This window comes from Mangifera indica, chromosome 12, assembly GCF_011075055.1.
Source record: "Mangifera indica cultivar Alphonso chromosome 12, CATAS_Mindica_2.1, whole genome shotgun sequence".
Lineage (NCBI taxonomy): Eukaryota > Viridiplantae > Streptophyta > Magnoliopsida > Sapindales > Anacardiaceae > Mangifera > Mangifera indica.
Genome location: NC_058148.1, coordinates 15,489,448 through 15,742,011, shown reverse-complemented (window position 1 = coordinate 15,742,011; position 252,564 = coordinate 15,489,448). Strand labels below are relative to the sequence as shown.

Sequence of the window (252,564 nt, the reverse complement as noted above, 5' to 3'; positions counted from 1 at the left end):
GGGTCGTCGGAGTTATAGATTTCCGTGAGTGGTCGATTACGGTGTACGATTCAGAGGTTTCATTTTCAGGGAATATAGGGACTCTAGAGCAGTGCATGCGACCATACATGACCTTTATTCCCGCATTATTAGAGGCGACGAGTTTTTGGACTACTTCGAGGATGACTCCACGACGTGATCCTTTCACTTTGCATCGAGCGTCGGATGTCCCTCAGCAGGGGGTAGGCTCCGGTGACTGTGGCGTGTTTATGTTGCGATTTTTTGAGTGTTTGGCGTTGTCACGGAGCTACGTTTTCCCCCGAGAGTCGTCTACCTCTATGCGTCGACGATTAGCGACGCAGTTGTACTTTCATTGTATCGAGTAGCTCACGGATGTATATTTATCGTTATTCCCATGTTTAGATGTATATATTTAGTATATGTTCATATGTATATGATATACTTTATTTGTGGTTATATATAGATGTGTATCGTATTTGAGTTCATTTTTTACATAATCTTGGCCTGAAAAAACAATAAAAACGTATAATTACTCAAACATTTACACAATTGAAACAATTAGAGAAAATAAAGTAATACTGAAATAAAGTAACATTAAATTTATTACATCAAATGACAATACAATTACACATTTGAAACAATAATAAAAATACATCGGTTACATAAACCTGGAGTACAACAATGAAGAATCATATAAAAAACAAAATTGAGTATAAGCATGTCAAGATCTCGTTCCTTTGCCTTTTATATGTGAACGCTGGGGGGCAGAGCTCGGGACAGGTGCTGGAGATTTACATTGGGTTCGTGTATGCCCCGGTTCATGACAACGACTGCAAATCCTCGGTGTAACAATTTCTCCTTGTGATGGACATCGATTTCTATTGGCTGGACGACCTGGACGACGACTATCGAGGATGGGGGGCAATATAACTCTGTCTTCCGGTGAGTGTAACCAATCACATTGATTTCCAAGAGGATTGATTGGTTCCTGATATATTGCACGATAAATATCGGTGCGGAAGAATGGATGAACCCATGCGTGCACATTTGTCAGTCTCATATGTCGTGCAACGGCAATGGCATGCTTGCACGGAATACGTGAAAGCTGAAACTTTCTACACGTGCATGACATGTCACCAAAGTCCACAATACCCATGAATCCACCAATTTCAACATCCTGATACCGAGTAGGTGTAATCGGTCGAACATCCAAACTTGCAGACTTTGAAAGACGATCACTGATCTTATCTTCCGCCCAAGGAGTGAGGAAGTTATGACATTCACCTGTAATTCAGAAAAAATATTAAGAACACATTTGGTAATATGATTAACAAAGTGGAAAAAAAGTATATGAGACAACTTTTAATTAATATCGATTTGATACTTACTTGCATGGGTTCTCCTCTCGTAAAACCATCGTTGCATTGTACCACGAATAAACTCCAAGAGCATGGTTATAGGTAGGCCCCGTGCATGTCTGACAAGGGCATTAAATGACTCAGCAATATTTGTGGTCATGATATTATATTGATGCCCTGGAAAGTACGCTCTACTCCAACGGGGAAAGTCGACATCCCGTAGATAAGCTCCAGCTTGGGGGTTCATTGAGTCAATGGATTGCATCATCTGCCCAAATTCAGACTCTGTGTATGATTTAGCGGCTTTCCAATATGCACCCGCGACCTGTAAGAGGGAAAAAAATATGAAAACTCATTGTAAGCAAAATGTTTGAAAATGATAAACTGTTATAAATGTAATAACTTGTTTACAATATACCTTTGAGTCTCGTTTATACTTTGCCCGCATGTTACACAGAAGGTGATGACAACAACATCCATGGTGGACATCTGGAAAGACTTCAGCCATTGCCGAGTAGATAGCATGATGTCGATCAGAGATTATTGTAAGCTCAGAGAGGTCAGGGATGCATTCTTTAATTCTCATAAGAAACCAACACCACGTGTCGTGATCTTCTTTTTTGCCGACACCGAAACCAATAGGGTATATTTGATTATTACCATCAAGAGCCACCGCGATAAATAAATGCCCCAGATATCGACCTTTAAGGAAAGCAGCGTCAATGCAAATAACGGGGCGAAGATATTGACTAAACGCACAAACGGAACATCCTAACGCCATGAAAAAATTTGTAAATCGATGCTCATCGTCTGTTTCAATAGCAGTAATGGTGCCCGGATTAGTACGTTGTAAATTGTAGCAATAATCTGGTAACAACATAAAAGATTCCTCCGGTGAACCCCTCAATGAATTGATAGCCCAATTTCTTGCCCGCCAAGCCTGTGAGTAGGAAATATCAATTTTATATCGGTCGGCGATGTCTACAATTATTTCTTTAGGTCGATAAATTCGATCAATCATCACAAACTTTGATCTCATTAATTGACCTAAAGCTCGGGCCCCAGCTTGTCTGTGATGTGGCATGATTTGATCAACTAAACATGTGTGGGTAGGATTTATAGAGTTGATCCCCCACACATCACCGACAGTGGACTTGGTTGCATGTATATACCACTTACAATTTTCAGCCTTGCATTTAATTTCCCACCGTTTCTTGTCAGACTTTTTAACACCAAATTGAAATCTTTTTAGTAAGGCGAATTGTCTCATGGCGTCAATCAATTGGACTTTACTATGAAAAATATCACCAATCTTGACCCCATTCTCCTCTTGGATTGATCTGGAACCACTTGATGATGCTGATGGTTGTGGAGGAAAATCAGGAAGCCACCTAAATGGATCAGTGGGGACATTGTCAAAAAACGGCCCAGAATAATTTCCACCACCTGAAGTAGGATCTTCAAGCCGTAAACTATCTATACCCTCGGTTACTGATGTCATATACTCAGGCTCTACATCGTCTGAAGGAATGTCGGGCATATCGTTTCCATCGAAATCACCCCAATAGGGAACTATATCTTTTTCTCCATGAGCCCATGAGTTTGCAATATATAATGGGTCATTACTGAAATCAATCAACTTTTCCAAATCGTATTCTTTTTTGACCCAACTGCTTTCTTTTTCATCTTCATCCTCATCTTCATCTTCTTCTTCTTCCTTCTGCCCTTCAATTGGGGTACATGTAACAAAAACAGGAATACATTCCTGAAAGTACTGAGACATATCAAGAAGACCTTGCACATCTTCATCATTTTGGATCTGGATGGGACAGTCGAGCTCAATTTTTCTTGGCTTCATTGATACTTGAATGTAGTTTTTCATTGGATCAATACTGCAATACTCCGTCAAAAGCTCAATAAATCCCTCGAATGTTGTTCCATAAGGGATTTTAATCAATTGTTTGGCTCCTCCAACATATTTCATTGTGTTGTTGCGACTTTGAATCCATTCTCCTTGGTAACGAACCGATGCATAACCCTCCATTTTAAATATCAATCCTGCAATGACAAGTTTTTGAAGATAATTATTCAGGTATAAAAAAAAATCAATAATAACTATGTAAATCAGCCGTACAATTATTAATAATTAAAAAAAACACCTCATATTTTTCTAATATGTTATTTATCCCCTTATAATTATTTAACAATTTATATAACACTTTCGTATGTTATCTTATATCAAAATGCATCTATCTGTTTATAACGTTCTATTTAAAACGTTTTTATAATATCTATACTTTGAAATAGATATTCAAATTCTATACTTTGAATTACTTTAAAATGTCAATAATAAATAATTTCTGCAGAAATCTGAAAAATACTAGTGGATATATCCTAAAACGATAATTTAAAAAAAAAACTGAGCTTAAATTCGAATTCTAAAAATTGAAATACCCTAGAATGATATTAATCGAACAATTCTAAAAAAATCTGAAAAATACGAGTTGATATATGCTAAAACACTGAAATTCGAAAAAACAAAACTGAAATTTGAATCCTAAAAGTTGAAATACCATAGAATGACAACAATCAAAAAATTCTTCAGAAATAAGAAAAATGTGCATTGATATATCCTAAAGCAGTGAAACTCGAAAAAACCTATAATTTTAATTATAATGCGCCTACAATGTTTAATATGAAAATACGTCCTAATTTTAATAACATTTCATTTGACACCCTTGTATGTCGTCTTGTATCAAAGCAATCCCTATATATTTTTAACATGTTATATAAATCCTATATATATTGTAAAATATCTAAAACCCCCATAGCAATGTAAAATATCCAAAAACCCCCTATATTTATCCTAAATTATTTTAACCCCCCATACTTGTCAAATATTACATTTAACCCCATTGCAATGACATAAAAACTTTACTTAACAAATAAAATGAAGTTTTAGGGTAAGATTGACATAAATACCTTTTTTTGATGAATAGTATTTTTTGAATCAAATTCAGAAATACGAACTTCCTTCGTCCGAACGAATCCCTACTAATTGATGTTAACAAAAAAAATGAAAATGAGAGTGAGTGTTTGAGTGATATGAGAAGTGTGTGAAAATAAAATGAGTAAGGAGGGTTTATATAGATGAGGGGAAGGGTATTTTTGACATTTTAGAAAAAGTAATAAATATATATAAATAAATATGAAAATGCCTTTACAATGTAAAATATCCAAAAACCCCCCATTTTTATCCTAAATTACATTTAACCCCTAATACTTGTCACATATTGCATTTAACCCCCATATTACGACATAAAAACTATACTTAACAAATAAAATGAAGTTTTAGGATAAGATTGACATAAATACCTTTTTTTGATGAATAGTATTTTTTCGAGTCGAATTCAAAAATACGAACTTCCTTCGTCCGAACGAATCCCTACTAATTGATGTTGAAAAAAAATGAAAATGAGAGTGAGTGTTTGAGTGATATAAGTGTGTGGAAATAAAATGAGTGAGGAGAGTTTATATAGATGAGGGGAAAGGTATTTTTGACATTTTAGAAAAAGTAATAAAATATATAAATAAATATTAAAATGCCTTTACAATGTAAAATATCCAAAAAACCCCCATTTTTATCCTAAATTACATTTAACCCCCAATACTTGTCACATATTGCATTTAACCCCTATATTACGACATAAAAACTATACTTAACAAATAAAATGAAGTTTTAGGATAAGATTGACATAAATACCTTTTTTTGATGAATAGTATTTTTTCGAGTCGAATTCAGAAATACTAACTTCCTTCGTCCGAACGAATCCCTACTAATTGATGTTGAAAAAAAATGAAAATGAGAGTGAGTGTTTGAGTGATATGAGAAGTATGTGGAAATAAAATGAGTGAGGAGGGTTTATATAGATGAGGGGAAGGGTATTTTTGACATTTTAGAAAAAGTAATAAAATATATAAATAAATATGAAAATGCCTTTACAATGTAAAATATCTGAAAACCTCCCATATTTATCCTAAATTACATTTAACCCCCAATACTTGTCACATATTGCATTTAACCCCCATATTACGACATAAAAACTATACTTAACAAATAAAATGAAGTTTTAGGATAAGATTGAGATAAATACCTTTTTTTGATGAATAGTATTTTTTCGAGTCGAATTCAGAAATACGAACTTCCTTCGTCCGAACAAATCCCTACTAATTGATGTTGAAAAAAAATGAAAATGAGAGTGAATGTTTGAGTGATATGAGAAGTGTGTGGAAATAAAATGAGTGAGGAGAGTTTATATAAATGAGGGGAAGGGTATTTTTGACATTTTAGAAAAAGTAATAAAATATATAAATAAATATGAAAATGCCTTTATAATGTAAAGTATCTAAAAACCCCCCATATTTATCTTAAATTACATTTAACCCTATAGTGAGTGAGGAGAGTTATATAAATGAAGGGAGGGGTAATTTTGTCATTTTAGAAAAAGTTTTAAATAAATAAATATATATCAAAATCTTTTATAGTGTAAAATATCTAAAAACCCTCCATATTTATCTAAAATTGCCTTAAAACCCCTATAGTGAGTGGAAAAGTTATATAAATATGAGGGAAAGGACAATTTCGGTATTTAAAAAAAGTCATAGGCTTTTTTTTTTTTGGAACAGTGATTTTGGGCATTTTGGCTTGGAAATAGTGATTTTGGGCATTTTGGCTTAATGGGAGGGCATTTTGGCTATTTTTTAAAATTTCCCTTACAAGAAAGTGCTACTGCATGTTGAACAAGACTGCATTACTAATGGAACCGAAAGTCTAGCCCTAGGGTTGAATTTTATTCTATATGATTCGATTGGAATGAGTTGATTTTATTCCATTGCATGTGCATATTCAATTCCATGTGATGTCATGTGATGTGATCACTAAAAAAATATTTAAGAATTTCAAAGTTCATTATTCAATAATTAAGGTAGGTGATTTTGTTTGATATTTAATCTAAAATTGGATTTAATTGACCAGCTAGCTTAAGTTTGAATTTCATTTCAGATCAAATTACTTAATTAGTAGTTTAAATCTAAAATAAAAATAAAATTCAATTAAATTATTTTGTTGATTTCAAATTAACCTTGGATGAAGTGGAGCAGGGAAGCTTTTTTCTTGAAGTTGGTCAACTGATAAAAAATGAAGTAAGAAATTAGACATGATAAGATAAATTCAGATACATGTCGCATCAAAGGAAACCTTCTGAATACAATATTGATATTGTGGCATGTATGTATCACGACTCCCAGAGCATCTCCAATTCTTCCTTCCTATGTACATCACGTAGACGACAAGATTGGCGGCGGTGGGCAAGGGTTTCTGCTCAAGCTCATCTATTCAATCACCCACGTTGGACTTTCGCTTCTTTCAGTACAATTCTACATCTCATATTCATTCATATATAAAGACTTGTTCCCACTCAAGAGTAAGTATAATCTCAAAAGTCTCTTTTTTTTTTTTTTTTAAATTAAAAAAATGAACTCAAAGTAATGTGGATATTGCTTTGAGTTTGTATGATAGAGCGAGGAATGAGAAATGGCGTATTGATTCTATGACATTTTCTACTTTAATTACGATATACGGGACGACTGGAAATTTCGATGGGTGTTTGAATGTTTATGAAGAAAAGAAGACTTTAGGTATTAAGCCAAATATTGTTGTGTATAACAATCTGTTGGATGCTGTGGTGGGAAGAGCCTCCGAGGCTCTTGGCAGGCAAAGAATGTGTATGTGTTTTCAAACTTTACGTATAAGAGTTGGTAGGTTTTTTTATTTCTATGTGGTAGCTCAATAATTTCCTAACGATTTTTCAACCATTGGATTATGGTTAAAATAACATAATATTACATTTACAACTTAATAAATAAAATAATAATACAAACAGTTTATATTTTATTATTTTAAATAAAACCCATTTTATATATGTTTTTGTAGTACATCTCCCTCCCAAGTTTTGAATCTTGTATTCAATTCATAAGTGCATATCTATATTTTCATAGCAGAAAAATGGATCAAATTAAATGTTCAATTGATTTTTCTACGCAACCATAAATGAGACAAGATGGAAGGAACTCCACTGACTTTAATTTTTGAATTGATGAATTTATTGAAAGACAGACAGTCATGATTTGATTTAGTTTCCGCATAACAGCCCAGCCCACAGATATAATTGCCATTTTCATCTCTTTGCACTAACTTGTTAACACTGGGAAGTATTCCTCTCTCGATCAAAACATTTTCATACAATAAACTTAATTAGACACCTCTTTCATATATTAATAAAAGATTAATAAAAAATAATTATTTTTAATCAAAAATTAATCAAATAAATTGAAGTATCATTAAATTAATATGATTGATATCAACTTCATTTTAAAGTTATATATTAAAATAATTTTTTAATGACATAAATAATACAAGAAAATTGTTAAATTTGATGTGAGATTTCATTTATCTTTTCAAATGAGTGTTCTTGATATTTTCAAATAACTATGCAAATTTAAAACTCAATCCCCTATATTTGATAATTTTCAATCAACAACATACATAAAATAAATTATACTCAACTAACAAGTTTGAGTAACATTTTTTAAAGAAACGGATAGGTGAATTGGATTAAAAAAATTACTTTATTTCATTTTCTTTTATTAACTTGATTTTATTTTGGTAATATATACCCAATATTCTTGTTTAACAGATACCAAAATTCATATTGAAAATAATAATTATAAGAAATCTAAAAATTAGAAAATTGTAAGAGTTCCCTTTTGATATTCCAAAGTGAATGGAATCAACCAAAAAAAAAAAAAAAAAGATAAAAAAGCAAAGGTTGGTGAGAGAAAAGGTTAGCGACAACACCGACCCTTAGCGTCATCGCCAATCTATTTCTCCTTAACCCAACAACAATTTTCAATTTTAATTAGCTTGAATTCAAATTAAACAATAATTCAATCTAAATCAAATTGAGGTTTACATTAAATTATTTAATTGGTAATTTATATTGAATTATTTAATTGAATTTGAATCGAATTAAATTTAACACTATACAATTATACTTCCGTTTATAAGAAAACTTCAACTATCGTCCTCCCATTACATTGCCACTATCGATAATCGATAAAACTGTTTACTGAATTTTCTTTATGCACGAGAAAACAATCCAATGTCTATGTTGTATATATTTAATACTCTTATATTATATATTATATTATTTTCATAGGAAAACAAGCAAATACTTTTATAGAAAATATTTGCAAAAACATGCACATATGTACATTCACATGAATGAAAAAATGGAAGTAAACAGGCAAAGTCTTCTGCATATTCATTATATTCTCTGCAGGATTTTATGTATGATATTCTTTGCTTGTTGAATATAATGCATTATATACGATACATTCTATGCAACATTCTCTATAAGATTCTACATAAATATTCTTTGCTTTTTATCTTTGCATATGTTTTATATCTTATGTCAAGACCTTCATTGCATACGTTTCACGAGTGACCTATTAGATTATTTTTCCATATACTACTTCAATATGAAATTAACTCTAATCAGAATTTAGGGAGATAAGATTAAGCAAGTTAAAATTTAAAAACTTTGTTACATTTAATCTAAAAAATATAAATAAAAAAATTTTTAAATTCACTTGATCTTATCTTACACATATATAAATTTTATTTCAAATATTAATATTAAATACCTACACATATTCTCTCTTTATAAAAAATTCAAAGGAGAAAGAAATAATAGTATTGTTTTTCAATGATTTCTCAAAATTGAAAATAAGAATAATTTAGATATTGTAACATGTATGATAGTAAAAACATTTAGGGTGTAAAAAAATATGATATAAAAATATAAATGAACCTAAATTAGAGTAAAAAATTTAATATCGGTAAAGGAGCCCATCATCTAGACCACGACAATACCTTGGTCTGGTGTTGTTGTCTCAAATGACGACTCATCTAGACAATACTTACAGTCCAAACAAGGGTCTTCTTAATTTGGAATTTTTAATCTAGATAAAAGATATCTAGATTTTCTCTAAAAAGAAAAGACTTCAAACCGAGGGGCATCACCAAAGGAAGAGGCATTGTTGGGTAAAAGAAAGAGAAGATATTATTTGCCGAAGATAGTAGTCTGAATAGAAAGGAAAAAAAACCCTAAATATGAGAAAAAATAATTATTTTTCGAAATTTAAAAATTTTAGGTCAAATTGAAGTTATTAGTTTTTAAAATTTAAGAAAAAATATAACTAATTGTAGAATTTTTAATTATTTTATTAAATAATAATTTTATTTTTAATTTTAATTAAAATTTTTTTAAAAAATTTTACTTATAAACGGTTGTTTAAGTTTTAAAAAGTTAAAAATAATTTTTTTTAAGGTTTCAGTGCAAGTTAAATAGAAATAAATCGCTTGGGCTTTTTAAACGTTCCATCCATCACCCAGTTAAATTCCTACACCGACGCCGGGTTGCCTTGTGATTGAGTTATGGATCCATGGCACAAACACGTGTACGGTTGGCAATTGTGGGCATACGTTCTTTTATTCATCATTTTGTATGGTTGTGTGGGCAGGTCTCAATCATTCAAAGCCAGCCAGCACATGCATATGTAAAGAGCCAGCATATTGATGTACGGAAATCAAATCTTGCGTCTTTATAACATAAGATAAGTTCAAGCTGTGTCATTAGTTTCTGATAGTGAGCCAGCACATGCATATGTAAATAGAACAGCAGCGCCGCCACAGTGTTGCCGAAACAGCCACATCCAGAGTGTTGCTGGAACTGCCACGTGCAGATAGTGTTTTGCAGCGTATGCTACCTGCAGATAGTGTGTTGCAGCGTACGCTACCATGACCTGCCGATACGCTACTGTGGATGCTACGGGAGACCGGTTTGTGATAGCTGGGGTGGTGGCAGTGGCGGTGCATGCCGAATAATGTGAAAATTAATGGACGTGCATGCATCATTTGTCGCTGTGTTGAAGATATAGCTCACTTGTGATGGTGGGCATTTGGGTGGCCTATGGTTTGGTTCTTAGTACAAAATTATTGTACAAGAGAATAAAGATTAAAACACTGGAAATTAATTATTTGTGCTTTTTTAACGCCTGTTTTGGGCTCGAGTCTCTTTGTTATAAATATTAAATAAAATGATTCTAATGTTATCAAATTAATTTGATGATTGAATTGTGATTGAGACAATTTGGGGAGGAATATATTTTAATTAGGAGTAAAGTAGGGTTCAAATTTTGTATGCTTATAAGGTAATATTGTTTAATCTTTTATCTAAAATTACACATTTCTCGAATTTGGTTTACAAAATAATTTCTTAGTTTTCTTTTCTTAGAAAGAAAAAACCTTAGAATTTCACTTAGACAGCTGATACGATGTAGCTAATTAAACATATTATAGTGCATATCCTTTTCCACCACTTTATCTAAATTTTAGTCCCCTTTTTGGATTGCTTTAGTGATGTATTAAATTCAAAAGATAGATATTTTTATAATAAAATTATGTCTTTTTTTTTTTTTCAATTTTTAAAAATTCAAATTTTTACTAGGAAGTAAAATTTTATTAAAACTCTTTATTAAAATTAAAAATAAAATTGTTATTTAATAAAATGATTTAAAAAATTAATGTTTTACTATAATTTTTCTCTACTCAATTTAAAACTAATAATTTTTTTTTTCTCTAAAGTTTAAAATATATATATATTTTTTTAAAAATTTTTGAATTAAAAGAGAAAAATATAATAAAACTTTAATGATTTAAATTTCTATTAAATAACAATTTTACTCTTAATTTTAATTGATATTTTTAATAAAATTTTACTTATGAATGAGATTTAATCATTTAAAAATTAAAAAATATAAATTTGAGATTACAGGTGTGAACAAATCTTTTGGCCTATATAACATTCAAGTATAAAGTTTCATTCACATCTTAGTTTCTCTTTAATACAAAATAGGTAATTCAAGATCTAATTTGGCTCACTCTATTAATTAAAAGATTTAAAAAAAACGGTTAAAGAGAAAAAATCGTTGCTGTCGTATGGGATGATGGCTCATCTGGACGACGATTACATCTTAAATGGAAACAAGTGTTCTAAGTTTTTTCAAATACAGTATTATTCATAAATAATCCACTTAAATTCTTTCAGCGACGTCCTGTTCTTGCCTTGGTGAGTCACGGATCCATGGCACGAACACATGTACAGTTGGCAATTGTGGACACACATTCTTCTGTTCATCATTTATTCTTGAAATCGGTATCACTTCTTTTCCAGCCAGCACATGCACATATAAAGAGCCAGCAATCAAACTCAACACACGTGTCAACATCATAATAAATTGATGTACGGAAACCAAACTCTTACATCTAGTAGTTATTGATGTACGGAAATCAAACTCTTACGTCTTCCTAAGATAAAGATAACTTCATGTTGTGTCATTAATTTCTGAGAGTGAGGTTAAGTCTCAGACCTGAGCAGCTGGCCAGCAGCAATGGGGAAGAAGGTTTTTCAAATCTTATCATTCTTCTAATTTTACCATGCCCATCTCAGAATTCTTTGTTAATAATATTGTTTGATTGTTTAATGTTGTTGCAGAAAGTTGTGACAATGGTGTTGAAGGTTGATCTTCAGTGTGAGAAGTGCTACAGGAAAGTGAAGAAAGTGCTGTGTAAATACCCTCGTGAGTGTCTTCCATTTCTGTTTAATAATTAATTCCGTGTTGTTTGTTTGTTAATGCATTTGATTCTTGTGAACGAGATCAGAAATACAAGACCAGGTGTATGACGAGAAGCAGAACACAGTGACGATCAAAGTGGTGTGTTGCAGTCCTGAGAAGATCAAGCAAAAGATATCCTGCAAAGGTGGTGAATCCATCAAGGGTATTGAAATTGTACCTCCACCCAAGCCAAAGCCAAAAGAGGAGAAACCTAAAAAGGAAGTACCGACAGAGACTCCGAGGCCACCACCAGATCCCCCCGGACCGAAAGACCCTGGACAATCAAAAAAATCGGAGAAACCTAAAGAGAAACCAGCCCCATCAGCAGCCACAGCCCCAGCCCCTTGCTTCCCGCAGAACCCTGTGAGAGTGTGTTGCAGGGAATGCTACGAGGGGCAAGGAGGTGGGCCATGTTACCAACTAGGATACCGTGGACCGCCGATATGCTATGATGGATACTACGGGAGACCGGTGTATGATAGCTGGGGTGGTGGCAGGGGCGGTTGCTATTGTTAGAGAGGCAATCGATGTGATTGCTTTTGCGAAGAAAATCCTAATGCAGCTTGCAGAATAATGTGAAAATTAATGGAGGTGCATGCATGATTTGTCGTTGCCCCTTTGGTTTGGTTCTTAGTACAAAATTATTGTACAAGATAAAAACAAGGTTATTAATAAGATAATACTTTTATCAATTGGCAAAATTATTGTCTCTGTTTTTGCATCATCTTCACAATTATTAAAATGGAATTATTAAATATAATTATGAGATAATATTAAATAATAAATGTTTTAAAGCTACCTAAGGTTATTTGTGTTGTTTTAACACCTGTTTTGGGTTGGAGTCTCTTTGCTATAAATATTAAATAGAATGATTCTAATGTCATAAGTTGATTTGATGTTTTAATTAAGCTTTCAAATTAATTTTGTAAGCCTATGATATGATATGATATGATATGATATGAGGGATAGGCAGGCAGGTTGTTGTTTGTTTAATCTTATATCTAAAAATTATACATTTCCCGAATTTGGTTTACAAAATAAGTCGTAAGTTTTCTTTTCTTCGGTTTTAAGGAAGGAAAAAAAAAAACCCTAAAATTTTTCACTTAGACAACTGATATGATGACACTAATTAATTAAACATGTTATGATGCATATCCTTTTTCCACCATTTTATCTGAATTTTAGTCCCCCTTTTTTATTACTCTAGTGATAGTATTAAATTCATGCACATATGTACATTCACATTAATGAAAAAATGGAAGTAAACAGGGAAATTCTTCTGCATATTCACTATATTTTCTGCAAGATTCTATAGATTATATTCATTATATTCTATGCAATATTCTCTATAATATTCTATGTAAATATTCTTTGTTTTTTATCTTTGCATATATTTTATATTATATATTTTATGTCTCATGTCAAGACCTTCATTGCATATGCTTCACGAGTGGTTTATTGGATTATTTTTCCAAATACTGTTTCAATATAAAATTAATGTTAACCAAAATTTAGGGAGATAAGATTAAGTAAGTTTAAAATTTTGTATATTTAATTTAAAAAATTTAAACTAAAAAATTTTTAAATTCATTTGATCTTATCTAACACATATATAAGTTTTATTTTAAATATTAATATTAAATACCAATACATATTCTCTCTTTATAATAAATAAAAAAAAAGAAATAATAGTGTTATTTTTGTATGATTTTTGTAAAATTGAAAATAAAAATAATTTATATATTGTAACATGCTAGGTAGTAAAAACATTTAGGTTGTAAAAACATGTGATATAAAAATATAAATGAAGCTAAATCAGGATAAAAAATTTAATATCCGTAAATTTTTTACACCGACGCCGTGTTGCCTTGTGATTGAGTCATGGACCCATTGCCCGAACACGTGTACGGTTGACAAATGCGGGCACACATTGTTTTTTCAACATTTATGTACGGGCAGGGCAGGGCTGCTCTCTCAATCATTCAAAGCCAGCCAGCACATGTATATGTAAAGAGCCAGCAATCTCAACACACGTGTCAAGAGTATAGTGTATATTGATGTACGGAAATCAAACTCTTACGTCTTCTTAAGATAAAGATAAGTTCATGTTGTGCCATTAATTTCTGAGAGTGAGGTTCAGTCTCAGATCTGAGCAGCTGGCCTGCAATGGGGGAGAAGGTTTTTCAAATCTTATCATTCTTCTAATTTTACCATGCCCATCTCAGAATTCTTTATAAATAATATTGTTTGATTGTTTAATGTTGTTGCAGAAAGTTACGACAATGGTGCTGACGGTTAATCTTCAGTGTGAGAAGTGCTACAGGAAAGTGAAGAAAGTGCTGTGTAGTTTCCCTCGTGAGTGTCTTCCGTTTCTGTTTAATAATTAATTCCGTGTTGTTTGTTTGTTAATGCATTTGATTCTTGTGAACAAGATCAGAAATACAAGACCAGGTGTATGACGAGAAGCAGAAGACAGTGACGATCAAAGTGGTGTGTTGCAGTCCTGAGAAGATCAAGCAAAAGATATGCTGCAAAGGTGGTGAATCCATCGAGAATATTAAAATTGTACCTCCAGCCAAGCCCAAGCCAAAAGTTGTCATTAAAGACCCACCGAAGCCACAACCAGCCAAGGCGACTGAAGCAGCGCCACCAACCCCCAAGGCTCTTGTTGTAGCACCAATCCCCCAGGCTCCCGTACCGGCACCGGGTCACCCGTTTGGCATGTACTGCAATGAGTATCATGGGGGGCCATTTCAACGGCTGGGTTATGAAAGACTTGTGAGTTATGATGGTTATTGTGGACGGCCAGTTTATGACAGTTGGGGCGGCAGTGGTGGTGGCTGGAGTCGTGGGGATTACTTCTCTGAAGAAAATCCTTCAACCTGCTCAATTATGTAATTGAATTAATGGTAATTGATGCATTAATTGTTATCAGTATCAAGTGTGTTTGCCTCTTGAGTTTATTAAATGTCAAGTTTTTGATTTTGCATTGTATTATGAAATTAAAATTCAGAAAAGCTAGTACAAAAAACTGCTACTGGATGTTGAACAAGAATGAATGATGGAACAAGAGTGCATTATTAATGGAACCACGAGTCTAGCCCTAGCCCTAGGGTTGAATTTCAATCTATGCCATTCGATTTGAATGCGTTGATTTTAAGTTAAGATTACAACTGGACAACTCAAATTAAAATCAATATGTTTGCCTATTGGATGACAGCGTTGATCAAAATTTTGAATTTTTTTAAAATTTTAATTATTTTTAATAATCTGGTTATTTTTCATTAGATTAGAGAAATTTTTAAAAATTTTAAAAAAATAAATTTTAAAAAATTTCTTATATTTATTAAAATATCTTTTATAAATAATAATTTATAGAATTATATATTTTTTTAATTATAAAATTGAAATTTTTTTAATTTTAATTGTTTCATTAAAATTAAATGGATAATTAATATTTTTTAAAAAATAATTTTTATAGATATAAATTTTTGATTGATTTTATTTTTTATAAATTTTTAAATAAAATATATTTATTATAATTTAATAATAATTTTAATTGATTGATTTTTTTGATTAAATAATTGAATCAATTAAAATACGAATCAACGAGAGGATTGATTCGATTGTCCAGTTTTAAAAAAGGAAAATTGAAATTTTTACCTTTATTTTAATTTGTGTATCCCTAACGCCAACCTTTATTCTCTAGTTAACTTACGCCAAACTTTTTTTATTTTTTTTAAGTTAAATGTCAATTTTTTTAGTTAAATCTTTAAATATCAATTTTTTTTTTTTTTAGTTAAATCCTACTAAATAGTTTTCTTCAATCATCATTTCTTTCAGATTATAAAATGGATATGACTGAGTTTTTATGGATTGCTCTTTTTTTATCTTTATTTTGAAAAATTCTTAATCTGAAGAATTCAGTTTTTCTATTCTTTCTTTTGTTTTTGAAGATGAGAAAGAAAAGAGAGGATTTTTCTACATGATTCTGTCACTTGAAAGAGGAGAAAGAAGAGAGAAAAAGAGAGAAAAAGAGAGAAAAAAGAAAGAATTTCTGTATAAAAAATTAAAGAGTGATATTTTGAGAAAGTTGATTATTGTTATGGTATATTTATTTAAATTTTAAAATAAATAATATATATATAAATTAAAATAAGAATAAAAATTTCAATTTTATAATAAAAAATTGCCTGTGGATACGACATTGATATTGTGGCATGTATCACGACTCCCAATGCACCTCCAATTCTTCCTATGCGCATCAGGTAGACGACAAGATTTGGCGGTGGGTAAGGGTATCTGCTCAAGCTCATCAATTCAAGATTGGCGGTGGACTTTCGCTCCTTTGAGTACAATTCAACATCTCATATTCTGCATGTGTAACATGGCCGAATATAATCCCAAAGTCTTTCTTTCTTTCTTTTCAATTTTAAAAATTCAAACTTCGACTAGAAAATAAAATTTTATGAAAACTCTTCATTAAAATTAATGGCAGGATTACTATTTAAAATTTAAAAAATTAATGATTTATTATAATTTTTCTTCATTTAATTTAAAAACTAATAATTTTTCTCTTCTTTAAAGTTTAAATAGTATATATTTTTTTCTTAAAATTCTTAAACTAAGAGGGAAAAATATAATAAAATTTTAATTTTTTAAATTTTTATTAAATAATGATTTTACTCTTAATTTTAACTGATATTTTTAATAAAATTTTATTTATAAATGAGATTTAAACTTTTAAAAATTAGAGGATATGATTTAGACATTACATTAAACCCTTAGGTGTGAGCAAATCTTTTGGCCTATATAACATTCAACTACAAAGTTTCATTCAAGATCTAATTTGGCACACTCTATTAATTAAAAGATTAAAAAAAAATGGTTAAAGAGAAAAAATCATTAAAAAATCGTTGTTGTCGTATGGGATGATGGGGACGATTACATCTTAAATAGAAACAAGTGTTTTAAGTTTTTTCAAGGCCAAACGACTATTTCTCACACAAGGTTTGATGTTTTCTCAAATATCCCCCTTTAACTATGGAAACAACAAACACCTACCTATAAATAATTAAAATTAACAGTGATAAGGGTAAAATTATTATTTTTTCTATAATATTAAAAAATAAACTAAAATAGAATATATTTTTGCCCCCCTAAACTTTGAAAACTAAAATTTTTCCCCAACCTAAGTTTTAAAAAATGATAGTTTCACCCTAAGGTTTCGTTTTGAAATCTCCGACAATATCTCCAGCTCCATTGCCAATAACCTCTCCCTCTCGAAGTATCCTCTCCTTCTGGCGATCTCTTTCCTCTCATTTGGAGGCCCGATCAGCATCGGAGATATCTTGAGAGATGAAGAACTTCGTCGGGGAAGACGAGCGACGAAGTTCTTCATCTCCCAAGGTGTCTTCAATGTCGATCGGGCTGTCAAATGGGAGGAGAGAGATTGCTGAAAGGAGAGGATGCTTCTGGAGGGAGAGGCCATCGGTAATAGAGCTGGAAATGTCGTCGGAGATTTCGAAACGAAACTTTAGGGTGAAACTACTATTTTTTAAAACTTAAGTTGGAAGAAAATTTTAATTTTTAAAGTTTAGGGAGACAAAAAGAGAAAAAAATTTTTAGCATTAAGATTCTGTTAAATTTAACCGGTCATAGATAAATATTTGATATTTTCATAATTAAAAAAAAAAATTTGAGAAAACATCAAACCTTACGTGGGAAATAGTCGTTTGGCCTTTTTTTCAAATATAGTATGACAATTGCGGGCACACATTGTTTTTTCAACATTTGTGTGGGGGCAGGGCAGGGCTGCTCTCTCAATCATTCAAAGCCAGCCAGCACATGTATATGTAAAGAGCCAGCAGTCAAACTGAACACAAGTGCCAACATCATAATAGTATTGATGTACGGAAATCAAACTCTTACGTCTTCCTAAGATAAAGATAACTTCATGTTGTGTCATTAATTTCTGAGACTGAGGTTAAGTCTCAGACCTGAGCAGCTGGCCAGCAGCAATGGGGGAGAAGGTTTTCCAAATCTTATCATTCTTCTAATTTTACCATGCCCATCTCAGAATTCTTTGTTAATAATATTGTTTGATTGTTTAATGTTGTTGCAGAAAGTTGTGACAATGGTGTTGAAGGTTGATCTTCAGTGTGAGAAGTGCTACAGGAAAGTGAAGAAAGTGCTTTGTAGTTTCCCTCGTGAGTGTCTTCCGTTTCTGTTTAATAATTAATTCCGTGTTGTTTGTTTGTTAATGCATTTGATTCTTGTGAACAAGATCAGAAATACAAGACCAGGTGTATGACGAGAAGCAGAACACAGTGACGATCAAAGTGGTGTGTTGCAGTCCTGAGAAGATCAAGCAAAAGTTATGCTGCAAAGGTATTAAATTTTATTGTCCACCGCCACCACCACGGACACCGCCACCGCCACCGCCACCTCCACCCCCAGTGTGTTGCGGGAAATGCCAAACCCCACCCCCAGTGTGTTGCGGGAAATGCCAACCCCCACCCCCAGTGTGTTGCGGGAAATGCTACCTGGAGATAGTGTGTTGCAGCGTATGCTACCATGAACCGCTGATATGCTATGGTGGATACTACGGGAGACCGGTTTATGATAGCTGGGGTGGTGGCAGTGGCGGTGGATGCCGAATAATGTGAAAATTAATGGAGGTTAATTGCATGCATCATTTGTCGCTGTGTTGAAGATATAGCTCACTTGTGATGGTGGGCATTTGGGTGGCCTATGGTTTGGTTCTTAGTACAAAATTATTGTACAAGAGAATAAAGATTAAAACACTGGAAATTAATTATTTGTGCTTTTTTAACGCCTGTTTTGGGCTCGAGTCTCTTTGTTATAAATATTAAATAAAATGATTCTAATGTTATCAAATTAATTTGATGATTGAGACAATTTGGGGAGGAATATATTTTAATTAGGAGTAGAGTAGGGTTCATATTTTGTATGCTTATAAGGTTATTGTTTAATCTTTTTTCTAAAATTATACATTTCCCGAATTTGGTTTACAAAATAATTTCTTTTCTTATGGAATAGATGATAAAGAATGTATATATTTGGTAATTGAAAACACGGTGATAAAGAGTGAAAAGCAAGATAGGGATACATTAGAGTTATAAATGCAGACACTTTGGTGGAAGAAAATGATGCGTTTGGTTACTATTTTACTTGGTTTTCAACCGACAAATATTTATCTAAATTTAAAAGAAACAATATTCATTGTTTATTGATTAAAATCAATCCTTCATACGCTTTTTCAATTAGATTCCCCTTTTGAAATGGTCCCTTTAGCGAGGCCCCAGATGGATGAAGTTGGCCGGCTTTCAACCACAGAATAGATACATACAGCCAAGCCGTGCTTGAACCTTATAAATTAAAGATAAAATTATTATTTAATAAAAAATTTTAAAAACATAAAATTAATTATATTTTTCCTCCTAATTTTTACAAACAAATATTTTATCTCTATTTAAAGTTTTCAAACTTTGAAAAGTAGCATTCCCCTCTCATAAGCTTTGGGTTTTCTTTTTTTCCACTCTGACCACCATCTTCACCAAATGACAACCAGTCTTTCTCTCTTCAGGTGATGTTTCTCGATCTGAAGCCCTCGAACGATGTCTAGGTTGAAAAATCTAAACGAAAGAGTCCATCCTCTGGACAACACTCATGGCCCAGACAAGGGTTTCCTTCATCCAGATTTTACGATCTAGACGAAAGATATCTAGATTCCTTAGGAAAGAGAGGACTTCAAATCGAGAGGCATCGCCAGAGGAAGAGGCATTATCAAGAGAAAGAAAGATCAGTCGTTGTTTGTTAGAGATGGTGATCTATAATATTCCTCTCCAGAAGTACTACCATCCTACTTTAGCCCAGATCTATCCTCACTGACCCGACCATGCCTCGTAACTTCCCCGATCACCTATACCTATAATCATGAAAGGAAAAGAAGTGACGAATAAGAACACCCAGTAAAGAGAAAAAAATAAGTAAACTATCTCCCTTTGAGGGAATAATTTGGCTCATCTTTTTCTATTAAGGTGACACTTTATCCCATCTGATATCTATATGATACTTTTTGGAAGCTGATTATAGAGATTCGATGCTTTTCTAGGCTTGAGCTCTCTTTTTTTCTCTCACTACACCATCTCAGAATCTAAACTATGCTCTACTATAAGTATTCTCTACTATGAGAGAACTCTATTACGGGTCTATGTCCTACCACAGACTTGTCCTACTGCAGACGTGTCTTACTGCGGACGATGTAACGTAAAGTGTCCCCTCATAGTTTGTAGCATGCATGCATTATCTCTTATTAATCTTGCTTCTATCTAAAAACTCGGGCCCTTTCTTTCTCTTTAGGTACGTGGATTACTATGGCATATCCATAACCCACTAGACTATACTCTCAGAATGACTCCTGACTCTTAAACCCCAAATTTCCTTTCTTTTTTTTCTTTCCAAAAAACTATAATTACTATTTATTTGATGGAATAGTCTTTTTGTTCAAGCAATTTAACAATCCAAACAGTCTTCAAATCATACAAACTATATATTATTGAAAAAAGGATTCAATGAGCTTTCTAACGAGCTATAACAACACTCATGATTCATCAAATAAGATAGTCAAAATAAACTTTCTTTCTCTCTTTCTTTCTAAAAACTATAATTACTGTTTATTTGGTAGAGTAATCTTTTTGTTCAAGTAATTTAATAGTCCAAACTGTTTTCAAATCATACAAACTATATATAATTGAAATGAGGATTTAAAGAGCTTTCCAACGAGCTATAACAACAGTCACGATTCATCAGATAAGATAATCAAAATGTGGGATGAAATCAGTGACAAAACTATAAATATTTTTCAACTAATTGCTATGAACCAAAATCACACACATAAATCTTTAAAAGACTTATGGAATATTCTCATGAAAGCTTTGATGTACTGTGTACATAAATAAGTTAAACCATAAGTTGGAAGTGATAATAAATATGAACGAAGACAAAAGAATGGTGCATACTATGTTTTCTAACCATTATTCCCGAGTTACAATTTCAGTCCACTAGGATTTGCTCACATTGGCTATCATTTTGTTTGGTCCTCCAAGGAAGACATGTCGACTGCCAGTATTTAAAGCACCGCGGTACCACAATAAGAACTCTAAGTAGTCCTTAGCCAATCACGAACTACTTGCTTGATCTCATCGTGGGATAACAACTTGTTAATACCCGATAAGTATTATTTTCTCAATCAAGGCATTCTCATACAATAAACCTTGTTGGACACCTCTGTTTCCTTCTGAAAATTAGACCAGTGACTAGCGCAAACTCAACAAGGCTAAATTGAAACTCAAAATCATTTAATCTGAACCATATTTCTCTCATGGGTTCCCATTGTTAATCATATAAAGTAACATTGCATGCATCAAAATGACACTAAATCTTGACTTTGCAAAATCTAATAAGTGTCTAAAACAAGTTGTTTGAAAAATAGCTTTCTAAGTAAGCATTAGTTTTTTTCTTAATTACAGTTACAATATTCATCTTTGTCCACGGTGACATGTACACTCGAAATCCGTATGAATAATAAAATTTGTGTGCCCTCTCCTGGTAGTTGATTGCAAGTGTCTGAAAAAATATTAATTTATTTATTACATTAATGAAAGATTAATTAAAGACAATCATTTTTAATAAAAAATTAATCAAATAAACTAGGGTATCATTAAATTAATACGGGTGGTGTCAACTTTATTTTAAAGTTATATTTTAAAATAATTTTTTTTATGATATATAAATTGGATATGAAAACTGTTAAATTTAATGTGAGATTTCATTTATTTTTTTAATGAGTGTTCCTAATATTTTTATATAACTAATTATAGCCCTAGTTTTAGAGTATCATACTTGAGTTTTAAAGATCATTTCAGCTATGCTAATTTAAAAAATTTTAAACTCAATACCCTATACTTGAAAATTTGTAATCACCAACATATATGAAATAAATTCTACTCAACTAACAAGCTTGAGTAACATTTAAAAAATAAATGTATAGATGAGATGTAAACAAATTGGATAAAGAAAGATTACTTTATTTCATTTTCTTTTATTAATTTGATTTTATTTTAGTAATATATGCCCACTAGTCTTATTTAATAGATACTAGAATTCATATTGAAAATAATGATAATAAAAAATCTAAAAATTAGAAAATTATAAGAGCTACTTTTTTATATTTCATATTGATTGGAGTCAACCAAAAAAAAAAAAGAAAGATAAAAAAGCAAAGGTCGGTGGGAGAAAAGGTTAGCGACAATGCTAACCTGTTTCTCCCTAACCTAACAACAATTTTCGATTAGCTTAAATTCAAATTAAACAATACTTAGATTTAAATCAAATTGAGATTTACATTAAACTACTTAATTGGTATTTTACATTGAATTACTTAATTGAATTTTGACCGAATTAAGTTTGGTATGATATAATTATAATTCCATTTATAAGAAAACCTTACCTATCATCCTGTCATTATGTTGCCACTGCCGATGATTGATGAAACTATTTATTGAATTTTCTTCATATATAGAAAAACAATTTGATGATCTATGTAATATATGTTTAATACTTTTATGTTATATATTATATGATCTTCATGAGAAAGCAAGCAAATACTTTTATAAAAAATATTTGCAAAAGTATGCATATATGTACATTCACGTAAATGAAAAAATAGAAGCAAATAAGCAAAGTCTTCTGCATATTCATTATATTCTCTACAAGATTATGTGCAACTATTCTTTACTTATTATCTTTGCATATATTTTATATTATATGTTTTATATCTCATGTCATACCTTCATCGTATGCTCTTTACAAGTAGTTTATTAAATTATTTTTTTTATGTGCTATTTCAATATGAGATTAATACTAATCAAAATTTAGAGAGATAAAATTAAATGAAATTTAAAATTTTATAAATTTAATCTAAAAAATTTAAAGTCAAAAATTTTTAAACTTATTTGATCTTATCTAACAGATATATAAATCTTGTTTTAACTATTGATGTCAAATATCTACATATATTCTCTCTCTATAATATATAAAAAAAAAAGAAAAAAATAATAGTGTTTCTTTTGTTTGGTTTTTTAAATTTAAAAATAAAGATAATTTAGATATTTTAATATTTAAAATAATAAAAATATTTAGGATATAAAAAATATGAGATAAATATGTAATTGTGGGTTTGGAGTAGGGAAAAAATTCAAACCGGAAATTCCTACACAGGCGCTGGGTTGCCTTGTGATTGAGTCATGGATCCATGGCACGAACGCATCTACGGTTGGCAATTGTGGGCGCACATTCTTTTATGCATCATGTAGTATGGTTACGTGGGCAGGGCAGGGCTGCTGTCTCAACCAGTCAAAGCCAGCCAGCACATGTATATGTAAAGAGCCACCAATCAGAAGCGAACTCGACACACGTGTCAACATCATAGTGGCTATTTATGTACGGAAATCAAACTCTTACGTCTTCTTAAGATAAAGTTAGGTTCATGTTGTTTCACTAATTTCTGAGAGTGAGGTCCAGTCTCACATCTGAGCAGCTGGCCAGCAATGGGGGAGAAGGTTTTCAAATCTTATCATTCTTCTAATTTTACCGTGCTCATCTCAGAATTCTTTGTTAATAATATTGTTTGATTGTTTAATGTTGTTGCAGAAAGTTGTGATAATGGTGTTGAAGGTTGGTCTTCAGTGTAAGAAGTGCTACAAGAAAGCAAAGAAAGTGCTGTGTAAATTCCCTCGTGACTGTCTTCCGTTTCTGTTTAATAATTAATTCCGTGTTGTTCGTTTGTTAATGAATTTGATTCTTGTGAACAAGATCAGAAATACAAGACCAGGTGTATGACGTGAAGCAGAACACAGTGATGATCAAAGTGGTGGCTTGCAGTCCTGAGAAGATCGAGCAAAAGATATGCTGCAAAGGAGGTGAATCCATCAAGAGTATTGAAATTGTACCTCCACCCAAGCCTAAAGAACCCGAAAAGCCTAAAGAGCTTGAGAACCAAAAGGGCTAAAGAACCCGATATGCTATGATGGATACTAGGGGAGACCAGTGTATGATAGCTGGGGTGGTGGCAGTGGCGAAGAAAATCCTAATGCAGCTTAGCTTGCAGAATAATGTGAAAATTAATGGAGGTGCATGCATCATTTGTCGCTGTCCCCCAAAAGGGAATTCTCCTGTTGTGACGAGAGTTGGAGTTTTTCAAAAATTGAAATATATAAGTTTAGAATTACTCTTACCTTTGGGTGGGAACAAGTTTTTTGGCCCATATAACATTGAGTTACAGAGCTTTATTCGCAAATGAGCTTCTCTTGAATACAAAATGGATAATTCAAGATTTAATTTGACTCACTCCAGTAATTAATAAATTAAAGATATGCCTAGAAAAATATGGTTAAAGAGAAAAAAAAAAATATCATAAGATAAAAATAAATTTGTTAACCACTTTTAACAACACAATTGAATTGAGTTTATTCGATTCAATTTTAAATTAAAACTACCTTGTTTGAACAAAATATCAAATTGAGGCTTAATTGGCTTGCATCACATCCAGTAGATTACAAATCGAATCACTTTATTCATTATTGTAGGTATTTTGGGTTGGCCCAGGGGCTACCCCAACACATGCAAGGGTACATAGGCCTCTACTCTACTCTACTCTTCTCTATTGCATGGATTAGGCTTGCCCTTCAGTCTCTGTAACTCAAAACTCAAATCTAAACCAAAATCAAACCCTAATCAATGGCTTACAATCTCTTCCATTCAATGTCGTCTGTCTTCCTAGACCGCCAACCTCTTTTAAACTTCTCCTTAACATCGAATCTGAAACCCAAACCCTTTACTTTCACATTTCACTCTAAACCCTCACTCCAAAAGCTCCATGTTTCTTTGCAAGAAACACCCAACCCTAACCTTACTAAGGATGGTTCCTCTTCGAATTCTTATATCTGGGTCAACCCCAGAAGCCTCAGAGCTTCAAAGTTGAAGAAAAAATCTTACCCCTCAAGGTATACTTCTCTTGTTAAAGTGGCTGAAGCGTTGAATGTTTGTAGTGCTAATGAAGATAGTGTTTTCAGTATTTTGAGTTGTTTAAGTGATGGGATTTTGGAGCAAGATTGTGTGATTATTATTAATAACATGTCAAATGTCGATACTGCATTGCTTGCTTTAAAGTATTTTCAGAACAAGTTGAGGAGAATTAGTAGAGAGGTCATTTTGTATAATGTGACTTTGAAAGTGTTGAAAAAGGGAAGGGATTTGGATAAAGCGGAGAAGTTGTTTGAGGAAATGCTTGAGAGAGGGATTAAGCCTGATAATGTTACAATTTCCACCTTAATTGGTTGTGCTAGGATGTGTTCTTTGCCTGGTAAGGCGGTTGAGTTGTTTGAGAGGATGCCTAGCTATGGGTGTGAGCCTGATGATGTTACTTTTTCAGCTATGATTGATGCATATGGACGGGCTGGCAATGTGGATATTGCTTTGAGTTTGTATGATAGAGCTAGGAATGAGAAATGGCGTATTGATTCTATGACATTTTCAACTTTAATTAACATATATGGGACGACTGGAAATTTTGATGGGTGTTTGAATGTTTATGAAGAAATGAAGACTTTAGGCATTAAGCCAAATATTGTTGTGTATAACAATCTGTTGGATGCTATGGGAAGAGCCAAGAGGCCTTGGCAGGCAAAGAATATTTATAAAAACATGACTACTAATGGGTATTTGCCAAATTGGAACACATATGCATCTCTCTTGAGGGCTTTTGGGAGAGCCCGATATGGTGAGGATGCGCTTGCTGTCTATAGGGAGATGAAGGACAAAGGACTGGAATTGAATGTGACTCTTTATAATACAATTTTGGCCATGTGCGCCGATATTGGTTATACTGATGAAGCTTTCAAGATATTTGAAGACATGAAAAGTTCTGGAACTTGCAAGCCTAACAGTTGGACATTTTCATCTTTGATTACAATATGTTCATGCAGTGGTAAAGTTTCCGAGGCAGAGGCCATGTTGAACGAGATGTTAGAAGCTGGCTTTGAGCCTAATATTTTCATTCTTACATCACTTATCCAATGCTATGGAAAAGCCCAGCATATTGATGATGTTGTGAGGACATTCAATCAAATGACAGACTTAAGCATAAAACCTGATGATCGGTTCTGTGGCTGTCTTCTGAATGTGATGACTCAAACACCTAAGGAGGATCTTGCCAAGCTTACTGAATGCATTGAGAAGGCCAATCCAAAGCTCGGTAATGTGGTAAAGCTTCTCTTGGAGGAGCAAGGCAGTGAAGGAGATTTTAAGATGGAAGCATCTGAACTCTTGAATTCAATTAGCCATGATGTGAGGAAAGCATACTTGAATTGCTTGATTGATCTCTGTGTCAATCTCAACCTGTTGGAAAAAGCTTGTGAGCTGCTAGGTGTGGGGCTTATCCTGGAGATCTACACAGATATGCAGTCCAGTTCTCCAACTCAGTGGTCCTTACATCTGAAGAGTCTCTCACTTGGGGCTGCTCTGACTGCATTATATGTTTGGATAAATGACCTGTCAAGGGCACTGGAATCCGGAGAAGAGTTTCCACCATTACTTGGGATTAATACAGGGCATGGGAAACACAAATATTCAGACAAAGGCTTAGCGACTGTATTTGAATCACATTTGAAGGAATTGAACGCACCTTTTCATGAGGCCCCAGATAAAGTTGGCTGGTTTTTAACTACAGAGGATGCAGCCAAGTCATGGTTGAAGTCTAGACATTCACCTGAATTAGTTATTGCCTAAGTTCTCTGCTGGTGAGGGTTTTGGCAAGACATAAATTCATCTTCTTCACTTCAGCATCTAATGTTTAGCAAAGACATGTTCACCTTCTCGAAGTTCCTCTATCTTATTTCTCCATATTGTCTCTCTTGTTAGATGAAGAAGTTTTGTACTATTAGAACAAACTTTTGTTTATAAAGTATTATAGAGTTAATCTGTATTCAGTTTGTTCTAGAAATCAGGAATAAATAAGAGTAAAACTGCAATTCTGATAGCTGATACAACCAGACTTGTCCTTGTGGTACTGTCGAAGATTGCAATTTGGGACTCTGGGGACATAGGTATATATCTGCTTCAGAAGAAAGCATGATTTTTATACGTGTTCTCTTTGCTGGACATAGGGCAGTGATGCAAGAAATTTGAACATTTGCTGTTAAATTTGAATTGACCTCCAAAAGCCAGAGAACCTAGGAGAAACAAACAACAGAGAAAGAACACCAGAGAAAATTCAGATGTCAAGTCCTCTGATTCGATTGCCTCAGAGTTGCTGGTTTGGTTACCAAATGCTGGTGAGTTTATTTCTGTTTTTACCAAATCTGGGACCTGGTCTCAACATTTTTTGGGCATAGCTTCCATGCATGAAACACTTTTCATCTTTTTTTTTTTTGGCCAAAGGACTTGTTCCCACCCAAACTATGTTGTTTTTTCAAGGTTTAACCTTTTAACATTGAAAATCTTATTTATCCACCCATAGGTGGTTAAGTTTGTTTATTTTAAGGCAAAATCGTTATTTTATATTTAATATTAAAAATAAACTTAAATTTGATTTCATTTTCTCTCAATCCAAATTTTCAAAAATAGCATTTTTTCCTTAGGGTTTCCAAGTTTTTAGATTCAATTTTTCTATTGATGAAGAGACTTTTTCAGCGATATCTAGGCAACGTCTCTTACTTTAGCAACGCCTCATTCTGGTGCTCTACGGTGTTGTCATCGTTATCATCAGAGAACGAAAACAACTCGCCTTCATACCTAATGAAGACTCTTTGTCGACGAAGGTCGATGATGATCTCGTCTCTGTCTTTGACGAAGACGGGTCATCTTGGTTGTCTGACAACGTCGATGTCGCATAATGTCGAAAGGAGAACGTGCCAAAATGAGGACTTGTCAGAGAGAAAGAGACGTTACTTGGAGATCATCAAAGAGAAAGAGACGTTGCTTGGAGGTCGTTAGAGAAATCTCTTTGTCGACGAAAAAAATTAATCTGAAAAATTGGAAACCTCAAGAGAAAATACAATTTTGGAAATTTGGGTTATGGGGCAATTGTTAGTTTTTAAGAGTTTAGAAAGGGAATAATATAATTAACGGATTCAATTAATTTTAACTACTCATGAATGGATAAATAAGATTTTTACAGTTAAGGGGTATGAACTTGAGAAAACAACATACTTTAAGTAGGAATAAGTCTTTCTGCCTTTTTTTTTTTTTAATTTTAAAAAGAGAACATGCATGACTTGCGCATTCTCCGGTTGGTCTTTCGGGCAAGCATATTAGCCGTAGTGTTCGCTGCCCACCACCCCACCAAATATTGTTGCTAATAAAGAAGTCTGATATGGTTTGCACGATAAACTGCCAAAGCAACCAGTATGAAATATAAATACCTCTAGCTCAAATGATCAGTGCACCACACTTTGTTCATGGAATGCCGTACCAATTTCATGAGAAAGTTATGAGTTATGACTTTTAATGGTGCGAAAAAAGAGTTTAAAGCTTCTGCACCACACTTTGTTCATGGAATGCCCTACCAATTTCATGAGAAAGTTATGAGTTATGACTTTTAATGGTGCAAAAAAAGAGTTTAAAGCTTCAACACCAATTAAAAGAATCACATCTGGTCGCCACCCTGTCTATAAGTTGGTGCAACATACCAAGCCATTCTCATCGTTTCCTCAAGTTTCCAAGCTTGATCCGGGGGCATTTTCTGTCATGTGCTGGATGTGCCAGAGGTGCCTTGTAAGCCTTGGATTTCTATTGAAAAGGATAAACAAAAGATACCCAAAACTGGGAAAGTGAAGATTGATATAACAAAGCACCAGTTTGAGTTCCTGATGAAAAATGAAGAGATGTTACAGTCTGGAAACCTTGCAGTCCGATTCTCAGAGAGTTTTAAACAAGACAGTCAGAAATGGCATCTGTCTTACCTCCCATCCTGGAGGTGCCCAACTTGTAAATGAATAGATTATTGCATTAGCTTTTCCTTCTGCAGTTGAGTTGGATCCTATTTCACCACTGGATTGTATGGTTCAGAAGATAGTAACGTATAGCTGCTCAGGTGTTGGATAGGCACTTTATGTATGTTTCTTGTCATCAGTTATACTTCCAGCAGATTGGAGCAATTTTTTAGCGCTAACTGGGAAATATTAGTAGAAAGATCATCACTAACAGTTATTCTGGTGTGTGTCAGTACCTACATTTTAAATGGGTACAACTATGTGAATGACACTAGCCTTGGTTTTGCCATGGACTATCTTGTTGTCTCAATCATGATAGCTCTCAGTATCAGTTTGGTTCAGCAATCATCAATTATAACCTTCCTGTGATCGGCTGCTCTCTTTTCCTCAATGAAATTGTAACATTCAGAATTGCATTTTTGACATCCAATCGTCTAGAGGTTTGAATCATCAGTCGAGGAACTGGTAAACGTCGTCTGAACTTTATACACAAACCACCAAAAAATCATATTGGACACTCAAACAATGGAAAACAATATTCAAACAATCCTGGGAAGTTACAGTGTCAGCTTCCTCTTTTTACATCGAAAAATCAGATACAATTATAGGTAAGGATAATGCATCAAACAAATCCTGAAAGCTTCAACTTCTCCAAGCCAAGGAACCTTCAAGGTGCTTTGGTTCCCCTGCCGCAATTCCAACCATTCAGAGTGTTAATGAGAGAAATGGAGAGTAACAGAAACGTAATTAATTTTTAATATCTATTTTACTGACCTTCTAGAGGAGCTTATGCTTCCGGTATTTTTGCGGTCATCTGGCTTCATTGATGTAGCTCCCTTTTCTTTAGCTGTGGCTTCTCTCTTTACTTTGCTGGGCTCAAATTCAACCGCTTTTGTTAGTGCTTCAACCTTCTTCATCAGCATCTGTGAAAAAATTGTGTTACACATTTAGCTACTCGGGCTTTCAACAACTTTGCAACAAAGAGGTAAAGATGATACTTCACCTTGATTTCCTGATCTTTGGCATTCAAGCTACTTTCTTTAGTGTCACAAAACTTCCTCAAGTTTATGACCTCCTTTTGTAATCTGTCATATAGGAACCCGGAAACCATGTCTTCACTATCAGGATTTGCATTTCCCTTGTTATTTTGTGAGTCCTCGAGGCTGCCACCAGTTCTGTTTCTGATTTCTACTGGAACGGCTGAGTGATCACCCTTAAACTTATCAACATTGGTGTCAGTGTTCTCCTTCACTTCAGTATTTTCCTTTCCACTACTATCAACAACCTTACTTCTTGATGGCCACATACTTTTTCTCAGCATATTCTCTCTCTTGTGCAAGTTATCAGCCTTATTTAGCCCTCTGGTAGGACTATATGTTCCATTTTCAATCTTTGGCTGCTGCTGCTGCTGCAAAACAGAGCCTCCGTTGTTTGTTGAAGCCCTTGGCTGTGATGTAGACCTCTTCCTGAGTCTATCATTTGACGTTAAGAATCCTAAAATGTTACTGGACTTTTCTGTTTTGGGGGATCTGCGAAACACACTAGGATTTACAGAGAAACTTGATACACGCTTTAAGCCTTCTTCCAATGTGTTTAGCCTCAGCTTCAGTTTATCCTGAAGTAAGTTCCCATTAGCACAAAAAAATTTAACTAATTCAAGAATATGATTAAATGAAGAAATCAAATTTAACCTTCAGTTGTGCTTCTGCCTTAGCTGTTCTCTCTGATATAGCTAGCTTGTCTTTCAATCTTTGCATTTCTGCCTGCATATAAAAGGATGTGGTTGATCATACAAGAAACCTTCAGTGGTGTTCTTCCTAGGCTGTCCTCATGGTATAATTTGTTGATCAATTTAAAAACACTCAAACATAGAAGTGCTATAAATCTTAAGGGAAAGATCTGCAAATTTGGGCTCCAAGAGCTTTTTCTCTATAAAAGAATTACTTGCATCAACCTCCTCTCTTCCAACCACTGCCTCACAGGCATAACTTTGTCATTCTCATCCTTCCACTCATTAGCCACCACAGTTGCTACCCGATTAGCCGAAACTTTAACTCTGGCCAACTCCCTCTCCAATGTCCTCCTTTCCTCCTGAAAAATAAGTATCAGGTTAAGAACCAAACCAATGCATAGCTTAGCCCTCATCCACAATCCTGTTAGTGGGAGCAATAGCTTCACAATCTCTAATCTGAATTCTCAAAATCAGCAGACAAGGAAACCTACATTTAGTTCAGCAATCTGTCGCCTAAAGTCACGGATAGCATTGGCTGCACCTCTACCTGCCAGAACAGCCTCCTCAAGTTCTGTAATGGTTTGGCTAAGCTTTTCGACCTCTAATACCTTTTGATGATTGGTTTTCTCAAGGATTTTGTTCTCCTCCTGCAAATGCATATATTGAATTTAACTAAAATACTCCATAGTTCATGTTGTATACACACAGAAAGTGCTAGATTCTGGTAGTTATCGTGCCTGGCAGATGTCGATCTGTCTCTTCAATTCAAAGTTCAGGTTTTGAACCTCCTCAACTATCAAAGCTCTTTCCAAAGCACTTCGCAAAATCCTTTCTGCTTCAAGAAGAGCTGTCTCCTTCGATTTAGTGAGACGTTCCAATGCCTTCTTATCCTCTTGAAGTGCTGCAACCTGAGAATGCCATATGTGCTTGCAGCAGGAGAAAATGAATAAACACAAGAGCATATACATTCATTTTTTGACATATTCATTCCATACCTCATTTTTATACGTCTTAATCTCTGCCTTCAAAGGAGCAAGAACAGACTCAGTAGGAACAGAATCATCATCCTTTAAATTTGCATGCACCCTTCTAAGAGTAGCTTCTGCAGCATATCGAGAAGCCATTGCATCTCTCCTCTCATTTGTTAGCCTTTTGATTTCCAGGTTCTGCATTGAGTCACAATTGAACAAGAATAATTAGGTACCTTATTTCCACAAAGAAAAGCAATATACACACGATTGTAAGACCTCGACCCACCTTATGTTCTAGAAGATTTTCAGTCACTGTAAGTTTCTCATCCAATTTCTTAACTTCATTTCTGAGCTGTACAAAAGGAAAAACAAATTCTAACTCTAAAATATGCAATAACAGAACCAAATTCATGGCACATCTTATTCTGTGCTGCAATAATTGTACATGAGATTATAAAATGTCTGTGCATAAAAACAGCCAAACTTAAACTATATTTTCTTCCATAAAATTGCTCAGTACCTCTTCTATAGCCTTTTCCTTCTGGACATTGGTTGCTCGCAATGCCTTGATTTCACCCTGGGCAACTCCAAACTTCCTGTCCTTTTCTGCAATTATGTCAAAAAAATTACTATCATGAAGTGTATTTATTAATGATTGTCATAACACCCTCGAAATTTCCATAAAAGTTTGGCAGTTGTATATTGAAACAGTGGACATGATCATCAAGTTCTATTGACAGAACTTCTCAGGATCAACAAGAGGCATGCACAAACCTTTGATCTGGTTCTGCAAACGATTGAATTCCAATACTACAGGGTCAGGGTGAGCAAGAGAGAGCTCTTCTACTCCTCCTAGTTTAACTTCATTAAAACCAACCATCTCTTCTCTTCGATTACTTTTTGGCAAGCTTAGTTTTCTAATGCAACAATGAAGGAGGGGAGGGGTTTTAATAAGAGGGTTTAGCGTGAAACACAAAGAGAGTCCATGCCTCCAAGGAATTGACCACAAAGAGAGGAAGGATCTTCCTTTAATCTCAAGCAATATCTGAAAGTTACATTGTATAAGAGCCGGCCTAGTCGGCTCTCATTTTGACAGTAACCATTACTTTATTTCTTTCTTTCTATCAACATGATATCATTTTTTTAACACAAATCATCATAAACCAACCACATTATCTCCTTCACATTTTAAAACATTATTTCAATAACATTTCCTCATGGTTTCATTCCCAGATCTTCATGTTTCAATATACTCATTCTCAATTTTCCAAGACAGGCACTTTCACAGTTCCCTTCTGATTAATGGGGCAATTTCTGTCTGTTTTACGAGGATGAAAGTAATAGATTGTATGTGAAATCTTGTATGTGGATATCATGAAGTTCCTAACATTTGAACCTGAATCTATAAAACTCTGGTTCTTATCTTAAAAACACTAGAGAATTTTTGAGATTTGTATGATGTAAGTGTTTTCACCTGAAAGTCCATCTGCATCAACCTTTTAACTCAATGTATGACTAGACAGTCTGTCCTTGAATTGACAAACATTTTACAACCACTTTGATTAGTAGGATTGTTGTAGTATGATTGATATAACTGTTCATTAACAAATACATTCATTTTAACAAGTAAGATAAACAAATATTAAAATAATATTGATTCTATTAGACATAATTCTGTTTCGGAAGAACCAAGATATATTACACATTTTTTCTCTTTATGTTTTATATTAATTCGAGTGTGTTTATTTAATTTAGTGATTTTACACATTTTTTAGTTGGTTCATCTAAAACTAAAAAACCCCACTTCATTAATAGGGATTTTGTTTGTTTTATGAGGATGACAGTGATAAATGGTAGGTATTATTTGAAACTTATAAGATAAAAAAAAATTAGGTAAAAATATGAATAAATAAATGGTCATAAAACTTGAATATAACTTGCCATGATTTTGAAGATAAGATTGTGAAAGGATTGCATCAATGAAAGAAATGTTTATCTGCTTTTCAATTCTGGTCTATGAACAATAACATTAGCTAGCTAGCTAGCATTGAAGATAAGGAGAGAATTTGATTATCATTGGTTGTTGATAGAAAGCTCTTGTTTTTGAGTAATCCAATTGCTTAACCGCTAAAATATGCTTAAACCAAGCACTTTGTAGTAATAATAAACTTAGTGGGAAAGCCATTCAAGCTTAAATATAATGAATTAATGACTTGTTCAACGAAAATGACAAACTAAAAGTGGCTTATAAAAATAAACATGAGTAAGATCAAAACAATTTAAATGAAGAGACATGTACTTTGGTAGCTTCTCATCTTTGTTTTAAAGTATTTCTATAACATTTTAAACAAATCTTATATCAACAAAGTATGAAAGAAATGTTAGATATATATAAATATCTTACATAATACTTAACATCTCTCGTATTTTGTAAATGTAAGATTTATTTAAGAATAATACAATTTTTCATAAAAAATAAATTATATGAAATACTAATTATTATGAACTGATACAAATAAACTGATGTGTTATTATATGATTAAATTTTATTTTTTAATTCAAAATCATTTAATCATACAATAAAATGTTAATAAGTTTTTGTCTGTCATAATTTATGATTTGTATATTAAGTATTATTGAAATACTTTTTCATTAAGCCCTTGCCATTTGCCTAAATTGTCAATTTTTTTCGAAGTATTGTATGGGTAGATGACAAAAGCAAGACTCTTGTCTTTCTTCCCCATACCAACAACAAACCCATATATGTTTATTGAACTCTCAGTAAGGATAGTTATGATAGAGATGGGAAGTGGGATAAAATTGCTTGTGTGCTCATTGAGTAGGTAAGTAAGTGAAATAAGCATAAATGATACAATGAAACCTAACACTATTGTTCATAATTACACATGTAAGTTGGTTGATTGATTTATTCCTTAATATGGATTATCATGAACTTTGAAGATTTTTATCCTTTATCCTTTTTTCAGATTGGTATTGAGCTAGTCTTGAATTGAAGGTGTCGGGCCATTCTTCTACTTGTAGTTGCAAATGGGGTTTACTAGATAGATGGGCTGATTAGGATGGCTTGGTATGCAATAAGAAGGTAACCTAAATGAGTTTATAAGTCTCAATCTGGTGGTGGGTTGTTTAGGAACGGGAGGAATCTCCTCAACTGTGAACAAAATCTTTTATGAATGTCAGAATGCAGAATGTACACTGATAATTAAACTGTGATTAGGTAGCTGTCTTTGAGCTTCAATCCTGATTATTTCTTCCTTCATTTTCCTTATGAAGGCTTCAATTCATCTGTGTATCTACACTGCATGCTCCTTCTGTTGCTTCTACTACTTGTCTATCCAAGTTTGTAGCTATATATCACTACCACTCAACAATCGATAAATGTTTTTGTTGTTGCCTAAAACGTCGCATGCTGCATGGACTGTCCACTTCAGAGCCATCTCTCTCTTTCTCCGGGCTAATTGAGTTCTGATGGGGTGCTTGGATATGCATATATATACATATATGCGGGACTGTGACATCTTTCACAGGATTTCTTAATGAATGAAAAAAAATTGCAAACACTATGTCCTTTAAATAATTGGACTAGGACAATTAATTAAAATAATAACACAAATAATTAATTCCATTGGAAACTAAGACACTGGAAAAACAAATTTAAGAAATAACTTTAATAGGAAATTAGGACTCTACAAAATAACTAAAATCAACAAAATCATTCTAAAAATATATTTAATAACTCACACTATAGAAAAATAATGTGAATAATAGTATTAGGTTACTTAAATTAAACATTTCCTTCACACGATTCTCCACATAAGCATGCCATTTCAGCATGTTTTGTTCCCGAACCATGTCATCCATGATTGCTACATCATCATACTCCTACTGGGTTGAACCCAATTAATGTGTCTTCATATATCAATTTCTATCTCCATTGTTTCTTGTTAATGGAGATACATTAATAAAACCATTCCACACGGATACTTGTGCAAAAAGCAAGCTACTTATGTTGTTACACGCTTTCTGTCACAGCTACCTGCTTAGATTTTACTTCTGCTGCCTCCATATCGAGCCAAGCAAAATAACTGTTCTGCTGCTGTTGTCTGTACTTGTTCAATTCTCTCTAGTTAGTGTTTTGAATGTATGTATCATCATAATGTCTTTTTTATTCTGTTTTAGATTAGTAGTTTTGGTTTGTCACTACAATGTCTTCGAGTGTTTGAATGCTAGTAATTTGCTTTGCTGCATTTTCAGATCAGTTTACGTGAGAGGTTGAGTCAGAATCACCATGGGAGAAGTGCTGCTCAAACACAGAATCGTTGATATCCCGAGAAATCTCATTCTCTTCTTGGCAGGCTTCTTAGGTTGAGAGGTCTCAACTTGGAGGTCCAAAATAAAAAAATCTTAGGCTCTATTTCCTCTGAACTAGGAACCTTTTTGTGCCAAAAGCTCATACTTAAAAATGATGCAGATGACGGTGATGGAAACAGGATTGGCTCAGCTTGTCGGAAGGATAATACTGTAATATTTTTCAAGGCTCTACTGTTCCACTCCCTAACGGAATTCTCTCATACACAGTTTAAATCCTGTATGTATGTCTCAGGTTGCAGTATCTCCAACATTCATGTAAGTTGTGGATGGTTCAGCTCTGCCAGGTTGGTAAATCCTAGAGTGTTTAGGCGAGTTTATTTTGGTGATTGCCTTGTCAATGATGGGGAGCCTCTTGGTCCTGGAGAAACTCTCTCCTTCCAGTATGCTAACAGTTTTCGCTACCCTTTATCCATATCGAACGTTTGTTGCTGCTGAAACGATCATGATGGTCGAGCACACTGAATGTTGATAGTGTATATGTTTTAAGTAACCATTCCTTTGTCTATGATAAGCATATACAGTGATTCCTCAATAAAAATGGAAAAAGATTAAATGAATAATGATACAAAATGGTTGTAACATTTGAAATATTTTGTTATTGTGAAGAGCTAGCTTGATATCTATTGTGTTATACTGTTAATAAAGGGTATTGATTTATTTACTCTCGTATGTTATAGCAAAATTATTGATAGTTTAAGTGAGATTTTTTATTAACGTTTGTTCATAAGCACAAAATATAAAATTTGATAGGAAAATATAAACTTTTAATATGAAATTCATATGATTTTTAACTTACTAATTTCAACTGTTTTACCATTTACCATTTAATATCAAAGCATTCATCGCATTTAAGGCATGGTATAACCAAAAGCATATCCATAAAGTGAAAAATAAGGCAATTACCCATAAGTGAAGAGTACAGATAAGCTAAAAGCCGCAAAATTAAGAACTCAAATAAATCCGCATATAAAAACCAAAAGTATACTCTCAATCTAATAGCTATAATCGTAATTAAATTCAGTGACACCAACCATGGCTGAAAGTACTTGAGAAATAACGAAGATGCTGCCACCCAGAATCATCAAAAGGAGAATTGCAGAGATAGGATTCTTTAGCAACTCAAATATGGGCAAAAGGATAGTGTACAGAGCACCAGTACTGACTGTAAGAGCATAAAGTGCGTATCTCCTAACATTTTCCCAAAACTCCTCTACTAATGGCCCTTCAGGCCCCAAAGCTAGGGCCTTTTGGTCATCTAACCCCATAAACAATAACGCAAAGCCTACTGAGACAGCTCCAATCAACAGAAACCTTGAGTACTCATGCGGCAAAACTTGAAGAAACTCTCCTTCAGATTTTAAAGCCAAGGGCTTGTCCATGTGACAGGTTTCTATAGAGTGCCTCAGAGTATGTCTAATGCTGGAAACAATTCTTGAAGCTGAATGTGAAGTGGGGTGTTTCAAACAAGAAGCGGTTTTGATGGGGATGAAAAATGAAGGATTTGCAGTTGAGTCGTAGAGGTTGGCGAAAGTTGGGGGGTAGAATTTAGTTCTCAGAACTGCAGAGGTCTTCATTTTGGTTTATTTCTAAGCTCAGATCATGGAGTTGCTAGTACAACTAGCCTGTCCACTATAATTGATTAGTAAGCGAGTGAGTGGTGGTTGTGGCTTTTTCTTGGCTCCCATATCTAACCTTATCTTTATATATACAAATTCAAACGTGGCAAACTTAGCCTCCCATTCAGTGTGAAAGCATCCACACCATCTCCAAATACTGACTCAGCACCCAATCATTCTTTATAGATGAGTTGTTACCTTATAGGTCAATAAATATGTATATTTTTCTCAGAGAAGATCGAAAAGTTTTCCTCTCAATAAAAAACAGAACTTTATCTTTCTATCATATTTAAGATGTTCATAAATTACTCAGGGAGTTATATATGAGTTGGTAAATGCATAAATATTGAATTGGAGTGAAGGCATTAAATGATTACTAAATGTTGAAAAAATATTTAACACAAGGCAAAGTCATATAGATGAAGCAATGCATTGAGTGTAAAGATGACTACTCTTTAGTCAAAATTAATCACCAAAACAGAGCAAATATAAGATTTGCAAGAAAACACTTGAATGGCTGAAGCAACACTTCTTTTAAGTCAAGGGATATAAAATTCATCTGTTTCTGATTGATGACATCAAAGCAATCAGAATGCCACGTGTTGATTAGGGTTTATGTTATTTTTCAGTTACATATAGAAGTCCATCCTTTCGTATCCTGAAATTCCATTTTTACATTGCTTTGTGCTCCACTTTGGTTATGGCCTCTTGACTCTTGCCCTGCAACCTCTCTTATTTTCTGTGTGAATCCCCCGTTTCCTGAGTACCTCGACTGAATTGTCTTAGACCCAAACGTTCAAAAGCAACACAAAAAAAGAACCTCTTTTAAGTCCTAACCGACTGGGCTCTTTGGTTCCTAGTTTCTCAAGTTGAGCTGCAGAAAGTCTGTTTTTTTCACGAGTTCTGGTTTCAAAACCTAGTTCTTTGTCTATTTTGGCTTGTTTTGCAGTGCTTAGAGGGGCTTTGTTCGTTCATAGAGCTATTAATCTGAGACCAACACCATGGTAAGACTTTAACTTCGCTGGGTTTTCTCTAATTTGTTTATATATTTGACGGCTTTGTTTTAGTGCTTTGAGGGTTTTATTGATATTTTAAGTGTCACATTAGGCTTTCTTGTTGTGGTTATAATTGTTTTTATGTGTACTTAACTGGGTTTGTTTAGTATCAAACTCTTATTGCTTGCATTGTTGTTCACGTGTTTTCAGCTAATGTAGCAGGAAAGCTTTCCTTTGAAAGCATTGTGGAACTTTTCATTGTCAAAATGTCTAAAGATACACATGGTTTTGTTGCTTGGGAAGAGCACATTATATGCCATGAGCGTGGTAACCGCATTGTTCACTTTTACTTGAAGGATGCATTTGGGGATTTGGTGCTTGCAGTTGTAGGCACTGAGAGGAGTATAAGGCACATGATGTATGTTGTTTCAGATGAATTCTTGAATGCTTATGGATCAGAAAGATTTATCAATGTGTCCACAAAATGGCGGGCAAGACGGGAAGTTGTAGACTGGTTGTCATCACTGGTTGCAAAGTGTCAACCCCCGGTTGATTTTCCAAGTATGTAATGAATGCATTTGCAAGTTTTATGTTGTCAACACTCAATTTACCTAGTGTGAAATTATAAGTGTTGTTGGTTGCCATTGAATATAGATGTAGCATAAAAACTCACAATTATGTTTTGCCTTACATGATAAAAGTTTGGCAGTTGAGCAGTTGGGTTAGGATTGTAACTTGTATGCCATGACTTTTCTTAAATGAGGAGCAGCCTTCTCCTAGAAATGGAATGTGAAAATTTATCTTTCTTCTTTGACGTTGTCATGCCTTGCCGCATTAGTTCCATTCTATTGGATTGGGTGATCCATTTAATGGACCTTAGTATCTCTTGAGTTCTAGTCTCTGATACTCAACATTTCAGATGTTCTTATTGAATGTTGGATTATCTAGTTTTTCATATTTTGTAGCATAATAATTCAGTATTGAAAAATACTCCCTATCTTCTGATCTACAAAAGTTATATGATGTCCTTTTACATTCTCTTTCTCTTATACATATGCACATACAGTTGCACAAGGTTATTTTAGATCTTGTGACTTGTCATTTACAGTGTTTATGAGAGAATTTGAAAATTCTTTGTGAGTTGTAGATTAAATTTTCATGTCTCTTGTGAGCATTTAATTAGTGATAGGAAAATTATTTCTGATCCACAAAAGTTATTTGATATTCATACAGTATCCTTGTCTTATATGTATTCACATACTGTTGCACAGGGTTAGTTTATGTCTTGGCATTGTCAGCATTTGAGAGTATTTGGAAATTATTTGTGAGTTGTAGATTACGTGTTCATATGTCTAGTGAGTATTTAATAGTAATTGGAACTCCTTTTTCCATGATTTTTGAACTGGATGCCCATCTATTAAGTATTTATTAGTATTCCTAATTTTGTTGTTCTCACTTATATCTACGTGCATGCATGCATACTGAAATGGGCATAAAACTTAGCAACAGAAGTCTCTTAAGGTAGTTAAGTATTTTACGTCATCAATCTCAGTTGTTGTTTATTGGCCTTAATTATTTCTTAAGTTAGGCCTTTGTTAGAGATGCATGTTTTTTATCATCTTTGCTGTTTTAGATAGCATTTTATGGCTGGTAAGTGTACATGATTGAAGTTGACCAATTAATACCTTGCTAAATATGCGTTGCAATAGCATTAGTGTTTTAATATTTACATCTGAGATGTCAAAAGAATATATCAGAATTCTTGTTGAAATCATACTTTAAAATATTTTTTTTGCTATGATAAGTGTCATTACCATTAGCATGTTGTGAATAACTGTTAAAGTTAACTTATATAATAGTCTTTTTCTTATGCAGAGAATCTGCCTGTTATGTGTTTGGATATGGTGATTATTTCTTTTAAGCTCTTTTGAATGTACTGTTCTTTTACCATGTCATAATGTCATACATCTGCTACCTTACCTTCCTCAATGTCACCAGTTCGATTTTACCTGAGGGAGAGATGTAGGATTGCCTAGACTTTTGGGCCTTGCGTGAAGAATTAGTTAATTATTGAACCTAAAAAATCATTCATAATTATGGGCATCATCGCCTTGTGCTTCCTTTTTTATGGTGTATAATTTTGTACTGCAGCACAGAGCTATCTTTTTAATATTCAACCTCTCTCTATCCTTTGGCTATTGGAGTAAAGTGCTAATGGGTTTCTTGTTTAACTTTGGAACCTTTTTTAATATCTTTTTTTTGGCACTGATGGCAATGAAATGATTCTAGTTTATATCACATTATTGCATTCTAAATTGGTTTTGTTATCATTAGTCTTTCTATGCAGTTGCAGTTTACTATTATTGTCGCATGTGCATGCATATGCATGGCAAGAACACTGGAATATTTTCCTTTTACCGTGAATTTGCTGATTTTGCATTTCATGCAAATTTGTTTTTTCGAATGATTATTCAAGAAAATTTGTTGTGTTTTTCCATTTTATGTCCTCTGGATGGTCAATAGACATGGAGAAAGTGACTGTTCATGGGTATTGCATTTGTCAATCTTGCATTGTTGTATTTCATATTTTGGCTGATTGCTGATATCCAATTCCAGTAATTATTTTCATTAAAATTTAAAAAAAAAACTCAATTTTAGTTTTTTCAATACTTAGCATATGCTTTCTCCAGTTTCATCAACATTGCTATCAGTAAAAACATGCAAATTGCAATGCAGTTGATCTTATCACTCATCAAGGGCAAATGGACTATAGGGGTTTTATGCAAACCTATTGACACCTGGGTTACCTCCATTTATTTGGTTTGTGATCATTCTTAGCTAAGGCATGCACATCTTGGAGTGTACATGACATTGAAATAGTAAGACTGAAACTAGGATGAAGCATAACTGTGATACACACACACACATACTTTCTCTTCCCACTATTGTCATAATGACATAATTACATTCTTAGTGACAGTTAGACGGCTCAATAATTGTGATGATTTTTCCAAAATTACTCTCTGTCCACTGTTATACCAAATTTATGAATGATACTAATAATTTGATAGCAGATTCACAGGTGAACGGTCCTCGACAAGATTTCGGATCTCGTGATCTTTTGATGACTGGATTAATTACTCATCAAACCCATTTACCGGATTCAACGGTATCAATCATTTTTGGTCTGTTATTTCTGCTTTGCAGATTTTCATTCTCTCTTTTCTTGTTTGATTTGAGTTTTATACGCATACACAGGTACCGAGGAAATTGAGAGTTCAACATTCAAACATTCAGTGGTCTGGTGTTGCTTGGCTGTGCACTAAACAGCTCAAGCACTACCCATCTTTTTGCAGGAATGGAACTGCAATAGCTGTAAGAGGCAACTTCTTAATTAATTATTTACTCATGCAGTAACAAATTGTTCTCATTTGCTTCCGATAGTAACATTGCTTCACTTTGTCTTTGTGCCCCTGGCATCTAGGTTCATTCCTTTGTTTTTGTCACGGCTGAAGATACAAGTCACTACCTTGCATACTTGGAAGATATGTATGAAGATAAGAAGGGGCAGAAGAAGGTGAAAGTGCGATGGTTTCACCACCATCAGGAAATTGAAAGGGTACTTCCCAATTTGCATCCACATCCTAGAGAAGTTTTCATCACAGCTCATGTTCAAGTGATCAGTGCAGAGAGTGTTGATGGTCTGGCAACAGTCTTGACTCCTATGCACTACGAGAAATGTGTGACTGCTGTTCCTCATACTTCAACCTCAAGTATCCATATGTGCTTCAGGCAGATAAAAAACAATAAGGTTAAACCCTTCACTCTCACTAAATTGCGTGGCTACTCTAATCAAGCAATCCTCTCTGGTTTATCCCCTCCTTTGCCCAAGCACAACATCAAGTACCGTAAAAGGAATAAGGAAGATGAGAATCTTGTGAGAATGAGTACTAAAAGAAGTAGAAGTAGCAGGGGAGAGGGACTTGAAGGTGATTTTGGTGTGAAAAATACATTTCCAACTGGCCAAATTTTGAATGGGGAACAGATATATCCAAAATTAAAGTTCAGGTTGTCAAGAAAAACATTGGGCATAAAGGTGGTTTTACCACAGCCTAAATGTCATGTTTCATTTAAGGTGAATGAAAAAGTAGAATTGCTCTGTCAAGACAGTGGCATTCGAGGCTGCTGGTTTAGGTGTCAAGTTCTGCAAACATCTCAGAAGCATTTTAAAGTTAGATATGATGATGTGGAGGATGCCGAAGGTCCTGGAAATCTGGAGGTATTGAATTTGAAATTTTATCAAGATTGTACTGAAAGTTTGTTTGTGGTTGATCTTTGATCTGGTACACAGTTTATTTATATAATAATACTGGTGATTTTTAGCTGAAGAGGTGGCCCTTTGTACCACCAATTTAGCAGTCTCTGTCTGTTTATAGCAAGACTTAACCAAGAAAATATTTAATTACTGTATAGGAATTGGTACCTGCACATAGAGTTGCACCTCCTGATAAATTGGGCATGAGATGTCCAGGCCGCCTGACGATCCGACCCTGTCCTCCAGCAGATTCTGCAGGCTTTAAATTTGATGTTGGAGCACCAGTTGATGCATGGTGGAGTGACGGATGGTGGGAAGGTCTTGTAGTAGGTGTCAACATTTCTGGAAATGATTTCTTGCAAGTTTACCTACCTGGTATGTTCCGTGGTACTTTCTAGTTCTTTTCTTTGTCCGTTGCTCGGTAGGCATCATGGTGAACAATGTGCATTTTTTGTGATTTTAGGTGAAGACAAGTTCCTGACTATCCAGACAAAAGATGTTAGGACTTCCAAGGATTGGGTTGGTGACAAATGGGTTGATATAATGGCAAATCCAGATATACTCTCTCATCTCTCGGCAAATACAAATTCAAATGCAAAGCTCTTAATGTGCTCTACTATTGCAGAAGCTCAGCATTGTGGTAGCAATGCATTGCTGGAGCAAAAAGTCATCACAACTTCCCAACTTGAAGCTGTTGAAGAAGTTGAAGCAGAAATAGCAGGCTCAGTCATGATTCATGACCTCAAAAATGTGAACAAAGTTGATATGAGAAAGCAGCCTCATGTCCATGTCGGCAATGAAATTGACAAAGGTGGAGATGGAGATGGAGATGATGAGGATGAGGATGTCAATGACAAGAAAAACAAACAAGATGTTGGTGATGAGGCCAAGATGCTTTTGGATGGCAATGATATTGAATCTGCCAACTAGAAGAAATTAGTAGTTGAAGCTCTGCAGGTGATCATGTAAGTTGTATAATGGTTGGTTCAGAAAGAGGTGGAGATATTTTGACCTGGATGGAAAATTATGTTTTTTTTCTGGTTTCCTGTATATAAGATAGAGAAGAGTTGGCAAACAAATGTTCGGAGAATGATTCTTGAGTTTTCTAACATCAGGAGAAATGGCAGATGTATGGCAATATAGGGTTGGTTAAAATATGCATCAGACTTGGTGTATATTTCAGGTCAGAAATAGCTGACTTCAGTCGTAGGAGTCATGGGTGCACTTTTGCGCCTATAGTCGGTATGCTAGTTTCTGTAACTGTCTTTTACATGTTAAAAGGGGTCATGTTTTCAGTATAGTGTCTGAGGTTTTAATTGTACAGGTTTTAAGGTTGTTCATGTTTGTTAGGTAAATCGAATAATTAACTTATATTGCTCCAGAGGTGTCATTTTTCTTATGTTGTTTGCATGAACCATTCTCAGTTTGGACTCATTGATAGTGAAGGTGGAAAGGGACCCATTGATAATATATTTGAGCCCAGTTGCGGATTCATCGGGTCTAACAACAGCAACCTCAAGTACCAACAGTTTGTCTTACATGTGTTATGGAAGGGATACACTTGCATTGGATGGTCATATGCACGATTTAAAATTTTGGTTTGGACCAGCTGGTTCTAGTAGTCTGACTGAGACTTGATGCCCAACTCGATCTGGGTAAGTCTCATTAAGGATTGTGTTAACCTGCCGTTGAACCAGGCAAACTTACGTGTTACAAGAATTCACAACTATTGTGATTGAAGTAGGTGTTAATGCATCATAGTATCGAGAATGAAGGGACTTAGGTTAGCAGAGGATTTTCAACCCTTAAACCAATGGAACCCTGATTAGGTTCCCTAGGTACATATCTCTTCTATAAGATTGAAAATGCCCTTCGAATAAAGCTTGCCATAAGGGGAACTCTAATGAGCTTGTTAATATTCATTTCCCACAGAAAGGGGTGTATCGATGTACAGAGTTTTGGATGCTTTCTCTTCAAGACTGATTAAAGAAACAAAATTTTCATTTCTGTATGAATACAATAGAGACAGAATTACAAGCATGAGATGTCATCATTGAGGAGCAAGCCCCTTCTTCACAAGCATATCATAAACTCGATCAACTTTGTTTGCTTCAATCTTGAACAAATGATAAACATCAGCTTTCTTGGTGACATTCCCACTGAAAACCTCTCTTGATATGATCTCTTGCATCCTCAGGTAGAGCGGTGAAGGTAACCTGATCTCACAGCATAGGCGCTTCTCCTACCAACACAAATAGGCAACTTCAACAAACCAGTTGGAAGGTTAAGTATTTGTAGGCAATATGCACATTTTGTGACAGACTGTTCAGATATTATGGGTTGGATACTTACAGCTTCAGACAGCAATTGAGTTTCAGTGAAACCCAAGATATCCAAATCGTTTACATGACTTGCAGAAGCCAGTCCTGCTGGTCTCAAATTTGAGTCTTTGCCAACAGACTCCGAAGACATGAAAGCGTTTGCACCAGCCTGACTGCTTGTACCAACTTGACCACTATCTTTTGATCTGCGTAAAGCTTCTTCAGCTTCCCTTTTCCTTTTTAGGTCAAGGTATCTATCTGCCTCAGTGGATGTACGACATCCAGAAGCTTGGGCTTCCTGCATGATTTAGTGGTAATCTTAGTTGTCTTATATGAGAACCATGAACATCAACTGAGAATCAGAAAAAAACTAATAAAAAATACAGTTAAAATAAAATTGTACCAATTTGCGTAAGCTTTTTATTATTAAATTGAAGGGAAATATAACTACTAGTACCCTTCTATTTCATACCTTAAGCTCTTGAAGTCTCTTCAGAGTTCGGTGCTCTGCAATAACAGTCTGAAGCAATTCCTCGTGCTCTTCCTTGGAATGGAAGCGCATGAAGACATCATAACGCCGACATATTGCCCTTTCTTCAGGAGACAGGTCTTTCTCGAAAGGATTTGGATACAGCAAATTTCTTTCTAGAATGAAATCCTTTCTACGCTTCCTCTCATCAAGCCTTTTCAAACATAAAACATTTACAAGAAAGCAAGGAGATGCTTTAGTAAATTTCACTATGTGGTCAATAACAAATGTAATCAACAATAGTAATTAAATTTTATTTATACAAAAAATACTTTGAGGTTCCAGAAAAAGTAAGCCTCAAATATAACTAGCATTGTTTCTCTTTTTGTTAAGGCAGTTTTACAATCACAATATTGAGAGCTGATGCCTTTGGATACCATAATTTTATCATCTTAAAGGAATTATGTATTAATCTAATAGCAGACAACAAACAAGTAAGAAACTCAACTTGTTCACTCACCTCTTTGAATATATGTGCAGTACTCGCAGCTTTAGCTCCCGCTCTTCCTCAGAGTCAGTATCTTTGAATTCCATCTCAGCCAATAGCTGCTCCGCATCATTGTCATACTCAGGATCAAACTCCTGTCTTTTAGGGTTATAACAGCTCAACTCAACTAAAGATGGACCATCATTTGCTGACAACATCAGTTTCTTCCCCTTGAAACTCCTCTCCATTTGAGGTTCTGCCATAACATTAAGACACCATCAATGGATAAAACCACTTGTCTCCACAAAAATATTAGATGATGGATCCTCTGACAACTCATTAACATTTTGTACACAAACAAGATAACACACTGGTTTGTTATATTCCAATGGACAATTTACATTGACTAACAGGGTGCCACTGATTCATGTGCAGCTGTGGCAACAGCAAGAACTTGGCCAAGACATTTGCGAAAGATAGAGAGTTGTGCGTGACCAGCTAGTAAAGCAAATATATAAAGCTCACCTGCATTCGAACCAGAAATTAAACGGCCTGAGGGTCCACCTTGATGTGGTTCTTCAAGTCTGTATAAATTATGAAAATTGGCATTAGAAATTCATTCCTATTTGATACAAAAGAAGTCACAGAGGTGAACTAAGATGATGCAAATAAGAATGATAGCCATACTTGACTCTTGAAGGAGAAAAAGGAGATTCCTCCTTCAATGTTAGCTCCCCAATCATGGTTGATCCTGCAACAGCCACATGCAATCAATTATAAGATTTTATATTTCAAGAAAAAAAGATTGACAAGAAGTTTAAACAATTAGAATATAATATGGAGTAGTTAACATTAAGCATGCAAAATGACGAGAACTCAGTCATTTACTATGGAATATGATTGCCCCCAAATATGGTAGTGATTCTTCATATGCTAAGAAATTGGAACCACCTAAGCCAATGACCTGACCTGGCTACAGTATTAGCTTGGTTTATGATGCATAACATTTCTAGTGCATTCCCAATGCATAACAGAAACAGTCTATCAAACAAGTATAACAACAATAAATATGATTAAAAGGAAAGTGAATGATGATTATAATATAACAAACCTTTCTTGTCCTCACTATGCCCTTTAGCCATAGCAAGGAGCTCCTTTCTATTTTTCCCGACAACATGAGACATGTCCTAGAAAAAAAAAATTAATGATTTAACTATTCTGTCCCAACAATTAACAAAAGTAAAAGAGAACTGGTTTTGCTTAAAATGTTATACCGGGAGAGGAAAGAACGGGGAGTTCATGTATACACTGTTATAGTGTTCAATACAATGTTCTTTGGTCTTTGTCCCAACATGCTCAGCAACTTCTGTCCAGTTCCCCAAGCCATACATTTCGATTCCCTAAAATACAAAATTTTAACAGATGTAAGATAAACAAAAATTACTCTAACTTCCATGCACTTTCACAAACAATGCAGGATTGGTTACAATTTTTCAAAGGGTCAAAAAAGAAAACGAGAACTCAAAACACCTCTAGAAGCAGTATTTCGTCATCAGCATTCCAGTCAGGGCATATTAGCGGGAAAGAGAGATTGTCCTGTTAAAATGATAAATATAAATACATAAGCATGAAACAAAACTATATATAATAACTGATAAAAGCAGCTGCCAAAATTAAATGACATAAAAAGGATGATGAAAAAATATGAAATTAAAGATAAAAGTAATTGTGAGAATATGATTATAAATTGAGCAGAGAGGTTCAAGGTTTCAATCATAGTAAAGTAGTTAAACGCTTTACCAAACAAATTTTTACTTCCCAGTTATTTGAGAACAGTGATGTTAAAAGCAAATGTTCACTTCAATATTGTAAAACTAGCTAAAAAAAGGATCTTAAAAAACATAGAATATGGAGGATTCTTATTAAGTGAGCAAGCGATTAGTATTACTAACCATAACCCTGTAGGGGTGATTGCTCTTATGAGGTGTCACCTCAGCTCCAACAGAGAAGCACTCTATACACAGGTCAAAATCAGGACAAACGGCACACTTGATGCGTATCTTCCCAGTGATGTCTTTGTTGCAATAATTGCAGTGGTAAGCCCTTTTTCCTTCACCTGCTCCTTGGCCTGGTTTCAAATGAGAATTTAGAAGGAAAAGAAAAGGCAACAGTCATAACATTTTGAAAGCAAATAAATCCAATTATCACGGTGACGCAATATTCTCTGTATTCCAAAAATAATATACTACACATTGTACGACCATCGTTTTATAAAGCCAAAGTCCAACTCAAGTCAGTGACAGTGAGCCAGTCATAGGATTTCATTTTACAATTACATTATTGTGGTAAAATACCTGCAGCTGAAGATTCTGAATTTTCACTGGAGACATTCTTCTTTCTCCTAGACCTGCACAGACCATAATCGAGATTCAGATAAAACTTCGAAAACGTGCTAAATATGCTCAGGGAAACAAGCAAAATGGAGCATCTCTCAGACACAAATATAGGCAGAACAGCGATCGCCGTTATGGATTTGGTGTAAATAGTGTCATAGGAAATGTAAAATAAGTGATGTACAAAGAAGAACTATGTGTTTCTTCACTCTCCTCAACCACTAGAAACAGTCACAATATACACTTCAGCAGAAGCCTTTCTACTTCAAAGCATTCAGTTTCAAAGAAAACGCTTCACAGGTTAACAATCACATAACTCCAATGCAACAATGAAACACAAATTTGGCACAAAGATTAAAACAAGAAACAAATAAACTAAAACAATGTGCAAGATTCTTTAAAACCGTTGAGTCGGGTCCTCATCATTAGAGTGAAAATTCCCACGAGAACGACCCATATCCTTCTGAAGCTGAATAAGCTCACGAAGAACAGCTGCTTGTTTACTAGCGAATGTTTGTAATAGTGAATATCTTGAATTGCAATGACAAGAACAAGATAGAGACTGGTATTTATAGGGCCAAGAGAGAGGGAAAAAAAACCCTAAAGTTTCTGAACAACTATGAAACTTCGATATCTTCTAAAATTGGGAAAAGGGTTCTTCCATTTTTGGGTAACAATTAATGGGCACAGTTCAAAATCATAGATTTCCGAGTTTTTTACATCTCAGTGAAGAATTTGGGTTGGATTTATTTTTGAATAGAAGACAGGTAAAGAGTGGAGTGAGTAACCAATGCTTTGTCATTGCCTCGAAGGTCAACTTGGTTCGGAATTCTCAGGTTACTCTGATACAGTGAATGTGAATGTAGTTTGCCAAGAAAGTTATGGTGCCAACTGCCAACCAAGAAAAATTATGCTTTCCTTGTTTTAGGATTCATTTAAATATAAATTAAAAAGATAATCAATTTATATATTTTGTTAAATAAATTATAAAAAGATTTTAATAAAATTATGTTTAATCTATGTATCAATGAGATGTCATGGTATAAGTACAATATTAGAATAATTATTTAATCAATATTATATATACCAACTTTTAATTACACAAATAAGTGTGTGTGTGTATATATATATATATATATATATATATATATTTATTTATTATATAATTGAACGTTATTTTTATTATTAATTTAAAATTATTTAATTACATTAAATATATATTCATTTATATAATCGAAATAAATACATATATATATATATATATATATATTATAATTATTAATGCATATAATTTTGTTATTACATGATTTTAAAATAAGTAAAAATGATATATTAACATATTGGTTCGTATAAATAAATTAAAAATATTTATTTATTAATACAATTTTATGGTCGAAGGATAATTTTTAACCCAAGTTTTAGTTTAATTTCAAAAATACATTCATAACAGTTCAAAAACTCACTCATGACCCAATTATTGTTATTTTTTTTTGTTAGAAGTAAGGGTAAAATTAACATTTTACTATTAATATTAAAAAATATAAAATTCATTATATTTCTCTATAGTTTTAAAAACCAACAATTTCATTCTTACCGAAAAGTTTTTTTAACTTAAAAAAGTAACATCCTCCCTAAAACCTATAGTTTATTTTCAACGACTCTCCAACAACTATCTCTGCAATAGGTGACTTTTCTTTTAATCCAAAGTCGTCATCGTTGTCTCTCTCAAGTGCATCATGTTGTCTAGAATCATCTAGATTGAATGAATCTAGACAATTCATTTAGATGACGAAGGCTTCATCCAACTCTCCAGCGTGTCCAACTCTAGATCGATGAAGCGTCTTCATCGTCAAGAAGCATCATCAATCTAGAGATGACACTTCATCGTCTAGACGTTGTCTTATTGTAGTTCCAACGATTGTCTGTTTTTAAACTCTTTTAAGAAAATAGTAACTTTTTAAAGTTTAAATATAAGGGGAATTGTTAATTTTTCAAATTACAGAGAAAAAATAATATATATTTTTAGGGTTTTATGATTTATAGGTAAAATGACAATTTTATGTTTGTCTTTAATAAAAAAATCTAACATAAGTTTATTTATAGGTAAGTATTTGGGTTTTTTAACTATCATGAGTATACTTTTGAGATTAGGATAAAACTTGGGTGGGATATACTCCTTTGGCCTAATTTTATTAGTAAGAAATAATACTTTATATAGAAAGAATTTAATTACAATATTACTTTTGATTAATGTTGTGTAGGATGATTTGGGCTTTGGCGTTATTTTGAGGCCTCTGAGGATTCAATGAGGTGGATCTCTTAAAACTCAACAAACTGAGGCCTTTTTATCATATGAATTAATTAAAATTTCACAAACCTCGAGTTTAAGGATTACTATTAAAGAGAACCCCTATATTTTGCTTAGGTGTTTGTAATAATAATAACTACAACAAAAAACAATGATAATATGCACACCATGGATGCATTTGTTCTCTTCGATTTCGTAATAGTTGGAGTTGGAGATGTCAGAATTCAAAGTTCGCTTATTTTCCTCCAATTTTAATTTTTTTTTTTTTTTTTGCAATGTCTTATGACTTTTGTTACAATATAAAGAGTAATAATGGATAGGCCAAAAGACTTATTCCCGCCCAAGGTATAGTGAATTCTCAAAGTCTTACTCTCTAACTTTCAAAAACTTAAATATCCACCTATAATTTAGAAAACTAACACCTAACCTTCAAAATTAAGTTAAGGTTAAAGGCAAAATCATCATTTAACAATAATATTTAAAGTTTACATCATTTTAACTCCTTAATTTGAAAAACTAATAATTTTTTCCAAAATTTAGTTTTGAAAAATGACATTTTTCCCCTATCTAGGGTTTCTAATTTCGCCAGCGAATTTTTTGACCAATGATGGGCAATCTCTCTCCCTCACAGTGTCGTCTCTTCCTCCGGTGTTCAATATCGAATCAACGATATCTGGAGTAGATGAAATTTAAACGAAAAGTTGAAACTCTTTGTTGGATCTTCATTATCCAGACGAAATCGATTTCATCTGGACGATGACGATGGTCCAGAAGAGACCAATCTCCTCATTTGGACCGTCGTTGTCATCCAGACGAAATCGACTTAGTCTGGATGATAAAGATCTAGACGAAGAGTCTTCATCTAGATGTTTGGATTTAATCAAATCCAAATATCATTGATATGATATTGAGCATCAGAGGGAGAGACAACACTAGGAGAGAGAGAGATCGACCATCGTTAGTCAAAAATTCACCGAAAAAATTGGAAACCTTAGGTATGAGGGGAAATATCACTTTTTAAAACTTAATTTTGGAGGAAATTATTAATTTTCCAAATTGAGGGTGTAAAATGATATAAACATTAAATATTATTGTTAAATGATGATTTTACCCTTAATCTTAACTTAATTTTGGAGTATAGGTGTTAGTTTTCCAAATCATGGGTGAGTGATTCCATTTTTAAAAGTTGGAGGGTGGAGTTAAATTCACTATACCTTGGGTGGGACCAAGTGTTTTGGCCTAATGGAAATAATATTAGCAAGTATCCATTTGATAGATATCTTTCTTTCATCTTCTCATTTGGTTGACAAATTCCGCGTTGACTTAACTGCAAATTGGTCTTGCCTGCTGCCGAACCCAATTTTTGCTTGACCACTACTCCAATCATTCTAATAATCGTCACCTCTTGCGTCATCTTCATCTCCATTTTCTTCTCCATCTTCTTCTCCTTCCGAGAAATTCCTTCTACTTCTATCTCTTTATCCCTTTCTTCCTGTATAATCCTTTCACCTTCTCTCTTCAGTTTCCACCTCCACTGATTTCAATGGCAGCTTGTCAAACTTCAAAGCTATTCTCTACTCTCCCCTCCAACAGATTATGCCACTGCACTTTCATGTCCATCTCTCAAAAGGGTTTTCATGGAAACTCACAACAACGGCATAGATGATGAAGACGATCATCTCTGGTTCAGAATTAGAGAGGAAGCTCGATCAGATATCAAACAAGAGCCCTTCTTGTTCAACTACTATAGCTTTTCGGTTCTGTCACACATTTCACTAGAGTCAGCGCTTTCAAATCACCTCGCCATGAAGCTGAGCACTCCCAGTCTTCCCATCGACACTCTTTCACAACTTTTCATCGCCATTTTAGGTGACGATCACAGCATCAAGACGGCAATCAGGGACGATCTAAGAGCTGCGAGAGAACGTGACCCCACATGCATAAGTTACGTACATTGTTTTCTACATTTCAAGGGCTTTTTGGCCTGCCAGGCTCATAGAATTGCACGTAAACTTTGGTCACAAGGTAGGTCTAGTATGGCACTACTGTTACAAAGTAGGGTTTCCGAAGTTTTTGCCGTGGACATCCATCCAAGGGCGAAAATTGGACAGGCGATATTGATTGATCATGCCACCGGAGTTGTGATCGGAGAGACGGTGGTGGTTGGAGACAATGTGACAAATTTGCACAATGTGACACTTGGGGGTACAGGGAAAGTTTCAGGGGACAGGCATCCGAAAATTGGAGATAGTGTGTTATTGGGAGCAGGGTGTAAAGTTTTGGGGAATATTAGAATTGGCGAAGCGGCAAGAATTGGTGCAGGCTCGGTAGTCTTGAAGGAGGTTCCTCCAAGACGCACTGCCGTAGGAAATCCTGCTAGAGTAATAAAATAAAATAATTAAAATTTGTCATAGGTAATTCAGTTGTAATATTGAGTTATCTGATCATTAATTGGTTTAATTTTTTTTCTTTTCAACAATTTATTGAGCAAAGTTGGTGCTTTGGTGGATGGACAACAATGTTAAATGTTGGGCTTAATTTAGTAAAATGAGTTAAATTTGAGTTCAAATTATTAAATTTGTTTTTATAAATGAGTCCCGACTCGCTTACCTTGATCTGATTTTAAGTTAGATTTTATTTGAGTTTAACTTTGATTGAGTCCAACTCTAATTATATATGTTAATAATTTTTTTTAATGAATTGATCACATAATTATAATATTATAATTTATGCATGTTTTAAAGTGAAAACCATTCACTAGCTTTCTAAAGCAACATTTTCAGACCAAAGAAAGATCTGTTCAAAGCTGTCAATCTCGAATTAATCATTTTAGATTTACACTAAATTTGAGCTGCTCTCGTTTGGATTCTGTTCGACCTAAATTCATTTCTATTAATGGGTTATTATTAATAACTTGATGGGTCAACCATTTCTCCCCAGCCAAGCCCATTCGTCTCTAAGTCCAGCCGATCAAAAACAAAGCCTCAGACTAAAGGACTATTTCTCACCCAAAGTATGCTAATTTTCCAAAGTTTCTTATGCTAACTTTGAAAGTATTATTTATTCACTCATGATCAATTAAATTTAATAGAAACCTAACCTTTAAAAATTTAATCTTATTTTTCCTTCTAGAAGTTTAAAAACAAACATTTTATCCCATAAACCAAGTTTGAAAAGATCACTTTATGAACTCTAAACTTTAAACCCCCCAAGGGTTTAGTTTCAAAACCCCATCACTTTCTTTAGCACTATCGTCGGTTGTCTCTCCTTTCCAACAGTTTCCTTTCTTCTGACAACCTATCTTAACTCTATCCCAACCCCTCAAGCACTGAGAGATGTTTTCTGGGTTTAGACGGAAGACTAGAAAAATGACTCGTCTTCATCTAGAAAAACAATCATCTTCCCTGATGATAAATGCAATATTGATCGATATTGTCTTTATTGTCTGGGAAGACGATTTTTCTTCCCAGACGACGTCTCTCAATGTTAGAGAGATTGGGGTGGAGTTAAGGCAGACCATTGGAGAAAGGAAAACCATCGGGAGGGAAAGACGACTAGTGATGGTGTTGGAGAAAGTGAAGAGATTTTGAAACTAAACTTTGAGGGGGGCAATGTGATTTTTTCAAACTTAGTTTAGGGGAGAAAAGTTAGTTTTTTAAATTTAGAGAGGAAAATAAAATCATAGTTAAGTTTATTTTTATTATTAAGGCCAAACGACTATTTCCCACCCAAGGTTTGATGTTTTCTCAAAAGTCCCCCATTTAACTATGGAAACACCAAACACCCACCCATAGCCGGTTAGATTTAACTAAACTCTAACGGTGGTAGGGGTAAAATCATCATTTTTGCTATAATATTAAAAATAAACTAAAATAGAATCTAATTTTACCCCCTTAAACTTTAAAAACTAAAATTTTCCCCCAGCCTAAGTTTTAAAAAATGGCAGTTTCACCCTAGGGTTTGATTTTGAAATCTCCGACGCTGATCGAGCCTCCAAATGGGAGGAAAACATTCGCTGGAAGGAGAGGTTGCTTCGGGAGGGAGAGGCCATCGGCAATGGAGCCGGAACGGTTGTCGGAGATTTCAAAACCAAACCCTAGGGTGAAACTGTCTTTTTTTAAAACATAAGCTGGGGAAAAATTTTAGTTTTTAAAATTTAGGGGGGCAAAAGGAGATAAAATTTTCAGGCGTTAGGGTTTGGTTAAATCTAACCGGTCATGGGTGGGTGTTTAGTGTTTCTATAGTTAAAGGAAGGACTTTTGAGAAAACATCAAACCTTGGGTGGAAAATAGTCGTTTGGCCTATTATTAAATATAAAATAATAATTTTATTTTTAAAATTAATAAATTTAAATGGTTATAGGTTGGATAGATGTGATTTTCAAAATTATTAAAAAAAACTTTGAAAATGCAGCATATTTTGGGTGGGGCATTGTCCTTTGCCCTTAAATTAACACAGGCCCGCGCCTTTCACGCCAAATTCAAAAAATTTGAATTCAGACAGCGCCTTTATGCCACGTCGTCACGTTGTCGGGAAACACCATTTTCAAAACCTTCACAGAAACTGCCAACATTACAAGCAAATCTCAATCTCAAAGTCAAATCTTCTCCTTCTCCTTCTCCTTCTTCCATCTTTTTTAACCTACCAAATCATCACTTTGTTTCTCATTTCATTCTACTCGAACTCATATATTTTTATCGAAATGGCAACTAGGTACAATTCGTACGATTCAAGATCCTCGACATCATCTTATTTTTCAGATCCATCTTCGTCAGCAGAACTCAAAACTACTAAACCCCACAACCCCAGTTCAATTTCTCGTGCACTTGTCAATACTAAACCTTCGGTTAATAAAAACCAGAACTTGACGACCTTGGTCAAGAACTTGATGGTTCAGAAGAAATCTTCTTCTTCTTCGTCGTCGTCAAAAGGGAATCGGACAATGGGGTTGGTGATCCCGGCGGATGTGATAGCGGAGGATCTGAAGAAGACAGCGAGGAAAGGAGGGAATTTTGCGGGGTTGCAGAGGAAGTTGTTTGGGAAAGGAGAGAAGAAAAGTGAGGTTAAAGCTCTCACAGAAGTTAAGGGGGAAAATAATAATGCGAACACGAGAACATTGGCGATGGTTTTGAGAAGTGAGAGAGAGCTTTTGAATGCTAATAAGGAACAAGAAATGGAAATTTCTCAGCTTAAGTCTTTGCTTGAAGAAAAGAACAATGAAGTGAGTCTATTTCATTAAAATATTGTATATTTGGAATGCGATAGATCATTGAACAAAATAAAAATTGGCCTTTATCTGAAATGAATGCAAATGTTTATATCGGAAATTGCAGGTAGAGAAGCTGAAAGATTTGTGTTTGAATCAAAGGGAAGAAATAAAGGCATTAAAGAGTGCAATTTTGTTCCCAGATGCCATGAATTCTCAGCTTCAAGAACTTATAGAGAAGCAGGGTTCTGAGCTGAAACAAGCCAAACAAGTCATTCCGAGTCTCCAAAGGCAGGTTACTTCTCTCACAGACCAGCTCCAGTTCCTAGCAGAAGGCCTTGCTGAGGTATTCCACCATATTCATAAAATTTCTTATTCAGAATCAAATCAATAAGATTGGCTTATAAATAAATTTAGATTGCTAATTAAATTGGTTAAATAGGTGAAGGCAGAAAAATGTTCGACCAGAACAGGTTTACAACTACATGGCAGTGGTCCAAGAACACCCGCATATGATTATGAAGAGGCTGCCAACTCTCTGGTAAGCACCCCACATTCAAAAGTGCATTTGAAAAAACTGGATTGTGTGTCCAAAAGCAAAGGATATCTTGACAGTGACAAAGACTATTGACCTCGATGTTACAATGTGTTTATTGCGGTTGCCAAACCTGAGTTTACATTGGATTATCAGTTGATGATATTGTTTAAAATTTTGTTCAGGAGTTCAGCTCTGAGGCTGCAACAACTCCTGGCAGTCCAGATGACATGTTTCTCAAGGATTTGAATCCCTGTTTAACACCCTATTGTACCAAGACAAAGTCCAAGGTATGTTTTCATTCATTACATCTCTGATCACTTGTTGCTTGGCCACATCTGACTGGGGGTGTCTTGTAGGAATTTGAGGCAATGGGCTATGATTCTCTTGAAGATGAAAGCATATCAGAGAACAAGATGCAAGTATCCAGTGAAATTGGTTTTAATTCTCATCACAGGAAACTATCCAAAAGTTCTGACTATTGCCAGAGTTCCAACACAGGAAGCAGAGTGGCTCGAACAGCTCGCAAATCAGATGAAAGCAAACGCCCTTATGGAAGAAAGGTTCTCCCTAAAGGTTTTTGATTTGCTTGAGGGTGATTTATAGTTTTTGCAACATTTCTTCCATCCCTGTTTCTTATGTTACCCTATGTTTCCTTTTTCTAGATTATGAATATTTGTCTTCAGTATCCAATCAAACAACCAGTGTTTGATTTAGAGTTATGACAATAGCTCCTTGCTGTACATGGTGGATTTTAATGATATGAATAACGAGTGGAAAGTGGTATGGAAGTTGATTACAAATCAATCAAAATGTCTTATATAAGGGTAGATGTTATCCAAGCTGACTCTAGTGTGGTTTGGTATTTGATTTGAACAAACCAAGTAAGAGCAAAGTAACCCCGATTTGAAATTGATTGAGCCCGTTTGATTTAATCAAATCTTTAGCAGGGTCATCCTTTTTAATAACTTTTTTTATTTTTTATTTTATGATTCCTTTTTTTTTTTTCTAAAACAACAATTTTTTTTTCCAATGACTTCTATGGTAAACTTAATACTAATCGAATAAACTAAACTTGATCTATAATTGATTATTTTGAATTTAAACTGAGTTTAAATTGATTTTTGTTTGGTCTCAATTTGATTTAATTTTATCTTTAGTCCTATGGAGCCATGAGTTACCAATCTACCATAACTGCAAGACAACCTTTGAATTAATCAATCTTGCAAGACAACTTCATTGCAAAGAACTTGACAAAGTAAATGCAATGGAATATTTTATAAGATTAGTAAAGGGAACACCTTATGGTTTTCAGCATAGTCTTCCGCAAAGTAATTGCCTAGTTAGCTTATCTAAAGCTAGATTTAATGTGGGCCAATTTTGAATAATGCCCTAGTCAAGATCAATTTGAACTTAAAATTATATATTTACAATAAAGACTAATTTAAATTTAATGATGATATCTCATTAAATAATTAAATAATATTTTATTCCTAAAATAACACTTTAAAATATAGAAAATTTGAGGGCAGTGCAAACAAAGAAAGCGATCTTCATGTTCAAAATAAGTGCCTACACATTTAAACAATGCCAAATAGTTATTGCCAAGATTGAAAGGTACAAATTTTACTCAACATACAACAGAAATAAATAAATAAATTTCTATTTCTATTAATAAGTTTAAACAACACATACAAGGACTATTATTTCGTTTCATGGCATGCACCAGCATTCCCCAAAACCTGTTCAATTGTACAAAAATGAGAATGACAGGTTCATAAACAAATGCCATGTGCATGAATGAAGGGAATTAAAGCTGAGCTAAAGAGTTCTTGAGTGACAAAAAGAACTCTTTCTTATATGTATAACAAAATTCTAATATACGGCATGTATACGAGCCAAAAAAAAAAAGGGATAAACAAAGGAAACCATCTGTTTAATCTATCAAAATTGAATGCCCCTAATTAAGAAGATATGGGCCAGTGATGATGAGCTGTTGTATATGTGATTGCTACAATGTTGCAGCTTTGAGTGGGCATAGGGCCCACGGAGAGTTTTAAGTTGCAAAACCTTATAGTTTTGAACCATAGCAGATTTTACCAATTGTGTAACTGAGCAGTAATGCTCTTTACCACAGGGTGATATTCTGTGTGCATGTGTCTTTTAGCTTTCTCTGAACCAGGTTGCTCAAGCCACTCATCATATAGACTTTTCACGAGAGGATTTTTAAAAGGATCAGCCACCAACACCTAAAATATATAAAAGAACAATCTTGTTAAAACATAGCACTAGTCACAAAAAAATGAAGTGCATAATTGAACAGAACTTTCAAATAGATATTTCGTGCAAGTGCAATGAAATGCAAGCTCTAGTGTTCACAGTATACATTTTAAAAATCAAGTCGTTTGTAAAAATATTACCCAGATGAGTTTGTAAATGGCATTTTGATGGGCAATATTGGTTTCCAGCTAACACTGGTCAACAACTTAAGATACTGGGATCTTTTCATCAACATACGACGGCCAAAAGTTTGATGAAGTAGGGTGATGCTAACTTCACATACCAAAATTGCTTGTGCATGGGATTTTACTAATGTCAGGAAACTCACATTTCTTGATTATGCAATGCATTTCTCATAATACACAAAAACTTTATATGCTTTTCCAAGTTTAAAAACAAGCGATTCAAGAAATACACAACTGAAACGAAGTTCTTGACTAAAGATGAACACTTACATTTTCCATGTAGATGGTTTCCAATGACTGAATCAATTCTTTTGGAGGTTGCCCTGGGTTTGGCTTAACTTGACCTCCACCGTTCAAGCAACCTGTTTAATGAAAATGTGGCCCATTACCATCAACTCAGCTTTTTCAGTGAAACAATTGAAAAAAAAAAAAAAAAGAAATTAGAGAAGAGGAATCATTGACCTGCAGGGCATGCCATGACCTCTACAAAATGATAATCACATTTTCGCATTTTCACTTTCCTGACAATGTTCTGCAGGTTCTGAAAGCCATAACATAGTGCAGATTTCAACACTGTTTTCCCCCCCACCTATGTTATAAGATGAAACAAAATGTTACAACACAAAAAGAAAGTACATAACTATATTCTATACTTACACACATAAATGCATCACATGCAGCTTTGGTAACCTGGTTCACACTCCAATTAATAAAAAAACAAATCGGTGCTTCAGGCCTGGCACCAGTCTCCAAATTTTTCTATGTATAAACACTGATATCCCAATCAGTAGATAAATTTATGTCTGAGACATAAGCTTCATATGCTTATAAGATGAGACCAAATTAAAAAGGGAACTTACTTCCAAAACCACCTCTCTGAAATCTGAATTTCTTATGGTTCTGAAGTTCAGTTCGCCGTCAAAATTTCTTCCAAAGAGCATTTTAGCAGCATATCGGAAAACTGTTTCTGCATAACCTCCAGAGCTTCCAGGAACCCCAAAAAGATGCCCTTCTTCATCAATATTTGTCAACCTGCATTAAGGTTGTGGGAACTCTAAATCTAAACAGAAATAATAAATGGCATGTGGAAGGAACCTTAGAAAAATATATTTATTCTCACATTTTATCCAGAGAAGATTCCTCTAAGGCCTTAAAATCTGTTGCTTTTAACTGCAAACATAGATTAATATGAAATTATAATGAAAGATTACTTTGAAAAGAAAATATTCCATGGAGAACTTATGAAATTACAACAAATGAAAGCTTCATCTCACCTGTATCAAATCTAAGACTTCGCCGGATGTCAAGACTGAATCAACCTCAGGAATCATGAGACCTTCATTATTACAGGTTTCTTGAGATTCCACTTGGAAAACAAAGTCATCCCTGGCAGCTTCAAGCTTCTTATCATAACAAGGCATCACAGTCACATGGTAAATCTCTTCTGGCCTATTAAATACATATTCCCAATTAATTCATTCAATTACATTAACCTAGACAATAAGAAACCAAGGGCAGTTGTTCTACAACTACACAGAATTTCCTTAAATTGAAGCTTAGACTACATTAATTGTCATTATCTGTAATTCATACAAAAAAAAATTCCTTACATTCCAATTGCCAAAAGAAAAGGGCTCCAGTGGAAAAGTAATTTTTTTAATGGAGAGGCTACCTGAGACCCAGTTTTTGGCATATGAGATGTTTGATGGTAGCTCCAATTGTTTGTTGGGGGCTCTTCACAGAAGATATGTAAGGCAGAATATAAGATCCAAGTTGTTTTTCAGCATAGCATATCCAACCTACAATCAAAGAAAGATGTTCATATAACAGTTTTCACCTAGGAGGCATCTTCCACAGCTAAGAAATTATCTCCCTTTCTCTCCCCCTTTCACCTCCCACTCCCCTCTTTATATGTATTCGAGCTTCTAATTGTGTGCTTGTTAGAACACCAAGCATTTACATACAGTGCATGGAAGTTTTTAAAGCCAAGCCAAGAATTATGCAGTTGCATACCTGGACATGCCGATGAAAGCATGGGTAAGGAGGCTTTAGACTTTTCATCATCAGATCCTTGGCTCAGTTTGTAACGAGTAATAAATTCATTACAAGTTTCAATAAGCACTATATCTCTACTGCAACTTGTGTCAAATACAGCCTTTACTCCCAAAGTCTTCAAAAATGTTGTAAGTTTCTTAAAAACCTGAAATTTTTGGGGGGGTGGGGGGAAGGGGGTTGTAAAAAAACTTCCTATCATTACAACCATATAGCAGTTTCATACTAAATTACCAAACACTACGCACAATATAAATGACTTAACAATTCAAAATCATTTACCAAATATTTACGAAAATCAAATTATCAACTACAATTCTTAATATCAACTTCACTTAAAATAACCCAGTTGCTCAAATCATAAATTCATATTATCCTAAAACATGACAAGCATAAAACAAGAAGAAAGCTAAAAAAAAAAAATTGATAAGAGTTTGACCTGAAGCGGAGAGAGGCCGAAATGAACAGCAAGAGAAGTTCTAGACTGTGGAGATAGTGAAACAATGACAGCTTTTCCCTTATTAATATTAGATAAAAACTCATCCAAACTTTGCTTCTCAAGCATTACTGTCTCTGCTGATGTAATGCATCCGCTATACGGGTCCAAAACCATCATAAATTTCAAATATCTCATTCAGATAAGATTACAAAAATCCACAAAACTTAAACAAAATAAATCAGCTAACCTGCAAGCTAAGCAATCCTTGAGTGATATTTTAACTGGTTCAGCTTGCTGCCTGCTAGAACTAGAAACCTTCATCAAACAAAAACAATTTCCGAAATTACCAAAAGGGTACATCTTAAACCACTAAAAGAATCCAAACTTCCAATAAAAATCCCTACTTTACCTGGGGTTTACCAGGGTTTCTAGCGATGGCCTTTTTAAGAGAAACCACGCAACTCTGCGACGGCGCAATAAAATCACTGAGATCCCCGATTCTTAAAGTTGGCGAGAACCTCTCAGACATTTCCGTCGAAATTCAGAAGCCGAATCAAGCGTGGCAATAGGTGGATTGTTCAAATATCGAGGATTTTTAGGACTGAATTTAGGGTTGGAAAATCCAAAAGCGGGGAGATTACATAAAATGATTCTATTACGAAACACGGTGAGAGAGTCGGCCAATAGGATTCATAAAATTGTTGAAATGGAAGGTCAAAGATCAGTTGAGCTGCTGACGTGTAATCTTATGGGTCGTTGGTTGGGAAGGCACGTGTCGACCACGGTCCAGAACAGTTGGACCTGGCATGCAAATAGCACATAATTCTTATGCTACCGTATTATAAAAAACACCAAAAGACTTTTTTCCACGCCTAGGTTCGGTGAAGTCTAAAATTTTTAATTATTATTTTTTAAAAGCTTAAATATTTATTAATTTATTAAATTTTATTATTATTTTTAATTTAAAAATTTTAATACATTTTATTCACTTAAAATTAAAAAAATAATTATTTTCTCTCTCTCTCTCTCTCTATATATGTTTTTTGGATCACAATTTTCCTGCAAACTTTGCCATCCCTAGATAATGATGTGACTTTAATAGACTATTGTTCCATTCCAGCTCCTTCGTATCTAATGCAACCAACCTACCTACCATTTATGGAGTGTTATTTGGAGTCACATCATTAACCTGTATTGATCAATTTAATAGAGTTGAAACAATTACCAAATGCCAACAAACTGAAAACACACAAAGCTATAAATAGAAAATTATAATCTACAAAACACAGCTTCTTTTATTGCGAACTTCAAGCTAATGAAACAGACACTCACACATTTCATCATCTTAATTACATAAACCCTTGAAGAAAGCAAGGTGATAGATTTAAGTTTTGAGAGAATTGAAACTAGCAACACTACAACCTGCCACCATTTTTAGATCTGCTTCCACCATACAAACGGAAGAGACTGAATGCAGAAATGCTAGACAGAGCCACCATGCTCAGGCTCACTACAAGTGCAGAAGCTATTCCTTCACCAACCTGGTTGCAAAACTTCCCATACATGTCACATAGCTTCATCCACTGCAGATCCGGCTGTCCCATCTTTGCAAAAACTGCTGATTGTGCCGCTGCTGCCACCGCCGCCACTGTCAAGTATGCCACCACCTGCATGATAATATACATACCAAATGATTTCCTAGTTCATAACTAGGGATGACTGTATTAGTTTAACTTAGGACTGACATATTGAGTGCAATACCTAAAATGAGTCAATTTGACTTGGTTCAATTTTAATCAGACCTACAATTCATCTATCCAATACCTAAAACAAGTTTGAATTCTAATCCAAACCCTATTATCCACTAGTTACCTGTCAGACCAGAGTGTTGATAAATTTCCACCAGGTGTGTCAGTTTTTAATAAGGCTATTAATTGATTTAGTCGACAACATCCACCGAGTTGGCATTCCCTCTGCAAATGCATTACCATTGAAGGCATTATTTAATATTAATAATAATTTCTCGGAGGCATTACTGCTCTGGAGTGAGCCAACTTGGAGAGACAACTTGTCCAAACATCAATCCAATCCCATTTCATTGTCCACATGAAGTCAAATCTTATGAGTTCAAGCTTCAATTCCATCTCTCTCTTCATTCTAATTAGGTGTTACTTGTTAATCATGCAATTATGAAGACATTAACTGATAAAACTATGATATTTTTAGGTAAATATGTATGAATATTTCACATCAGTTAAATATGATAAAAAGAAGTTTGGTTAAATAGAGCGAGCTTCTCAGTTTTCAGAACCCATTTTTGGGTTTCAGACACACAGAGAGCTTATTAACTGATAAACGTATGTACCTGATCTCCAGAAAAAATTGCCCAAGCTAGAGGCTTGTTGAACAGTAAACTTCCTTTGATCATCCCAACAGCACAGCGCACACCTTGTAACAAAGAGTAAGTTGCAGCTATTCCATTGGCTATCACCAAAAACCTGCAGGTTTTAAGCAATAAATTAAGTTAAAAAGAGCTCAAGAAACATGAAGAAGTTGAGTTCAAAGTTTAGAGGAAGTTTGGAATCTTACACAAGAGCTTTCATGTCAGTAAATCTGGCTGTCTTCCGGATTGAGAAGATCTCTTTGACTTCAGAATCAGTTCCCACAAGAACAGCAGCAAGAACACCTAAGCCACAAATCACACATCTGAAAATCAGCTCTACAAGCCTGATTCTTCTGTCAGTAGTCTTCAGAATAGTGCCATGGTAGACATGCACATTCCCTGAACTCACACCTACACCCAAGTAACTCATTTCTTCTGCACAAGAAATCAAGAATGAAGAAACACTCAAAGAAGGGCAAACGAGTTTATGACAAAGATCCTGAACGGCAATACTAAGACATCAAGTGGAAAGTTTCACTGCTTAGATAGATCCACATGAACCACAAGGGCGTTTCAGAGATGTATGCAAGATTGTGAGGTTGCCCAGTGGTCAAAAGGAGAAGCTTTAGAATTGAATGAGCCCCACCGAGAAAGGACACCTCAACCTACACTGCAGAGACCATTAAATGAGAAAGAGAAAACCGAAGACTCAGCTTTTACAGTTTTTTTCCCCTTTTTCCTTTGCTCCTGGGAAGAGGCTGCAGTTTGTTCTCCCAAGGAACAGGTCAGATCCTTTAACTCCTGTTATTGCATTGAATGAAGATCATTGTGGTAGGATGATTAATGATCACCCATTTCTCTTGTTTAGATCATACTAGAAAGAACAAAAGATCATTGACCTTATATTTGGTTGCTTGCTTCGAGCTCATGATTAAATATTTGAAGTGGGAAAACTTGAATTCTTTATTTTCCGCTTAGTGGTGGACCATTCAGGAAAGTAGATTATGGGCTTGTGTTCACATGCTGCTATGATTGAAATGGGTGATATCTTACACAAATCTTACATCGACAAATGTTTAGCATAATAGATATTCTATATGGTTTGAGAGGTTAAAATAACACTTGTAAGCTCATAAGTGACAGACAGTGTAAAATAGACAATATTTAGATTGTGAAGTGGGCTATTGAATTAGATGTTATGGAATGATGTTATTTCAAGATAAAATTGGTGAAGCATCATAGATTTTCTATGAAGGAAACTTTGCCACTGTGACTCCGAGTGTGAATGGCACCACTGATTAAATCCAAAAGGTCATTTTCCAACTACTGAACTCCACTACGACTCCAACCTGTCTTGAATTTTTATTTTCAAAATGCTTATCAGAATGTGATGTGACATAGAAATGATGTCGATATTACAATAATTTAAAATATTTTCTTTTTACAATAGTCTTGCCCAAGTTAGAAAAGGGGGTTGGGAGTGTGCTGGCTGGTTTTAGATGGTGTCACGGCGGTGGGAAAAGGTTATCATTAGTGGCCATACAAGGTCCAAGATTGTAAGTCAGCAGAACAATGAGATTTCATTAATATAACACATGTTTTGGCAATTAGGCATTTACATAAATGGAAATAATCAAATTGGCAGCAAGAACTATTAAGAAAGACAGACACAGATTGATTGATAAATTATGCTCAAGAGTCAAGACACAACACTCAAATTCAGTGGATGGAGATAAATCCACCCGAATTATAATGTCTAATTCAAATTCACGTTAGAGTTTAATCGAATTACTACATAATATTTTTAGATGGTTTTTGGCGGGATAATAATTGCTGTTAGTGAGATAAATGGTATCGATAGGGAGATAAATAGTGTCATTAAATGAATAAATAAATTGATCTCAAATCAAATTATCAAATTAAAAGTCCAACCATAAATTTAATCCAAAACTACTCATATTGGATACAATCTTATGCAGAAGTAAGTCAGAAATATGTCACAGACTCCCATGCTCCTCTTCTTTAAATGCTTTGATAGACAAGTTCATCCAAGTGCTTTCTAGCCGTTTCTAATCATATGGCTATGATTATTCACTTGTCTTTTATCCCCGCAGAGGCAATCTTTCCGGATTCAGATAGTCATGGAATTTATTGAAGATATGTAGCCCAGAAATCTTGATATTCATTGAAAAGTTGGGAGCATATATGCAAGTTGTTACATTAAGAAGATGAAGAGTCTAGATCAACTTACAAACGATAAAACATTTGTGTGAAATTTAAAATAAATTCACAAAGACAACAACAGGATCAAGTACCTAATCATTCCTCAAAATATTCAATATTTGAATAAGATTACAAGAACCGAAAAGGGTACTTTTGAAGATCTTCAATGTGTAAAATTCATGGAAGAACTTCATATTTGCATGAATTGTGACCTGCCAACAAAGATAAAAACAATAAAAGGTAATTAATTTCTTGATCAAAACCAGATAAGTTTTGTGATGCAGCCATGTCAATTATCAATGATCTTATCTTACTGGGGTCAAGATCAGTGATCATTGCAGCAGAATTGAAGTAGCATGTTGCCCCTTTGTGCTTGAACTTCTGGTAGTAGTCATTAAATGCATAAGAGGCATGGTCCCTGAGTGTATTAGGAAAATAACAAGGCTTGTTTTTTAGTATCATACTACAATCTGCACCTCCCATTCCACAAGCCCAATCTAGAGCCCTCTGCAATTCTTCATCTGGGGTTTGCTCATCCGCTATGCACCATTCCTCAAACTGCCCATCTGCTTTTCCATTCATTGAAAAACCACAATCAGTTTCGTATGATAACATTATCAGACTGTTATTTTGATACTGACCCAATAGAGCTGTGAATGTTGTTTACCTGATATTTGCAGCAGTATTGATATTGAAGCCAAGAAAACCAGGGTTAGTAGAGTTGTGAACCAAGCAGACGACATTGTAATTTCAGGAGGCAATTCAAGAGCGTCTATGTTAAACTTAGATTTCCAGTCAGTTAGTGTATTTAAATCAACTATCTTTGGGAACAAAAGTGACGTAAGTCTTAGCTTTTGACAAAGTTGAGATTCCGACCTGTGCAGGTTTCTTTGATGTCAAGATTACAGTTCAGTTTTGCTTTGTTTGGAATGGTTATGTTACTCTATCCATGACAGGTAGAACGGCTATGTTCCTGTAAATAGACTGAGAATACACGCATGCACGTTAGCTAGACGAAAAAAGAACAAAAAAATCTTAGTTTCTCCTATCAGATTTTGAAGTAAATGGGAAGTGGTCATATTGGTTTTTTTTTTCCCCCCCTCAAAACATGTAAGGGGACAAGATCCTGTAACTGAGATCTTCACAATTAGAGAATCCAAGGTGACCCTATTTCCAAGTAAACGGAATGACTAGGACATTGCCACTTTTATTCTGCATCAAGAGTTTGATTCGTTTGCCCTTTCCCTTTTACTCTTCTCTTTTTCTTTTCCTTTCCCCATCAACCGAAACTTAGATCTATTAATTTTGATTTCTAAAATAGGAAGGGATAAGTACGTTTAGTCTTCGTGGGAGGAATTCAAGCAGCTCTGTAATTGTTGAAATCTAGGTTTTCCTACAATCAATGAAGCATACTCATTTTTATTAAAATGTTGGTTATTTTCAAATTTCATAATTATTGTTTATTTATGTTGATTAATTAACATATGGACGACATCATATTAGTAATACTATGTATATTAACAAAATGGATAGTAACAAGCTATAATTCTAAATCATCATCATATAATTTACTAATTGAATTATTTATTATATTTTTAATTTAAAAGTATCCAATAAACTATCTATTATCATTTATTTTGCTAGTAGATTAAGTATTTGCTTGTATTTTATATCTTTAAATCATGCATCCAAATTTGATTGGACTTGAAAATGCTAAACACATGGGCTACAAACTCGGCCTAAGCCCAGTAATGGCTAATTTCATTGGGCTAAAGCCCAACGGGAAAATCAAATTTTTGTCTATAAAATGGTCCACATTCGGGAACCACTAAACAGAGTTCCTCTGCAGACAAAAGCTGCCTAGTTTCGCCTAATATCAACCTGAGAGAGGATCTGAAGCTGAAGCAGCGTCTCAGAAAGCCAGTGCTCTTTGCAATACTTCTGCTCTTGCCTCTCTATAGTAATATCCTTAAACAAATCTCATATTAACAAAACACAGATAAATATTCTGTATAAATATCATATTGTTGGATAAATAGATTATGAGTTTTTAAGCTATAAGACCCATTTTGAATTGCAAAAAAGAAAACACAATATGGGACTATGCGTCCAAAACTTACAGTATATTGACAGTGGAGGGGGATTTTGGATGCCCACGACATCTTCTCAAATCGGAAAATAATAATGCTAACATAAAGTTGATAATAGTGGAATATGGATTGTTGCTATGGAACACAACACTCTGTTTCAAACTCAAGTATTAATGGCCGATTCTTACCAAACCGTTTGATGAAATCAGAAGGTGCGTCAAATCGCTAAAACAAACAATCACATGGTAAATAGATAACACTTGAGACCTAAAATATTTATCAATGAATATGATAAACTCTATAAAGATTCTTATTCCTAAAACAACTTTTGAGCCCGTACACCCGTTTGCCCATCGCGGAGCAGGGCCTGTCCACCAAAATTACTTATAGACAAACTGGTCAACGATTCTAACACGGTTTCCGGTTTTTTGAATTTTACGATCGCTTAAAGTGTTGGCATTTTTTAAGATTAATCCTAAACCCATGTTCTGTTTTTTCCTTGAGAAGGAATCCTGTTTATCACTTGATGTTTGCAGCATATCTTTGCATTATTTTATCTTGGCCGAATAATGTAACAGAACAAAGAACCTCAATCTTATCGATCATTTCACAACCATGCAAACTCGATAACATATTTTAAACTTAATTTGTCCCAAAACCAGTAGAACTTCTGATATTACATTGCAAACAAAATGAAAAGGAGGAAGATAGATATCCATATTAAGTGAAGTGTGTATATATATAGTATCGTTTTATAGATGAAGAGTGGTATCAACATCATTACACTTCGACCCATCAAATTTTTTTGATGAGGCATACAAGGAAGATGTCTGGTTTGATCGTAAGCACTGAAAATCACCATTCTTGCAGTGAGAATAAGACCAGTGATTGAGCGAAACTTGTGAGGTTGAAGATGCTAATACAGAAGAAGATGATCTTGGTGGAAGGAAGTGAAAGAAAAGCCATGAATTGGAGGGTGAAAGAATAAGCACTCTATTCAGCTCTCTTTCTTCTCTCATCTCCTTCACTCTTTGCACCTGTCTAAATCTTTCCTGCAACAGAGCAGTGGAGGATTGAATTATGATGGTGTCATTGTTTTCTCTGCCCATTTGAGGACCAAAATGTAAAGCAATTAAACTGTAAACGAAGCCAAGCTAAGCCAGGCTTATTGAAATCAGATGAATCAGGTTTGTGTGTGAGGGTTTATATACAAGTAGCATGGTGGCAAGAGGGCCAAAATGTATTGATTGTTTCAAGTATTCTAAGAGAATTTAGTTGATCGATGTAATTCTAAATGATTTTAAAAGGAGGGAATGAGAATAGGCAGATGAGATGCAGGGCAAAGAGAAAAAGTTAAGCGCCATATCCAAGAGAAGTAGTACTTTGGTTACTGTAAGAGAAAAGGGTGAGGCAAAGTTGGCCAGCCTAACCTGAGTTAGAGTTTCTCTTCAATAGTTTAATGTGAATTCAGTCAAATTTGTTTTAATAATACTATTTATTTTATTTATAAACTATTTAATATTCAAGCGAATCCAATAACCTTGGGCAGAAGCAATGGTAAAGGAGAAAAGGGTTGAAAGAAAAGGCCAAAAGAATGTCAGAAACTAAGCACATGGAAGGGTATGTTCGGAGGAATAACAAGTTGGACGATGGTCTGTCAGCTTTTGTCTCTAAGAGCCACTTTTAGCTTTCGAGATGATGTAGAACCATGAATGTTCCTATGTTTGAGGCTAATAGGTCGGGGGGGAGGCGGTGGGGGCATTAAAAAGTAAAGCTAAGCAAAGCAGTACCAACGGTCATTCTCTCTCTGTCTCTCTCTGTCAATATGAGATTTGTCTTGGAGCTTTTGGAATGAAATGGCATGCAGAAAGGAAAGCTGCAGACTGATCGATTTGATGCTTCTTTTGTGAACCACTTCGAAGCTTGAAGATTGAGTAGATATTATTTGAGAATGAGTTTTATAAATCAAAGTTTTAGACAACGCATGCATTCAAAGATATTATACTTTAACCATATATATATTTTTTCATTGGGGTTCACATTAAAGTATCTACATAATTAGATGTCTTTTTGCCCTTGTCCAATATATTTTAATTTTAAGAGGAAGATAACTTTAATTAGTGATGTAATGTCCTCTCGGTCCACTTAGATCAATTGGTAATTTTGACTTGTTTGAATCTAATTTAGAACTTTGCCTTGGTTTAAATTCAATATTGTTTACTTTTCTAAAGATATTATTCACTGTATCGTTAATCATTTGATAACATTATTCATTAATTTGAATAAACTTTAATGTTGGGCTACCAAACACATCAATGGGTCAGACTGGATTGAGTCCTAAGTTCGCATAGTAATGAATCTTCGGGTCAGATCAGTTCATAGATTTTTGAAAGTCCAACCCTATATATATAGAGCTGGATCGGGTTTTAATCGAATAAGCCCATTTAAAATTTTTAAACACAAATTATTTTTTAATTATTTAAACCAATGATAGTACCTCAAACATTTTATTTATAATTTATCATTTATGACGGAGGAATATCGTGATTACATAATCAAAAATATCATAAATTTATAACATAATACAAATAAATTAATTTATATATTGTATTATTATAAATATAAATAAATAAATAAATATATATATATATATCATACCATTTATCTACTTGTTCTCAACATCCAAATTTCTAAATTTAATTGACATTAGATTCATTTGATATTTAGTCCATTTGTAATATTTTGTAATGATAAAATTGAAATGAAAATAAAATTATAAATACAAAGAATTATTATTTACAAATTCAGATAGTTTTTAAAAGAGAATTAATGAGAAAAAATAAGATTAAGAATATTATGAAAGAATTAAGATTGAAAAATTTATAAATAAAATTGAAAAAAATAGATTGGTTTATATAAAAAAATAAAAAAATTTAAAAAAATAAAACAAACCAGTCAGAAGAAGGCTTTTACCATTTTCTTTTTCTTTTTTAATTTTTAAGCAATATCATATTGACTTATGAACTTAATATTAAAACTTACGGTTTTCTCAAAAAGTTTGGGTTTAGGTCAACACGCTATAACATCGGCCCAAACCTTTTTGAATTGAGCCAAAATATTAAGCTTCGGGGCTGGGCCTCCATTTAGCCCGGCCCAATGGACATGTACCGAAAGTGGCTCTAGAGGTGACTTGGCCTTTGTTACCAGTTGGAGCTTCAAAAGAGTCATATCATTTATGGATTTCATCACTTCAAAATTTTGACAAAATAAAAAAAAAAAATCTGTAATCATTCATCAACTTTAATCTGGTGAAGAGATTCACCGATTTGGGAATATCCAACATTAATTTTGACCATCTCCATTGGTCCCCAGCAACCAAGTTCTGGCAAACGGTGCGTTTAAGGATGTGACAACGAAGTGTCAGTATGCAGCCTGAAGAAAAGGGTAGACTAGAAATGAGGGTAGATGTCGAAATTGTCAAAACTTGTGATATACTCGGAAGCTTCAAGCCTTCAACAGTTCAACCCCAACTCTGTCAATGAATTCTAAGGTGAACTTTATCGCTTCTTTAGTATTTATACATGCTACTTAATAATATCATGCGATGTCTTTTCATTGCTTCTTTCTTGCTGCTAAGAAGTGCATGATTTGCTTGTCTTTATAACTTCTGTTCTGTTGCAGTGCAGCTTCTCAATCAATATTTGTTTGCTGGGTGTAATATTCCTGTTTTATTTATTTATTTATATAAATAAAATATGATGAGATATTGATGGATATATCATTTAAAGAAATTCTTATCTTGGAAATTAAAATTAAAATTTAAAATTTAAGAAGGATAAATCAAGGGATAGGATTAGACAAATGGGAGGACAAGGTCCATTAAAGGATTTTAATTGAGATATAAAAATAAGAGATATGAGTGGATGAGTTCGAGGATGAGGAGAGAGGATCTTTATCCCTTTGAATAACTTTATATATATAAACTGCTCTTTTTCCTTATTTCAAGAGTTTTCATAAAAAATAAATAAACAAATATATATATATATATGGACACACACACACCTTCTTTTTTTTCTACACTTTGGCAGATGAAGAAAGGGAAGTGTAGGTTTTGATCAAGTATTTTAACTCAATTGTATCTTAAATTTTTTTTTTTTTTTTGAAACTTTTATCATATGTCTATTTATTTATGTCAAAATTTTATAAATTTTTGATACCTATAGAAATTGTTAAAAATCAAGTAATCGGGGTTGTTTAGTGTAAATTTAATTTTTCAGACAATGTTAATATCCTCTTTTTAATGAGGTTTTTGAAAATAAAATTGAATTTTGTTTCATTTGAAAATTTTTATGAAAATTTTATTATATATCTACTTTAATTTGTCCAAATTTATTATGAGTGATTAATTTATTAAAAATCTTGTACCCACAAACAACTATATAGTAAAGAGTATAATAAGCACACTTGATTTTGATGGTGTTTATTATAATTTAACACTAGGATTATAATTTGTAAGGTATATAGACTGTTTATTAAATGATACTTGTAAGATTAAGATTAAGTTTGATTTATGATAGTTAGCTTAGGACAATGAGAAGATAATTGGTGATTGTGGAAGATTTCATGTTAGATTTTGAATATGTTAAAATTAATGGATTAAAATTTTAAATTATAGAAATAATTATATATTAGAATAAAGTGATGGAAAATAATTAGTAATTCAATTCAAATGATACATAAAATTGTTTAAAAATACTGTCACTGAAAGAGAGTGAGATGGAATGATGGGTTTGTTGTGGAATCTACTTATTGAATAAAGGAAGCTCGAGATTACAAGTCAATTCAGAGTGTGTCATCCCCATGGATGCTATGTGTGAACTGTGTAATTTATTACGCAAAAACATGATGAAAGTTGATACGCTTTTTGTGGCGAAATCCACTGGCAATGTGAGCACCCCGATTAGGAAAGAAATTCCCCATTGTTCACCATTTAGCTTTGCTTTACCGAAAATAACATGTGCAATTTCTATGAATGCCACTTGTAGAACCACGGTAGCGCACACAGCCACCCAAAACCATAGGTTTTGAAGGATACCCTTGAAGATGTTCTTCATCTTTGGCTGTCTTGCATTGAATTGGTTGAAAACCTGGCAGAGAATGAAACTATTGAAGATCATGATTTCACTTACCTCCATGCTGATTCCTAGGACAGATTCGCTTTTTAATTGAAAGGTCGCCAAAATGGAAGTTTGAAATAACGCTTGAGTGATTATGCTTCTCCACATGGTTTTAGTGATGAATGGATCTGTTTTTCTCATTGGCTGCCTGTCCATCAGGTCCTCACTTTGTGGCTGTGTTAATAAAGCAAGGCCACCTAGAACAGAAACTATAAGGTTTCCCCAGGACCATTGAATTGTTGAAATTGGGGTATCCCCAGAGGCAACAGTTGTGACAGTGGTTATCAATAACCATGCAATAACCATGGTGACCTCAAGTTGGATATACTTCTGGATGTTTTCGTAAGCACATCTTCCACAGCTAAAAATGGTAACCAAGGAACTGAAATTTTCATCTCGAATGATAATGTCCGAACTCGTCCTAGCTGATTCACTGCTCCAAGTGCCCATAGCAATCCCCACATTAGCTTCTTTTAGTGCTGGAGTCTCATTTGTTTTGTCTCCAACCATTGCTACCATGTGGCCTTTTTGCTTCAAGCACTGAACAAGAAGGAGCTTGTCAGAAGGGAGGGCATTTCCAATCACACAAATTTTATCTACCACTTCCAGCCTCTCTTCGTTGTTTAGCTTTCGAAAATCTGCAGCTTCAAGCGCCAATCTATCTGAGTTTGGGAGCAATCCCAATTCAAGACCTATAACCCCCAGATCCACAACATTAACTTGTGAAATTAGTTTGACATCAATACCTGCGTTTCTGCAAGCCTCTATTGCTTTTCTTGTATCTGTCCAGCATGTATGCTTCAGACCAAGCAGCCCAATCAGTGTTAAGCTGTTGTCTTCGCATTTTGAAGGATCAACTTGCTCAGAAGCATCAACTTGCTTATAAGCAAATGCCATGGTTCTGAGTTGTTTAGACTGCATACCCTCAACAACTCCCGCAAATTTTGACCTCTTTTGTTCATCCATGATACTCTCCGTCCCTTTGCTATCATAGTAACAAGAGCACATGGATAATATCCTTTTTGCAGGTCCTCTCAAATGCAACCACAAATGGTTATCTCCATTCTTCCTCATCAATACTCGGCTTCCTTCTTCCCTGGAACTAAGGTTTTGGGCATCAACAATGGTGCAACTTTGCTTAAATATCTCCATATCTGCTCCCAACTTGAGTGTAGCCCAAGAAAGGAGAAAATCCTCAGTTGTGCTACTAGGACCCTGTGGCATCAGAAAAGGTGTGGTGATTCCATTGCACAGAGCTTCAAGAACAAGCTCATGTACTATCACATCTTCATTGATGAGTTCTTCACCAATCCAAACTTCCTGTGGGTTCAAAGTGAGCACGCCAGTTGTGTCAGTGCAGATGGTTGTGACTGAGCCCATACTAACACAAGCCAATAACCCTTGGGCAAAGGGCTTGTAGGATAGAGCCTTCTTATTCCAATAAAAGATGGCTAGGGCAATGATAGAAGGCACTCCTTCCACCATGCCTACCAGCAACGTTACTAAAGTGGTCAATATATTGACCTTCCCACTTTGTCTGCTGATAATCCCCCTGATAGCCTCCATTATGGCCCTGCTTGAAGTTGGTTTGTCTTTGGTGTCCGGTATCTCACTATGAGGCTTTTCCTTTCTGAGCACAAAATGTAGGAAAACCACTACTGGAAGAAGAATTGAGATTAAAAGTCCAATAAGTTGTGTGCGAATGCTCACCTTGTCAAGTTGAGTTGGTAATGGGGTCTGGCTGGGAGCCTGAGTAATCTGGCTCATCATCTCACCCCATAGCGTGTTCATACCCACAGATGTTGCAAGCATTTGACCATGCCCTTTAATCACCTTTGAACCGTAGAAGAGGAAAGGGTTCTCTTCATCAATTGCTGCTAAACCATCATCCAACTTCAAGGATTCACCACGTATGAACAGACCGTCACAAGGTACATTGTATCCCCTTCTCAAGCACACAATGTCACCAATTACAATATCAAAAATAAAGACTTTCTGCCAATCCCCCCTTCTAATTACATCGATTTCTGTCTGACTCTTTTCTGATAATGTCTGCTCATTTGGCAGCTTCATTGAGTTTTCATGCCGGAAGTCGCGTATTAAAGAGGCAACTACAAGTATGATGACGGCACTAATTATTATCACTCCTCCATGCCAACCACTCTTGCCACCTTCTAGCTTGATGCCAAAGCCTATGGACATCACCGCAGACAGGAGGAGGAGAATGACAATGTAGTTGTTACAAGATTTTAAGACTAACTGGACAAAGCTTTTTGCAGGATCTTGTGCCTTGGACAGTGTATTGCTGACGCGTCGCGAACATAGGCCATTGTCATCAGCAGGGATTCCCTTCTCTAAATCAGTGTCAAGAGCTACTGCTATGCCTTGAACACCTCCAAATCTATGCAGTGCAGCAAAGTCCCTGGCCTTTACAATCTGAGCAATATTTGCATGTTGGAGTCTCACATTGTTGACAATTGGATCATTATGAAGCAAGTCATCGGAAACTCGAGGTGATGTGGTCAAGTCCTCAACAATTTCTGTTATTTCCGAATGCTACAAAAATTAAATACTTAATAAGTTAGTTCATAAGCTATTTCAAACATATGATGTGACTGCAGCATTTCAATCTACTAGGAGATTTGAAGTATACTAATAGAATCAAAGGTTCAGTCATCCATTGCCCTTCGATTCAGGTTAACCAGAATCATCTTGTGCCCATACATATTTGAATTTGTGACAAAAGCTATTATGGTTATAGTAGGTTTGCCCGTTAGGTGGGTCTAGTGGTATAACACTCTAGTAAGATCTTACATAGATAAAACATGGAATAGATATTGAATATATATAGATATCTTAGATCTCTTATGAATGACAAAAAGAAGTTGAATAGTTTATGAAAGATTTTAAAACCCAAAAACATGGGAGAATTGTTGAATATGTATGAAGGTCTCTTATCTTAATAGTGACCCGACTATTAGAGTAGAATTTGTGATATAAAACTTTTAAACACAGTTCATCAGAGACAAACTATGGATTGAATCTCTTAATACCCCAACTTTACCTTGGACAGAACACTGAGACATATAGGAGAAATTGCATGGACGCGAGGGCTGTTAATTTTTATAGATGATTCAGTTTCTAAAGTGGAAGTGGGGGTGGAAAATTGTTCATTTGTTAGTAGAATCAAAATTTACCTTACATTAAAAGCGAAAAAGAAAAATCAGGTAGCTATTTGATTTATCATGGTGAAGGACATATGCCCTTTGAGATTGGTATATATTATTAGGCCAAAGCACTATTTCCCACGCAAGTTTCAATGCATTTTCAATATCACACATATGAAGTTTGAAAAACTCAAAGTCTTACTTATGGATTAATTAGATTAAAATTTTTTGTTAAAGGTAAAAGTAAAATCATTATTTTACTAATAATATTAAAAAAAATGTAAAATTCATTACATTGTCCCTTTTAAAATTTAAAAACTAACAATTTTATCTCTATTTAAAGTTTTCTAACTTTGAAAAGTTATATCCCCCTTCCAAACCTAAGTTTTTTTTTTCCTCTCTTTTCTGGCCACCATCTCCAACACCAACAACCTCTCTTCTCCACCCTAAAACATTGGTTGGCATCTCCCTAATCGAAGACAAAGAGATCGGTCTCTTCGTCTCAGACTAAAAAATTTGCAAAGGGGAGGTCATCATGCCCCGTCGTGCACCGGCCAATGTTTTAGGATAGAGAGGGGAGATCATCGGTACTAGAGATAGTGGTTGGAGGGGTAAAGGAAAAAACCTAAGGTTTAAAATTAGAAAATTTTAAGTAAATGTGAAGTGGTTAGTTTTTAAAACTTAATGAGAAAATATAATTAATTTTATATATTTTTTAATATTATTAATAAAATAACGATTTTACCCACATTTTCAATATAAAATTTTAGTGAGAGTTGACACATGAATAGAATTTTAGGTTTTTTAAATCTCATGAATATGATTTTAAAAACACGTCAAAATTTAGGTTAGGATAAGCCCTTTTGCCATATTATTATGATTTCAATGGTGTGTATCACATCACATGTCTGGCTTCATCTTTACATGACATCAACATAATGATTTGATTAGATTGATTTGATTGAATCACAATTTAATAAAATTCAGCCAGTGAATTAATCCGAACTAGAGCCTATAACATTGACCAAGTTCCTTTTTTTGGCATTGTCCATGATAGTACTAGGCCATACAAACTGTCTAAGGCTAGAGCTAGATTTGAGCCGAATTGAGTTAAATTGGAGCTTGACTCGGTTCAATATAGGTGGCTCGAGTTCAAGTTCGAGCTCGAGCTTGATCGAGCTCGGCTAAGGTCGACTCATTTCTGGCTCAAATTTGGTTCAGCTCATTTTTTTTATCAAAACGACGTCGTTTTTAATATACATTAGTCAAAACGACATCATTTTGTATCAAAAATTTTTATTGAAAATCTGACGAGTAACTCGAACTCAACTAAGGTCGACTATTTTCGGGCTAGATCGAGCTGAGCTCAAATTGATTCGATTCGAATCCAACCCTAATCAAGGCCTTGAGGTAAGACCCATAAAAAATTATTAAAAATTTAAAAAAAAAAGCTAAATATTAATTATACATAAAAAAAATTAAAATATTATAATTTAATATGCTAACCCACAAAAAGACATGGGTTAGCCCATTAAAAACCGACATGACATGGCCCAGAAGGTCTTGAGCCATGTCATGAAGCCTCTTCATCTGGTGGGTCAACATGATCTGCAAGATCCGTACTGTAACGAGTCTTGGCACGGGCTGATCCACTAACATGACAGGCTCATTAAGGCTGCCTCGGGACAGGCCATCACCATGTCTAACCGCACCAAATGCTAAAACTAGTTTTAGTCACCTAGAGCAGACTGACCTTCCTTCTGATTCCACCGGCCAGTCCAGCCCGGGTTTTAAAATAATGAGTGAACTTACTGCATTCTCTTCTTTGCAAGTGCCGATGACTGCATAATAAGAGGTAGTGGAAGATGAGACTGCTGCAGTAGCGATACTTAGAGAACCCCTCTTAGTTTTACAGGCTCTCAGAATTTGGCATGCATGTTGAACCAGGAAAATCCGCCTCCAGATGTTTCGTGGACGGTCACCGCCTATAAGCAAGTCTCTCTGCTGCGACTCAATGTCTCGACAATCAGAGCTCATGTTTGACATGTTGCATGCCCGCCTGCTGAACCAGAACTTTTTGTATTATAATACCAAGGAAGAGAAACAGAAAAATCAGTGAAACCCTTTTGAAGATAACCCCAAATGGCTGGCTTTTTTTTATACATAATGAACCATGAAACCTCCTGGAAGCTGCAGTGTGATTTACATTTTTTCCAATTAAATTTCCTCAACACTTGCTGAAAAACTAGGCAGACCACAAGAACAGGAGAGAAGAGCAGGAGGTTGACGCCGTTCTCGTTAGTCAAGAGAAACGTAAGCTAGAAGTCATGCAGTAAATTCAAATTGTACACGTTTAAGTTATTTCTAATTTTTTTTTTTTCCCATGGCCATAACATGCAGACGCGTTTTGATTGTAAGGATGATGGCGGAAAATATCATAAATTTCTTTCAAGTATATAGGGAAAATCAGTTTCGAAGCAGAAGAATGCCAGAAATGTTGTTGAATAATTTTCATTGAGAATTATTAATTATTATTATTATTATCAATAATTAAGAAACGCAAAATTTCGAGGAAGCTTATGGAATATTATTAGGTGACGTGAGAAAGCGAGTCTGATTTTGCTTGGAATTGGCGTGTGTGTCCAGAAGGTGATGGACAAGGGAAAGTAAACACATTATCATTATTCTCTTGTTGGTCAATACAACAAAGTAAACTAGTTCTCCTTATGATATGATTGTAAGGACTTTGGCTTGAGTCCAAGTTTCAATTTGATTGTTTAATTTAAGTTAGATTCGAATTTATTTTTGAGATATTATTTATTTTATTAATGATATTATTTATCTTATCAATAATATATTTATTATACTAATTCACCATATTAGTAATCTCATGATATTTTTAATTAACTTAAATTTAATTTGAATTTGCTATAGGCTGATCATAAAGGATTCAAGTTAAATTTAAACCAATTCATGTTCAAATTCAGTTCAATTTTATATTATTGTTTGCTTTATTAATTCCATATATTCTATAGTTTATCCAGGAAACTAAAGCAAACTTTCCTGGAAATTATGCTGAAGAGCCGCGTAGAATGAAAGAGTTGTTATATGGGCATGAAAATCAATATTACGTTCCTGGAAATTATGCCGATGAGCCGCGTATGCAGAGAATTCAGTTCTAGAAGAGCCGCGTAGACTGAAAGAGTTGTTATATGGGCATGAAAATCAATATTACCTTCCTAGAATTTCTTCTTTGCTCCGCCAGACGTCTTTGCTTCTAATAATGCAAGGGGGTTAAGAGTGTTGGAATTGGATAGCAGTCCGATTCGTATCACCGGTATTCAATTTACCAGTCCTATCAATTCACATTGCTCGGGTCGGTTGACTTTTATTAATGGAAAATTGCAACTCACATGTTCTATGCCAAAATTTTATATAGGCCAAAGGGTCATTTTTTATCCAAGTTTTAATATAAAGTTAAATACATATGTAGAATTTTAAAAATTTAAACATTTATTTGTTATTCAGTTTTTCTTAAAAATCTTAATTAAAGGTAAAAATAAAACTATTATTTAATAAAAAAATTTAAAAAATTAAAGTTTTATTACATTTTTCTCTCAGGTTTAAAAATTTCATAATTTCTCTCTTATCCAAAGTTTTCAAGTTTTGAAAAATGCCAATATCACTCTCAAATCTCTAGGCTTTTTTTCTCCACTTTCCTATGACGGTGACCATTTAAAAACAAGACTGAGAGTCAACAACCATCTTCAATAGATGAATCTTTGTTTTTCTGTCAAAAAAGACGAAAAGGTCTATCTTTACATAGTCGCCATTGCTGGAGAAAAAAAAAAAAAAAACTAAGGATTTAAAAGCAAAATGATTACTTTTCAAATGTTAAAAGTTTTGGGAGAGAGAAATTGTGAGATTTTTAAACTTTTGAAAAAATATAATAAAACTTTAATTTTTAAAATATTTTTAGTAAATAAAAATTTTACCCCTAACCCTAATTAAGATTTTTTAACATAAATTAAATCATGTGTGAGTATTTAAATTTTTAAAATCTTACAAATATATATTTATTTTTACATTAAAATTTAGGTGAAAATAGTCCTTTAATGTTTTATAAATTATTACTTATCCTTACCTCTCATAACAATTTAGCCGGCGTTTACTTTTTAAATCTATCCAAAGTTTAATTGTGCATTCAAATTAAACATGACTAATAAATCGATTGACCCAAATTACGCTAAAATGGCCCGGTCTATATTATGTCGTAAGCCTAAACAAAAGGCTTGTAAGTTGGCCTAGACTAGCGCATGACTGTTAATAAAATAATTAATATAATATAAAAAATTATTTTTTATTAAAATTAATCAACCGACCCGTTTAAGAGTCTTATGTATTTTTTTGGGTCAACCCAGCCCAAAAGCTCATGACCATGCCACCCAGACTGATCCAATCCACTGACACTTTTAATTCGGATGAATCAATTTTAGTATAGTTTGAATTTATAATAGTCCACACTTTACTTATTCAATCCAACTTTAGTTAAAACCTCTTTTAATTCCAATGAAAAGTGTCCTATGGATTGGGAAGAAGTCCATTATCGGCCCATCAGTATGAGCCCAAAATCAGCCATCCGACATTCAAAATCAGACCCTAACTAGAGGCTGAACGCCTCCAGCCAGCCCCACCATTCACCAAATAACGCACTCAGAGAGAGGGAGAGTGATGGAGTGACAACAACAGGATGAACACAGACATCACAGCCTCTGAGAAGCCACAGTACCCAGTCATAGATTGAAATCCGCCATTCACCAAAGTTGTCGCCAACTTCAACACCCTCGATTACTTCTGTTTCTCCACCATTACCGGAGTCTCTGTTGTCGTGGGCAACCTCTCCGGTCCATTTCTCTTCCTCTGCAGCACCTTTTTTTTCCAATTTTTAAATTTTATTTGCTGAAAGTGTAAAGTTTCGCATTTTACTCTTCTTTTTTACGGTTAATGCCAGGCCTTCCTGGGCTGTCGATGGTGACCGGTGGCTTGATCGGGCCGATGGGTGGGTTCATGTACGCGTACCAGAACTTGGCGGGTCGACTCGTGGGTTTTTTCCCTGATGAGTGTGAGGTGGCTAGTTCCCAAAAGCGTGGATTCAACAATTAGTAGTGATTTAGTTTATGATTTTGATTTTGTTGTTAATAAAATTGTTTTACTGGATTATGATTTACGCTGATGGCAGCAATGTGGTTTTGTTTGATGGGTTGGATCCAAGTTTAGACCTTTTTGCTTGAGTTGATGCATCGTTGCTATAAGGAGAGATCATTTCAATTGAAGAACTTATGAAAGCAGTTTCTTTATTTGTCTTTGATGGATTTTATTCTTGTGCAATTCTTTAAGTTTATTGATATCTGTGTTTGTTTGCATGAATAGAAACTTTGAATTGTTTGGAATGGATATGAACTTCCATTTTCTTTGTTTTGATTAACTAGTAAGCTTCTTATAGCCTTCCTGATAAAAAGCAAAGCGAAAGTTTTTCCTTGCGGAATCCCTGATATCTGCCAATCAACATACTTTGTTTGTATGATATACTTCAGACTTTGTTTTAGTAAGGGGTGGCAGTACTTGATGATGCTCTTATGTGCAGGTTTTTGGTTTTTTTTCTCTTGACTTTTTTATTACAAAATTCAGCTGGCATGCTTTCATTTCTGCCTGACTTGAGTATGAACTGAGGTCCCGACTTCCAAAATTCTGTCAGTTTTGCCAACTATGCCAACTTCAGATCAACTTTAACTCTCTATGGTACTAAAATGGTGCATCTATGATTTCTATGATCCATCCTGAAAGTTAAAAGGTTCTTTTATGTGTTCTAAAAGCTTATGCTAAGGTCAGCTCATCTTGAGAAGCATACTATTGCTTGCATTAAAACATTCTGGATTTGCTGATTGGATTACTGAAAACAAAAACAAGGATTCAGGATACAGTTTGATCACGGTGGGCCAAAACATGTTATTGAAAAAGATTTTCATTGCACTTGTTTATGGATTATTACTTGTCATTGCTCTCTGTTGTCAGCCTTTTCTTTATACCCAGCTGTGTACTTTTTTCCAGTAATTCCCAATAAGAGGGAATCCTTTGGAATGAACATCTCGTTAAAGTGTTTGCTGTAGCCATGGTGATGTTTTTGGCAATCTTGGAACTTCTTTGGATGATAGAATTGTTTGAAGATAAAAATATATAACTAATCTAGAACTGATGGATAAATGTTTCTGGTTGATTCTGAAAAATATTGTTTAATTTTGATGCACAATGGAATTTACTGGTATATGCTTTCTTCATCTTGCGCAATCCTCATTCTATATCAGATTTGGCTCAATATAAGCTCATTTTCTCTCATAATTATGTTAGGTCTCTTAACAAAACCCTACTTTGGGGGAAGTTTCTCTTTACTCCCGGGGTTTATCTTTTCTCATTGACTCATTGCTTGCATTATTCATCTTTTCTGATCACTTTTCATCTTCTCTTGTTGATCTTTTGACAAACTCATCGTCACTTGAACAAACTAAATTTGATCTCAAAATAGTCATTCTAAAGTAGAGTTGAGCTCAAGCTTGCTTTAGGTTCAATTTAACCAAATCCACCCACTACTCTCCATATGTACCAATTCCTTAGCTCCACTGTCATGGAGTTTAAGACTTTCAAGTATGTACGTATATCCGTGCAGTCAACAGATTTCATTGATGCACTTGTTTCAATCATAGGTAGGGGAAAAAATAGAAAAAGCAATCTAATTTTTGTCGTTGCAGAAAATCCAAAAAAGAAAAAGTAGTCGCTGAATTGAAATGAGCAATGATTCAAACAGTATAGCAATTGGAACTTGACATGAACGCCATTTGATTATTCTTTATTTCCAAGCAAAAGAAGTAAATGTCATGTTCTTGACTTCATCTCCCCAATCCCACCACCAGACCCGTCCAAAATTTTTTGGGCTTTATTCTACACCCAAAAATTAATTTGTAAATGATATATTATTATTAAAGCTATTTCGCCCCCATATGGCTGTATTCAGCAAATTAGAGTCATTTGAGTTGGCAGGAATTTAAACTTCAAACCTTGTACCTAACCACTTCTCGTTTGAAACATAAAATAAGAAAAGAAATCCTAGTACCTAAATGACGTGCGATGAAAACGACTCCACGTTAACACGGTACGCCCTCCTACAGGCTAACACTGCCCTAGGATGCCTTTAACTGCACTGAACTGAAGTGGAAATTGCTAGAAAACAATTTTGCCACGTCAAAAAAAAGTTTTATAATTAATTAATTACTTAAAAAGCAAAACAAAAAATGGTTGAGTTGCTTTCGAAGAAAGAGAGCCCTGCGTCAGCCTTCCAGGTAGAACAAAGTGTTGAGAAAAAGGGGCTTGGCGTTTTCGATATTTACGAGAATACCAAATGGCCCTGTTTTAGAAACCGTGTGCCCTGTGTCAAAGCGCAGCTCTTTCCGTAGTGTCAGGCCAAGTAATCAACTTTATTCAAAATAAGTATTTATAAAATTAATATCCCTTTAAAACTAGGGATAAAATAAAAGTCATCCAAACTAAATTATTCTTTTAACTCAACTTTCATATCTTACATCAAAATTGGTCTCTTAAATGATTTTTTGTTTTTTTCTAATAATATTTTTTTTTTAAGTAGACTATTTACCAATTTTATAAATCAAATTTGATCTCAAAATAATTATTTTAAATTCAAATCAATTTTTAATTAATCTTATATATAATAATTATATGATATTATAATGTAATATTTCAATATACATACATACATTATTAATATTCCGTATATCGAGATAAACAAAGAGACATTTGGATATAAGATTATTTTAAATTTAAATTAAATAAATTTAATTCAAAACTCAACTCAGTTAATTATGATTTGAAACTAAATCATGCTAATTGTTTATGTTGACTCAGTAAGTAGTGTCTAAAGGTAAAAATAGAAAAAAAAATATTTATGGCGTTTGACCAAAAAAGGATGCTTTTAAGTCGTGAAGACCCGAAATTTCAATTCGAAATGGTATTCATGTAAATAAATCAATTATGGAGGGCGATAATTGATATGTAGCTATAAAAAAAATATTAGTTATCATTGTCGAGCAGGCAACAGACATTTCTGCACTATACAACTGTTGGTTGGTTGGTTTTGTTAAACTCAATTTCTTGGAGAAGAATCTGATACACAATCAAAACCTCTACTAAGTTTCGCTTTCAGGTATGCTAGAGCTATCAAGACTTGTTTTGATGTGGGTCTGTTTATGTTTTTGCTCAAAATAAAGGTTTGGTTTTGATGGGTGTTGGAATTGGTTGAGTGGTGTTTTGAGCTCGAGTTGAGGTCAAAGTTTGATTCTGTTGATGTTTATTTGTGCTTTGGGCTTCTGGGTTAGTGTTATAATTCATGAAAATTTAGTCCTTCTATGTATTGTTTTGACATCTGCATGGTTTGTTTTGTTCTTTTATATGGTTTCTAGTTTAGAAATGAATTAGTTTTTATTCAAATAATTAAATGTAAAAGAGCATGGTCGGTGGCTTTGTGGAGTTGTATATTGCTTGAAATCTGATGGTGTTTCATAGATTTTGTATGATTAAACTTGTAATTGGTGTTCATTTGAGAAATTAATTGGTATGGTTTACATATATCTCTTGATTTTTTTTTTAAAATTCAATATTGATTTTCCTTTTTGTTTTTATGAATTCTCTGTCTCTCTGTGTGTGTGCGCCGACCTTTTTGAGTTCCATGTCCACTGGATGTACTTTTGTTAGCTTTAAAGTGCCTTTTCCTTTTTATTTGGTGGCTTCAATTGTTTTCATTTGATGAAAATTGAATCAGTGTCCAGACTCCAGAGCATTTAATTTTGTTCATGGTAAGTAGCTTTTAATGAGAGTTGACTCTAATTTCGTGGTTTCCAAGTTTTCCAGATTGTTTTAACTTTTAACTGATGTCAATTCTAAGAATCCTCTTTGCGTTTGATGATTTAGCGCTTACTATTAAAAAGATCAGTTGCTTAAAAGAAAACTTTCATTTGCCTGTTTTGGTCGTTAGCTGTAAAGTTCCTGTTGGGAATTGTCTTCTTGTGATCCTTTGATTATTTTGGTTAGAATTTGTAAAGTTAACTGGTATACGGAAATGGTTGAAAGTGGAGTCCTTTGTGTACTGAGGATTTTCCTTTTTCTCATTTTTTTGAAAATGAAACTTGTGAACTGGAGTTCGGAATTGAATGGATTGTGTATAACCTTTATTTCTTTGTTCTCTTTTCAGACTGAGCTAATTCTGTAATGCATCCAGTATGCGAACCATAGCAGTTTGTGACCAACATTGGTGCTGACAATTGACAAACAAAAAATCTAGCTGTGTTTCAAGACCATTGGGTTCTTAACTGCTATGGAAAGAGATGGTGATTGGTAGCATGTCTTTTTTTCTCATATGAGTACTCTTGCTAAGTCAGCAATATTCAATTTGAAGGAGCTGCCGATATAACTTCTACTCTTCATTCTTTGTGCTAATTCAATTAGTGGGATTAGTTTTAGATGCAAACATCTCAGAAACACCAAAGTTCCTCTGGTGTCCATAGATCACTCCACCAGCCTGTTCAAGGGATTGAATCCTATTGCTTGCCTCATATCCAAATTCTGGACAACAATACATGCTCTGATGGCTGCAGCCAAGGAACCAGTGGAGACTCTCAAACCTACAAGGAGCAGTTCTATACCTTGGAATCATCCATTGCGACTATTGCCTATGATTCTTCGTCTGCCGTCAGCATCTCATCTAACAGGAGTCCCCTTACACCACTAGGTTCTCAGTCATACCTGTCAGATCCTCATCAGTCCCCTGACAATGCTTATGGATCACCCATGAGCAGATCTTCTGGTGTTGATGATGGCAATAAATTTATTTACAAACTGAGAGAATTGGAGAGAACATTGCTGGAGGACAGCTGCAGCTGCTGTTTTCAGAGTGGGGCTCATCAAGGCATTTCAGCACAAAGTAGGAATTGGATGGAAATGATCCCTGGGCTAAACTTGAAAGAGGTGCTGGTGTACTGTGCTAAAGTGGTATCTGAAGGTGATCTATTAACAGCAGCTGATTTAATGCTTGTGTTAGAGCAAATGGTGTCAGTCTCTGGGGAGCCAATTCAACGCCTGGGGGCATACATGCTGGAAGGGCTTAGAGCAAGACTGGAATTCTCAGGAAGTAAAATCTACAAAGCGTTGAAGTGTGAACAACCATCAAGCTCAGATCTCATGTCTTACATGTCTGTCCTCTTTCAGATCTGTCCATACTGGAAGTTTGCTTACACATCAATGAATGTTGTTATTGGGGAAGCTGTGGTGAATGAGCCTAGAATTCACATCATTGATTTCCAGATTGCACAAGGCACCCAGTATATGTACCTCATCCATGCACTTGCAAAACAGCATGGTGGGCCCCCATCTATCCGCATTACTGGGATTGACGACTCACAATCACTTCATGCTCGAGGAGGAGGTCTTGATGTTGTGGGGACGAAGCTTGCGCAGGTTGCTGCAACATGCAATGTGCCATTTGCGTTCCATGATGCTTCTGTGTCTGCTTGTGAGATTGAAAGAAAACATCTTATAATTCAACCTGGAGAAGCTATAGTTGTGAATTTTCCTTACGTATTGCACCATGTGCCAGATGAGAGTGTGAGCACTTCAAATCCTAGAGATCGCCTGTTGAGATTGGTGAAAAGTTTGTCCCCCAAAGTTGTGACCATTGCTGAGCAAGAGTCCAACACCAATACTTCCCCATTCTTTCACAGGTTCTGTGAGACAATGGATTACTATATGGCTATGTTTGAATCAATTGATGTAGCTTGTCCAAGGGATGACAGGAAGCGAATCAGTGCAGAGCAGCACTGTGTGGCTCGAGATATAGTCAATATGATAGCTTGCGAGGAATCCGAAAGGGTGGAAAGGCATGAACTTCTTGGAAAGTGGACACTACGATTGAAAATGGCTGGATTCACGCCGTATGCAATGAGTCCTTCAGTGACCAATGCTGTTATAGCTATGTTGAAGGAATACAACTGCAATTACAGAGTTGAAGACCATAACGGGGCGCTCTATCTTGGCTGGATAAACAGACATATGGCAACTTCTTCTGCTTGGAGGTGATAAATAACAAGCTGATAACCTTTGTGGATAACTCACTGTTTTTGTTCTAACTTTTTGAAACTGAGTCAGAATGATATTTGTAACTCAATACAGCCTAGCATAGAGCAGGATGCCAACTTTAACTTCAACTTCACTGTAAATTCCCATCTTGGAATGATACTGAGACTGTTTTGAGCTTATTTTGGTCTACACCCATTTAAGAATTGAAATGTGCCCAAGAATTCGTTGAATATTCATTTCTGGATTACATTATGACAGTACGTGTTCTAATAATAAATAATAATTTGTGTATTAACGATGAGATATTATTATATGATTGAACGATCTTAGATTAGGAAAATAATATTCTCTATCTATTTCATTGATTCATCAAACAACTTGCACTACATATTATTAGTAGAGTGTCATAGCAAAATTATCTCAACTTACATTTAATTAGATACAATGACTATGCAAGTGTAAGGGACAGAGTAGGGTTTAAGGTTTACATATATGGTAAAAGAACAATGAAATGTAAAATAATATAAAGATTAGAAAAAATACATTTAATATTTACTCAGAAAAAATTTTAAAACTTAAGAAGAGTTGACTCCATGGCATATTCTCAAAGTAAATATATTATATATACAATTACATTTTCATTTACAAATAAAATTGATGATGAATATTAATGGTTGTTACATCATTATTTTATTAGATAAATTTAAATTTAAAATAAAATATATAATTAAATCATCTAATCACATATCTACACCTTAACGCTAAACAATCCGTCAAACATTTTGTTAATGCATATAGTGTTACCGAGTGTCCCTTCTAACAATGGAATGACACATTGTCATATCGGAAGCCTAAAAACGTCACCGTTTAGAGGATAAAAAACCAGAATAAGTTAGAATAGCAAGTAAAAGGCAAAAAACGAACCATTTACAGCAACACATTGGTGTCAAAAACTGATTTGGCAAATTTATCTGCCAAAAGGCCAAAACGGTTAAAAAGGAAAAGACGCCAACTGGGTTCGATCGTACGTATGTATCTACAACTCAATTTAAAAACAAATCATTTCTGTTCTGTTCTGTTCTGTCTATCTTAAGTTACAGCACAATCATCCCAGGTAAAGTTTCGGCCTTTTTCATGAGATCTATGTGATGAAATCATGATAAATTGATGTGGGGTTTTGTTCTTTTTTCATGTGATTGAATTGATTAAACCCACGTGGGATTGTTGCAATTTGATGGTTTTGTGTGATAAAGTCGGAGTCTTGTTGCAGAATTTTAGAGCTTTGTTGTTGTTGTTGTTGTTGAATGTGAAATGACAATGGAAGGGGTTGGGAGATCAGAGTTGAGGAAGTTGCAGAAGGAGCAAGAAAGAGAACGACGACGTTTGAGGGATAGACAAAGAAGACAATCCATGAGTGTTGAAGAGAGGGAAAAACATCTTGCTAGACGTCGAAGAAATTACCAACTCAGAAGATTAAGAGCTGGAATTGGAACTGGAACTGGAATTGCTTCACCTCAATCTCAACAGGAACAAGAACAAGAACAACCAACTCCCTCAACCGATCCTATTACTGCACAATGTAACAATCATTTTCTTGCTTTTGAGTCTCTTCAAGCTATCACTAACTCTCAAAGTGAGGTTTTTGCTCTTATTGTTGGTTTATTTTAAAGGAAACAACTGCATATTTATGATATTTTATTGTCAGGTTTGGAGGTTCCAGTTCATAAATTGGCCCAGTTTTCTGGGCAGCTAAGATTGAGTCATGTAAAGAATCTTGCACGGTCATTGAATGGTCATGTTGGTGAGAGTCATGTGATGATTAAGGCAAATGAAGTTTCTACTGGTAAGTTTCAATTGCATCAGGTTTTTGTCAATGGTATTTTTCTGCTTTTGATTTATGTGTTTGAGATACAGATAAAATGGCTAAAGGGTTGAGGTTAAATCGTGTTAAAAATCTTGCACGGTCTCTGAATTCTGCTGTGAAAGGGAGTTCCAATCAAACCACCCCAGACGGATAGGAAGGTATGAAGCTGCTTTCAGTTTCAATTAGAAGATGGGAAATAGATTTGTATGAATGTGAATTCATTGTGAAATCTTTGATTTGGTTGAACAAATTCCGATTTAAGCAGAGAGATTCTACTTGGGCAAGTCAATAAGATTTTGGTATTACATTTCAGGATGAGCCTCTTTCTGGTGCTAATTTGGTCTGCAACATATGAGGATGAAATTTTTACTTGGCTTTCATAATGTCTTGATTGAGGATGTTGTAAGTTGCTTAGAGAGTGCAAATTTCATCTGAGCCTTTGTATATAGCTGGATTGAAGAAACATCATATTGGCACTTCTAAGGATGAAAACTGCTTAGCAAGCCTTTCCTAAATCCAAATGTCTTACTGTGCTATTCTTCCTCAATGGATTAAATTAGTTTCGGGAATTGGATGTAACCTGTAAACATTGTAACATGTCAGTTTTTAGCTAAGGATTGGATGAATTGTTTACCTGTGTTTGTTTCTATACGAACTTTGGGTGAATCACCCCCTAAATCCTACATCAAAAGCACATATTTTCCATTTGAGATTGTGGATTGGAATTATAACATACCACCATGCTCTATAGCTTACTAGCTCCTTGCTAACTCAGAGGTGAACAGTATAATATTAGCGTCTCCATCCACACTACACAGTTGCAACTGGTAACTCTTATACCAAATAATCTGAATATTAGAAGAATTACACCTGAAAACTAGCTATTAAAATTAGGAAGTCTGAATTATATAAACCTCAGACTTGAAACTCATATTTTTCTACATGAGATCTAAATTTTAGACTTTGTATCTGTGATCATAACAATTTCCTATGCATGAATTATTCAAAACTTCTTGTTTTTATTAGATAAAAAAAAGAAAAAAAATTATGTTTTCTGTAAAATATATGTTACTTAGATGAAGAATTTGGTTCATACCGTTAACAATGCTTTTGGTAATGCACGTCTAACCAATGAATGATGGATGAATAAAGTTATATGGTTTTGTTAAACTCAAACTGACAATTTATCAAGAACATGAATTTTATTGTAAAATTAATAAAAAATGATAACTAAAAGAAATCAGAATGAGGAAAAGGATTTGTCAAGCCATAGTCAATCCTGACCTGTGTCTTTTGTGGATGTTGTGAAATGGTCCCAGAATAAGTTATAATAGCATCTTCTTGAACCTCTAGTGGTAAGCCAGCTACATTGACAAATAGCCACTTCTTACGACTAGGACCGAATTGTTTGTGAAACTTATTTAACATCTTTTAAAAAAAATTCCCATATATTGAGTACAGTGACTTTTATGGTTCAGTGGTTTTGTTTTGTGAATTAGTTTAGAGTCATTAGTTTTGTTTTGTTTTGGACTCATTAAGAGAGTACCTCTCCCTTCTAACTAATTTGTAAGGGTATGGTCTAGTCTTTTCTTCAATAACACGAATGACTATATTCATGCGCTTCCCACTCTTGATATCAACACAAAATCAAAAACCTTGCATGCTTTTTTCATTTTGCTACCCATGTCATGATGATTCATTTTGAGTCATGACACTCTACACCACTTAATCACGTGCACGCCCTTGTGCATGTATCCTGCAAATGTCACCTTCCCACATCTGAAAATTTAGCTTGCAACACAACTCTTAATTAAAAGGATTCTCACGACTATCTTGTTGTGTCAATCTCTTATGACAACTTTAAAGACTTCTGTTTCCATCTTTGACACACACAAGCACCTCTTAAGATGCGCTACGACTTTCTCTCTCATATCCTATTATTTACTCCCTCCTTCCAGCTCTGATAATTACATTTACTCCCTAATTAAATATTTTAAAAAAATTATGCTCAAAACAAATTGTATTTCATACGGAATAGCGTTCTGTGGTGGATAATAATAATTATATTTATTCTTTAACATGGAATAAATTATTCGCTGAAGAACAAGAAGCTTTCGTAGCTCAGATGGTTAGAGCACCCGTTTAGTAAGCGGGAGGTCTTGAGTTCGACTCTCAACGAAAGCAAAATTCTTTTCCCTTGTTTGTTCAGTTCTTTTTGCTTTTGTTCAATACGCTGTGATTGACAAAACTTCTACCTGTTTATCACTGTCCAACTTCTACAGCCAATTGTTTCTTCTGAAAAATGAGGTGTTTACTTTATCCAGAAACATGGGACTGATATCAGTAGTGTGGGTGGATTCAATCCAAATTGTTGGTGCTTATATTGTTATTTCACTATGCTCGAATTGGAGCTTGCATTGTTGGGGCTTTTTTTTATTTTCTGATGATTCTTATTCTCTCTCTTCCAATAATTCTTCTTCTTCAACTTAGACTCAATCCACCCCCAATAAGAAGAGATTGAGATCTAGCTTGTCCTAGTAGATACTGCAATAATGCACTCCCCAGTATACTAACGTCTCCTAACAGAGAGCCTTCATCGCCATTCCAAAATTGTGGAACACCGTTTCAACATGTTATAAAACACATTCATTGTCAGATTCAGAGTCACTGCTTTGAAATACAGGACTACACCCATATAACTGTATAAATGATGCATAGAGATGCAAATTGATTCCAAATTTTTGCTGCTTTTGATCCTCAAAGGTAATTTGTGTTATGGCAAGTGGGATTAAGAGTGTTTGCCTAAACATTTCATATTTTTGATAAAGCTGCTGAAACAAGCATCCAAGACTCTTACAATTGGATATTCAGGCCACAATCATGTCAAGATATGATTAAAAATCATCAGTCTTAATACAATCAAATAGTATCCACATATTCATCAATTTCCAACTCCATTTTTTCCCTTCCAACATACATCTTGATGGCACAAATAGCCCAGCATTGTCTATATTACAATCAGGGCCACAAGTGATCAAGATCCTATGTGCAACTACAAAGCAGTCTTTAACAAATCCGGCTGAATGCTCAAGGAAGATCTAGATTTCCTAATAGCATTGAAGGGCTGAACTACTCTACACATAATGATTCACATTTAGACTTCTGTGACTCTAGAACAATTCTAGCAGCTTCTACAACTACTTGTCCACCAACATAGTGTTGGCGGCAAACAGGCATGTAGATATCAGATCCTCCAATCAGTTCTGTCTGTGTCTCTTCCGTCTTCCTTAAAGTAAAGAAAGCACGTTTCCCACAGAATGCGCATCGAGCAGTTAATTTAGTAACAGAATCAGCCAGGGGAATTATATCAAGCACAGAACCAAAGCTCCTCCTGCCAAGATATTTCTTGCCATCAAAAACAACTAATATAATACAAAAAATGTTGAGGCAAACAAATTTCTCTAAATATGTGTGCAAGGAATGAGAATCGGGACATTATCACACCTCAAATAGTCACCATCCAGTCCAGCAACTACCACAATTTTTCCATCATGATCAGCAGCTTCACGACAGAAATCATAAAGGTCCTCAAAGAATTGAGCCTCGTCAATGCCAATCACATCTAGCTGTCAACATGGACTGGACATGAGCGTAAATTACACAGAAAGATGGCTTAAAATGCAGCTAAAGTCACAACAGGTACACACTCAAAATCAAGATTTATGAAGGTGCAAGCAGCATTCTTGCTAACAGGATTTGTCTTTCATTTTACAGTCTTCATTAACCAGTACCAAGAAAAACACATTTACAAAATGCAAACTACTTATAATCATAGCGATCATACTGATAATTAAATATTTAAAAGACAGCATCCTTTTTCATAACAGAGATCATTTTATTTTTGCACAGGATTACCTTATCATAAGCATCAGAACCAAATTTTTGTTTGAACGATGACAAATTTGCCAGTGCAGAACATGGCAATTTCACTCCATCATGTGTAACTATAGAATCCAATCCATATCTTGTGTCCTTGTTGGATTTTATTACTGCTACACTTCTGCATAAGAAACCAAAAAAGAGAAGAGATAGTAAGAACAAGCCCAAGTATACTTTTAAATATTTCATTCCAGTTTAGCATAAAAGCAAATTTGTTGAAAATCCTACATTCTAGTCAACCTGATGGATGTATGTAAAAATCATCATAGTAATTATAAACAGAGTCTTAGTGTAAGGTGTTTGGATGACAGTATGCATTTTGTGCCCAATAAGATCTTCAAATAAGACCTAAATAACAAGCAAATCTAAGCGATATAAAAACTATTAGTTAAAAACAAAGATCAAGAAGCAATTTAGTCACTGAATTTGGTACCAAGCCAGTGAATTTAGAGGCGAGTAATAAAAGTGAAAAAAATATCTAGAATCTTAAAAAACAAATAAATATGTAAAATAAATATATAAAAAAATTGGATGAAGAAGAACTGAAGAAGAAACAAGATTCATTAACAGTAATTCAACCTTTCCTGCCCTCAACTTGTGATTATAGTTTTAAGGTACATAGAAAAGTTTATTCGAAACATCTGAACATTGTATAATTCATTTCCTCCTGGTCTTCTACCGAGGAGAAGGTGATAAGTTCTATCCATAAGCCTCACATTCCAACCACCCAGGCTTTCTGTATCTCTTTTTACACTTCAGCAGCCATGGCAAATTGAATATCAATTCCCTCAATTACTGCCTTAGCATAAGATTGGTAGCACAGGGAACAATTACTTTAGGACATCAAGCAGGTTAACATCCTCTTTGATAACACGCATACTTGAAATCGAACATGAATATTGAAGAGTGGTAACAAATAGAGCATTTCACAGGATGTCATGAATACTCAGGACTCCATATCACCACTTTATACAGAGTTCAAACAAAACTCTAACTGAAGACTTAAGAAACTAGCCCAATTAAACATCTAATGCAAATTAAAATACAGCATATTTCAAGCATCATACTATATCAGAGTCCTCCATATTCTATACATTTCCTAACAGCACTAAGGTTGAGACATGCAGAGCCTTACGAACACTCAAAAGGCCAGCATTGATATAACAAACATAGAGAAAAAGAAATGCATGGGAAGGGAAACAATTTCAACAACCTGAACTAGTTGCCACGTAAATCAGGAACATAGCCTGCATCCTTTAAAGTACAAGTCATTTCCTGAGTCATTTTACAGATCTCCTCAGAATATCTATGAGATTTATCACCCATAAGGAAGAAGTGGGCCACTCCTCGAACTTCGATCCTACTATAACCAGGCTCCTTCATCACCCCTATATCTCTCATCTTCCCCCTAACATCTGCTACATTGTCCCAGGACCCAACTGTGGCAAATGTATTAGCCAATACCACGTACTTACCGGCATTTTCTGGATCCAATTCAAAGTACTTTGTTGCTGCAAGCTTCACCAGGTTCATATCTCCATGAATTCTACATGCTCCAAGCAAAGCACCCCAGATTACAGAATGCTCCTTGCAGGGTGACCTCAGAACAAACTCATAAGCCTCTTGCAACTTCCCAGCCCGCCCTAACAGGTCAACCATGGCTGCATAATGTTTCCCTCTAGGTTGGATTCCATAATCCCTCATCATGCATGAGAAATAATACCAGCCTTTACTAACTAAACCTCCATGGCTGCAAGCAGAAAGCACAGCAAGAAAAGTAATATAATTTGGTCTGAAACCTTCATCTATCATCCTCTGAAATGATTCCAGAACCTCTATTACTTTCCCATGCTGGCCATACCCAGAAATCAATGCAGTCCAGGTGACAACATTTCTATTTAATAATTTATCAAATATTAGATGACCATAAAAAACACTGCTGCATTTAAAGTACATATCTATAAGGGCACTATTGGCTACAACATTTTCCCCAACATTACACTTTATCATGACACCATGGGCTCGCTTCCCATGCTCCAATGTGGCCAAAGTGGCACAGGCTCTGAACACTGATGCAAAGGTATATTGGTCAGGTGTCAAACCCTCTTTTCTCATCTTATAATAAAACTCCAGTCCAACTTCTTCAAGCCCCTTTTGCACATGCCCTGTAATCATAGCATTCCAAGATATCAAACTTTTCTCCTGCAACTTATCAAACAGAACACGAGCAGTTACCAGATTCCCTGATTTTGCATACAATATCAACAATTTATTTGTCAAATACTCATTGGGAACATACCCAAGAATAGCCATTTGTGCATGAATTCTTCTCCCGTTTCTATATTCTTTCATGAATATGCACTCTTGCAACAAAAGAGAATATGTCCCCGGTTCCACTTTCACCCCAGTTCGCCATAAAAGCCCAATAGCTTCACTTAACCTTCCCGAAAAACAGAGGCCTTTTAAGGTTTTATCCAAATGGAGAAATTTCTTACAAGAGTCAACCTGAAAGCTGGGAATTTATCACCAGTAATAATCCCACTCCACCATGGAACAAAAACAATTTTGTATTCTAGTCGATTAAATTAAACTTATTATAAAAACAAAAAAATGACCTTTCATGTGAAAAGCTGGTTCTATTTCCACTGTACTATCTACTCATAGACACAATAAGAAAACTGAAACATAAATTTCAAACTAATTCCACAACTCTGCTTTTTTTCCAACCAAAGGAGAATGATTGAACAAAAATACAAGCCAAACCCCATATCACATAAAATAATACAATAAATAAACAAAACAAAGATACTAAAGTTAAAGCAAACCCAGATCATAAAATACCTGCCCTTCTCGGTTTCAGCTTGTATCCTTCGCAGAAGCGTGGTAGTTTTGCCAGCGAACATGGGTCCCACAATGACGTGAATCTCACCTGATGATGAGGAGGAATTAGATGTCTTCGTTAGCAAGCTTCGATTTCGAACAATTAATTTAGGGGAAGCCATTGTGGGTTTAGATATAGAGTGGATAAATCGTAGGGTTTGAAGAGTTGTGGGGTTACAAAAATTAGAGTTTGTGGCAAAAGGTGAGGCCTTGGTGAGGTAAAGGGACAAAGGTGTGTGTGTAAATGGTGGGGCAATAAGAGACTTCATGCTTGAAATAGTTAACATGTGGGCTGTGAGAGAGAGAGAGAGAGAGAGAGAAGGAGAAGAAAGGTTTAGGGTTTTCCTTGTTGAGAGAAGATATTAGAATTTGGCAAGCTTGGGCTTGTCTAAATTTAGGGTTTAGTGGTGCAGTAATAGTATTACATTTCGAAACTTAATTCATGCAGTCTCAAAGTAACAACCTTTGATTAAATGATTTGAAATGGGATAATGAGCAAATAGCTGTATCACCTAATTATATATAATTGCCTCAATTTATATAGATTATTAGCTCATAAGGCTTTTTTTGTATACATAATTTTATTATTAATAGTAAAATTTTGAAAAAATTGGAGGATGATAAGAAATTGAAGCTGTAATAAGTATATACTTATAATATGATAAAACTAAGCATCGATCTGTATATAAATGATTATATGTGATTCATATTACGATGATTTTGAATTAAGAATGAAATAACATATAATAATATCATAATATATTATAATTACTACTTAAATTGATACACACTTATTATAATAATATATATTATTGAAATAGGTGTTTATTATGATTGTCATCATAATTATGTGAAATAAATAATTAAATAATATGATAATATGTCTGTTTGTTAATACTCGTTAATACGTATATGATACATAAAACATTGTTGTAAAATTATAATAAAAATGTGTATTGCAATCCAATCAGCTCAATTTGGTAATGGCTATAATACCATCCATGACTTAATCCAAGTCAATTTGGACAAGGATAATATGCATTGCTTCAATTGGGTGATGTCTCTTCTTCATTCCTCAAGCCAATGAGAAATTGGGAAACGAAAAGAATATAATTGAAGATGAATGTGCTTAGCAATGGCATTATCTTAGTTGTAAGGTATAATTTTAGCTGTCAAACAAGAGACATGACTTACATTATTAAGGGATTTTGCTTCCAAGTTGTATCAATTTATATATAATAATAATAATAATAATAATAATAATACTTCCAGCTAATTTTCAACAATTTTTAGTAATATAAAATATAAATGATCATGATAAAAACAAGACTTGTGTTTAATCATATTGCACCTAATTTTTACACTTTCTTTTCTTACCCATGTGCTTCAAACCCTAAATGAAACTTTTTGCTTTTTTATATATACACACACACACATTAGTATAGTGTATTTACTTTCAAATTGATGAGACTCATGTTCAAGTCTTACGAGATACAAAAAAAACAAAAAAATTATGTTGATTAAATAACTTACATGATTTAAAACTTCAACAGAATGAATTAACGGTCAAATTATATATATATTTTAAAATTTCACTGAAATCAAACTAAACATTGAATTCAAGCTAATCAATCAATTTGGTTTGGATTTTAAAACCATATTGGACACTATCAACTAAGTATGAATAAGAATTCATTACTGCTTGACTACTAAGTATGATACATAATAATATATTAGCCTTAGTGGGGGAGAGAAATGCATCCCATAATTGAGAGGTTGGGCGGAGGTGATTTGATAATTGAGATATTAAATTATGAAAAATGTGAAGCCAAGAAAAGACAGCCTTATAAATGTCATGCATGTGCACCAAAATGTAACGTGAATGTTGTAACGAGCCGTCCCATCCCTTGTGTCTTTCACACATCTCCCCCCACTTTTCTTCCTTTTTTACACTCAAGCCTACTCATCTACAGGCTTTGGCCTTCACCATTAACTAATAAATCAACATATTATTATATAATTAAATAATTTTTAATTAAAAATAAAATAAATAATTAAATTATATAATTTTGTGATAACATATCAAATATGTTAATGTGCATTTATACATATGAAATTTAAATCACCATGTGAACGACACATGTATCCAATTGAAGAGTATAAATGTAAAGGTTGAATTTTGTGTTTTTGATGTATAGGTTGAAGCATCCCCTTGCATGTAGAGAAAGCAAACATGTCTTGAAATAATAATAATAATAATAATAATATTAGCACAAGTGAAACAATAAGTTAAAATGTCAGAATTTCAAGCTTACAGTTAAAAGACTCAATAAGTTCAACTTCATAATTCTTACAAATAGAATTACGTACACATAATATAACATTTTCTATTAATATCTATATTATTCACTTGAGTACACATAATATAACATCTTCTGTTATATGCTCGTATTAAAGTAGAGGATTGGTCTCTGTGACGTGTGACAAATTATACAAGTTTGGTGTTCAAGCTTTACCAAATATTATTTTTTGTTTTTTATATATATATATAACTAAATCAGACTTTCTTTTATATAGGTTTATATATAAAATATTGTTTTCCTTAAAAAAATTGCAACTAAATTAAAATTTCTTTTATATGGGTTTATGTAGATAATTATCATAATAATGGGTTTTATTTATTGAAAAAAGAAAAATTAAATTATACAGGAGATAAAATAAATTAAAATTCATTTATATTTAATTCCTAACATATCATTAAAAATGTTTACTTATAATCGAAAAATCAAATCTCGTATTAATACATAAAATATTAGATATAAGAATATTAGTTTGTTGGTCGTTGAAGTTGATATATTCCCACTTTGGATTAGGATTTTAATGACAAATTAAGTCAAAACGAATCCACCAATGTACATGATTTTGCGGTCAACAAATAGCTTAAGCTCTAAACCTCAATTCAAATTCAAACAGTAAAATAAAACTATATATTTTTAAAAGAAATTAAATGGTTAATTTATTAATTAATTATACACATAAATAGAAGACCACTTTGGCCCACCCACGGATCACAAAATTGTTCAATATCTTTTCATAAAAACAAGATTCGAAAATTGAAAATTGTTAAGGATAGATTCTTATCTTGAACATATATAACATTACTAGCAAAATGTTTTACCTTCAAATATAAATGCATGCAATTCCATCATATTATTATTAAAATAACAAAATAAATTACTATATATATATATTATTTTAAAAGGGTAAAATATTAATTATCCGTATTTCCACAAAATAAACTTGAGTGCATATGCATACTATTTCTGGTAAGCCCTTGATAATGAGTTGCTGGAATAGTCTTTATAAGATTTATTAGTTTAGTGGTCGAATTTCTCTCACTATTAAACTCGAATCAAATTAGTAAGATTTGATTTGATATTCAACACAATTCAAATTGAAATTAAATAAGCGTTTTAACTTAATAACTTGATTTTAGTTTGATATGAATCTTTTTTTAATAATATTATTTATTTTATTAGTAACATTATTAATTTCATCAATAATATTATTCATATCGCCATATAATCTTTTGGTAACATTTTCGACAAGTTTGAATAAGCTTAAATTTATTATTATAGATTTAAACTTAATTCAAATTAGTCTGTATACTTGTTTCAAATCCAACACAAGTATATTTATTGTTTATATATTTTTGAAGATGAAAATATATAAAGAAAAAATAATTTTAATCTGAATTAAGTGAGAGAAACATGAAAACGTAGGGAAATGACCCATGTTTCATCGTCTAGCTTTGCAACTTCCTTTCAGCGCCACGGCAAAAGCCCAAACCTTTTGTCTACAAAAATAAATTATAATGATTTCCCATTTTTTTTATCCGAATCCATTCTCTTGATTTTCTATCTCTCTCAAATCTTCTCTCTCTTTCTCTCTGCTTCAAGCATAAAAATCCATTTCATTTTACATAAAAATCACAACACGGTAACAGAGAGGAAGAAAGAAAGAAGAGAGGAAAAGGAGGGCCTCTCGCCCTCTCTTCTTATTATGCCTCCTCTTAGATATTAGATTCCCCCACTTTCTCGTCTGGGTTCTCTTTCTTTGGTGTTAAAACTCTTTGCTTTTTCGTTTTTAGCTGTATTTGATTGGATCCTTTGTTTTAACCTTTTCACTTCGTTTTAAGGGATCCTGGTTTGTGGTTTGATCCTTGATTGATCGGTTAACAGTTTCATGTTACTGGATTCAATCCAAGGTTGCCCATTTCTATAACATTCATATTAAATTTCCAAGCTTTTGCTTGATTTTTGTTCAGAAGGTAATATTTTTTCTCTTTGTTTAATCTGCATTATGTGTTTTTGTATTGGAAACTTAGTGTTAAATTGTGTTTTATTTCGATCCATTTTGTGCTGTCTTATTTTGCTGATGATTTTATGATCTGTTTAGGATAAGGATCGATTGTTGTTTCAACAAGATGAGATGTTTGTATTAATGAATATTTATTTAATGCTTGATTGGATAAATGATTTGTAGAATGGAAATGGAGCTTGGTAAGCTGTTTATTGGTGGGATTTCCTGGGACACAAATGAGGACCGTTTAAGAGAATACTTCCAGACTTTTGGAGAAGTTTTGGAAGCTGTGATCATGAAGGATCGGGCTACGGGTCGTGCCCGCGGGTTTGGTTTTATTGTTTTTGCTGATCCTGCTATTGCAGAAAGAGTTGTCATGCAGAAACATATGATAGATGGTAGAACTGTAAGTTCCAATTATCATTTAAAGTGTTCTTTTGATGTGATGAATGATAGCATACAATTCAATGATCAGTTTGATTAAAGTGTTGTGTTTTATGGTGCCATTATTGGTTCCGTGATTGTTTTCTTTTTTTTTTTTTGGTTTGAAAGAAAAAAATGATGTGATTTTGTTAATACTTTGGTAGGCTGTTGACTATAAATGCTAAGTTTTTTATTGCTAAAATGTCTTTAGGTAAAAATGACACAAGTAAGATTCAGATATTTTACTTCTGAAATACAGCTTGTTGGTGGTTGCTGATTGTTATCATCTTCAAAGTGCTGTCTCTGGAAAAAGGGAAAAAAAAGAAATAAGAATCAATAGATTGCTTCATCAGTTTTGGAATGACTTTTAAACAATTAGCACAGTCAGTAATATGCTCAGGATATTATGTGGGTTCTGTCTATTTGAAAGAGACAGTTGGGGGTCTTTTAACAAGAGTGATCAATGACTTTGTTTGCAAGATGCATATGGAAAAATCAGTGACACAAATGGAAAGTAGTGTCAGGGACGCAATACATTGTTGGCAAGTGATGATGCTCCTCATAGTTAATATTTTGGTGCTTCAAAATAGACTTTGCATCAGTTTTCATGTTGACCGCAATTCCAACTCTTGAAGTCTCACTTAACAACTTTTTGGGCTGCTTAATCATTCTTCAAGACTAATTAATTGGATTGGGAACTTTTTATATCAATTAATACTTGAGATAAAGAACATAGTGTTTTCAAAACCTCTTCTAGCTAATTTATTTCATGACTTGCATCCCAAGCAATACAAAAACACACTTAGTCATGATGCAAGTGGAAGAACAACTCTGGACTTTTATTAAACTCAAAGTTGCTGGATGCAAATTTCAAGGACCCATCGTATACATTGTAAATGTAAATCTTAAAAGCTCTGAGTAACATTTTTTATGCATCGTATTTAAAGCGTATATTATAACTGTGAAATTTGGTATAGTTCATTTCTCATTATCTAGCTTGATGATTATCAGGTTGAGGCAAAGAAAGCTGTTCCTAGAGATGATCAAAACATTCAGAACAGAAACAATAACAGCATTCATGGGTCTCCTGGTCCTACCCGCACAAAAAAGATATTTGTAGGAGGTTTAGCATCAACTGTAACAGAGGGTGACTTTAAGAAGTACTTTGATCAATTTGGGACAATTACAGATGTCATAGTTATGTACGACCAGAACACCCAGAGACCTCGAGGTTTTGGATTCATTACTTATGATTCAGAGGAAGCAGTTGATAGAGTGTTGCTTAAAACCTTTCATGAACTTAATGGCAAAATGGTTGAAGTCAAGCGGGCAGTTCCCAAAGAATTATCCCCAGGGCCAAATCGCAGCCCGTTAGGCTCATATAACTATGGTCCAAGTAGAGTCAGTAGCTTCCAGAATGGTCACACTCAGGGATATACTTCAAGTTCAGTTGGGTATGGAGTTAGAATTGATGGTAGATATAGTCCAGTTACTGTAGGGAGGAGTCGATTTTCCCCAATTGGTTCAGGTTATGGGATGGGACTGAGTTTTGAGTCAAATTTGAGCCCAAGCTATGGAGGAAGTGTGAACATTACTTCTTACCTTGGCTATGGTCGTGGATTGAACCCTCCATATGGTGAAAATCTGAACAGGTACAGTAGCCCCATTGCCTATGGTGGGAGCAATGGAGGTAATAGTCCAATCCTGAATTCACCTAGCAGGAGTTTGTGGGGAAACAGGAATCTTAGTTATGGCACAAACTCTGCAAACTCGAGTGCTTTAGGCCTTCGAAGTGGGACTTCAGAAATGGATTCTTGTGGCAGCATTGGAGCTATTTGGGGTTCCCCTTCTAATCTTGGACAAGGTGGTGCTATGGGTTCTGTTTATAGTAGTGACAATTTTGGTTATGGCGCTGGAGAATTAAGTGTGGGGTCAGTAACTGTAGGGTATGGAAGAAGTAGTCGCTCTGGTGTCACGCCAAAATCTGTTTTAAATGGTGGTTATAATGAGGCATATGCTGACATATATGCAAGTGGTTCCTTTTATGGTGATTCCACTTGGCAATCTTCGTCTTCAGAACTAGAGGGGTCTGGTCCCTTTGGTTTTGGGCTTGGTACTGCAGCTTCAGGTCTTATGACTAAAAATTCTGCTGGTTATGTTGATGGTTATAGTGTTACTAATAGACAACCAAATAGAGGTAAGATGTTTCTGCTGTCTTACTCTGTTATGTTTTTTGTTCTTTCAAGCTCCCTTCTTTCTTTTGTTTGTTTGTTTATTTTTTGGTTTTCTTCTTGTGATTGTTAATTATAATGTTTATTTTAAGTTTTTGAAAGAAGTCAGTGATCAATGCGTGGAAGGTTAACTGTAGATTTACTCTAACAGCCTATAATATAAAATGCTGGTTTTTCTATTGTGTATAACTTATGCCCCTTGGCATGGAGTCCATTTGTATTGAACGACAACTTTATGGCTTACTGATACTCTTATCGGCTTAACTTCATTTCTTTTATTTATGAAAAAATTAATATTATTTCATCAAAAGCTAAAGGTACAAGAAAAGATCATGAACAACCAGTAAACTGATCTATCAAATAGGAATTAAAGCACAGATTTGATTATTATATGCATGGTAGACAATTACTTGTGAGTGGCATGTTTGATTGTTACCTTCTCGGCATGTGCATTCTTGGCATTGCATATTTTTGCTGTCAAATCTGTTGTTTGTTGGATAATGTTGAACCTATCATTAATGCCTATTGTGCTTCAATGTTTCTTACTTTTATGCTGAATATTATGTTTAGTTTTTGGTGATAATAATATGGTATTTATATTCTTATGTTCATCCATTGATTCAGGAATTGCTGCTTAGGATGATGGCGATATGATTGTCAAAAGTTCATTGTAGGTGAATTATATCTGGTGTGGTGAAGCAGGTGAATGACTAAATTTCTTACATTTTCCTCGTCGAGATAAATCAGTTTATATGAAATGTGATTAGAACTAATTGGTTTCGCCTGTTTTGATGAAATTATAGAAAGCAATTACAAGGATTTTCATTTAAGGTTTGAGCTTGGATTTTCTTTATATGGGTTATCTTTCTTGGGATTTGCTTAAGATGTAAAATCGGATTGTCATGTATACGAGAATATTGTATCATCCATATCTGGTGACACTGTGATACATAAAAAAATCAAGCCTTTTAGATTATTTCTTCTCATTGTTCTGCACTAACCAGCAAATTTGCTGCTTGTTGTCAGTATTTCATTATTTTCTTTGTGGTTTTTGTATTCAGAAACTGTATGAAATGTTGGTTAATTTATTGGTGTGAAGTTCTCAAGGGATCTTAACCAAGGTCCCAAGGAATAAGCTACAATATACAGCGATCTATTTTAGATGGCAAATGCTCTGTCCAACAAATGAAACTTTATATTTCATGAAATATTCTTTTTACTTTTTTTTTTTATAAGGGTAAAGTTATATGTACAAAAAATATGGATACCTAAGAGTACAAATAAATTGAATTATTATTATGTGATTAGATAATTTTATTGTTTACTTTATTTTGAATTTGAAATCATTTAATTATTAAATGATAAATCTGCGTATTTTTTCTTATTAGTACTTGTGGCTTGTACATGAATCATTGTTGTTTTCAGAAAGGAAAATGCTTTTCTTAAGCCTATGAAAAGATGCAGAAACCAACCATCATGCAATTAAAAAGTAAAGAGAAAATTAAAAAATGGAACAAAAAGAAATATTCTTTAATACCATTTGTTCATTTTCTTCTTTGGTTACTGTGATGGAATTTTCTACAACTGTTGAAATTCTGTATTTTCCCAGTAATTATCTATTTCAGATTCTGAACTTGTTAAAAAGCATAAGGGGACTTTTTTTTATTAATACTGATCAGAATACTGAGTATCAGTTACCTACTTAGGGAATACAAAGTTTGGGGCCAAATCAATGTCAAACGAACTTTGATCAGATGGTGGTACTTTTGGCAAAATTATCCTTTTCGGCTATCTATCTCCAGAGTCTTCTCAACATATTTCTGGGTGCATTCAAAGCTGGTTTATGCATTCTATGATTTATTATAAATCAAATATTTAAGCCACTGTTGTACAGAGAACATAAATGGATGGTTTCATATTCTTCTCTCTGCCAATCATATACTACTTGCATGGCAGGGTTTTATTACTCAATAGAGGATAAGAGAGGATATTGATGAACAGGACCCATGACCCTGACCCTGACCCTGATGCAATGTTTTTATAATCCCCTGGGCATTGACTTGGTAATGAGATGACTATGAGTCTTGATCAGTTTGACTAACGATTATAACAAAATTAAACTAAACATATAATTTAATGGCATATGCTATATATTTTTTATCAAATGGATTCGATTAGTGAGACCCTGATTGTGTGGTCAACTTGACACTTATCTTTACTTCTCTAACATGTCTCCAATGCTTCCCTTCAGGTCATTTTCATGGAAGTAATTTCCCTTCAACATCCAATTAGAGGAAGAATATCATCGTTGGATGGTCCATTCTGTTAGGGATTAGTCTGATAAAAAAACCTTTTCATTTGGGACATCCAATGCTATTCTCTCTGGCCTTAGAATCTAACCCTAATATTTTAGTGCCATTTTAACATAAATTTATCAAATGGGAAAACATCATGCAACACAATATGCAGAATGTTTGGAACCAGTAAATTTATCAATGATAAAACAAGAAAGAAATTAAATAAATTAGCAGTTGAGCTAGTAATTTGATCAAAATCCGAAGTTGCAAAAGTTACAATTATGATAACTTTCACTAGTCATTAACTATTTAAACAACAATAAAATTATATGTATATATTTTGGATATACAAAATGATGTATCATTATGTGATTACGTGATTTTGAATTAAAATTAAAATAACACCCAATCATATAATGATACATCAACTGTGTACTTATTTAAGGTATAGATTTAACATTACTCAATAAATAATTTCTTTTCAATTGTTTCTTGACAAAAATGGTAGCCTTTAACTTTTTCTCCCAATGTGTTATGTGTCCACAGCATCACCAACCTGCTTTCGACATTCTTTCCTTTTCCAGGATGTACATTCCTTCTATATACCTGTGGCTGTCTTCATAGCCTTTCCCCTAGGGATCGTTAACCGGTTAGCCAATAGAAAATGAACAACATGAAAAATAGTTAAAAGTAAAAACAACAAAACGGTCAAAAGCAATCCTTTAATAAAGATCAAACAATTCCAACTTAAACAGATTACACAATTTGTTAGGAGAATACTATTAGGTTTATATAAATGGTAGCGTTGTAAAGGGGGAGGGAAGATGAAAGACATTAGGTTCTGTGAGCAGCCTTAGGACTGGTTAGGAAGGTTTTCGATATCTCAAATAGCGGATTTGGGAGGTCTTAACTTATCAGATCACCGGTTTATCATATAGTAAAACCCTTACATCAACAAAATCAATTTTATTTTGGTGGAAAAACTGGCTTGTCTATCACAATCTCCACCAAATTCATCTACAAATTTGACAGAACAAATTTAACTGACCTAAGCACTCTACAAAGAACCCATTTGCCCACTTGAGGACTCTACAAATAACCAGTCCATTTGCTTAATTTGATTGAACCGAATCAAATTTGCTCATCTCTTCTGTAAATCAATCAATCAAAACTTGGGTTTTTCCTCCTTATTTTGTATGTTACCGGACGGATATTAACCCAATCAAGCGGCCCGTTCACAGATCTTGATCGGCCCGACTGACAGCCAGTCAGATTGAGAGGAGATTAAAAAATTTTAAAACAGTATTCAATAAAAAGAATTATGACTTGATGGTATAATACATATTCTTCATCGGATGAGTTGCGTTAGAGTTCTAAGAACTACAAAATTTTTCATTCACCAACTGTCAGCAGGCTCGCGCGCTGGACGGCATGATTGCAACATTTTGTCAAGACCCTCATTAATTTTTAATATTTTCTTTTTACAGGTTTTAATCCCTATTTAATATTTGAAAAAAGAAAAAATAAATTATACAGGAGATAAAATAAATTAAAATTCATTTATATTTAATTCCTAACATATCATTAAAAATGTTTACTTATAATCGAAAAATCAAATCTCGTATTAATACATAAAATATTAGATATAAGAATATTAGTTTGTTGGTCGTTGAAGTTGATATATTCCCACTTTGGATTAGGATTTTAATGACAAATTAAGTCAAAACGAATCCACCAATGTACATGATTTTGCGGTCAACAAATAGCTTAAGCTCTAAACCTCAATTCAAATTCAAACAGTAAAATAAAACTATATATTTTTAAAAGAAATTAAATGGTTAATTTATTAATTAATTATACACATAAATAGAAGACCACTTTGGCCCACCCACGGATCACAAAATTGTTCAATATCTTTTCATAAAAACAAGATTCGAAAATTGAAAATTGTTAAGGATAGATTCTTATCTTGAACATATATAACATTACTAGCAAAATGTTTTACCTTCAAATATAAATGCATGCAATTCCATCATATTATTATTAAAATAACAAAATAAATTACTATATATATATATTATTTTAAAAGGGTAAAATATTAATTATCCGTATTTCCACAAAATAAACTTGAGTGCATATGCATACTATTTCTGGTAAGCCCTTGATAATGAGTTGCTGGAATAGTCTTTATAAGATTTATTAGTTTAGTGGTCGAATTTCTCTCACTATTAAACTCGAATCAAATTAGTAAGATTTGATTTGATATTCAACACAATTCAAATTGAAATTAAATAAGCGTTTTAACTTAATAACTTGATTTTAGTTTGATATGAATCTTTTTTTAATAATATTATTTATTTTATTAGTAACATTATTAATTTCATCAATAATATTATTCATATCGCCATATAATCTTTTGGTAACATTTTCGACAAGTTTGAATAAGCTTAAATTTATTATTATAGATTTAAACTTAATTCAAATTAGTCTGTATACTTGTTTCAAATCCAACACAAGTATATTTATTGTTTATATATTTTTGAAGATGAAAATATATAAAGAAAAAATAATTTTAATCTGAATTAAGTGAGAGAAACATGAAAACGTAGGGAAATGACCCATGTTTCATCGTCTAGCTTTGCAACTTCCTTTCAGCGCCACGGCAAAAGCCCAAACCTTTTGTCTACAAAAATAAATTATAATGATTTCCCATTTTTTTTATCCGAATCCATTCTCTTGATTTTCTATCTCTCTCAAATCTTCTCTCTCTTTCTCTCTGCTTCAAGCATAAAAATCCATTTCATTTTACATAAAAATCACAACACGGTAACAGAGAGGAAGAAAGAAAGAAGAGAGGAAAAGGAGGGCCTCTCGCCCTCTCTTCTTATTATGCCTCCTCTTAGATATTAGATTCCCCCACTTTCTCGTCTGGGTTCTCTTTCTTTGGTGTTAAAACTCTTTGCTTTTTCGTTTTTAGCTGTATTTGATTGGATCCTTTGTTTTAACCTTTTCACTTCGTTTTAAGGGATCCTGGTTTGTGGTTTGATCCTTGATTGATCGGTTAACAGTTTCATGTTACTGGATTCAATCCAAGGTTGCCCATTTCTATAACATTCATATTAAATTTCCAAGCTTTTGCTTGATTTTTGTTCAGAAGGTAATATTTTTTCTCTTTGTTTAATCTGCATTATGTGTTTTTGTATTGGAAACTTAGTGTTAAATTGTGTTTTATTTCGATCCATTTTGTGCTGTCTTATTTTGCTGATGATTGTATGATCTGTTTAGGATAAGGATCGATTGTTGTTTCCACAAGATGAGATGTTTGTATTAATGAATATTTATTTAATGCTTGATTGGATAAATGATTTGTAGAATGGAAATGGAGCTTGGTAAGCTGTTTATTGGTGGGATTTCCTGGGACACAAATGAGGACCGTTTAAGAGAATACTTCCAGACTTTTGGAGAAGTTTTGGAAGCTGTGATCATGAAGGATCGGGCTACGGGTCGTGCCCGCGGGTTTGGTTTTATTGTTTTTGCTGATCCTGCTATTGCAGAAAGAGTTGTCATGCAGAAACATATGATAGATGGTAGAACTGTAAGTTCCAATTATCATTTAAAGTGTTCTTTTGATGTGATGAATGATAGCATACAATTCAATGATCAGTTTGATTAAAGTGTTGTGTTTTATGGTGCCATTATTGGTTCCGTGATTGTTTTCCTTTTTTTTTTTTTGGTTTGAAAGAAAAAAATGATGTGATTTTGTTAATACTTTGGTAGGCTGTTGACTATAAATGCTAAGTTTTTTATTGCTAAAATGTCTTTAGGTAAAAATGACACAGGTAAGATTCAGATATTTTACTTCTGAAATACAGCTTGTTGGTGATTGCTGATTGTTATCATCTTCAAAGTGCTGTCTCTGGAAAAAGGGAAAAAAAAGAAATAAGAATCAATAGATTGCTTCATCAGTTTTGGAATGACTTTTAAACAATTAGCACAGTCAGTAATATGCTCAGGATATTATGTGGGTTCTGTCTATTTGAAAGAGACAGTTGGGGGTCTTTTAACAAGAGTGATCAATGACTTTGTTTGCAAGATGCATATGGAAAAATCAGTGACACAAATGGAAAGTAGTGTCAGGGACGCAATACATTGTTGGCAAGTGATGATGCTCCTCATAGTTAATATTTTGGTGCTTCAAAATAGACTTTGCATCAGTTTTCATGTTGACCGCAATTCCAACTCTTGAAGTCTCACTTAACAACTTTTTGGGCTGCTTAATCATTCTTCAAGACTAATTAATTGGATTGGGAACTTTTTATATCAATTAATACTTGAGATAAAGAACATAGTGTTTTCAAAACCTCTTCTAGCTAATTTATTTCATGACTTGCATCCCAAGCAATACAAAAACACACTTAGTCATGATGCAAGTGGAAGAACAACTCTGGACTTTTATTAAACTCAAAGTTGCTGGATGCAAATTTCAAGGACCCATCGTATACATTGTAAATGTAAATCTTAAAAGCTCTGAGTAACATTTTTTATGCATCGTATTTAAAGCGTATATTATAACTGTGAAATTTGGTATAGTTCATTTCTCATTATCTAGCTTGATGATTATCAGGTTGAGGCAAAGAAAGCTGTTCCTAGAGATGATCAAAACATTCAGAACAGAAACAATAACAGCATTCATGGGTCTCCTGGTCCTACCCGCACAAAAAAGATATTTGTAGGAGGTTTAGCATCAACTGTAACAGAGGGTGACTTTAAGAAGTACTTTGATCAATTTGGGACAATTACAGATGTCATAGTTATGTACGACCAGAACACCCAGAGACCTCGAGGTTTTGGATTCATTACTTATGATTCAGAGGAAGCAGTTGATAGAGTGTTGCTTAAAACCTTTCATGAACTTAATGGCAAAATGGTTGAAGTCAAGCGGGCAGTTCCCAAAGAATTATCCCCAGGGCCAAATCGCAGCCCGTTAGGCTCATATAACTATGGTCCAAGTAGAGTCAGTAGCTTCCAGAATGGTCACACTCAGGGATATACTTCAAGTTCAGTTGGGTATGGAGTTAGAATTGATGGTAGATATAGTCCAGTTACTGTAGGGAGGAGTCGATTTTCCCCAATTGGTTCAGGTTATGGGATGGGACTGAGTTTTGAGTCAAATTTGAGCCCAAGCTATGGAGGAAGTGTGAACATTACTTCTTACCTTGGCTATGGTCGTGGATTGAACCCTCCATATGGTGAAAATCTGAACAGGTACAGTAGCCCCATTGCCTATGGTGGGAGCAATGGAGGTAATAGTCCAATCCTGAATTCACCTAGCAGGAGTTTGTGGGGAAACAGGAATCTTAGTTATGGCACAAACTCTGCAAACTCAAGTGCTTTAGGCCTTCGAAGTGGGACTTCAGAAATGGATTCTTGTGGCAGCATTGGAGCTATTTGGGGTTCCCCTTCTAATCTTGGACAAGGTGGTGCTATGGGTTCTGTTTATAGTAGTGACAATTTTGGTTATGGCGCTGGAGAATTAAGTGTTGGGTCAGTAACTGTAGGGTATGGAAGAAGTAGTCGCTCTGGTGTCACGCCAAAATCTGTTTTAAATGGTGGTTATAATGAGGCATATGCTGACATATATGCAAGTGGTTCCTTTTATGGTGATTCCACTTGGCAATCTTCGTCTTCAGAACTAGAGGGGTCTGGTCCCTTTGGTTTTGGGCTTGGAACTGCAGCTTCAGGTCTTATGACTAAAAATTCTGCTGGTTATGTTGATGGTTATAGTGTTACTAATAGACAACCAAATAGAGGTAAGATGTTTCTGCTGTCTTACTCTGTTATGTTTTTTGTTCTTTCAAGCTCCCTTCTTTCTTTTGTTTGTTTGTTTATTTTTTGGTTTTCTTCTTGTGATTGTTAATTATAATGTTTATTTTAAGTTTTTGAAAGAAGTCAGTGATCAATGCGTGGAAGGTTAGCTGTAGATTTACTCTAACAGCCTATAATATAAAATGCTGGTTTTTCTATTGTGTATAACTTATGCCCCTTGGCATGGAGTCCATTTGTATTGAATGACAACATTATGGCTTACTGATACTCTTATCGGCTTAACTTCATTTCTTTTATTTATGAAAAAATTAATATTATTTCATCAAAAGCTAATGGTACAAGAAAAGATCATGAACAACCAGTAAACTGATCTATCAAATAGGAATTAAAGCACAGATTTGATTATTATATGCATGGTCGACAATTACTTGTGAGTGGCATGTTTGATTGTTACCTTCTCGGCATGTGCATTCTTGGCATTGCATATTTTTGCTGTCAAATCTGTTGTTTGTTGGATAATGTTGAACCTATCATTAATGCCTATTGTGCTTCAATGTTTCTTACTTTTATGCTGAATATTATGTTTAGTTTTTGGTGATAATAATATGGTATTTATATTCTTATGTTCATCCATTGATTCAGGAATTGCTGCTTAGGATGATGGCGATATGATTGTCAAAAGTTCATTGTAGGTGAATTATATCTGGTGTGGTGAAGCAGGTGAATGACTAAATTTCTTACATTTTCCTCGTCGAGATAAATCAGTTTATATGAAATGTGATTAGAACTAATTGGTTTCGCCTGTTTTGATGAAATTATAGAAAGCAATTACAAGGATTTTCATTTAAGGTTTGAGCTTGGATTTTCTTTATATGGGTTATCTTTCTTGGGATTTGCTTAAGATGTAAAATCGGATTGTCATGTATACGAGAATATTGTATCATCCATATCTGGTGACACTGTGATACATAAAAAAATCAAGCCTTTTAGATTATTTCTTCTCATTGTTCTGCACTAACCAGCAAATTTGCTGCTTGTTGTCAGTATTTCATTATTTTCTTTGTGGTTTTTGTATTCAGAAACTGTATGAAATGTTGGTTAATTTATTGGTGTGAAGTTCTCAAGGGATCTTAACCAAGGTCCCAAGGAATAAGCTACAATATACAGCGATCTATTTTAGATGGCAAATGCTCTGTCCAACAAATGAAACTTTATATTTCATGAAATATTCTTTTTACTTTTTTTTTTTATAAGGGTAAAGTTATATGTACAAAAAATATGGATACCTAAGAGTACAAATAAATTGAATTATTATTATGTGATTAGATAATTTTATTGTTTACTTTATTTTGAATTTGAAATCATTTAATTATTAGATGATAAATCTGCGTATTTTTTCTTATTAGTACTTGTGGCTTGTACATGAATCATTGTTGTTTTCAGAAAGGAAAATGCTTTTCTTAAGCCTATGAAAAGATGCAGAAACCAACCATCATGCAATTAAAAAGTAAAGAGAAAATTAAAAAATGGAACAAAAAGAAATATTCTTTAATACCATTTGTTCATTTTCTTCTTTGGTTACTGTGATGGAATTTTCTACAACTGTTGAAATTCTGTATTTTCCCAGTAATTATCTATTTCAGATTCTGAACTTGTTAAAAAGCATAAGGGGACTTTTTTTTATTAATACTGATCAGAATACTGAGTATCAGTTACCTACTTAGGGAATACAAAGTTTGGGGCCAAATCAATGTCAAACGAACTTTGATCAGATGGTGGTACTTTTGGCAAAATTATCCTTTTCGGCTATCTATCTCCAGAGTCTTCTCAACATATTTCTGGGTGCATTCAAAGCTGGTTTATGCATTCTATGATTTATTATAAATCAAATATTTAAGCCACTGTTGTACAGAGAACATAAATGGATGGTTTCATATTCTTCTCTCTGCCAATCATATACTACTTGCATGGCAGGGTTTTATTACTCAATAGAGGATAAGAGAGGATATTGATGAACAGGACCCATGACCCTGATGCAATGTTTTTATAATCCCCTGGGCATTGACTTGGTAATGAGATGACTATGAGTCTTGATCAGTTTGACTAACGATTATAACAAAATTAAACTAAACATATAATTTAATGGCATATGCTATATATTTTTTATCAAATGGATTCGATTAGTGAGACCCTGATTGTGTGGTCAACTTGACACTTATCTTTACTTCTCTAACATGTCTCCAATGCTTCCCTTCAGGTCATTTTCATGGAAGTAATTTCCCTTCAACATCCAATTAGAGGAAGAATATCATCGTTGGATGGTCCATTCTGTTAGGGATTAGTCTGATAAAAAAACCTTTTCATTTGGGACATCCAATGCTATTCTCTCTGGCCTTAGAATCTAACCCTAATATTTTAGTGCCATTTTAACATAAATTTATCAAATGGGAAAACATCATGCAACACAATATGCAGAATGTTTGGAACCAGTAAATTTATCAATGATAAAACAAGAAAGAAATTAAATAAATTAGCAGTTGAGCTAGTAATTTGATCAAAATCTGAAGTTGCAAAAGTTACAATTATGATAACTTTCACTAGTCATTAACTATTTAAACAACAATAAAATTATATGTATATATTTTGGATATACAAAATGATGTATCATTATGTGATTACGTGATTTTGAATTAAAATTAAAATAACACCCAATCATATAATGATACATCAACTGTGTACTTATTTAAGGTATAGATTTAACATTACTCAATAAATAATTTCTTTTCAATTGTTTCTTGACAAAAATGGTAGCCTTTAACTTTTTCTCCCAATGTGTTATGTGTCCACAGCATCACCAACCTGCTTTCGACATTCTTTCCTTTTCCAGGATGTACATTCCTTCTATATACCTGTGGCTGTCTTCATAACCTTTCCCCTAGGGATCGTTAACCGGTTAGCCAATAGAAAATGAACAACATGAAAAATAGTTAAAAGTAAAAACAACAAAACGGTCAAAAGCAATCCTTTAATAAAGATTAAACAATTCCAACTTAAACAGATTACACAATTTGTTAGGAGAATACTATTAGGTTTATATAAATGGTAGCGTTGTAAAGGGGGAGGGAAGATGAAAGACATTAGGTTTTGTGAGCAGCCTTAGGACTGGTTAGGAAGGTTTTCGATATCTCAAATAGCGGATTTGGGAGGTCTTAACTTATCAGATCACCGGTTTATCATATAGTAAAACCCTTACATCAACAAAATCAATTTTATTTTGGTGGAAAAACTGGCTTGTCTATCACAATTTCCACCAAATTCATCTACAAATTTAACTGACTTAAGCACTCTACAAAGAACCCATTTGCCCACTTGAGGACTCTACAAATAACCAGTCCATTTGCTTAATTTGATTGAACCGAATCAAATTTGCTCATCTCTTCTGTAAATCAATCAATCAATCAAAACTTGGGTTTTTCCTCCTTATTTTGTATGTAACCGGACGGATATTAACCCAATCAAGCGGTCCGTTCACAGATCTTGATCGGCCCGACTGACAGCCAGTCAGATTGAGAGGAGATTAAAAAATTTTAAAACAGTATTCAATAAAAAGAATTATGACTTGATGGTATAATACATATTCTTCATCGGATGAGTTGCGTTAGAATTCTAAGAACTACAAAATTTTTCACTCACCAACTGTCAGCAGGCTCGTGCGCTGGATGGCATGATTGCAACATTTTGTCAAGACCCTCATTAATTTTTAATGTTTTCTTTTTACAGATTTTAATCCCTATTTATATTCTCGTTTCTTTGTATTTTAATCTATGAAACCATGAACCGATGGCCTCAAATGGTAAGATAATACGTTATCCTGATCATAATATAAGAAAACAGGAAGTAGGAAACGGGATTTTTTATATGATTAGTTTTGAATTCCCCTTGAGGTCATTTACATTCGTTAATCAACAATCATTCATAAAGAAGAAAAAAAAATTTAGATTTCAACAAGATCAAGAAACTGAACACATGGAGAAGAAGAAATATGGGGGAGTTCATTGAATTTTAATTCACTAGCAAATTTTATAAGGATCGTTACATGTTAAGTTGAACAACATCCAGCTTTTTTAGGCTCCCCATTTTCTGCTTCTGCTGATTCAATTTTCTCTCCTTGTAAAACTACTGTCTTTCCATTTGTCAATGAGGTGGAATCCTTGGTCTTCAGCTCTTGTGACATCATAACTTTCCGGCTTAATATATTGTAGATCTCTTTAACGACAGTTTCAAAGGCAGCTGCAACATTTGAGGAATCGAGAGCTGAAGTTTCCATGAAAAACAAACCCTGTGCCTCTGCCAAGGCCTTGCCTTCGGCGGTGGTTACCTCCCTTGCATCCCTGAGATCTGTCTTGTTGCCTACTAGTATGGTTACTACATTCATGTCTGAGTGTGCTGTGCCAGTAACAATGAATAACTATTAATCCTTTGTTTATTGTAGTAAAGAATGATAAGAATCCAGTAACAAGTAAGAAGGGAAACACAATCATAAAACAGTTTAACACTTTATCAAAAAACAATTTATTCTTGAAACAAGAAAAAAAAGTTAAAAGTTTCTTACTGTGAAGTTCATTAAGCCATCTGCCAATGCTATCAAATGTCGGTCGTCTACTAATGTCATACACCAGAAGAGCTCCAACTGCACCTCGATAATATGCAGATGTAACAGCCCTGAATCGCTCCTGACCAGCTGTATCCCAGATCTGTGCCTTGATTTCCTTTCCATTAATATGCATCTTTTGTGTCTGGAACTCTACTCCTATGGTCGATTTTGAATTTGGGTAGAACTCATCTCTAGCAAATCTTGCAAGCAAATTTGATTTCCCAACAGCAGAATCACCAATTAGAACAATCTTAAAAAGATAATCCTCAGTTTTCTCCTCTTCGGAATAAAAGGCCATCTTCTGAATTTCACAGAATTGTCACTCTATAGATCCATATTAATATTGTGAATTGTAGATCTTTACAGGAACCATGACACTAGCCAAGTGGTATCATATCTTCCCCAATGCAAGCTGAGAGAATAAGCTAAGAAAAAATGAAAATAAAGGCAGTTTTGCAAAAGAAACTTGAAAAGTACGGAAGGTATATGTGAATGCAAAAGCTGAAGTTCAACAATTAGTTAGATGTTAGCATTGGACAGAGTCTTAGAAAATACCTATCTTCTGAATCTAATGTTGAGCTGGTTGCATAGAAGTAGTGACTTCTACTCCACCTATACTTTCTGCCACTTATGCAAGTCTATCTGGACTATATGACAAATTCCAATCTGGCATTCCCAAGGCAAACAAACTCTGAGGTTCCTGCTGAATCAAGCAACATCAGAATCTTAATATATTTACTTAAAGAAATAGAAAATAAAGTGATATGAGGACAAAAACAGAAGCAGAATAATGTAAATTCATTTCCCACTTTTTAAAAATTAATTATCTATCTCCTTTCAAAAGAAACGACAAATGAAAGAAATTCCATATGTGCATATATGCATTTCTGCTAAAATGGCTTGCATATTACACACGAGAAGCTTCCTACAGCCTCTAAAACCTTCAAGCCCCTAAAAGGTTGGTCACTTTATCCCACTGCTAAACCTACTTCTGGCCCATCTCCCACTCCAAATCTTACTTCAGCTCTGCCTCTAAATTGATGATCTTTTTCTCAGCTAGGGAATGAGCTATCATAGGTTAGACAGCACCATGATGTTTTATTCATACATGACACAAAAGTTCATAATTCTACTAATTTAAATCAGAAGTCTTATGAAAAGCCAATAACATATAGAGATGCTAAAAGCTTGACGCTTCCACCAAAATTCCAATCATACTTTCACATTTCTGAGGTGAGTTTGTTGGCTTCAATATCCTATGGCAGCATTTCATAATATGATAAAGAATTTAAAATCAGGACACCAACTTAGACCCTTTGCTATGTCAATCAAAATAGGTTTTACAGAAAACTCCAAGTATTTCAACAAGATGATGCCTTGGAGAGCCTTGAATAGCAGAGAGAATTTTCAGAAAATTACAAAGTCTGCCTCCCCAAATAATATTTTTTCCTTCTCTAGTAAAATGTCAAAGACAAGCGCATCGAGTCTATTTTAAATGATGTGGCACACATAGTCACAGTTTTGTTTCTACAGATTTTACAAATCAAAGCAATATTTCTGGTAACACTGAGTTAAAGAATGAACACGAATTATACAAGGGGAGATAGCAATCTCATGACAGCCTAAATCCCTACAATTCATAATAAGTCTGTTATGTTGGCCAGTTTTTACTTTTTAGCAAGTTCATTTCTTGATTTCTTGAGAAAGAATTACAAAACCTGTCCAAGATAACAACACTTAAAAAAATTGCTGAAGAAGGGCTGTCATAAGTTTCTTAAGGATTCCTCATTTTATATCTCTCTTCTCTCTTTCCATTCTCCTTTTTCATTTACATTCTAAGCAGTCAACATTGCAATAGTTGAGATCTACAACACTAATGCAATAACCAACCAGAACATAGAAATTTCAGCTTCTCCCCAAGCCACTTCCCTACAAAAATTGTGACAACAGATTACTCACGCAAGGAATATGCTGAGCAAATCAAGTTAACCCTAATCACACAATCAATTAAGCAAATAGACGTCAACAAAGATGGCACAGTAAAGCTATCAACTTTTACCCGATCAAACCCCAAGGATCCCTTAAAAAACTTGAATTGGTTAGATGAACTACAAAAATCAATCTAAAAAGGAAAATATAGTAACAACTAACTCCGTCAACCACTTCTTTCCACCAAAATAATCTTGAATCAACACTACTGACATTCACTAAACTTGGCTTCCAAAATGTCTCTCCCAAACAAATACTAAACCATTTTTATCAGCAAATACACTCACTGGAACCATCACCAAGACTCTCTTATTCACTAAACAAAGTTAACTATAAAAAAAAATGAAAATAAACACAAAATTAATAACAGTATACAGGCTAGAGAAGACAAACCCGGAAAATGTACGGATCATATGAGTATTATTAACAAAAAAAAACTTAAAAATTCATATGAATTTTTGCCAGAAAAATGGATTCATTTTATCCAAGGTACCTGTTTATGAGGAAAGGTGACTCCCGTGACTTATCTCTCAGATTTGAGGTGGAATCAGAACCGTTGAAGTGGATCCAAGGGTGGAAATGAAAAGATTGGATAAAGGGCTCGTGTTAGAGAGCCTAAAGAGGCGGTTTTTGTAACGGTTCTTGTAAGAAATCGAGAAGGTATCAAGCGAGGGAGCTGGAGACTCGCTCGCGAGCTGGAGAGAGAGAGAGAGAGCCAGAGTCGAAGAGGCAAATGGAGTGAGGGAGAACACAAGACGCCAAGATTTACATTTCAGTCGCTAATAGTGGGCCTCATCTTGGGCTTTCTACGGCCCAAAACTAATAAAATTTTTAATATTAGATTACGATTGGATTTGATCCAAACTACTCAAGTTTAATTTAAGTTTAAACTGAACAAAACGAGATCATTTTTCATTAAAGGATTTAAGTTTGAAGTAACCCAAATTGAGTTTAAAATATTTTTTTCCAAACCAAACTTAAGTGGGACATGAATAAATGAATAAACCCAACTTAAGAGGTGGATTTGATATTTAGCTCAGGTTTGACTTGAATCACTTTATAACAATATTTTTATCTCGTTAATAATACTATTTTCCTTAAAAGTGATCTCCCAATGATGCTCTAACTAATTCAACGAGATTAAACTTTATATGGTTATTATAGATTTAAATCAAGATTGAATTAATTTATATTTTGGTTTGACCCAATTCAATCCTAAATATTTATGAAAATGGGAAAGAATGATTGTGGGTCGTAGTGGAAGTGGGACAAAGAGCATAGTTGAAATGTAACAGGAAGTACCAAAGTTAAGTTGGGCATTGAGAGTCCCAAATTTGGTTTAAACTAAGAGACCCAAAATGAATAGTTGGTAAGTAATAGAGAGTGCGGTAATGAAGCCTGCAATGGCTTAAATGGTGTAGGGGCCAATAGCTGATGAGACCAACTGCAACAGAAACAGCAATTGATATTCATTCATTCACTCAATCAATCTAATCCAGCTAACAAAGAAAGAGAGAGAGAGAGAGAGTAAAGTAGATAGAGTTGGCTGGATTCTTCAGGAGTGAGGTCGAATAAGGCTCATTTTGAAACCAATTTGAATTTAATTTAGTTTGTGATCAGTTTAAAATTGTTAAATGATAATTTGAATCAAACTTGAAAATAATTTTATTTTGAACCAAATTTAATAGTTGGGATAGAATTCAACCCTGCAAGTGGTCATTGGCCTACATTTGCAATGTGAGTAAGCCTAGTAACTATTGCATTAAATATGGATGCAGGAGCTACCATTAAGTTGTTGCAGTTAGGTTGTTGCAGCTATGTGCAGAAGCACGTACAGAACCCACTCCCAAATTTTGTCTATGTTTTTTGCTTCAATTAAAAAGCCCTAACTTTTCCTTTCTGGTCTTGATTGAGACTCTGCATTTGCTTTGATTACATCTTGCCAGGCTTCATCTATCGTATCATTCATTTATTCACTACAGTTGGGCAGGCAAGTTATCACATTCTTAGACGATTACATTTCATAGAGAACAATCCAATCCCTTGTGTTGACTGTCCCATCCCATGTCAATGGCCTTAGCCCATCATGAGATTGGGTTGGTTGGCTTGCAGGCACCCGGACCAAGTTACTTGGGCCAGAGATCTTTTTATGTGTTTCCATTAGTGACTCTGAAGGTATATTTGAGTCAAATCGAATTTGAATAAAGATTAATTCAAACTCAATTTAAATTTAAAATGACTAGTTTGAATTTAAGTTTAAGTTTTACTCATTTGAACTAGTGAGCAATAATGATAAAGAAAGAGAAAAAACATAAAAAAATAATCTTTAAAGAGATAAATTATAATATCGATGTCAATTGCATGGTCTAAATATTAAGTATAAATCATAGTTTGAATGCTTCGTAATCTATTTCATGTATTTTGTGCTCCAGATACTAGAATAAATATCTAATAAGGTAAAACTATTTCTAACAAAATGATATACTTATTTTTTGTATTATAAATAAGATGAATTATAACAAGTCACATACTTATATTTCAAAAATGCAAAAACAAAAACATTATGCAATAACTTAAAAAAAAAAAAAAAAGCTAAATAGTTAAATATGATTTGGGTAAACTTTTGAATTTTGAGTATTAAATCCTTTACCAACCATACCTTATGACACATAATTAAAGCCCTTAAATTGGAATCATTTTGTTAAATGAAGTTTCATTTTTTCATCTATCCAAAAGCATACAATTGAAAGGTACATGATATGGATGTTTATCTGGATTATCCAAACATTCACTGATTTTATACCTACAAAAATATATTCAAGTTTATTATATGACAAATAATGTGACAATGAAAATTTGTTAACACGGGCAATGTAACAAGTATTTAACTAAATCAAATCATTTGACATATAAATTATGTAATAAAACTTTAATCAAACTCTTCCAAATGGCCGTGTGGGTGTACGGTACCAGTTTCAAGTACCACTTCGAAAAGGCATCGGTTCGAATTCCGTTTGTAACAATTTTTCAAATTATCATTTCCCCACCAATATTTAATGAAAAAATACTGTTACCCTAACTTCAACTAATCCTATATTTGTAATTGCATCAATTACCATTGATCCAACTTCATTTCAATCACCGTTGCTGATTGTTTTACAAATCTAAAAATTTATTGTTATAAATCCAAGTATCAATTAAAAAAAAAAAAAATCAAAACTTTAACCCTAAATTCAATTAGTTATAAGTTTGTAATTGAATCAACTACAACTGATCCAGCGCAATTTCAACCATTGTTGATAATTATTTTACAAACTAAAAAACTTATCATTTGATCCCCACTATCAATTGAAAAAAAAATAAAAAATAAAAACTTTAATTAATTCCAAATATGTAATTGCATCAATTACTATTAAAATTAGAATTAAATTCACATTATTTCAACATAATTTTAATTGGAATTAAACTGGTTTAATGTGATTTCAATCACTGTTAGTGATTATTTTGCTTTGAAATTTAATATTTTATAAAAGATGGATGGGTGAAAAAATATTTAATACAATTTAGAATGTAAAATGCTAATTATAATTATTATATTATAAACATTAAATGGTGAGGGACGTAACGTGATTAATTTGGGAATGATGATCGTTCTCCCTACAAAACCGTATAATCTAAGATTTGATCCACAGAAGATACTAGAACTTATCCACAGTCTGGCTGGCGTGTCGTCTTAACCAGGAAGTCCAGCCTGCCCTTCTTAGCCTTAGGAGAAAATCACGTTACTTTTCACCGAATTTTGGTAATACAGTTGTTACTTTCACTCATACATTGTTCTGACAATAACTCCATTGTCATTCATAAAAAGGTATTTAATTTTTATATTTATATGCACAAATTCTATTCTAGCATCTCCTTTTCTTCAGCAACACAGTAAACACTAGTGTACTAAAAAGAAAGAAAGAAAGAAGCTTACTAAGATTCTGGTAAGATTGCTGTTTCTGTTTGATTCTTAAGACTTGTTTTCATAGTGTATCATCGTTTTCTGCAATATGCATGCATGCTATATTGAACTCAATTTGCCATGTAAAGTCTGAAACTTGGAAGTTTTGATGATAAGATTTGTCACAAGTTGAGCGGTAATTCCATCGGCAACAATGGTTTGGTTTCACGCATGTAATAAATGCCTTTATTTTCATTGGGAAGTTGACCTGTACTTCCCAATATGTAATTAATAAGGGTGATTTTGATTAGTTGTTTGGTTTTAATCTGTTTCCTCGACAATTTCTATCACTGTTTTTTTTTAGTTATTGCAATTTTATTGTATGTAATCCACGAAACAAGTTAATGGTGAATAAAATAATGCCAAAAAATTACGTTACTTATTACTATAAAATGAAAATTTTTATGTGATCAGGGTTTGTTCTTGCAGGTTGAATCTTGGTGGGTTTGTTGCTAACGTTCTCTTGACGCAGTTTTTTGTGTAACAATTATGGTGGAAGTAGGGGCCTCAAAAGCAGATAAGACTGAGTTCACAGAATGCTGGCGAACCGTATGGACGACTCCCTATATTATGAAGCTTGCTTTTGCAGCTGGCATTGGAGGGCTGTTGTTTGGTTATGATACAGGTATAACAATTAAGCAGTGTTGCCAACCGATATTTTTTTATGTTTTGCATATTTTTGAATATGTTTATTGAACGTTGCTGTAGGAGTCATATCTGGTGCCCTTTTGTATATTAAAGATGATTTTGAAGCTGTTGAAAAGAAAACATGGCTCCAGGTTTTTTTTTTTTTTCACTTTTTTGAAAATATAGTTTAGTTAATTTTATTTATGTTGTGTTTAATTGATCAAAAAATTGTCTGTGCAGGAAACAATTGTGAGTATGGCTGTTGCAGGTGCTATCTTTGGAGCTGCCATTGGCGGATGGATCAACGACATGTTTGGGAGAAGAATGTCAATTTTAGCAGCCGATGTATTATTCTTCATTGGTGCAATTGTGATGGCTGTTGCTCCAGCTCCCTGGATGATTATTCTTGGAAGAGTACTGGTTGGTCTTGGAGTTGGAATGGCTTCCATGACTTCACCGCTTTACATTTCAGAAGCATCTCCTGCAAGAATTAGAGGAGCATTGGTTAGCACAAATGGCTTGCTAATTACAGGTGGCCAATTTGTGTCCTACCTCGTCAATCTAGCATTATCCAAGGTATGCAACTTAATCATTATTCTTGAAACTATTTTGTTCTAATTACTTAACCCGTATTCGAAGAATTGCTTATCACTTTACTCAATAAAAAATGGAACTGTTGCTCTGTAGCCGAGCCACGTAAATTTGTGTTTTTGATTTACTGTGCAATTTCAATCCAATATCTTGTATCACTATCAGGCTCCTGGAACTTGGCGTTGGATGCTCGGTGTTGCAGGGGTACCAGCTTTGATTCAGTTTATATTGATGCTCACCCTTCCTGAATCTCCTAGATACCTTTACAGAAAGGTATAATCCGCCATGCAATGTCTTTTTTTTCTTGTTTACCGGGATAAATCCCTCAACCAGTGTTGCTTCTGAACTTATTCAGGAACGTGAAGAAGAGGCAAGGGCCATCCTGCAGAAAATTTACTCTGCTAATGAAGTTGAACAAGAGATGCAATTGTTACAACAGTCTGTTGAAACTGAAAAAGCTGAGGAAGCTATCATTGGGAAAGACAATTTTTCTAGATTAAAAGGAGCTTTTGGTAACCCTGTTGTAAGGAGGGGACTTTATGCTGGAATTACAGTTCAAGTGGCTCAACAGTTTGTGGGTATCAACACTGTCATGTATTACAGTCCATCCATAGTTCAATTCGCTGGATTTGCTTCAAAGAGCACAGCTCTAGCTCTCTCCCTGGTGACTTCCGGCCTCAATGCAGTTGGCTCTATTGTTAGTATGGCCTTTGTTGATCGATCTGGAAGAAGGAGACTTATGATCATCTCAATGTTTGGAATCATTTCTAGCCTTGTTGTGTTAGCTGCAGTGTTTTGGCAAGCCTCAGTTCATGCTCCTTCTATTAGCCCATTGGAAACATCTCACTTTGGCAACAACAGTACATGTCCAGCTTACTCCAAAGCTGCAAATCCAGCAAAATGGAACTGCATGTCATGCTTGAAAGTAAAATGTGGCTTCTGCGCACATAACGGAAATGAAGTAAGTCCCATTACTGTACTTGATTACATTTTCCCCTCCTCAACCGCTTAATTTTCTTACTGATTGGGTTCATTTTATGACTATGTTCAATTTTCAGCACCTTCCTGGAGCATGTTTGCTTGATGACAAGTTAAATGAGGACAAATGTGGTGGAGAGCACCGTACATATTTTAAGGATGGCTGTCCAAGTAAATTTGGGATCCTTGCAGTCATCCTCCTTGGCTTATACATTATAGTTTACTCACCAGGGATGGGAACAGTTCCATGGATTGTCAACTCTGAGATTTATCCATTGAGATACAGAGGTATAGGTGGAGGCATTGCTGCAGTTGCTAACTGGACATCGAATCTCATTGTCAGCTTGACCTTCTTAACTCTTACTGAAGCTCTTGGTTCCGCCGGTACTTTCCTTTTATTCGCCGGATTTTCCACCATAGGACTCGTTGCCATTTACTTCTTGGTACCGGAAACTAAAGGATTGCAATTTGAAGAAGTTGAGAAAATGCTTGAGCATGGCTATAGACCTGGCTTGTTCAAGAGAAAACCCGAGGATGTTCAGGGTTGTGCTTAGCCTTACTTCTTTCCTTAATAAGTTACTAAAATTGCCCATTCAACCCATTTTAATTGGTCATATGAATGAGCATAGTGTCTAGTTGGCTTTAGTGTATGTGATTAATAGTCTAATATTTGATTTTTGAGAGACACAGTCAGGCTCGAGTTTTATTCAATCTAACATGGTATCCTATATTTTATTAAACAATATTCTTGTTGATCAGTGTTTGATACTCAGATCGTGTTTTATTGATTTATATTTATTAGACAATATTCAATAATGAATGCGTCCAACCAATGGATGGTATGTAAGAAAATCCAGATTCTAATCCCTTTTATCTGTAATAATTGAAACCATGTTGATATTAGCATGATGGATGTTATGACAGGATTTGCATCCCTTCATTCTCAATAATAAATTTTAATCATATTAATATCAGCAAGACCGGTTTGATCGGAATAATCATGAGATTTAAAACAGTTTGATCGGATTAACCGCGAGATGTTTCATTTTGTTCAACTACTTTGTCAAAGATGGTCAAACGGGTACAGACTGTTTGGTCCACCACTGGATGTAAAATCCTGTCTGCAGTAAAAGCAATGCCGACACTTAGGAGATTCCAAAACTTGTTAAATTGACTGAGAGGGAAGGCATTCAGAAAGAAAGACACTGCACTTCCCTGCCAGCTAAGGCATCATTAGTAACGACAGGGAAAGTAATTCTCAAACAAAATTCTATAAATCTATGGTGGGGTTGATGGTAGCGGTTGGTGGGGTGGCTTTTTGTTACTATCTTTGGTTCAATGAACGATAATTGGATCCATGAAAACCACCGTCATGTCTCCTCTCAATATCATGCCACAGGGAACCCATATGGACGTCAAAGGCTAAAGAGCATAGTGATATGTCACAATCCAAAGTGCGAGGCTACAGATCCCATGCAGGTGTCAAAGTTGCAAAGCCTAATGGTATATAATGATCCCAAATGCGAGGTTAAGGAGTGTAGTGGTATATGACTTTGAACTCTAACTTCATTGGCTACACTGAGATTCCTATCATTTTTGCTTAGATTGCAAGTTCTGATGCCACCAAGCAAACAGATGAACAACTTTACACCAAATATTACCAACCAACCAAACAAACAAACAAACAAGTTCTAGTGCTTATGATGATCAGGATGATGTGTATTATAATAATCTGCATCTTCATTCAGGAAAATTTTTTGACAGAAGTTGGATTATCTGAACGAAACAACAAGGACAATAACCCAAGATATTATTACACCCAAAAACCCACAAGGAAATCACTAACCCTCCACCTCTAGAGAATCAAAATTCCAAAACCTAGATAAAATTCATACATCTAAAGGTCAATTGATTACTCACTACTCTCTCCCTGATACATATATATATAACTTGTTTCCAATTCTACATATGATTTTTCCACCACATTTCTCAACCACGCTGTACAAAATCATCAGCAAGACACTCCCTATGTACATCAAAACAACACCTTACCACTCTATGGACTCGACGATGAAGCCTCCTGTCTTGGCTCTCTCAGATGCCCCAGAAGTGTTTCAGCCTGCATATCACAACCAAGGAATATTAGCACCAAGCTATTTACAAATCACTCATACACTTCAACAAGTTTAAAAGCCCCTATATATGTAATGATCTTTTTGGTAATGTATATATGTAATGGTCTTAATCCATGGTTCAATTAAATTACAGATCCCAGACGAAATCAAGCTGATTACTTGGATTAAAAACTCTAGTTCATAGCATATGCAGCATATATTTCAGTTCAACCCAACCAAAAACTATCAAAAGACTCACAAAATGCATAATTCAACTAAATTGTCAACTTTAAATTAGCTTAAAAACAGCATTAAAATGTCCTCATCATCATAATTTCAAGTCCTTCTCAGAATCTCTATACACATAAAAGACTCACAAAATGCATAATTCAACTAAATTGTCAACTCTAAGCTAACCAGAGATTACAAGCAAAATCAATGAATCAATTTAAATCATCTCACCTTATGCTTAGCTCTTACACTCCCCGTTTGCGAAAGTGCTACAAGCGGAGGAATCCCTCCTTCTCTAACCAGCAACCCTCTATTCCTCACACTCTCAGCACAGAGCTGCAACAAAGTCAGCACTGCAAACTCCTTCCCCTTGACACTCCCATCTTCAATTGCCTCAACAAGAGCAGCAATTCCATTTGCATCAACAATGGCGTCTCTCCCCTCCGCGATCCCCGCCAACAAGCTCAACACCACCATGGCTTTCTCCGCCATTCCCTCACCTTGCCCCACCAAAATCGCTACCAAAGGCCTCACCGCCCCAGCGCTTACCGCCCTCTCCTTGTTCTGCTTCAACGAACAAAGCTTATACAATGTCGTTAAAGAATCTTTTTTCCCTCTGTTTGAACCGCTTATTAGCAATGAAACTAATGGTGGAATTGCCCCACACGCGCCTATTGAACTTTTATTCTCTTCTATCAGAGCCAGACTCAGCAAAGCACAGGCTGCATTTTGCTTCGAAGTTTCAGTACCGGTTTTGAGAACATAGACTAAAGACTTTATCGCCCCCGCGTCTGTGATAAGGGATTTGTTATTCTCGTGCAAAGAGAGGTTTAATAAAGCTGTTACTGCATGTTCTTGAGTCAATGGATCGCTACATTTGAGAAGAGGAATTAAGGCCGGTATGGCACCCGATTCACCGATAAGTACCCGATTATCGGACCGATTTTTTGCTAAAAGTCTCAGTTTTGCTGCGGCTGATCGCTTGACGGCGATAGATGAAGATTGAAGACCATTGATGCAGAGCTTAACCGTCGGTTGAAGATCTTCCGGCGAAATGCTTTCAATTATTTCGGTTGAGAAGCTTTCCCTTTGGAGGAACCCCAAACACGGCTCCGGCTCCGGTTCCAGCTTGCCTTGACGGTTTTCGTCACTGGGTTGAGATGGATTGTTTTCAGGTGATGGTAAGCTCGCGAGGCGCTGCAACTCTCCCGATATGTCGCTGCTACAGACCGAGAAATCGCTGAAAGCTTGTGAGACATTCAAGAAATCCTCTTCTGATGGGTTGGACTTGCCCGATTTGGCGTCTAGCAGTTTGGTGGCAAGCTCGCCGAGTCTCATGTCGATAACCGAATCTGTCAGATTCTCTGACAAGTAGCTCGAGTGATCGGGAACTGTAGTAAAGGAGCAACTGTTCTCGTGTTGGTACAGGTTCGAACGAATCGTACGCATGGATCGGGCGGGGCTTCGGTGGATTTTGAAGCTCGAAAACGAAGACGGAGAGTAAAAATTTTGCCTCAAAGGAAACCGGCGACTTGAAGTTGAATGAGAATCTTCCAACGAAACCATTTTGGTAAAACAAGAAAAGCAAGCTAAACCCGCAACAGCAAAAGTGTTTTTTATAAGATTTAAGTTTTGGTTTTCAGAGTTGTCAGATTTTCATGGCGAAAATTGACACAGTCTGAGGTTAGAAGAAGAACTGAAACAGCTGAAGCTTCAGATTTATGGGGCTGGATTTTAGTTTATCAGAGTAAATGTTAAACGACATGCAGGTGAGAATAGACTCATCACAGCCTTCACAAACACATGGTCGGTTGATGTCTTATCCCGTTAAAGCGAGATGAGGGCGAGACGACCACTTAAGTTTAATGAGACGAAGGTCAATTCAGACCGAGTCAAATTTAATTTTAATTTGAAAAATTAACTTGAAATCCATTCCGATTGATAAATGATAATATAAAAAAATATTAGAGAAAAAGTTAAAAAAAAAATATTGATTTAAAAAACTGAACATTTATGGCTTCTTTTACTCTAAGTAATGGGATTTACCTTTTAATTTTAAATACCTCGTCCATCTATCAATAAATAAATAGGAGAAGGGATATTACAAAAAAGAGAAAAAAAAAATTAAAAGAAAAAGATCATTGATAATGGCATCGATGTTTAAAAATAAAATTTTAAATAAAAATATTATTTTTTAAAATTTAATATATAAATAAAATAATTAATTTTTGAAATTAAAAAAAAAGAGAAACAAAATAAAATTTGAAGTAATTAAAATATTATTAATTTTAATTTTTAAAATTAAAAAATAAAAATTTAAAAAATCAACTTAAGTTGGAATAAATCTTCTGAGACCTTTGTTTTATTTATTAAAAAAAAAAAAAACCACTGACGGGCCTAATCAGCTGGATCGACAAAAATGGGGATCGGACCTTTGACGGGGATGACAAAAGTCAAACACAGAAGTAAAAAGTGTAGCATGTAGTACACGTGTGCCGACGGCAGGTTTGGATCAAGGTAAGTGATCGCCGTAGGATTGTGATCAGCTAGACTAGAAAGTCACAAGTAGTCGGAGCTGCAATCCAGCCGCACTTGTTGTCCCATTCACATTAGCCACGCGTACGGCGCATCTAGAAACGGCCAGCCAGCCAGCCAGCCACCGTTTACTTAGAATTTTTACAAAGAGTAAATTATTTTTTCAACTCAAGGTTTAACGAAATCGCAATGAAAACTTAATTTGATATTACAAAAAAAGAAAGTAAATTTGTACCATACCCTTTCCATCATTCATTTTACAATGGTAACTAACAATGTTCAACCCAAAGTTTTAAGAGTAATTTATGTACAACCCAAAGTTTTTTTTTCTTTTTGCATCTACTGACATATATGCAACTGGGTTGGATCAATAAATTTATTTAATATATATATGAAAACATTAATGTTGTGATGTCACTTATATGACAAACAGAGATCAAACATGAACCAATCCGCAATCAGGTCAAGGACTAAGTTCACCTACTAAGATATTTCAATTAATCTTATAGTCTTGGAAGTAAAATTTCGGCAACTAATCTTGACTCCTGTGAAAAAAGTTCTTTTGGATTATAAAATTTCTAGATACATGCATCTCTTTATGATAAACAATTATAAAGTAATGCCCATGAAGTTCCCTTTGTGTATTCCTTTTTAATTTGGTATTTTTATAACATGTCATATATTACAATATAATACCCATGTACAAGAGTATTAAAAAGTAAAATGCACAAAGTCATTGTGTTAATATCAATTATTTATTAATCTATTAATATTATTTTGGGACATGCATGATATTTACTATTTATCATTTTCTTCCTAGCTCTTTAGGGCTTTAAATATGTGAATTCTCACAATCTATAAAAAAAATTTTCGTTAAATGGTTTAGAAGTACGTAAATTGTTAAAAAATGTTTTGAGTTATAAAACTCAAAAGTAAAAAAGTGAGATTATGTATTCAAAACTCACAATATATAAATATTTGTTTGAGTTATTAGACTTATGACTAGACATGATCTAAGTTGACTCACACTTGGATCATGATTTATATAGAAATAAAATGATTTGAGTTTGAGTAACGTAACTCTAACTAAACTTAATAGAGTCTCAAAAAGTTATGAAAAGATTCATCTTTTCTGATAATTTTTTATCTTTTTTAATTATTTTTTCATCATTTTTATGATGAATTCATTGTCATTTAAGCTTAATCTTAAACTAATTATTCTAAACTTAAATTGCGCTTGAGTAAACCCTTGTCTATGCTCATTTTAGCTCAAATCCACCCTAATGAGACCACTTGACTAGATTTTCCATATATCCTAAAAGGTTAAAAGATATTTCACTACAATATGAAAGTTGTATTTACCTTTACATTGTATTTGTAACATTTATTTTCTAAACATATGAAATGATTAAAAAACAAACAAGTTCAAAGAAAAAGAAGAATATTAAAACACGCAAACAAAACCGATAAGTGAGTGTGGATTAAAGTGAGATTAAAGAGTATAATTAAAGTTTATAAGAATAAAGATGGTTGACGCAGACTGATCAAGGAGTTTGTCTGAATTCACACATTCTTGTTGGCAGTGGTTGGGATCAAGATTTGTAAAGAGAAAAAGTTATGCCTTTCTTTTAAGTTCAAAGATAAGGATTAGTTAGGTTAATTAATGTTCTTAATGAAGATATAAAGCTATTAGCATAATTTAATTACGCTTTCTTTACTTTACTTCTAGAAGAGAGCTTTTCAACATTTGACTACCAAGAATTAAGTCAAATGACCCTTTTAGTCAATGATCTTGAACTTAAGTTCACATTAACTACTAAGTTGACTGTTTTTGTAATCATCTAGTTGAAATTTTGAACAAAATCCCTAATCGGATAATAATCAAGAATTGATAAATTTTGTCATTTTTTATGAGTTGTATTTGATTGTGTATCAAGTAAAATTATTTTACATTTGAATCAATAAATAAGTAAGACTCAATGTTTCTCTGGATATAGAAAATAAAAACATTTTAGACTAAGAGATGTAGAAGAGTAACTAATTTGATTTGTGTGTTATGTAATTGAAAAGGCAAATTGGTCACTAATGAATAATACTAATTAAATGTAGTACCCAATTTAATGAATAAGCTTATGACTATCCATGACAGGTGGCACCAGCCCACATCAATGATTCATAGTTGAAGAGACAACTGGACCTCGCTCCCAAATTCCTGCTCTCTATGTGGCACTTCATCAAACATTAGCTAGACATGCAAATCAACTAAATTGAGCTTGAGATCTCACAAGATCAAAATATAAATTCAAATCACATGATTTTAAAAAATCATGGCACACTAGTGAGAACAAAAGAAAAACAGGAGTAAATTATTAATTTTTTCACATGATTTTAAAAAATATCAATTCTCATCCATTAGAATTGTTAAATTATAAATTAAAGTGGTAGTAGTCATAATCATTCGATAATTAAACTAATGGTAAATCAATCACATAATTTATGGTAATTTTCAAGCTTTCCAAATATAAATTTTAATAATTTTACCAAATTGTGAGATTTAATTTTTTAATTGTAAAACATACGATAATTAAACTAATGGTAAATCAATCTCAAGCTTTCAATTTGACCAAAATGAGATTTACTTTTAATTGTAAACAGTAAACAATGATTCTCTCAACTCAATCCTGTCCTGTCATGTTATATGTTTTTACAGACAAGCAAGAACAAAACTTTCATCACATTCATGAATGAATGAACAAAACTCAGAGTTGATCAGAATCATCGTCTATAATTAGTGCATGTGTTGAATAAGTTGGTACGTACAGGCTGGTGGGGAAACAACAATGGCAGATGAAAGTGGACAAAATAAAATACAGATGAAAAAAATATATATGTAAACCTAGTTTCATGAAATATAAATATAGGAAACCAAGTTGGCTTGTGAATAAATTGGAATCCTTCGCAAAAGATTAACCTCAGATTATAGAGAGAAGTTTCATTTGTAACTGAAAATATTATTATTAGTAATAATTAACCTTCATCACCTTTATATTCTCTTTTGTGTTCTGCTACAATCCCTTCATTCATGGCGGAAAAGTTGAAGATTGTGTTATTTGTCTCAGTTTTTTCAGTGTCTGTTATCATATCATCTTCCTTTGCTCAGCAAGCTTGTAACAAATATTCCTTTTCTGATAATCGTGAATATTCCTCCTGTATTGATCTACCTGTGTTGAACTCTTTTATCCATTACAACTATGAATCTTCATCGGGGAAGCTTGAAGTGGCGTTCAGGAAGACGGGGATGGATTCTTCTGGTTGGATAGCTTGGGCCATTAACCCTGCAGCAACCGGCATGGTTGATTCTCAGGCTCTGGTGGCTTACCAACAAGCCGATGGAAAAATGAAGGCTTATACTTCGCCTGTTACTGAATATAAAACGAGTTTGGAAGAAGGGAAGCTGAGTTTCGAGGTGTCAGATTTGGAGGCAAAGCTTGAGAAGAATGAGATGACTATTTTTGCTACAATGGCGGTTGGGAAAGGCAATACGACAGTGAATCAAGTTTGGCAGGAGGGTCCTGTTTCTGATGGAGTTCCGCAAATGCATAGTACTAGTGGTGGAAATGTTCAAAGCATGGGGAAATTGAATCTTCTTTCTGGTACTGCTTCATCTTCTGGCGGTGGAGACTCCAAAACAAAACAGCGTAATGTAAGTGATTCAATCTTACAACTTCTTCTTTTACTTGTTTTTGAGTATTGTCCGCTTTGAATTAAGTCCCTCACCGTTTTGCAAGCTAAACAAGGAAATCACAAACAATTAAAACAGTTTTAGCTTCTAATACATAAGTGACGTGAAATGTTCATATATATACATGATGTAGATAGTATGATATCCCTAAGTAGCATAAGATGCTTATATATATTCAACTATCATACTTTGTCAATATGGATGGTTCAATGGTTGGATTCACTGTTAAAATATTTTCCATTTTAGATACATAATTTATTACAGTTTTGTTTTGAGTTTTCAATCCAAAATGTACATCTCATCGGTTATTCAACCATTTGACACTTTATAACCCAAAACATGTATTACCCATTTGGGAGTTTATATACTATTTAATAAGTCTTATCTAATCATCTCCAACCATGTAAGATATTCATACATAATGTAAACAGTCTAATAGTTTGTCATTTTTGCTTTGGTATAGAATTTGTCTTAGTTACTTTGCGGTTTTGCAATTCGAAATGTCTTTAGACAATTTAAAAACTCACAAATAATTTAACCTAAAATATCTCTTAAGTACTTTGTCGCTTGGGGAGTTACATATAACAATTGACACAAATATTGGTTATTTCAACTTAAAACAATATTTTAATAGCATTTGGTTCCTTTTGTAACACTAAAAAAATTGCAGATTCATGGGATTCTGAACGCGGTTAGTTGGGGTATTATGATGCCATGTGGGGCTTTTTTTGCAAGGTACTTGAAGGTGTTTAAATCTTCTTTAGGGCCACTCTGGTTTAGCCTCCATGTTGGTTGCCAATTATCAGCATATATTATCGGTGTTGCCGGATGGGGAACAGGTCTCAAGCTCGGAGCTGAATCCCCTGGAATTGAATATTCAACCCATAGGAAAATTGGCATAGCCCTCTTCTGTCTTGGAACACTTCAGGTTCTCAAAAACTTCATTAATTTCATAGTTTAAAAAAAGAAAAAAAAAAAAAAAGACCTCTAGTTTCAACAATCTCCTTCTTGCTACAGGCTTTTGCATTGCTTCTAAGGCCAAAACCAGATCACAAATACAGGATTTTCTGGAATATCTATCACCACACATGCGGATACACAGCCTTAATTCTGAGTGTTGTTAACGTGTTCAAAGGATTCGAAATCCTGAAACCGGGGGATGCCTGGAAGCAAGCTTACATTGGGATTATCATAGCTTTGGGTGCCATAGCTGTGATGTTGGAAGCTTTTACTTGGTTTATAGTGATCAAGAGGAAAGAGGGGAGAGCATACTGACAAGAGATGCTTGGAAATGGAGCGACTGGATAGGGTGGTAGAGGGCATCAAAACAAGTTTGGTCAATGAATATTTCCTCTTCACAGGTGCTTTTCTCGTTTGCATAGGCAGGCCTTGGTAAGCCTATATGTGATCGGAAATTATGATGCATGTTGATACAGCAGATATACTATTGGGCGGAACTGAAAACATTTATGCTTAAAGTTGTCTAATAAATATATTTAATACATACATAAAATTTTATTTATGTTAATGAGGTCACTAGTACAACTAGTCGACCAAACTGCTCTGAACAATTAAAACTTGGAACAACCCCTTGACCAACTAAACTTTTGGTCCAGGTTCAAGTCTAGATCTGACATTGGTTAGGATTATTCTAATAGTATTCTTGTCAATCTTATTAGCAAACCAACAATACTGTTTAACATTCAAACTATCTAAGCTTGATCTTGAGTTAACCCTTGGCGGGGATTGACTTAGCTAAAATCCACCCCTGCTTTGAGATTTGACACCTCCTGTGGAGAAGTTCATGCAACAATTTGAAAGAAAGCAAGTTTGTATTGCCAGCAATGCAACTTGTCTGATGCAACTGGATTCTACAAATGATCCCAAAGGCTTGAGGCCAATTCAAAGAATCGTTAACATTACACTCTCAATTAATGACTCTTCTTGAGAACTACATTATGGGATCAAGAAAACACCAAAAGAAAGACAAACTTGATCATTTAAAATAAAAGGTAATTTCTAGATCTATAATTTATCAGTGATGTTCATTCTGATTGATTTAAAGCCTCCATAAAAATTTCATTGAGGAAAGGCTTCAAAGCTGTGACTTGCAGTGCAGTGATGTCAAAATCTTTACCAAACCTGATGAAAACGAGCGACTATCAAGATCTAAACATATGCATTATATTTGAACATATTAGAAGAAGTATTCACAATGTACAAGGCAAAAAGATTGTCAGTATTCTCAATTCAACCATGGTAGTCATGTAGTGTATCAAAAAAATAATTTTTCACATCATGGATTATATATTATATCATATCTTAAGATAAGTTTGTGTAAAAAAAATAAAATAAAATAAAATATTTTCCATTGCTAAATCATCATCTTAGAAAATATTCAAACACCCTTAAAGTTTTAAATTTTCTTAAATACACATTTGTTATATTATTATTTCTCTAGAAAAGTGTATTAGTTTATATCAATAAAATTATTAGTGCAGACTAATACGTATTGTATATTATGACTATTGTATTATATCAATTTTTAATGCACTCTAAGATACATATCATTTTTCATTTATATTGTATTATATAAAATGATACAATATATCACATATCGTACAACACTAATAATCATATGTTTAAGTCAACTAATATGGAAATGCAAGGTGTATACTAACAGAGGGTAAGCCGGAAGTTGTCTTTGCAAAGGGTTGAGATGAGAAGTATAATCAAAATCTCAAACATCTTTCCTAGAAATATGATCCACAGTCTGATGAAAAAAAATTGAAAGGGGGGGGGGGGGGGGGGGGGGGGATGGGGGGTTTGTGGGGAAGGAAACATCTGAGTAACACCATATCTAGAAGAGAGGGATCACAGTGTTCAGACATATTTTCTCCCTATAGACAAGGATCATAGCTTTTGAGGGCCCTAAATACAAAGTATTTGATTTTGAATGGGGTCAGAATGCCATAATGAAAGGGAAAAAAGGTAAAATTATGTCTATACTTACGGATCATACACAATCCTCCAGCTTCTCGGACAATCACAACTCCACCTGTCGCATCCCTGAAAGATGAACAGACTATCAGTTGTGTATCACTTCTAACTTAGAAAAGGAGAGAAAACACAATCTTACCATGGACCTCCAAAACCAAGTTCATAAAACAGATCAAGCCTTCCACATTCAATTCCCCAAAGATTTAATGCACAGGAGTCACTCATCCGAATGGTTCGCACCTGGTGAAAAGAGCAACTACTATAATATTTATAGGAGAGGACTAGAAAATTTAAGAAGTTTACATTCAAGTGCTTGGTTTTACCTTAGAAAGCAAGCTATTGATTCTATTTGTAGAAGTATCCAAAGTTGCTTTGTCACGCTTTGTACCAGCCTAATCTCAATAGGATAAATTTTTATTATTTAGTAACTTGATATTAAAATTACAGTAACTTTTCATGAAGATGCAGGGTAATGCTTGATACAGTGATAATCAGAAAAACACTCTGAAAGCACATATCAGCATTTTCAAGATGAGAAAAGTTTTGAATTGAAGTTGCTCTGAGATTATTCATGTAATCTTAGGCACAATAGGGAGGAGCTAAGCAATGAGATGTTTGGATATCGGAAACTACCATTACAGAGAAAATTAGTGCATTCTCACCGGAAAATTACGGGAAGCAAATTCCAGAAAGTTCTGTTTTATAAATGAAGATTTAACACAGGAACAAGCTAAGCCTCCAAGACAAGAATTTTAACTCCAAGCCTCCAGGAAGTTCCCAAACTCTATGTTCGTGCTTGAAATTCTAATCTGCTTCGCTAGTTATCAATTTATCTCATTGGTAAGGCAAGTGCTTTTGAAGCCACTAAACAATTAGAACTCAGTGTTTCTTAACTATCTTAAGAGAGTTGAATCACTGAATCTCATGTTATAGATAGAAATAAGTTGGTTTTATCATATCAAAAAAGACCATTTAGACTCAAAATCTTGATAAAGGATGCCAACCAGTTGGGTCATTACTCAGGGACTGAGATGGGAAATAATGTAAAATACGAGTAGAAGTATGTGCAGAAGGTCAAAGGCACTTTAAATGATGTTTCGGCAGCAATGTTACCATTATTGAGGAAATTATGTTGCTGATATGAGGCATCACGAAAAACCTCAAGAAACTGAAATTGGTACACAATCAAGGGTGCTGAGGCAGAAATTATATTTCATGGTATTATTCGCTTTCCAACAAATTAAAATTTATAATTGGAAGGTCTCTGAGTTAGAAGAAAGGAATAGTATGTTACTTTCAGATGACATGGTAACTTTCAGCAGGTTGGAAATGTGGGAAAGGCTTGTGTAGCTACCCATATGATTAGGATACAACAATTTCCGTTTTACAGAGTGATACTAGCTGAAAAAACAATGGTTATGCTTAAGAAAAGAACAAGAGCAGAAGGCAATAAACAGATGTGTATCAAACGCTCAAATTCCTCTGTTAAAAGGAGAGAGTTGACAAGTTCACTTTGAGATGAAACTGCAACTTTCCAAAACAAAAGCATTCAGCTGTTGAAAAATAAGTGAGAGAAAAAAATTGTTAATAAGAAGTAAAAATGAGTCAATAAAACTATGTATACACATTTTTTGTACATAATTTAGATACACATATGATATGTCATCATGTGATTGAATGATTTTTTAAATTAAAAATAAAATAATACCTAATCACATGATGACACATCATTTATGTATTTAAATTATGTATATATAGTATTGCTCAAAATGAATTGAAAGTCACACGTATTGAAAATAATGAACTGACCTTTTATAGGCTTTCCATTCAAAAAAACACCTCGTCCAGGGATGCCAGTAAAAAGCTACATATAACAGAGCCAATTGTACACTTGCTCCACCGAGAAAATTTAACGATACACAATATTGATTCTCTTAGATTGAAACGCCAATATAACTCAACAGAGCAAATTTCAAATATTAATCCAGTGAAGTTGCCTATCTTTGCAATTTGTATATGAGAATTTCTAAGAAAAGTGTGATATATGCTAAGGTCATCAATGGTACCAAGCCTTCAAGAAAATGACTTTTAAACAAGAATACTCACCTCATCCATTATTGGATTATAGACAACACCAACCGTAGGAATCTTTCTAATTGTAAGACCAATAGAGACACATACGAAGGGAAACCTAGAAATAGTGATGTCGCAAAAAGAAATTTATTGATTAAAAAACAAGAAATCAATCATCCAAAATGAATGAAAAATTATATATACTCATGAACAAAATTAGTTGTTCCATCTAGAGGATCAACAATCCAAGTGGCTTCATCAGTCAACTCTGTGGCACCACAAGCAGCAGCGGTTTCTTCTCCAATGAACTAAGATAGACACCAGTCAAACATCAAATTTTTAATATCCATTTTAAGGAGATAAGACTTCCAATTGATAGCTATTACTAACTCCTTGCAGATATATTCATTGAAAATTGAAGAAATAGGAGATAACCTTGTGTGGGAAAATTCTCCTTGAGGTGGTTAAATATGAGATCTTCTCATGCCTTGTCAGTTTTTGCGACCAAATCCACCTGCATGTCAGCAGTATGGTTGACAATGATCAGTAGAAATCATTAGAACTTCAAATTAGTGAAATTACTTCAAGTTTTTAGCTTTTTTCTACCTTGTTCTTTCAATCTCTTTTTTTCAGTTCAACTCATCCATCATAAACTCCAGATTTGTTGGTTAGTTTCTAGTGGAAGGGAAATTTCCCTTTGCCTTTACCTTTACTTTTACCCTTTTAACAACTCATCCTGACAAGCTTCCTAGTGCTTTACCTTTTTAACTTTACAAGTCTTTCGCAAAATGCAGCATCTAGTCACCAAGAAAAATAAAGAATAATAATTGAGAATGTACATCTTGATTCTTATTTTCTGGATATTCTGATTTGTTTTGTTTGTTGGTTGTCCATTCACTATTAACAGATAATTCAAACTGAGTTTAAATCAAGAATTCAATTCTAGCAAACCCAAGGAAACTCTATATTTTTTCGGGTCTTCTTTACTTTGCCATAGTATTCATCTAAATTAAGTCATTGTCTTAAATAATCAATGACAGTTCAGTTATTCAAAGTTCATTCTTCTCAATTCCATCAACAATTCTCAGTTGTATGACCACTCACCAGCAGAACACTAATCCCTTCTTAATGTTCAATCAATTTAAGCGAAACTCAAAATCATTAAGCTACTATATAGCATTGCATCTACTTTATTATAATAAAAATTCCAACAGCGTACTTATAATTACTGTTGATATGAAAAGTCCCACATTAAGTCAAGGGTTTTGGGTCAATATATACTCTGTCTCTCTTTTTAAAACGAGGAGCTTTTTAATACAAAATCCAAAGTTTGGCAATACTTTGTGGCTTTAAATGGTCTGATTATATGCGGATCATGACAATATCAACAACTACCAAACGCTAAAGATACAATGTCAATTTTTTCCACAATAAAAACAACTAAAAAATGAAGGGTTGAGAGGGATTCCTACCTGGCCCTTATGCTCCGCATGCTTGGTCTTGTAGAACCCATTACGGATGATTTGTTCATAACATAAACAATAATTTAAAAACCAGAAAAAATTGAAAAACAAAGAACGAAAAAGGTATTTTAAAACTGAACTGACCTCCCCAGCCCTTTTGGCTGCATCAACAACAGTGGCTAAGAACTTAGCATGAGAATCTACAAACCAAAAGAATTTGCAAAACGAACCGAAAGCACATTTAGATCAAAATCTCAGATTAAAAACATAGGAAGAATTGAGAGAACAAATATGGGGTCCTACCATTTCCTGCCATATCAAAAGACTAAAAAGAAAGAATTGCGATGAGACAGACAGTTATCTATAAATAATATATTCAACAATGCTGATTACAATGATGATGGGGATTCTGTCTTTCTGAACTTTCACGTGGTTGTGCCAGCAAAAGGGAACATAAACGAATTTATATAAGGTTTTGGTGACATAATTGCCCTTCTTCTGCAGCTCATCAGATTCACTTATACGTAAAATACTGTTCCAAGTGAATCATGTCTCACAGTTCCGTGTCTTTTGCTCTCTGTTTTAACTGAATTTAGTAGCGGTACCACGGTAGAGCCGTGGAGGGCCTAGGAGATCTACCACTCCACGTGACTATTGTAATCCTGCGGACCCAGTCCGATTTACACACCCCCACTATTGTAACCTTTTGGACCAAATCTGTTCTATACGCCCCAATGGGTGGTTGTGGTAAAGAGATGAGTTTTCAACCTGGAAAGTTTGAGTCCAACTCTTTCTGCGTCGTACTCAAATAATATTTTTAACTCATCTAGTTTAATAATTATGTGATTGATTGCTAAACCATATTTATGACAGTAAATGTTTTTTACAATTGTTTCATGAATAGCTTGTAAAACTAAATTTATATTCGATTTAAGCTGTTCGAATTTGGATCAAATAAATCGAATTCAAACTAATGTAAATATTTGAGTTCAAATAACTTTAGATTTAATCCAAAATAAAATTATTTTCAAACAGAATTTAAATTTTAACTCGTCAATCTTGGAGTAATCTCAAACTAGATTTAGTTTGAATTAGATTTGAATTGACTTCATCCTTATTTCTGACCATACTGGCTTTTCACAATTACTTCATGGGCATCAAAAGCAATCTTTCAAAGAAATAGGGGTGTTATTTGCACCAGCAAAAAAAATTTAGAAGGTCATAGAAATCCCAATAGTTTGAGACAAGAATAAAATAATTCGTAACAAATTATATGTATCCAATCAATATAGATAATTTTTACTTGATTAAAACATACATATGATGGCTGTAATTCATATTCTCTCCAGTAAATTATGGAGTTAATGGTTGTGGGAAAGGTTAGAATGGCCCAACCATACACAAGCGGTGGATAACGCCTGGAAAATATGCTAATATGCTGAATTTTCATTTGGTTGGAGAACAAGACACAGACAGGGCGTCTTCCTTCATGAACCTTCCTGCTTCTTGAGCTCGTGTTCAGCCACCACCAACACAAGACAACTTTATTTTCTCCTCTTATTCAATTCCCCTCTCTTTGAAGGTTTTGGCCTCCAGTTGATGCCACAGATATAGCCACCCAGATGCTTCAGCAGCCACAATCACTTCATAAACATGCATTATGTTCTTAAAATTACAATACAATGCCTTCTCTACATTTATTTGGTATATTACAAGTTTCTCGTTCAACGTAAATCCCTCACCAGTAAGACGATGTATGGCAAAACACAACTCTGCAAAAGCAGTAGGGGCCGAGTAAAGAAAATATATGTTTTTGAAACAAGTTCAAGGGGTGATGTTTAAAAGTGTCATGATGAGATGTATAATTCACATCTTAGTGATGATGAAGACGACATCATGAGATTGCACATACATGTGATACAAACGAAGTTAATTCATCAGCTATCTCTAGGCCCGAGTGCAACGATTCCCTTGACAACCTGTGCTTTGTCAGCCTCAAATTGTTCATCCTCTGCAACAAAACACATATAAATTGTAAACACTATTCGAAGCATATTGATGCGCGGTGTAGAATAGACAGAGACTTGTTACTGTTCTACCTTTATCAGTTTTGAGATCAGCAAAAAGGTGGAGTAGTTTGCTCCTATTTGTGACAAGACAAGTATAATGAAAATGTCGGGAGGTTTATTTTGATTAGCGACAAACAACTGTCAAGCGTACACAGTTACACAAATGAGACCTATGGTACCCAGAAACATCTTCTCACTTCAAAAGAATCACAACGTATCGTCTCACTAAAACACAACACCTGAAAACATGAAATGCTTCTATCTGGATACTCTTGCTAGACTCTTGCAAATGAGAACCGTCTCATTATGACAGATATCATAGTCTGTTATTTTTCGTCCAAGGCCTGCAAGATATATTCCACATGAGATCTAGTAACAGAATCTTACTCTCAGAAGATTCATAGGTATCCTCAAGTTGTCCCTTGAGCTCACATATTTTGTCATCACAACAGAATTAGAGTGATCCAGTAAAATATCTACCAACAGCTGTAAGATATAAAGACTTTTCAGTAAACAGTATTACTCAGAAAACCACATTCCAGAAGTTCTACAACTGCAATTATCTTCTAATGAAACTCAAAGTTTCTCTACAATCTTCCGAAAATCTTTATATACAGTTAAATATTCGTGATAACTTCCTATTAGGGCTCTACTCCCCCTGAAATTAATCTGGGCATGAGAAAAGCATTGACCCAGTTTTAATACATTTTATCAATCAAAGTAGGCACAAAAACACTGATAACTCCAACCGTGAAAATGATATCCAATATAACGGCACAAAAACCAAGCTTTCATGTCAGATGCCACAAGTTCCAGCCATAATTTCAGTTTGCACATATTTCTGAGCACATGATGTTAAAATTCACTTGAAAATAGTAGACGACAATTTACATTAACGGCCAAGTGAACAAATGAATAGCGCAATCCAGTTCACTTTGCTAAACTTGCGACGGTCTGATGACGAATACACTCCCGCAGCATAGCCCCATAATGTAAAGCCATATCTGTGTTCTCATAACAAGAGAAACAACATCCCAAGGAGCCTTCAACATCATGTAACATATTTCTTGTCTGAGATATGACAGATGAAGAAATACTTAAACAATTCATTGTTAACCTACAAAATAAATATCCTAATCTCCCGCCTAGATATGCAAACTTTGTAGCTTAGGAATCCCAAAGAGATAGGGAAAAAGCTGAAAATTTATACTTAAAGGTAATAAAAGAAGAATACTTTGTTTCAAAAGAAGGCGGCAAAAGGAAGGTTGATCTTCCTGAAATCTCTTCTTCGGATGCTGAGAAAATGAGCAAATATTACGGAAAAGAGCTTAAGAGACAGAGGAAAACTTCTGACAAGAGGAAAGCTAAAAAGATTAGAAAACAATAAAAACAATGAAATTGACATAAAGAAACACTGACTTTGTTGAAATATCTTCCGTTTTCAGCTTACCCCTGATATCAAAATGTCCAAAAGATCAATATTTTCTTCCAAGTACTCAGATGCAATCAACTTTGATTGAACTTGTTGCCTTTGTAAATTAGCAAGAATCTGAGTGGCGTCTTTTCGGGCCTGCAAAATGTGATCCCTGTCAAAGTGTTAGAGACACATGATTAAAAGCCGCATTGTCTTTACCTGAAGAACTCTTGAGTCAGTTGTGCACAAGCCTCTGAAACTGGCTCAGATTCACTATTGCCATAAAGTGTCTGTTTTATCTCTCTTCTGTTTTTAAATAATTCTGCCATCTACGTAAAACAAAATGAATCAGCTTGAAAATAAACCTAATTCAAAAGCAACTATTGAATTAAGAAAAACATGTAGGAGAAATCAATTCTCTTAGTTTAACACAAGTGACTATTCAGTTCTTAGAGCAATTGTGGTGCTAGCAAAATATCAAATTTATCAGAATTCTATAACTATTCAATTTACAAACTCACAGGCTTAAATATCAGATGAAACTCTCAATTTCCAGCAATTTATCAGAGAGATGTCTCTTTGTCTTCAATGAAACCAAAACGTAGGTGAAGGAAGGCAATTAAAAAAATGAAATCCAGTGCGTATTAAACTTACTTACCCAAAAATAAGAAAAAATACAAAACTTACAAAGGTGTAAAGTGTAAACTATAAAAGAAACTTTACAAGGTCGACAACAAAGAAGTGCAGAGCTACTAAAATCCAATGCCAGTAGTACATTCAATTAGGGTCATATTCTATATCATTTTTTGTTCAATCCAAGTGACGTCACATAAAATAATTATGAAAAAGGATCAAAACTTCAATAAAAAGGCCAGCTTTTTCCAGCCACCCAGAAGCAAAAAACCGCTAATTGAACGTCCATCTTCTGCTAATTCAACTCGTTAAACTTTGCCGGAATATATATTTCACTAATAAATGCAGAGAACGAAATTTATATTACACAGATTAATTGATTTATATTAAATTCAAATATATTATATTTATATATCATTCATCTTTATTAGAAATAAAGTTTTTTTTTAGTTTTCAACACTTTATCCAGTATAACTACCATATACTTTTAGTTCATTGTTTCAACCAACTCTTTTCTTTTAATCTTTCCTATTTTTTCTCAAGTACAATTGTTTGACCCATTATTTTAGTTAAATCTATTTTACTTGTATCTAAAACCTTTTTAGGGTATTAAACCTCCTATTTGATTTGTCCTCTGATTATATTTCAGAATATATTAAGTTTATAAATATAAAAATCAAAATTTATATTATATAAAATTAATTAATTTGTATTTTCACGTTTATCCACCGCTCGCTTGAACTCTGATAGTCTCCAACAAGTTTAAACAAATCTAAGACAACCCAATTGCAATTGAAAGAAAGGACAAATAAAAACACTAACAAGCCTTCTCTTCACGCTTAGATTCACGAATATCAGAACCCCTGTTCGCGTAAATAAGAAGATCGCGAGTTTGTCTGACGATGTCGACAGGGGTAGGTGGCTTAGATTTGAAAAGGACCTTCATTTTTATGTTAAAATTTATAGATTCGTGCTAAATGGAAGTAGAAGAAGTTGATGGTGCTGGTGCTGGGTTCGAAAGCCTCTGAATCAGCTCGGCTGCAGAGGCTGTGCGCGCCACAGCCCTGGGCTTCGACAGACAGATGCCGATGCTTTCTGTAGGAACCACCGACTCGTGTTGGAGGGATTTCCTACAGCCTATAGGTAATTGGATTTGATTGAGAGTTTACTACAGAGAAAGAAGACGAAGAAGAAAGCAAAGAGGTGGTCCGGCTGGACTGGCTGGACTGGACAAGATTGGATTAATTTTTGGAGGTGGGTCGTGGAGAGTCAAATGGATTTGCCTTTGGGTTTACGTCCATCTCCATATACACACATAAAAAAATCGAATATCTATTTTATATTCTTTATGTTTTTAGATATTTTTATACCCAATCCATCCAACTTCTTTCAAACTTTCTCACCAACTCAAGTCAAAATGTATATATATAACTTGCCTCAGAGGCAGCTGGGTTAATTAAAGTGTGAAATCTTCAATAGAATCTCAAAAAAGTTTGAATTCACGACGCAAAAATGATGATTTTATTTGTTTGTGTGATTGATTTGATTTCCGAAAACTCGATTAAAAAAAAATTGCATATGTAACACTATTGTGTTGCTCTTGCTGTAAAATAATGGGGAGTCGCCCTTACTGTGTTTCCGGCCCTTCCTTCACGGACTGCTGCAGAATTACACGCGTAATAGAAGTGCATAATTCGCATATGGCTGTCATCATAAATATGCATAATCAGGTGACTATGGTGGATTGAGTTCGAGATGGATCTCCGTCAGTTCGACTTGTATTCGCAGAAAAGAAAAAAAAAAGTTCATATTCGGAGGAATGGTCTGATAAGATCCGAGGAGGAAGTAAAAAATCGTCAGACAGTGCAACTCCGTTCCGGAGCGTGTCAACTCGGTACTGCCATTGAAGAGTTTGAGTAGATCATCTTGAAAACTAGAGAATAATAAACGCAAATTCAAGATAACATTATTCCCATTATTATAACACTGATGCAACTTTGATTCCAAGAACTGATTACATGCAGACATCAAAAGACATTATTATTAATCTTCTAAACAGGCTTAAAAGAAGCGAGGTTCTTCAAGTTCTCCCACGGCTTCTCCCACACGACAGCCTCGTAATGGTTAGTCCGACTCCCGTCTTTCGCCGCCACGACCAGCCGATAATTCGTTCCGGAAACCACCTGCGTCTCTCCCTTCACTACCTGCTGGAACTTCAACTGGGTCTTCCACTGTTTGTTGTACTCGCTCACTGCGAACCGGCCGATCTCCACCACGTGCTGGTCCCTGAGGTCCTTTATTGGCCTCCATCCACCCACCAGAGGGCCTGTACGGAAGGCGTCGGCAGCCGCCAGGAGAGGGAGGAGCAGCAGGACGCAGAGGAGAAGATAAGGGCAAGATTGTTTCATTCTAATCGGTTGAGACTTTTGAGATGTGTGTTGTGTTGAAATGTGTGTCGAGAATTTGGAGGTTTATAAGGAGATTTACAGAACAATAGTATCATATTAGGTTCGGATCTGAGCTACACTCAGCCCCAGTTTGGAATGGCTCGAGTTAGATTATTATAATACTGAACTAACGTTTTTGGAGCTCAATATCGTGAATAGCCAAAGCGATTAACTATATCATTTTAACCGGGCCAAAAGGCATAGTCCCACCCAGGGTTAAGTGAAATGATGAATACTCAGTAATTTATAAAAACTCAGAAACCTTACCATGTCAATGTTGTGTTTGGAGCGAGTTTGGTTGCAGTGTCATGTTGTGTTTGTGGTTTCAGTGTGGTTGCAGGGTCATTTTCTATTTTGATTTGGTTGGATAAACAGGTTCAGCTTAAAATTCCAGGTGTTTAGTTTGGGTTCATTATGCATGACCTTAAGATTCAATTTTGGTTCAAGGGCAATGAACACAGTATCAAACATTTCATGCACCTTACAGTTTCAAACATTTCACTGTTTCAATATTACAATTTCATTATTTCAATACACAGACACACATGTTGGAGCAAACAACATTCAAAAAACTGCAATAAAATTTACTTGTCATAATATAGTCTTAATTAGACTGGTAAATTATAATTATAATTTTAACGTAATGGGTAAATTTTGTAACTTTACTTAAAAGAGTATCGATGTATGATTTAAATTATATCAACTTTAGAAGGTTTTTTTATCATTATATCATAAAAAGATAAATAAGTTATTTAATTTTAAAATAACCCAAGTTATTAACAGGATTGGAAGATAAATAAATATTCGGTTTTTTCAAAATTAATAAATGGAGAATTATTATTCCACTAAATCTTAGGTGGAAATAAGTCTTTCGGCATTTCAAATTTAAAAGTCTAATTGGTCTAATACTTTTTAAACTCGAGTTTTATCTTATACAACAACTATTTGATTCAAACTTATTTGAAAAAGTTAATTTTAAGTTTGGTTAAGTTAACAATCATATTTAAATTAAACTTTATGTGTAATTGAATATACATGTATAATCAAAGATAACTTCTTTGTTATAGGGTATACATGGTTTTAAAATATGTAACATCTAAAATCGTAATAGATAAAAATGATGTTTATTGATGTTAAAAATTATAATAAAATGAGAAGTATATTGAATATAGTACAAGTGAATATAAATAATAATGATATTTTCAATATAGTTAAATTCATTGTCCAAGAGCCAATATTTATGATTATGTTATTTATATACCCGCTATTAGGATCTTTATAAGTTATAAAAAAAATTTGTTTTTTTTGGGCATAAGGTACCCAAAAACTTTTATCTTTAGTTATGTGTAATATTGTATACATAAGATTAGACTTAGGATCTAACTAGAACTTAGTTTATTTAATTTAAGCTTAATAATCTCATATTAATTCTAGATTATTTTCTCAAAGATCAAATTGCCTCCTTTGTTTCTTTTTTTCCTTTTATAACCATAGTTGTTTTAGAATTGAATTTTATGAGAGATGTTAGAATTTGGCTTCAAGATCAAATTGAATTAGTTGAATTTGAACATAAGAAATGGGTTTCATTCTCATAAACAAGTTAAATTAAAGTTGATTTAGTGTATTCGAATATAAATTTATTCAAATTAGATTTAAATTTATATTTTTTCAAATTCAATTTAAATCTTATTTTATCAGTTTCAAATTAATCTTTAACAGAGCTTATTCAAATTTAATTGAAATCGATTCTAACCTTAACTCAAATGATCAATCTAGAATCAAGAAACCTACTTCTTAAAATGCCAAAGCAATAAAATTATAAGGAAATAATATTATATTATTATATAATAAAATCTTATTTTATTTTTAAATTAAAATTATTAAATTATATAATAATACAGCTAAGCATATTGGAAACCAACCCAAATAAAAGGACCAATAAATCTGTGCCAAACGAGTCATAGTGCTGCCATCTGTTACCTTGCCGCTGAAACCCAACTGGACCAACAACTCTGCCGTATATATTCAGTAACCCACCAAAACCTCATTATAATCAAAATCCATGCCTTCCTACTGATCTTCTTCTCCTTTCTATCGTTCCTCTCTTCTGCGCTCTTCTTATTTATTATTCACTCTCCTCTTTCTCTCTTCTCCAAAAAGATGTCCAAGTTTCCCCTTGACGTTTTAACCGGCACCTTTTATCGCTTACCCGTAAAAACCCTTCTACGTTTCCGGGCACTTTCCAAACCCCTTTGTTCCCTCATAGACGATCCAGATTTCATAAAACATCATCTCAAACATTCCCTTTCCACGAAATCCCATCTCATCCTGATCCTCAAAGGTTTACATCTTTACACTGTGGACCTTGATTCAATGGATAAGGCTACCCCTTTTGATGACTACCCAGAGAGTATCTGGGGTGGGACTGAAGTTTTTGGTTCATGCAATGGCTTGGTTGCCTTGTCAAATTCTGACCTGGATATTGTCTTGTTTAATCCCGCGACGAGAAAGTTGTTTAAGTTACCGGTTGAGTGTATTGAGCTCCCAAATGAGTCTTGCGTTCGAGGTTTTGTGTTTTTTGGATTTGGTTATGATCATGTTAAGGATGACTATAAAGTGGTTAGAATGGTGCGGTTTAAACAAGGTGAGGATGATGATATTGGATGGTTTATTGATTATGAAGTTAAGGTTTTTAGTTTGAAAACTAATTCTTGGAGACGGATCAAAAAATTGCCTAATTATCTTCGCTTTATGTTTCAGTTTTATTTCCATCTTATGCATAGAAGAGGATATGGTGTGTATGCTTGTGGGGTTTTACATTGGATGCTGCCACGCAAGCCTGAGTTGGGTATTGTTAATTTGATAGTTGGCTTTGATCTTGTGGCTGAAGAGTTTAGGGTGTTGCCTCAGCCTGATTACGGTGAAAATGAAAAAGATTTTGTGTTGGATGTTGGGGTTTTGGAGGGGCTATTGTGTGTGATCTGTAATTATGATCAAGTTAAGGTTGATGTATGGATGATGAAAGAATACGGGGTGAAGGAATCATGGAGTAAGTTGTTTTCGGTTGGAAGGAATAGATCAATTTCTTCCGTAAGGTTCTTGAAGCCTTTAGCTTATTCCAAAGAATGTGGCGATGGTGATGGTAGTGATAAGATTCTCTTGGATGTGAATGGTGAAAAGCTTGTTTGGTATGACTGGAAAAGGAAGAGACTTAAGACGGTTAGGATTAAAGGTGCCCCGGATTCATTTGGGACATTCTTGTGTGTGGAAAGCCTTGTTCCACTCGTTGATGAGAAGAAGAAAAAGCAGCAGAAGCAAGAGAAAGAGAGGAATCATATTAGGAAGAAGAGGTGAAATAACTTAACTCATCTTTTTTCTGTGCAAATGATTAATTTCTTCATAATTTTATTGGGATGATGTTGTAATTTTCTCTTCTGCAGGGATGATTTCCTGTCAAAAGGATTTAAGTTGGTTTTATAATCAATAAAAAATATGGTGCAGAACAGGCTCAAGTGAAAAGAGGTAAGTTCATTACTTGTATCATCTTTAGTCTGTTTCTTTTGAGCTCGAGTGTTGATCACCTTATACTCAGAGGATGATATGCCTTTTGAAGGTTGTAAGCTCTTCCTTTAAAAGGATGCTTCGCCTTCAAATGACAATTTTTGTTTGATCTGACATGTTTTCAGTTTTCACTAATGTATGTAAATATGCTGCTGGAGCATAAAACCCGAAAAAAAACCTTGGAAATTCTATGGAATAACAGTAATATTTGATATTTATCTTCTATTGTGTTTTTGAGTCATGGATTCTTTCAGATGCCAACATTGTTATCAGTTTGTAGCTATTGTTATTTCCATGTATCCAGGAAATCATATTTTTTCTCATTGTTGAGTCATAAGATAAATTTTGTATGAATTAATAGTTGTCAAATGTTGACAATTGTTACCGACTCTCATGCATCTTCTTCATGTGCAAATCCTATTGTTAGTACTGATCAAAGACTGAAATGCTACAGTTAAGCATATATATATGCATCAGCTTGATTGCATTGCATATTCTTGGCCTTAAACAGTGAAGCTCTTCATGCTTTGTAGGTGACTCAAGTCACAGAAGATCTTAACCAACAAACATGTGGTTTGAAATTGGTCTTGAGGTCAGATTATCGTTAGCAATGCATATGGATTATCTAGTAGTAGCAGGGAATTCGCTCGGGTGTTCCAGGGAGAGTAATTGTAGTAAAGTAAACCTAAGAGTTGTTGCAGTTAATCAGTATCCAAATCTTGATACCATTCGGTGATGGTTTTTTTGTATCATTTGCATCTCTTGATTGCTTAGTCATCTCTTATGAGTGTTTCGGCATAATGGAGGAATATGTAATCATTCATTGTGCTGGCCCTCTGAAGGAGCTTAAAATATTGTGTTTGGTTAGTATGAAAATGTGTGCAAGCCAACCTATGTCTTGCTTGGAATAAGATATAGGTTGAAGTTTCAATTAATTTCACGAGAGGATCTTGTAGAGTACATAAGAAGTCTAAAATGTACAATCTGTCAATGTTAGAAAGTGAACCAGGATCTAGAGATGGGACATGGCCAAGCTGATTGACTCGCTTCATTAGCCAAGCTGAAAGATTATAAGAGTGAGAGGGATTCCTCAATCTGAATTTTCTCTTCGGCTGTTCCTAGTCAGACAGACATGGGTCCAAATTAGTGACCAAACTGAATTTCCCTGCTTCTTTCTGTACTCGCATGGACATGGCCCCATTCGTTCTCTATTGGCCGCTTGCGCTTTCAGCATGCAATGGCAAGTGTATTAAAATTAGTCAAATGTTCAGCATGCAATGGCAAGTGTCAGGTTTAAATAATCTCAGATCGCCACGTAATTTCCAAATCAAACATATGCTCTACACGTACGAATTAACATGCTACCAATCGAAAAGGAACAAATGGCCGTCGCGTTGGGTGTGTGATATTCACTGAATTCATCCAAGAATTGGAAAGTCACCATTGGCTTTACCGTGCAACATGGTGGTCGGCTCGGGCTTGGCTAGAGTTTAGTTCAAATAGGAGTTTCAACTTAGCAACTCAAGCAAAAGGTTAGTTTAAATTCTTTTAGATAATAATGTTAATTTAATACCATTTATTTTATTGGTATAATATTTTTTTATCGACAATAATGTTGATAATTTTTTTATTGATAATATTTTTTATTAGTCGTATTAGCTTAAACTGATTATATGAATTTAAATTAAATTCGAGTTTGTTTATATTTATATTTTGATTGATTTAAAATAAATTCTTGATAGAATAATTAAATAAAATTTTAATTATAATTCAAAAAGGATTTGATATGGATTCTCAAACCTACAAGTCTAATCCTGTTTTTAAAAACATTGATAGGATCTTGCATATTTAATGGCTTTTACATAAGTGTAACGACTATCACAATTTCTCTGTTCGACTAAAAAATATTCGGTCAACTTTTCTTTTACAAATCTCCTAGCTTTTCATTTGTTTTTACTTTGTATTTTATGGCTTTATTTACCACACATCATGGCAAAGTTAAATGATGAAATCAATGTCACTCATTAAATATTTTTTTTAATAAGGAATTTTTTATTTAAATGAGTAATACTATGTGTACCCATTTTGGGTACAGAAATATATACACACTCATATGTATCATCATATGATTGGTTATTATTTTATTCTTAATTCAAAATCATCCAATCATATGATGACACATATAAATGTGTACATATTTATGTACTCAAAATGGGTACATATAATTTTATTGTATTTGAATAGAACCATTTGAGTGTATTAAACAGATAAAATTTTATATTTATTAACCAGTCCTATATCCATTGAACTGAGACATTAATATGACATATTACGAATAAATTTCTAACTTTTTCTTCTTTTGTTGCTTAAATTAAATGTAGCTACCCATTGGGCTTAACGTTGAAATTTTCCAAGTGACATGTCTACATAATGCAACCAAAAAAAAAAAAAAAAAAGGAAAAACTGTTTGATACTTTACTCAATCAGGAAATACGTGCAAAATGGACCTTCTACTCGTGGAATTGGAAGCCTTCACAAGAAAGCGATTACTTGTGGCCCAGTTAGTCAGATGCTCAGTATGCTTCACTGGAAAGACTCCAATTTCCAACAAGAATCTGTCTGAAGGTAGGTATTGTGTCTTTTTGCTTTTCCTGTAAGATTTACATGGTATGAAAAACTTGTGGGTTGGTGTTACACCGTGGGCTTAATTTAATATGATGGATCTCCTTGTGCCAAAAAGAGAACATAAATAGATGGATGCCATGTTACAAACACGCAATAATATTTTTAGTGGTATATTCAAAACAAATCAAACTCAAACAAAAAGGGTAATTTGAGCTTATTTCAAATTTAAAATGGTCAATTCATGATTGAGTTCAGGTTGCTTGATTGGTAATGAATTTGCCAAAGAAATTATTAGAAAAGAAGCAAAAAGAGTCATTGAAGATGAAAGAGAATCGTTAAAGAAAAAGACAAAAAAATATATAAAATCATAAGATAAGATAAATTTGATGGCTCCATCAAGATCTCGAGTTGAGGTTACCTTTGCTCAAACTTGACTTGTTTAGTTCAGATTAAATTCATCCCAATTTGTAAATATATTAATAATCAATACAAATGTTAACATGTTGTTATATAATTAAATGATTTTGAATTAAAAATAAAATAAAACATAATTGCTTAATAACACATCAATATGTATACCCATATTTATATATATTGTTAGTGTATATAGTATTAATCATAACAATAAAAATTATTTATAACTAGTTTTGAACTTAAATGATGTATTATCATGTGATTAAATATTTTAACTTAACATTAAAAAAATATCTAATAAAATAATAATATATCATCAAAATATCAAATTAAATACTCAAAACTAATGTAATGATGATACTTCAATTATAATAAACTCTTATAGCTAAATAACAGAATGAATATTTGCTTTTCCTCCTTCCTTCCTTCCAAACAAATATTCTATCAACTTTTAATTTTCAAAATTCTCTCAACGGTTCACACCATTTTCCCCTTTTTGAATCTTATCCCATCAATTATTAAAGTTGGAATATTTACAAGTTATTTGAGATTGTGATATTGGGTTCCATACAAATCCCTAAGTTAATGTTAATGGGTCATTAACAAATGCTATAATTATTCATTTCCTCTTGGTCTTTTTGGTGGGTCTCTCTCAAACAATATAGCCATATGTATGCATTTGAATATATGTACAAACATCTTTTCACTAGCTGGAATAAAGAGATTAATATGTATCATATGATTGACTTTTTTTATTGGATTAATTTAAGGTTAGAGTATAATTTATGATTAAAAAGGTGGGCTTCAAAAAAATGATTGAGAGTTCTTATCAAACACAAAATAAATTTTCAAGAGAACAAGTTTTTTTTTCCTTTAGGGTTTCACAAATACACTCTTTTTTTTATTCAAAGATTAGTCATTTATCTTTGTATTTTTATATTGGGAATTTCTTGCATACGAAAAGTTGTTAAATGAACTTTTTGCTTTTTAAACTAATCTTCTAATATTTATATTTATTTAATATTATTTAATTATATAGTAAAATATCAATTTATTTATAAGACTAAAAAGCACACTGTAAGAGGCATAATCATAAAAATTGTGAGGCCTTATTAAGGTTTGCTGACTGATGTGATACGGTTCATAAAAAAAAAATTGAAAAACTGAAAAATATATTTTAAAAAATATAATATTTGACGGGATGACCAACAAAAGACATGGGCTGGCAGGCCCCAAAAAAACTCATAAAGGTACAATCCAATGGGCTAAGAGTTGCCCAAGCCTTAGTGTTGATGCGGGGCGGCCACCTTTCGACTCAACCCGTCACCGCGGCTTGTTTGGACCGTTGATAAGAGAATATTTGCATAGGTGGCAACGCGGTATCATTATTCTATTCAAAGTGGGTGGTGAATCACAATCACTAATTGTGTTATAAATGGCCATTATCTAACGCAATATCTTTTCCGTAAATCACTGACACACCCTCACTACTTTAAAATTCAGCTTTTTGACCCCCTCATTTCAAGGTAAGTCTCCTTCATCGCTGACTTTACTTTACTTTACTTCTATGTGATACTATTGTTTCTTACCGCGAAAACCTAAGCCCCGAAGCTAACCATGTCTAGTCTTCCTCTAGACATAATCGCCGACGTCCTCAGCCGACTCCCACCAAAAAAGCTTTTATGTTTCAGGTGCGTTTGCAAGCCCTGGTGTCATCTAATCGACAGTTCTGATTTCATGAAGCTTCATCTCCATAAATCCATCAAGTCCAACACCAACCAATCCCTCATCTTGAAACACTCCCATCTTTACTGGGTAAGTTTAGATTCGCTTGACCTAGCTTCAGAAATCGATCATCCTTTAATGTGTTATAATCACAGTGTTAAGTTACTAGGTTCCTGTAATGGGTTGCTCTGTATTTGTAATATAGTCGATGATATTGCTTTCTGGAACCCATCAACGAGAAAACACAGGGTTTTACCATGTGTGTCGTTGGAGCTCCGGCGATATTCGGGTCCTTCTGTGTGTAGTCTGTGTCTTTATGGGTTTGGTTATGATAAGGTAAATGAAGATTATAAGCTTGTTAGAATTGCTCGCTTTAGGGGGATAGAAACTTCGTTTGTTGAGTGTGAAGTTAAGGTTTTTAGCCTGAGAAGAAATTGTTGGAAGAGGATTAAAGATATGCCTTATGTGTGTGGATATCCAGGGACAAATGGGGTTTTTGCTTGTGGTGCTTTACATTGGGTAGTGAGTAGAAATTGTACTTCTGAGGAGTTCAATAGAAATGGTAGTTCTGAGGAGTTCAATGTTGTTGTTGCTTTGGATTTAGCTGTTGAAGACTATAATGAGGTGGCACTGCCGGAGTTTGGGGATAGGAATTTTAATTTGGAGGTGGGAGCGTTGGGTGATTGTTTGTGTGTGGTTGCGAATTATTCAAACGTTCAGTCTGATGTATGGGTGATGAAAGAGTATGGAGTGAAGGATTCTTGGTGTAAATTGTTTTCAGTTATGCGAGAACAAATGCGTGGACTTGGGAGATCTCTAAGGCCATTGGGTTATTCTAAAGGAGGCAGTGAGGTTCTCGTTGAACAGGATAAAGTAAACCTTTTTTGGTATGATTTGAAAACGAAGATAGTTACGGATGTTGTGATTCATGATACACCCAGTTCTTGTGAAGTAGAATTTTGCTTGCTAACCCTTACTTCTGTTAATATTAGCAAACGAGATAGTGGAAAGAATCAGAGAATAGCAGACCATGAGAAGAATGTTAAGAAGAGGTAAGTGACTTCATATTTTTTGGTTCTTATTATCTGTTATTGTTTTACTCACTCTAGTTTATGTATTTTCTTATATTCATCAATTAAAGTGTCTATATATTATTTTATTCTACGTTTGTTTGCGTAATATAATTTATTGGCCTTTATATAACTCAGGGATGATTTCTTGTCTGAGGGGTTCAAATTGGTGCTATAGTCAAGTAAAGAAAGAATGGCAGCTGGAGCAAAAAAAGGTACTCATGGAATTCTAATATAATACGTTTATCAGGTTGAGTTCTCTCTTGCTCTCTCTCTCTTTCTCTGCATGTAAGTTAATTCAAAAGCATATAACTTGTGTGTACAAATTGGTGTAGGGCTGTAAGCTTATTTGTTGAGTTTTCAAGTGACCAAAATCTACAAGTTTAATATTCTTCAGCACTTAGTATCCTATTATTCATTTGGTAGGATTGTAAAGCATTTTAGAAGTTCTGAACCTATTAAAAGATTAAATACTTCTTCTTATAATATTTATGCTGTGATTCCCTGCATATATCAAGCCAGATTTGTTCTTATCAGAGACACTTGCTGTGCACGTATCTTGCATTGGTTTCATAGATTGTTGAGGATTTTTTTTGTTTAGATTATTGCTTGTGCAGTTGTAACTGTGTATCTGAAAGTTTAAGCACTTCAATAGATTGCTCTGCTGTACATATATGATTTGTTCTTATACTCCCTTTAATCTATCCTGTTCTTGTTTCACATCCATGGATTTACAATTTACAAGCCAGTTTTGACGTATTTTTCTCCCCCCAGTTTAATTATGAAATTTCCAGTGTTAAACTTGTTAATTAGACTGATTTCATTTATAGGGATGGTTTGATTCATGATTTTACGGGGTCCAGTATGTAAAAAATTTGTTACTGCTGGATTTCAATTTGATATGAACCTTGGGAGAATCGCATCTCAAAAACTAATTGTTGAGATTTGAAAGCCCAAACCATATAAATCCCAGACCAGAATCCAAGTCACATTCCTCGCAGTCTTGCTCTTGGGATCCTAACGCGATCTATTTTATTGAACCTTCCCACCCTTTCCCCCTCAACTGTGTACCAATCTTATTTCCAACTCTTATTTATGTGAAAACAATGTTTTAAGAAAACTAATTCACTAAATCTTTTTTGGTTGTTAATAAAGTGCTAATATTGCATGAATACTCTAGACTTTAAGATTTATGTATTTTAGTATATCTATATCTGGATAGTATGTGTGTTCGCTATTCTCTGTTCACATCCAATTATGATAGGATAGGTGAGATAATTTTGTTCTGCCAAGTCCTCCCATATTTACATTGAGATAGCTTGATATGTATGTTGCAATTTAGTTGTTGGCTATTTTGGTATTCGATTAATGTGATATCTGAAATGGCTTAATCTATTTCCTGAGTTTGCGTCAAATCTGATATATTTCTTGACATGAAGCAGAATAAATATGAGTCATCTTCCAGAACTGGTAGTGGCAGTAGGTTCCCTAGCAGTCTCTTCAGCACACATGTGGAGATAAAATCCTCATGGAAGGGGGTGATAAATGCTGTGAATTGTTTAAATCTAACTCCTTTGAATGCTGCTGCTCATGACCTATCACAAGCTGCAGTTTACAGAGTGCCTTTCTGGCCTTGCAGTTACTCGACTTTAAGTTAACACGATACTGTGTTCTGTAATTGTTATGCATGATTAAATTTATAATATAGTAGTGGAGTGTATGTGTATGTGTTTTTATGAGGCTGGAAAAAGAAGAAAACCCGTAATGAGTAAGAAATGTTCATTATGTGATGTAATGTACTTCAGTCTGTTGGTATATTGAGTTTGACACTCATTGAGCTTAATTGGCAAACAACATTTCACAAATTTCATCATATATTTCGAAATCCAATGCGGCCCCCCAAGAAGTAGCTATATCATATCTTCCCTGAAAAATCTTATTAGAGTGATCTCTTTGACACAGGTCGTGTTTCTCACCCATATTCAATGCCAGTGGTTTTTACAAGCACCTCCAAACATTAGGCGCAACCTAAAAACAAAACAAGGAACGATAGATTCAGATGTCAGTCTTGTTACAATCATTTGTTAAAAAACTCAGAGCCTTATAGCAATCGCTTGTAAGTCCCTAGTCGGTGTATTCAAACCGAATCAAGCCGGTGCATTCAAATCGAAACTAACTTCCTTCATCAGCGAGCTTCCAAGCTGACAGCGCAGCCTTAAGGAACAACAGCAGACATTGAAATCCTGTCAAAGTTGTTAGTGCATGTTCTGGAGTTCATTATTTAGGGGCATAGCTTCAAGGCCTTTGTTTATGAATTCCTGAATAATGGAAAAACGTAGACCGGTGGCTGCATTCCATTGTCAACAGCGATGATGTACACAACACAAGGCACCAAAAATATTAAATCTGCTACAGAGACTAAACGTTGCCATTGATACAGCCTCTGCACTGGACCATTTTTTAATTCCCAAATCACCACCACTCTCAGGTTCTTTAATCTTGACAACGCTCAATGACCCGGTTGATGGTGACGAAGACCTTAACTGTGTTGACCCAGTTGATAGTGGTTTCATATACTGAACTTTGGTGAAATGAGGTTGAACAAATGCCAGATTGCTTCAGGAGAGAAGAGTTTTTGTAGTCTGAAGACTGAATTACTGAAAAACTATGCTATAAACACGTGTGATTACAGGAAGTTGCCATAAACACGTGTTAATAAAGACATAGAATTTCTTAATAAGATCACAGAAATCAGGTGGGTGAATCAGGTGCGCTCACCCACAACAGAAGAAGCGCCACCTCATACATAAAATCATCACGTACGTTTTTTTATGTTAAAATAATAATATATTATTATATAATTAAATATTATTTTATTTTAAATTTTTATCCCCCTAACTAAATAAAAATACGTCATTATTTACACCAAAAATTACACCTATAACACTGATCTTTGGTAAATTTAAATAGCGTAAGATGACAGTATTGTGTGCGTATGGTGTGTCAGTCCGAGAGCAGAAAATTCTCATCATTTCATTTCTGTTTCTCAACAATCCAAAGCTGAGTGAGAGAAAACCTTATATTGAATACGGGGTTAGGGTTTTGGTTTTGTTCGAGATTTCGGCTGTGAGAGACGATCTCATGCTCACACCGCCACCGTAACCGGCGGCGGGGGCTCAGACTTCGATGTCTCCCGTTGAATCGTTTGATCAAGCCGTCCACTCACGTCCGAAGCGTAAGTTGGACGATTATGCCCCCAACTTAGACGGTGACGATGATGACGCGGAAACATCTGACCTCGTATCCGTGAGAATGCGAAAAGACGAACCTAACGCCTTCCATCTGTCCTCCGACTTGACTCGCCGAGTCGCGACGGATGAAGCCGAGACGAGTTCGGCTGAGTCAAGAACAAAAACTCGGCCTGGACTTCAGTTTTTTATTCGGATGATGTCGGAGGGAAAAACTATAGTTGTTCAAGCTAACTCAAACGACACCGTTAAGTCGATTCACGAGAGGATTCAAGTCATGACGGGAATCCCGGTCATTGAGCAACGGTTAATTTACCGGGGAAAGCAGTTGCAGTGGGAACAGTCGTTAGCAGAGTGTTCGATACAAAACGATGCCGGATTACAGCTGGTGGGGCGTATGCGAAGTACGGAACACCCGCAAGCTTGGCAAGTTATTGATGATATGGTGGGTGTAATTTATCGGCTCTGTAAAGGTGAAACGATACAGTCCTCATTAAAACACATAAAATCTCGAATGAATGAGTTTTTTGCAATGACACCACAAAATAACACTGAATTAGCAATTGGTTATCTTCAAATTTTTATGTATTCATCGGCTCCAGCTGCCTTGGTAATGCTTTATATGTCACCAATGAATGGTAACAAAGATTGTGCTGATAGTTCAATCAGGCATTTTTTGAATTCTTGTAGAAATGCATTGCCCAAGAATTTACATACACAATGTGCACCCATAGTTCTAGAGTTTTGTAAATTGCTTAGGAAGTTTACTCCTGAGGATACGTTGTATTTAGCATGCCGGAGTACGTTGGGGTCATTGTTGGAGAATTTTGGTGGATCGATGTGGGAGAACACTAGTGTTTTGAGGGCAACAAAGTATGGAGACGATGTTAAGGGGCTGGTTGTGATTCAAGATATCTTTCCCTTTGTTAGTGAGTTGGCTAGTAGGTTGTCAAGGGATTTGACTTCAAGTATGGAGATGGTGTTGAGCGTCGGGCCATCGGTGACTGATGTTTGTGATTTTACTGCATTTTTGGTCCCTTTACGTAAGGCAATTTTGGGGCAGGTGGGAATTACATGTCCTATTGCAGTGCCATTGCCAAAAAGGGGATATAACCATCCATCTTATGGGGATGAGATTAAGTATCTTCATGGTATATTTGTTGAGCTGCTGATAAAAATGGATAAATGCCTTGGTAAAATGGAGGAACGTTTAAATGTGAGAGGTAGTGGGGAAGGTGAGATAAACTATTCAGGATGGTCACAGTATCTTACCATTTTGAAGGAATTATTCGCCATTTCTAAACTTTATCAGGGCACTGAAGAAGAATTTTGGAAGGTTTTGAAACGTAGAAAGTCACCTTTGTATGCTCTCATTCTTAGATATGCAAAGCGGAGTGATGATCATTTGTGGCTTCTTGAGAATAAGGATGTGACAAATTTTGAATGCAGAAGGCATCTGGTCATGATGATGTTCCCTGAGGTAAAAGAAGACTATGAGGAACTGCATGAGATGCTTATTGACAGGTCTCAGTTGTTAGCTGAATCATTTGAGTACATAGCACGTGCAGACCCTGATGCGCTTCACGGTGGTTTATTTATGGAATTCAAAAATGAGGAAGCTACTGGTCCTGGTGTGTTGCGAGAATGGTTTTTCTTGGTATGCCAAGCCTTATTTAATCAACAAAATGCTCTTTTTGTGGCATGCCCTAATGATCGCAGAAGGTTCTACCCTAATCCTGGTAAGGTTCCATTGGCTTTTGATGTATTTTTTTCTTGAAATGGTTTCCACTATTCTTGTATGTTTTCAGTTTGCTGTCAAACTATTACTGAGCCCTTTTTTCAATAATTACCTAGGTGTAAATAGTATTGTAAATGACGTGATCTAGAAAGAACATCTTTGTTTGTTTTACACCGTGCTTTGGGTTACATGTCAACCTTTGCATGTTTAGGAATTTTTTTGGGGTGATGTAATTTTTGCTGACGGCATTGTATATGACATGGGCAAGGACACCTTGTTGGTTTGAGTTACATGTCAACTATTGCATGTGTAGGAATGTTTTTTCAGAGTGACGATGCTATAATTTTTGCTTTATAATCCTTTTTGCGGCTGAGTGACACTAGAGTTTTGGCTTTATGAGACTCAATACCCTCCTTTTTCCTGAAATTGTTGTTGACCCCTCTCCTCCTTTAAGGCACTCCATTGCAGGTTTTCCTAAAACATTAAAAGATGGTGTCATTATATGACGTTGGAATGCAATATCTTTTTAAAGTGTAAATGGCTTTATATTGCCATGATCTGTAAATTAAAACTTTTACTAGTATCAAATTCTTTTATAGAAATACTATTTTTTCTCACCGGGCAAGCACCCTCTCCCATTTGGATTGAGATACTTGAAGGTTAAACTAAGTAATTTCTATGCAGAATTTTCTTCTCTTACGAAATTTTTCTTTTTCCCTTTTAGCTTTGTAATAGAATCCCTGCCATTAAGAACTACATGTCACTTGTATCGAATACCATAATCCAATTGACTTTGGCAATGGATCTGAATTCAACATTGATATTTAACCACAAATGCATGTGTTTAAAGATGCAAATATTTATACTTGAAAGAAAAAGAGATAGGAGGTTGAGCTCTTTGTAATTGGTTAACAGGACCATGGTCATTTTAATTTACTGTATAAATTGATTTGAGAACCACATTAATATGTTCACCCATATGTAAGAAAGTTCTATGACTTGCAGTGCAATTACTTTGATTAAATTTTCTGTGTGCAACTGTATCGGGATGTATATTTCATGTATGCTAAACTCTGAAGAGCTCTAAATTTTTTATCTGATTAGGTTTGTTTGATCCAGATTGTTCTCTTGAAGATATAATTATTACCGAATTTTGTTTGCTAGGACATGAGACGGCTTTTATGAGGATGTCTGTTCTGATTTCTGTCATATTTTCTGTTTTGATAATGTCATTTTTGTGAAGAAGGAAAGTCTACTAAGTCCGTGTATCATATCGTAGTCATTATAGCTGGCAGTGTGTTGTAATATTTAGCGGAGGTTAGGAATGCACAAAGAAATTGTCCATTATAAGAATTAGCAATAGCTGTCAAATCTAAATGCTCTGGCATGACTAAATGCAAAGCTTGTCAAATCATTTGGGTATATGATGAAACCCAAATTCATGCATCAAAATCTTACAACACAGAAAGGAAAACTGAAATGAAGAAAGGAATAAAATTTTTAAATTACAGTCATTTAATGTGCATGATATTTACTAATATCTTAACTAAAGCAACTTGATTGTTTTAGTTATGGGCTTGGGTTCTGTACTCTGGGCATGGAGTGTTGAAATTTTTTGACCTGATGAAATTTACTCAAAATAGCTTGACTATACATGTAAATGTCTTGTAAAATTTCTGGTAAATTTAGCATAATATATTTTTGTTTCCAATATTATGAGTTTTTTTGGGGTGAATTCATTACTTCATAGTGATTACCCAATTTAAAAGTTGATAGGGGAATAAGTATATTTGAGGTTAAAACAGAACAAATCTTGTTTAATGATAAAACAAGATGAACATATCTTAATGAGTTGTTACATAGATTTAGAAAAATATAGTAAAGGGTTGACAAGATAGACGTAGAGTATAAAAGGGGCCCCAGGATCCTGCTTGAATGCAATCAGTAATCCTCTCTCTTCTTCTCTTTCGTCATTCCTAAAACTATTAAGACCCTTGATTTGCCAGCTCCTGCCTTGGGCATGGAATCTTGCATAGGAACCTAAGCCCCGCCCCACAATTTTCTTGGCAGACCAAAATCCAATGATGCATAAAACATCATATCTCTTAATAGATTGAGCCTTACCCTTCCACCCTTCCAGTTAAGAAGTTTGCTCATTTAGTATTAACCCTGCTGTACCAGACTCCAGAAGTTCTTTTGGGTCTTTTCCTTTCTCTACTTAGTGGTTGTATGGTCCATTAGCCATATGTTTACTGAAAAAAACTAGAGTGTACTTTGAGGTTATTAGGTACTTCAATAAGAGTACAACTTGGAATAAGCAGCCTTATGATTGATTGAGTGCTTGCAGTGGAGTCCTTGAAGTCTGCCTTCACTTGTCTATTTGGACAAGGAAAGGCTGGATTTCTTTTGCTAATGTAGTAATGTTGATCTATGACCCGTCAAAGCAAATCTCAGCAAAGAAAGCTATGGAACTATTTTAATTTGTTGATCTGGAGAAGGTCTTTTTCTGAGAACATTGTGAAGTGTCTAATATATATAACAGCATGATCAGCTAATTGAAGTTCTGCTGTCGAGTGTATTTGCTTTTATCAAGCATGTTTTAGTTGTTTTATATTTTTTAGGTGTATAGCTCAATCTTGCATTTGATGGTCAATGACCATGATATGCAAAACTAAAAGGCAATCCTATTCATGTACCTGTGAGAGTGAATTAAGAGGTCTCATGCCTAAACCATGTTTATTTTCGGGCGTAGCATTTTGACTCTGAATAACTTCCTTGCTGCCAATGCCATAGGCTTCTAATTTTCTAGTAGGTGTGTATTATAGTTATTTGCACAAATTATGACTTGAAGAAATAGTAAGAATATTTTTCTTCTACAACATAACATATAGCTTATGCTTTTTCTTCTATATGCAGCATCTAAGGTGAACCATATGCACCTCGATTATTTCAGTTTTTCTGGTCGGATAATTGCATTAGCATTGATGCATAAAGTGCAAGTGGGTTTTGTCTTTGATCGTGTGTTTTTTCTGCAATTGGCTGGGAAGCATATTTCTTTGGAAGATATAAAGGATGCTGATCCACGCTTGTATGATAGCTGCAAGCAGATCTTGGAAATGGATGCAGAGTTTATTGATTCAGATGATTTAGGGTTAACATTTGTTAGAGAAGTGGAGGAGTTAGGATCCAGGAAAATAGTGGAGCTTTGCCCCGGTGGGAAAAGTATGGCTGTAAATAGCAAAAATCGGGAGGAATATGTTAATCTTCTTATTCAGCATCAATTTGTCACATCTATCTCTGAGCAGGCAACTCATTTTGCAAAAGGTTTTGCTGACATTCTCTGTAACCCAAAGCTCCAGAAATTCTTTTTTCAAAGTTTAGAGCTTGAAGATCTTGATTGGATGCTATATGGAAGTGAAAGTGCCATATGTGTTGATGATTGGAAAGCTCATACTGAATACAATGGCTACAAAGAAACTGATCCTCAGATAGTCTGGTTCTGGAAGGTACATTCTTGTAGAATTTTACTCATAATTGGTAACCTCTTTATGTGCCTTATTTAAAATCTGCACCACACTCTCCATTCCCATTCTTAATCTCCCTTTCATATTAATGTTTGTGAAAAGCGCTTCACTTGGATACTGCATTATAATAGCATACACTAGCTGCTTTCTTGTTAAATCTACGATGTTTGTAAAATGCCAGTGCACATTGTTTTCTGTCCTTTTCCAGAAACTAGGATGTTGAAGTTTCTATTACTTTATGTTTCTCCAGTTTTGTGAGTTCAGATGTTGTTATGAATGGTATCTTCTTGTAAATGCTGGATATCTTTATTTGCCTCTTATGATTTCTAATGATGTCATTGTATCTTCCATGATGAACATTCAGAACTTAGTAAATAGAGGATGATGCATGCTTTTCTTTTAGTTGTTTGCTTGGGTGCTATTGTATCATTTTAATGGATATCATGAAAGTTCAGGTCATCCTTTGTGATTATCATGCAGCTTTTACATGGTTAGTGGAATTTTAGCCAGAGTAGAAATATCAACTTATTCCACCATGAAGGAGTATATTTTGTTTCAAGAGCTTAGGGTAATACATGGAGGGTTTGGGAGTATTTCTGATTAAGGAAATTAACTGAGATGTAATGTCCACCAGATATTGGCAGCAAAATCTAATTTAAGGTGCACAGAAAAAAGAACTGCATTATTGACAGAAATGAATTGGAGAAATTACAGAGTGCTTTCTTAGTCATTTTGTCAACCTACTTTTTCTATGAAAAGAATTCTGTTATCAGGTTTTAAAGTAGTTTACTGCAAATTTGTGTTTAGGTTTGTTTTTAGATGTTTAGAGGTAGCTAATTTGGTGTGCTTTACCATGGGACCATGTTTTTGATGGGAACATGAAGAACACATTATTGTAAAAAGCAAATAGTGGATAAGATATCCACCATGACAAAAGAAACAATCTAATCTAGAGTCTAAAATTTTGGATATACTGTCATGAATTTGTGTAATCTGTGCAAAAAGAACAGACAAAAAAGAATGGTTAATATAGCTTGGATTGCCCCAAAAACACAACCAGAATCAACTAATAGCCCCTGGCCAATTTAGATGAATAAAGATAAAAGATTTCTCTTCAAGATCTTCAAGATAGAAGTTGGAAGAGATGCTAATCACTTGATTTCATCCTAGAAAGCCTTCATTTTCTTCTCCACCGTTATCTTCAAATATCCTTTTTCCAAATCACCTATAAAAGAGCGAGAAGCACACACTTGAAGAGTCTTGGCCCTTTCTCCTTTCCCAAAGAAAGAAAATGTGCCCATAACTAATTTGGAGCAAGATCTAGGAGTAATCAATTAAACATAGGTTTCTCTACAAACTTTAGACCATACCAAGTAAGCCACTGTACAATGCTGTGACAAATGGTCACAGGATTCTGCATAATTTTTGCACATTGCATGTCAGTGAAGAGAGGTACAGTTAATGCTACTATAATTGGATAGTGTCTGCTGTAACGAGTTCCCCTTGACCTGAAGTCCATGCTAACTCTTGATCTTTGGGAGGAACTTTTGTTTTCCAAACTGAATTATACCGTCCGAAATCAATTGGAGGATTTTCTTCATATAACATGTGAAGGGGGATTTGCAAGTATAACCTGAGGATTCAAGCTTCCATTTGCTTTTGTCTTCTCTTGACTTATTAATGCAACATTGTTAAGAAATCCCATAAGATTACTTAATTCTTGTATCTCTCTCTGCTTCAATTCCCTTCTGAAGTTTAAATTCCAGCTTCCATGTGGGAAGAAGGGTCAGAAGAAGCTTAAACAGAGGCTCTTCTATTGAGGTTCAATCTGTGAAGAGTGCAGAGTTGATTAAAGCTAAAATTTCCCAGCTTTTTATCCTCCTAAAAACGTGTTTCCTTGTCATTTTCCACCGATAATGCCATGAAAAAGTTGATTGCAGGTTATTCCTTAGAAATTGAATACAGAGGACTTTTAAAGTTCCACCCTTTTACTTTCTTTCTTATTTCTATTACTGTACTTTTATGCTTCCTATCTAAAGATCTAAATAAAATAAATAAAAATTATTTGAAACTTTCTTTGGAATCCCTTTCATTTTTTTAAAAGACCAAATTTATTGTCGATAACTTCATACAAAGGGAAATTTTCGCTTGGGAAACATCCAAAGGCATTTATCATAGACATTGACCTTGTAAGCCTGTTTCATGTGATTGACAAGATGTTTTAGAGATAGACTTATATTATTCATACAATGTTCATATGAATTGGATATGGTCTATAAGAACCAGGGAATTTACTTCACATAGGTCTATCATTTACTGTTTATCTTCTTTGTACTATTTTTCTTTCTTTCTTTTTGTTTTTGCATAGGGAACCATGAAATTATATTAACATGTAGACCAGGTCTCAACCCAATAGAAAAGCCCGAGTTCCACTGGTTTTTTTTCCCCTTATGTGGTCACTTTTCTATCAGGTCTTTCTACAATATCTAAACCTCTGTGAGATGAGAAGCTTTAAGTTCACTCGGCTTCACTTTCAGAAAATTTTATTAAAAGTCATCTTTGTGGTTTAATTTTTAATGTTGTTAGGTGCTTTTAAGGTCGATTATCTCATCTCAGATATTTCCTGATTAAGGTGTTATGTATTGCTGTAACCTGGTATCGAAGATTACCTTGGTTCTAGCATAGTGTGCTTTGTTGATTCATTTTGTGGCATGGCTTCATTCTACAGTTGAAGATGATAAGTTGGATTTAGAATGGTTTCATTCTATTATTGTAGTAAATCTAAAATGGAGTTTGGGAGTTTGAAATTTGTTGGTCCATTTATTCATGGGAATTTGTTCCTCTGAAAAATTCCACTGATTTACTTATACATGATTGTTATTGTTTACAAACTGAGATGCTTTAGATTAATGTCTGTTTTTCTTTGCTTTGAAGTTAATATTATCATAAATAGGATCTACTGCACTGGTTTAGTATATTATAGTGCTGGAATATGGCATGCCTGTTTCCTTTTTATATTGGAAATTTTAATTTGGTATAGATAATATGTGCACAGATGAAAGTGAAGCAACTAAATAAGGATATGTAAGGTCTGTTTCCTTTTTATATTGGAAATTTTAATTTGGCATAGATAATATGTGCACTGATAAAAGTGAAGCAACTAAATAGGATATGTAAGGTCCTCTAGAAGATGGGATTTCTGACAAAGGATGTGGTTTGAGTGGGCATCTAATTGATTTCCATCTGGGAGAGTCCATAATTAATGGACTTGTTGCTTGACCTGGCTGATGAATGGAAAATGGGGAATGAATCAATTCTTTAATTATTATTATCTAGATGAGAAAAGAAACTCGTGGAAAGCAGAAACTCAAAAGAATACTGTTGACTAGCATACTGAAAGAAGAAACAAAACCTTTGATTGGCCTACATAGGTTCTCGACTTTGCTATGAAGAATTCTTATTTGGGTAGGAATATTTGTGGCAGTGTCTGTTCTCAGTTCAGGACAGCTTTCCATGAATTTAAAACAATTTTTATAATTATGTCATCATAATTTGACAATGTGTGCTCAAACATGTTTCAGATTGTTGGAAGCATGTCAGCAGACCAAAGAAAGGTTCTACTCTTCTTTTGGACCTCGGTGAAATATCTTCCAATTGAGGGTTTCCGTGGTTTGGCTTCTCGGCTTCATATTTACAAGTTAGGAGAGCCTTGTGATCGCCTTCCATCATCTCACACCTGCTTTTACCGGTTGTGTTTCCCACCATATCCCTCCATGGCTATGATGCAAGATCGGCTTCGCATCATCACACAAGACCATGTGGGCTGCAGCTTTGGCACTTGGTGAAGCACTTAACTGGTGTTCATCTGCATTGGGTAAAAAGGTTTTTCTGTCACTGCACATAGCTTTGTATTGAGGTTGTACAGAGTTATAGAATACCGTCATCTGTTTTATCATTAAACCATGTAAGAAAGTGGTCTAGCTAAATGGTGTTTCTGTTGTGAAGCATGCGATGTCATTGCTGGTTTTTTGTCGTCAACTGTTCATAAGTATAGGTATAACATAGTATGAATAAAGCAACAGGCAATGGGTGGAGAAAATTAATTTTTCTTCTTCCATGAACTTTCTTTACCAGTAATAGCTGTTGGTTTCTCTTGCCATCACAATGTAAGTACATAGTAAGCAATGACATCCAAATTCATAGCTGTTGTTCTCACTTATTCTAATTATCGGACAATATTTGATTGAATAGCTCTTCCTGTGCTGTCGATTCTCCAATGTAACACTCTTAATCTCTATTTTCCTCCATTTTATTGTTTCTCAAAGATCCTCTTCTCTACAGTAAATGTTATATTGCACTTGAGTTGAGTTTGAAATCTCTTTACATTGTTTCAAATATCTTACTTCAAAACACTGGATCCGGAATTGCACTGTAAACCATCAAGCATGTTTGCATGGTGCATCAGATTTAGATTTCATTATGTAGCATATACTTGTAACAGGTTGCTGGGCAATGATGATGCAGAGCTTGACCCATGTTCTATTATGTTATGTACATTGCGTTCCATTCCCGTTTCTTTTATCCTAATGTAAATTTGTCCTGCAATTATCATGATCTGGCTGTGCCGTTTAGGCTTCTATTGACGTTTCATGTGTTTTTTCTGTGTCTTGTTTCAGTTTTTGGCAGCCCATATATGTATGTATGTATGTATGTAAGTAATACAACATATACAAATATGATGAAATGGCAGTTTGTTTGTATTCATTATTATTCAAGCAATTATACGTTTAGTATTTTTGATTCTATATTTGATATTTAATGGAATAAGGATTTATATAATATATATTAATTTAGGTATCAATGATAAAGTGTTAATATGTAATTAAGTATTATTTTATTATTAATTTAAAATTTTTTAAAACAAATTAGAATGAATGTATTATAAATTTAAATCTAAATTATTTAATTTTATGCTAACGCATTATTTTATTTATTATTGCTGGCATAGTATGACTCGGTTACTTATTAAGGATTATCGGATGGTTAATAATGTCAACATTTACTGTAAAATATATATATATATATATTTCTCAAACAAACCTAGAGATTCACATTCACACATCTCTGTTCATGTGACTCATCACATCATTTCAAAGTATTAAACTCTTTGACAACAATGACCTTCTTGGAACCCACATTGGAACAACAAAGCCAATCCACGTGGCTTTTCTGCTGATGTGGACCAATAGTACTCCAAGTCCAAACCTCATGCAAACCCTGACCAAAGTGACACTAGTAACAATAATAATTATAATAATAATAATAATAAAGAAAGACTATGCCATTGGCATTGCCACCTATTCTTCATTCTTCAGCCTTCTCAACTGGAACTTCTGTAGTCGCTGCTGCTTCCTCTGTTGCTTCAACTGGCTTCTCCTCCTCAGCTGCCTTCTTTTCCTCCACCGGCGCTTCTTCAACCTCGGGTTGGACAGTCTCTTCAACAACAGGCTCCTCAGCTTTCACTTCTTGAGTCTCTTCCACTGCTGGTTCAGACTCAACCTTGGCTTCAATCTCAACTGGAGCTGCTTCAGGCTCTGTGACAGCGGGTTCATCTCCAACTGGGGTCTCCGGAGTTACTTCCTTTGGCTCTTCAGCCGTTGTTGCTGCTGCCGCCACCGGCTCTTCTGGGGTTGCCTCAACAGTCTCGGTCACCTCAGGTGTCTCATTTTCAGGCAATGTTGTAGCAGATGATTGAACCTGCAAGATCCCAAAACATTCAACGTACGAAAATAATAAAAACCCTCATGCAACATCTGGAGAGAAGCTAGATTATCAGGCAAATCCAGTTAAATAAAATCTAGGTAGCTTGGAAGATGGATTGATCCATCACTGTTGCTGGCTAGATCGCCTTTTTTTCATCTGTTTCCTATTTTCTTTATTATCTAAGTTCATGATCACCATACATGCACATCATTACATGATGTTGATGATCACAAATACAAATACGAGAATTGATCTATCATATTAGAGACAGATCCGAATGAGATTCTAATAAGATCGCAGACGCCATATACAAAAGAATTTGGCTGTTCGATGATCAGCTATAGATATATAACTTACTATACATAGACATATATATATATACCTCAACGCTGGCCATTTGGAAAGCAAAGAAAAGGGTGGGTATTGACAGAAAGAAGAAATATAGATGAATAATAAGCAATGGCTCTAGAGGTTTCTGCGAGTGTATATAGTGAGGGGAAAGAAGATGAACAAGAGAGGTATATATAGACCCCGGAGAGATAGTTTAACAGGTAAAGTTAGGTTAGGGCATACAAACAAGTTTGAAATTCACTAATTACATATCAAGATTAAATCTCTAACTTACTAATGGTCATAGAATTAGTCATTAAGGATCCAAAGCTGTATTCTGTTTAATGTGATCAGTTGGTCTTCGATTAAATCCAAAAAAAATAACTCTCCTCTAGACTGTGATTCAACTTGAATGGGGAAGCACTTGAAGAATCTTGGCAAATGGTGGCTTATGTGTCAGTGACATATGGGCAATTGCACTTTGTCTAGTTGTAAATGTTTTTATATTATAAGATAAGATTTATCATTTATATTATTAGTGGTATGAACAATGGAAATTGCATTTATATTATATGGTTGAGTCCATTTCTCGTATCAGCATCATATCTTTCTTTTGAGGAATTGTTATAATGCATTCATGTTCTTCCATTTTTAAATGATTCTCCCATTACCCTTAATAATAATAATAATTAGTATTTAAATAGTAAATATTCATTAATAGGTATAAACAAACTAATGTGTACTTGTAAATATGTGATTAAGTAATTTTAAATTAAAATCAAATAAATAATTAAATTAAATCAATAATATTATGACACAACAATTTTAATTTATATATAGTATTACTCTACTCATAATTTCTCCTAATTATAACTCTTAATTACAATTAATTATACTCTAAATTCACTGTGTATTTGAACCTTTGAACCCCGCAAAAATTACAAATTATAAAATATAAAGGTTAGAATAACAATAAAATGTAAGGATAAAAATTAAAAAAAAAATGTATTTGAAATATATATGAGAGAATTTATTTAAAGCATAAGGAATTATATTCATTTATTTATTCAAAATAAAATTTTTTTTTTGTTTATTTTGGATAGAAAATATACAAACCACATTTTAATTTATTTTATTATAAATAAACAAAATAATTTAAAAAAGAAAAACCCAAATAAATTTATTTGAAAAAGGTTACTTTTACTATTGTGGTCAAAAAATCAAATTTGTTTGGTTTTTTAAGGTTTTTCTCACCTTTCACTTTTTTTTAAATTTCAAAATACCCCCATGAAAAGGGTTATTTAATTAATAACCCAAAAATTTGATTACTTAATTATAATTAGGCCAAAGGACCTATTCCTATCCAAAGTATTCTGCTATCTCAAGTTTTCACTACTTAATTATGAAAATTCTAAATACTCATCTATAAGAGGTTAAGTTTGTTAGTTTTAAAAGTAAAATTGTTCTTTCATCTATAATATTAAAAATAAATTAAAATTTAATCTCTATTTTCTCCTCAAAACTCTAAAAAGTAGAAGTTTGCCCCTTATATCAAGTTTTAAAAATAATATTCCCCCTCTAGGGTTTAATTTTTAATCTCCGACATCAAATCTAACCACAAAAATTCTCTAACGCATCACTATGTCCGACAGTTTCTCTCCTCTCCTATAGAACATTAACCGACGAAGATCTCGTTTGAAAAAATAAAAACGAAGACAAAGATCTTATCTTTATATGAGAAGATAATTGTCTTTCTAGAGGTTTTCTTATAGGAAGATGATCATCTTTCCAAATGAAGATGAGATCTTCTTTTTTGTTTAGGAAGACGAAGAACTATGTCTTCCTGATGAAGCTCTTTGTCTACCTATCTTCATTCAATGTCGATCGAATGTCTAGTTGAGAGGAGATAAATTGTTAGAGTAAGAGAAAGTTTCAGAAGGGAGAGATTACCGATAATGATGTTAGAGTTTAAAAACTAAACCTTAGAAAGAAATATTATTTTGTAAAACTTAGTTTATGAGAAAAATTATTAATTTTTAGAGTTTAAAAAAATAATAAAATTTTAAAAGATTAAAATTCTGTTAATTTTAATTGTATATAGATAGATTAATAAGATTTTTAAAATTATGAAATAGAAACATGACATTAGGGGATAGTTTGGGTTGGGAAATTGTCCTTTGGCCTTAAAATTAACAATTAATGGAGGCGATTATCAGCCAAACAAAAGGCAAACAGCAGCGGTACTAGGGCGGTGGGAAAATGGGACCCATGTCTCATCAATTGTGATCATTAACTTAAAAGCACACGGATCACGGCCCACTTTATTTGGGAAAATGTGTACGTGGCACGACTTTCCACCCTTGATTCAGTCCAAATCAGTCCAGTCTATATGCTTTGGGGACCGCCCTTTCTAAAAGATGAACTTTTGTAGGTCCCACCTATAGATGCTTTCCAGGAAAGACTCTGGTGACGTTGGTCCCACTCCCAGCCGTCTGATCTGCTTTGTCGCGCTTTCTTTCAGTCTTCTCTCTGATCATGTGCTCACTACAAGCCCCCGGTAAAAATGAAGAAATTTTACAATTACCCAATTACCTTTGTGAAAATCACTAGGGCAACTTTGTCATTTTAGGTAGCAATTAGAGATCCAAGGATGATGTTGGCATATGGATGGGATGGATCCAAACCGAATGTTGATTGATTGAGTAGTCCCCATATTGATCTTCTTCGCCAACACATGTTTCCTAGATAGTCTTGCAAAATGAAAAAGACTATGGATTATTGATCCACGACATGGGCGGAATGTGGAATTCCCGAAACTGGGACAAGGACACATCCTTAATCCTTATAATGCTTTAGGGTACATTGCTATTTGATGAAGATGAAGATGGTTTATATATTATTCTTTAGGCCAAAGGACTTAATCTTACCTAAGGTTTATTATATAACTAAATTTTTATCATTATTTTTTAAAAACCTAACGTTTCACTTATTATCTAATCTTGTTAATGATTTTTATTAGTTTTATTAGAATATTGCATTCATAGATGATGAGTTGCAGCGTTAGTCATTATGCTTGAATTAATTAAGTTCAAATGTAAAATTTAATTTTTTTTCTGTAAAATAAGTTAAATATAAATTAATTCAAAATTTTAAGTACAATTAAGTTAAATCATATATAAAAATAAATTTTTTATGAATCCTATTTGAGTATCATATTATCAATCTCTTCATACATCATGTCATAAATCTGCAGTTGATTACATATTTACAATCTTTATATAATAAAGTAATCAATTATTAGGTTAAATTAAATCCAAAATAAAATTATTTTCAAACAAAATTCCAATCTCAATTCATCCATTTTAAACTAACTCTTTTGAATTTGAACCAACCTAAAAGTGAATGTTGTGAAAACTTGATCCAAATCTAATCCAGCCTTAGGCAATAAGTTCACCGTAAGACAAGATCTCATAATCAATGGCAGCTAGAATTACATGGAAAGTTCTCAGCTTCTGTGGCGGGCAGCTTTGCTTTTGTTGTATGGCTGCGAGCGACCACTCGGCAAATCACACTCTCTTGTAATGAGTTTCGCTGCTTTTGGTGGACACCTTACTTTTTCTTTTTCTGCATAAATTTAGCAATCAATCCAACTCCATTTCTGAAACACTGCTCATTCAATCTCTTCAATCAATGCTATATTCAATGATTTAATCCATCATCTTTACCTTCATAATTTAAGAACAAAAGCAGTAAAACTATCTTAAATTCTGATACAAATATCTTGTCCAGGAAGTTCATACTATTGGGTTCGACCTTTAAAATTCATTAATTATTCTCTCATTCCAATTCAACATCTTGTCCATAAAGCTATTACTATTGAATTTGACAAAAAAGAATTTTCAATAACCATTCATCACCAACCAATGATATGATGATCTGAAAATATATCAAGTATCATCGAATTTTTACCTGAAACTGAGCACTGCAGAGAAATCTGAAAAAATAAGAGATGTGCAATTTCACAAAATATGATGATAAAAGTAGTAATGTGGAAAATTTCTTCAGTGATATTAATCAATCTTGAACATAAGTTCAGTACAACAACAACGGTTTCTATCAATAACTATAACCCTTGAGTCTTGCAGACTTAACAGCTACTGCTAGAGCTCCATTGAAAATGGATTAAAAATAATTTGAGGGTCACTCAGGACTATTCATCTAACAAGATTTCTCAATACCGTTTCAGCACGCTGCTCAAATTTTGGTAGGGCCCAATCATGCTGAATGATGTCAAGACCATCTTTCTCGGCACCCAAGCTCTGAGAAGGATAAAAAAATAACCATTGTTTAGGAGATATTCATGGTGCAGAAAATCAGTTTGTAAAAAAATCTATGAAATAAGCTGACAAACAGGTATTCAATTTCAAGGTTCTTTTGTTACTTTCTCAAAATATCAAATGAACATTCCCATCAAACATATACAAGTTCAATGTAATTACATACAATCAAATCCCATGCCTAAACATCCCACAATCGATTTCCTCTCTAAAAGAATGTTACATTCACGTCTGTCCAATGCCTAATTTCTAGAATATTATCCAATCAAATAAAAGCAGGATGAATATCTGTCAGATCTGTCGAAAAGTATCAGTGGTGACCTCATTAAAAAACGGTTGAATATGAAAATTCCAAAGCATGAAGAAATTCTCACATATGCGTTCATGTTGAACACATGATAGTGGATAAGCAACGATCAGTTGCTAAGAAGCAAACCCTTCTGTTCACCAAGCAGTTAAAGGAGCTATGGCCTAGGCAATTACAATAAAATGAAGCCTGCCTTTTATACAGTTAGAAAACAGAGACAACTGTCTGTTTGAGTGCATATATGTTCAAGGACTTGTGGGTGCATACATGATAGTATGCACATGCATGTGCAAGAAGAGGTACACAATTCAGCTTCTAATGAACCCACATATATAGTGACAATTCTATTTCCCTATATCTCTTTTTACTTTAACGATCAAACAGCTGAATCAATAAGCCTGGATTCACTGGTCAATATTAGACCTCTGTTTCTCTCAAAAACAAAGCACAACTACTGAACAGGCAAGCCTAGAATCCAACAAAAAGTGGACTGTGTGAGCAAATAGCAACCTCTACCCCACCATGTCCTTGGCTAAGAGGCCTCTAACCCTTTTCATATGTCCGCCTGGCCAGCCTTCCTCCTCACGGAGTTAGTTTTCCTATATAAGGCTTCACCTTTACCAGCATCTCCTACACTTGGAGCTCATGTTCATGGCAAAGGCCTCTCCAAAAAAGTTGATATCATAAAGTCAAATGCTTACTTGGCATGGTCTTATTAATGGCCTGTGAAACATAACAAGGTACTTCTATGCTTCATGGCTACTACAATTCTCAGAGATATGAAAATCAATTTAAATCAAAGAAGCTCTGCATCAAAATTATTTTAAATTGATTGCTTTGCAAACTGTAATACATGAAACCAAAAAACTGTTATGAGGTGCCCAGGGAAAGGACAGCATCATAAAATTCTGTACTTGATTCACAAAAGGCAAACTGACCCAAATAAATAGACACATCAGTTGAAAGTGATTGGGGTCACAACCAAACAAAAAAAGAAAAATAAAAAATCTATATCAATTCCAGTGTTAAGAATAAGTGGAACAAGAGCAAGTTGATGTGGAATGTTGCAAAGACAGCAGAAGCTTACCCCTGCGGTTGTTCAAAACCTCTCTGTGGAGAAGCACATGCCACATGCTGCAAGATTCCACAAGTTTTATGGTAACACTCAATGCCCTAAGGCATCATTCTGAAGAGACTAGCTCTATTACAAAATGAGCAATACTATGTATACATATTTTGGGTATATAATTATACACACACTTATATGTGTCATCACATTATTGGGTGATTTTAAATTAAGGATAAGGTAAATCATGTGTCATCACATGATAAAGTATTACTTTATCCTTAATTTAAAATCTCCAATGATGTGACAACACATATAAGTGTATATATTTGTGTACTCAAAATAGGTGCACATAGTTTTATTCTTACAAAATAATCCTCCCAAATGATTTAACCAAGTTATTATGGTCAAACATAATTCACATACTGATACGAACTTTAGAAGAACCACACTTCAAAAGCTAGCTATTGAGATGGGAGAACCTAAGGCCATATAAACCCTACACTAGTTGTCTATACTTTTCAATTTGGGATCCAAGTCTCATACCTTGCACTTGGGATTCTAACATACCACCACGCTCCACAGCCGTAGCGCCCACGCGGGCTGGCTGTGCGCTAGCCCCCTGCTAGCCCGGGCGAACACTGCAATGTCAACGTCACCACCCGCGCAGCACATTTGCAACTGGGAGACATAGGGATGACTCTAATATCAAATGATACGAACCTTAGGAGAACCACATCTTAAAAGTTAGCTATTGAGATAGGAGAGCCCAAAGTCATATAAACCCCACACTAGTTGCCCATACTTTCCAATATAGAATCTAAGTTTCATACCTTGCACTTGGGATCCTAACACATACAATCTAGCAGCAACCAGTTATTTCTTACACAGTCAATATCTACCATACTTAGTATAAATGCATGGGAAAAGCCCAAGAATGTTCAGTCCATCCCATGTATTTTCTTGAAAAGTTAAAATTATTAACAAGTTATGGGTCCACAATAAATCAACCAAGGAGACCTACTCCACATCAAAATTAAGTGCACAGGTTGAAGAGGAGCATAATACACATAGATCAGATTAGACAACCAAAAAACACAAAACCATACTAAGAATTAAAAGAAACTCAATAATGAACCACTAAAAGTTGCACCTTTGAGGGATCAAAACCAAACCCGCTCATTTGCATCATCCGCTGTGCATCATCAGTGGCTGCATTAAGAGTATGATATTACGAAGTTTGTGATATTTGACGAAAACTAAATTATTGCTGAAATGGAAAACTAAATCAAGATTACAGTGTTGTTGCAAGAAGAAAATTAGCATGCAGGTCCAAGTTAAAGCTAAATAACAACACTAAAAGTTCAAAATATAATAAATCAATACCAACCATTTTCTTCACCGAGAATGAGGCTAAACAAACCCCTTAATCCAAACAAATTGAGGAAATACCTGAAATAAAAATAAACAAGTTTTCAGTAATTAAATTCAAATATTCAATCAACAATATTGGCTCCCAAGCAACTAAACGGACTCAGATCAAAGTGGATAGAGGCATTCATGAATGAACTTGTTGCCAACATCAGAAAATTACCATGAGCGGCTACTGACATAGCTAACATCAACAGAGCTCAAGTCAATCCCATTCTGTAACATTGACCTGAACCTCTGAGTTAGTGGGAATGGTATCTTTGCTGTGTGGATATAAGAAAATAATGAGAAGCATGAGATACATATTACAAGATTTAAAAAAAAAGCGCAATATTAACAAAATACTAAATAATCTAAAGTAAAACACAGATCAAGCAAAAATCAATTAATCAAACAATAAGCCACACAAAGAACCACATTTTGTAACCAAGATAGAGAAAAAAACCTGCAACAAACCCGGAGAAGAAAAAGTTAACCCAAGCAAAAGTAATTGTCTGGCAAGAACAAAGATTACAAACAGAACTGTCAAATCCCATCGGAGCAAAGAAACCATAAAAATATAGATAAGCTATTCAAATATTTACCTGGGGTATGATCATAGACAGATTTTTCTTCATCATATCCATTGCCATGTTAGGATCAGAAAACATTTGTGCTTGTGCATTTTGAGCCTGCCCTTTGGGAACATGCAACAACCCATTTTCCTACCAACACAACAAAAAAAAACACACACTCCCATATCAAGAACAACAATTAAACTACCAGACATTATAATAAAATACAGAATTTCACAATCTAGACAGTTAAATTTTCTGAATTTATTTATTTTTTTAATCACAAACCGGTTGTACAACTGAGCTTAATGAAATTCTCTCAGTTGATGGCAACAATTATCGTGATTAGTCATGTATTTGAGCCAAACCAAGCTTGAGAATGGGCCTGGCTAGGTTAGTATAGTCAAGCTTGATGAACTTTGCAGGAGAGGAGCTTGAGCTTAAAATTGCAGGTGAGCTAAAGCTCAGCTCAGTATCTAATCGCTTAGACCAAAACGGCATCATTTCACTTCTAAATAATACAAAAAACGATGTTGTTTTGCTACACATAATATAACGTAATTGTGGCTCAAAACAACATCGTTTTGCAATCCTTCCGTAATGTAAATGCAGTTAAACAACTTCGTTTTAAATTGAATTATCAGTAAAATAAAGGCGTTCAGGATCCTGTCAAGCTGAACACCTCCTGACTCAAACTTGAGCACGTTCCTTAATAGCTTGATTCGAGTTAGACCGACCTATTTGTGATCTTAAAATCAAAAAGTTATATCTGCCTGCTATTAAGGCCAAACACAGGGTAGCTTCTGGAATTCTCAGTTCAAAATTAAATGCCCTCTTCCTAAACAGAACTTCATTTTCAAAAATTAATCGGAATCGACCAACTAACTAGGAATTAAATTATTCAAACCCAAACAGCGAACAAACCTCGTTATTGAAATAAACTCTACGAGCACGAAACGACTTGGGAGGGATGAAATTGGCGCCACCACGTAAATTGCGCGCCCTAAGAATCACCTGACTGTGCTTTTTTTTTTTTAAAAAAAAGAATAAATAATCATGGAATAGATAAAGTATAAAGGATGCATTGGTAATTCACTGAAGCGAGGACTTGCCCTTCTTTGACGATTTTGAGATCGGGGACTTGAGCGGAGCGCATGAGTTTAGAGACGAAGTAGCGGAGGATACCGATGAGTACCATCACCACTGAAAGAGGAATCAGAACCCAGTCTCTGATCGCCGTGTCCAGCACCAGATCCTCCGCCATTTGTTCTTGATTGAGGATCACGATCTCTCGCTGAGGTTTGGATTCGGAGAAGATACCAATTGCTGAGACCAGGAGCGGAGGTAATGCAGTCTTTTTGTAAGATAAATTGTACAAAAACGGGGCGTTTTCGTACTCTTGTGTTGTCTGGGCTTTGAAACAACACAATTATGATATAATTCACTATGCAGATAAGGGGTGAATTCGAGTCCAATGTGAGCCATATTCACCTGGGCCAAGTTCGGATTATCCTGTACCCAACCCGAATAAGAGTTTGTTGTTTTAGTATACACATCGATGTAACCAAACAAAGCAGGTTCCAACACAAGAACCGGGAGATGCAAAAAAATGTCTCAGGTTGTCAACATAAACCCTCTCAGTTCTTCGTATTCAACCCGACCCGAATCGAATCGGTTCCGCCTCTATCAGAACGACTACCAAAACCAAAATTGGAATTTCCTGCTCCGGATGCTTAAGTGCAATGGCAAGTTTTCTTGCCTCTTTTCAGACAATCGAAGAGAGGTACCAACTTATCATCTCTGTTTCTCTTTTTTCTGTAATTTATTTACGATTTTTTTAAGCTTTGATTACTTGTTTTGATGAGGGCAAAGTCTGACAGAAGCAGATTTTTTTTGAGTTGATTGTGCTTGGAATTGAATATCTAATTGTAGTTTGAAAAGAAGGCTTGATTGGTGCCTTTTTATGTTGAACACTAAATTAAATAATAATTCCATGACAAGAATCAGAATAAAATTAATGAATTTTAGGGATGGATTTGAGCCGAGCCAAGTTTGAACAAGTGCCAATTTGAGTTTGACTCGAAATTGTAATGCTCAACTAGAATTTGAACTTGAGCTTGATTAAGCTGGTGACTGGTATCAGTAAGGGCTCCCAGCAGGGTAGATAGTGTCACTAGAGGGTTAAATAGTGTTACCAATGGGGTAAACAGTGTCACTAGAGGGCAAACAAGCCAAATGTGAATTGAGTCTGAGCTAGCGTGGCTTGAATCCAACCCTAGTTTGAAGCTCTGAAATTGGGAATTGGAGCTCTGTGAATCATTTTATACTGTCTGGTTTCTAAATGGGTCAAATAGGAAGAAGCTTTAGTTGAATATCTGGAGCTTCCTTATGTCTTTAATGTTAAATGGGGTATGAATACTAGAATGGTTAGTGTTCAATGAAAAGGTGAGGGCGTCATGTAATAACCAAATTCGTATTCATGCTCAAGTAGTAGTTATTGAATAATGATGCAGTAAAGTAATACATTATGGGAAGTGAGAGTACTGATTTCTAGAGTTACTGTTTGATAGAAGGTCTTCACATAAAATTGGAGAAGTTATGGATAATTCTATCAACTTGAGGTGTTTTATGGAGGACTTCACTTTATGTTAAGCTCCACCACCTGGGGTAACCATGTATTACCATCGCTATGAGTTTGTTGATGAGCTATCTTACTGGTAAACCAAATAATAACATGATATGATGGAACAACATTTACAACTTTACTTGCTTTGAGCCTTTAGATCAAACATTGGACTACTGCACTGAATAAGATGCTTGATATGTTCTTTTTAGAATTGTTTTTTGATGCATGGCATATGTGCACATATACAAAGGGGGGTGGCCATCGGAGTTTTCTTGAGTTATTATAATTGTGCAATATTTGAATGATGTTTTGGCCATTTAACTGGTAGATGTGTCATTGTTCTACTTTTCTGAGTAAGATGCTTGAAACTGAAAAATCACTCAAAAAATATGAAAAATAAAACTACTAAGTTTGTTTCTTTTCCCAAACTACTTGAGGTTGACTTGCTGAATCTTATTTTTGACATGTAACACTTTCTCCGTATTTGTTTTCATGGATGTCAGAATTTGAAAGATTAATGTTCTCCTATTTAATAATGTTGATTCCTTTGCATGGTGGATTTAATATATCCATATTTATGGTTGCAGGAACAAGCAAGGAAAGCCTTAGAAAGTGCACTTGATGGAAAGAAAATTGAATTTGAGAAGTGGAATAAAGAGATTAAGAGAAGAGAAGAGGCAGGTGGTGGAGGCGATGCTGGTGGAGGAGGTTGGTTTGGATGGGGGGGACGGTTTGGCTGGTCAAATGGTGATCATTTTTGGCAAGAAGCACAACAAACTAGTCTTGCGGTGCTCGGCATTATCATCATGGTAAGCAATTTTCTTTGTCTTTAAAGGTAAAGAGGTTGACGTACATGTTTAGGGTCATTTCTCTATCTGTTTTGCTCATAAATTTTCTCACATTGACAGTATCTCATAGTTGCTAAAGGGGAACTGCTTCTCGCTGTGATCTTCAATCCACTGTTGTATGCTTTGCGAGGTACAAGAAACGGGTTCAGTTTCATAACCTCAAGGTTTCTTCAGAAGGCATCTCCTGATGGTCCTGCTAATTTTGGTGGTATGTCAAAGAAGGAAGTCTATGGGCGTGTCTCAGCTAAAGAGAGAGTTTTGAAAAAGTGGGGAAGTGATTGATATTTGGGTTTCAGGTTTGAAGGTTATTTAATCCATACATGTTATAAATGAGGTGTATCAAGTTTTGCAAACTTAATGAGCAGGGATGAACAAGACAAGGCTGAGGAGCAGCCCTTTTTTTTTGTGTGTTGCGGATAATACTTGCTTTTTGTTATTGGTATTACTTTATTTTTGAAATCCTAATTTTCATTTCGGAACTAAGAGTTGTTTTATATTCAGAAGCCTGGACCAAAACATGCCTGAGCAAGCACTATTTGTATTAAACACTCTGTAGTTGTTATAATTTGATTGTTGAAATCTTAACCTTCATCAAAAGAATTCTTTTTTAATCAGAGGCCTTTGATGGAACATGAAAATGCAATGTTTATATCTGTCACTATGCTTGAGACTAATTTAAAAGATTTGTTTCTTCAATCGTACCCAAATTGTGGGGCCTGGACAAGATAATAGAATCTCATTTGGTTCATTATGTTTTTCAGATGCCTCGTGATTATATAACTTTGTCTACACTGTCACTTTTGTCTTATAGAAATGCCTTCTATTGACATGATAAACCTTGCCAAGATTGTTTTCTTCCTTGTTAGGTCTACAATAATTATAGAACATTAGTTGTTTGTAAAGTCTTTAATTGCATTACATCAGAATAATTGTAAGGATAAGCAAATCATAGTCATTTCGTCAATGCATGGAAGACTCCATTTATTAGTTTTATATTTCACCATCATATTTATCTTTTTCGATTACTTTTTGTTGATAATAACAACAAATCTGTTTTTTCTAACAAATTTTTTTCTTTATCATTGTCGAGGACTTTTATTCTCTCTCTGACAATTTTCTAGTAACTTGTCTCTTAATATATATTAAGTTAGATTTTGTGAATTCGAATTAAATTCAAATCACTCTTTGTTTATATTCAGTTTGAATCCATCTCTAATTATGCCTTCACCATTTACTACAAAAATCACTGATACCAGTGATATTTATTTGTTCATCTTCAACACCATCCTTTTTTATGATTTTCTGAGTTGTATTCAGCAAACTTGTGCATCCGGACTATTTCAAAGTAGGTAATGTTATAAAATACCAAATTTATTTATCTACCTTTTCTTGTCCATCGACTTCATAAATGTTTCTAAAGCTGACTCTGCAGTTTACAGCTTTCAGGAAAGAATTTAAACCAGGGTCGCCGTAGCTATGCTTAGTTGTCTGTCCTTTCAGCAGTAATGGTAAAGCCTCCATTTTTAGCCTCTTGGAAGGAAAGAAATGACAGCCCATGGAATGGAGGGCCATGCTAGTTATCTGCTTGTTTCACCATCATCTTAGCTGGCCAGAACTTCCTTATCTTAATCTTTATTCATCTTTGAGTTACTTAAAATGCAAAATTGAAGCATAAACTGATCATTTCCCCCAATTGAAGGGCATCAAAACTAGTTAGAGTGGTTAAGAAGCATAAATTTCTCAGCCAGACCATGTGAAGAGGCCATTAAATTGGGGATGGAGTCTCTGGAACGGCCTCATAATCAATGATGACATCATCGATTGAGTTCCATTATGTTGGGGTCGAGAAAAAACTGACACCAAGTATTTTAATTGTCTATATGCCGACTCCTCAGAAGTTTGAGAGCCCAATTTTAAATCATCGGAGTCAGAGACAAGTTAAAATCTCTGGATGTTTAGCCACTTCTCTATGGTCTCCTAATGGGCAGAAGTCAAAATAGGTTCATATTCTTCTTCAAATATTTATTTTTTGATAATATGAAGTCAATGTTCATTTAGCTATAAATTGTGTTTTATATTACAAGCCCATGCTTACTCTTATGGCTCAAAGTGAATCATTGTAACACAAACAACCCAAGAAAAGTGTGAGACCAAATCATCTCTAAATAAATTAGTTGAGAGTTAGAGTTTTTCTCTTGTGAGTTTAAAATAAGATAAAACCATTGATTCTAAACTTGTAAAGGATGTATGCAAGACTGACCCTCAAGAGTTAATGTATTCAAAGGTGTCACACTGACAATTACACTGTATTAAACCTCTAAACTTATAACATTATATAATTGAAGCTTTATAACAACGATAACTTGGATTAGGCCTTAAGAAAATCAAAAAGTCACTTTGCGAATCTTACAAGCAAAATAATGATGTCAATATGACATTATTAAAACTTTAAAACGTATTTTATTAATGTTAATGTGCACATAATGATTGAACTAGTTTAACCAAATAATTGAAATGCAACTTTATATAATCAAATAATTAAAATGAATTTTTATTATGATCTATATTGAATTTATCACTATTTTTGGTTGAACTAATTGATTCAACGTGGTTTTTAAATAGTACTTTACAAATGAATTTGCTTGTGTCAATAACTTCTTAGAAAATCATTTTCAAAAACATGATATATTTCTCAGTAACATACTTCTTCATAAAAAAACATATGATTTATGAAGAGAATCTAATCAAATTTGTGACTATAACATCATTCTAAATAAAATAATTAAATTTCCCTTTAAATTTATAATTTATAAACATTGATGCAATAAAAGTGATTTTAATTATTAATGGATTGATATATCATTATAGGGTTATTTAATAGTATTATATAACGAGTTCATTTATTAATATAATAATACACATTATTATGTATCAGTTTTTTTTTATGTCATAGTCTTAGTTTTTATATTTTTTTTATAATTATTATATTAAATAAATAAAAATTTTATAAATATAATATAGACTCTAATTCAATATTTTTTTCCTACAAATTTTAATACCCAATCAATTTTACTATCTCTCCACATTTATTTTGACTAAATTGGCCTAAATCAAAAGGGGAAAAAATTGGAGTTCATCCCAGTGAAGGTGGTGTGGAAAAAAAAAAAAAAAAAACAAGCGTCACTGAAGACTTAATACGAGGATAAAAAGCTAGTCAGTCAGAGAGATGCGCACTCTATGAAAACCAAGTGATCCAATCATGAGAATGAGTCAAACAGCATCTTTCATCCACTCAATCCTGGGCCAGGCTGTTCCTTTTCTCTTGTGTGTTTGTGTGCGTAGAAAAAAAAAAAAAAATTGTACTAACAACTCTCTAGAAACAAGAGAAATCAATGAAAATAACCCCCCTCGAATCATGGTCTTCGTGTACGCCAGTGCAGGAGTGACCTGCGCGGTCTCTCCACTTCTGTCTCTCTCTTTCATTCTGCTAATTCCTTTTTCAAAGTTGATTGGTTCAGAATTGCGGATCACCACATGACTGTTTCTTTTTTTCTTCGTAATAACTTTCTTTCCATAACAAACCCATCCCTATCTTGCTTTCTCCTTCTTTTTCTAGGTATCTTTTCTTTCTTTCAAGGGTAATCTTTGGTGGGTTGTCTTGGTTTGGCTTCCCATTTGCCTAATTTTTTGGCTTCTGCTTGGTCTGCTTTTGCATTCGTTCATTTAGTCAGTGACTGAGTGGTGATTCTTAATCTTTGTTTTGTGTTACTATTGATGGACTTTTGATGTCTCTAGCGGTTGGTGTTGATTCAATTTCCAGCAACATGGGGTTTGATGACAAAAGCAATGAGAGTGGTGGTGGCGAAGTTTCGGGTGAGACAGAAACAAAAACACCTCCAAATGAACAGGTAGATGATGAGCCGGGTAGTGGAGCTATATCTAGACATATGAGTGAGAGTTCTATTATTGCAACTGAGGATGAAGATGAAGAAGATAGAAAGATTGAGTTGGGCCCTCAGTGCACTCTTAAACAACAACTTGAGAAGGATAAGGTTTTTTTTCTTTGTCTTTCTTTGTCTTTTCTTTTGTCTTCTTCTTTTTGTTCTCTTCTTTTAATGTCTTTTCCTTTTGTGCTGGTTTTTGAGGATTTAGGATGATGAGAGCTTGAGGAGATGGAAAGAACAGCTTCTTGGAAGTGTGGATATTGATTCTGTTGGAGGTAAAAGAACAGTCATTTGCTTCATTTTCTTCTCTTAAGTTTGATTGGATTCTAAGATCTTTCAATCTCAATGCTTTTAAAGTTATGTTTTTTGCTCTTTATCAATTGAAAGGTCACTTTGATAATGCATACACTGCGGGTTAAATGTTTTGCCTCTTTGAATTGGTTCCACGGAATCAGATATCTTGATGAATATTTGGATGCTCTCAGATGGGGAACCTCTTATGAAACTGCTTGGACGAATTAAGAGATAAATTTTGCCATGGGGTTGGTTAGAAATTTTGATAATTTTCTGGATTCCAATCGGTAAAATGACTTGAGCTAATCTAACCTGGATTGACACTTGCATCTAGCTCTTCTTAACTAGACGTTGTTTTGCTCGCCAAACAAGATTACCTATGGGTCTACATGGGTTTTAACTCTCGGATACCATGTTAGAAATCTTGATCTTTTAAACTTAAGAGTGTGGATCAACCTCTGTGTGTGTATATGTGTATATATGTATATATTCCAACAGGGTTAAAATTCAACAATTTGTCAGTTGTTTCTGTCCATTCTCAAATGTTTGCCATGGAACATTCTTTCAATTTGGCTCACTGCTGGTAGATGTCGGTTCCTTTTTTTGTTTCTTTTTCTTGTACTAAACTATATATTTCTGCTTGTTAATGGGATAGATTTCAATTTTCATCTGCATTCTTACAGTTTCTGTTACCATTGTCATGATGTAGAAACACTAGAACCAGAGGTTAAGATCTTGAGCCTCTCAATCAAATCCCCTGGTAGACCTGATATTGTTCTCGCAGTTCCTGAAGATGGCAAAGTGAAAGGCTCGTGGTTTACCTTAAAAGAAGGTAGCCGTTACAGCCTGGAGTTCACTTTCCAGGTTAGCAACAATATTGTATCTGGCCTCAAATACACTAATACAGTTTGGAAAACTGGTGTCAAGGGTAATCTCTGTTTCTCTGTGTATTTTTCTCTCTAGTTTTGTTTAAGAATTAGCCCAATGAAGGGTTGGGTATGATTATCTCCCTCACACGAACTATGAATCCTTGTGACAGTTGATAGCACAAAGGAGATGCTTGGAACCTTCAGCCCTCAGGTAGAAACTTACATACATGAGATGCCCGAGGAAACTACTCCGTCTGGCATGTTTGCTAGAGGATCATATTCAGCTAAAACTAAGGTAGGTTCTAAGGTATTAGTTGATGTTGTAGTCTATGCAAACAATTTTAGGGCTCAAATCAAACTGGGTATTATGTCTATGAGTCGATTTCGAGCCAGCCCATTTTAAGACTTAGGTCGGCTTGAACCCAGCCCTAGGTTTGAACTATAGTGCTTTCTTGTATGTTATTCACCATTTTACCGAGCCAAACTCTAACCCAACAATACTCGGGTTGGCTCGATTGCAGCCCTAGGTGAGTAGTTGCTTTCAGGAGTATGGAAAAAGGAAATGCATAACTTCTTATCTATTCAATATTGATTTTGACACCAGTTAAGTCATGCCCTGAAATAATTATTGCAGCTAATGCCGTGGGGCTATGTTCATTTTCCTTCATACCTGCATGAGTTACACCATGAATGATCCACTCAATTGGTTCAGGCCTAGAACAAAACATGTATTTTATAAAATATGAATGTGATATCAAATTTGTGAGAGTCTTACAAGGCACCTATCTATCTGCGATTCTCCTAATGATTCCTCTGATGTTCTGCTTCTGCTATTTTCAGTTTGTTGATGATGACAACAAGTGCCACTTGGAGATCAACTATACATTCGACATTCGTAAAGAGTGGCAGGAGACACATGAAGTGTGATGAATTATCCGATGAATTGCATTGCTTGGCCCTTCACTCAATCAAAAGACGGTGTTTTGGAGTCGAAATCTGCTTCAGATTTTAACATATTTCTTTTGCAGTAGTGTCTTGTTATTTATTTTAGTCCTATGTGAGACTGGTTGGTGGATTATACAGTATGAGGAAGAGGAGAGAGGATTTGGAAACAATAGGAGCAAGTGAAAATTCATTTCTTTCAGGGAAGAGTCTCAAATCAATCAATAAAAGTTGAGCTTTGCAGTTTGAGCTCAAACACATACAGTCCTCCTTGTAATTCTTTGCTTTTCACCATTATTAATTACCGTTGTGTTGAGCTATATATTCGTAGTTTGAGGTTGTTAACAGCATGATTCGGTGCGGGTGGACCAAAAAAAAAACAAAAACTTGAAAGCAGTGCAGTGTTACCCTTCCCCCCTCCTTTTCCTTGTCTAAATCTATGAGTTGCACTGTTCATTTGTAGCAGTCACAATATTTATTAGCATTAATAAAACTATGTATGTGTAGATATTTTGAGTATCTATTTGATGTATATTATTATATGATTGAGTGATTTTAAATTAATAATAAAATAATATTTAATCACGTAATGATATATTTAAATGTGTATTATATGATAACATATATAAGTATATATTTATTTGTATATTAGTGTTATTTGATATGTGATATATGATATAATATAAATAAAAAATAACATGCATTTTAAAATGTCTAAAAAATTGATATAATATGTATTAATAAATTTAATTATTTTAAGAATATTTATGATATTTAGATATAACTTTAAATTTTTATTAATTTATTATTAGTATTTTAAAAATGGTATAATATAATATGTCATACAAATAAAATAAAAATTAGATTTTTTTAATATTACAACTTTTGTATAAGAAGGATAAATGAGTCATTAAGAAATGCAGAGGGATATCAATTTTTTATAAATTTCAATAATATTTTTTAAAAGCTAGTTATATATTCTTAAAATAAACACATCATGGTATTTAAATTGGTCAAAACGTTGAATCTTAATCGTGGAGTATATATATATATATATATATATATATATATATATTGACGTCATCCATTATCCATATTGAAGTGGAAGGACTGTAACTAATACTACAAGAAACGAGAATTTTTTTCAGATAGTCAACTTCGACAGAAGGCGAGAAGAGAAGCATTAACCCATTGCTCATCCATATATGATATTTTCCCTTGTGAATTTGACTCAGGGCCAGTATTTATGTCGCCTTTAATGAGTTATCCGTGGCTGGCCGCAAAACAGGGCACCTCATGGAAACACATTCACAGTGACCAAGGATTGGATTCAAGTTTAGTTCAGACATCAGTTTATTTAATTCAAAATTCATAATGATCAATTTGAGTTTAAATTTAAAATCATTCAAATTGATTAATAATGCTATTAAAGGATCGTTACTAAGATTAATAATATTATTAACGAGATAAACAAGATTATTATAAAAAATTCTAATTAAACTCAAACCAAATTATTAAATTAAAATTTTGAATCAAATTCCATTGAAATCAAGTCTAACACTAAACTGAGTCCAACTTGTGCAGTTCGATACAATCCTTTCTTTATAAACCTTTGAGCTAACCAAGAAATTTACTCAGCGGCAATCAATGAGGCAATCAATAATGCTTCATTGCATATTATTATAAAATCCCTCCGGCTTGGATTCACAACCCCATTTGAGCTTGAAGAAGAAAGCTGTGCAATGGATATCAACGAGAAGAAGCTGCTGCTGCCAAAACGAGCTGCTCTAATGTCAATAATGCTGTGGCTGATAGTTATGTCGCCGGCTTTGGCGTGTCAATCGAACCCAGGTGATTGTAGAAACTGCGTGGTGGATCAAATGAAGTACGGTTGCCCAAAATGTGTGCCGCTGATTCGCTGCATGGCGCGGTGCTTGTGGGGCGGCCGTTCCAAGGCCAAGTGCGTGAACAAGTGCGACTGCAATGGTGGCGAACCAAGGCTTTCTGATTGCAAGAAGTGCATATACAGATGCAAATGCAGCTGTGCGGCTTAGAAGAAGATAAGTTGCCCACCATCAAACTTTTATGTGTACCTATCATATACATGTTTTCGGATCCTATGAAATATCGTTGTTCTGATTTTGTACTCGATTAACCGCTGTGTAAGGATTTGAACCTGGTGTAGGTCAAAGGGTTTGCCAAGGGATTGGCTGATCCCTTTGGTGACGTAATCTAATATAATTAAAATTTTAAAATAAATTTTAATAATTCAATTACATTATAGTTAAATCGACCTAACCCAATGATTAAATTGTTAGTATAATCAAATCAAATACTGCAATATTTAACTCTTAACTTAGGCCGATAACATTAATACCGAGCTCTAGCTAACTTGTTGAGCTAGAAAATTCTTAATTCTAACTTGCCAAAACAATATCTGATATACCTATTAATAACCTTCAAATGTAAAATTTGTAATTTTTAATAAATTTAAAAATTGTAATTATAAGAATTAAAGATATCTTAATTCGAGCTATGAACTCAGGAGCTCTCTGTGACAGTTAAACATCACGCTTGATTTTGAGCTCAGCTTAAAAGTCAAATTCATGTGGCTCAACTTGTTTTCAGAACTATTTACATGATTCAACTTCAAATTAATCCAATCCAATAATTACAACAGATTTTAACCTTCACTCTAACCGGTTTGGCACCGATTCCGGCCGTATCCGAGATTTAAAACTCCGCAATTAACAGGAACTAAAAAGCATTTTCTTAAAGTAAAATTTACAGAACATTTAGTATTAGCCTCTGTTTTAGTCTTGAAGAAACCTCTGCAAGCAACGAAACCCCAAATGCTGTGCACAAAATTTCTCCATCTCATCGCCACCTCTCTCTTTACAGACTTCTTCTTCCGTCTGTTCAACCATCTTATCTAAATATCCCCAGCAACGGTACGGACACCACTCCCCATCATTTTCATCATCAACTCTGGCAGCACAGATCCCATCAAGTATCTCCTGCAATCCCACGATCGTACGGCTCACCTTTCTCCTCGCCTCTCTTATTGACGGGTCTAAACCCGGAACAGAGTCTAGTTCAAGAAGCAAACCCATCAACGCCTCGTTCATTTTAAGTTTCTCGCGCTCATCCCTCCTTACGGAGTCCACGGTTTCCTGACGTTGGATTAGTCGCTGTAAGCGGTAAGCTTCAGAGTTGACGGATGAGATTTTCTTGTAGAGCATCCGGATCACGTGGGCCCTGTAGACGGATTGGATCTTGGCGGCGGATTGTGATTGGAGCTGTTGAGGGAGATGAACGGTGATGGGAGATGGCTGTCCTTGGGAGGATTGAATCAGGATTTCGTTGGTCGGGGGAGGGGTAGAATGGTCATTTTTGAAAGTGTAGGTGACAGTTGTGGAGGCGGAGAAGGCGAAATTGCGAGAGGATTTCATGGCGAAAAGAGGGACAAGGAAGAAAGAAAGAGGGTGGAGTAAGCGACATTAAATTGAATTGAATTTGTGTGGGGACTGACTGTAATATTACGACGATTTACTTGAATCACCTTTGGCGCGTTACAAGATCCATCGGCCACGAGTACGGGACCCATGTTTTATTGCCTTTTGACGAGTGGATTGCTTCGTGCACGTGCCAAAGCATTTTTGAATTATTAGAATTAACTGGAAAAAAATTATCCTAACAATTGCATACACTCCTGTTACTATGCGGAAGTAGGGGTTTAAATTTAGTTTGAAGCGAACTCAAAGTAGAAACTCAAATTAGGTACAGTTAAAGAAGTCACTGCCCAATCTCTTCTTAAAGAAACACACATATTGCACCATTATGTTTAAAATGCTACAACCATTTTCAATCTCCATATTTGCACTCTTGCTGGAAATCACACTTTATTAAAATGCAAATACCTACCAGACTACTCGGAATTAGATGCAGAAGATGAATGCGTGCAGCTTCCAACAATGTCGACTCAAGGGAAATACCAGCATAATCACGGGGCTGATGGAAGGATTTTCCCAGAGCAGGTTCCAAACCCAACACAGTAACCATTTCCCTGCAATCAAATCAAGTTTTAAGACACTCTGTTACTTCCAATGCTAACGTCATTAAGTGTTAACATAAAATTGGAAAACATAAAAAAAATTATTCAATCCTAGCCGCAAAGTATTCCTTTAAAGGAAGGGACAAGAAGTGATGCCAGACAAGGTTTCTTTGTACTGAGAGTGATAGCTATTTTGTTATTTCCATAACTTTCCAATAACTACTTGGATTTGGAATAGTGCAATTGATTCCATATATTCAGGAAGGCCTAAAAATATAAACTTTGGCTCCCATCATTGCAATGTTTTGAAGAAAAAGCATCCTTTCCAGAACTCTCGGGGGTGGATCACAGTTCTGCCTAGAAGGGTAGCCATTACCAGAGAGAAACAAAAATTACTTTGAAATTCTTTCATCCTTCTAATTTTTTTGTCAGCCTAGATATGCTAGTTAAAACTGGCAAAGCCGACTGGATATTAGCTCAATTGGATGTTAGCTCAATATGATTATAGAAAGATTAGACTAACAAACTCTTAGGATTAAAGGGTTACCAAAAAATTTTTATATCAATGTAGTACCTTGCAAAAACCAGTAAATATGACCTCATCTCCATCTTCCAAGAATTTACGAGTTGTACCATTTAGTGAAAGTTGCTTTGTTCCATTCCATGTTAACTCTAGCAAGCATCCAAGAGAATCTGGCTCCTGTTGAGAAACACCAGTTGTAACCACACTTTCATTCAAACCATAATAGAATTTTAAGCCTCAACTTTGAGGCATGAAGTATATAGAAATAAAGGAGCACATCTAAAGCAGTATGCCCTTTGAATGAAGGAAACCATACAGGGCCACTAATGGTGCCAGTTCCAAGTAAATCGCCTGGTCTTAAATTGCAGCCATTGATTGTATGGTGTGCAAGCTGCTGAGTCAATGTCCAATACCTGTCATAGGAATAAAAAATAATTAGCATAAACTACACAAGAACAAGTATGACACATGCTCAAATTTTGAAGCGTCATTTTGCTAGACGATCCTTCTGGGATCAATCCACTGTGATGAACAAAGATGCACTAAGAAAGCTTAGACAAAGATTCTATCACTTGAACAAAAAATGGAACCAATAGGCAGGATAAATGCCTAGATCCAACTGATAGTAGACTTCAGAAGGCAAGACCCATTAATTGGGCCACTTGCCCAACATATTATTGAGGCAAGAAATAACTCTTACATAAATGATGTACTCATAGATAATCATGATAATGTAATACTTCTTACAAGTGCTTGAAATTGCTCCTTGTGACAACACATGAATCTTGTTGTCCAGCAGGTTTGATTTGAACCTTGCAGCAAGGAAGAATTTTTATCAGTATCACACATATACAAAACAAAAAAGGGCAAGACGCATTGCTAGATAATCAATATCTATAAGACCTATAAAGAATATTGCTGCAGATATAGAACACTACGAAGAGTGGATAAGCAATCCAAACATTGCTAGATTCTACCTCCAATGAAATGTCATAGTTCTTGGAAATCTTTTCAGCAAGATATGGCAATGGTTGGGGGTCCTGCAATATACAGCACATATCATAAGGAATGTTGCATCTCAAAAGATATGGGCAGCAAAATAGACTCAATAGCATTAATGCTTCAAAACAACCTAGATATTAAGGTACCTGTTTGGGAGCATCACAAGCAAATGGTTCAAGCGCATCAAGTGTCACAATCCAAGGAGATATTGTTGTACCTAAAAGATTAGGCAAGAAAAGTAAGGTCTATTCAAAGTATTGCGAAGAGCTCAAGTACAATCATTAGTGAACAAATACCAAATGGAACTCAAGAAATGGGGCGATGAAATGTTTATTTCTTACCAAAACTCTTCCCTAGAAAAGGCCCAAGTGGCACATATTCCCATGCCTGAATATCTCTAGCTACAAAATTAAACTCTTATCAATATAGCTCTCAAATTCAAGTAAGCCAAGAGTAAGAAAATGAAGCAACAAAAAGGGTACCACTCCAATCATTCATCAACACAACTCCAAAGATATGATCTGCTGCTTGATTAACATCAATAGGCTTTCCCAATTCATTTCCAGGACCAACAACAGCTGCCTGCCAGCAGCATGATAACATGCATAAAAAGTAACAATTAAATTATGTTGAAATATGATGAAGTCACTAGCATAGCTATGACCAAGGATACAAATACGGTCAAGATTTTAATCATGTGCACTGTATCCTATATCAAAATTCCATTATGTTTTTAAGAGAGGATATTTTAATAGTTTTCTATTCAAACTAACCATTTCTAGCTCAAAGTCTAGTTTCTGTGAAGGCCCGAAAGGTGGTGGAGAGTTGCCAGATGGAGGACCTTGACCTCTGGGAGAAAAACAAAAATGCACATTTATCAGATAAGATACAAGAATTAGAATTGGCCACCTGTTTATCCTTGGCGCAGGTTCATCAGCTTATGAAATGGAGAAAACATGAGATACAGTTTTAAAACTGCATGAGTCATAAGATGCCTTGTCAGACAAGCTCCAGCTGGAGCCAAGTCTTGGCAATTGCTTTTGTATAGGAGGGACAGAAGTTACAAACAAAATTGTACAGACACGTTTATATTTGTTTTAACCCCACAAAAGGTTCAAAATTTTGTTTCTCTACCTTGGTCGTATTATGTCTGTTCCAGAGATAACAATGGAAGATGCCCGTCCATGATATGCAATTGGAAGATGAAACCTGGAAATAAGTTGAGACTCTCAAAACTTGGAAATAAAAATTGCAATAATAACACTAGTAATCAATTTAGCTTAAATTAGTTACCAGTTTGGAGGAACTGGGTTCTGTGGTCCACGAAATATAGTCCCACAGTTCTTTGCATGATGCATGGACGAAAAGAAGTCTGTGTAATCCCCAATTGCAATTGGAAGAATCATTTCTACCTTACCCTTAAAAGTCAAAACACAATTTGGGACATCAGGAAAAAGAAAACATAGCCGACTCATAATATTCAATATCAAGTCATTACCATTGGAACAAGCGCTTTCTGCCTTAAATTTGCATTGTCACGTAAGGTTGCTTCAGTAGCTGCATCGGAAGACAAGAACTTGCCATTACTTATGCTTCATTCATCTCGAAATGAACTTCTTTCTAACCATAACAGGCAATCAGTTAATTGATGTGGTCTAAATTAACTATAGCAATTTGTTCAGCCATTACCAATATCGTTTCAATCTAAAGATGCTCGCTCTGAATTCTACCCCCCACAATAACATTCTGTGAAATATGAAAAAGAAACATACACGACAATAGCCTTTGAAGTGTAGCTCGAGCGTCCTTCCACGCAGGTTTTCCCAGAGCCAAAAGCTTGTTGAGATTAGGCTGCCACCAAAACATTGCATATAGCACAGCAATTAATACAGCTTTTTATTAATTATCTTATAACACCAACAATTCAACCTAACATTTAATCCAAAACAATAAAACTAAAAATTATGCTTCAGTTTATCGGTAACCAAACAGCACGATATTAGTTGATTTTCGACTAATCAAGTTCCAGACCATCGAAACACTCTCTGAACTTACTTTGAATCATAAGAAGTCAATCAACAAGGCAAAAAACCAACACTAACAGAAATCGCTATGGACAGAAAACTTCAGTCAACGAACCTGAAGAAAACAATCAGAGTCCTTAAGGATCGGGCCATTGAAGAGACCGGCTTTGGCAATCTCAGAGAGGTCCAACACGTAGTCTCCGATAGCCACGCCAGGTCGCGGCGATGAATCTGGTTGAGGCTTGAAGACTCCATATGGAAGGTTATGGATGGAGAAATGAGAGTCTGGTTTCACTTCGATAAACGACTGCAAAGCCATGGCGCTTCAATAAAACGACGTCGCGATGAGCAGACTCCGGTAACTGGAAGGTAGTAGTTAGTAGTAAGTTTCTGAGTTGAGAAGAGACGGGAAATTACACGGAAAGGGAATTATATTTATACACGAAAGCTTTGGTTGGTGTACCTGTTCCCGTTGTAAGTGTGCAGCGTCTTTATCCGGATTTTTAAAAGAAAATCAAATAATTTATGGAGTACTGCGGTTCATGACATATTTAGCTTATTTAATTTATTTATTGTATACTTTATTTAATTTCACCTCTTAATTATTCCTGGAAGGTGTTATAAACGTATATCATCATCACTTTTTTTTTTTTTAAATCATAAACACTTAGTTGTCTAAAAAACAATTAATTGTGCAATTCTCATTAAACAACATTGTCCCAAACATTGGGGATGGATAGGAGATTATCCCTGGTGAGTAGCTGGATTTAATCTGATCCACGTGGGCAGATGAGCTTTGAAATTCTTTGTGTGGTTATGACCACTGGTTAACCTTAGCTTGAATGCTCGACTTGGAATCTTGACTAATGCTCACATTTTAATTAGGTAAATAAAATTTATTAAAATTTTTTATTACTTTATTTTTTACTAAAGTCAAATAATAATTATTTTTTTTAATTTCTATGAATTCCTATTAATAATTAAAACACCTAAATTACAAAAATAGTCTATAAAAGTATTTTTTTTAATTGCTTTCATTTTTGTGTTGTTAATTAGCGTTTTAATTTTTCATAAATGCATGATAAGGTTCTCTCATTACGGCCATAATTTCAATTATATGCATACCTTTTATTGTTGTCGCTTTTGCTTACCACTAACTCAATTCAGCTTACTCAAATTTTTTATTTACAAGTTTTATTTTAGTTAGATTTTGATATTTTTATCAACTTTAATATATCTTTAAGATATCTTATAGTTTATATAAGCCCCAAATGTGTCCAAACTCATGCTCTTCTCTTGTGTGTTTTTTTACAATTAAAAAATAAGAAAGAGGAGAAGAAAGAAAAAAAATAAAGATAAAAAATATATATAAAAATATTGTGTGAAACGGTTTCTTTTATTATACTATCAGAGGTATAAATAATATTAATGATAAAAATATATTTTAAAAATTAAAGTTAAAACGGTTGACTTTTAAAAATAATTAAAAAATATATTTTATTATTAAAAATATAAGTGATATTCATGATAAAAATTATAATTTTATTAACTTTAGATGAAAAAATAGTTGTATCGTCAAATATTTTTATAAACTAAATTAAATTTAAATAAATTTGAATCAAATTTAAATTAACATTATTTTAAAATTAAAATTAAAATTAAATTTGGCCTGATTCATTTATATGCATCATAACAAAATTTAACTAATCACAAATGAATATTTTAACCGTCCATACTTTTAAATTTATGTCAAGTCACTGATGCCTTGCGGGTATTGCCTATTTAGTGATGATTGATGTGGAATTATATCTGGAAGAGTTGAAACAAACATGTTGAGATAATTTTCTATCATTTTGCTATTGTTGTAGAGGAAACATAAGTTGGTTTGTAGTGGTTGTTTATGTTATTGTTAACACGGGAAACACAGGGAGAAAGAAACAAGAATTTCTTACAGTTAAGGTACAAGAATGACTAAGAATCGCTCACAATTAAGTAGAGAAAAAAAGATGTTTAAGATATTTACCTCGTGGATGGGTCTTTCTGTGCCATTCAGTCTGTAAATGCTAATCTGTGTCTGCAGTTGATTTCATTTGGTTTTTTACAAACTCATAAGATTAAGTTTGTATATGCATTATGCAGGAGAAGTACAAGAATAAGCCTTGACTCTTGGAGGATGAAACGGGCCAGTTTCAATACCATGGTCAACTTGAAGGCGCTCAGTCAGCAACTTACTACCTGCTAGTGCCGAATAATAACAAGGAATTCATCGCGATTCCTGTTGGTTCTTGGTATGCAAGACATATATATATCAAGCTATGTGCTGTCTATCTATCCTCACACATAAGTTGCTAATTGGTAGTCCTATGAACTAGTGGAACAATAACTTGAAAGTCTCTTTCTTCCCACTTTTTCAAATGACCCTTTATGAATCAACTAAAATTTCATGTTACATTGCATTGTTGTACTGTACTTGATTATGTGATACTGAAATATCTGTTTGATTGAATAAATGAATCTTTTATCTGAAGTTTTTGCCTCTATTTTTGTGAGATATAGGTTTAACTTTAACAAGGTTGCACAATATAAGCAACTTACCTTGGAGGAAGCCGAAGAAAAGATGAAGAACAGGAGGAAGACTGCAGATGGATATGAAAGATGGATGATGAAAGCTGCAAATAACGGAGCTGCTGCATTTGGTGAAGTAGAAAATATTTTGGATGACAAGGAGAGTGCTGGGACTGGTGGGAGAGGACGCAAAAAAAGTGGTGAAGATGATGAAGGTAATGTTTCATAGTTATTATCCCTAGGATTTAAGGGAGGACATGGCCATAGATACAGAGTTAACTTGTTGAAAAGGGTTACATATTCATTAATACTAAATCTTGTGTGGTTGGTCAAACAGTTTGCTTTGCTAAGAACATCTGCAGATTGGCTGGTTTTCTTGATTTATCCATTTATTTGATGACCTTGAATTATGTTCTGAAAGTTGCTCTACAATTCTTATCTCAGAGTGCTTTTGGTGAATTGATGTTCTATCACTTAGCTGGCACGTTTATATATGTGTAGTATCATTGAGGACATTAATTCATCACTTTTGAAACAGCCATATTGCTGGTATCCTCTAGCACTTGTTGTTTGACCTTAACATGACATGAAAAACGAGGAGATTTCACTATTTTAAGTTCTTAACGTCTATTTATGTTGGTAACTTATCCTTATTTGTGCAGAAGGTAGCTGATGAAATCCGTAATCAATTCTATTGTTTTCATTAACTCAAACATAAGAGTTATGATTCTTATACTGCTTTTGTCCTTCCGCAAAGCCTGCTGTGGCTTCCCACATTTAAATCATATATATGTTATACATGTTTAATGTTAGAATGTTGCTTTTCATCTAAATAAAAGTTATTCAACTTTTTAAGTATAACAGATGATAGTCCTGATTCAAAATGTATGTTTATGATCCAGGCGATGGTTGGGAACTTGAGGAAATTTTCACTGATGATGATGAAGCTGTGGGTAATGATCCTGAGGAGCGGAAAGATTTAGCCCCTGAAGTTCCTGCTCTTCCAGAAATCAAGCAGGTCTGTTTGTATACATGTAATCATAACATGCCAGTTTTTGTTGTGATTGGTGCACTTACCTTGATCATTTCACATACTTTGAGAGGTATTAGTCTACTAGTAGTTACCGGTTTTAAAGGATCATGATTATTTAATATGGTAAATAAGTTTCATCTAGATCTAAAGACTCTATACTATATAAAGTTCATGAGGTTGGGCATACACATCTTACTTGCCATGGCGATTGCAGAAAAGGAATAAGTGAACTGGCTTTAAAGAATAGGACTGTATAAACTCCATTCATGAGGAATACCATATGTTAGAAATATGGAAAAGGGGCTTGGTAGAGTAGGGTGACAGATAGAGTAACAGATTTATCAATGCAATGAGAGCTCTATTTTTTGTTTAGCTGTTTTACAACACTCTGGAAATCTTTACAATTCAGTATCTGAAGTTTGGCGGCATATTGATATTACTCTAATATACAGATCATTATTGCATTTAGAATTAAAGAAGGATATGCAATAGTAGAGGAGAGAGAAGCTTATACTGGAGTTTGGCAATTTTATTGAACCTCAGGTCAACAAATGGAAAGTTTTGTTAGAAGCTTTAAAAAGATCTTGTTAGCCTTAATATGAGCAAAGAGTTTGGTTTAGGAACCAGATTAGGAAGAAACCACTGGATATGGGAATAATTTAACCCGCTTGTGTGCTAGAATTTGTCAAGTCTAATTTCAAGAATATTATATCATATGGCTTCATCTCATGTCTGTGCATTGCTAAAGCATGAATTTTTTTATATTGGCAGGATGAAGAGGAGAGAGGACTGAGCAAATCTGGAAAAGAGTTGAAGAAGCTGCTTGGGTGAACTAGTGGGCTAAATGAATCAGACGCTGAGGATTACAATGACGATGACTATGATGTAAGCTTCTGTGATGTATAATTATGACTGCCTCTCTAACAAACTTTGAACATCATTATAACAGATGTAGGGGATGATTAATTAAACTGGGATTAATTTCATATACCCCTTGTACTACTGCTTAATTTGAGGACATCCAAGCTTTTGGGAAACCATTAGTGCCAAGTATTTGATGGTTTCTGGAAAGCTGGGGTGGTTTTCAAATTGAATAATCTCACTAGGGGTATAAAAATTAATCAATTTCATATATGCTCTAACTTTTATTTCATTTAGGTTTGTCTTTGTTTGTCTGAACTTTCTTTTATTGATGGCTCTCTTTGCTTGTCTAAACTTTTCACTTATTGATGGGTCTCTTTGCTTGTCTTGATGAGATGGATGATGACACTGGCTTTCCTTCCTTGCTGCCTCCAAAGCAGAAGGATACACCTAAGAAAGAGGAGCCTGCTGATAACAGTCCATCAAAAGCAGCTCCTTCTGGAACCAAGGGAACTCCTGCTTCCAAGTCTGCAAAGGGTAAGAAGAAAGCTGATGGTGATGATGCAAAAATATCTAACAATGCACTGCCAAAAAGGTCGAAAACAGAAAATGTAAGTCACTGGCTTTGTCTAACCTGTTCATTTGATTTCTTGATATCTTTAGGTTTGCATAAACTGGGACTTCTCTTTGTTTTAAGATTTCTCTGTTTTTCGGGAATCAGGATTCAAAAACTTCTGTGAAGGAGGAAAATGGGTCTGGGTCAAGAAGTGGCGTGCCTTCAAGAGGTGCATCATCATCATCAAAAACGGGTCAACTGCTGCTTCTGGTCTTGTCACTGGAGAAGAAATCAGGGCTGTTTTGCTGCAGAAGGCACCTGTGACAAGAGAGGATCTTGTTGCTAATTTCAGAGCAAGACTAAAATCCTCTGAGGTATGCATTATCTTATTGGTATTTCTAAGACAATATGGGAAAGCCTGGAATTAAGGTTGATTCGAGCTGATCAGAGACCGAACAATGGTTAATGAGCTTGATTTGAAACTAAAATTGCCAACTTGAGCTCGATCTCGGCCCACTTGAGCTAGTGATGAGTTTACCGGAGAAGAAAAATAAGGGTTGCCAAAAATAAAAGAGAAAAATTGTTGAAGAAAATGAAAAATTGTATGAGAAGATAAATTTATTAGTAACTTTTCGTCATCTTGATTGAGTCAAACTGGTTTGATTTAAACCTGAGCTAGGGCCACCTCAATTCAAGTTTGGCTCGGATCTACCGCTTCTTGGAATTGCATATTGTATTCAGCTTCTGTTATAATATATATCAGCTTGTTGAATATTTCAAATATCCCTGCCTATCTCTATGGTGCAGGATAAGAGGGCCCTCGCAGATATTCTGAGGAGAATTTCAAATATACAGAAGACCAATGGCCCTAACAACTACGTCGTAACTAGAGATAAATGATTACATCCTGACATGATACAATCACCATTTTTGTATTACAAACCTTCTTTTATCAGACAATTTAGCTGAGCTACATTCAGGGTAAAAAAAATCCATTGGCGGCTGCAGTTTCTTGCTTTCAGAACAAGAAAACCTGGGAAAAATTCACGGTGGTCAAGAATCTTAGTTCCAGCCCATCGGTTTATGAGCCATCTTGGACGTGTGTTTTTCTCTATAAACGTTTGTGGTCAGTTTTCTATAATTTATTAGCAAATGTTTGCAGCAAGCAATGTTTTTAACTCCGGATGAGCGGTTGATCTAATTAAAAGGTTTGGTCTATAGGTTGATCGGCCAGATGGCCAGTCAAATTAAAGACCTTAATATGACATAATTAAAATTTTATATTTATATTAAATATATTTATTAGAAAATGTTTAACAATAAATGGTTCTACTTTAATAGTAAATATGTTTAGTCATATGTAAAACACCAATGTTTGAGTATTTATTCTCAATGATTGGTTTTAGTTAAAGTTAGATTTGAGTTTAAATCTTGATCTAAGTTAGTTTGAATTAATTGAAGATGTTATTAAAAGGTTGTTGAAGGAGTATCGATGAGATAAATAATATTACCAATGAAATAAATAATATTGGTTGGATGCTATTGGGATAAATAATGACTAAACAAAGACTTCTATATTTTAGAGATCTGGCTATGGATGAGAATCAAAGGAATGATGACATAAATGTATTGGCTTGTGGAATAAATAAGGTGATATATACAGTCAAGATTTTAATCTTCACCCTGTTTTAATTCTCTTTCGAATGCTATTGAATCACAAACTTATATCTTTCAATGAGACGGTTTTATCTATAAAAATAAAAAATAAAAGTTATAGCTTTATGTACAATTTGATCAAAACTGCATCAATGAGAGTGTAATTCATAAGGCTTTCATCTTAACTATGATTTCAACCGTCGTTTTGCCCATTTAAATGTGATTTTGACATAACGAGACGATTGAGTTAAACAAAACTTGAACTGAAATTTTTGTGACTCAAATTCAAAACAATCAGAGATTCGGATGGAATCCATATTGAATATTATGATTATAAATAACAATAATTGAATTACTTTAAAATATGTAAGTATTGTTCTGATATATGTGGAATATCTTTATTTATAATTCAAAAGACGTCTGAAATTATGAAACTTGCTTGCAGCATCAGGTTCCTTTTATTAATTATAGCCATTAATAGATGATAATGTCAGCCTCTTCAGGCAGCCTGAAGCTGACCTTCTTCTTCAACTTCCCACTTTGGCTTCTGCTCATAGAAGAACAAGAATTTTTAGAAAAATCCAATGAGCAGTTGAAACTGTCTCTTGGCTTTGACGTCGAAGCTTCAGCTTCATGATATATCTCGGATGAAGAAGATATAGACGGATGAACCCTTCTAGAGGTATGTTTAAATACATAAAGCTCTCCCCCATTGAAACGCTCAGTCTTGTTGCTATTACAAGCAGGAGAATTTAAGAGCCAGTCCTCTAGAGTTAACTTTCTGGCTTCCAGAATATTTTTCTCTGGTGGTGGGCTCAAGCTCTTCCTACTCCTCTCTCTCTTCATCTTCTTCGTTTTTAAGCACTCTGGCTTCATCAATTCAATGATGCTTTTTGACTTAGCATTGGCTTCCTTTGAGCTTTCTGCTTTCGATTTCGGTTCCGGGTGGCCTTGCTCTCTTATGAAATGCTTGCAGAGAATTCCTCCCATTGGATTCTATGGAAGGAAAATCAGCAAAACTGGAAATGCAACAAGGAGAAATTACAAATTAATATGGCTGACTAACAAAGATAAGAAATGGCTTTAATCAGTACGTTTGATGATCATTTATAGAGATGCCAAAGACGGAGAAGGCTAGAGAGACAAAAGATTTTGCTCACATCGTTTGGCTTTGTTGTTGATTCATTGTTATTGTCATTGTCATCGGGGACGTAGCTTCGCAATCCAGATCGAGAGGCATTTTTATCTCATCTAAATGTACGATTATATATACATCTACAATCATAAGGGTGCGTTTGGTTGAGGGTTTTTAAAATTACCTTGGTAATCTATCTTTTATTCCCTTGTTTGGTTTGTCAGTAATAAGAGATTACAGTAATCTTCTATTACCAATGCTGACGTGACAGGTAATATAAGTGGTAATCTGATTACCAAATTCACCTTAGGTATTTAAAAATTACTGGGGTAATCTTGAGTTTATTATAGAAAAATTATTATTTATTAATTTTTTGAGATAAAAATAAATTTATTTTTAATTAATATGACAAATAATATAAAAAATATTTAAAAATAATTATATTCAAGGACATTTAAGTAAAATAATTTACTAGTAATCTTTTATTACCTTTAGCCAAACACAATAATTATTTATACTTATCAAATTTTATCAAACATAGTAATCATTTATACCCAGTAATCTTTTAAGTAATTTATCTTCAAGATAATCTTTCTATTTTAATAATCAAACATTACCCAAACCAAACGCTCTCTAAGAGTTTTCTGTTGTATATGATTGGATTTTTTCTGAGTTGTTCTCTTCTAATTGAAAATTGAATTGAAGAAGTGTTGAAGGTTCTCAGATTTCAAAAAATAACTTAAATTTAAGTTAATCTGAACATTTTAATTTAAATTGTGTTAATTTAAATCCAAAATTTAATTATTTATAAATTGAATTCAAACTTTAATTTATTAATAAGTTTGATTAGAATCGAATCTAACTATATTATAAAAACGTATGTTAGTGCAAGACATAACCCCGCAACTAGGGATCAAATTATATTTCTTGTATCTGGTATTTCTAAAATTTAATAAGAAATTCTAATATAGGTTTTGGATGTAGATATTACTAACTGAATCACTTATTATTTGTTTTTGTTATAAGTGAATGATTTTGAATTCTAATTTTTTTACACTTGATTTATTTTAGACAAAATATTCATTTTAAAAAAAAATAATATTATACACATTCACTTTAAATATATAAATAAATACACACTTATATCAAATAAACGAAATTGTGCCGTATGAATGTATGTAATTTCTACTTGTTTCACTAGGACAAAATTAGTTTATATCAAGAAGACGTTCTCTTTGGCTTATCCTCCATTTTATTAAGCAGAGGCATTACCCTTTTATCCAAATACAAAGTTGGAATCCTAGTTGGACAAAATAATAGTGCTGATAATTCCAATATTGTTTCAGGGATTGTGATTGGAGAAAGTTAATTTCAATCTTCATAGATTCAAGGGATTCCTTCTTGTCTAATGAAGAACTTGGCTGAGTCTCCTTGTCACTTGACAGAAAGAATATTACAAACACAGTTGTTTCAATGGACACAAAACATATAACTCTTATCCTCGTGAGAATTTTTTACACAAACTTAATCTCTTGCATTAACAATCAAATAATTGTAAGTACTTCGTTTGTGATAATTGGGCCAGCAACACATTCATCACTCCGAAGCCCAAAAACCCACAAAACTAATGTTAGTAGGGTTGCAACGAGTTGAGTCACGCAAACGTTGCTTGTGGTTGGAGTTTCAGTTTTAATTTGAGCTCGAATTTGTTAATATTTGACTTAATAAAATTATAAATTTGTTCAAGTTAAGTATAATATTAATAAAATCAATTTAAACAAGGGTTAATTTGATTTAATTTAAATTTGAATTTGACTCAGTTTATTAATGAATAATGATGTTAGAAAAGATGACAACAAATTATTAGAAAATAAAAATAAAAATTATTAATAAAAAAATTGGAGAAAAAGGAAAAATCATTATAGTAGAAGAGCTTTGATGTGATGTGCCAATGCATCCTTAAACTTAAATTAAACTAAATTTTTAATTTGAGTTTCACTAATTTAAACTAAATATAAATTATGGATTCATCTTGATTTGGTTTGAACCCTCTTATGCCCTTAAAAGGGGACGTTTGGTTTGGGTAATGTTTGATTACTAAAATAGAAAGATTATCTTGAAAATAGATTACTTAGAAGATTACTAGGTATAAATGATTACTATGTTTGATAAAATTTGATAGGTATAAATAATTATTGTGTTTGGTCAAAGGTAATAAAAGATTACTAGTAAAATATTTTACTTAAATGTTCTTGAATATAATTATTTTTAAATATTTTTTATATTATTTGTCATATTAATTAAAAATAAATTTATTTTTATCTCAAAAAATTAATAAATAATAATTTTTCTATAATAAACTCAAGATTACCCTAGTAATATTTAAATACTTAAGGTGAAGGTGGTAATTAGATTACCACCTATATTATCTGTCACATCAGCATTGGTAATAGAAGATTACTATAATATTTTATTACTGATAAACCAAATAAGGGAATAAAAAAGATAGATTACCAAGGTAATCTTAAAAACTTTTAACCAAACGTACCCTAAGAGGTAAAAGAACAAAATAAACAAAAAGATAAACAGAATATTTTAAAATTATTTTTAATTTAATTTTCAATTTTTTAAACTTTCGAATTCCACAACATTTGTAACGAAACGAAACTCAACTTCGCTTGGCTTCCTCACCCTCTATTATTCTCTCTTTGTCGGCACTTTCTTTGTTTCGGCTTCCGATTTCTCCCCCTCTCGGGCTCTCACCGATACACCACCTCAGGTTTCTCTTTCTCTCTGACTTTAACTGGCTTCATATGTCCATTTTTATATTTTTATGTCGTTGTCTCGATATCAGTCGTAATAAACTGAGTCCGATTGAGATTTGAGTTGAAGCAGCTTTTGAATTCAGTATAGGTTTGAATTTTTTGAGTTTTTGAAATTTGAATGTTGTAACAGTGATGTAGAGTGTAATTATTATTATTATTTTTATTATTGTTGTTGTTGTTTTTGTGTTTCTGGAGCTGTTTTTTTTCGATTTAGTTTTGTTCATTTTGATGTGTGTGTAAGTGTGAAGTGATGTTACAGCTTATAAATTGAGCTTGCTGGAATTTTTTGGAAATTTGTTTGCTGTTTAAGTGTAATTAGAGCTTCAAATCTGGTTAAAGTGAAAGAATCTTTGATTAAGTAAATTATGTTCTAAGTTTGAACTTGTGGAGGCTTTTAACTCAGTGTTGAACTGTGAAGCCTCTTGCTGCAGCGGCTGAAGGTGTTAGATTCTCGAAGATTATGTGCAGATGGATGCACTTGTTAATGTCCAGCATGCCTTTTTTCTATCAAATTTTATAGTAAAAAGTTTTTGAGGTTTAGGGTTTATGGTTGAATAGTAGGTAGCAAAGTCCATGTGTTTGCTGGCTTTTGTAATTGGACTGGGAAAGAGACATGTGTTCATCTCCTTCATTGGGTGTGTTTAATGTTTACTGTATTTTATGTCCATTTTACTAGATCTATATTTTGTTTAATGTTCTCCATTTAATTATCTATTTTTTTTAAGTTGACTTTTCTGACTGAGACACTTTCAGGTAAAAGCTAACCAGCGCATATTTGCCAGTAATTTTTATTATGACTATGCTCATGTGTCTTGGTTTGATTATGCTTGCCATGTTTCACTTGCCTATGTAATCTTCTGCTATTGGTCATTCTTCTTAGTTGAGTTGTGTTTCTCTTAGCATCCCTCCTACTCCCCCTTTTTTTTTGCATTTAAGATGTCACTATCTATATTTATTGCCTCTGTAACTTCAAGTATTATATTGTGCGATATGATGTCTCAGGCAGTAATTCTCTGCACCACATGTGTTTGTTCTTCACTCTTTGAGTGAAGTTAACTGAAAAGACATGCAAGGCGAGAATAATACCAATCCACCAGCCACACCTAGACTTCGACATCGCAGGCGCTCTATCGAGGTATGATATTCATTTGGTAAATGGTCATATGATTCTTTTTAATGTGCTATCTAAAGTCCTTAAAAAACTGAATGATGTTTCAATGCATGTTCATTTTTTTTGACATGTGATCAACTTTGTGAAACTTGCCAATTGCTGTTATTTAGGGAATTCAAATTTTAGATTTGTGCTTGTTCTTGCGAGTTAATTGTCCCTACTTTGTTCTATATCCTGTTCTCTTGAAGCTATTTCCTTAACAAACAGTATTCGTATCAATATCAGTTCTTTATTAGCCTTTTGGAATACTGCATTTGAGCTCTATAGACATAGTGTATTAAGATCTTAAAGAGTAATAGGGTTTATCTTAATTAACAATTTTATTTGGTTTTTCAGGTTACACCAGATGCTGGCAGAGCAAATGGAAGCCATTTACTTGTCGATGACCGTAACAAATACAAGTCTTTTCTGGTTCGTGCTTACTCAACCATTTGGATGATTGGAGGCTTTGCATTGATTGTCTACATGGGTCATCTCTATATTACAGCCATGGTGGTTGTAATCCAGATCTTTATGGCAAGAGAGCTGTTCAATTTACTGAGGAAAGCTCATGAGGAGCGGGATCTCCCAGGATTCAGGCTGTTAAATTGGTAAAATACTGCCTTATTTACCATACTAATTTAAAATTGTACATCCTGTGGATTGGAACTCTTTAATTTCTAACTACTCGGTGTATGAAATTAAATGTTATTATTACAAGTGATTGTACTCATGTTGAACTTCTGTACTCAGGTACTTTTTCTTCACTGCGATGCTATTCGTCCATGGCCGCATTCTCAGTCAACGGCTTGTCAATACTGTGACTTCTGACAAGTTCTTGTATCAATTTGTGAGCAGCCTTATCAAGTATCATATGGTTGTCTGTTACTTCTTGTACATCACAGGTTGGTTGTTATTACCCCTATCTTTTAGTATGGTGCTTTGTTATTGCTGTTTGGTTTTTTTCAGACATATATTTGTAATGGGAAGGTTTCTGATATAAATTCTATTTGTAATTTGACTTAGGTTTTGTGTGGTTTATTCTCACATTAAAGAAGAAGATGTACAAGTATCAATTTGGCCAGTATGCATGGACTCACATGATTCTGATTGTGGTCTTTACACAATCTTCCTTCACTGTGGCCAACATTTTTGAAGGAATATTCTGGTAACCCTCTATCTTGAGTGAACGGCTGTCCTCTTCCTATATTCTACTCAGTGTTACTCGAATTTTTCTTTTCTTCAATGCTCAAATTTGAATAATACATTACTGTCTAATGTGACTTTTGATACATAATGAACATTACCTATATATGTGTATATTTGCTTGCAGATTTATTTAGCCTACTTATTTTTTGATTGCATCAAGTTTCATTAGATTTTTCAGATAGGTTCTAGTGAATTGAGTTTCACAGATTTGGAATATGATGTTGGTTCTTCTCCTTGACAATTGGACAACTGTTAATGCAGGTTTCTTCTTCCTGCTTCACTTATAGTTATCAATGATATCGCTGCTTATATATTTGGTTTCTTCTTTGGAAGAACCCCATTGATCAAATTGTCGCCAAAGAAAACATGGGAGGGATTCATTGGAGCATCTGTTGCCACTATCATATCTGCATTTGTGGTGAGCATGAATATTTTCTCATTGTGATGGTAATAATCATACTTAAGTTCCTAACATATATTTTAATTAGTATATGTTGTAAGCCTTTTTTTTTGACGTATCCTAGTGTTATTTGGCTGCGATAGTTGTGGTTGTAGCTAAAGTTGGATTCGAGCCGAGCCGAGATATTTTAAATTAGTATATGTTGTAAGCCCTTTTTTTTGACGTATCCTAGTGTTATTTGGCTGCGATAGTTGTGGTTGTAGCTAAGGTTGGATTCGAGCCGAGCCGAGCTCAAGCTCGGCTCGGTTCACATATAATTGAGCTTGTCGAGCTCGTGAAAGATAAGCTCAAACTCGGTTCGAATTTGGCTTGGCTCGTTTTTCGTTATTAAAACGACGTCGTTTTAATATATATTGGTCAAAATGACGTCGTTTTGTATCAAAATTTTTAATTGGAAAATCTTAGGAGTAGCTTGAGCTCGGTTAGGGTTGGCCCGTTTCGGACTCATTTAGCTGAGCTCGAACGGGCTCGGTTCGAATCCAGCCCTAATTGTAGCGGCAAGTTTGCCTGCTTATCATTTTCTGTGTCACCATTGGCATTTGAAGCCTTCTCCCTTTCCACATTAATGTCTGTAAGATCAGGTCATTACTTGCATTTGTAAAATTAGCAAAATGCAAAAACCACTTCATACTGCCAAGTAAATTAAAAAGTTGCAACTTACATCTCAAGCCTAAGTAATATTGTGATGATCTTCCATTTACCCATAATATTGATACCTTATACTTGAGGTTCAATGTTCCTTGTAACTAAACAATACTAATTTACACTAAAATTCCATCCTTTTCATTGTGGCTATCTACTTGTGTGTTGAAATGTGTTTGGTAATATGTACTTGGTTGACAGATTAGGTTTCTATAGTATCTATAATGCTTTGTGCACTTCATTTTGCAGCTTGCAAATATTCTTGGTCATTTCCAGTGGCTAACATGTCCACGAAAGGTAATTCACTTGATGGGATTTATGTTATTGATGTTTGACAAAGCATGTCCATTTGTTTTCAAAGGAATTTATAACTATATATCACCGAGGACTTTGGAATGCAGGATTTGTCAACTGGTTGGTTGCACTGTGATCCAGGCCCGCTGTTTAAGCCTGAGACTTTTAGTTTATCTGGATCTGTTCCTCAATGGGTGAGTAGGCTTTGATTAGATCTCAATTTATGTGCACCCGATTTCTGTTTAGTGAGGACAAGATTATTTTGTACTTTCTTTTCCCTGGATGGAGGTGTGACCTCACTGCTTCTGCTTCATACTAAGTAGTCTTCTGCTTCATACTAGTGAGGTGTTACCTCACTGCTTCTGCTTCACCCAATTTCTATTGTGCTTGACATAAGACATCGACTGTATTTCCTATGTGTGATCATGTACTAGTCTTTTAAGTTAATTGTGTTTTAGTATAAAACTCCAAGCAAATACCTCCATGTGCATTTTGTTACCTAATTTTTTTGGTCAGGTGTTTGGTAATAACCTTTTCATCTTATTTCAAAATGTGTCTTTCTATCACCTTTTGAGTTATGTAATGCTCTGTCAACATCTTAATGTCAGCCTTCTAAGAATTTTTCTTAGTCTATCTGTGCCACTACAACATTTTAGGTTTTTTTTTTTTTTTTGTGGAATCCAGGAAGGTTCTGGTTCACAATTCAAATAAACTGTAATGATTGATAGAAAAGGAAAAATATATTTGCAATATTGTAAAGATCAACAGAAACTAAAAATATATGTCCAATATGGATTTTGCAAAATGGCTCTCTCTCACTTAACAGAAAACCAAACCAAAATGCTTCCAGGACAAGCTTTCTGAGTACTTGCAATACAAACTGCCTTACAAGAAACACTCAACAAAATACAACAATCTACCTCACACAAGATACATCAAAAGATCACAAACTAACTTACACAAAAACACACCAAATAAAACAACAAACCACCTGCAGAATTTTGATGAGTTCCGCAACTCCCCAAGCAGATTTTTATGAGATCTACAACTCCCCTCTAGGTTCTTCAGATTATTTTTTCCTCCTCTTCAGCTTGCTACACTTCGCTCCCTTTTATATTTCTGTTTTCCTGCTGCTTCCTCTTCCTCATTAATTGCCATTATTTTTTTCTGCTGCTTCCTCTTCCTCTTCCGCATAATTGCCATCAGTTTTGGTTTGTGGAATGCCAAGGGATGTTTCCTCTTCCTCTTCCTCATAATTACCATCATTTTTTGTTTGTGGAAGGCCAAAGGATGTTGAAACTTCCCCTTGCTCTCCATTCTAAGGCTGCCACATGTCAAGAGAGATAATTGCTTCCTTTTATTTTTCCTCACATAAATGTGGGTTCTAACAGTTTTGCTTGCAGTTTTTTTTAGATTTATTTTTCTTATTTCATACTTTATTGAGATTGATGTTTGGTATGCCAATAAGCCAATGGTTCATTTAACTCGTAGTTTATATTTATGAAGATGATTTAATGTTCCTCGTAATTGCAATTTATATTCTCTGTGATTTGAAAAAGAATTTTCATCTTCATATTAATGTATACTGAGGTGTCCTATAGCGGCCTAAGTAGGAAGTTAAATGACATATATAGCGTATTTTTGAAAGCTGTAGAGATTCCCATCTGACTGTCTAATTTTATATGTAATGTGATAATATTTTACTGGTCTACTGGTTTTATTTGTGTCGTAATGTGATTGTTGTTTGTTACCAACTCTAGAACAGTTAAATCACAACCCTTTATAGGTAATGTCATTGAGGGTTACAAATGTGACGCTTGATCAAAGTTATGAGTTTTATATTTTGAATCTAGGCTACATCCAGTTCCAGTTCAATCGTTGAAAGTGAGTTTAGTCCAGTCTTCTTTCATCTTTTGAGTCAGGTTCTTAAGACAGGACAGGAAATTGGGTTTTTTAATCAATATCTAATTACTAATATTTCATTCTTGTTATTTTTGTTTGTAGTTTCCTTGGAAAGAAATTTCTGTTCTTCCAGTTCAGTGGCATGCCCTATGCCTTGGTTTATTTGCATCTATAATAGCGCCTTTTGGGGGCTTCTTTGCAAGTGGTTTTAAACGAGCTTTTAAGATCAAGGTTCAGTCTTGATGATTTTCTCTTTGCTAGTGATTGATATATGGATAGAGTGCTTTGCGAAAATGATCACAATCCACTCTGTTTTCTTCTCTCAGGATTTTGGTGATAGTATTCCTGGACATGGTGGAATCACAGATAGAATGGACTGCCAGGTGAGTTTTAATAGATTTGAGTTGCTTAAATTGGTAGTTTATTTGGTAGTTTTCAGAGGTTTCATCCTGCTAGTTTGGTTAACTGAGGGAGGTGAGTGAAACTGACACGTAGAGATTTAGCCATTAATTTTGGATTATTCTGTTCTGAAAATTGTCATGGCTGCATCCTTGTAATAAACATGGAGTTTATGTGCTAAATGAGCCTACCCCTAAAGATATCTCTTGTACAATCAAGTAAACGTTCTGTGGATGTCACCAGAATTAATTGTTCTTTTCTATCTGTTAAATGAGTGCTGCTGTTGTCAGTGAAAAAAGAACACTATCATGTGCTTTGTTTATTCACTGAAAAGGATACACTCTCATGTGGGCTTCAGATGCTAAATTATACTCAGTAGAGTAGCTTTATTGGTAGATAAACCTAAGCAGGCTTAGTTCAGATCCGCCTCAAAATGCATTCGTTTGTTTTGGAGGCCTCTTGAACCATTTACATGAAGCAAGCATTCAGGATACTTATTTATGAACATATGAATCATATAGGCCACTTTTTAACACGGTATTTGAATGCAGATGGTGATGGCCGTATTTGCATACATCTATCATCAGTCATTTGTTGTGGCTGAAACCCTCTCAGTTGAAATGATCTTGGAGCTGGTAATTTCTCGTTTGCTCGTGCTGTGTTATTTCAATTTTACTGCATTAAAAAGAAAAAAAAACTTATTAATGGTTTTTCTTTTGGCAGATACTGACAAATCTCACATTCGAAGAGCAGCAAGACCTGTACACAAAGCTAGGCCAAGTCTTGCAGAAGCGGCTGTCTGGACTGTAAATCCGATGAGAGAGGGAACACTTTGTAGATGTAGTTTTCCGGTTTTTTCATTCAAAATGTTTTAGGTGGAAGCATTTTTAATTTGCAGAGTCTGTATAGTGTATTTTAGTCAATTAATATACATACAGATCTCCCAAAATTACGCGTCTTTTATTTCCCTCGTTTTCTCTAGTACAGTTCTAAGAGTGAGTTATGAAACTTATATACGAGTTTTTGATATGAGATTTATATGATTTTAAACCATCTAAACTCAATAGTTAGTAATCAATTTGAGCCATCTTTTTGCCATGTCGGCAAGGTCACATTTAAAGATAGATTCGAGTTGAGTTGGACTTGGTTTTAGACTAGTTTGAGTTCAACTGAATTTAAAAGTTGAGTTTAAACTTAGGTTCAAGTTTCATTTAACCAATTTGAATTTGAATTGAATCTAATTTGATACTATAACTAAGTTAAACTCAATTAAAACGATTGTTTTAATAAAAGTTAGTGAAAACAATACTGGTTCAAATCAAGCTTTTTGAAACTCACAAATTTGATAAGTTAAACATTTTTAAGTTCGAGTTCAAACTTACATTAGGTAACATAAAACTCTCAAATTCAAGATCAATTAAACTATGTACATTTTAAGTTAAAATGAATTGAATTGACATTCAAATTCAAATGAACTCATATTCATATCCACTCCCAGTCGTTAGAAACTAGCTAGTCAACTATTCTTTTTTCTATTGATTGGTTTACTGATAGAAATCAATTGTTTATTCCCGATTTTTAGGCATTTCCATTTTTTTTCATTCTAGTTATTGACATAGAAAGGGTAGAAGAAGAGTAGAGATAGAATCGGTAGGCTTAAATTGGAACAAGATGCCTGCAATCAGACAATTAAATTATCTACTCAATAACACAACTTTGCAAACTCAAAATTCATGATGATTCTACCTAAAGTTTAATAATTGAACAAATTAATTGTAGCACTGATACTTTCTAAAACCGGAAAAACCTAACTATTACATGGTACAAGTCTACTTTCACAACGAAAACTTTGTTGACATTCTAGTTAAATTTCAATATTTAATCATCCGTTGGATCCATCCTCATCAGCAAAATTTCAGAGTCAGTTTGCTACTTTGCCTGCGAAAAGTCTTGGGTACCTCTAAATGACAGCAGAAACTACACTTGTCTTTGCTTTCTGTTACTGGGATTTTGGTTTCTCAATCTTAACATAAGGCAAAATCCCCATAAAGTAGTCAATCTTTGGAGCCCATCCTCGTTGCTGTGCCCGGCAAAACATCAAGAATGTGTTCGCAAAATAAGATTTAAACCCCATGAAGACATGCCACAAGGCATGACCCTGTGGATTGATAGGCCAGCGGGATATCTCTTCACAGAAAACACGGTCAACAAGCCAGCACATGCTACCAAGGAAAATACTAACCACATAAAGCTTTGCCAGCCGCTTGGCAGCCATGTCCTGCGTATAAATGTAGTACTTGTACATCCGAGGGATGCAGAGAAGGCAGAGGATCACATGATGCGCCTTGAAGCCAATGCCAAACCGGAACACCGAGTGGACAACTGCAAAAAGAGCACCATAGAGGAAAAGGAAGGTGGGCATTGTACTGCGATAGTGCCAATCTGGTGAATACAGGATATACATGTATAAGAGAACCTCCCAGACCATAGGTGTTTCATCACTCTGTTGTTGCCTGGAAACATGGTCCAATATCTGCCTTCAAGTTCAGATCTCAACAGTAAAAGACAACATCCAATATATACGTGTGTGTGTGTGTGTGTGTGTGAGAGAGAGAGAGAGAGAGAGTGAGATGATAAAGTACACTTCAACCTTATGCACACAACACCTAACATTAACAAACGGCACCGATTATATTCTTCAAGGTCTAATAAATGTTGGTGTACCATCACAACTGACAATTTATCTTCAAAGAAAAAAAGCTTACTTGCCTATTGCATGCTTGCGTGCCACTGCAACAAAAACTATAACTTTTCAAGTTTGAGAGTTTCTCATGTTCAAATTTCTTTAATCAGAAACTAATTCATGTCCCTCAATTGGAAATTCATTAATTTAAACTTCTAAGACAAGATGACAACACTATTAAATAAAAGAAACTAGAGAATGGAAAACTTAGTGACACGTACACAAGTTGCAATGTGGCATGGTATAACATGCTTCCAATAGCAAGTATCATGTTAGATAAATGAAGAACACTGAATCTCTTCTCAAATCGTTGTCTCAAGGCATTTATAAGACCAATAAGAGCCAAAAGAACAGTTGGAATATTTGATATGGTGTTGTAAAACTCTGCAATATAAGAGGAGTAGGCATAATTCTCCTCACAGCACTCAATAGTTGATGTCACGGGACCCCAGAAACTTGACAACCCATCAGCCATTCCAATGTGCATGCACAAATATGGATATATTCAGCTGCACTCTCAAACTAGGATGTTGCAACGATCATAAAACATACAAATCATGTGCCTGCATATGCAACCAAAAAATATCAGTAAAAAAAATCTTTAATTTTACTAAAATTATACTGCCCAACATTCTTAAAGAAAAAGATCACACTAAAAACTCAACAAGTCAACATGAACAAGATCTTAACCAGATTTTAGAAAGGTTCAAGAAAACACTAAAAACTAAACACTAACAATAAAGTTTCACTTACTTCACTTTGATATCTAATGAGGACCAACAATTTGCAAGAAATTTTGGAAGGTTCACACAAATATATAGAAGAAGCAATCACAAAATCATGATAAAAATTCCTCTGCTTACACTTAACAAGTCACAAGTATACTAGAGAAAACATTACAATTTTCAATAATACTTCATGTACAAACAAGTGGATACTAACAAGTATAAACAAACTGACATATCATTATGTGATTGAGTTATTTTGAGTTAAATATGAAGTAAACAATTAGATCACCCAATCACAAAATGGCACGTCACTTTGTTTGTACCTGTTAGTGACCATGGTTTGTACATGATATATTACTCCATAAATTCCCATTAAATTATCATATCAAGCCACTACCCAAGATCAAAGATGAGTAAAAATGTTTCTGGCTAATCATCAATTTCAAAACAACTTCATCGCAACAACAATCAATGAAAGCCTCAAAACACTTCAGATCAAAGCTTGAAGCATTATCAACAGCACAAAAAAATAAATGCCCACCTAGATTTTAACAACAAATCTCTCATAAAAACACTCTAAACAAAAAACAAAAAACAAAACTACAAAAAGCATTCCATCTAGAGTTCAAAATCCGAAAAAGCCATAACAAACAAAATCGAACTTAAACTAATCCATTGCTCACGATTCACAAAACCCACAATTCATTTAACTATTTATACAAAAACATCAACAGTTAACCATATGCAAATCAACGATAACACAGAAAGATTAAAATGTCCCAGAAAGAAGAAACAAAACAAACCTTGTACGAGGAAAGGGATATCATTCTACTTTGTGTTGAATTTGGTATGACGATCTGAAATCAAACAATTGAACAACCAATCTCATTTGTGCATAGAGGCAAATGAAAGAGAGACGGGAATGAAAGGATATATAGAGAGTTAAAGTTTTGAGGTAACCGTATGCTCGAATGTATGTCTCCGTTACAGTGGCAAGATCCTGAAATTGGGCTGAGCCTGCCGCATTTTAGAGGCCTCGTACAAGTTTGGGCCTGGATTTGAGATTGTGTTGGCACTAATTAACATGTACTCACCACAAGAGAAGGAAAAAAATTGTGATAACGAATAATTGAAGAGAAACAAAAAAAAAAAAAATCGTTCAAATACAAAAGAATCATTAGCGAGCCAAACACAATCGTTCAAATAAAACAATGTTGATGATATGCTGATCTCAAGTTAAGTTTGAACTAGAATTTTTTCAATTTGATTTCAACTTGTTTAAACAAACAACAATATAAACCCTATAAAACTCAAATCGCATTCATCCATATTTATGTAATAATGAAGTTACTTTTTAAGCTTCACATATAAATTCTAGGCCAAAAGACTTATTCCCACCCTGAGTTTATTGAAACCCCAAATTGATACATGTTTACTTTCAAAAACTCAAACACTCATTTATCTATTAAAATTAGTTGTTAGGATTAAGGGTTAACGTGTTATTTAGTTAAAAATATTTAAAAAAACTTAAAATTTATTATATTTTCCCTCCTTAGTTTAAAAATATAACAATTTTCATTATCTAAGATTTGAAAAGTTAAGTTTTTCCCCTAAGGTTTTTTTCTTCCTTCTCCAGCAACCAGAATCTGACCGGTTGACTTTATCTTCCCACCTACGCTTTCGTTGGCTCTCTCTCTCTCTCCATCTTTAGTTTCATTCCATTGAAATGGGTTTCTCTTCCTTGGTTGGCTTTGGGAAACTTAAAACACAATTCGTTGGCTTCCTTCGTTTGCTCAAATGCATCACTCCTGATCCGGACAAAGAGCGTTGATAGATGAAGAACAAGCATTTGGGGGAGACACTCTAGATGACGATCTTTGACTGGATGAAGACAAATAGTTTTTGTTCGATTGAAAAGACAAAGACAACACTTTGTTGTCTTTTGATGAAATATCAGGTGGTGATGGTCAATCTTCATACCCAAGGGAATGCTTCATTGTTTTCCAATGTTCAACAATGAAAACGATGGTAGTTGGAGAAGTAAGGGAGAAAATCCAAACCCTAAGAGGGAATTGATCACTTTTCAAATTTTTGATGAAGAAAATTATTAGATTTTTAAATCTAAGGAAAAAAAAATATGATAAAGTTTTATTTTATTTTTAATAAATTTAGTTAAATTACATTTTTATTCTTAATGTTAATTGTAAATTTTAACATATTAATAAGAATTTGAGTTTTTAAAAGTTAACGAATACCTGTTTTGGTTTTCAATAAACCTTGGGTGGGAATGTCTTTTGGTGTAAATTCTAATATAAAATTGACATGAAAATTTATTTCAATATTCACCTTTCATATCCCTAATGATGGGATAATTAATTTATCAATACTATAATAATAATAAATTGAAAAGATACAAATCCATGTGTCAAAAAAAAAAAATCAAAATATAAGTCGAGTTTGCAATGTGAAATTAGGATTGGAAGTGATCCAAAATTAAGATGTCTGAGTTTAAATTTGACTATAAATTGAATAAGTCAAATTATAATAATTTAAATATTTGAATTTAAATTAATTTACGTTAATGCACAATGTACCTAGCGCGATCGCACCTAAGAAGCACAATCCAGGTGACAGTCTGTAGTTTAAAAATTAAGGGGTGAGACTGTCTTTTCAGAAATCTTAGGAGGGACTTGTAATTCGTCTAAATTATATCACAAGATTCATTGAATCTGGACAAATTCCAAATACATTGACTCTGGACATTTTGATATAGACCAATGATTCAGCAGAACAGAGTACCATCCCAAAAACTCTGCTTCTATTTCCCACGTCCAAATGATGACGTGGCAGAAAAAGCCATGTAGGACAGGACAATGTCTGCCACGTGGACGGTAAGCTTGACTATAGTCACTGCACAGGGACACTCAATTTTTCGTGTGGCGTGGCGTAACAGTTTGCTTTGCTGTGAAAGTATTTATCCCAGTCAGTCAGTCAGTCAAAACTGGAGTGATTGGGATAGGTTATCTGTGATATGGCACACACTTCTAAACCCAGGGCTTTCCCCAATCCACCTCGTCTTCCAGTACCTGGAAAATAGGACTGCAAGGCGACTTAGCCAAGCCTAGTATAGATGGGAAGCTCAAGTTTATGGAGTTCGGAAGGTTGACTTTAGGTATAGAGTTGAACTTGGTTTGGAAAATCAATCTAAAATATATAATTTATATATTTATTAATTATATTTTATATTCAAAATTAAAAAATAAAATTTAAATATTATAAATAAAAGATTTTAAATATTTAAGAATTATCAGTATTTTATTTAAGCTAAGTTCAGGAGTTTATGAATTTATTGAACTAATAAAAAACAAGTTTAAATTCAATTTGATAATACTTGAATAAAACAATTTAATTAGTTAGCAATGTAAAATTAAAGTGTAAACTTTTTCTATATAAATTATGAAAATAATAAAATATAATAACATTGTGTTAGAGTTATTTTTACTTTTCACACCTAAAATTCGGTGAAATCAACTTTTCTCCTTCAAATTTGGAAATTAACCCATTAACCCCAGGCACATAATTCACAACTTAGATAACGGAATTCCTAAACTTTTCTCCTCAAGTTGACAGTCAATCGAATCTGGCCATCAAAACGACCAAATACATCCTTCAGAACGAGCTGATTTATTATCTACACCATAAAGTAATCTGTACACGTGCTACACAGGATCACAACCTCTTTCCCCCACATTTATACTGTTCATCAGCGCCGTTTAAATTAGCCATTGTTTCGCCAAATGTTGTCATCTTCCTCTCCGTTGTCCTCCACCTTTCTCTCTTTTATGGCTTTATCTGAACAAAAAGCTCACCGTTTACCATCCTAACGACAAGGACGCACTGCCCTTTTGAACACTCACGTTCTTTTTCTCCATAAAAGCTTCAAAAGCTTTTTCCATCCTCTTCACTCCAATCACTCTTTTACGGAAGAGCATAAATAAGTTTTTTTCGTTTTTTCAAATATAAACATGGCGAAGATATTACCAATTGGGTTTAGGAGGGTAGCAGCGGCGTTTGATGAGGTGGCACGTGCAAGGCTGTGCCAGAGCAGTGGGAGCGAGCACTCGCCGGAGAGTTCAACTGATTTATCCGATCTTGTGAAGTCTTTTCTTGAAAGAGACAGTACAGGTGGAGGAGATGAAGAAGAAAACGATAGAGACCAAACGGGAATGGGGAATTTTTGGTGTGATTCTGAGAAGATAGAGATGATCAAGGGGTTTTTTGGAGATGAAAATGATTGTGAGAAACAAAGGATCCTTGTAGAAACAGAATTTGCATGTAGACTTGCTGGGGATTGGAATTCTCAAAGCTTTAAACGTCGGCTGATGACTCATTTACGTGATAGAGGATTCGATGCCGGTGAGTAGGAGAGCCTGATAATAGCTAAAAATTTGTTCACTTTGGCTAATTCTGTTGTCATTTGGAGTCTTAACTTACTCAATGCGTTAACTATTCTTTGTCAGGTCTCTGCAAATCTCGGTGGCAGAAAACTGGGCGGCACCCAGGTGGGAGTTACGAATATGTTGATGTGAATATTAATAATGGAAGTGGTCGCTACATTGTGGAAGTACATCTAGCTGCACAATTTGAAATTGCTCGTCCCACAGATGGTTACGTGTCCCTGCTTGAACTTTTCCCTCCAATCTTCATCGGTAAACCAGAACAACTCAAGCAGATTGTGAGGCTGATGTCTGCGGCTGTCAAAGAGTCGATGAAAAGCCTGGACATGCATGTGCCACCATGGCGGAGAAATGGCTACATGCAATTGAAATGGTTTGGCTCTTATAAGAGGACGACCAATGCAGCTTCAATCACCGAAAAATCAAAAGCTGATGAGACTGCTAAAGTTGTAGCAAATCGAGCCATGGGATTTGAGGCCTTGCAAGTGAGGCCATACTTGTGCAGAGATGATTTTGCGAAAAGGGTTGGTTTAAAAGCTGGGCAGCTCACGGCTGCATTCAATGAACAATGACATGGGCATCAAAAAGCTTTAGCGCCATATTATTGGTGCCCTTAGAAGTAGTAAATTTTTTCTTTTTTTTTTGCGAGTCATTCATATAGTGATATTGTTTGTTCTTGTACATCAACTCAAATGAGTTTGAACTAAACATTATGTCTTCCATATGAATTCAGCCAATCTCAGCTATCCACCCCTAACGCCAACATTGAAGGGCAGCAATTATTGTTCATTTAAAAATTCTCTGTAAACAAAAATTGTAAATATCATATTTTTCTTTATGATATATGGGGAGATGAAAAGTCATATATCTGCAGAGAAGGTTTCTCCAATCATGAAAATATAATTTTAGAAAGTAATGGAACTTTCCATGAAAATGATAGAAGATGCGCGGAATTTCAGAATCACTCTCTTTTAGGTGTGTTGACAGTAGAATGGACTTGTGTTGTTGCTAATGGTGGTCCTCTGTCGGTTCGACAATAGTAACCTAACAATGCATCTAATCAAAGGCTAAACGCTTTGAGGAAAAGACAAACTTTTTCCCTTGATTTTATGGTGTTTTTGATTATACCTGCCAATTGATTATTTATCACTCATGTGGTGATTCTACTTGGCGTGGGATTGAAACCTGAATATGGCTTAATTCAATTCCAGATCAAATTTAAAAGAGTAGAGTCCATTTTGTCGAATTGAGACTGAAATTAAATTAAAAAATAAATTAACTTCAGAATTCATATGAACTAGCTTAAACTTAACTTGTTTACGAAAACAAAGTCCAATATCTGACTTGAATTCAGCTTGTTAGATCCAAACTCGACCACAATCTTCAGCAGCTTAGATCAAATCAAGAAAAAATTAGTTTGGGCATAAAATAAAACATTATAAATTGAAATTTGGTAATCAGACACATACGAACATGTGCAGGCTAAGTGGTTTGGTTCTTATAAAAGAAGCCATCCAATGCGCTTCCAGTGATGCCAAAATCTCCAATGGGTTTATCGCCTTGCAGCAGGTCAGGCCATATATTCTCTACGCAGATGAATTTGCGATCACATAATGGTTTAAAAGTTGGGCAACTTGCGGCTGCATTTAATGGAGTCAGGGGTGGATCCGAATCAACCCGCACCTGAATTGATTTATAATAAGATATACAGTCACAATTTTCGGAAAGTATCACATACCTTGTGATAATTAAAAAAGAAAAAACCTCTATAAAAACATAAGAAGCTCTTAGTCGGCTAGATAACTCTGTAATACTTTGAGATGAATGGATTTCAAATTATTCAATCCCACAGGTAAATGATATAAACCCCCATACACATCATTTATTACAATTAATGGCGATTTTGTGGTCCAATGGCAAAAATGTCATGATCTTCCAAGTAGAGCACGATAAATTCATAAGCATAAGAAAGAACTTCAATTCGAAGTTGCATAAAGCTATTGGCATGTATGTCAGAGTCATCTATCAAACACAACAACCTGCAATAGAAAAGGAAGTCAAGTATCAAGCAATTGAGTTCTATGCGTATGCTTAGTTCGAATTAGAAGGTTTCTAGCTTTAGTTAAATAGAGCATGCAGGAAGAATAGTAAAATTTGGCTAATGTTAACCTCAAGAACTTCAAAGATGGGGGGAAACTACCAGTGCTTGGTTGAGTTAGCTGTAATAGCTTGGATTCTCTTTGCTTTGGATGATAGGGACACCATCTTCCCTCCAAATTACTCGTTCTTCACATAAAGCTGCCACGACCTCCACGAATAATCGATGCTCCTAAATAGATTAAAGATGCCAGAACACAAAACAGAGCTAAAATCAAACTTGAAGAGGCACAGCAAAACAAGAACTTAATAATTCATCATCCAAAAGTTATTGTCTCAGTGCTAGAGCTGGTTTAATCAGTATCCTAAAGTTAATATGATCACATCCTCAAATATGGAATTTACCATTAAGAACATATTGCTAAGAAACCTTATATTCCAGACAGAACTTGACCATTTAGTGGTCATTTTTCTTTTTAAGAATATGTGACGGCAAATCCCATTACCTCCTGAAGAACTCTTGCAGCCAGATCCTGTGCTGTGTCATTCCACAACACAGGGATGACTCTTTGAGCAAGGATTCGTCCAGTGTCATAATGCTCATCAACAAAATGAATGGTGGGACCAGAGTATCTAACCAAAATCATAAACAAAACAACATGAGAAACTTTCTTCACATATACTTACCAGTGTAAACAAATATGGAGCTACGAGGACATGACACAACATTTAGAAGGAAAAGAAGAGAGATAAAAGTACGTAACACCGAATGCTGCAAAGTACCTAGCTCCAGAAGCAATGACAGCGTTATGCACCTTCATTCCATAATAGCCTTTGCCACCAAATGCTGGAAGAAGTGATGGATGGATATTTAGCATGGATCTTGGATAAGCTCGGATCAACTCTGTTGGTATAAGTTTTAGATATCCAGCTAGAAGAATGAAGTCAACATCAAATTTCCTGATTTTAATAAACCAATAAATGTGAATAAGTGCCAATTCCATCTACAGCAACCCAGTATAGTAAGATAATAGAAGAACTTCCACACAGGCAATATGCCACTGCTAGAGTAACACTTTTTTTATGAAGCTCAAGAATATTCATTATATCCACTTTGCATACTCCCTACACCACTAAAGTATATGAGAGGACATCTGCAAAACAAGAAGTACCTATATGAAGTTGCAACATTATCACCTCTTAAAGACTATTTTGCGTTACACGATTTAAATCTCTTCTCAGTCTTTTTCAAATAAACCTTAACATATAAACCAACTATTACATATATAAGACATGCAATGAGCAATATTATAGTAGTATTACAAAAGTTTAGTCATAAAACAGGAAGACATATATTATGACAGCCAAGTAATGCAAGAGTTTTGATCATAATGATCATACTAGGTTGAGAATATATAAGAGAAAAAAGATGGCACCAGTTGAGTAAACATAAAAGTTTTCTACTAACTTTCGGAAGAAAATCCAAACCTAAGAGCAGCTACAAGGTCAGTTGGAGACAGGCCATTGGCTTCATTTTTACTTTTGGGGAACAGAATAACAGGGATGCCCTTGTCTCTTGCATACTCTGCACCTCCACAACCTGAAACATAGTTTAACATACCTTATATTAATATCCATGCAACTTCAGAAGAAAAAATCATAAAAAACTCCAGAAACTTATCGTTTTTCTCTCAAGCATACTCTAAAAGAACCGACACTAGAGCAACAATCAAGGCATAAATCTATAAAAACATCGTTGGTTGGTTAGACTATGACGAATTAAAGAGATCATCTACCAAGTTTATTTGTGACCAAAACGACGACATCTCCATGAATACAGCCACCAACACAGGCATCATTAATTGACCGGAAATTGGACCCTCCACCAGACACAAAAACTGCTAGTTTTTTCTTCTTAATCCCAGCTTTTGCATCCTTCTCATGAACAACATGCTTCACTTTTTCTACACTAATTTTACACTCTAGTCTTCTAGAATACCACACAGTTTGTGGTGCTAACAGATTCTTGGTTCTGAATGAGACCCACTTATGAGACTGAACAATAGATAAAGACAAAGACTTTTTTGGGTTTAGGAGTGATGGAATTGGTGTGTTTGAAGAAAAAACAGAGAGCTGGCTCTTAGCCTCCATGTAAAGAAGAAAGCAATCGCAAAAAGTAGATAAGGAGAAGAAGAGTGAATTCGGACAGACGGGTCCCAAATCCCAATGGTTAAGTTTCAGAATTTTAGCCTCAAACAGGTCTTAACGCTTCGATATCTGCACAAAAAATAACAGATGAGTGAAAACCCCGAAACAGACTTTCTCATGCCAACATAAAATAATATGTCTACTAAGAATGCGGAGTAATTATCATCAAGCAACCATTGAACCACATGAAGATGGGGTTTGATATCTGAAACATCTTTGAGAAAAAACATTTGAAACACATAAACTAAAACCACGTTATAAACCAAAAAGGGGATATCATTGACATTCATTAATAAGAAACACCCACAATTGCAGCAGATAAATACCCATCAATCCACCAAGTAGAATGATCAATTGAACAGCAATGACAATGATGCCTAACACAGATTTAGCTTGCGTAAAAACTCAACATTTCTATCTGACAAATTATAAACTTGGACTAACTCATCTCAACAATTGAAGACAAACGAGTATCCAAACATCATCACAACAATGAACTCGATTTTTTTCCTTTGATGAAGAATTGGAAAGCTCGATATCATACTTCGACAAAAAGTTCGTCTTTTTCCCACGAATAAAACAGAAAAAGTAAAATGAGACCCGTACTTGGTCGCCGGCCGGAGACAGAAGATGTCGGTTTGAAGTAGAAACACCCGGCGACGGAACACGAGGCCTTTGCAGCGGCAGCCTCGGATGGTGGGCCTGGTAGATTTCCCGGCGAGCAGGCGGGAGGTTCGGCTGCTGCGTGTAGTATCGATGCCAACTGTCAAATCCGCAATTACCCAAGGATTAAAAAAACAATTTATTATTGTTACCGGGTCGGGTTAATATATAGACCCGACTCATCCGCTCACGAAGATGGCCCGGCTTTAAGTTCTTTCCATTCCCAAACTTGGGGAAATCCTTATTGTCTACTGAGTCGGAACCGAATCCAACTCAACGTGCCCGTTCCGCGCACCGAAGCCAATAATTTATAATTTCATTGAAATAATAAAAAATTTTAATTAATGGAGGGAGTTGGCGCCAGATTTGGCCGTTCATCGACCCGGTACGGACCGGCCACGGTGTTCAGTGGACCGGTCAGGAAGTGGAAGAAGAGGTGGATCCACGTGTCTCCGTCGAACAACAGCAGCAATAACAATCATCATCACTCGCATCAAAATCAACATCACCACCGCGTCACCAACGTGAACGGCTCTAATGGTAACGGAAGTAACGGCTCGCATCTGTTGCTGTACAAGTGGACGCCACTCTCAGAGAGAGACAACAACGGTAACGGTAATGAGAATAGTAACAACGCTAATGTAGAGAAGAGTTCTGTTAAGGATGATACGACGCCGGAGGAGCCTCCTAGGCGTAAAATCAAATACATTCCGGTATTTAAATTTCTGGGATATGTTAAATTTTGTTTGTTGATGAGTGGCTTTGGTTAGTTCTATGAATTGCTTTATGTTTTGATTTGGGTATCTTGATTTTGTATGAACAGTCCTTTAGGGTTTCATTGACTGGTTTAGATTGTGAGATTTAAGAATGAGCTTAGTGAGGTTGCTTGACATTTGATAGAAGCAATAAATTCTGTGGGGCTTAATGGCTTATAATGGAAATGCGGTCGGTTGATGGTGAACTTTTGATTTGGAGAATGAGATTTTGTGTTTGGGATTTGAATTTTTTTTTTTCCCCAAAGAAGTTTGGATGAATTACAAAAGTAGTATAGAATAAGCAGGAAGAAAGCGATATTAGAACATTTAATGCGTCTACGTTTGAATTTATCACAAGAATTTGTTGCTTTTCTTATCTCTTGATTGACCATAGCTATAAGCAAGACAGTTTACGATATGCTATGTCATGGTCGATTATAATTAAGATTTTTCAATGTTTGTCTTCAAGAAATCTTTGAAGATGCATGTGTTTCTGTTCAGCACCCGTTTACTGAAGTCTATAAGAAGAAAGCTGAGGATGAGAGTAGAAGAGCTTGGCCTGTTGATGAGGTGGCAAATATCCAAAAGAAGGGCACATGGGTAAATGTTTAGGAAAGTTGATGAAAAAGACAGCAGTGGTATAAAAGAAAGGAGAAAAAGGGAATGCAGGGGAGAAAATATTTTTTTGGAAAAATTGGGGGCAGCTTTGGCTGAGTTTGGGAGAGTACCTAGCCTCTCAGAAGTAGGAATTGTAGGGAGAGATTAGGCCTCTTGAATAGCCGGAAGTACGAAGTGTTTGCTTGTTTTCTTATTTGCATACAGGGGAGTGAATTGCAATTCTTGTAAACACAACTTCTACTGCAACATCTATTTTTGTTTTGTTTTGTTAATCTCTTGTTTTGCTTGAGTTGAGAAGCGGTTTGCTTGACTGGGGTGTGTGAATTGTTGTGTGTGTGATTTAGAACAGAAAACTTTGTGTTTGGTTGGATTTTGCAGGTACCTATCAGTTTCATATTTGAACCTTGTAAGGATGAAAAAAGTTCAGATTTTGTGCTAGGGATTTGATTTATTTTTCGTTTCTAAATAGTTTGGATGAATTACAAAAGTAGTGGAGAATAAGCAGGTAGAAGCGATATTAGAACATTTAATGCATCTTCATTCGATTTTGTCACAAGAAATTGTTACTTTTCTTGTCTCTGGGTTGACTATAGTTAAAGCAAGACAGTTTACGCTATGTTATGCCAGGGTAGATTATAATTAAAATTTTTTATGTGTGTCTTGATGAAATCTTTGAAGATGGATCTGTTTCATAGTTGAACCTTGTAAGCATGAAAACATTATTGGCTTACTATTCTAGCATGAAAAACATTATTGGCTTACTATTTCTAGCCTTGGCTATTATTGGGTGTTTTTGCTTTTGGGGTTAGTGGTCCTTCAATACATGTTAAAGATCATTTATCAGTGGAACATGTTTGTTGGTTCAAAATTGTGATTCACCTGGTTTAGGAGTAAGGCTATCATACATGGTGATTGATGCTGTATTTTAGTTTCATTGTTGTAGGATTACATAGATCATATTTGTGCACGATACATGGTTACTGCATTGGCAGGATTTGAAGGCTTGTAAAGAAAACAATTCTCCAGCTAAGGACTGCAAGTTCTTTAAACTATCATACTATATATTCAGCCCACATCTACATTAACTTTGTCCTAAATCAGTACATGTCTCTGCTGACCTGCTATGAACTCTGATGGTCAACCAAAATAATTTGGGAAATGTAATGTAAATGTTGAAATGACACCAATTTGCTCTAGTAATTGTCAGAGATAGAAACTCCTATCTGGTGTTTGTTTATTGCTCCAAATCTTGTATATGATACTGACTTAAAATCCTGTGAATGATCCAGCCTTTTGAGTGATTGTTGTTTTACATGTTTAAGCGGATAATTGAAAAATGTGTTTGGTTTAGTGGAAAGTCTCATGTGATTAGATCACTTGCGACTGAAATTTTCTGAAATCAGGTCAGAAGAGTTTTGGCTTATCTGTAAATTTGACAAACAATTAAATAAATAAAGAGATTTGGGTGGAAACACACTCATTAACTTGTGAGTTCTACCTTATGTTACATGGACAGTGCAATGACTCTGTTATTGTACCTGTTCTAGTTTGCATTTATGCTTTATAATGGGATTGAGTGAAGCGCTTCTTGCTTTGTCTCCCTTGTTCTTGGTTGCTGGTGTATGCTGTTTTGGATGGATGACAGTCTTGGTTCTTTCAACAATGTAGATTGCTGTGCTAGAGGAACAAAGTAGGGCTGCAGAAAACTCTGACAATGAAGCAAAACCTACTGATACAGAACCAAGAACAGTGGAGCCAGCTCCCAGGAGGGATGGTTTTGATGAAAAGCCTGACATTAATGATGTACCTATGGAGGAAAATCAGGTGAGTGGCTACTGATATGCTATTTCTTAAAATGTACTTTCCATTTCGAAGCTATTCTTAGACTGATGCGAAACATATTCACGCTTTTTTCTTTGAAATAGAAAGAGAATTATGCCGTGTTAGTAAGCATACTCAATTATACTCTTTTTCTGTTCATGCAGCATAGCTCATGTTTTATACTGATAACATTAAAACAGTAAACAAATTTTGGAATGCAATTAGTAAAATGAAATATTTTGCATTCTTCTCATCAGCCCTTTTATTGAACTTCAAACTTTTGTAAACCTTCATCCAATGTTTTAAAGCCGGGCCAAATGTTGATCCGGTGGACCTTTTAAATATATGTTCAAAATATTTTTATGTAATTAATTATGAAATATATAATCTAAATTGTTTTAACATAAAAGTAATTTTGGCCTGATGGCATACACGCTATTTTAATGTATCAAGTCCTAACAAATACAAAAGAAAGCTGAGTCTCAGCCTTGAAAAAAATTTTCAATTTTTGTGCATGACTTGGGGTTTGACTAGGGTCAAACTGCGAGGTTTTAGCTGTTGGACCGCAGTCCAATTGCAATTCCGGGTTCTAGTCTAGGTTTTAAAACCATGATTTCATCAATTGAAATCGGTATAATGCATTCTGATTCATGTGTTATTATAAGCTTACATCCGATGCTCCCTTGAACTTCAATGCTGTCTCAGGATGATGAACAGGTAGTACGTCAGGATTTAAACGAAAGCACTCTGGATTTGAGTTTGGGTTTGAAGGCACATGATAGTGACTCCAAGTCAAAGACGGATTTGAGCAGAGATGGGAAGTCGAGAAGACTGAATTCGAGTAAGTAGGCCTTCTGAAGGTTCTGTTTTGCTGCAGAGAATGTCAGAAAAATACCCTTCTATGTTTTTGAAATGGAGATCCAATTTTTTCCAGGGCTCTGATCTTGCCACTGACTGTCACAGTGAACTATTTATTATTTAATTGAGTGGCTTGACCTTGTATTTTTAGTTACCTTATCGGAAGCTTTTCTGCCAGAGCTGATTGCAATCCGATTGCATAAATACTCAATGTTTGATGACAGATTCACCCTAACCAAAAATACGTGGGCAGAGCTTTTTGTTTTTTTATTCAATTAAAAAAATTGATTGTCCATAAGGGTAGAGTCAACCCTAATAAGGCGAGAATAAGGGTAAGCTCAAGTACAACTCTAATTTATAATGGTTAGCTCAAGTTCGTACTGAGTTTATCAGTGAGTGAGCAGTATTATCAAAGAAGAAGATGATAAGTTATCATATAAGAAGAAGATTTTTGCTAGTGAGTTTTCAAAAATGGATTAAGTCTGGGCCAACTTAGTTCAAAGAGACCCTTAATAGTTCAATTTCGAACATAATAAGAGTTCCAATGCAACAACATTGGCTAACCTTCAAACATAAATCCAAGTTACGAGTGTGTTTAAACTAAGTCAGTTTGATTTGATTTAAACCGAAGTTTTAGTTTAATAGTGTTAGTCTCATCAATAATATTATTTATTCTATCACTGATTTTCAATGATATCTGTGACAAGTTGAATAAGCACAAACACAAACTAAAACTACTCGATTTAATATGCAAATCGAACTCAAATCAATCTATGTTCAAGCTTGGTTAAATTCAAATCAAATCCTAATTTAAGCTTATGTCAACTCAACTCCAATCCCAACCTAATAATTCAACCTGGGACGCAATGATCTTTCCCTTCCTATTTCAATTTCTTCTTCTATTCTTTAAAAATTTAAAAAAAAAAAAAATCTCTCCACAAAGTGCATTCGGACTGATTAATCAATTTAGAAACAATAATTTGAGTAGAAGCAGAGAGACAAACGCTTTAATAATTAAAGCATTAGCAACAATTCAAATAAATATATAAAGTGGAAGTTTGTTTTGAAGATCTAATTGCACCTATCCAGCGTTTTATTTCTCGGCCATGCCCATGCATCAAATTTGACATCTAATTTCGGGCAAAACGAAATTCGCAAGATAACTTTACAAGCAGACTGAGAAAGGCAATTCAATATTCAGTTACAAATTTTCCATAAGTAGTTTAACAATCCAAGGCCTAAAACAAGACGTGTAACAACACAACACATCAATTGCAAGGCCGAATCACAACACATCACATACGAGGGCAAAGTCAAATGTCGTGTAAAATTTTTCGTCATTATTCTTTGGCAACTGCAGCCTCTGCCTCAGAAAAGTAGTCATGCCTGAAAATGAGAAATATAATATTACTGTGCAGAAAAGTCACGACACATGAACATTCCATGATTATCAGGGCCAAGAAGTTCTAACGTGATTGCAAGAAAAAATTATGTATGACCAAAAATGGCATCAAATTTGCACTTTCTTCAGTTGCTTAGTAGTATGTTTAAACTGAATTGAGAAGGATAAAGAAAAAGCTATGATTTGGCAGCAACATCAAAATTAAGCATTTGCAGAAACTATTGGAATAAGAATACTTTTACTTCCTACAATGAGACACAAAACAATATAAATTTTACTTACCGGATCTTGCGTGAAAGTTGGTAAAGCCCTGTTCCAGCCATTGCAATATTTACACTAAAAAGATTCCAGTTCTTCTGCAATTAAAAAAGAAGATAGATTGCCAAGAATTAATATGCACTAAAACAGTGTCCAGAATTATCTGTGCGCATAAATCTTGAGAAAGAATGAAACTTTGTGCATCTGCCAAAAGGAAAATGGGACTCCTAAGTTTGATAATGACTCATCAAGGTTCTTCTCTATAAGTTCACAATTAAGGTATGAGATAAAAAAGTCATAATAGAAAATTAAATTATTGCATATATTAGCTTGTCATATGTTCAGAGTATTTTACATTAACTAAACATTCAGCAAATTCACAAAGCAAAAACAAGAAATCATGACTTGGAATAACTAAATGGTCTCATTAGACAGAATTCTCTCTTCCTTCTAGTCCCCTCTCAACTCGGTACTCATTTGAAGGACACCCTACGCTAAGATATAATAAACAGTCGACATGATTCACATAAAAAGTCCTTAGAAAGATATGTTTTGAGTATTTTAAGCAGGAACTTTGCAATGAAGAAGCTAAACACACATTACAAACAACAATGCACAAATAAGCTGCAATTCCTGTCTTCCAAAAAATAATCATTTTATCAGTAAACTAAACTTACCGGCTTGATCACAGTGCTGTAACGTGACCAGATAATTCCGGTGCATGCCACCGCTGGATACCGCATGCCAAAATTGACAAAGAAATATAAGAACACCATAAATTGATCAAGATGAAAAACTAACCTGTTGTCAAATACACGCCTCAAAAAGAGACTTATACTTTCACTCATGTTAAATGAAACGAAATACTTCAGCATTTAATTGAATAACATACCAATCTGCTGGGGATAGGAAAGTTTTTCTGGTGGTTTTGTAAAGTCCGCAACATTTGCTATGCTGATGCCCCATTTAAAAGTTGGTGCCCAGAAGTGAACTATTTAACACACATAAAAAATTCTGGTCAAATTTACGTGTATTGTTGGTGCTAAAAATTTAACGTCAAACATGAGTTTGAGGGTTGGGTTAATATAAAACTATTATCTTTTCTCTGCCTTACGAAGTGATTTTTAAGGGCAAAGCCGCGAGACCATTGACCAAAACGGATAATATCTCGTGACTGTAAGTGGTGTAACAGATCATATTTTGGCACAAATACAATAAACCCTTCCTCCGATTACGCAGATTTCAATCAAATTAAGATCAAAATTTCAGCTTTAGATTAAAATTACACACAGAAAACAAAAACATTTTCAAATGAGCTTTGGAAAATATTCAGATAAAAGATATGAAAACCAAAACGCTTTTCGTAAATGTTTAATTGAAAAAAAAAAAAAAAACCTAAACAACGGATCTAAAATCGCGGAGGTGAAAAAAGATACTAGCATATCTTTGGCGTTGCAGAATCGATACAGCTAAAAAAAAAAAAAATCAGTCAGATTGGAGAAGGAACTGAGTCAACTCACTGGTTTTTGGTCCGGCGGGGTGGTTCCAGAGAGCTTGAAGCTTGGAAGTTGCCATGGATTCAACTCTTTTGTTCTCTGCACACTGACCCCGTTCGCGCGGTCTAAAGGTCGCATATCTACTAACGCTGCCGGTCCCATTGATCAATCAACACTTGCCCCGTGGAGATGAAACGCAACGTTTTATCAGGTTTACGAGTTACGCTATGATCGTGAAACGTTGTCGTTTAGAGCATTGAACTTTAGAAGACGCCCGTGTCTTTGAAGCCAGCTCTCTGCTGTAGCTCTAGTCCTATGGATTCGCAGGGCCAAACCACGTCGCTGCAAAATCTTCAAAATGTGGAAAAGGTCTTTTTTTTTTTCATTTGATCTCTATAGAAAGAAACGCTAATTCTATGAAAATTCTAATTCAAGAAGTGTTAAAAATTTGTCTTCTCAACTTACCCAAAAAAAAAAATTTGTCTTCTCTGATTGACTCTAGGGAGTCGTGAGGGTTTTGGAGCTCGCAGGAGAATTCGGAGATGAGCTGGAAAACCCAGCGAGTCCCAGAAAAGGATTCATCAACAACCATTGCGGCTAGTTCATGAAGTTGATCAAGGTCCGTCTGTCCTTTTCTGCCATAAAGTTTATTGGGCTTTATTTATTTGTTTATGTGATTATGAATTTACTTTGAATTTAGGAAAAAAAATTACCTAATTAATAATTATTGAAATGGGTTTAGTTCAGTAGTTGCAGTGAATGTGCTTCACTGTTTTGTAGTTTCAAGTTTAATCTTTTGATCAGTAAAGTCATGAAGATGAATTTGTAAATGTTTTGTCACCTCTAGTGAGTGCTTATAGGCAATGTTTTTATATTCAAACAAGAGATTGACTTGGTGAAGGGGTCGATCTGAGTGAACCAATAGAACCAATTGATCGGCTTGATATTTCTTAAATATTGCAATAATATTCAAAATAATTTTTTATATTTAATCATTAAATATGAAATCCGAATTACTGTTTATGAAAATTGGATTTAACATGATGGTAATGCATATTATAAAAATAAATTACTTTTAGCCGAGTGGTCCATGCCTTACACCCCATGTGTTGAATCTCAAATTCGATTTCCTGTACAAATTATTTTGCTGAAGCAAATGGGTTTGATTGGGATAAACTATCGTTTGATTGTGAACCGGTGCGGTCTGATTTTCAAAACATTGCTTATAGGGATTCTCTTTTTCTGTTAGTTAAAACATTTTGTTGGTGTTTCACAAAGGCTTTAGAAGCACGCTTTTCCAGAATAATTCCCATGGTATAGACACAGGTACATAATGTCAATGTATCATCATGTGAAATCGCTCAATCATATAATGACACGTCAACATTTGTATCCATATTTGTACTCATTGTTAGTGTATGAAATATTATTGCTTCCAGAATTCTTTCTTCGGTGCTTTTGGTTATTGGGGAAATAGATTATGAACGATTGAGAATTTGGCAAATTTGTGTTTGCTTTTGAAGCAGGACATCCAAGGGACACGGCAGGATGAGATGAAAAGTGCCTGTGAGTATGGACCATCTGAAAAGTGTGAATATAGTTCAAGAATATTGAATGAGATCAGTTGCAAGAAACTTGAATTTGTCCTTTCACAGTTGGAAGAGATGAAGCAGACTATCTAGAATACCATGCTACTGCATTAGGCTGCATGTGATAGTTGTTTTTAGGCATTTTATTTATGCCAATTATAGTATCTAGGAAGACTTTGAATATTGCAAGTCATTTGGACTGTTTTTTATTTTTGGTTATAAGTTGCTGTATAAATGTAGGAGAAAGCTTTTGCATTCCATTTTCTGCAACTCTGACTGAGATCATACGCTTTTCAAGCTCTCTTCAGAGACTGTAAGTTTTGTTGAGATATTGTACATAGAGATGATTGAAGCCTCCTATACTCTTGGTCTTGGGCGGATGTTCTTTTCGCTAAATTCAATGTTTTTCAAATATTTTCTTAGTTAAAAATAAACTCTTATTTGAGTCAGCTTCATGCCTAGTCAAAAGATCGGCTTCACAATTATTGCACCATGTTAATCAAAAGTTTGATTTTAATATATCTTTAACAGCTTTTGAACATATGTGTTCTTGCTACTTGAGTGCCTCCCTTTGCTCTCAAGCTATGCCTTGGGGGCAAATTGGAATATTTGTGTTGTATCTGCTCATTCTCCTGCCTTCTTTCAATATCCTGGCCTCTCTGAACCCCAAACGTTCAGGACAAGTCCAATGGCCTGGAACGCCTTTAAGCTAAAAATGATCCCATAACTCATAAGAAAGGTTATTATACTTTTCAGTAATGTAAATCCAAGACAGAGATTTAAAGCTTGTATTAAGGCCCTTGTAAACTTCCTGAACATGAATGGCCTCTACTCTTGTCGGAAACACCGTGGACCAGCTCCCATGACTTGGACCTCTCTGTCAATCTCTGATCTCCACTGGTTTAAGCTGATCATTTCCCAACGTGTTGAGGAGGAAAATCAGGTGGATTCTCTTTTCATCTTTCGAGTCTTTAAACAACATAAAGTCATTAATAAGATTGAATTCAATTCACATCATGATCAAATAAGTATTGATTAAAAATTAATTTGATTTTAAAAAAGTAGAAGGTTTTATCCCAATTTGAATTCAAGTTTGAAGAGCTCCAATTTTAGTCAAAAAGTGTAAAGACATTAGTCATGTCACACATTTCTCTGCTTCATTGGATAATCTCAGTCAATACTGCATCAAAAGCAACAATTGGTCAAGTCACAACATTGAACCATCCAAAGTTCAAAAGACGGTCTTTTCAAATAAGAACTTCTAAGGGAAATCTTATAGGAGAATTTTAATTTTCAAAGTTTGGACTTGGGGCTGAAATGGGCCCAATTGGAGTTGGGCTACCCAACTTTAACTTGAGAGAGTGTTAAAAAATCATTTCACAAATTTATATTTTTAGATGACTTTTTGTATTTTCGATTTTTTCTCTCACTATTCTCCTTCATCTATAATGATGGTATATATTTGTTAATGACTTTTGGATGACTCTCACACATAACAAATTTGAACTAGACTTGATGAATTTCAACCAAATTTAAGGTGAAGTTTGTTTAAATTCAATTTAAATTTAGCTCCAATAATAAAAATCAAACCCAAAATATAAAAAATAAGATCCACCAATCTCAAAAGGTAAGTAAGTTTAATTATATTATTAATAAAATTAAATATACAAAAAATAATATATCACTATATGAATAAATCATTTTAAATAAAAAATAAAATAATAACAATCGCTTAATAATATATTATTATTATTTATATATAAATTTATATACGTAATATTATTCGTTATATCACTCTCATCAACCTTAATCAAAATGTTTAAAACAATAAATTATTTAAATTGAATTGATTATCATATCATAAATAAAAAATTTAATTTTTTCTCGTATATTACAAATCATATCATTCATATACTGGGAGATTATAACAACCATGAATCAAATTGCATTCACTTACTTTCACAATTCCATCACCTCTTTTTGTACTCCCTTCCCACACCTTAAATTTCCCCTCAAAAGTGTCCCCAAATCTACGCCACCAAAACCAACCCTGAGGAGATCATTCTTGAACATAACAAATTACCAAATGAACAAACGACACAAACAAACAACCCCGTCAGGCTTCAAACTCAAATCATTTTCACGGCCTCCAACATATTCCATCTCATCATCTCCTTCAACTATGAAGACACTATACCGCAAAGGCACAGTTCATCCTTCTCCACCAATAATATCCGGCCAACTGTCCTTTCTTCCCGCCACAATCCTCACCCTCACGGCGACGCTGTCTCCTCAAGATATAGAGGTTTTAGCTTATCTCATCTCTTATCAGAGAAAAAACAACACCACCCAGAAGACTGCCAGAGATGCTCCACTCACTAAAAGTAAAAGTAATAGTAACGATCATCCTCCCCTTTTCAGCTGTGATTGTTTTAGATGTTATATGAGTTACTGGGTCTGGTGGGACGCCTCGCCTAATCGCCAACTCATACACGAGATCATCGACGCTTTTGAAGACGAGCTGCTGCGTAATAACAAGAAGGTGATCAAGAGCAACAAGAAGGATAAGAAAAAGAAAGGCGGCGGATGTAAGTATAAGTATAACAACGATAACTCGTGTGAGTTGCAGCGTCAGTTGAGTAGTTTGGGAAAGGAGCAGTCAGCTGAGTCAGAATCTTTAGATGGTGCAAAGGGTTTCGACCATGAAGATAATAGATGTTTAGTGAAGAGTTTCCTTCGCTTTATTGGCGAAAAAATTTGGGGTGTTCGGGGATAAGTAGGAAAAAGTTGCTTTCTTTTGAAGCATAGATCAGTGTCTCAAAATCAACCCATCAATGGTGATGTTTCCATCTTAATTTCTTCTCATATTTTGTGCATATGATTATGATAAGCGCTTTCATTACAATTTTAAGTTATAGACTTTCAGTAGCAAGGTCATGATTGTGGTAGACGAATTGCGTATAAAAATCTAATTTTATATATATAATGTATATAATAAAATATTAATAATTACAGTCATGATGTCATTGTGGTTATAGAAGTAATACAACATCGTTTTTTAAGTTTTTGGTTATCAATAATTTAGCCTTGCACTTATTGCAGTGGACTGTAATTTTCCTCATTGATGTAGGTTTGATTAACTCAAGAAGATAGTATTTCTATTTAAGCATAGTATTATATATATAATTTTTATACATAAATAATGATGTATTAAATAGTTAAAAATTAAAAATAAAATAATATTTAATTATATAATAATATATCATTATTTATATATAAATTTATATATATAAATTGTACATATATTTAAGCGCAACAATTATCATTAGGGTTACTCGCTACTGTAAATAGATAAAAGGGTAAAATGGTCAGACTGGAAGTAAACATACGGGAGGAATAGTATCACAATTAACAGGGCGACAAAAACAGAAGGCTTCTTCGATTCAAGCAAAGTGCCCCGTTAACTATTAAAAATTTAAATTTTCACCCATAAATTATTAAAAGTAATATAAATGATTGCCATTTAAATTTTTAAATTTAAATCATCTAAATTTTTAATCACCATGGTTGGATTTGCATCAATCATTGGGTAGGAATGTTCTTTTGGCCTTCTCATTATAATTTTAGTAACTTTTGAACATAGTATGACACAAAGCATGCTTATCATGTATTATTTTATACACCTAGTCTAGGGAATGTCGCACTTGCTTGATAAAATATTAGGCATAGTGGGGTTTTGGTTTGGTCACAGTAGAAAGTAGAAGAAACAGCGGTCAATTTTTAGAAGGGTGTTCAGGTAATTTCCTTTGGTCCGAAAGAGAGAGAGTATTGTTTTTCCTTTATGTTTTTAAAGATTCGTTTGCAACCCCATGTCATTATTTCTGTTCTTATATATTGTCGGAAAGCGAATCTGCTCACTTTGATCGGCCAGTAAATGCACGAAGAAGGAGACAATTGGCAAAAGAGTAAACAATATTCTTGATAAAATGAACAAACGAGCTGAACTAAAACCCTAACTTGAGATGTAAGTTTGTTTGAGCTAAATTGTAAATTCAAGCTGTTCAGCAATACTTTCGAGGTCAACACTAAAACTAAAGACTTGAGATGACTTTATACTAAAGATAAAAGGGTGAAAATGTAACTTAAACTAATTTTTGTACAACTATTTAAAATATTTGTCTCTATAATTAACAAAAAATTTTAATCGAATTAATCCAAATTAAAGATTAGTTTGAGATTGAATTTGATTTATAATACCATTAGATTATGAAAAAAATTAACAATTATAAAAAAAAAAAATCATTAACGACTCAAACTTTAATTTGTCAATATAAACAAAGTATCAATATTAAACTAAACTCAAGTTAATATTTCACTTGGTTGAAGTTGGCTTTAACCAAAGTCAACAATGAACCCCATCTGGCTTAATGGCGCCCACCCTGACCATATTCTTGTGAAAGATACCCAACAAGCCAATTTATTATTGAGACACTATAAGCTTCCACATAATAATACATGGTTGCAATTTCATTGTTGAATTTCAAATTTTCATTGGTCCATTTTGTCGTTCTAATTGGCTTGCAGCTTTCTCAATTCAACCTGGTGTCTGCTGACTGACTCTGTTTGGTCTTCAAATTCTAAACAGATAATCTTATTTCTCACTGACTTATTCTAAATTTTGATGATTGGAACAGTACAGAGATTTATATTTAAGAAAAAAAAAAGAAATTTTGATTAAATTTTCAATAATTTTAATTTGATTTTCTATATAAACAATGAAAAACTCAAAGACATTAATGTTAATATTGATATTTTTTTATAAGATAAGACCCTGCTAGATTGGATTGGATTGGATTTGATTTTCTTCTATTTTCTTATATTTTCCGGGACATTCTTTTTTTGTTTCTTAGCAACCAAACACCTTGCAAATCAATGGGTATCGTCTTATATCTTGATGTAAATTAATGACAATGAAATGTGAGCATCCGATCATCAATCAGGGATGATGATTCCACAAATAAGAGATACATTGATTAGATAATGTACAGATTATTGTTGTGAAGCAGTTGAATAATCTGCCAACAATGGCAAATACCACCTTCTTCTTCTCTTTCTAATTAAAATATAATCAGGCATGTACAGGTATGGAGGAGCTCATAGTTACACAGCCTTTCAAGCGTTCAAGAATCACATTACGGCTCACAAGTCCTGAATGTGAAGTTAGAGGCAGACCCTCTTTCACACGCTCATCATATTTCTCCAGAGCTGAAACTATGTCACTGAAATCCGGTCGCTTTGCAGGATTCGCCGCCCAGCAACGCTTTATCAGATGCGCCAGTGCAGGCTGACAGCTCGCCGGCAGTGGAGGCCTCTCGTTCTGTCACAAGTTCAAATTTGGTTTCAAATACTGTCAAGTTTGATTGAAAAGGAAACCAGGTTAATGTTACCTTGTCAGCCACGGCAAATGCTGCCTGCACAGGGGTCATTCCTTGGAATGGAAGTAAAGCTGTAGTGAGCTCCCAGAGGACAATTCCGAAGCTGTAAACATCCACTTTTCGAGTGTAAGGCTTTTCTTTAATCATCTCCGGAGCCGTCCAGCGATAAGTTCCCATGTTTCCTTTGGTTTCGAGGCACTGTGTCTCGAGACAAGATGTACCGAAATCAGCTACCTTTACCCGCATTTCATCGTTTAAAAGCAGATTATTTGATTTCAGGTCTCTGTGGATCACCCCTTGTGAATGAAGATACTCCATTCCCCTGGATATGTCAAGAGCTAACCTCAGAATTGTTTCTGTTGAAAGCGAGTATGGCTCTTTCTTGTTCAGATACATCCTTAGAGTCCCCTGTGACATGTACTCAGTGATGATACAGTACACAGGAGGCTTTTTACAAGCTGCAATAAACTGTAAAGAAGATGGTTAATATGCTTAGAACAAGAGGCCAGATCATATAGCTTAAACGCTCAGAGGGTAAGCCAAATGGAATTGTTATCCTAAGATTGACAACTCAGCTGCAGGACTTGCTGAGTTCAGGTATGTTAAGGAAAATTTGCGGTAGAATCTAGCAAATCCATTAAAATGATAGAGTATTATTCTTAAATGTGAAATTGGACAAGAAAATTCCTTAAATTTTCTTAGAATTTGGCATTACAAAAGTTCTTTAATTTCCTCCAAAATTGAAAATTTTCATTTTTTTAGATTTTTTTTTTCACTAGCATTAATGATAATTTAGTTTAATTAAATTATGTAAGCAAGTAGTACCATGAAAAATTATAGATGAATGTGATTAATAAAGATAACCTAATACACTTTGAGAATTTTATAATCTAAATAGACAATTTAGTGTGAGATTTAAAGGGTGATAAATTAGATCTCTCTTTAGAATCTTGATACAGTAATTTATCTATTAAAAAATTCAAAAAAAAAAGACTAATTATTGTAATTCAAGTGAATTTCATGAATTTTACATATTAAAAGAAGATGGCTCAATCAATATATCTATAAAAACTATATCTATTTCAATACTTTATAACTTGTTCCGAAAGATGTTAGCATGAGATTGAATTAAGTTTTGCTTCAACTTTTCAAGTCTTACCTGAACTATATTGGGATGAAAGAGACGTGAAAGCAAGGCAACTTCAGACCTAAACTGTTGCTCAAGTCTGGTTCTAGTCTCCTCCTCCTGATTTGGAACTCTCACCATTTTTACGGCAACAGCTCTTTGCTTATAAATTCCACGATAAATCCTACTATGAGCACCAGACGCAAACTTGTTACCAATGAACAACTGTGAAAGATCAGCCGTCCATTCTTCTTGATCCTCCTTTGAGACCTCCCAAGTCTCCACGTTCTCAGAGTCCAAAATCATTGACCATGAGTCCAGGCTATCGAATCTCTTCTTCTCCAGGTTCTCCATGTCAGAATTCAACTGGGATTTTGACGATGAAGGCACTGAAGGAGGTTTGCTCTTGGATTTTCTAAGCCGAAATGCATGGAAACATGAGCTCGCCATTGTAGCTCTTACTTTAGTTTTCTCTGTATCTTAACACAAATTACTGTTACTGGTTTTCCTTCTGAATGTGTGAATTGATTTTAGAAAGTGCATGAACTGATTCAGAAACATGGGTTCTGCAGAAAAATGAAAAAGAGAAATCGGGTTTCATGAATCTAAAACAAAAACACACCATAAGCGACTCAGTAAGCTTGGCAGACCGTCAGGTTGCTGTTAAGGAGGTTCATGGCTTCAAGAATTGTAATGAAATGAAGAGCAAATTCAAGGAAATGTACATTTTCCGATGAAAAAGAAGAGGTTTGTAAAACTTTCACGGCTCTATCTAATAGGAGGATCAGGAAGAGGTTAGGTCGTGTGGCAGTAGAAAGATGAATTCAAAGCAGAAACTTCAGGGGTGTCCCGTGATTTCTCGGTTCAAAAACAAGCTTTTGGGTTTTCCCTCATTGCCCATTACTGTTTGATGTTACTTTTTTTCATCATTAGTGCAAGTTTTTAGACCCGGATCTTCTATTCTATTCACCCGATCAACAGGCCAATTCGTCCCTGACCAACATATTAGGATAACAGTTTGACCAAATCAATTCAATAAAAAATAAATTTTGATTATGACAACAAATTTATCATTGTATAAATAAACTCTAGATTTAAATTCGAGTTTCATGACCAATATATTAGTATGATAATTTGACCAAATTTATATACCATTTAAATCACAGTCTACTATGATTCGTTTGATTCAATCAATGATTGATTTTGTTCAATAATTAATATAGGTTTAAATATTGTTTAGACTGGATTAACTATCAAATCCAAATCCATTGGTTAGACCAGCTGATTTAATCTGGATTTTAAAACAGTGATGCATAGTGGCCTCAGTGACATTTTAAACCACCACTCATTTCTATTTAATAATGAAGTAAAGCTTCTGCACAGCCTGCGAACTTTTACAGGATCTACTTCCAAGGCACGCTTCTAAGAAGTCAAAATTGAAGCTATACAACACAAGTGGCATATACACGTGGGCTCAGTTTCTTCATACAAGTGGCATATTACTGTCCATGCATACATGTTTCACATGCAATAATTTTTGTTATCAATCCCAAAAATCCACTGAAAATATTTATTATTTTCAACAGAAACAATATATGTAGATTCCTCGTCTGTTTTTTTATATACCCTTCTGTTGTTACTTTGAAAATAACAAGAAATAATCGGTAAAACGTAGTAGAGACAATGAATATTTATATATATCTCACATTATTTGAAAAAAATTAAAAAAAATTAGTTAAATATTTTATAAATTTCTAATATATGAAAACATATTTTAGATTGTAAAAGTAAAAAATAAAATCATAACAAATTGTATATCTAAATAGATAATATCTTGATAGTAAATTAGACTATTGAACCAAGATATTGCAATTTACCTCATCTGCAGCCTTCTGGCATTATTGTTTCATGGATTGGATACAAGTGGGAATTGTTAGATTAATTTGGAGATAGCAAGATGTGTATTAGAAAGAACAGCTATCTGTAATTGATTTGTGAAAACTCTATATGTTTTAAAGAGATCAACAAGTGGAAACCAAAAGGCAACAGCATCTTATTTAATTACAAATTAAAAAAAGAAGTGTCTGCAACTGCATTATGTACACACAAATTATTATTAGCAAAGTGGAGAATTATTCTGAGATTAGCTGAGGAACATGACATTGCTGCTGGAAAAGGAGTGGTCATGGATGGAGTTTAGAAAGAAGAATGTTCCCTTTCCCTACTCATACTTTGTCCCAGTCTGATGAGATAAAAGAGATTCCATTAACATGATTTCCCATCATTGGCTACAAAGCATAGCCTCAGATTTCTTTTATGAAGCTAAGTTGACTCGAATATATTGTTTCATCCCCCTAATAATACTGTTAACTTTGTTAATAACTTTGTTTATTTCATCAGCTATCTTCCAAAAACATTGTATACTAACTTGAATGAATTCAAACTCAAATTAAGTAATACGTACTCTAGCTGACCTCAAACTGGCCCTAGATTTTGTCCAAATCAAATCTACACCTGATTTCTTCAGAAATATGCAGGGACAGAGAGCTCAGCCTTATTATTATCTCATAAACCTTACAATCAATGAAGAGTTCTTATAAAAAAAAATACTGGACCTGGAATCGGAGATAGGATGCGTTGGTTGGTAAACTCATGCTAAACTTCCGTGAAACTTTATTTCAAGAGCCTGAAATAGAAGCCCTTTTCTTTAAGTTCCTTGGCAACTTGCCTGGAAATGTCTATATCAGCTTTTTTAGCATCGGATTTTGTCAGCAAAAGTTAAGTAGCCAACCCAGCCCTAGCTTAGAAAATGGCCAGTCTACGAGTCGATTGGATTAAAAATTCAAGACAGGTTTTAGTCATATAACGACAACGTGATGAATTTAAATTGTCATTTAACACTACTCAGGTTTCGCTAGTGGCTTCACCTGACATTCCAAAAAGATAGACTTCTCGTATATGCTCCAAATCCATTGTTAAAGATTTGCAACGTACTTCGATTTATCATTTTTGGGGCTTTTTTCGCTGCGGGAAACATGAAATGTGACCAGAAGTCGGGCCAGGCTGAACATTACACTTTTGGGCCTTGAGCTTCTGCTGAGGTTACTCTTATGTCCCAACTTATTATTTACTTAGGACACTCGGCCTGGGCCTACCACGGAACACATCAGAGATATAATATTTTTGCCTCATTTATTTCCTTTTTTAACTACAACTCAAAATTTTCATTTTCATTAAAAATCCTTTTTTAATAAATGACCTCCACGAGTGACTTAGACTGACTACTCTTAACTGGTTGATGTTAAACTGATCCTCGTTCCAGCTTAGCTCAGATCGAAACAAAGATTATCTGGTGTATCATCTGAATTTTGCATATCAGAGTATATACCGGTAAAGTGGAAGCTGATAAAAACGTCACACACTGCCAGGCAAAAGTTCTTAATTGTATGTAAAAATGGTGTAGAAGATGGAAAGAATCTGAAAGTCGCTAGAAGATACTGTGTTATGAATTAACTTTATAATGCAGAGATACCCAGAAGGGTTCAGAAATGCCCACTTTATTTGGATACATTCAATTCTAGCATGTAAAGTTAAAATTACCAGTGTTGCCAAGAGTTTATGTGAAATAAATATGAACTGTGAAATTCTCGTCACAACTATGCTTGCAATTTTAATCAAGGTTGGACTCACCTAGTTCTTTCACTTTACAGCATGAATTGTCCATTTTGGGTGATGTTTACCATTGGAAGCTTGGAGGTCCTGCAATGTTGTTGCTACATTTAGTGTTAAAGACCACTGAAAAAAGAACTAAGTCTTGCATTCGTGGCTATGAATAGACTACAGGATACTGGAAAACACACAATGTAAATATGAACACTTACAATGATTTCCAATAGCTGAGAAATGCTAGAGTCGAGATGGGATTCCTCCAGCCACCACCACAGTTTCTCCGGTAATGTAAGCAGCATCATCAGATGCTAAGAAAGCACTAGCAGCTGCCATGTCGTCCGTCGTGCCAAGCCTATTAAGCAAAGTCTTTTCCTCAATGGCCTTCCTCTGAAATTGCGTAGAGCATAATCCACTAATTTAGTCCATGGGTAGAGGTTACAATTCAGAATGCAGGCGAACAACTAAATGATAGAAAGATACTCACAACTGTAGGATTACTTGTGATAAAATCTGCAAAGTGTGTTGGTACAAAACCAGGAGCAATACAGTTCACGCGAGTATCTGGGGCCATCTCAGCTGCAAGGGCCTAAATGATGAACATATCTAATTTAGCACAAAGGCAAGAAACTGATATCTGGGTTCAAGTAGTTCTCAAACAAAGCATAAATATCATGTATTTACCTTGGTCAAACCAAGGAGAGCTGTCTTAGTCACACCATACATCGCCATGGTCGTGGGTGGCTGATAGCCAGCAATAGAGGAAACTAAAACAACCGAAGAGCCCTTCTGCATGTGAGGAGCTGCATCCTGTAAAAAATAATAAAGTTGGTATCAAACCTAACCTAGCATCTTACAATTTAAACTTATCAATGTCCTCAAGAGATTTCAAACGTTAACCCACTCAACCATGAAAGCAAGTTACAAAGAATTTTGCGTAGACTAGACTAGCACTTGTACATTATGTAATGGCACTGTTTCATAAATATTCCCCTCAATTGGATATTCCACGTCAACATGTTTGTGTTTGCACCAGTTAGTACACACCGTAAATACATGTCGTATTTGAGACAACAATTGCAAGAATATGCACCAAACTACCATACTACAATTCTGTTTGGTTATACATTATTCTAATTTTTATTTAATCTGTTTTAACTGAGTTGATATTAGATGGAAAACGAAAACTTTCACCAGTGCTGATGACCCAATTAAACCGAAAACATTGGTAAACAGTTCTTACAAAGCAAATTACCTGTAAAACAAGTATGGCGGATTTGACATTAATTTCCCAGAGCTTATCAAGAACAGATTCTTTGGTTTCCAATATGTTGTCAACAGATGGATTGGCAGCGGCATTTGAAACAACCACATCTATCCTTCCATAATTCTGAAACACAACTTCCATCAGTCCACAAAACAACATTTACTCTTAATCAAATATCATGAATTATTCAACAAAAAAAATAAGCCTCCGTTTGAATCATTTGCTACCTGCACAGTCTTGTCAATGAGATTCTTCCTCTGTTGAGCATTTGACACGTGGCAAACAACTCCAAACACTTCAATTCCTTTAGCTTTGAGTTTTTCTACAGCTTCATCTACATTTTTCTGCCACAGTTTGAACAAAATCAAATCCTCCCAACACAACTATTTTTCAAAATTAAAATCTAAAAAAGAGTAAATTCCAGCGAAATTCGACGGTATCTACATCCTGTAAAAACTGACGAACCTGCCTTCGAGAGGAGATAACAACAGAGGCACCTTCCAAACCGAGCCGCTCAGCGATGCTGAAGCCGATGCCCTGAGTCGAAGCCGTAACGATCGCGACTTTCCCTTCAAATCTTTTGCCCAGCTTCATCTTCAGCTTCTCCAATTTTCCGTAATTCTCGATGCAAAAAGCAACTAAGCAAGTGTGATTTTTCTATATTTATTTAGAGTAATAATGATATTTTAGTTGAATGCTGACCGTCGGATCTCGTGAGGTTTCCTTGGGATTTACAGGTTAAGTGGACGTCGGCTCAGTTTTGTTTTCTTTCCAATGTAAATTCAATCATGTACCATTTAGGCATTTGACGGCACCCCGTGACTCCAGCTGACGAAAAGCATGATGGAATTGTCCATCCGACTTTGCATTTATTTATTTTGAGTTGGGCTTGAGGGTCAATTGGGCGGGGCTGGCCTGTGGCCCGGCCTGAAGACTGAGAAAATAGTCTGATTTAGTACTATAGCATATCAGCCTGGCTTATGGATCTTTTGGGTTGGATTGTGGGTCAGACATAAAGCCCGTGGATCGATCAATACTGTTTATATAATATTACAAAAATTAATAATTATAATATTAAAAATTAATTTTTTATTAAAATTAATAAATCGGCATGTGTAAAGTCTGACCCCATATATTTTGGGCCAAGCCATTGGGCCTATACATCCCATGAACACCTTTAGGCTTGATACAATCAAAGCTAGTCGGTGTCCTATTTGATTTGGATAACAAATCAGAGTTTGAGTTTATCAATTTATTTTAGTTAAAACTAATGTGAATATTAAAATCAATTCTATTCAAACCAAATTAAAATAAAAATATTTTTGAATTAATTTGATTCTCAATTTATCAAATTTATCAATCTTAAATTGAGTTTAATTATGACAAATCCAAACTTGTATTAACTTATATTTGGTTTGAAGGGATAATAGAACTAAACTCATTGGGGAAATTCAAAGCCTGCATATTCGTGTCTCGACGATTTGGTTGGTATTTATGGCTCAAATTTTGAAATAACTATAATAATATAATCAATTTAACCAACCATCCAAATAACTGCGAGCTTGCTACTTCTGTACACATGATTTCATCAACAGAAAAGCACAAAATGAAATCCTTATAATCATCAAAATTGACACAATGAGATTGTTTTACCCATCCCTGAAAGAGATGTTTTGTTTTTACCAATTGTTTGGCTCAACTTGATTTGAGCTATGAAACAAGGTTTCAATTGGCTCGCAGGTTGAACCGAATCAAATATCCTCCAACTTTAGTTTAATTTGATTATCTAATTGAGTTAAACTTTTTTTAGTTTGAGTTTGACTTAGTTAACTAACCAAGTCTATAACTTTGGCTTGTGCTCAACTTTAGCATGATCATACAAACTCAAGCCAATGTTCAAACCTGAGGCACCTCAATTCAGGTCTAGCCCTAAATAGATTTTGAGGTGGACCTTATCAGACTCATTCTGAATTGACTCAAACCCTAATACTGAGTTTTGTGAACACATAAAGCATATGCTCTGATGGACCTTTTTCTTCAAGCATCTGCATATCATTCACTCAATAAAACATAATAAAAAAATGTCCAAACTTTTGACTAGAGACCAAATTTGAACTCAATATTATGGAGGCTCTGACTGCAAAAATTTATATAGATTCTACTCATAAGGATTTCTGAAATTCTTCAATAGATCTGGGATGTCATAAGCAAGCATGTCGTCCGCAGCTTGTATCATCTTGGGTTTAAGTTTTTCAAACTTATCAATGCTATATCCATTTAAGACCTCTCGATAGTGCTCTACATTTGGGAAATCTCCTGCTGGTAGATGAAAATCTCTTTGAACCTGTTTCACAAACAAATTGATAAGAACATATGCATAGAGAACAAAGAGATTTTAAGAAGAGTAGTAACTATACCTTTGTGAATTCGTCTTCAAGATTATCGATCAAGCGTTGCTGAGCTTTAGCTTTGCCAATCATGGTAGGCATCTCTTTCTTAAGATGGCTAATGATATAGGCATGAATCTTGGCAGCTCTGGCTCGTTTAACAAATTCATTGATCTACTTTATGCAAAGATGGTCATTTTAAATGACATGAATGTATTCAATGGATCAAACACTGATAACATAAAATATGAGAAAGGATGACATACTCGACGATCACAAGCTTTCTTGGGAATATTGATTAGATCCGTGAGAAGATCATCCTGTTCTTTCTCAAAAAGTACTCGTCCTATTGGACCAACAAAGTCTTCATTAACAGGTTTGTCATTAAAAGAGCTGTGAAACACAAAAAAAAAAAAAAAAATGGTACCAGACAGTTGCATTGGAATTCAGCTTTACAAATAAACAAAAATTTTAAGAGGTGCCCACCCAATATAAACACGGACAACCTCAGGAGTATTCAATACTTTTCCAAGTGACCACATCAGTGCACCATAAACTCCCATTAACTGTCAACATATAGCATCATTGAGACAATTGATAGAAATTCATCTACCAAATATTACTATCAGAGATGAGTGAAAAGATAATAAGATGAATTACTTGTTGAGTATCAACTTGGTCGGCCTTATTAAGCACAACACGTATCTTGTCATCATTACCACGTAAGGAGGCAATTACGCGCTTAAATTCATCGCTAATATCAAGTTTATGAGGATCAAACAGAAGAAGAAAAAGGTCACACTTTGCTGCAAACCAAGATATAACACCAGTAAAGTCATAACTGCGTTGAGTTCGTTGTTTTTCGCCTGATAAAACCCCAGGAGTGTCAACAAATGTAATTTGATCTAACAACTGCAAGTGTATCGATGCCATTTCAGTACAATGGATAAGAAAAAAAACCATAGGGCAGATAGCAATTTAAGTAGGGACATGGAATTTAACTCACTGGATGAGGCATTTGAGAACACTCGAATTTTGATAAAAATGCTCCTCCAAAACTTGTTAGGCCACTGAATGGCATATCGGCATGAACAGCAATAGTATTCCCAGGTATACTCCTTTCATCAGGTCCAGACTAGGTTAAGAATTAAATGAGCTTTTAGTTATTACCGTGAAGATATGAAACTAAGTTATATCGTAGTTATAAAACTAATTGCTCAGTGTCAAGGAAATCAGCTGTTTAGTAAAAAAGTTCAAATGATTCATTTGCTAAATGGGAGACATCGATTATTTGACGATTCAAACATGTGGGTTTATATTTACTTGATAGACATTATCATCCAAGTAGACTAAGAAGTTGGACATAAATAAATGACAACTTGTATGAAGATATAAATGAGATAGTGATTTTCTGTCATCAAATCATAGGATTCAAAATAATTAATTACTCATAGCTTTAAAACTTAAAGAGGGAACTATACCATAACAACAACAAATCTATCTGTTGTAGGCTCAGGTCCTATGTGAGCTCCTGCTCAAAAGGAAGAATAAAGTTAATATAATAACAAGATGACCAACTAGAATATCAGCTAGTATAATATAAACATCATAGTTCTAAACAAACCTGGGTAGTCACATCTTAGCAGGTGTTTTATAAAAGTTGTTTTTCCAGTTGAATACTGACCCAACAGCATAACCATAGGCTTTGCATCAAAATCACTATTTGTCTACAAAAAGGAAAGAACATAAATGACCATATAGTTTTCTAAAGTTAAATTACAGAAGCAGTATGCAACCTTTCCCTGAAAACAAAGTGTAGTTTTAAAAAAAAAGAAAAAAACCAACTAAATTTGCATATTCAATCCTAATAAATCAAAACACTTGCTCAATCTACTCACCAAGAATGGAGAAACAAAATCATTAAAACGATAGGTAGCTTCTAGTGGCTTTAGTTTTTCTTGGTACAATCTCTTCAACCCATCGATTATTGATGTGACAGCAGTTGAAGGTGTCTGTGAGAGAAAGAAGAAGCAGAAGAATTCATCAGGGAAAAAAAAATCAAATAAAAGCCTTCTTAAAGAGATGTGGAAGTAAGTAATCAAGCATGCCAATAACATATAAGCATTATAATGCATAAAAAAGATAAGCATCATTACAATACAAAAGATGTAAATAGAGCTCACTTAATCTAACCCAGGAAAGCATGAATGAGCTTCTACATATTAAATGAATTGATGTTAAAATGTGTATGGAAATTGGTCATTGCAGGATTGGTCAATTAACAAGGGCCACCAACCAGAGTAACTTAGAGTATCATATCCCATTAAAACAACATAAAGAGCAGTAGCTTGAATGCCTTTAACATATCAACAATTGAGCACAAAGAAAACTGAAGAACAACCTTTGCAACATATAAAATCCCTGATGAAAAATTTTGTGACATTGATTTCAGATGGTAAAGGACAAATCACTGGCATTTAATAAAGACAAATATCTAAAGCAATATTAACCTTCTCCTTAGAAAAATCATCAGAAACTTCTCATTGCTCAAAATTGATTAGCAAATTTCATACCTTCTTTGTAGATTTTGAGGAAAACCATGAAGATGCTGATAAAGTTTGCGATGGAGCAGAGCCTACAACCATTAACAGGATATTAATTATCAACTACTAGTTCAACAAACTTCTTTCAAAGAATTGAAAGTTAAAGATTGTCTAACCATTCACAGCAGGCTCACTGTTTGTTCTTGAACTCTTATTTTTCTGAAAAAAAAAAATTGAGAATTGAAAATACACAATCAACGTAAACAATTTACCATAAAAAGTAACACAAGGATTATCGCTTACAGTTCCAAATGCATCTAAACCTTCCATCGTTGGGGGCTCAATATTCTCTAGGTGGACTGTAATTGAAAAATACAAGACCAGTAAACATTAGGTAAACAGAAAAAACACAAAATCTATGCAGAGCAAGGAATTTTTCATCCTACTGAATAAGGCTATGTTTCATTATGAGTAATATTATATGTACAAACATTTTTTAGTAACTTATCTATGTAAACTAACGTGACATATGCTTAGGTAAAGTTAGAGGAAAAGTAAATAATTGCATCACTCAATCACACGTTGTTACGTCAATTTGTATGAATAAGCTACTGATAAATGTTTGTACATGAAGCTTTATTCATCATAAAGTTGACCACTTATCTACTCAAGGATAATTGCTCAGAGCTAAATGAATGATCATTTGTACTTGCCTCCATTTTTAAGGATTTCAGAGGTTATTTCATGTCCAGCTTGTGCCAGAGATACAAGCTGATCATAGAAAGCAATAAATATATAAAAATCAGAATCTCATAAATTGGATTAAACAACTTCTGGACCAAAACGAAAAAATCATATTACAACCTGCATCGCAATAACAAACTCCGCAAAATCTAAAACTCCTTGTCGTTTAGAATCTGCAAGCGCCCAAATCTTGGCACAAAAATAAATCAAACTGAAACGAATTAACTTATTTGACACTAAATCAGCAGGCATCCAGTCAAGCAAGCAATTATCATTCAAAATCAGTTAGCTCTAGAAGTGATCAGTAGAACGAACCTGCTTGAGTTCTTGCCGAGAAAGCTTTGATAGTGAAAAGAACTTTGTAGCATCATTTCCAGTGATTCGTCCATCGCCATCTTTGAGAGAAATAAAATTAATTAATTAATTATTATTTGAAAATTGTAAAGAAAAGAACCGTGTTTTGATTGGTATTAACAATAACAAACCTGAGTCTGCTAGTTCAAACCATTCTTGATACACCTTTTGCTGCTCTTTGGAGCACAGAGCGATCGGTGCTGGAGCTATCTCCATTTTTGAAAGTTGACCAAAATTTATAAAAAAAAAAAAAAAATTGAAAGCGAGACAAGAATTAAGAAGGAAAGTGCTTACTTCATTCAATGGCAATGCGCACCTGTTTGAAACGGCGGCGTTTCGTTGAGTTTTTAAGTTTTCGATCATCATTCTCTGATTATTAAGCTTGGTCTGGACCGTCTGATACAGGATGATGTGAATTTCAGGAATTGAGTTTAGCTGATGTAAGTTGGAAACAGGAAAATTTAATGGAGGGTTCCGCATTGGATTTTTTTCCTCGGTTTGCTTCTTATTGAAGTTTGAATTAAAGCGCCATTATGTTTCAGGCCGGGCAAAGCCCACATATGCCCATCAACAAAAAGCGATAGCCCACGTGTACAGTGTTTATGATCGATGGAGTTTTGAACGGGCCTAGATGATTTGAAGTGAACCTGTCTACGGGCAGGCTGAGCTATAGCCCGCCAAAAGGTGAGCCGCAAAACCAAGGCCTGCGATCCGTTAAAAATAAAAAAATATATATACATATATATATAGTGGAGAGTCTTGCGCAGCCAGCTCGTGAGCTTTCCTGGCAGCCCCTGCATGGCCCACAATTTTTCAACCGTGCCCCTGGGTTGGGCTTTTTGAATCTCATGTCATTACGACTCATTACTAAGTCTTTGTAGTTACACTATTAATCAAAACGCCAAACGGCTATTTGTCACCTAGCAGTAGGTGTAAATTTAATATTTTAAAAATTAAAAATTTATCATATTTTTATTTTTTAGATTTAAAAATTAATAAACAATTTTTAATTAAAGTTTAAAAAACTTATATTCTCCCTTACAGTTTTTAAAACAGTTATCGACGATCAGAGATGATAACACTGTTTTCCCTCCTTCTCGCTTCTTTCTCAACAGTAACTTATTTTTTATTATTACCAATTGTTATTTTCCCTCACCTATTAGCACATAAAAAGGTCGAGATTTTAGTTTTTTTATCACGCAACGAAGAGATACAGATCTCAATCTCTTTGTGCTAGCCAATGAAATGAGAGGACGACCAATAATAATAAAAAATGGATCGTTATTGAGAGAGAAGCTG

The 252,564-nt window shown here is 34.4% G+C and overlaps 43 protein-coding genes, 3 long non-coding RNA genes, 1 other non-coding gene and 4 pseudogenes across 86 annotated transcripts; 29 read left to right on the top strand and 22 right to left on the bottom strand.

Moving 5' to 3' along the window:
- Positions 1-11,834: 11,834 nt before the first annotated feature.
- Positions 11,835-12,856, top strand: LOC123193372 (protein PYRICULARIA ORYZAE RESISTANCE 21-like). 2 transcript variants are annotated; one of them, XM_044606316.1, is made up of 4 exons: positions 11,839-11,942; positions 12,035-12,119; positions 12,202-12,358; positions 12,449-12,856. In XM_044606316.1, the coding sequence occupies exons 1-4, from the start codon at positions 11,931-11,933 to the stop codon at positions 12,669-12,671; spliced, it is 477 nt and encodes a 158-aa protein (XP_044462251.1). In that variant the 5' UTR covers positions 11,839-11,930; the 3' UTR covers positions 12,672-12,856. The 2 variants fall into 2 exon arrangements, with proteins under 2 accessions (XP_044462250.1, XP_044462251.1); XM_044606315.1 differs by having other exon boundaries at positions 11,835-11,942; positions 12,202-12,856.
- A 1,321-nt stretch (positions 12,857-14,177) lies between these two features.
- LOC123193373 (protein PYRICULARIA ORYZAE RESISTANCE 21-like) lies at positions 14,178-15,244 on the top strand. Its single transcript, XM_044606317.1, has 3 exons — positions 14,178-14,333; positions 14,426-14,510; positions 14,593-15,244. Exons 1-3 carry the CDS (start codon positions 14,322-14,324, stop codon positions 15,051-15,053), a joined length of 558 nt encoding a protein of 185 aa, XP_044462252.1. The 5' UTR covers positions 14,178-14,321; the 3' UTR covers positions 15,054-15,244.
- Positions 15,245-18,052: 2,808 nt separating this feature from the next.
- On the top strand, positions 18,053-24,491 carry LOC123193365 (protein PYRICULARIA ORYZAE RESISTANCE 21-like). 3 transcript variants are annotated; one of them, XM_044606307.1, is made up of 4 exons: positions 18,053-18,187; positions 18,280-18,364; positions 18,447-18,545; positions 24,158-24,491. In XM_044606307.1, exons 1-4 carry the CDS (start codon positions 18,176-18,178, stop codon positions 24,247-24,249), a joined length of 288 nt encoding a protein of 95 aa, XP_044462242.1. In that variant the 5' UTR covers positions 18,053-18,175; the 3' UTR covers positions 24,250-24,491. The 3 variants fall into 3 exon arrangements, with proteins under 3 accessions (XP_044462242.1, XP_044462241.1, XP_044462243.1); XM_044606306.1 differs by lacking the exon at positions 24,158-24,491 and having other exon boundaries at positions 18,056-18,187; positions 18,447-18,950; XM_044606308.1 differs by lacking the exons at positions 18,053-18,187; positions 18,280-18,364; positions 18,447-18,545 and adding exons at positions 23,685-23,800; positions 23,892-23,976 and having other exon boundaries at positions 24,059-24,491.
- Positions 24,492-24,832: 341 nt separating this feature from the next.
- Positions 24,833-27,217, top strand: LOC123192334 (pentatricopeptide repeat-containing protein At4g16390, chloroplastic-like). The gene has a single exon (XM_044604845.1). The coding sequence runs from the start codon at positions 24,978-24,980 to the stop codon at positions 27,024-27,026; it is 2,049 nt and encodes a 682-aa protein (XP_044460780.1). The 5' UTR covers positions 24,833-24,977; the 3' UTR covers positions 27,027-27,217.
- A 2,519-nt stretch (positions 27,218-29,736) lies between these two features.
- On the bottom strand, positions 29,737-32,813 carry LOC123193629 (microtubule-associated protein 70-5-like). Its single transcript, XM_044606692.1, has 11 exons — positions 32,708-32,813; positions 32,454-32,539; positions 32,220-32,285; positions 31,958-32,128; positions 31,700-31,870; positions 31,454-31,609; positions 31,175-31,321; positions 30,922-30,993; positions 30,234-30,845; positions 30,005-30,153; positions 29,737-29,916 (listed from the first exon to the last, which is right to left on the bottom strand). The coding sequence occupies exons 1-11, from the start codon at positions 32,811-32,813 to the stop codon at positions 29,898-29,900; spliced, it is 1,755 nt and encodes a 584-aa protein (XP_044462627.1). The 3' UTR covers positions 29,737-29,897.
- Positions 32,814-37,186: 4,373 nt separating this feature from the next.
- Positions 37,187-38,013, bottom strand: LOC123192870. The gene has a single exon (XM_044605557.1). The coding sequence runs from the start codon at positions 37,897-37,899 to the stop codon at positions 37,318-37,320; it is 582 nt and encodes a 193-aa protein (XP_044461492.1). The 5' UTR covers positions 37,900-38,013; the 3' UTR covers positions 37,187-37,317.
- Positions 38,014-38,374: 361 nt separating this feature from the next.
- On the top strand, positions 38,375-44,549 carry LOC123192868. Its single transcript, XM_044605554.1, has 7 exons — positions 38,375-38,945; positions 39,147-39,497; positions 42,011-42,105; positions 42,195-42,311; positions 42,421-43,215; positions 43,410-43,626; positions 43,715-44,549. The coding sequence occupies exons 2-7, from the start codon at positions 39,203-39,205 to the stop codon at positions 44,179-44,181; spliced, it is 1,986 nt and encodes a 661-aa protein (XP_044461489.1). The 5' UTR covers positions 38,375-38,945; positions 39,147-39,202; the 3' UTR covers positions 44,182-44,549.
- Positions 44,550-45,140: 591 nt separating this feature from the next.
- LOC123192869 (transcriptional adapter ADA2b-like) lies at positions 45,141-49,794 on the bottom strand. 2 transcript variants are annotated; one of them, XM_044605555.1, is made up of 12 exons: positions 49,326-49,789; positions 48,883-48,935; positions 48,481-48,656; positions 48,059-48,124; positions 47,803-47,928; positions 47,640-47,715; positions 47,216-47,279; positions 47,054-47,112; positions 46,562-46,784; positions 46,045-46,255; positions 45,604-45,870; positions 45,141-45,493 (listed from the first exon to the last, which is right to left on the bottom strand). In XM_044605555.1, exons 1-12 carry the CDS (start codon positions 49,376-49,378, stop codon positions 45,302-45,304), a joined length of 1,566 nt encoding a protein of 521 aa, XP_044461490.1. In that variant the 5' UTR covers positions 49,379-49,789; the 3' UTR covers positions 45,141-45,301. The 2 variants fall into 2 exon arrangements, with proteins under 2 accessions (XP_044461490.1, XP_044461491.1); XM_044605556.1 differs by having other exon boundaries at positions 45,235-45,513; positions 49,326-49,794.
- A 2,941-nt stretch (positions 49,795-52,735) lies between these two features.
- Positions 52,736-53,689, top strand: LOC123193648 (serine acetyltransferase 1, chloroplastic-like). Its single transcript, XM_044606708.1, has one exon. The coding sequence runs from the start codon at positions 52,867-52,869 to the stop codon at positions 53,620-53,622; it is 756 nt and encodes a 251-aa protein (XP_044462643.1). The 5' UTR covers positions 52,736-52,866; the 3' UTR covers positions 53,623-53,689.
- Positions 53,690-55,792: 2,103 nt separating this feature from the next.
- On the top strand, positions 55,793-57,777 carry LOC123192747. Its single transcript, XM_044605392.1, has 5 exons — positions 55,793-56,450; positions 56,563-56,781; positions 56,878-56,976; positions 57,156-57,260; positions 57,330-57,777. The coding sequence occupies exons 1-5, from the start codon at positions 55,932-55,934 to the stop codon at positions 57,552-57,554; spliced, it is 1,167 nt and encodes a 388-aa protein (XP_044461327.1). The 5' UTR covers positions 55,793-55,931; the 3' UTR covers positions 57,555-57,777.
- Positions 57,778-58,442: 665 nt separating this feature from the next.
- Positions 58,443-62,631, bottom strand: LOC123192284 (protein NAR1-like). Of its 2 annotated transcripts, XR_006496847.1 has the most exons (12): positions 62,336-62,631; positions 62,174-62,241; positions 61,927-62,080; positions 61,449-61,635; positions 61,108-61,234; positions 60,710-60,884; positions 60,556-60,605; positions 60,296-60,467; positions 59,898-60,024; positions 59,706-59,797; positions 58,666-59,219; positions 58,443-58,542 (listed from the first exon to the last, which is right to left on the bottom strand). XR_006496847.1 is itself a non-coding variant. In XM_044604771.1 (11 exons), exons 1-11 carry the CDS (start codon positions 62,453-62,455, stop codon positions 59,067-59,069), a joined length of 1,425 nt encoding a protein of 474 aa, XP_044460706.1. In that variant the 5' UTR covers positions 62,456-62,631; the 3' UTR covers positions 58,618-59,066. The 2 variants fall into 2 exon arrangements, 1 of the variants encoding a protein (XP_044460706.1); XM_044604771.1 differs by lacking the exon at positions 58,443-58,542 and having other exon boundaries at positions 58,618-59,219.
- A 572-nt stretch (positions 62,632-63,203) lies between these two features.
- LOC123192355 (CASP-like protein 2B1) lies at positions 63,204-65,379 on the bottom strand. The gene is made up of 3 exons (XM_044604881.1): positions 64,516-65,379; positions 64,292-64,424; positions 63,204-63,593 (listed from the first exon to the last, which is right to left on the bottom strand). The coding sequence occupies exons 1-3, from the start codon at positions 64,737-64,739 to the stop codon at positions 63,342-63,344; spliced, it is 609 nt and encodes a 202-aa protein (XP_044460816.1). The 5' UTR covers positions 64,740-65,379; the 3' UTR covers positions 63,204-63,341.
- An 800-nt stretch (positions 65,380-66,179) lies between these two features.
- Positions 66,180-67,602, bottom strand: LOC123193612 (glucan endo-1,3-beta-glucosidase 12-like). Its single transcript, XM_044606670.1, has 3 exons — positions 67,200-67,602; positions 66,847-67,098; positions 66,180-66,744 (listed from the first exon to the last, which is right to left on the bottom strand). The coding sequence occupies exons 1-3, from the start codon at positions 67,273-67,275 to the stop codon at positions 66,710-66,712; spliced, it is 363 nt and encodes a 120-aa protein (XP_044462605.1). The 5' UTR covers positions 67,276-67,602; the 3' UTR covers positions 66,180-66,709.
- A 4,254-nt stretch (positions 67,603-71,856) lies between these two features.
- LOC123192427 lies at positions 71,857-76,475 on the top strand. The gene is made up of 2 exons (XR_006496867.1): positions 71,857-72,172; positions 76,079-76,475. It is a non-coding gene; the product is annotated as an uncharacterized LOC123192427 (long non-coding RNA).
- A 1,310-nt stretch (positions 76,476-77,785) lies between these two features.
- On the top strand, positions 77,786-79,419 carry LOC123192426. The gene is made up of 2 exons (XR_006496866.1): positions 77,786-79,279; positions 79,367-79,419. It is a non-coding gene; the product is annotated as an uncharacterized LOC123192426 (long non-coding RNA).
- A 2,214-nt stretch (positions 79,420-81,633) lies between these two features.
- Positions 81,634-82,331, top strand: LOC123192714. The gene is made up of 2 exons (XR_006496929.1): positions 81,634-81,870; positions 81,978-82,331. It is a non-coding gene; the product is annotated as an uncharacterized LOC123192714 (long non-coding RNA).
- Positions 82,332-85,109: 2,778 nt separating this feature from the next.
- Positions 85,110-88,338, top strand: LOC123192209 (scarecrow-like protein 13). 2 transcript variants are annotated; one of them, XM_044604681.1, is made up of 2 exons: positions 85,110-85,235; positions 86,280-88,338. In XM_044604681.1, the coding sequence occupies exon 2, from the start codon at positions 86,549-86,551 to the stop codon at positions 88,157-88,159; it is 1,611 nt and encodes a 536-aa protein (XP_044460616.1). In that variant the 5' UTR covers positions 85,110-85,235; positions 86,280-86,548; the 3' UTR covers positions 88,160-88,338. The 2 variants fall into 2 exon arrangements, with proteins under 2 accessions (XP_044460616.1, XP_044460617.1); XM_044604682.1 differs by lacking the exon at positions 85,110-85,235 and adding an exon at positions 85,278-85,402.
- Positions 88,339-89,150: 812 nt separating this feature from the next.
- LOC123192483 lies at positions 89,151-90,728 on the top strand. Of its 6 annotated transcripts, none has more exons than XM_044605058.1 (5): positions 89,151-89,273; positions 89,413-89,792; positions 89,865-90,002; positions 90,074-90,181; positions 90,337-90,728. In XM_044605058.1, exons 2-4 carry the CDS (start codon positions 89,471-89,473, stop codon positions 90,175-90,177), a joined length of 564 nt encoding a protein of 187 aa, XP_044460993.1. In that variant the 5' UTR covers positions 89,151-89,273; positions 89,413-89,470; the 3' UTR covers positions 90,178-90,181; positions 90,337-90,728. The 6 variants fall into 6 exon arrangements, with proteins under 6 accessions (XP_044460993.1, XP_044460994.1, XP_044460997.1 ...); XM_044605059.1 differs by having other exon boundaries at positions 89,172-89,187; XM_044605062.1 differs by having other exon boundaries at positions 89,196-89,273; positions 89,430-89,738.
- Positions 90,729-92,133: 1,405 nt separating this feature from the next.
- TRNAT-AGU lies at positions 92,134-92,207 on the top strand. The gene has a single exon. It is a non-coding gene; the product is annotated as a tRNA-Thr (tRNA).
- Positions 92,208-92,889: 682 nt separating this feature from the next.
- Positions 92,890-97,331, bottom strand: LOC123193489 (thymidine kinase a-like). 5 transcript variants are annotated; one of them, XR_006497090.1, is made up of 6 exons: positions 96,804-97,012; positions 96,262-96,474; positions 95,176-96,170; positions 93,939-94,083; positions 93,528-93,649; positions 93,373-93,414 (listed from the first exon to the last, which is right to left on the bottom strand). XR_006497090.1 is itself a non-coding variant. In XM_044606509.1 (4 exons), exons 1-4 carry the CDS (start codon positions 97,127-97,129, stop codon positions 93,153-93,155), a joined length of 855 nt encoding a protein of 284 aa, XP_044462444.1. In that variant the 5' UTR covers positions 97,130-97,272; the 3' UTR covers positions 92,890-93,152. The 5 variants fall into 5 exon arrangements, 1 of the variants encoding a protein (XP_044462444.1); XR_006497091.1 differs by having other exon boundaries at positions 95,176-96,164; XR_006497089.1 differs by having other exon boundaries at positions 95,176-96,127.
- Positions 97,332-100,607: 3,276 nt separating this feature from the next.
- LOC123230311 (heterogeneous nuclear ribonucleoprotein 1-like) lies at positions 100,608-104,834 on the top strand. The gene is made up of 4 exons (XM_044656478.1): positions 100,608-101,172; positions 101,388-101,610; positions 102,639-103,824; positions 104,483-104,834. The coding sequence occupies exons 2-4, from the start codon at positions 101,389-101,391 to the stop codon at positions 104,494-104,496; spliced, it is 1,422 nt and encodes a 473-aa protein (XP_044512413.1). The 5' UTR covers positions 100,608-101,172; position 101,388; the 3' UTR covers positions 104,497-104,834.
- A 3,912-nt stretch (positions 104,835-108,746) lies between these two features.
- LOC123230319 (heterogeneous nuclear ribonucleoprotein 1-like) lies at positions 108,747-112,975 on the top strand. Its single transcript, XM_044656490.1, has 4 exons — positions 108,747-109,312; positions 109,528-109,750; positions 110,780-111,965; positions 112,624-112,975. The coding sequence occupies exons 2-4, from the start codon at positions 109,529-109,531 to the stop codon at positions 112,635-112,637; spliced, it is 1,422 nt and encodes a 473-aa protein (XP_044512425.1). The 5' UTR covers positions 108,747-109,312; position 109,528; the 3' UTR covers positions 112,638-112,975.
- A 3,033-nt stretch (positions 112,976-116,008) lies between these two features.
- Positions 116,009-119,363, bottom strand: LOC123193627 (ras-related protein RABA5a). Of its 6 annotated transcripts, none has more exons than XM_044606690.1 (5): positions 119,118-119,363; positions 118,526-118,564; positions 117,191-117,338; positions 116,594-117,047; positions 116,009-116,427 (listed from the first exon to the last, which is right to left on the bottom strand). In XM_044606690.1, the coding sequence occupies exons 4-5, from the start codon at positions 116,931-116,933 to the stop codon at positions 116,081-116,083; spliced, it is 687 nt and encodes a 228-aa protein (XP_044462625.1). In that variant the 5' UTR covers positions 116,934-117,047; positions 117,191-117,338; positions 118,526-118,564; positions 119,118-119,363; the 3' UTR covers positions 116,009-116,080. The 6 variants fall into 6 exon arrangements, with proteins under 6 accessions (XP_044462625.1, XP_044462624.1, XP_044462621.1 ...); XM_044606689.1 differs by having other exon boundaries at positions 117,191-117,335; XM_044606686.1 differs by lacking the exon at positions 118,526-118,564.
- Positions 119,364-122,318: 2,955 nt separating this feature from the next.
- LOC123192455 (inositol transporter 4-like) lies at positions 122,319-125,581 on the top strand. Of its 3 annotated transcripts, none has more exons than XM_044605020.1 (7): positions 122,319-122,426; positions 123,057-123,252; positions 123,336-123,406; positions 123,495-123,830; positions 124,011-124,118; positions 124,201-124,806; positions 124,904-125,581. In XM_044605020.1, exons 2-7 carry the CDS (start codon positions 123,117-123,119, stop codon positions 125,375-125,377), a joined length of 1,731 nt encoding a protein of 576 aa, XP_044460955.1. In that variant the 5' UTR covers positions 122,319-122,426; positions 123,057-123,116; the 3' UTR covers positions 125,378-125,581. The 3 variants fall into 3 exon arrangements, with proteins under 3 accessions (XP_044460955.1, XP_044460953.1, XP_044460954.1); XM_044605018.1 differs by having other exon boundaries at positions 122,356-122,492; XM_044605019.1 differs by lacking the exon at positions 122,319-122,426 and adding an exon at positions 122,482-122,610.
- A 962-nt stretch (positions 125,582-126,543) lies between these two features.
- On the bottom strand, positions 126,544-128,933 carry LOC123193602 (U-box domain-containing protein 4-like). Its single transcript, XM_044606652.1, has 2 exons — positions 127,400-128,933; positions 126,544-126,942 (listed from the first exon to the last, which is right to left on the bottom strand). The coding sequence occupies exons 1-2, from the start codon at positions 128,732-128,734 to the stop codon at positions 126,880-126,882; spliced, it is 1,398 nt and encodes a 465-aa protein (XP_044462587.1). The 5' UTR covers positions 128,735-128,933; the 3' UTR covers positions 126,544-126,879.
- A 3,852-nt stretch (positions 128,934-132,785) lies between these two features.
- On the top strand, positions 132,786-134,800 carry LOC123230289 (cytochrome b561 and DOMON domain-containing protein At5g47530-like). Its single transcript, XM_044656441.1, has 3 exons — positions 132,786-133,406; positions 134,116-134,373; positions 134,463-134,800. Exons 1-3 carry the CDS (start codon positions 132,786-132,788, stop codon positions 134,718-134,720), a joined length of 1,137 nt encoding a protein of 378 aa, XP_044512376.1. The 3' UTR covers positions 134,721-134,800.
- A 458-nt stretch (positions 134,801-135,258) lies between these two features.
- Positions 135,259-140,548, bottom strand: LOC123192447 (annotated as a pseudogene).
- Positions 140,549-141,705: 1,157 nt separating this feature from the next.
- Positions 141,706-145,386, bottom strand: LOC123192148 (annotated as a pseudogene).
- Positions 145,387-146,148: 762 nt separating this feature from the next.
- On the bottom strand, positions 146,149-146,505 carry LOC123192147 (cysteine proteinase inhibitor 1-like). Its single transcript, XM_044604592.1, has one exon. The coding sequence runs from the start codon at positions 146,503-146,505 to the stop codon at positions 146,149-146,151; it is 357 nt and encodes a 118-aa protein (XP_044460527.1).
- Positions 146,506-148,572: 2,067 nt separating this feature from the next.
- LOC123193173 (F-box protein CPR1-like) lies at positions 148,573-151,065 on the top strand. 2 transcript variants are annotated; one of them, XM_044605965.1, is made up of 3 exons: positions 148,573-149,894; positions 149,985-150,066; positions 150,639-151,065. In XM_044605965.1, exons 1-2 carry the CDS (start codon positions 148,705-148,707, stop codon positions 150,022-150,024), a joined length of 1,230 nt encoding a protein of 409 aa, XP_044461900.1. In that variant the 5' UTR covers positions 148,573-148,704; the 3' UTR covers positions 150,025-150,066; positions 150,639-151,065. The 2 variants fall into 2 exon arrangements, with proteins under 2 accessions (XP_044461900.1, XP_044461901.1); XM_044605966.1 differs by having other exon boundaries at positions 150,622-151,065.
- A 3,529-nt stretch (positions 151,066-154,594) lies between these two features.
- On the top strand, positions 154,595-157,804 carry LOC123192583 (F-box protein CPR1-like). 3 transcript variants are annotated; one of them, XM_044605182.1, is made up of 4 exons: positions 154,595-155,756; positions 155,862-155,921; positions 156,078-156,154; positions 157,382-157,804. In XM_044605182.1, the coding sequence occupies exons 1-3, from the start codon at positions 154,762-154,764 to the stop codon at positions 156,115-156,117; spliced, it is 1,095 nt and encodes a 364-aa protein (XP_044461117.1). In that variant the 5' UTR covers positions 154,595-154,761; the 3' UTR covers positions 156,118-156,154; positions 157,382-157,804. The 3 variants fall into 3 exon arrangements, 2 of the variants coding, with proteins under 2 accessions (XP_044461117.1, XP_044461116.1); XR_006496901.1 differs by having other exon boundaries at positions 154,600-155,921; positions 156,078-156,189; XM_044605181.1 differs by having other exon boundaries at positions 154,601-155,921.
- Positions 157,805-158,917: 1,113 nt separating this feature from the next.
- Positions 158,918-168,699, top strand: LOC123192582 (E3 ubiquitin-protein ligase UPL5-like). The gene is made up of 3 exons (XM_044605180.1): positions 158,918-160,926; positions 163,842-164,431; positions 168,031-168,699. The coding sequence occupies exons 1-3, from the start codon at positions 159,126-159,128 to the stop codon at positions 168,292-168,294; spliced, it is 2,655 nt and encodes an 884-aa protein (XP_044461115.1). The 5' UTR covers positions 158,918-159,125; the 3' UTR covers positions 168,295-168,699.
- An 877-nt stretch (positions 168,700-169,576) lies between these two features.
- Positions 169,577-170,754, bottom strand: LOC123192581 (major latex allergen Hev b 5-like). The gene is made up of 2 exons (XM_044605179.1): positions 170,595-170,754; positions 169,577-170,206 (listed from the first exon to the last, which is right to left on the bottom strand). Exons 1-2 carry the CDS (start codon positions 170,607-170,609, stop codon positions 169,814-169,816), a joined length of 408 nt encoding a protein of 135 aa, XP_044461114.1. The 5' UTR covers positions 170,610-170,754; the 3' UTR covers positions 169,577-169,813.
- A 3,837-nt stretch (positions 170,755-174,591) lies between these two features.
- On the bottom strand, positions 174,592-179,628 carry LOC123192579 (ER membrane protein complex subunit 3-like). Of its 3 annotated transcripts, none has more exons than XM_044605175.1 (9): positions 179,350-179,628; positions 179,162-179,255; positions 178,268-178,387; positions 178,129-178,177; positions 177,847-177,946; positions 177,643-177,704; positions 177,406-177,464; positions 176,799-176,933; positions 174,730-174,861 (listed from the first exon to the last, which is right to left on the bottom strand). In XM_044605175.1, exons 1-8 carry the CDS (start codon positions 179,499-179,501, stop codon positions 176,814-176,816), a joined length of 756 nt encoding a protein of 251 aa, XP_044461110.1. In that variant the 5' UTR covers positions 179,502-179,628; the 3' UTR covers positions 174,730-174,861; positions 176,799-176,813. The 3 variants fall into 3 exon arrangements, with proteins under 3 accessions (XP_044461111.1, XP_044461110.1, XP_044461109.1); XM_044605174.1 differs by lacking the exon at positions 174,730-174,861 and adding an exon at positions 176,005-176,320; XM_044605176.1 differs by lacking the exon at positions 176,799-176,933 and having other exon boundaries at positions 174,592-174,861; positions 179,350-179,623.
- Positions 179,629-179,793: 165 nt separating this feature from the next.
- Positions 179,794-182,194, top strand: LOC123192580. The gene is made up of 3 exons (XM_044605178.1): positions 179,794-180,020; positions 181,451-181,672; positions 181,772-182,194. Exons 1-3 carry the CDS (start codon positions 179,847-179,849, stop codon positions 181,991-181,993), a joined length of 618 nt encoding a protein of 205 aa, XP_044461113.1. The 5' UTR covers positions 179,794-179,846; the 3' UTR covers positions 181,994-182,194.
- Positions 182,195-184,951: 2,757 nt separating this feature from the next.
- Positions 184,952-188,279, top strand: LOC123192187 (rho GDP-dissociation inhibitor 1-like). The gene is made up of 6 exons (XM_044604651.1): positions 184,952-185,327; positions 185,507-185,763; positions 185,864-185,930; positions 186,659-186,877; positions 186,989-187,113; positions 187,659-188,279. The coding sequence occupies exons 1-6, from the start codon at positions 185,246-185,248 to the stop codon at positions 187,743-187,745; spliced, it is 837 nt and encodes a 278-aa protein (XP_044460586.1). The 5' UTR covers positions 184,952-185,245; the 3' UTR covers positions 187,746-188,279.
- A 1,147-nt stretch (positions 188,280-189,426) lies between these two features.
- Positions 189,427-189,915, top strand: LOC123193726. Its single transcript, XM_044606811.1, has one exon. The coding sequence runs from the start codon at positions 189,503-189,505 to the stop codon at positions 189,812-189,814; it is 312 nt and encodes a 103-aa protein (XP_044462746.1). The 5' UTR covers positions 189,427-189,502; the 3' UTR covers positions 189,815-189,915.
- A 466-nt stretch (positions 189,916-190,381) lies between these two features.
- LOC123193011 (BAG family molecular chaperone regulator 5, mitochondrial-like) lies at positions 190,382-191,385 on the bottom strand. The gene has a single exon (XM_044605759.1). The coding sequence runs from the start codon at positions 191,210-191,212 to the stop codon at positions 190,574-190,576; it is 639 nt and encodes a 212-aa protein (XP_044461694.1). The 5' UTR covers positions 191,213-191,385; the 3' UTR covers positions 190,382-190,573.
- A 156-nt stretch (positions 191,386-191,541) lies between these two features.
- Positions 191,542-195,944, bottom strand: LOC123193010 (fumarylacetoacetase). Of its 2 annotated transcripts, XM_044605758.1 has the most exons (15): positions 195,827-195,944; positions 195,479-195,725; positions 195,112-195,190; positions 194,838-194,896; positions 194,633-194,757; positions 194,474-194,548; positions 194,113-194,188; positions 193,822-193,921; positions 193,681-193,740; positions 193,486-193,556; positions 193,315-193,377; positions 193,085-193,149; positions 192,654-192,750; positions 192,389-192,514; positions 191,542-191,826 (listed from the first exon to the last, which is right to left on the bottom strand). In XM_044605758.1, the coding sequence occupies exons 2-15, from the start codon at positions 195,680-195,682 to the stop codon at positions 191,764-191,766; spliced, it is 1,263 nt and encodes a 420-aa protein (XP_044461693.1). In that variant the 5' UTR covers positions 195,683-195,725; positions 195,827-195,944; the 3' UTR covers positions 191,542-191,763. The 2 variants fall into 2 exon arrangements, with proteins under 2 accessions (XP_044461693.1, XP_044461692.1); XM_044605757.1 differs by having other exon boundaries at positions 195,479-195,828.
- Positions 195,945-196,179: 235 nt separating this feature from the next.
- On the top strand, positions 196,180-201,343 carry LOC123192146 (annotated as a pseudogene).
- Positions 201,344-205,733: 4,390 nt separating this feature from the next.
- On the top strand, positions 205,734-213,103 carry LOC123230304 (phosphatidate cytidylyltransferase 2-like). Its single transcript, XM_044656473.1, has 12 exons — positions 205,734-205,948; positions 206,997-207,129; positions 207,502-207,755; positions 207,898-208,049; positions 208,171-208,312; positions 208,615-208,771; positions 209,705-209,752; positions 209,857-209,943; positions 211,754-211,882; positions 211,978-212,034; positions 212,602-212,685; positions 212,774-213,103. Exons 2-12 carry the CDS (start codon positions 207,061-207,063, stop codon positions 212,858-212,860), a joined length of 1,266 nt encoding a protein of 421 aa, XP_044512408.1. The 5' UTR covers positions 205,734-205,948; positions 206,997-207,060; the 3' UTR covers positions 212,861-213,103.
- Positions 213,104-213,711: 608 nt separating this feature from the next.
- Positions 213,712-216,785, bottom strand: LOC123230309 (alkaline ceramidase-like). 2 transcript variants are annotated; one of them, XM_044656477.1, is made up of 4 exons: positions 216,482-216,785; positions 216,325-216,378; positions 215,015-215,356; positions 213,712-214,563 (listed from the first exon to the last, which is right to left on the bottom strand). In XM_044656477.1, exons 3-4 carry the CDS (start codon positions 215,278-215,280, stop codon positions 214,050-214,052), a joined length of 780 nt encoding a protein of 259 aa, XP_044512412.1. In that variant the 5' UTR covers positions 215,281-215,356; positions 216,325-216,378; positions 216,482-216,785; the 3' UTR covers positions 213,712-214,049. The 2 variants fall into 2 exon arrangements, with proteins under 2 accessions (XP_044512412.1, XP_044512411.1); XM_044656476.1 differs by lacking the exon at positions 216,482-216,785 and having other exon boundaries at positions 216,325-216,475.
- Positions 216,786-219,308: 2,523 nt separating this feature from the next.
- On the top strand, positions 219,309-220,845 carry LOC123192489. Its single transcript, XM_044605069.1, has 2 exons — positions 219,309-219,937; positions 220,042-220,845. The coding sequence occupies exons 1-2, from the start codon at positions 219,547-219,549 to the stop codon at positions 220,548-220,550; spliced, it is 900 nt and encodes a 299-aa protein (XP_044461004.1). The 5' UTR covers positions 219,309-219,546; the 3' UTR covers positions 220,551-220,845.
- A 369-nt stretch (positions 220,846-221,214) lies between these two features.
- Positions 221,215-225,192, bottom strand: LOC123192490 (phosphoribosylglycinamide formyltransferase, chloroplastic-like). Of its 8 annotated transcripts, none has more exons than XR_006496884.1 (8): positions 224,890-225,192; positions 223,872-224,352; positions 223,564-223,675; positions 222,859-223,035; positions 222,582-222,708; positions 222,179-222,307; positions 221,448-221,661; positions 221,215-221,368 (listed from the first exon to the last, which is right to left on the bottom strand). XR_006496884.1 is itself a non-coding variant. In XM_044605073.1 (7 exons), exons 2-6 carry the CDS (start codon positions 224,224-224,226, stop codon positions 222,194-222,196), a joined length of 885 nt encoding a protein of 294 aa, XP_044461008.1. In that variant the 5' UTR covers positions 224,227-224,352; positions 224,890-225,192; the 3' UTR covers positions 221,319-221,661; positions 222,179-222,193. The 8 variants fall into 8 exon arrangements, 4 of the variants coding, with proteins under 4 accessions (XP_044461008.1, XP_044461005.1, XP_044461006.1 ...); XR_006496885.1 differs by having other exon boundaries at positions 221,215-221,359; XR_006496886.1 differs by having other exon boundaries at positions 221,452-221,661.
- Positions 225,193-225,208: 16 nt separating this feature from the next.
- LOC123192491 (uncharacterized protein DDB_G0286175-like) lies at positions 225,209-229,175 on the top strand. The gene is made up of 3 exons (XM_044605074.1): positions 225,209-225,659; positions 227,988-228,143; positions 228,846-229,175. The coding sequence occupies exons 1-3, from the start codon at positions 225,291-225,293 to the stop codon at positions 228,987-228,989; spliced, it is 669 nt and encodes a 222-aa protein (XP_044461009.1). The 5' UTR covers positions 225,209-225,290; the 3' UTR covers positions 228,990-229,175.
- An 829-nt stretch (positions 229,176-230,004) lies between these two features.
- Positions 230,005-232,311, bottom strand: LOC123193670 (mitochondrial pyruvate carrier 4). The gene is made up of 5 exons (XM_044606732.1): positions 232,179-232,311; positions 231,551-231,649; positions 231,336-231,388; positions 230,683-230,756; positions 230,005-230,384 (listed from the first exon to the last, which is right to left on the bottom strand). Exons 1-5 carry the CDS (start codon positions 232,231-232,233, stop codon positions 230,339-230,341), a joined length of 327 nt encoding a protein of 108 aa, XP_044462667.1. The 5' UTR covers positions 232,234-232,311; the 3' UTR covers positions 230,005-230,338.
- A 158-nt stretch (positions 232,312-232,469) lies between these two features.
- Positions 232,470-234,115, top strand: LOC123193668 (annotated as a pseudogene).
- Positions 234,116-235,689: 1,574 nt separating this feature from the next.
- On the top strand, positions 235,690-236,651 carry LOC123193667. The gene has a single exon (XM_044606731.1). It carries the CDS (start codon positions 235,830-235,832, stop codon positions 236,517-236,519), a length of 690 nt encoding a protein of 229 aa, XP_044462666.1. The 5' UTR covers positions 235,690-235,829; the 3' UTR covers positions 236,520-236,651.
- A 2,101-nt stretch (positions 236,652-238,752) lies between these two features.
- On the bottom strand, positions 238,753-241,287 carry LOC123193564 (serine/threonine/tyrosine-protein kinase HT1). The gene is made up of 3 exons (XM_044606599.1): positions 240,338-241,287; positions 239,191-239,646; positions 238,753-239,120 (listed from the first exon to the last, which is right to left on the bottom strand). Exons 1-3 carry the CDS (start codon positions 240,752-240,754, stop codon positions 238,872-238,874), a joined length of 1,122 nt encoding a protein of 373 aa, XP_044462534.1. The 5' UTR covers positions 240,755-241,287; the 3' UTR covers positions 238,753-238,871.
- Positions 241,288-243,778: 2,491 nt separating this feature from the next.
- On the bottom strand, positions 243,779-246,031 carry LOC123192298 (tropinone reductase-like 3). Of its 2 annotated transcripts, none has more exons than XM_044604792.1 (7): positions 245,703-246,031; positions 245,465-245,581; positions 245,226-245,360; positions 244,655-244,780; positions 244,458-244,559; positions 244,186-244,360; positions 243,779-244,077 (listed from the first exon to the last, which is right to left on the bottom strand). In XM_044604792.1, exons 1-6 carry the CDS (start codon positions 245,829-245,831, stop codon positions 244,211-244,213), a joined length of 759 nt encoding a protein of 252 aa, XP_044460727.1. In that variant the 5' UTR covers positions 245,832-246,031; the 3' UTR covers positions 243,779-244,077; positions 244,186-244,210. The 2 variants fall into 2 exon arrangements, with proteins under 2 accessions (XP_044460727.1, XP_044460726.1); XM_044604791.1 differs by having other exon boundaries at positions 243,779-244,063; positions 245,703-246,027.
- A 1,059-nt stretch (positions 246,032-247,090) lies between these two features.
- On the bottom strand, positions 247,091-251,556 carry LOC123192393 (EH domain-containing protein 1-like). 3 transcript variants are annotated; one of them, XM_044604928.1, is made up of 16 exons: positions 251,397-251,556; positions 251,227-251,306; positions 251,032-251,100; positions 250,881-250,938; positions 250,471-250,526; positions 250,344-250,386; positions 250,198-250,259; positions 249,523-249,636; positions 249,249-249,351; positions 249,106-249,155; positions 248,631-248,759; positions 248,285-248,536; positions 248,111-248,190; positions 247,891-248,017; positions 247,655-247,798; positions 247,091-247,581 (listed from the first exon to the last, which is right to left on the bottom strand). In XM_044604928.1, exons 1-16 carry the CDS (start codon positions 251,479-251,481, stop codon positions 247,396-247,398), a joined length of 1,638 nt encoding a protein of 545 aa, XP_044460863.1. In that variant the 5' UTR covers positions 251,482-251,556; the 3' UTR covers positions 247,091-247,395. The 3 variants fall into 3 exon arrangements, with proteins under 3 accessions (XP_044460863.1, XP_044460864.1, XP_044460865.1); XM_044604929.1 differs by lacking the exon at positions 251,032-251,100; XM_044604930.1 differs by lacking the exons at positions 251,227-251,306; positions 251,397-251,556 and having other exon boundaries at positions 251,036-251,091.
- Between the last annotated feature and the right edge of the window lie 1,008 nt (positions 251,557-252,564).

What these genes read in the sequence shown, in the direction of transcription:
- LOC123192582 (XM_044605180.1), top strand. Translation starts at nt 159,126, where the DNA reads ATGTCTCCCGTTGAATCGTTTGATCAAGCCGTCCACTCACGTCCGAAG. An exon ending in AAGGTTCTACCCTAATCCTG is followed by an intron (nt 160,927 to 163,841) that starts GTAAGGTTCCAT and finishes TTCTATATGCAG; the next exon opens with CATCTAAGGTGAACCATATG. An exon ending in AGATAGTCTGGTTCTGGAAG is followed by an intron (nt 164,432 to 168,030) that starts GTACATTCTTGT and finishes AACATGTTTCAG; the next exon opens with ATTGTTGGAAGCATGTCAGC.
- LOC123193670 (XM_044606732.1), bottom strand. Translation starts at nt 232,233, where the DNA reads ATGGCAACTTCCAAGCTTCAAGCTCTCTGGAACCACCCCGCCGGACCA. An exon ending in CCCCGCCGGACCAAAAACCA is followed by an intron (nt 231,650 to 232,178) that starts GTGAGTTGACTC and finishes TGTGTTAAATAG; the next exon opens with TTCACTTCTGGGCACCAACT. An exon ending in ACAGCACTGTGATCAAGCCG is followed by an intron (nt 230,757 to 231,335) that starts GTAAGTTTAGTT and finishes TTTTAATTGCAG; the next exon opens with AAGAACTGGAATCTTTTTAG.
- LOC123193173 (XM_044605965.1), top strand. Translation starts at nt 148,705, where the DNA reads ATGTCCAAGTTTCCCCTTGACGTTTTAACCGGCACCTTTTATCGCTTA. An exon ending in AATCATATTAGGAAGAAGAG is followed by an intron (nt 149,895 to 149,984) that starts GTGAAATAACTT and finishes TCTCTTCTGCAG; the next exon opens with GGATGATTTCCTGTCAAAAG.
- LOC123192284 (XM_044604771.1), bottom strand. Translation starts at nt 62,455, where the DNA reads ATGTCTGAGAGGTTCTCGCCAACTTTAAGAATCGGGGATCTCAGTGAT. An exon ending in TCAGAGAGGTGGTTTTGGAA is followed by an intron (nt 60,025 to 60,295) that starts GTAAGTTCCCTT and finishes CTTATAACATAG; the next exon opens with GTGGGGGGGAAAACAGTGTT. An exon ending in GGTCATGGCATGCCCTGCAG is followed by an intron (nt 59,798 to 59,897) that starts GTCAATGATTCC and finishes TTCATTAAACAG; the next exon opens with GTTGCTTGAACGGTGGAGGT.
- LOC123193612 (XM_044606670.1), bottom strand. Translation starts at nt 67,275, where the DNA reads ATGTCGTCTGCTTGGTTCACAACTCTACTAACCCTGGTTTTCTTGGCT. An exon ending in AATACTGCTGCAAATATCAG is followed by an intron (nt 67,099 to 67,199) that starts GTAAACAACATT and finishes ATGGAAAAGCAG; the next exon opens with ATGGGCAGTTTGAGGAATGG. An exon ending in GATCACTGATCTTGACCCCA is followed by an intron (nt 66,745 to 66,846) that starts GTAAGATAAGAT and finishes CTTTGTTGGCAG; the next exon opens with GTCACAATTCATGCAAATAT.
- LOC123230289 (XM_044656441.1), top strand. Translation starts at nt 132,786, where the DNA reads ATGGCGGAAAAGTTGAAGATTGTGTTATTTGTCTCAGTTTTTTCAGTG. An exon ending in CCAAAACAAAACAGCGTAAT is followed by an intron (nt 133,407 to 134,115) that starts GTAAGTGATTCA and finishes AAAAAATTGCAG; the next exon opens with ATTCATGGGATTCTGAACGC. An exon ending in TCTGTCTTGGAACACTTCAG is followed by an intron (nt 134,374 to 134,462) that starts GTTCTCAAAAAC and finishes TTCTTGCTACAG; the next exon opens with GCTTTTGCATTGCTTCTAAG.
- LOC123193010 (XM_044605758.1), bottom strand. Translation starts at nt 195,682, where the DNA reads ATGGCTTTGCAGTCGTTTATCGAAGTGAAACCAGACTCTCATTTCTCC. An exon ending in ACTCTGATTGTTTTCTTCAG is followed by an intron (nt 195,191 to 195,478) that starts GTTCGTTGACTG and finishes TTTTGGTGGCAG; the next exon opens with CCTAATCTCAACAAGCTTTT. An exon ending in CTTGTGATGCTCCCAAACAG is followed by an intron (nt 193,378 to 193,485) that starts GTACCTTAATAT and finishes TGTATATTGCAG; the next exon opens with GACCCCCAACCATTGCCATA.
- LOC123192298 (XM_044604792.1), bottom strand. Translation starts at nt 245,831, where the DNA reads ATGAAGCTGGGCAAAAGATTTGAAGGGAAAGTCGCGATCGTTACGGCT. An exon ending in TCATTGACAAGACTGTGCAG is followed by an intron (nt 245,361 to 245,464) that starts GTAGCAAATGAT and finishes GTTGTGTTTCAG; the next exon opens with AATTATGGAAGGATAGATGT. An exon ending in CCGCCATACTTGTTTTACAG is followed by an intron (nt 244,781 to 245,225) that starts GTAATTTGCTTT and finishes TATTTTTTACAG; the next exon opens with GATGCAGCTCCTCACATGCA.
- LOC123193648 (XM_044606708.1), top strand. Translation starts at nt 52,867, where the DNA reads ATGGAAACTCACAACAACGGCATAGATGATGAAGACGATCATCTCTGG.
- LOC123230309 (XM_044656477.1), bottom strand. Translation starts at nt 215,280, where the DNA reads ATGCACATTGGAATGGCTGATGGGTTGTCAAGTTTCTGGGGTCCCGTG. An exon ending in CATGCCACATTGCAACTTGT is followed by an intron (nt 214,564 to 215,014) that starts GTACGTGTCACT and finishes CCATGTTTCCAG; the next exon opens with GCAACAACAGAGTGATGAAA.
- LOC123193489 (XM_044606509.1), bottom strand. Translation starts at nt 97,129, where the DNA reads ATGTTAACTATTTCAAGCATGAAGTCTCTTATTGCCCCACCATTTACA. An exon ending in GCTGAAACCGAGAAGGGCAG is followed by an intron (nt 94,084 to 96,803) that starts GTATTTTATGAT and finishes TTTCTTATGCAG; the next exon opens with AAGTGTAGCAGTAATAAAAT. An exon ending in CTGGATGGTGACTATTTGAG is followed by an intron (nt 93,415 to 93,527) that starts GTGTGATAATGT and finishes ATATCTTGGCAG; the next exon opens with GAGGAGCTTTGGTTCTGTGC.
- LOC123192583 (XM_044605181.1), top strand. Translation starts at nt 154,762, where the DNA reads ATGTCTAGTCTTCCTCTAGACATAATCGCCGACGTCCTCAGCCGACTC. An exon ending in GAGAAGAATGTTAAGAAGAG is followed by an intron (nt 155,922 to 156,077) that starts GTAAGTGACTTC and finishes TATATAACTCAG; the next exon opens with GGATGATTTCTTGTCTGAGG.
- LOC123192147 (XM_044604592.1), bottom strand. Translation starts at nt 146,505, where the DNA reads ATGAAACAATCTTGCCCTTATCTTCTCCTCTGCGTCCTGCTGCTCCTC.
- LOC123193365 (XM_044606306.1), top strand. An exon ending in AGTGCTTTGTAGTTTCCCTC is followed by an intron (nt 18,365 to 18,446) that starts GTGAGTGTCTTC and finishes GAACAAGATCAG; the next exon opens with AAATACAAGACCAGGTGTAT.
- LOC123192209 (XM_044604681.1), top strand. Translation starts at nt 86,549, where the DNA reads ATGCAAACATCTCAGAAACACCAAAGTTCCTCTGGTGTCCATAGATCA.
- LOC123192187 (XM_044604651.1), top strand. Translation starts at nt 185,246, where the DNA reads ATGACTGTTTCTTTTTTTCTTCGTAATAACTTTCTTTCCATAACAAAC. An exon ending in AACAACTTGAGAAGGATAAG is followed by an intron (nt 185,764 to 185,863) that starts GTTTTTTTTCTT and finishes TTGAGGATTTAG; the next exon opens with GATGATGAGAGCTTGAGGAG. An exon ending in CATATTCAGCTAAAACTAAG is followed by an intron (nt 187,114 to 187,658) that starts GTAGGTTCTAAG and finishes TGCTATTTTCAG; the next exon opens with TTTGTTGATGATGACAACAA.
- LOC123193373 (XM_044606317.1), top strand. An exon ending in AGTGCTGTGTAGTTTCCCTC is followed by an intron (nt 14,511 to 14,592) that starts GTGAGTGTCTTC and finishes GAACAAGATCAG; the next exon opens with AAATACAAGACCAGGTGTAT.
- LOC123192455 (XM_044605020.1), top strand. Translation starts at nt 123,117, where the DNA reads ATGGTGGAAGTAGGGGCCTCAAAAGCAGATAAGACTGAGTTCACAGAA. An exon ending in GTTGTTTGGTTATGATACAG is followed by an intron (nt 123,253 to 123,335) that starts GTATAACAATTA and finishes ACGTTGCTGTAG; the next exon opens with GAGTCATATCTGGTGCCCTT. An exon ending in TCAATCTAGCATTATCCAAG is followed by an intron (nt 123,831 to 124,010) that starts GTATGCAACTTA and finishes TATCACTATCAG; the next exon opens with GCTCCTGGAACTTGGCGTTG.
- LOC123192489 (XM_044605069.1), top strand. Translation starts at nt 219,547, where the DNA reads ATGGCGAAGATATTACCAATTGGGTTTAGGAGGGTAGCAGCGGCGTTT. An exon ending in TGATAGAGGATTCGATGCCG is followed by an intron (nt 219,938 to 220,041) that starts GTGAGTAGGAGA and finishes ATTCTTTGTCAG; the next exon opens with GTCTCTGCAAATCTCGGTGG.
- LOC123193627 (XM_044606690.1), bottom strand. Translation starts at nt 116,933, where the DNA reads ATGGCCTTTTATTCCGAAGAGGAGAAAACTGAGGATTATCTTTTTAAG. An exon ending in ATGGCTTAATGAACTTCACA is followed by an intron (nt 116,428 to 116,593) that starts GTAAGAAACTTT and finishes TTACTGGCACAG; the next exon opens with CACACTCAGACATGAATGTA.
- LOC123192869 (XM_044605555.1), bottom strand. Translation starts at nt 49,378, where the DNA reads ATGGGTCGTTCTCGTGGGAATTTTCACTCTAATGATGAGGACCCGACT. An exon ending in GATGAGGACCCGACTCAACG is followed by an intron (nt 48,936 to 49,325) that starts GTTTTAAAGAAT and finishes TGGTCTGTGCAG; the next exon opens with GTCTAGGAGAAAGAAGAATG. An exon ending in GCATAGTGAGGACAAGAAAG is followed by an intron (nt 47,280 to 47,639) that starts GTTTGTTATATT and finishes TGGCTGTTGCAG; the next exon opens with GATCAACCATGATTGGGGAG.
- LOC123192580 (XM_044605178.1), top strand. Translation starts at nt 179,847, where the DNA reads ATGTCTCAGGTTGTCAACATAAACCCTCTCAGTTCTTCGTATTCAACC. An exon ending in TTTCAGACAATCGAAGAGAG is followed by an intron (nt 180,021 to 181,450) that starts GTACCAACTTAT and finishes TTATGGTTGCAG; the next exon opens with GAACAAGCAAGGAAAGCCTT. An exon ending in TGCTCGGCATTATCATCATG is followed by an intron (nt 181,673 to 181,771) that starts GTAAGCAATTTT and finishes TCACATTGACAG; the next exon opens with TATCTCATAGTTGCTAAAGG.
- LOC123193629 (XM_044606692.1), bottom strand. Translation starts at nt 32,813, where the DNA reads ATGGTTGGTTTTAATGAAGTTAAACTAGGAGGAGTAGAAGAGCTCTCT. An exon ending in TTAAGACGTATAAAAATGAG is followed by an intron (nt 31,871 to 31,957) that starts GTATGGAATGAA and finishes TGGCATTCTCAG; the next exon opens with GTTGCAGCACTTCAAGAGGA. An exon ending in GACAGATTGCTGAACTAAAT is followed by an intron (nt 31,322 to 31,453) that starts GTAGGTTTCCTT and finishes CTTATTTTTCAG; the next exon opens with GAGGAAAGGAGGACATTGGA.
- LOC123192579 (XM_044605175.1), bottom strand. Translation starts at nt 179,501, where the DNA reads ATGGCGGAGGATCTGGTGCTGGACACGGCGATCAGAGACTGGGTTCTG. An exon ending in GAGTTTATTTCAATAACGAG is followed by an intron (nt 178,388 to 179,161) that starts GTTTGTTCGCTG and finishes TTGTGTTGGTAG; the next exon opens with GAAAATGGGTTGTTGCATGT. An exon ending in TATGTCAGTAGCCGCTCATG is followed by an intron (nt 177,705 to 177,846) that starts GTAATTTTCTGA and finishes TTTTTATTTCAG; the next exon opens with GTATTTCCTCAATTTGTTTG.
- LOC123192483 (XM_044605058.1), top strand. Translation starts at nt 89,471, where the DNA reads ATGACAATGGAAGGGGTTGGGAGATCAGAGTTGAGGAAGTTGCAGAAG. An exon ending in AGCTATCACTAACTCTCAAA is followed by an intron (nt 89,793 to 89,864) that starts GTGAGGTTTTTG and finishes TTTTATTGTCAG; the next exon opens with GTTTGGAGGTTCCAGTTCAT. An exon ending in GGCAAATGAAGTTTCTACTG is followed by an intron (nt 90,003 to 90,073) that starts GTAAGTTTCAAT and finishes TTTGAGATACAG; the next exon opens with ATAAAATGGCTAAAGGGTTG.
- LOC123192334 (XM_044604845.1), top strand. Translation starts at nt 24,978, where the DNA reads ATGGCTTACAATCTCTTCCATTCAATGTCGTCTGTCTTCCTAGACCGC.
- LOC123192490 (XM_044605073.1), bottom strand. Translation starts at nt 224,226, where the DNA reads ATGGAGGCTAAGAGCCAGCTCTCTGTTTTTTCTTCAAACACACCAATT. An exon ending in TTTGGTCACAAATAAACTTG is followed by an intron (nt 223,676 to 223,871) that starts GTAGATGATCTC and finishes ACTATGTTTCAG; the next exon opens with GTTGTGGAGGTGCAGAGTAT. An exon ending in CTGCAAGAGTTCTTCAGGAG is followed by an intron (nt 222,308 to 222,581) that starts GTAATGGGATTT and finishes TAATCTATTTAG; the next exon opens with GAGCATCGATTATTCGTGGA.
- LOC123192393 (XM_044604928.1), bottom strand. Translation starts at nt 251,481, where the DNA reads ATGGAGATAGCTCCAGCACCGATCGCTCTGTGCTCCAAAGAGCAGCAA. An exon ending in TGAAATCCTTAAAAATGGAG is followed by an intron (nt 250,527 to 250,880) that starts GCAAGTACAAAT and finishes TTTCAATTACAG; the next exon opens with TCCACCTAGAGAATATTGAG. An exon ending in CAGTGAGCCTGCTGTGAATG is followed by an intron (nt 250,260 to 250,343) that starts GTTAGACAATCT and finishes TAATGGTTGTAG; the next exon opens with GCTCTGCTCCATCGCAAACT.
- LOC123192491 (XM_044605074.1), top strand. Translation starts at nt 225,291, where the DNA reads ATGGAGGGAGTTGGCGCCAGATTTGGCCGTTCATCGACCCGGTACGGA. An exon ending in GTAAAATCAAATACATTCCG is followed by an intron (nt 225,660 to 227,987) that starts GTATTTAAATTT and finishes TCAACAATGTAG; the next exon opens with ATTGCTGTGCTAGAGGAACA. An exon ending in TACCTATGGAGGAAAATCAG is followed by an intron (nt 228,144 to 228,845) that starts GTGAGTGGCTAC and finishes ATGCTGTCTCAG; the next exon opens with GATGATGAACAGGTAGTACG.
- LOC123230304 (XM_044656473.1), top strand. Translation starts at nt 207,061, where the DNA reads ATGCAAGGCGAGAATAATACCAATCCACCAGCCACACCTAGACTTCGA. An exon ending in ATCGCAGGCGCTCTATCGAG is followed by an intron (nt 207,130 to 207,501) that starts GTATGATATTCA and finishes TTGGTTTTTCAG; the next exon opens with GTTACACCAGATGCTGGCAG. An exon ending in CTGGATCTGTTCCTCAATGG is followed by an intron (nt 209,944 to 211,753) that starts GTGAGTAGGCTT and finishes TTTTGTTTGTAG; the next exon opens with TTTCCTTGGAAAGAAATTTC.
- LOC123192870 (XM_044605557.1), bottom strand. Translation starts at nt 37,899, where the DNA reads ATGAAGACCTCTGCAGTTCTGAGAACTAAATTCTACCCCCCAACTTTC.
- LOC123193011 (XM_044605759.1), bottom strand. Translation starts at nt 191,212, where the DNA reads ATGAAATCCTCTCGCAATTTCGCCTTCTCCGCCTCCACAACTGTCACC.
- LOC123193667 (XM_044606731.1), top strand. Translation starts at nt 235,830, where the DNA reads ATGAACAAACGACACAAACAAACAACCCCGTCAGGCTTCAAACTCAAA.
- LOC123192747 (XM_044605392.1), top strand. Translation starts at nt 55,932, where the DNA reads ATGGCAACTAGGTACAATTCGTACGATTCAAGATCCTCGACATCATCT. An exon ending in TTGAAGAAAAGAACAATGAA is followed by an intron (nt 56,451 to 56,562) that starts GTGAGTCTATTT and finishes CGGAAATTGCAG; the next exon opens with GTAGAGAAGCTGAAAGATTT. An exon ending in TAGCAGAAGGCCTTGCTGAG is followed by an intron (nt 56,782 to 56,877) that starts GTATTCCACCAT and finishes TTGGTTAAATAG; the next exon opens with GTGAAGGCAGAAAAATGTTC.
- LOC123230319 (XM_044656490.1), top strand. Translation starts at nt 109,529, where the DNA reads ATGGAAATGGAGCTTGGTAAGCTGTTTATTGGTGGGATTTCCTGGGAC. An exon ending in ATATGATAGATGGTAGAACT is followed by an intron (nt 109,751 to 110,779) that starts GTAAGTTCCAAT and finishes GATGATTATCAG; the next exon opens with GTTGAGGCAAAGAAAGCTGT.
- LOC123192868 (XM_044605554.1), top strand. Translation starts at nt 39,203, where the DNA reads ATGTCTAAAGATACACATGGTTTTGTTGCTTGGGAAGAGCACATTATA. An exon ending in CCCATTTACCGGATTCAACG is followed by an intron (nt 42,106 to 42,194) that starts GTATCAATCATT and finishes ACGCATACACAG; the next exon opens with GTACCGAGGAAATTGAGAGT. An exon ending in GGAATGGAACTGCAATAGCT is followed by an intron (nt 42,312 to 42,420) that starts GTAAGAGGCAAC and finishes CCTGGCATCTAG; the next exon opens with GTTCATTCCTTTGTTTTTGT.
- LOC123193564 (XM_044606599.1), bottom strand. Translation starts at nt 240,754, where the DNA reads ATGGCGAGCTCATGTTTCCATGCATTTCGGCTTAGAAAATCCAAGAGC. An exon ending in TTCATCCCAATATAGTTCAG is followed by an intron (nt 239,647 to 240,337) that starts GTAAGACTTGAA and finishes TCTTCTTTACAG; the next exon opens with TTTATTGCAGCTTGTAAAAA. An exon ending in CATTTGCCGTGGCTGACAAG is followed by an intron (nt 239,121 to 239,190) that starts GTAACATTAACC and finishes AACTTGTGACAG; the next exon opens with AACGAGAGGCCTCCACTGCC.
- LOC123230311 (XM_044656478.1), top strand. Translation starts at nt 101,389, where the DNA reads ATGGAAATGGAGCTTGGTAAGCTGTTTATTGGTGGGATTTCCTGGGAC. An exon ending in ATATGATAGATGGTAGAACT is followed by an intron (nt 101,611 to 102,638) that starts GTAAGTTCCAAT and finishes GATGATTATCAG; the next exon opens with GTTGAGGCAAAGAAAGCTGT.
- LOC123193726 (XM_044606811.1), top strand. Translation starts at nt 189,503, where the DNA reads ATGGATATCAACGAGAAGAAGCTGCTGCTGCCAAAACGAGCTGCTCTA.
- LOC123192355 (XM_044604881.1), bottom strand. Translation starts at nt 64,739, where the DNA reads ATGAGTTACTTGGGTGTAGGTGTGAGTTCAGGGAATGTGCATGTCTAC. An exon ending in ACTGACATGAAAGCTCTTGT is followed by an intron (nt 64,425 to 64,515) that starts GTAAGATTCCAA and finishes TAAAACCTGCAG; the next exon opens with GTTTTTGGTGATAGCCAATG. An exon ending in CAATTTTTTCTGGAGATCAG is followed by an intron (nt 63,594 to 64,291) that starts GTACATACGTTT and finishes ATTATCATGCAG; the next exon opens with GTGGTGGCATACTTGACAGT.
- LOC123193602 (XM_044606652.1), bottom strand. Translation starts at nt 128,734, where the DNA reads ATGGTTTCGTTGGAAGATTCTCATTCAACTTCAAGTCGCCGGTTTCCT. An exon ending in GTGTAAGAGCTAAGCATAAG is followed by an intron (nt 126,943 to 127,399) that starts GTGAGATGATTT and finishes TGTGATATGCAG; the next exon opens with GCTGAAACACTTCTGGGGCA.
- LOC123193372 (XM_044606315.1), top strand. An exon ending in AGTGCTGTGTAAATACCCTC is followed by an intron (nt 12,120 to 12,201) that starts GTGAGTGTCTTC and finishes GAACGAGATCAG; the next exon opens with AAATACAAGACCAGGTGTAT.